Raw genomic sequence first — 275,833 nt, 5'->3', positions numbered from 1 at the left:
CTCCGCAGTGCTGAGCCGTCCTGAAACCGCCTTGCCCCTGGATTGTTTTGTTGTATGGGACAAGAAACCCCTTATTGTTCGATGCGCCAATAGTTGGGTTCTCTGCCACTCGCGACCGAAAAGCATTTTCACAGTTCTCAGCACAGATGTAAGTGTAATAGTGTTGATGGAAGCCTGAAGACCTATGCTCTGAAACCTTGAGCAGGATCATTCCTGGCTCTGGTGTGAGTTGGAAACCTGTCAAAAATTTTTTCAAGTTCTGGATCAAATACTCAGGAATCGGGGCAAGACTCTAATTCAGAGAGGAAATCAAGTCTGGAATTTCAGTGTGAAGGCAAAAATGATGTCGACTGTCGGGACTGAAAAGTGCACACTGTGCTCTTATGCCAGATGCAAAAGACCGTATAGGGTATGATTCCATTTACATGAAATGTCCAGAGTAAGCAACTCCACAGGGACAGAAAGCAGATTAGTGTTTGCCAGGGTCTGAGGGATGAGGGGAAACGGGGAGTGAGTAATGGGAACGGGCTTTCTTCTTGAGGTAGTGACAATATCCTGGAACTAGATAGTGGTGATGGTTGCCGGACACCGAACGTACCAAACGTCACTGAATTGTACACTTAAAATGGATAAATAGTGAATTTTATGTTATGTGTCTTTTCCCACAACAAAATAAAATTTTCAAAAACATGAAGTAAGCCTAGTGCGGCAGTGACACTATAAGGAGAAACATTCCTGTTCGTGAAATAAATTCATCATGAAGTCTTTGAAAAATTTTTAACTTCACAATTGTTTTTCCCCACGTTTTATGATGAATGAAATGGTAGCTGTTTACAAACATGTTTTCATTTAACAGATCACTTTTAATTAAAACTCTTTTTTTTTTTTTTTTTTTTTTTACTGAAAGTAAATTTTTAAAAAAAGGACGACAAATGTAACACCTGTTTTTGACTGTTGTCTAACTATTAGGTCCTATGGGCTACCAGTCAGTTATGAAACATTTATTAGGTCCCTATATACACAAAGACTGGCCTAGGCTCTGAGATTAAGGTTCTGAGAAGAACCTTGTCTGAAAATAAAAATTTTGACTCTGTAGAATAAGCCTATATTCTGGACAAATGCCATTCCTATGCAAACAGGAAAGGCTCCTAGCTCATGATGGAACAGGGTAATGTATTTACCTCTAATCGGAAGTAAATATGAAATTTTCAAGATCAAAAGAATATAGGGATCAATGTTGCCATTGTTTATCTCGTCTATTAGTGTAAAGCTATATATCCAGTTCCAACTGTGTATGTTTGTTCAGTATAGGAACAGCCTGAGATACTTAGCTGAGAATAAGCTATCTTTTCACATGTGTGTGACAGCAACAGCAACATTACCAAATATCCCCGATATGCTGAGCACTGCAGCTGTTAATTAAAGAAAAGACCAAGATGTCATTATTTAGCTGACACAAAATACCTATGGAAGCAATCACTTATTTTCCAATGAGGGCTAATACTTTTATTTCCCAATGACATTTCTTTGGGAACACACTTGACAATTGACCAAAGTAAGTCAGTAAGAGACAGGAAGATGGTTCGGAGAAGGTGCTCTTCCAAATTGAGCTGGAAGCACAATTTATTTCATGCCCTCAAATGTGTACTTGGTTTTAACAACAACTGTCTGCAGAGGGCATGTGTCATGACTTCCTAAACGTGGGTCAGTTTTGAATAGGCACAGATCATCTTTGTTCAGTGTTTTTTGGTATTGATTCGTCTCCAGTCTTTCTCTTTCCCTTCTTCCCTCCCTTATTCTCTCTTTCCCTCCTTCAAGATTCTCAAACTGAAGAAGGCCGGGGGGAAATAAATGCTTTGCCTTAGACATAGGCAGGGAGAACTATTCTCTTGCCACGATGCCTCTAACGGACATGGTCTCCCAGCTCCTAAAATTAAGGCGCATGTGATCTAGAAGAGATCTCTGGGTAAGGTCCTTTTACAGAAAGTGGAACTCCTACAAATAAAAATTTTTCTAGTAGTGTGACCACGGGATTGGGAATCTCAGTGGCTTTGGGAAAGACTATTTTGGAGTGGCTTCCTTGTTTCTTGTTTTGCTACAGAGGTATAACGAGGGGATCCTGTGGGATTGAATTTCTGAATTTTGTTTGTTTCTTTATAAAAAGGAAATAAATCTCTGAGGGGGAGAGTTGCACCCACCGATTTAGTAATTTTCCAGCAGGCCGTGCTAGACTCTGATCATAAATCTCAATAGAAAATAGCTTCCTTCCCTCTGTTGGTGGCCAGACTCATTTACTCAGACCGTGAAGAGGTGGGAGACATCCCTAAATCCTCACTGCCCCCTTCTTCTGAATCACATGGTTTGGTAGATCAGGAGAGAGTACAGCTCGCTGACCAGTCTATGTTTTCTCTTGCGTAGGAGCAACCTCCCTTTGATCTCAACCCTTGACTTTATGGCAGCCAGCCATATCCTGGAAGGAAGGAGAAAGGACAGAATTAGGACAAGTCGTATTTATCTTAGAGGAATCAGAAGGGACAGGGAGAACATTCAGACATGAGCAGGTATGCCATTGGAGCCAAAATCTGGAAAATGTGAGGAAAAAAAAGACACTCCTGAAAAATTTGGAAATCCCCAAGTGTCATTTTTCACAGGGACCAGAAAGGAAGGATGCACAACCCAGGATGAGTTACTTTTATGAGATTTTTGAGACAGCTAGGGGAAGGGTGGACAGAAATCAAAGGATTGGCCTTTCTCGTTGGCGTGGTTTCCAGTCCCTGATTCTCTGCTTGTTATGATAACTGCACTGGGTTCGTGTTTTATTCTTTGCAGTGCCAATACCAACACTGTGCATCAGTGATGCTCTTCAGACAAGGCTTTCTCCCAAACAGCTGCCTCATGTCTTGTTTTGGGAGTATAACCTTATATAAACAGCAGAAAAACCTCCGTGCCCATCTCCTGGAGCGAAGGGTAGCCCTGTAACCTGCTGCTCATGAGGTAGAACTGAAGTCATCTGCAGGTGCACCAAGGGGCCCTGCTCCTGGCCTTCAGTGAGCCATCTGTTCATTAGTGAATGGGACCCCCTCTCTCTGGGGGACACAGATGGGTGGACCCTTTGCTTTTAGACCAGGTCAGGTCTGTTGGTTTGTTCTCTCTGTGATAGCAATCAAGCTACAAATACCTGATTCTAGTTCAGGATGTCTTTATTTGGAAAATACTTGCGAACACAGGAAAGTGTTGGGAAGGCTTTCTGCATCCCATCACTCACCTCTGATTTCAAAGGTAGAGACGTTTTGGGGAGCCTGGGCGGCTTAGTCGGTTGAGCGTCCGACTTCGGCCTTGGTTATGTTATCTCCGTTCCTGATTTGGAGCCCTGCATTGAGCTCTGTGCTGACAGCTTGGAGCCTGGACCCTGTTTCAGATTCTGTGTCTCCCTCTCTCTCTCTCTGTGCGCCTCCCCTGCTTGTGCTCTGTCTCTCAAAAATAAATAAACATTAAAAAAGTTTTAAATGTAGAGACCTTTCAAAAATCTTTGAAAATATATGTTGTTCCCTTCCTGATCAAATTTGGTTGGGTGATCTTTTGCTGTGTGCGGACAGGCTGACATTGCAAATACAGCTAAGTGAATTTTTCCGTGTGGTTCTCTGTCTTAAACAAAGAAGATACAAGTCACTGAACATAGAGTACGTTGCTTTGAGTTGGAATTGAAGGGATCCTTCAATTATAAAGTGAATGATTCCTGTAAGTAAAATTACTTCAAGAGTTCAGGAGGATTATTGACGAAATTATGTCATTTTGTGAGTTTTAAATATTCCCTGTTGCTGAAATCATCCTAACATTGCATTTTAATTTGAGTAACATATAGAAATATACCTCTATAGGTGTATCTTACATCTGATATTTAGTTTGATAAAATGAATAACATTTGGGTGAAACATTTAGGTGTCCCTCTTCCTTAATCCTTGGTAACTATAAAGAAAAAGTATTGCAAACTGCACTCGCTGCATTTTCACTTGTAGGCAATCTCTCTGTTTTAAGTAAAAGTATCAGGATATGAAGCCACAGTCTAAACTCACTGCACACAAGCGCTAGAGTTTGTAGTGTTCCACACAAAACAATAGTTATCTTTAAAAATGTGTTGACGGTGGGGTTCAATTAAAAAGCAAAAGCCCACAATGCTATTTGCTTTCTAGAGTATTAATTGTACACATTTATTATAATAGCATGTACCTATGAAGGGCATTCAAAAAATTCTGAAAATAACTGAAAACAAAATAAATACCACCAGCAATCCCCACTTCCAGAGATAAGCACTACAGAATTTTGGTATACTCCCTTCAGTCTTTTTATTTATACATATATCATTACAAAACTTAGGCTCTGCTTTATATGTAACTGTTTGTCATATTGTTTCCATAACCTTGTAGTGCTTTTAGATTTTTATTTAATTTTCAAGCAACCTTTTGGGAGTGATCTGTTGTCTGAAGTCCTACGGTAGAATACCTGTAATATTTGAGTAGGTTGCTCAACATTCATTTCCTCCACTTTATTCCACATTATTTGAAGTTGAATTGTGTTTTCCCATCAAGCGTTCGCACATACGTGTCAACATTTCTTCTACCACCTCTACTGTTTTACTAATCTTCGGTTTCCTGTTTCTTGACCCTTTGAGAATCAGGAGGCTTATATAAACTGTTGTCCCATCCTTAGTAATCTCTAGTAAATCTAGTAAGTGTTTCAAAAGCTCTTTCATGACGCACTTTCTTCCACTCCTGTGAATAACATGCTGTCTAGTTCTGGGCTTAGTCTGTTTAAATGCAGTGGAATATTTAGTGGCTGTATCTGTTATCAGAACTGTCACCTCTCTAGAGTGTCCCCCAGCTGGCAGAAATCATCTGCGTCTCCTTTCCTCTAAAAAGAGAGCAGAAAACGAAGCATTTGAGCAAGCTGTTCTATACAGTAAACATTTTTCATTATACATACATCTTCTGGAATTTTCTTTGAGGAAATTGCCTTTTTATGTGGGTTTATTTTACATGAAGTTAAAGTATCTGAATGAAAAAGAAAAATTCACTTTAGCACGCAGATTTGGAGATTAGAAAGAAACTTCCCAGAAATTTCAAGATGTTTGTGGAATTCATCTGAATAATTACATCAAGTAAAGCAGTTGAATTTTTCATACTTTCTCCCATTGCATTGTCACCGTGTTTATATAATTGTTTTCTTTTCTTTTTTCCATTTTCTAAAATGTTTATTTATTTAAAACATTTTTTTTAACATTTGTTCACTTTTGAGAGACAGAGAAAGGCAGTGAAGGCAGAGGTGGGTCAGAGAGAGAAGGAGACACAGAATTCGAAGCAGACTCCAGGCTCTGAGCTGTCAGCACAGAGCTGGATGTGGGGCTTGAACTCACCAACAGTGAGATCATGACCTGAGCCGAAGTTGGACGCTTAACAGACTGAGCTGCCCAGATACCCCAATATTTATTTATTTTAGAGCAAGTGGGAGTGGGGCTGAGAGTGAGGGAGACAGAGGATCCAAAGCAGGCTCCGCTCTGACAGCAGAGAACTGGATGCGGGGCTCAAACTTAGAACTGCGAGATCATGACCTGAGCTGAAGTCGTATGCTTAACCGACTGAGCCACCCAGGCGCCCCTTTTGCCTATTTTTTTGAAGATGTTTTATTGTTGTGGCATTTTTGTAGTTACGAAACAGGGATGCCCAGAGTGCAATTTCCCAATTTCCCTGTGTCAGAAGCAGCTGAGTTCTCTTCCTCTGGCTGGACCACGCCAAGGCCTTTTGACTCTAGGTTGTACGGTCCATGGGGTGTTGTAAGGGAATTTGATCTCAGACAGACTGAAGCAGTAATTCTGTCATCTGTGGTGTGGTCAGCTTGTGCCCTGTGAGTCCAGGCAAGCCTGCTTTGTTGGCCAGCCAGTCTGGGAGCGACCAAGACCACACGGGTTACGGAGGTCGCTCATCCCGGGAAATGTGATCTAGCTGGAGGTGGGAGCCCTGCCAGAAGCACCAGCCTAGGAGTTAGAAGACTTGACTTACAGTCACGGCTCTGCCATTTAGCCGTGTGTCATTTGACATCACACTTTAATTTTGCTAAGACTGAGTTTTCTTATCTGTCAAATGGGAATATTGATTCCAGCCTTGCCGCCTCACAGAATCAAGGCAAGAGCTCACGAGCGGATGGGTGTAAAGGCACACTATAAAGCATAAAGCTATACACTTCTGGGGTATAAATTGTTATCTCAAGTGTGATAGGGTTAAAGTGGCCATGAGAACATACATACTACGTTGTGAGCAAATTAGACGTATACTGTGTAATTTACAGTTTATATTCTGTTAATTATATTTATGAGAATATATGTTTTTCAATTGCCTAGATGGTAGTTGGTCATAGAGTAGATTGGGGTATATTGATGTATGGGCCAGAAAGACTAACTCATTTGCAAAGGATCCTTTGAGAAGAAAACCAGCTAACAGTAGAATAAAGTTCCAAAGATGGAGAGTGTTATTAGTGACGAATCTTAATATAATCACTGTAATGTGTTTGGCTTTAATTTATGGGGTTTTTTTTGTTTGTTTCTGGCCTGTAGGCATTGTATTTTAGTCCACCTTGTTTCTCTTTCCTTTTGTTCCCTCATAGCATTAAGAAAAATTAATTCATTAAAAGTGCACAATTCAGTTTTTGCACTCCTCATCACTCTGTCCCTTTAAAGCATTTTCACCATCACCCGAAAGGAACCCTATTACTATCAGCAGTCATTCCCCAGCTCACCCTCCTCTATTCCCTTGCAGCCACAACTTTGCTTTCTGTTTCTACCGATTTGTCTCTTTTGGATACTTCATATACGTGAAAAAAAAAACAAGGTGTTTTGTGTCTGGCGTATTTCATTTAGTGTTCTGTTTTTAAGATTAATCCATATGGTAGCCGAAATCAGTATTTCATCTCTGTTATGGCTGAATAATATTTCATTATATGGATGTATTACATTTTGTTTATCCATTCATCAGTTGATGGATATTTGGATTGTTTCCACTTTTTGGCTGTTATAAATAATGCTAGGGCAAACATTCGCGTATAAGTTTGTGTGTAGACATACGTTTCCAATTCTCTTGGTGTATTCTTAGGAGTAGAATTACTGGGTTGTATGGTAACTCTGTGTTTAACTGTTTGAAGAACTGCCCAGCTGTTTCCATTATGGCTGTACCATTTCACATCCCCTCCAGCAATGTCTGAGGGTTCAACTTCTCCACATCCTTGTCAACACTTGTTACTGTCTGTCTTTTGTGTGTAGCTATCCCAGTGGTGTAAAGTCGTATCTCCTTGTGGTTTTGATTTGCATTTCCTTGAAGATGTTAAGTATCTTTCCATGTGCTCCTTGGCTATTTGTCTATATTCTTTGAAAAAATGTTTAAGTCCTTTGCTCATTGAAAAATTTGTGTTATCTTTTTTATTACTAAGTTTTTTTCTATTAAAAAAATTTTCTTAATGTTTATTTATTTTTGAGACCGAGAGAGAGCGTGAGTGGGGGAGGGGCAGGGAGAGAGGGAGACACAGAATCTGAAACGGGCCCCAGGCTCTGAGCTGTCAGCACAGAGCCTGATGCGGGGCTCGGACCCACGAGCCATGAGATGGTGACCTGAGCCGAAGTCGGACGCTCAACCGACTGAGCCACCCAGGCGCCCCTTTTATTACTAAGTTTTAATCATTCTTTACATATTATAAATTTTAGGCCCTTATCAGACACGTGATTTGCAAATATTTTATCACATTCTGTGGGCTGTCTTTTCACTCTCTTAATAGTGTCCTTTGAGGCAAAAAAGGCTTAAAATTTTGATAAAGTCCAGTTTATCTACTGTTTTCTTTGGTTGCTTGTATGTTTGGGGTTATATTTAAGAAACCATTGCCCGGGGCGCCTGGGTGGCTTGGTCGGTTAAGCGTCCGACTTCGGCTCAGGTCATGATCTCATGGTCCGTGAGTTCGAGCCCCGCGTCGGGCTCTGTGCTGACAGCTCAGAGCCTGGAGCCTGTTTCAGATTCTGTGTCTCCCTCTCTCTGACCCTCCCCTGTTCATGCTCTGTCTCTCTCTGTCTCAAAAATAAATAAACGTTAAAAAAAAAATTAAAAAAAAAAAGAAGCCATTGCCGGATGGCAAATGTTACAGAACTAGATAGTGTTGCATAACATTATGAATGTACTAAATGCCACGGAATTGTACCCCTTCATATAGTTAAAATGATAAATTTTATGCTGTGTCTATTTTACCACAATAAAGAAGGAAGTGGTTGCCTTATCCATGGTCAGAAAGATTTACATCTGTTTTTCTCTTTGAGTTTTACATCTTTGATTCATTTTGAGTTAATTTTTGTGTTTGATGTGACATGGGAGTCCTACTTCATCCTTTTGCATGTGGGTATTCAACTGTCCTAGAGCCATTTATTGAAAATCTGATAGCATTTTGCCCATAATGTTTACTACATCTATTATGTCTTTTATCAGTTGGCCTTGTATCCAAGTTATTTGTGTATGTCTCTGTCTTCCCAATAGATTATGGAGTTCTTCTCTCTGTATAAACCTCTCTTCTTCACTGCACACAGCTCTTTTTTGCACTCAGGATGCTGCATGCAATCGATGGCCAATGAGTTGTTGATCTAAATTGGCTCTTCAAACACACAAAGGTATCCTTGGTGAGCTTTTACTATGAAGACTTTTAGGGCCCTGTCTCTGTAAGAGCTGCTTTCCTTCTCAACAGCTGTCAATTAATGTTTGTACAATTAATGTTTCTATTATCTGTGTATTGAGACCTTAGGGAGTCAAGAATTAGTACTTCTCTCTTCCCTGATTTTAGAAGCAATTGGATAGACCCTGTAGTCAGGGAGGTGTATATAAAATAATTCTCCCTTTTTTGTTGGGAGAAGGTGGCCCGGGCCTGTAGTCAGATGGCATCACTAAGGCTTCACCTGGAATGAGGTGTGCTTTTTTACGGAGCTCTGGCACAGCTCCACAATGAGACCTCTCACACAGGGTAGACCGTTTCCCTTTATTGGAAAGCAGATCAGAACATAAGTCTCTAGACAGGACATGAAGGTGTTGGGGTGGGGTGCTTAGATCCCGCTTCCAAATTCACTGTTCAGGTACTGCAACCAGGGAAGTGAGTGAAGAAAAAAAAAAGAGAGGGAATCCTCTGCTTATAGTCTTATAGTAGATGAACTCCCCTCAGTTAGGAAATGGGGACCAATGTCTGTCACACATAAGGATGCACCCTTTCCTGCAAAGAAGACTGAAAAAGGATGAGGCATGAGACCAGCAGTGTCGCTCTGATGGGAGTCCCTCCATATGGAAACTCATAGAGTGGAAGAGAAGAGTTCCATGTAATAGGGACTCAGTTGGTGCTTCATACCAGCTGAATATCTTGGGGTTATAATCCCGGGCTCAGCATCCAGTTACTGGAAAACCACCTACTGTTAGGGCTGGAAAGACATTTTGAGATTTACCGTGAATCTTTCCTGAGCTACTTTTTTTTTTTAATGTTTATTTATTTTGAGATTGGAAGAGAGAGAGAAAGTAAGCCAAGGGACAGCGAGAGAGAGAGAGAGATGGAGGGAGAGAATCCCAAGCAGGATCCATGCTGTCAGCACAGAGCCTGACATGGGGCTCAAACTCACAAACTGTGAGATCATGACCTGAGCTGAAATCAAGAGTCAGATGCTCAACTGACTGAGCCACCCAGACGCCCCGAGCTACTTTTTACTCATGGTAAATTGCATCATAAAGTTTGTGACTGACCTCAGGAGGGAAAACATTCCCTATATTTATTTAGCTAGGAATAATTTTCTTGATGATTTCTTAGCACGTATCTTTTTATGTCACTTTCTATCTTAGCATTTAACATTCCTTAATTTTGCGAGGGATCCTAACATCAACTGAGTCATGGGAGATCAGATGATAGATTATGTCTGGAGTCTATGAGGCCACTCAATTTATATTTGTTTAAGTTAAGGAAGTTTACATAATTCTGTGTTTTATGTAATTTCCTTAATCAAACAATAGTTATATGGAGATCCAGTGCCTTTCCTGTGATTTTATGATATTTTTCCCTAAATGCTACTTAACATAACCTTTAAACTTGAATTTTTTAAGAGAGACACTCACTGGAGTCATAGGGCATTGTTTCAATTGTGAAAAATGTATTATTCAAAATTAGGTCTATAAAATAATGAATTGATGTCTGAAGGTTGCATACAATGGCCTGGTCGAAATGCTGCCATCCCAGCTGCTTCCTGGTTGAGGGAAGACCTGTCTACAAAGATTCCAGGAACGCTCTGTGAGGGAAGGCCCAAGTCTCGTATTTGGCACCTCAAATGGAATGTGCACAGAATGACTGAATGGCATATTTGCTCTAGGGAAGTTAGAGGAATCCTTGGCCCTGCAGGAAGGGAAGAGAGGAGGAAATGAGCAGAGAATCAAATTGTATAGAATCATAATTTTGTTTAAAAAGAAACCATTATTATATGCAAAAAATATTCCTGGATGATAGAATAAGTATTTCTACTTTTTAAAAGTATTTCTACTTTTTTAGAGAAACTAGACAGAAAGAAATCGGGGCAGTTTGGAAACCTGTTTGCATGTACTTGAACACTCGGGCCATTGAGGAGCCAAGACACTGCCTGTCTACAGTTCAGGCATTTTCTACGTCTTGCTCTGTCCTTTTTACTTAGTCTCTGATGTTTGCTCTTCATTTTCTTTGTAGAATTAGCCAGACTCATCTTTCTAAAGCACACCTACTACTTTCTGGCTCAAAAACATTGACTGTCCCCCGGGTTTATGGACCCAGCGTGGGTGTCCCTTGTTAGTCTGACTCTCTGGGATCCCAGTCCTCCCACCCCAACAGCCAAGGTCATTTCATGTCCTCTCCATCCATCCTTGTCTCCAGCTTTTGCTCATGTTCTGCTTCAGACTGTGGGGGTCGTCCTCTCTCCCACTTCTTTTCCTGCTGAAGTCATAGGTATCTTTCAACTTCCGATGAGATTCCCCCCAGAGCAGTTTCTGTCTCCTTCCAAAATCCCCTTTCCTTTTATTTTGAGCCCTATAATATTGTTTAAAAATATGTCATTTATGATAGTATCATATGCTAACTTGCACTTGATTTTGTGTACTTATTTTCACCTTCCTCTGAGAGGACCTACATGTGAGGTCTTTGAGGGGCCCTCTGTTTCCATGCTAGGAAGATTCTGGTAGAATGCCCAACAGAAGGCTATTCTTTAAATGCAAATTCTCCCTTTCTCTTTTGATACTTTTTGAAAATGCCAGTAACCTTGGAGAGCTTTTCTTCCTTTCTTTCATGACTTTTTAAAAATGATTTCCACAGAGTATGTTGTTTAATTTAAAAAATAATTTTAACTTAGAATTCAGTTTATTGTTAATAGATGTAACATATGCATAGTTTGAAAGCTAGAATAGTGTTAAAAGGCTTGTAACAAAACAGTGGTCCTGTGCCTCTTCCTCTGTTTTTATTCCTCTCCAAATGACTTCACAGAAGCAAATACTTCCAAATTTTAGCTCTTTCATATGTTTTTTTAACAAGAAGTACTGTTGGACTCCAGTCCCTTTGACACAGTTGTATGTATGTTGTATGATTATATACAATCCTAAAACACTGTACCCTTAAGGAATGACTTAGAAAGATAAAAATTCTGATATTAAAAATATTTTAAAAGTCTAAAATATTGAAAAATGTAATGAAAGTAGAAATAGTTATTCTATTATCCAGAAATATATTTTTTTGCATGTAATTGTTGTTTCTTTTTAAACAGGATTATGGTTATTTACTATTTGAAGTTTATACAGTTAGGATTGTACTGTCAAAAATTATTTTTAAAACCATCTTTTTGCCAGCTGATCTTTGACAAAGCAGGAAAGATTAGCCAAATGAAAAAAGATAGTCTCTTTAACAAATGGTGCTGGGAGAACTGGTCAGCCACATGCAGAAGGATGAACTAGACCACTTTCTTACACCATTCACAAAAGTAAACTCAAAATGGAAGAAGGACCTGAATGTGAGACAGGAAACCATCAAAACCCTAGAGGAGCAAGCAAACCATATGTTTTCACTCTTACGTGGGTCCTGAGAAACTTAACAGAAGACCATGGGGGAGGGGAAGGAAAAAAAAAGTTAGAGAGGGAGGGAGGCAAACCATAAGAGACTCTTAAAAAACTGAGAATAAACTGAGGGTTGATGGGGGGTGCGAGGGAGGGGAGGGTGGGTGATGGGCACTGAGGAGGGCATCTGTTGGGATGAGCACTGGGTGTTGTATGGAAACCAATTTGACAATAAATTTCATATTAAAAGAAAAAATAAAACCATCTTTTTAAGTGATTGACAGTATTTCCTTATTTAATCATACACGCAAACATTTAGGTTGTTTTCAGTTTTCTCTTTCAAGAAGAATGCAATCATAAACATCACTCTTTCAAGAAGAATGCAATCATAAACATCACTTCAGAGGCCAAAAGTCTCCCTTGGGACAAGCTGGAGCCCTAAAAAAGTAGACTCAAGTGAATGTCTTTGTGTCCTGACTTGAGAACAAGGATAGTTTGCAACAGACTTTTGCTATGTATTTCCAGATTGCTTTCCAGATAACTTACAGCAAATTACGCCGAAGAAATGACTCTGATGGTGGAAATGTGTGGCTTCTCAATAGAATGATGACATTGAAGTATGCATTAGGAATGATTCATAATTCTCAAAAATCCTGAGATGACAGCCACTGAGCTTTATGTCAACTCTGGGTAAGATTTTAGAGTGGATTGTTTAAAAAGATGAGTTGTGAGTTCTCAAAGAAGCGGTGCTCAACAGTGTTCCATAAGAACAATGCAATCATATTACGAAATCCAAAAAGTTCATTGAACTAACGTCTTTCAATGGTAGGGTTGTTGGGCTTCTAGTTCAGGGAATGACACAGTGTTCTAGTTTTTTTTTCCGGTTTGTTTATTTATTTTGAGAGAGAGGGAGCACAAGCTGGAGAGGGGCAGAGAGAGGGAGAGAGAGAATCCCAAGCAAATTCCACACTGCCAGTGCACAGCCTGAGGCGGGGCTTGAACTCAGGAACCGTGAGATCAAGACCTGAGCTGAAATCAAGAGTGAGACATTTAACTGACTGAGCCACCCAGGCACACCCAGTGTTTTATATTTTAACAAAGTATTTGACAAGATTATTCATGATATTCATGTGGATGAAATGGAGGAACGTGGTGAAATACAACCCTAATTAGACAGAAATGTTTTCTTCACTGCAGAACTTAATGTTGAGTGGAAATCATTGGGAAATCAGTTTCAGCTTAATATTAAGGCTCTTTAAGCAGAAGTAACAGGCTCAAGAGGAAAAAGACTGTAACCTTGGAGATATTTGAATGCAAGTTGAATGGATCCTTGCCAGGGAAGGTGTAGAGGGGACTTGAGTACTGGATACATGTTGGTATTCAATGTCCTTTAAGGTTTTGTTAATCTCTGTCTGTGATTGTTGCTACAGCTAAAGCCACAGTTGGATGAGATATGCCGTCGGTTCCCAAAAATAGCTTGAGCTACATAATCCAGGTAGGTTCTCATGGGCAGGTCACCATGGGTATTAAAAGAGAGTGCCGGTGGATACGGGCAAAATAGCCTCAACCACAGGAAAAACCTAATGAAACACTTGTCCTAGTGACAGTGACTTGACATCTCATTATACTAAGCCAGGATAGTTTATCTGTGTCAAAGGCATTTTCCTGGGTGTGGCACCAGGCTGGTCAGCAGGGGGCGATATAGCACAGTTCATGGAGGCTATCATGGTCAGCTAACATCATAGACTGGTCAAGGTGGTCTTACCTGAGGGCTGAAGAGACTGTGTAAGGTTCCTGTCTGCCTAGTGATGTGAAGACACAGTGACTCAGTGACCCAGAAGAAAGGATTTCCTGTTAAGCTAAGACTCAGAGCCAAAGCTGACCACCCACTGTCATCAAGCTCCCCTGGGAGAAGAGCAACATTCTCTGCCTCCTGATCCTTGAAGCAGCAGCCCTGGCCTCTTGGCCTCAGAGCTTCTGCCGGCTGCTCTCAGAATGCTCCAGGAGGAAACAGTTCCCCTGAACTTTGAATGTGGCTAATAGTATTCTCATGACTTTCTCACTCGAGGCCTGCCCCATCACCCCTTCTGATTAGAACTGGAAGTTTGGAGTCTGGATGACTGGCTTCCTGTAGATGAGGCTGGGAGGCTGAGCTACAGCCAGCAATTCATGGAGGTCACTAGGTCGGTGTTCTCCTCTCTGTTTTCCTGTCCCCTGAAGCAGCATTTGGAATAGACAGCTCTTTCCTCTCACAAATGAAGACATGAAAAATACTTCTGTGGTTCCACTCGCTGCTTTCCAGGTTCTGTTTTCTGCACCCTTTTCTTACATTCCCTCTGATTTCTGTCCTCGTGGGGGTGTTTCGTCATGACTAATAGGAGTGGGGCAAATAGGCCAACATTAATACTATTCCATTTTGGGAATGGTCTTAATTACGGGAATCTCTTCTATGTTTGGAAACATTCTGTGTATTTTTAAAGGTCTTTTCCTTGCAGCAATTAAGTTTTTAAAAATTCCACAAAGAAATATTTCCATTCCCGGTTATGCTTGGTATCATGCATCACTTAGAATTAGATTAACATATTTAAAACAAGCAGGAGACTCATATACACGTAGAAATATTGAGACTTCCTGCATGCAGTACAGGAATATAAAGTCAGCATCTGTCATTAGCTGCCACTGTTCTGTTTCCCCAGCTTTATGGATTCCATCAATAGTTACATACATCCACACAACCAACAGGCACGCATGTATTACTCAAACATGCAACTGGTAACTACAGACAGACCCCCAGATTTTTGATGATGATGGTTTCTTTAGGACAAACAAACATAAAATGCTTACAGGAAAACAATGCTCTTAAAATGTAAATAAAAATTTGAATATCGCCACATGATTAGCAATTATTGTTTTCTTGTTTACTCTAAGTTCATGACTTAGAAACCCCTGAACCTGGAAATCAGAATAAGCCATTTATTCTTATAGCCTTCTATTTGGGACTCATCTATGTGACTCTTTAGTTTTTACTATATGTGTGTGTCCAGAGATGGGAAAACTTGGTATTTTTCATTCTCTGGTCTTCTGGTTCATTTATCTGAACTAAATGAGAATGAGTGCACTATTGTTAGGTACATAAACATCAATAATTATTATATCTTCCTGATGAATTGACCCTTTTATTATCCATGAAACTCCTTTGTCTGTTAATATTTTGTCTGTTATTGATATAGCCATCCATTTCTCTTATGTTCCCTTTTTTGCATGGTATATCCTTTTTTTCTATCCTTTTATGTGAATGTCTTTATGTCAGTGAACATAAGTGTGTCTCCCGCAGACAGCTCATAGTTCAGTCTTGTTCTTTTACCCAACTTGTCAATCTCTGCTTTTTGAATGAAGCACCTTGTCCATTTACATTTAATATAATTATTGATATGAGTGGATTTCTGAATGCCATTTTGATGTTTTTCTTTTCTCTGTGTATCATATTTTTTGTTCTACTTTTTCTTTTAATTTTTTATGTAAGTATTTTTAGCATATTATTTCAAATCATTTATTGATTTTTTTTAACATATAGTTTTTAGTTATTTTCTTAGTGGTTGCCCCTGAGATTATAATATGAATCTGCAATATCACAGTTTATTTCAGAATAATACTTAACTCCAGTAACGTTTAGAAATGTTATTTCCATACAATTTCATCCCTTCCTCTTTTGTGCCACTATTATCATCTATATTCATTTATATTTTTGTTGTAAGTACAACAGAGTGTCATAATTATTTCTTTATATAGTCTTATGCCTTTAAAAGGAGTTAATAGATGTAATGAAGAACCATATATATCATTTAAAATTTTAATTCAAGTATTGTTAATATACAGTGTTATATTAGTTTCAGACGTACAATATAGTGATTCAACAATTCTAGGAGTGCCTGGGTGGCTCAATCAGTTGAACATCTGACTCTTGATTTTGGCTGTGGTCATGTTCCTAGGGTTTTGGGATCCAACCCATGTCAGGCTCTACACTGAGCATGTAGCCTGGTTAGGATCCTTTCTCTCTCTCTCTCTCTCAGTCTCTCTCTCTCTCTCTCTCTCAATCTCTCTCTCTCTCTGTGTCTCTGCCCCATCCCCCATTTGCTCTTTCCCTCAAATAAAATTAAAAACAAAAAACCAAAAACGCTACAATTCTATATAGCATCACTCTGTGCTCATCATGATAAGTGTATTCCTAATCCCTTTCATCTATTTTGCCTACCCCCCAGTCCATCCCCCCACCTCTGATACACTTTATTTTAAATGAGTACCCTCAGTTAAAGTTGTTATCTTTTTCTTTTTTTTTTTTTTTTAATTTTTTTTTTTTTAACGTTTATTTTTTATTTTTGAGACAGAGGGAGATAGAGCATGAATGGGGGAGGGTCAGAGAGAGACGGAGACACAGAATCTGAAGCAGGCTCCAGGCTCCGAGCTGTCAGCACAGAGCCCGATGCAGGGCTTGAACCCACGAACCGTGAGATCATGACCTGAGCCGAAGTCGGACACCCAACCGACCGAGCCACCCAGGCGCCCCAGTTGTTATCTTTTTCAACAAGAACATTTTTTTTTACTTGGAGCATACTTCAGAATACATGGTTCTAAAAGATATACATAAAATATTCCATCCAAGGAAAAGAATACACATTTCCTCAAGTACACAGAAGAATCCCCCAGTTAAATCACATAAAAAGAGACAACAAATATATCCAATTGGAGAATACTGAAATCATACCAAATGTGTTTTCCAACCACAGTGGTACAAAACTAAAGATCAACAATAAAACAAAGCTGAAAAATCTACAATGTAAATATTAAACATTTAATATGTAAATATTAAAAATTTAATATGTAAATATTAATCAACACACTACTGCACAAGCAGTGGACCAGATAAATCAAATCGTGACTCAAAATGTCTCAAAAGAAAAAGAAAACAATATCCTTTTTTTTTTTCATGTTTATTTGTTTTTGAGACAGAGAGAGACAGAGCATGAGCAGGGGAGGGGTAGAGAGAGAGGGAGACACAGAATCTGAAACAGGCTCCAGGTTCTGAGCTGTCAGCACACAGCCCGACGCGGGGCTCGAACTCACAAACTGTGAGATCATGACCTGAGCCGAAGTTGGATGCTTAACTGACTGAGCCACCCAGGCGCCCCTGAAAACACAATATTCTGAAACATACAGGATGCAGCAAAAGCAGATGTTAGAGTGAAATTTATGCTATAAATGCTTGTGTTAAGAAAAAAAGTTCAAGTAAACAACATTATACCACAGGGAACTAGAAAAGAAGAAACTGAGCTGAAATTTAGTAGAGGAAGGAAATAACAAAGAAAAATCAGAAATAAGTAAGATGGAGACCAGAAGAAACAATAACATAACATTGAAAGTAATGACCAGTTTTTTTTTAAAAAAAGGAAACAAAACTGGCAAAGCTTAAACTACATTAACTAAGAAAAATGAGAGAAGACTCAAAAACCAAAATGAGAAATGGAAGAGAAAACAATGCAATAGATAACCACTGAAATACATACTGTGATAACAGGTTGCTTTGGACAATTACATACTAACAAATTAGATAACCGTATTTAAAAAACCCAGATAATTCCTAACAATGCACAAGTTACCACAATTGAATCCTTAATCCAAGAAATAGGAAATCTTCCTAGACCATTAAGAAGAACAAATGTTGAATTAGGAAGTAAAAATCTGCAGGGCTGGTTTAGTGGTCATGAACTCCTTTAGTTTTTGTTTATCTGGGAAACACTTTCTTCTATTCTGAATGATAACATGCTGGATAGAGAATACTTGGCTGCAGATTTTTACTGCTCAGAACTTTGAATATATCATGCCACTCCCATCTGGGTTGTGAAGTTTCTGTTGAGAAATTTCCAGCTAGCTCTGTTGGTTTTTCCCTGTAAGTTAAGGACTCCTTTTGTCTTGCTACTTTTAAGATTTTTCCTTTGTCATTCTATTTTGCAAATTTAATAACAATATGACTTGGTGTTGGACTGCTTTTGTTGATTTTGAAGGGAGTTCTCTGTGCCTCCTGGATCTGGATGTCTATTTCTTTCCCCAGATTAGGGAAGTTTTCTGCTATTATTTCTTGAAATAAATTTTCTGCCCCATTTTCTCTCTCTTCTTCTTTCAGGACTCTTATGATATAGATGTTATTATATTTGATGGAGTCACTGAGTTCCCTAAGTTTATTCCTGTGTTGCATAATTCTTCTTTCTCCCTTTTGTTGAGCTTCATTATTTTCCATTATTTTGTCTTCTAGGTCACTAATTCATCCCTCTGCTTCTTCCAGCCTGCTGTTCATTGCATCAAGCCTGTTTCCAATCTTGCTTAGTACATTCTTCATTTCTGATTGATTCTTTTCTAACTCTTTCATCTCTGTAGTAAGGGTCTCACTGATGTCTTCTGTTGTTTTCTCAAGCCCAGTAAATATTCTTTGGATTGTTGCTTTAATTCTCTCTCAGGCATGTTACTAATATCTATTTCACTTAGATCTCTGGCTGTGGCCTTAACTTCTTCTTTTATTTGGGATAAATTCCTCCATCTTGGCATTTTGTCTGAATCTCTTCCTTCTTGTCTGTGTTAGAAAAGGCAGTGATGTCTCTTGCTCCTGAAAGCAATGGCCTTATGTAAGAAGAGGTCATGTAGTTCCCGGGGCTGGTGCTTCAGAGATTGTCTCTAGTATGTGCTGTGTGCTCTCTGCTGTTATATTTTGGCTGCTCTATCCTTGCTGCCAGTCATCTGCAGAGGCTCTTCTCACCTGCTGTGGGCAGTATTTGGTTCCTGGCCTGCATGTGGTGAGTTTCAACTAGGTGTGTTCTGGTCTGCTTGTGAAATAAGACCTGAAATCAACTCCACCAGAACTGAGGCCCTGTAGAATTCTGTGGTCAGACGTTGTGTGGACAGGGGTTTGTGCTGGTCTTCTGGGGGAGGAGCCCATCACCCTGGACTGATACGTGCTTGACTACGGGCAGCCCTGCCAGAGTGCAGGGGGAGGGGCGGGGCTTGGTTTAAGCAAGTTAGGCAGTCAGTATTGGAGCTGTGCTGCTTCCCTTAGGTGGCTCTGTGTTTATGCTGATGGGCAGGGGAGTGAAATGGTGCCAGCCAGTTCCTTTTTTCCCAGAGAGGAAGGCTGCCTCTGAGGCAGCCTCAGGGAAGCATTCCTAGAATAGCAAATAATCAACCCCTATGTGCCCCAGGTGTTTTTCAGATCACTGTTTTCATGCTGTCTGCCCTGGGTTGTGTTTGCCTACCTTCTCTCCAGGAGTAGTGCACTGCCCTCCCGACTCTATCGCAGCCAAGCCTGCTGACTTTAAACTCCAGGTTTTGAAGACGTGGTGTGGGCAGGAGCCTGCACTGGTCTTCTGGGGGAAGGGGCTCACCACATTGGGACTGAGGCAAGCTTGACTGAGAAGGGCAGTCCTGTCAGAGTGCGGGGGTGTGGGGCTTGGTGTAAACAAGTTAGTTAGCCAGAGTCAGCACTGCAGTGCTTCCCGAGGTGGCTCTGTGTTCATGCTGAGGGGTTGGGGAGGAAAATGTCACCAGCCAGCTCCCCTGTTTTCAGAGAGGCATCTCTGTGAACATTGCCTCCCTAGGATGCTCTCAGAGGGGATTGTAAATCTCCCCACTGTGTGCCCCAGACATTCTTCAGATCACTACTTGCATGCTGTCTGCTCCTGGGTTGTTTGCCTGCCTTTTCTGTAGGAGCACAGTAGTGCCCTCCAGGCTCAATCCCAGCCAAGCCCACTGACCTTTACAACTCCAGCCTTTAAGCCCTGGTTGCAAGAACTCATGAAATTCAGCCCCTCTCATTTTTCAAGCCCGTGGTTATGGAGAAATGTTCTCCTTGTGCATTCCCCTGGGTGCTCTCCTCTCTCTCTTTCCCCCTTTTCTGTGACCATGGAGCCCTCCTCTCTGTAGTACCTGCCATCCTTTTCTCCCTTAAACCATGTTTCCACACTTCCTACCTTCTTTGATGTGGCCTCTCCTCTCCTGTTAGTTGTGGAGTTTGTTCTGTCAGTCTTCAGAGCAATTTCTGGGGTATTTAGGATGATTTGATACTTATCTAGTTGTGTTCATGGGACGAGATGAGTCTAGGGTCCTCCTACTCTGCCTCCATCTTTGATCTCCAGTACAGAGTCTTAGAGTTACTCATGTATCATTCTTTGCAGCATACTTCCATTTCTTCTTGTGGATTCAGCTTATCATCTGGTGCCTTTTTTTTTTTTTTTTTTGCCTGAAGTATTTCCTTTAATATTTCTTGCAAGGCATGACTGCTAACAACAAATTCTCTCAGTCTTTTGTTCATCTGAGATTTTCTTGGTTCACCTCTATTTTTGAATAGGAGATTTGCTAGATTCAGAATTTTTGGTTGACAGTTCTTTTGTTTCAACAATTAGGTATATTTCATTGTTTTCTGGCTATCAAAAGACAGTGCTTCATAGATATTTCATGTTTCTGCATGGTTGATGCTTTCTGAATAAGTAGCACTGGAATTTAACTTAACAGATAATTGATGGCAACAACCTTTGGAAGTTCAAGGTTGGAGCCTCCAGAAAGATTTGGAAACATCTCCCCTGGGGACAATTATTGTTTATATTCCAAAGGGTAATACGAACTTCTTATCCCCTCAGAAATTTGTTTGTATTCCAAAGTAGAGGCGTTCTCCCTTTCTCCTTTTCTCCCTCCCTCCCTCTCTCTCTTTCTCAAAGGTGCAGGTGTGGCACGGTTTGCTCTGAGTTTCCTAGTTTGGGGGATTCCTGTCCTGCGGTAGAAATCTTATTGCAAGTGCAGGTAATATCTGGTGTTCATTGCATTGTCCTATGGGGAATTGGGAAATCGATGTAAGCTGCTCTGTAAATAAAAGGACTTTACCTGGATCCAGAAGTCTCTTGTTATTCTTTATATATATATGTATATTGAAAAATCAGCCATTCATAGCTATTGTTTCCCTGTATATAAGTTGTTTTTCCCTTGCTCTCTTTTTTGGTCTTTGAATACTTAAAACATTTTTTTTTAGGTTTATTTATTTATTTTGAGAAAGAGAGAGCAAGCGAACAAGGAAGGGGCAGATAGAGAGGGAGAGAGACAATCCCAAGCAGGCTTCACCCTCAGTGCCGTGCCCCGATGCAGGGTTCGTACTCATGAACCATGAGATCATGACCTGAGCTGAAACCAAGAATCAGATGCTTAACTGACTGAGCCACCCAGGGGCCCCTATCTTGGAACAATTTGATTATGATAGGTGTAGGGGTGGATCTCTTTGTGCTTAGACTACTTGGATTTTTTGAGCTTCTTGGATCTGTAATGTTTTTCTTCACATTTGTGAAGTTTTCAGCCATTTTTTCTTCAAATATATATATATGTATATATATTAATATATATATTTTTCTTCTAATATAAATATAAATATAAATATATAAATATATAATATATATATATATATATATATATATTTTTTTTTTTTTTTTTTTTTTTTTTCTCTCTGTACCTTTCTTTCTCTTTTCTCCTTCTGGAACTCCCATTACATGTGTGCTGATACACTTGATGTTCCACAAGTGTCTGGGCCTCTGTGTATGTTTCTTCACTCTTTTTTCTCTCTGCCCTTCTGATGAGATAGCTTCTATCACTCAGTTTTTAAGTTGTTCATTGATGTTTTCTGCCATCCAAAACATACTGCCGAGACCCTTTAGTGATTTTTTTTTTCATTTCAGTAATTCTGCTTTTTCACATTCGCAATTTCCATTTGATTCTTTCTTAGAATTTCTGTATCTTTATTGAGATTGCCAGTGCACTGAGTCATTGTCCTATTTTTCCTTAATTCTTTAAACATTACTTTCTTTAGTTCTTTGAACAATTTATAACAACTCATTTGAACTATTTCCCTGCTAAATATAATATTGAGGAGCATTCCAAGACAGTTTCTTTTGACTGAGTATGGGTCAGGCTTTCTTGTTTCTTTGTATGTATCATATTTTTTTGTTGAATACTTTATTGTAGCAGCTAGGATTCTGACTGTTTCTTCCTTCTGAGGATCATTTTCATTTTTTCTGTAGTGACTTTCCCTGACTGAATCTATGAATTTTGTCTCTCTTACAATGTGCAGACACTATTTTTTTTTTCTTGATTTATTTCTAAGTCTGATTTCTGAGCAGTTCTTCTTGTGTTTGCATAGCTTATTGTTCAGCTAAAGACATGTCAGTGCTATGCTCCAACACTTCAAGCCTGTAAGGCTTTCACTCTATACTGATGTGGGGAATGAGGAGCAAATTCAAAATTCAGGCCACGTTCAAGTCTGCCTGGGCTTCCTGCCACCCCGTCCTTTAAGCTCTTTAGGTCTCCTGTGTGCTTGTGCACAGGATCGGTTGGCCAGGAATATATGTGTGGCATGGGATTGCTTTGGTCTCTGCCATACATGAAACCAGTCTCTAGTCAACCTAGGATATATGACAAATTTACCAAGCCCTCTGGAGCTTTGTCTCCTTTTAGAACTCCCTCTTAAATTTCCAGCTAGTGTGCCAATCTGTTGCTTTTCCCAAGCAGGACATCAACCTCCATCTACTCAAGTGGCTGGCTCTTCCTTTCACTTACCCCTGAGATGACCACTTTACCTGGCAATATTTCAGGTCAGGAAAGCCTTTTTGAAGGCAACAGCAAAGCCTCGGGTCTCCATGGCCTATCCCGCCCTGCTTGTACCTGTAGAGTTTGGGGGGGTGGGGTGGGGAGTGAGGGGAGATGGGAGCAGCCTCAGCTGAGGACTCCACTGTTCTCCAACATTTAATAATTTTCACAAATAAATGCTTCTCAATTTGTTGTATGCCATTAGTTATATTTCAGAATGCTTGAATTAGTTGTTTTTGACAGTTTTATCCATTCTAATAGTTGCTTTTTGGGCAAGGATTTGTGGGCTTGCTCACTCTGTCGTACTTGAAGTCAGAAGTGTTTCTGTGGTATCGCTCTTCCCTTTGTTCACACTGCTCTGGCCTTCTTGTTCTTTGTTGAACACACTAAGTGTGTTTCTCCTGCATAGCCTTCACATTTTATTATTCTGGGAATGTTTTTTACCCACATCTTACTCGACTGTTTCCTTCACCTTCTCATTCTTCAGATCTCTGCTCAAATGTCACCTTTTCAGAAAAGATTCCTTCACCATCTTGTCAAAGATAGCTTTCCCCCCTCTGTTCAGACTCTTTCTCTTCATAGTGCTTTATTTCCTTTATAGAAATCATCAATATCATGTTATTAATGATTTCAAAATGGTCTTTTCCCTCAAGTTTCATAAAGGTAGGGATTTTGTCATGTTTACTGTTTTACCTCCAGCATGCAGAATGATTCCCAGCACATAGACATCTCAGCAAGCATTTGTTGAATGGATGAGTTGCCAAGGAAGTTTAACTTTGTCCTCTACATATATGTCTCTTCTCTCTGCATGCCTGAAACTCGTTTCTCTTTTTCTTGCTCTAAAATGTTTGCTTCATGTTTCATCTTAAAATGGAAGCTCTTTCAGGGGGATCACAGATGTCTTTACAAATAACGGGAGGCTTTTTCTCAAGCAATAGCAGCTGCACCAAGGGACGGAGAACTTACACGGCACTAATGATTGGAGATAAGATGCAGGAGATCATTGATCCATTTGAGCATTTTTAGGTATAACATTTGTTGCTGAAATGGTAGGGAACTATCTCTGAGCTGATTGCCCTTTTCCTTCTACCTCTTCTTGCCCTTCTTCATTCCCAAGTTCTGGCATATAAACGAATCCACATTCACCAGTCTGTGTTGTAATGGAGGTTTGCTGTAAAGACAGATACCATGATGTAAGACACTAATAGAATGGTTATTAGAACAATCAAAGAGACGAAAGAGAAGCTAAAAGGGCACATTTAAGAGGTAGAGCACTTAGATGCAATGTTCCTTGCAGAAAGTAGGACTTTATCTATTTTCTGAATGAGGGAGACAAGGGCAGAGCGGGAAAGACCCAGGACCAAGTGCTGTCGTTCAAGTGAACAGAAAGTTCTCTGATGAATCACAGGAGGGAGGCCCTATGTGTTCTTTTTGGTACAAGGAAAGTGGACTGGAAGCAAGAAAAGTATTTCCAAGGAAGTCAAGCCTGATGTGATTTCTGGAAGATAAGCAGGGGTTTACAAGACTTGGTGGGGAGTAAGGGGAAGGACATTCTAGGCAGAAGGAGCAGAGAAGTTTAGCAAGGAGCAAACAATCCACTGTAAAATTGCTTTTCAACATTGGACTTCATGATTATGTTTGTTTAGTTCAGTCTGGTAATTGTGTTATCTTTGAACACATAGCAACTGAGCATGAGGGAAAGAGACCCCCAGACAGAATATCTAGTGAGGTGAGGCAGCCTTAGGTTAAAATGTCCACGGATATTACTTGAAAACAACAGTTTACAGGGATAATTGAATGATGCTTGCACTGACATTTTACTGCAAAATCTCTCTTAAGTACAAATTTGCAAAGATTATTTCTCTACTATTTCCTACATCAGTGTCATTTATATTGTTTTTGTTTCATTTGGTTTGCCCTAACAAATTGTTATATGTTTAGTCTATTCATTTTAGATGAGATTTTACTGACACAACTGACTATTAAAATAAGTAATAAAAATGAGCATAGGGAAGTATGTTCAGAGCAGTCTAGTGAACTCTGATTCAGTGAAGAATTATACCCCAAGAGACCTCAGAGTCATTGCCAAACCTGTCTAACCTTGAGCAGAGACTGAGAGTTAGGGGGAATCTGCACTGCCTTTGCCTTCCAATAATTGCTTCTTTGCTGTCTCTATTAGCCATCTGACTGCAGTTAAAATAACATTTATGACTTTCTGCTTAATGTTCTGGAACAGACAATCAGGAAGCCATGAAGCAGAGACAATGGGTAATCTTAAAATCAGTGAGATGTCCTAGCCAGCCTTGCCTCTTGCCTTGCAGGAATCGGTTTCAGCAGAGGAGATAGAGCATTAAGCTACTCCATCTTTGCCCCGAATAAGTGAGTGGGGCTGAAGCATGAGATAAAAAGTTAGACCTCACGAAGGTGCTCCCATATAGAAAGGCTCAGGAGTGGGATGGACAGACTGTTGAGGGGGCTGCCACTGTAAATCCCAGGGTCTGAGGCTCCAGTGAATTTGGGTGCTGGGGCTGGAACGGGGAAAGGTAGGAACAGCATGGTATGAGCCATCCTTCCTCCATGTGTAGTATTTTTTTTTCCTTGAGGAAGGGACCCTATCACCCATTTGTCTTTTTTTTTTCTTTCTTTAAATGAAGTTTGAATTGTAATTCCAGTGTAGTTAACATACCGTGTATCTTAGTTTCAGGTGTAGAATATAGTGATTCAACACTTCCACACAACACCCCGCTCATCATGACAAGCGCCCTCCTTAATCTCCATCACCTATTTCCCCATCCCCCCACCCTCCTCCCCTCTGGTCACCATTGGTTTGTTCTCTGTAGTTAAGAGTCTATTTCTTGGTTTATCTCTCTCTTTTTTCCTTTGTTCATTTGTTTTGTTTCTTAAATTCCACATGTGAGTGAAATCATATGGTATTTGTCTTTCTCTGACTGATTTCACTTAGCATCGTACTGTCTAGCTCCATCCATATCATAGCCAGTGGCAACATTTCCTTCTTTTTATGGCTAATATTCCATACACACACACACACACACACACACACACACACACACCCCACATCTTCTTCATCCATTCATCAGTTGATGGACACTTGGGACGCTTCCATCGTTTGGCTATTGTTGATAGTGCTGCCATAAACATTGGGGTGCATGTGTCCCCTTGAATTAGTGTTTTTGTATTTTTTGATCACCCATTTGTCTCACCACTTTCTCATTAGGGTCTAGCAGTGTTGCTGACGGGGACATTCGGGGGCTTGTGGCTTACCTAACAGCTACATTGCCTCACATTCCATCTTCTTCTCAATATGTTTTCTTCTTTGCAACACATACTGTGGTCTTCATTCCCAATGTTCAGACGCTGCCTTTGAGTCAACAGAGTACAGATTCTTCTCTATACCCACTCCCAGCAAGGACGGGAGGAATTTGGGGGGAATGAGTTACACATGGTGTGCTGCTCAGATAGTGCCTCCTGGTGGCAGCCAGTCTGGGGCTGCCCCCTGAGAGGTCTGGGTCAGGAGGTTAGCCACCAAGTCCTCAGGACTGTGCCTTTGAAATGCCCCTCACATCTTTTGTTGGGGATGCTTCTCTTCTCTTCCCCTGTCTCTTGCTATAACCACCACTTTTTACTTATTACAAATGCTTGGATTTCAGCATGAGTCTTATTAGCCAGCCCTGCTTGGAAACGAAGTGGCTCCTTTTTTTCTTATTATGGAGTGAGCACGCACACCCTGCCTTTCTCTGACACTCTTCCTCATCTGACCCCACACTCGCCCTCCGAGAATGTGTCAAGCAGAGTTTCTCATCACAGCTCCTTGGAGCAGATGGGACCCATGTCCTTGCTGCCTCCTCAAGCTGTGTTTGCTGTCTTGTCATTTCTTTTCTTTTCTTTCATTTCATTTCATTTCATTTCACTTCATTTCATTTCATCTTATTTTATTTTACCTTATTTTATAGAATGTTCTTTTTCTGCTTTGCTGCCTATTCACATCTGACTTAGCCTTCAGAACCATATTTTCTGGGAAGCCTCCATGGATGCTCTGAGTCTCACTCCTATGAATTTCTCTTGGGCTTCATGACTAACCCAATAACTCAATATAATTTTGGACTGACTTCTATTACCCACCAATTGTTTTCAAATCATGGTTTTTCAAATTAGAAAAAAATGGCTTTAATGATAATTCTGTTACATACTTCTTCAGTGTGTTTAAAGTATCCCCAACAGTCCTAAGTCCATCACAATTCTCAATAAACACTGTTAGCTTGCCCAGTTCTGCATTTTCCAGCCCTGAAGAAGAATCGAGTCAGTCCTGTGAAGGTAGCTCTGGTTCCTACCTTCATAGTTACTTTAGGATATTCCTAGCATCTTTGGGGGGCTGTCCGTTTTGGCATTGAAGGGACGGGATAAAGTGGTTTAAGCTCTTCATCTGGAAATCTTTTCTCATAACGCAGTCATTCTTGGGAGCACGGTTCTTCTGTTCCCTCTAAATGCCAGTGAAATGTCCCCCTCCTCTTAACTCCTGCCTTCTCTCATATGCCAGCATTTCCTCCTGACTTACAGTGCCATTCCCACCCCCTTTCCCCCACTGCCATTTCAGACAGAATATGCACACACCAAGTTTTTAAATGTTTTTCTTAGGTCATGGTCATTACGCAGGGACTCAGGCAACCGTGTAGATGTACTAACACTGTGAACTCAAAACTGTACCAACAGTATTCTGGTATTATAGGCATTACCATCCCTAAAGCAAGTGAGAGCCTTGGTCCCAATTCCTGTTGTACTAAATACAGCCTAAACTACTATTTCCCTCAGGTCATTGGAATTTGGTTATTAGGCTTTACAGAACTGGAGATGACAACTAACCAATTTGTAGGGAGTAGGAAATCGTCTTTTCTTAGGAAGAGCAGCATCATTAGTCTCCGCAGAGTGCAGGTCTTTGGTTTCTCTATTACACACTGTGAATTCAGGCACGTGTTCCCCACACCCTTCTCTGGTTTCTTCACTCTGTTCCAGCCCCACTCATACTTCTAGAAGTCTGCATTTTGGGTAATTTTCTGCTGGAAGTAGACTTTTTCCTGGGTTAAAACTTCACATCTCTAATTCCATTTTGCTTCTCTCTGGGGTTTCCTTCAAATCCTCTTTATTTTTTTTTACTCTTTTTTTTTTTTTTTTAAGTAATCTGTACACCCAGTGTGGGGCTCGAATGCATGACCCAGAGAACCAGAGTTGCATGCTCTACCAACTGAGACAGCCACTTGTCAACTTTCAAGTCATTAACCAAAATGCCCGTGCTCAGCTGTAACACCATCCTCAAATGAGTTTACTGTTAATGTGTCACCAACCCAATTTCTTAAGAAAATTGCAGGATGCGTTTTCTTACTCACTTTGCAATTACCTTCAGTTAAGGTTTTTAAAAAGCGATTGAGCTACTGACACAGTAGCTTCACACTAACTTGTTCCCCTGGACCATCCGGCATCACTGTGTATCCCCTGGTTAGAGAATTTAGATTCTCAGTGTTGGGGATGACTTGTAGTTCAGCTGTAAGGCTTCAAATTATTTTTGAAGTGTTCTGTGGAGTTCTACACAAGCGAGGTAAATGTATTTAAAGAGTATTCTTTTGGAGGGATCATCCATGATAGAGAATGAATCTCAAATCTCCAAACGTGGTTAAGAGTGTCTTCTTTCTCATTCTTTTGCTAAATTCATGACATTTTCATAGTTCCAAAAGCCTTGGTGTGTTTTGTTATGCTTTTAGCTACTGCCACTAGGATGTCCCCTCCCCCTGACACCCACCACTTCATTTCTTCCATTTTAGGAAATTTGCCATCACGTTTAGATGTAGAAAGAATACTTTTGGAAGGAAGAGAATTGCACCCATACAGATGGGGACAGGATTCTTTATTTCTTAGGGAGGCTATTTGTAACCTGGGATTAAACTTGATTAACAACAAGTCTTACAGTTTCAGCCTAAGTGCACTAAGAAAATCCCAAATCTTGTCTAGGCGGTGTGTGAAGAATGTGGGTATTAGCAAGAGATTTACGTACAGAAATTGGAGTTTGTCTGTTGCAAAGTGCTCTCCCCTTAGCAGGGAGGAGAGGGGGAGTAGCGTGTATTGTTGAAGCACTCACGGGTGACTGGAGAAACCCAACAGAGTTCAGCAGGCTGAAGCGATGGGGTCCTCTGTTCCCCAGGCAGGAGTCCTGCCTGCTGCCTAAAACCAATAATGTGTCCCTAAGCCTCTTTGTCCAAGACTGTGTTTCAGTTGTCTAGTTGTTTGTTTTGGAAATGTCACAATAAATAACCTAAGAGAGGGTATTAGGGAAAGGTTACCAATTCTTTGGGGACAGAAAGCCTCATGCATGTGGTCTCTAAGAAGAGGAAATCGCTATAGATAATGTTTGCTTTTTCTACATTCCCTGAGGACGGTAAAATAGAAACAGGAACAAGAGGTAGAAGAAAAGTCTGGTTATTTGTTCACTGAGTAAAGCCTTCCGTTTAGTCATTTTTGTCAAACAAGGGATGCTGATTCAGTGCCCTGGCACCCAGGAGTCAGATGGCTTCATCTGGTGGGATGACACCCACTCCCACATCTGCAAGGCTGGACCAGGTCTCCGCTGGGAATCTTGGCAGTGCCGTCCTGTGTCGACCAGGTCTCTAGTCCATCTCATCTGCTGCGTCCTGAGGATTTCTGGTGTAGAGCGAGTTTGGAGACAGTGTTGTAATCTTGGCTGAGGGAGAGAAAGGGTTAAGATCAAAGCACTTTTCATCACAATACATCATCTTGTCTGTGCACAGGGAGGGGGCTTTCTCCACCCTAATCTCTTTGAGCATCACTCTGGGAGGGTTTTGGCACAGGCACAACAGCTGCCACAAGAATCCGTGAATCTGAGCCGAATCTTATGTCACCAAGAAGATGAAACACTCGCTGTGCAAGGCCCACAGGCACAGAAGCCATTGCTGGGGGACAGAAGAGGGCACTGGCTGCATCCTAGGTGGTGACCTGCGGAGGACCTGCAGTGACCTGCGGAGGCAGGCCCCACTGCCCTTCACCCAGAGGAGGAAATGTCTCCCATGGAGTCCCTTGATTACTCAGAGCTCATCAAAGAAAGGACTCTCCTTCCCTGGCGAGTGGCTTATTTGTCCTCCTAATTACCAAAGCAAAAGCATAAGTGTCTTTTATGAAATGTTGATTTGGAATTCTGAATTTAAAATTGGGAGGCTGCCTCATTTAGCTTGCAAATGAGATTCTAAACAGCCCAGCAGGAAGACCTTTGGATTTCACTACCCTCAACCTGGAAGAAGTGGACATCACAGTCAGGGAGTGCTGAATTACTGACATTTTCAAAGGAGTCACTAAGATGGACAAAGACTGACAAATAACCATGAAAGATGGAGGCTGCTGATTTAGGAATAGAAAACTTTAGCAAGAAAGGGTCCCTTAGCCATCTGAAGGGGGTCACCCTGGGACGGAAATGATTAATTATACTTTAAATCTCAGAGGAAGATTTCTGTAATGTTGTAGATGACAGAAATGAAGAATGGACTTTATTATCTGATCTGAAACAGGGAGTCAGAAGTTGCTGAAGAGATACATATGGCTGATAGGGAGGAAGAAATGAGCAAATTTAAAATCAAGCCAGGAAAGACTTATTGAACAAAGTTTTGTTTTGTTTGGTCTACAAGCAATAGAATACTATTCTTTTTAGACCATAATCGACATTTATTTTAAAAAGGAAGAAAACGACAACAGGACAGACAGTACCAACCAGGGATGTAGTCTTCTAGGAGCCATGTTGTCTGGGCAGCCTTCTGGTCCATCTTTCTTATCACAGGTGTGGTTTGTGGATCTGCCAATATGCCGGGTTAGTCTGGGTCCTCTGAGAAGCAGGTGCCAAGATGAGATTAATATACAAAGGTTTCTGTAGGGGACACGCCTGTGTGAAAAGACATGCAGGGAGACCCAGGAAGGGAAGGAGAGCCATGAGACTATGACATGGGTCTGACCCTCAGTGAAGGAGAGAGGGAAGGGGGTTGGGTGGAAGCATCCAGGATTGCCGCGCAGTTCAAGGAAGCTTCAGCAAGGCTGCTGGGGAGCCCTTGAACCAAATCCAGGTTTTGTGTCTGAGAGGTGCCCTGTGTCTCCCAGGGGTGTCTTGTTGTGCTCAGCCATGGGCTGGGAGCAGCTTGTGGGAAGTGTGACCTTGATGCAAAGGTAATGGTGGATTTTGGAGCATGGGGCTCGACCTCTTGGTCAATTACACTTCCTGTAGTGGGAAGTTTGCATGGCAAATACTCATGGCCGCCAGTTACCCAATGCAGCATTCATAATGGCAGTACAGTCTTCCATGGAATTGGAAGGGACTCTGGAAATCATTGTTATAACCCTCTCATTTTGCACACGAAGAGACTTGGGCGTGTGGGGCTTGTGCCTTCATTATCAGACAGCCAGGGGTGATGGAGCTGATTTTCCCCCTTAGAACATTTGGGTCTCCTGAATCTAGTGCTCTTTCTACTGAGCCAATGACACAGTCAATCTAAGTTGTGGGCTAGGTCACAATCCTTAAAAAAGAAAGTTTATATTTTTGACGATAATTATACATGTTGTAAAAAATTGGGGGAAAAAAGAGAAATAACAAGAAGGAGTAATATAAGTCATAACGTGTCCAACCAAACTCCCAAATTCTTAACCTTTTTGGAAGAGGATAAACTAGCTGTGATTGACAGCATAGGCTTTGGAATTGTGCAGATTTGAGTGTAGCCCTCGGCTTGGTTCTGGTCACACAACTGTGGATAAGTTCGTTAATCTCTGTGAGCTGCAATTTAATGATCTATGAAGTGGGAGTAATAACATATATCTCAGTTGGCTCATGTAAAGATCACAAGGATGTAACGCAAGGAAGGTATTTCATGCTCATCTTGTATACAGTTGAGTGCTAAATAAAGTCGCCACTATTGTTTCAGGCTTTCATTTGTTAATGTTTTCTTTATTACTAATTTGTCATTTTAGTTTTTAAAATGTTTGTACTTATTAAATTTGAGAGAGAGAGAAAGAGGGAACAAGAGGGGAGAGGCAAAAGAGAAGGGGACAGAAGATCTGAGGCAGGCTCTGTGCTGACAGCAGCAAGTCCCGCGTGGGGCTCCAACTCACAAACTTCAAGATCATGACCTGAACCGAAGCAGGAGGCTCAACCGATTGAGCCACCCAGGTGCCCCTTATTACTAATTTATTAATCTGTTATTAACCAGAATTTTACCAAAATGACATACCTTATTCATGTCGCAAACCCAGACACTTCCTTTCCTCGTAAATGACAGTGACAAAGTAGCTTTGGCAACACATATCTCCACTTGATGTGCTCATTATCAGTTCACTGGATGTGGACTGTTACCATAAGTACAAAGAAATCTTAGAGTGAAACACTGAGTATTCAGTCTATGACTTAAAGTACTTGTAACTAGTAATTGTGATTAATCTCTTCTGTAACCAGGGAGCATTTGTTTCTAGTTTTGTGTATAAAGTAGTATGCCTCAATCTCAGAGTTGGGTTCCAAGCTCCCAGTACAGGTAATAGCAGAAAGTACAGTTTAATCCAACTCAGGGCCCCAATTCACTTCCTTTCACATGCGTAGGAGTCTGACGTGTTGGCCAGATTCCGGTGATAGCATAAACAGTCCTCTCCCATCCACTCCCACCTTGGAGTTGGGAGGGCTTGGCTGCCCTTGGCCTCTGCCACAAAAGCACAGTAGCTAGAGCAAAGCGGCCGGCATCGCTGTGGTGAGGTGGGTGTCAGTCTCCCTGATCATCCAGCGCGAAGCACATCCATTCCCACTGGCAGAGCTCTCATGGCTGTGCTCTTCTGTGGCTCCGTTCAAGATTTCCACGTGGCACGATGTTGGTAGCGCCTGCCTCTCTGTTTGGTTAGCTGGACTGTGTCCTGTGGATGGCATTTTAAATAAAGTCTCATGCAGGTCTGAGGACATCTTTCAGTTGCAAAGAGTATGTTTGTATCGGTTGAATAACGCTTCTCGGGTCACAGCCTTTCCTCCACTCAGAGCCTGGTGGACTGTGCTTCTTTGTCCTCTGGGAGCTAATGTTGCAGAGCCATTGAAGACCACACTGGTTTTTATTCCAGAGTCAATACGTGTCTTTCCTGCCCGGGTGCTTGTAGAATTTTTTCTTAATCCACTGGGCTGGACGTTTCAATAATTTCCTCCAATTCCATAACCCCTTCCTAGCGAACTCGCTCCATCCTTAGCCCAGATGGGGCAGCTCTAATCGAAGTATGACCCTGCCTTTTTGGCTAAAGCTAACTGGGCCATGGGTGGACAGCTCTCCAGAGCTGGACCATCAGTCATCTTATCCAGAAACTTGTCAGTGGGGAGCAGGACTGGATTTTGTTTTTTGTTTTTGTTTTTTAATTTTTAAAGTTTATTTCTTTTGAGAGAGAGAGAGAGGGAGAGAGAGCATGAGCAGGGGAGGGCCAGAGAGAGAGGGAGGGAGAGAGAATCCTAGCAGACTCTGCACTGGCAGCACAGACCCTGACGTGGGGCTCACACCCAAACTATGAGATCGATCATGACCTGAGCCAAAACCAAGAGTCAGATCCTTAACCGACTGAGCCACCCAGGCACCCTGAGACTGAGTTTTTCACCTATAGGAATTTAAGCTCAAAGGTCATGCAGACTCAAGTGCTGATGTTTCATTTGGAAGCAGGTGTTATGAGGCCTGCATAAACAAATAAGCAGGGAAGTCAGTTCATAAAGAAATGTGGATGGATGAAGCGGTCGCGGAGTGAAGTTGAGTTGTGGTGGGTGGGGGTAGAGGGAAAAACTCCTGGTAATAGTTATTTTTTCCAGGAAGCCCAGCTATCCTGCCATCAGTTGACCTCTGTGAGGTTCTCCTGTTCTGTCTCCACAGATGCACGGTTAACCTACTTACAGAAATTATTGTTCCTCTTGTTCCTCAGTCAACACATTGATTGAGGCATTCTTATAGTCCACCTTTTTTTCTTCCAGAAGGATATCTAATTGTGGATTTGTATTCGCTGACTTGGTTTGGATGTTTCTTTTGATCTACACACTTGATTCCTTGTCTTAGCTCAGGGACATTTGTTTAAGTCATTGCTTCTATCTCAAATATTCTGGTTTCTTTCTCAGAATCTACTGTAATCCTTAGGTAAAAACACTGCTGTGTCTTTTGTCTCCCTCTCCTTCTTTTCAACCTTTCTCTGCATCCTGGGAGGTTTTTTGAATTTTTCTTCTGTTTACCATTATTAAATTATTTTCTGAGGGGTTTCCTTTCTGAAACAATTCCCTTTCTCCCATCTTGCTGACTTTGGGGGCTTTTTTCTTTTCCTTGTTTTCTATTCTAGGACAGTAGCTAGGGAGAGTGAAGGTTGCCCTTGGCTGCATTCACCGACCACTCGACGGGTGGTGCTTCCTAAGATGTATCGCCGTAGGACCCCCTAATGTGTATAATTCCTAGCTGATTTTCCAGTGTCATGGAGGAACTTTCTTATTGTTTGTTTACATATATTTTTGTTGAGGTAAAATTCACACAGCATCCCATTCAAACGTGAGCTTCAGGAATTTGCATGTCGCTTTGCGCGGGGCCTTGTTAAATCTTCTCTGTGTTGTCGCGAGTTTGAAGCGAGCGTGGCGTGTACTTAGCGTGATTCTGATGAGCTGAGGTGAAGTGATACTCTACTTTATCCACGGCCTCCTTCTCTGAAAAACGAAATCAGATAAGACCATGCATTGTCAGACCTTGTATTCTCTCTAGTCTGTCCGAGGGATCATTCCCTTCACACTGAGGCTGATCGGCAGACACCAGAGAACAATGTCTACCTGTCACCACGTTGTTTCCTGGAGCGAGTTAATAAAATGGCACCGTGGGAGGCAGCTCTACTGCTGCCTAGCGAGGAGCAGAAGGTCAGCTGGAGTGTCTAACTGAGCCTGAGAAACCCCCGGTGGAAGATTTTGGCCATTGTTAGTAGACAACCCACCTCCACAGAAAGATGCCGTAAGCTCTTCATAGAGTGTTCGGATAATTGCAAGCAGAATTAAGAAAGCAAATGGTGAGGTTTGGAGGATGCCTCCAATTGCTGTGAAGCGCTAAGAATGTTAATGGCAGCCGTCTGCATGGTTATCAAACTTAGAAGAATTACCTCACAGACTGTGAAGAATGCCAAAGTCTTGATAATTACTATTTATCTCAAACGACTGGCACATTTCTAACTGAGAGAAGACCGAGAAGCCATTCAGTGTTGAGAAATTCAATCGGAGTTAAAAATTAAGCCTACTTTCTGTTGACAGTTAGAGGAGTTGCCAAAGGCTCTCGGCAGCCACGGAAATTGTCTCCAAAATGTATTTGCTGTCGAGAGCACTGCTTTACGGTCACTGCCAATTAGGCTACTGTCCAAGTGATTCATGAACAACCCAAGTTAGCTAGACAGAGCTTCGGTTTCTTGTTAAGTCAAGAAGCTATGATGTAGTTCTTGCTTTCATAAAACGGGAAGAGGATCAATGGACTCGTGTCAAAGTTATGCCAATAACTTGCATCAGTGTTGCAATAGTGTTGATTTTTCTCCCCAAAGAGTAGGATGAAATAGCTCCTACTGGAGTAGTGGTTTTCATTACTGAAGACTAAAATTAGAATAAAGCACTTCTGAAAGGTAAGATCAGATCTGAGGAAAGCAAAATACCCTGAGCTGTTGAAATCATCATCATTACCCTCGTTACCTCTTTGGGTTTGTGAAGTGTGGGCGGTAAAGCGAATGAAATGCTGAAAGTGTTTAGGACAAAATGGGAGGGGATATTGTAAGGCACTGTGTGACCTCAGGTGCGCATGTTCATTTAGTTAAAAAATACACTGTGCACCGATTATGTGCCATACACAGCGTGTGTGTTCAGCACTGTAGGGGGGATATAATAGGGGAACAAATGGAAGTTTCTGCCCTCCTGAAGCTTACATGTAATGACACTAACAAAGGACTCCTGTAATATTAAATCTCATCAAGGCCAGTATGGGCTAGTGGAGGCAGCCTTGGGTGGTAAAGAAAGAAGCCTATGCTTTACACATAAGTGTGCCTTCACAATAGCTTTGTGTCCTCAGAAAGTCACTGATACTTTCCTTACTAATGCTCTATAACCTTCTGAAGGGCAGCACTGGCATCTGATTGTCTGAGTCTCTGAAGTTGTCTGGTTCCTCTAATAGATGTTCCATAAATGTTTTTGAATCAACAGACCTCATATTCTCTTAATTTCCTAGCATTCTGTTTAATGATTATGGTATTACAGATTACTTTTGTCACTGAGAGTCAAGCCTTGTGCCTTGCATTTTGCCAGTTTGTAAACAAACCCTATAAAAACGGAATGCAGGAGAGATGTCCCTCCTTCCACCCCTACCCCCGCGCCCCCTCAACAAATCAAATGCTAGCCAAAGATTCGTTCACCATGGCACAGACACCCTTGACCTGGCATTCCCCTGGCTCTTCTATTTATGTCTCCATCCGAGATGATCTTGAGTGGTCATCCAGCGTCTTTTCTTACTGGCCCACTGACTAGGGTCATCCAGCATCCATCCATCTGCTTGGGACTCTGATCCCAGAAGTCCAGGTTATCTCCCTGAGACACAGCACCCTCTAAATGATGAGTGAGTCCACTGCAAATTTAAAATCCCATTTTATAAGTGAAAAGAAGAATTCTTCAGGACTGCCAGTAAGATGAAAGATGTAGGTGATACATAGGTCCTGAGCCAAGGAAAGGATTCCCATCCCATGGTGGCCATTTCTCCTCACTTCTGACTTGTCTTCTATTGGCTGAGCGGACCCCCAGAATACAGGGATAGATCTCTGCATGTCTGACGAGCAGCCTGTTTGCTGAATAAATGAATGAGTGGACTCAGGCTCTTGTCTTTGTCAGTTTGGGCTGCTATAGGAAATTACCACAGAATGGGTGGCTTAGACAGCACACTTTTATTTCTCACGGTTTTGGAGGCTGGGGATCCAAGCCTTCACCAAGGTGAAGGTGCTGGTAGATCTGGTGTCTGTCCAAGGCCCACTTCCTGGTTTATAGCCTGCTGATTTCTTGCTGTATCCCCATGAGGGAGGGAGGGAGGGAGGGAGGGAGAGAGAGAGGGGAAGCAACCTCTTTCATTTTCTCCTTATAAAGGTACATATGATGAGGGCTCCACCTTCATGATCTAATTATTTCCCAAGGTTTCGCTCCCTTGTGCCATCACACGGTGGGTGAGGATTTCAACATGAGAGTTTTGGGGAGACACAAACATTTAATTGATAGCAGGCTCAATCTCTTATTTTGGGGTGCCTACTTCCTTTTCTAACATTTGTCCACAAATAGCTTATTATAGCCATTGGGTTTGTGATCATCATCATCTTAGATTTTGGTATAATTTCGTTGCCTGCATCTATGTCTGAATTTAGAACCAGATGGAACATAAATCTCTATCCAGCCAAGACAAGGGTGTTACAATTATCACCTAAATAAATAACTAAAGGAAACCTTTGAAACTTGAATATGGACTAGAAATTATTAGATATCAGAAAATTATTAATAATTTTGTTAGGAGTGATAATAACACTGTGATTCTGTAGGAAAAAATAGATTTTTAGGAGCTGTATGATTATATATTTAAGGGTAAAGTGACATGACATTATTTATTTTCTGATGATTTGCAATATCTAATTATTATCTATCCATCTACCTAGATAAAACAAATATGGCCAAAATTTAACGTTATAGATTCTAGGTGGTGGGTCTGTGTGTGATCATCGCTCTGTTCTTCCATATGTTTGAGGATTTTTATTAAAAGCATTGGAAAAAGCAATAAAGCAGATGTTTATGATCTTGGGAATACATGTGACCCCAAAGGGTCATCTGTTTTGGGCTCGTTTCCCTCCAGGATTGCACGTGAACCGTACGTGTTGGGGGATAATCTTTCCTTCAAGAAAGCCTCCCTGTGTCTTCTTTGGCAGCCTATTCTATATTTCCATAATCTTTGCTGTCAGGAAGGTCTCTCTTGTGTCTCTTCCAAATGGTAAGTGAAATCATTGAGGCTCTTGGCTATTTTGATTTCTTCTGACTTCGAAACTTAGTTGGAGGTTTGGAGCAGGTACTAGGTTTTTACTTTTGCTCAGAATTCAGATTCCCAGAGCCATTCTGGAATGGCTGATAAGACAAGCTTCTCTCCGGTGTGGTCTGATACATACCGGAAGCTCTGAAGGGAGACAGAACGCAGCTATGACACTGAGCTGACTGTGAGTATGTCCTGCTCCCTCTGCTCGGAAGGGAGGCTTTCCTGCCCTGACCCTCCTATCTGAATAGCAGCCCATTCCTCTCTCCTGGTTTCCTTGATTTACTTAAAAAAACAAAACAAAAAAAAAAAAACAAACAAAAAAACAACCAAGCAGTTAAAAATGAAAATGGTTGCCTCACATTATTTCACACGTTTGCTATTTATTTACTGCCCATCTTCTGCAGGAGGGGGTGTGCTCTGTGAGAGGGAGGTCTTCGTCTGCCCCCGCAGAGTATCCCAACTTCAGTATGCCTCAGCATCTCCTGGGAGGTTTGCTGAAAAATCAGATTGCTAGCCTTCCTCCTTTCCCTGCCCAGAGTTTGTGGTTCAGTAGGTCTGAGGTGGAGCCCAAGAATGTGCATTTCTTTTTTTCTTTTTTCTTTTTTAAATGTTTACTTATTTATTTTCAAGAGAGAGTGTGTGCGCGTGAGTGGGGGAGGGGCAGAGCGGGAGGAAGAGATGGAATCCCAAGCAGGCTCCACGCTCTTAGCACATGGCCTGACGTAGGGCTCGATCTCACAAACCATGAGATCGTGACCTGAGCAGAACACAAGAGTCAGATGCTTAACTGATTGAGCCACCCGGGCGCCTCAAGAATTTGTATTTCTGGGGCGCCTGGGTGGCTCAGTCGGATGAGCATCTGACTTCGGCTCAGGTCATGATCTCACAGTTTGTGAGTTCAAGCCCCGCATCGGGCCCTGTGCTGACAGCTCAGAGCGTGGAGCCTGCTTTGGATTCTGGGTCTCCTTCTCTCTCTGCCCCTCCCCCGCTCAATGCTCTGTCTCGCTCTGTCTCAAAAATAAATACAAACATTAAAAAAAAATTAAAAAAAAAAAGAATTTGCATTTCTAATAAGTTTCCAGCTGGTGTTGATGCTCCTGGTTCCAGCACCAGAGTCTGAGGGCCACAGTTTTATTATTCATCAGTGTATCCCAGCACGTGGAATAGTAAACGCTCCATAAGTGCTTGCTGAATATGGATGAATGAGTGCGTAAGTGAGGCTGGCTTGCTGATATGATCACTGGGCTCTGGAAATGGGAGAACTTTGAAAACCACGTAACAAGAAGCCGAGAAAGCCAAAGTGGTCCCTACACCGGAGGCCTTTGACGTGGAGCCCGTGTCTAGGCATGCTTTGCTAACAAGAGCTTGAGCACCCCAGATCATTTTTTTTAACGTTTATTCATTTTTGATAGAGCGCAAGTGGGGGAGGGGCAGAGAGAGAGAGGGAGACACAGAATCCGAAGCAGGCCCCAGGCTCTGAGTTGTCCGCACAGAGCCCGGTGCGGGGCTTGAACCCACAAACCGTGAGATCATGACCTGAGCCAAAGTCGGGCGCTTAACTGACTGAGCCACCCAGGTGCCCCACCGCAGATCATTTTTTTGTTATTCTTACCAATGCTTGACAGGGAATTTAGGGATGTTTAGGGACATTTTAAACTTCCGAGGATGATGTCATAGAGGATGAGTTCTGTTTAATGCCCTAATTGGCAAGAGAATGTGGAAGTAGATGAGCCAGTGGTCTGAATTTGTAGGACTTTTCTTCTGTTTTTGGCTTTGGTATCTTCCTAGGATGCTTTTCCTTTGTGAGGGATATTCCCTTCTAGTCAGTTCCTTTCTAAAGGAAGTACCATTGTTAGGCTCCTTCATTTGGGGTTACATGCTTACTTGGGTGGTCACCAAAAGGCCATTCTTCACTCGTATCTGATCTCTAGAATCTCACAGAAATGGAATAGCTTTAGCTAAGTGCCTCAAATACTTTTCCTCAAGCTACATGTGATCATTTTCTACTGATATAAATAAAACGTGCTGTTGGCTGTGTGGAGGACTGGGCTAGCGAACTCAGAACTCAGCGCTGGAGAAAAAGAACAGAACAATCTTAGGTGTTATGATTAGCAACATGTTATGTTTGAGTAAGACAATAGTTTCCAAATGACACAAATGATCTCATCTTCCTTGGAATTATTCTGTAATGGACAGTCTGGTGTTTCAGGAGCTTAGCTGAGCAATTCATGTTAGAAGATGCACACTTGTTGGTCAAAACTGTGTACACATGGTCTATGGTGAAGGTAAGTTCAAGTCTGAAAATGCACGTGTGTGCATATGTACACAGACATGCGCGCGCGCACACACACACACACACACACACACACACACACACACAGTTGCTAACTAAATATATGGGTCCCCGTCCTGGAATCCAAGCTGAAAGAAGCAGCAGGGCTCTGGGTGTGCTCAGTCGTTTGGGGGAGTGGGGGTCTGGTATGTTTTCAAAGTTCTGTTTTGGTGTCAGATTGAGTGGAGATAGAGCATCCATTAATTTAGCAGAGCATCTGGGATCTTTAAAGCCAGAAAGAACCCTACAATTTATCAATCTTAATTTGCTCACCCTGCAGTTAGAGACGATCTCTAGGAAACTCTGACAAGACACAGATGTTCCCCATTCGGCTGCTATCACACACACCAGCAAAGCTGCCCGGCCCCACCCCGACTTCCTCAGCCCCCTGTAAGCCTGGTGCCTTGCATTTTTGTCTGCCGTGCTACTGCCTACACAGTACTGAGGAGCAGACACACACGAAGTCTTTGAGGTATCTTGTGGGCAGCCCTCCTTGCACCCAGAAGCCACCCTATTTTAAGCTGTTGGCACTTGGAGCCAGGGTGGAATTTTCAATCTAATAAATGTTTGTATTCTTTATTTTTTTTTAAAGTTTATTTATTTTGAGAGAGAGAGTAAGAGAGCAAGCATGTGTGAGTGGGGGAGGAGCAGAAAGAGGGAGAGAGAGAATCCCAAGCAGGTTCTGCGCTGTCAGTGCAGAGCCCAACGCGGGGCTTGATCCCATAGAGCATGAGATCATGACCTGAGCAGAAATCAAGAGTTGGATCCTCAATCAACTGAGCCACCCACGCACCCTGTTTGTGTTCTTACTAGCAGATGGAGAAGGTGTTCAGGACTCTCTTAGTTCTTAGAATGTCTCTCCTTCATCAGCCATGTTGCAAGTTCCTTGAAGGCAGGAATTGGATCTTCTAAATATTTTATTTTCATGTCGTTTCTTCTATAATGCCTTGTATGACAATGCTCAAATAGTATGTATGGCTAAATGGGATCGTTGGACTCTTACCTATGTAGTCATTTTCATATATTCGTCTTCTTTTAAATTTCTTCTTGGAAATGGGATTGTCGGTCCCATGGGATTAAAAACCAGCTACCCAACCAACAAACACATTTCTCTCTTCGTTAGGTTATAATTTCCTATGATGTGCCCTATCCTGGACCAGGCTCTGGGCATACAGAAGAAGATGAGATGGAGAGAGCTGGTGGTTGAGACAGAGAAGTGGCATACAGAGTGATAGATGCTATGGGGGCAGGAGAGGGGGATGTCCTGGGTTTTACGAAAGTGGATAGCCCCGTTTATTATTCTAGTCCAGGGGTCAGGGAGGAAGAATACTTAGTTTGATCCCTAAAGCATGACAAGGAGTGAGTCTGGTGAAGATGGGGGTGAATGTTAGCATGCATTGCTGCAGTTGCTTTGATGGCAGGGAGAGGGAGAGGGAGAGAGGAAATTCCCTTCTCTTCCCTGGTGGGGGTCCTGTGAATGGAAGGAAGAGGTGACTTTCCTGATGTCACAGAGAGGCATGAGATTCTTGGCACTTGAATTATTGCTTGAATTTAGCCATTATATTTCAGAAGGCCTCTGTAAAAATGTAAATGCTCCCAGGGAGAGGTAATAAAAAAGTCATTATCCATTAGCAGCTTTAAGTGAAATAAAGTTCTCTTCATGCTTTCTAGTCACCTGTCTGGGCATCAATATGGCCATTGATTTTTGAAGGGAAGAGGTGAGGTTCAGAAGAAGGAAGGAAAACCAGACATGGTAATGTCTTGAGGTTCCCGATTGGGTTTTGGAGAACACTATTTCAGCCTAGTGCCATTGTCTTACTTTTGCTTCTCTTAGAAGGTTCCATGACCAAATAACTTAGGAAATAAATGCTTAAGAAGAGTGAAAGTTTATTTGTAAAAGACTTCTCAAAGCCCCCATGATGCCTAGATGCACGGTGATTCTCCAAGAGATGTTATGACATTAAACATTTCCTTTGTCCTTGACCATGGAACCCGCTTGATGGAAAATGTTCTGGGGTTAGTGTTCCAGGCAACACACTTTGGGACATTTTGGTTTGGTGTATGGAGTGGTTGGAAGGAAGGACAACTCCAGGAGGGACCCCCTGTGTCACTACAGTTGCCAAAGCATAACATGGTGGAGGGTTTTGAGTTGACTCGTTTTTTACCAAGAATCAGCCTGATTTCTTGCATGAATATCTGTTTATGCCTGGTCTACTGTAGAGTTTGGAAAATTTGGTTCTGTAAACAGTCTTCCCCTTATTTATGTATTTATCCTTGTTTTTCAGATTAAAGTTTTGCACTGTGCTCTCTAAAATGAGGCAGACCCATAGAGTATCTGAGCTCTTATGCACTTGCTTTCCAGCAAAATGCACAAACTTCATCTATAAATGTCCTATGCAATCCATCTTGTCCAGTTGACCTCTTTTATCTTGCTTCATTTATCAGTTCATCTTGGAAACACACACTTTCACCAGGCTGACCGTGACTATTTATATACATTTGGAAGACATTCCACTGGAAATTACTCTCAAAATGTCTTGTTCAGTATAGCAGGGAAGTGGTAATAGGACCTAACTGTTTCATCACTGTTTTCTTTGAGCTAGTTTCCTGTGGTGTTATCAGCCAGTTAAGGATTAAGAAAATCTCCTGCAGGCATTCCAAGACTTCCTTCCAACCCTTTTGGTTTCTGGAGCAAGAAACATTTAAGCAATTTCTTTGCTGAGAGCTGAGAAGGCAAAATCTAAGAGAGGAACGAGGGGGAGAGCTATTTGTTTTCTTTATTTCAACTATTTAAGTGTCTACCATGCACAAGAGCCTCTGCTTCGTACTGCGAAATGTGGGGAAAGGGGTATGATGGGGCCATGTGGCTCTTGCCATCAGGAGACCGACAAGAGAAGAAAACAAGGTGTCTGCACAACTGATTAACCATCGGGCAGATAAAGGCCAACAGGAGATAGCCACAAAATGCCCAAGACTCACACTCTAAGAGGAGTGGAGGGAGAGTTTTCTGTGACTTCCTGAGAGAGGAGGTAGCATTGGAGGCAGGCTCTGAAGGGTGGGATTTCACCTTGAAGGCAACTGGGGATGATGTTTCATGGGGTGTGGTGGGGGGATGCATGAGTGCAAAGATGTGGACATAAGCGTGTACAAGAAGCAAGAGCAGTCGTTTGTATATTAGCGCTCCCTCATCCTGGAATGTCAGGTAGGCGGTGGGAGTCAGTCTGGACTCCTCTGCCTCCTACCCCTTTCACTCAACAGGCCCCCAGGCCCTGTGGGTTTTCGCTCTCAAATCTCCCACCACTTTGTGCTGACTTTGTCTTTCTTTTCCTTTCCTTTTATTGCCGCCGATGCCTACTGGTTGCCCTCTTTCCTCCAGGGAGGCCTCCGATCCGCTCTCCACACTACCACCAGAGACAGCTTGGGGAAGGCGAATCCACCCCTTCCACACACCTTCCACGGTGGCCTGTGGCCATCGGGGGACGGCCCAAATCCCCCCCCCCACTGCCTGGGCTCCACAGTCAGACGAACCTCAGCTCAAATTCCCACTCTATCATTACAAGTCAGGTGAGCAGCACTGTTAACCTGAGCTGTGTAACCAAACCTCAGTTTCCTCATCCATAAAGTGGGCGTCATGAGTAGCCCTCCTTGGTGTCCTTGTTAACTGATTCTTCTCTTTTCCTGCCCCCAGCTCCAAGGCCCTGCAGGTGTCCCCAGTTGCATGGTGCTCTCTCTCTCTCTCTTACCTCTGTTCTCCCATCCCCTCGGATGCCCTCTCCTCCTGTCTTCTTAGACTCACCTCCAGCACGCCCTCCTCTAGGAAACCTGCCGAATTTCCTTTCCTCTGCCCTCCCTAGTCCCTGGGGGCTTGCTGTGCGTCCCTTTGCTGCATTCCATCCCCCCAGTAGAGACCTCACAGTGTGTGTGCTGTCCTCTTCCCCTACCTGGCTGTTTCTCCAGGACAGATTCCCAGAAGGGGAACTGCCGGTCAAATGATACGCGTGTTTTGAAGTTAGATACCCAGTGCCAGACCATGTTCTCGAAAGGATATCAATTTCCACTCCCACAAACAGTGGATAAAAGAGCCTTATTTCCCTTGGCTATTGCCTAGCCAACCCTGGGTAGGATCACTCTTTTCACTGTTTGCCAATCTGATAGGTCAAATATGATACATCATTGTTGTTTAATGGGACTTTCTTTGATCTCTCCCAGTATTTCATGTTGTCTGTATTTCTACCTTTGTGAATCGCCTCTTTTTTGCCCGTTCTTTTATGGAGAATCCCTCTTTCCCTTGCCGATTTGTAAGATGCTTTTCAATACTCACCTTTAAAAAGATGCATTGCAAATATTTCTCCTAACTTGTTATTTACCTGTAAACATGTGATGTATGACTTTTTTTTTTTTTTTTAACCATAGGGAAGTTTAAAATGTTTCCATCTTTTCCCATACTTAATTTTATGGGATTTTTTTTTTTTTTTAACATTTGAGCTTTATTCAGAATTTATTTGGATATGGAAGATAAGGATCGATTTTCATTTCCCCCCCGAACTGGTTTTCCATTATTTCAGCAGTATTCGGTATTCGGTAATAGTCTTTTCCCTGTGAATTACCAATCTGAAATATTTGTATCATATAATAAATTTGTGAGCATGTATGTGTGTTCGCATCTAGTTTCTAGACTCTTCATTCTTTTCCGTTGATCTGTCCTTCCTGTATGAGTCCTGTACTATTTTTAGTTAATGTGGCACGATAGTGTGTTTTGATATGGGCAAATCAGCCCTCAACAGTCTTATTTTCAGAAATTTGCCTGTGGCTCCGACCTTGTGACCCTGGGAGGAGGAAAGGAACCATAACTCCCTGCAGTACCGGGAGATGCTTGGGATGCTGGCCATGCAAGCAGATGCGAGTACCTTGGATAGGTATGCTTTTTTAGAAATCCTCAAGATTGGGGGGGCGGTCTTAGATTTGAGGGTGCTTGCAGAGCCTCTGGGTCTCCATGCTGGCTCAGGCCTCCAGGAGTGTCTGGGCACTGTGGACTGTTTCTGTAATAGTAGGAGGTTCTAGAAATTAGGTATGTCTTCTGGAGATTGGTGACAGTGGAGGGAAAGCAAGGATAGTGGTGAGGGGGGGCATGACATGACACGATTTTGAACTCTGCTGCCATTGTCACTTATACTCCTTACCAATGTTGGGGCGCCTGGGGGACTCAGTCAGTTAAGTGTCCGACTTGGGCTCAGGTCATGATTTCGCGGTTCGTGTGTTTGAGCCCCGTGTCGGGCTCTGTGTTGACAGCTCAGAGCCTGGAGCCTGCTTCGGATTCTGTGTCTCCCTCTCTCTCTGTCCCTCCCCCGCTCGTACTCCGTCCCTCTCTCTCTCAAAAATAAAGATTATAAATAATATATACTCCTTACCAATGTGACCCCCACAAGAGACAGATTTCCACACTCCTAAAATTGGGATACTTAGCTCATCTATTACTCTTAAAATAGGCACATGAGAAATAAAGGATTGCAAACATGAACACTGGGGACAAGAATACTGTGTGAACTGCTCATTAACAGAAGGAATGGGATGTTGTTTATTCATACCATGAAATTCTTTTCATTAGTTTTAGGGCCAAGAGGAGACAGATTTTACCCTCGTACCTTACACGGCCCCCTTGCCTATCCTTTCTTGAAGGGAGAGCTCTTAAATTTGCCATGCCTTCGTTCATACGTTCATGCTCCCAGCCACTGAAGCTGTCTAGCCCTCTTAACTCAAGCCAGTCCCACAAAATACCAAGTGCCATAAACGGATCAGGAAAGGCAGCAAGCAAGGTTTGGATTAAACCTGAGGAGAAGCCTGGCTGGGGAACCTTGATGCGAGGAAAGGACATGGTAACAAAGGTCACATTCCCCCAAAGCATGACTGGGGTGAAGCCTCTGTGGTCTGCACTTTCCTGGAGACCAGTGGTTTTCCTTGAAGTAGGCTATCCCTGAGGGATGGAGCGATCTTTTGTTCTTGTGTGTTTTTGTAGTGATTAGATTCAACCTTTAAATAGAAATTGCATGAATATGTTCTTATGGGACTTTGGAGCCAATCAGACCTGCACTCAGCTTTCAGAAGTGACTTGTCAGATTATGGACAGAGCGTGGTTTCTCCTTTGTTAGAAAACGACACATTTCTGACTGGCTGTGTCATCCGTGCAATATGTGGAATGCTCTTAAACGCTGCTGGAGTGTTGAGATGTCTTCAGGCACCTTATTTCTGCTCTGAGTTTACAAAATGAAACCCAGATTTTCTTTTCTAGAGATGTAAACGGAATGACTCCCGTGTAGAATTCATGGCCAGGACGAGGAAAAATGAGTGTTTCATTAGCTTCCAGTTGTGTTTTATGATTTTCGGTGTCTGCATTCCGGAATGCAGTCGGTTCAGGGACCACCTCAGGGATGGGAAATGTGCTACTTCCAGTTTGGCTCCCCTAGCTTATGATGATACCTTGCTTGATGGTGAGCAGTCCAAAAAAACCAATCTTCCCGAATCAGGATTCGATTGAATATGTAATGAGCACATCAGTGTATGTCCGGTGTTTTGTTTTGTTTTGTTTTGTTTTGTTGGCAGCTTGTCTTTATAACGTTTCCCTGGAACCAATGAGTACCCCTTCATGGTGACCACAGACATTTGTCGAGTGTCTACACATGCCAGACACAGAGATGGGCCCTGGTGGCCCAGAGGCAACGGCAGAGTCCCTGACCTAAGAGCTGGCAGCTGGGTGGGTGGAGAAATGAACCGACAGTGACCATCTGTGAGGCTGGGAGGAAACATCAGAGGGGCAACTAACCCAGATTAGGGATGGGGATGGGGGGTCACAAAAGGCTTTCAAGAAGTGGTGGGCGATGTCTGACCCGACCCTACAGAAGTGGAAGGCGGCCAAGTGAAGGAGGGGATGAGAAAGGTACTCCGGGCAGGGGGAGTAGCATTGCCAAGTCATGGAAGCCTGAGAAGTAGCCCGGTATGGGGAGAAAGCTGGGTACCGTGGGGGAGGGGCTGCATGGGAGGAAATGGGCAATGCTGGAGTTGTAAAAACCGTATTTTGTTTATCCATTCATCTGTTAATGCCATTCAGATTGTTTCTGTTGTGAATAATGCTGCTGTGAACAGGGGTGTGCAAGTACCTGTTCTTGATTCCTGTTTTCAGTTCCTCTGGGTACATGAAATCCCAGATCATAGGGAACTCTGTGTTTACTTTTCAAGGAACCTCCATACTCTTTTCCACAGTGGCTGTACCATTTTACATTCCCAGCAACAGTGCACAAAGGTTCCAATTTCTCTGTATCCTCGCCATTACTTATTTTCTGTTTCTTGTTCATTAAAAGAAAAATGTTTATTTATTTTGAGAGAGTGGGGGAGGGGCAGATTGAGGGAGAGAGAGAATCCCAAGCAGGCCTCATGCTGTCAGCACAGAGCCCAGTGCGGAGCTCAAACCCACAGACTGTGAGATCATGACCTGAGCTAAGGTAAGAGTCAGACGCTTAACCGACTGAGCCACCCAGGCGCCCCTATTTGTTTTTTGATAATAGTTCCACAACTGTTCCTTTAACTTTTCTGTCTTTCGAGCTTGTGTTCACCAAATGTGCCTGAACCACATTTCCATTCATCCCTTGTCACTGAGCAAGACCACATACTGACTTCCGGCCAAAAGAGTAGATGTGCTGCTCCCAGGCATGGCCCATAAAAACTTCCTATATGCTCATCCCATCCACTGGCTGACTGGAAGCCTGCAGGGACCTTGGGGAGGGCAGAGCCACAAGACAGATGCACTGGTACTGACCATAAGGCGCCCTGGTGGACTGTTACATGAGTGAGAAATGAAATGTTATTAGGTTATGACACTGGGACTTGGGGATGTTTGTTATAGCACTTACTGTACCTTAATAGAGGACTGCATAGCCTTTCAGCTCTGTTTTTCTCAGCACTGTTGCTTCCTTTGCTTACACGATTAATTTTCTTTGCCTTTCATACACGAGGCAGAAGACAGCTACCCTTAACTTGACATGTCCCGCATCCTTCCAGTTTCATAACTAGTAGAGATGATTAGCCTCGCTGAATTCCAAGTTCAAGTGGTCAGGATAGAGAATCCGACAGGCCCAGCTTGGCACAGATGTCTTCCCCTGGCCAGTCTGCCTCGGCCAGAGCAGGGCCTCTACACCCCAACGATGAGCCGTGAGCGGGCCCACCTGGTGGTGCAGGCTGCACAGGCGTCTCTAAAGGTATCTGTCTCAATATTGTTCCTTGAAATGAGATCTAAAGCTTCCTTGACTTAGTAGCACCTAATGAATCTGCATCTCAGTGGTGGAGTGGGGTGGGATGGCTTCAGAAATCTGTGTTTTGGACAAATACTACAGGGGATGCGTTTGCGTGCCTAAGTCAGAGAACTGCTCTATTAACGGGACATAAATGTTGGAATTAAGGTAATACTCACTGGTGTTTTAACACCTGATCTCGGTGAAAGTTTATACAGAATCATCTGAGACACACAGTTAAATATACTACTATTAAAGTGTGTTCGAAATGGGTGTGTGAAAGCTCTCTTTGATTGAAAACTGAATACTGTTTCTTCGTGTTTCGTCGCAATCTCTTGAGGTGCTCTCGGTCTCCTCACAGCTATGTACTGAGGATCTCCTTGGGTACTGCATGCTCACGTGCTTTTAGGAACCAGGCGGGTATCATGAAGACAAGCTGCAAAAGGGTTTAAGACAATTAGAAACAAGCGGACCCTGAGCAAATGGAGCGTGCATGTCACGTCAAGGCTTCCGTATTCACGACTGTGTTAACTAATGTGGTCACACGAAACATGCATGGCGGGGCGCCTGGGTGGCTCTGGCGGTTGAGCGTCCGACTCTCAGTTTCAGCTCAGGTCATGGTCCCAGGGTCATGGGATCGAGCCCCACGTTTGGCTCTGTGCTGACAGCATGGAGCCTATTTGAGATATTCTCTCTCTCTCTCTCTCTCTCTCTCTCTCCCCCTCCCTCCCTCCCTCCCTCTGCCCCCATTCCCTGCTCACCTCAGTCTCTCAAACAAACAGAACATATGTCTGGAGGCTGAACTCAAGAGAGGCTGTGAATTTGGGTCCTTTTTCCTTCCAAATCAGACCATTCCACATCCTTTCATCTTTTTTCACATGACATCTTTGCCAGGAGTCATTTCTGCTACTCGCTTTCAGACCCTCCTGCCATTTTTGGGGAAAAAAAAGGAAGAGAGAAGGAACCTTAAGTTCATCTTGCTGCATGAAAACCATCAGTGCTAAGAAAAGGTCTTTATTCTCAAGCATCATCATTTCTATTAATATATGTTAGCAATGTGTTTATTTAAAACCGTAGTTGTTTAAATGTTGGAATTAAGGTAATACATAAGCCCAAAGGAAATTTGGAAGAGACCAAGAGAGCAAAATGAATTCATCATGTCTTCATCCAAAAGCAATCAGTGTGAACATTCAGAGGTCTTTTCTTCCAGGCTGTTTTCTATGTAAACTTCGAAAATAATTAATTTTTTAAAAGTCTCCCTAAAAGGATATAGCATTTATCCTTCCAAAAAGAATGAAAGACAATTATAAAAATCACATTTAAGTGATTGTTATGTTCGTCTCTATGTACGCATGTTTTATTTATGTACATATTATTTATACACATATGATTGCAATCATCTTGTGTGGTGCATGAGTGCGTGCGACTGTCCTTCTTTTTTAAACCACGTGTCTAGGAGATCTTTCCGTGTTCCTTATGACAACAGCTAACAGTTATTGAGCACTTTGCCTGTGTCAGATGCTGTTCTGAGACCTTTACAAGTAATGCCTGACTTAATGCTCACAACGCAGTAGGTGCTGTTGTAAGCCTCACTTTGAGATAAAACCCTTGGGGCACAGAGAGGGTCAGGGCTTGCTGTTCACACAGTGATAAGTGGTGCAGCCGGATCCAGAGACCCGCAGGGCTGACTTGAGACCACAAGTTTCACCACCATGCTGGACCGCCTCTCCTGCTTCTGACCTCTTGGGTAGTGATTCATAGACACTACCACCATTTTGTAAAACTAGCAGGGTGAGGGGTGCCTGGGTGGCTCAGTGGGTTAAGTGTCCGACTTCGGCTCAGGTCATGATCTCACAGTCCGTGAGTTTGAGCCCCACATCGGGCTCCATGCTGACAGCTCAGAGCCTGGAGCCTGCTTCGGATTCTGTGTCTCCCTCTCTCTCTGTCCCTCCCCCACTCGCACTCTGTCTCTTTCTCAAAAATAAATAAGCATAAAAAAAATTAAAAAAAAAAACAACTAGCAATGTGAATCGACATTTAGGTACTTCTCCAAATTTTACTACTGCCAATAGAACAGTGATGTCATGGTATGCACATGCCTACCTTCTCTACTCCAGAGTCTACTAGAGTAGGTATTCAGCGATGGGCATTGCTGAGTCGTCAGGTGATGGGTATTTAACGTTTTATTGCATACTGCCACAAAAGTTTTACAAATTTGTATTCTTACCCAGCTTATGAGAACCAACTGTCTCTGTGACAATACACCATATAATCTTTTAACGTTTGCAAATCTCCTGGGTGAAAAAAATGACCTCTCATTTTTTTAAAGGTTGGATTTCCTTTATTACCATTTACATTTTATATGCTTACTGGTCATTTTAATTTTCTCTTATGTCCATTGCCTTTTGAGAGCCTCGGCCCATTTTTTTCTGTTGGATTCTTTATTTTTTTTCATACTGGTTTAGGGATTCCTTCTTACATTCTGGATGTAAATGCAGTATCTATTTCAGGTAGTATTAAAAAGAATGATGGGGCACCTGAGTGGATCAGTCAGTTAAGTGTCTGACTTCGGCTCCGGTCATGATCTCACAGTTTGTGGGTTCGAGTCCCGCATCGGGCTCTGTGCTGACAGCTCAGAGCCTGGAGCCTGTTTTGGATCCTGTGTCTTGCTCTCTCTTTGCCCCTCTCCTGCTCGTACTCTGTCTCTCTCTCTCTCAAAAATAAATAAACATTAAAAAATTGAAAAAAAATAGCAGTGGAAAGGAAATGAATCAAAATATGACATGATCAGGCAGAGTTTTAGACAAGAGGAAGGCAGCCAAGGCTGACACGTGGGATGGCTTGTTAGCAATCTGGCCCCCAGACTGCGGCTTCCAAGGAAATACAGCGAACAAAGTTACAGTTGATGACCACTCATATTATGTTGCTCACTGGGGGCACAAGCTAAGTACTTGTTTCAGCAACACGGGGAGCTCAGCTGAGATTTAAGGTTCGTGGTCATGTGTTGTAGCACAAAGCGATCTTCCAGGGTGAGTATTTGTGTCATTTCTGTTGGGGGAGGAAAGTGAACTGGAAAAGGAGGGAGTAGAGAGTGTTGCTGTCAACACATAATTAAAAGGATTGTTTCAAGGTCATGTTTTCAAGGGACCTATGATTCTGGTGTGATAACAGGCTAAAATGCGGGTTGAGCTACAGAAGCATTGAAAGAATTTTTAGTGATTGTATACAAAACCCTTTGACCTGTGTACTAAGACTTGCCCCAGGCCTTAAAACTCCTTTAAAAATAACCTCATTGCAGCTGCGTGAAGGATTGCCACATTTTTACCCACTTCCTAAAGACAACAACACTATGGCATAGACTTGATCAAGATGAAACAGCAGAAAGATTGAATTAAAAGCTTAAAGCTCCCATGTGATGGAATGTTGGTGATAGGCAGATAGTATTTAAAGAGTGGGAAGCCATCCTGTGTAACTGTGATTGTCTCCTTGTCTCTCTTTCATTTGACCCATGGGAACTGCCCACTTTCTCCCAATTTGTCCTGAGCCATTTTGCCTTTACTACTTAATATAACCAACATGATGTCTGATGTGAAGTGATAAAAATGTAAATACCCTTGAGCTGCCACTCTGGCAGGTGTGGGGAGCACGAGTCCAGAGGTATTGTCAGGTAAAGATGCCGTGCAGAGAGTCAAGGCCACCCTGTTTCTGCGCCGGGGGCATCTGTCTCAACTGAGACTCCAGGCAGCAAGTACCACTTCCTGTCCACTGAGTTTCAGCCAAGGCCACATCCTATCTTCCGTGTCCTGATGACCACCAAGGGGGAATGTGGACAGAGATTCCAGTTAGAAAAAACAGAGAGCAGGACAATCTCGAAGACCGCCATTATTTTCATACCAGTTTGGAAAAAACTAAAGCCTCCATAGAAATAGGTTGATAATATGGGGCGCCTGGGTGGCTCAGTCGGTTAAGCGGCCGACTTCGGCTCAGGTCACGATCTCGCGGTCTGTGAGTTCAAGCCCCGCGTCGGGCTCTGTGCTGACAGCTCAGAGCCTGGAGCCTGCTTCGGATTCTGTGTCTTCCTGTCTCTCTGATCCTCCCCCGTTCATGCTCTGTCTCTCTCTGTCTCAAAAATAAATAAACGTTTAAAAAAAAAAAAGAAATAGATTGATAATAAATAGGTATTTAAATACTGCTTATTGGTCAGGTTATTTATGGTTTGTTCATCCACGAGACTGTGAATGTCATCGGAGAAGGGAACTTTTTTTTTTACTGTTGTATATTCCATGCGTGTGCAGTGTTTTGCCTGTGGTAGTGCTAGAAGATAAACCAACCAAGGTGTATTAAAAATTCTAAGAGTTTATTTGAGCAAAGATTGATTCTAATTGGGTAGTGGTAAACCAGAAGTGTTTAGGAGTACTTGGCTGACAGGAGCCAGGGAAGACTTACATATAAAGAAAGGAAATTACTTGGTTGGCTATAGCTTAATTCTTTTTTTTTTTTTTTATGGTTACTTATTTTGAGAGAGAGAGAGAGAGAGAGAGATCAGGGGAGGGACAGAGAAAGAAGGAGAGAGAGAAACACAAGCAGGCTTCACGCTGTCAGCACAGAGCTGGGTATGGGGTTCATCCCACGAACCATGAGATGGTGACCTGAGGTGAAATGAAGAGTCAGATGTTTAACTGACCGAGCCACCCAGGTGCCCCTATAGCTGAATTCTTAGTTGTCTGTTTGTCACTGGTTGTTCTCAGATTTGAATTCTGTAGACTTGAATCATTTACACGCTTACATTTTGGTGTGCTTCTGTTGGCCACCACAGCATTAGAGCCACCTCGGTCTAATGCCCTCCCTGGTTATCTAGTAAATGAAGAAGGGAATGAATTCACAAGCAAGGACTTAGCAGAGGAGGAGTGAAGAATAAAGAAATCCTGAGCAGACAGTGTAGAGTTAGAGCACTTTGAGATTACAGAAGATGATTCTGTTTGGACTTTGTGGTAGTTAATTAATAGCCCCCACCCCACCCCACCCCACCCCAAGTACACCCATGTTTGAATCCATGGAACCTAAGAATATGCCATGTTTCATGTCAAGGGGAAAGTAAGGATGCAGATCAGGTGCAATAATCTTGAAGTAAGATTATTCTGGATTATCTGTTGGGACCATTGTTGTCACAAGAGTCCTTTCAAGTGACCAGAGAGGTGGACACAGAGGTCAGAATCAAAGAGAGAGACTGGCAGATGCTGGGCTGTTGGCTTTGAAGATGAAGGAAGGGGCCGCAAGCCAAGGAAGACCAGTGTTCTCTGGAAGCTGGAAAAGGCAAGGGAACAGATTCCTGTGGAGTTTCCCGAGGGAACATCATCCTCCTAACACTGACGTCAGCCCCGTGAGACTCACTTCAGACTTCCGACCTGCAGAAGTTTTCCTCCTTTGTATCAGGTGAGTGTGTGATTTCAGACCTGGCCACCTGGAACATTGCATTTGCCTGGTCATAGTTTTTCCTTAAGAGGTGGCTATACCCGAGTGAATTAAGAGTAAAAGCCTTTTTCTGGGACCTTTGGAAGAGAGGCTTATGGGCCTAAACCCTGGAGATGTGGGGAGCCGTCTTACCACTATAGAGAGCCCCAAACTAAAGGCAACGTGAGGAGCTCAGAGCCCTTGAATTTCTCTGTGACATGAGCCAATAAACTCCTTCCACCTATTTTCATCATAGAGTCTGTGTCTATGCACAACCAGTCACTTTTTCATCTTTAAGAAGATCTGTGGGAAAGCAAGCCCGTTCCCAACACCACCGCTTATAGCTCTTTATAGACATGCGGTCACTTTGAATCTGTCTGACTGTTAGTGTCAGGATTCGATCAGGAAGACAGTACCCTATGGTGGAATTTTGAGGTAGCAGATGTCACTTCTGTCTCTGTGTGCTCTACATTATATTTCTTAGCATTATGAAATTCTTCTCTTCCTCATTTGAAAACATCAACTATTAGGAGTTTAAATATTACCAGGAGGTTGTTTTTTTAAAGCGCAGTAAATTTTTTTTAATGATTTGACTTCACTAAAAAAATTTGTTTGGTTTTCTTGTTGCTTATCCATAGTTAATTTATTTCTTAAAAACTCACCAACTTGATTTTATACACATTGGCGGTTTTATTAGTTGAGGCATATTTGTCACTGGGTTATTCCACATCAAAGAACAAAATTTTCTCTGTGTGGAGGCCTCGCTTAGGAGGCTTCATCCTGGATTGAGGCTTCCTTCCGTTCACACGGCGGGGTGGGGGGACTTCTAATTCAAGTGCTTGTTGAGACCAAGTGGGTCATGGATGCCATGGGCCAGTGGGCTGGGTGGGGACTGTGGTTAACAAGAGAGCTCATGTTGGTCGGAAAGGCCCTGTTGCTAAGGGCCAGCTGCTTCCTGCTGCAGAATAGAGACCCAATTGTTGATCTTCTAATTTTTCAAACAAGGTCATAAATCTGGATATTTATCTGGGCAGCTCCAGAGCTTTACATATAGAAAACAAATTTTTTAAAAAAGTACTTTATGGGCCAAATAAATCCAAACAAACGATAAAAGTCATGTCCCCAGGCTGCGTTGTGGCTCCCAGGCCACAAGTTTGTCCTTCTAGAATATACCGATTCCTCCCCTGCATCAGCAGATGGCACACGGGCCTCACTTCGATCAGTAGTCTAGTTGTGTTCTCTATGCTGTGTTTCATCATCATGTGTTTTGGGACATTATTAACCTGACATGGCCAATAAGTGCAAAAGCTGTGACACTGTTGAGAACACTGGCAAGGAAGGGCCACAGTTATGATGGGAGGGTATTAGAGAAAACACAACACAGGAAAATGTGACAAAGCACAACTTCTGTCAGAAAAGGACAGAAGTTAGACACACATCATGGATGAATTCTTTGGGGGTAGGTATGATTCTGAAAGAGAAGGAAAATCTTATAATATGTGAAAAGTCCATGCCCATGTAATCTTCAAAAGTAGCAAGAAAAGAAGGAAAGTTGTGCTAAACTTTTTTTTAAAGTATTTAAAACAATGTTTTTAATGTTTATTTATTTTTGAGAGACTGAGAGAGACAGAGGGTGAGCATTGGAGGGGCAGAGAGAGAAGGAGACACAGAATCCAAAGCAGGCTCCAGGCTCTGTGCTGACAGCTCAGAGCCCGACGTGGGGCTCGAACTCACAAACCGCGAGATCATGACCTGAGTTGAAGTCGACACTTAACCGACTGAGCCATCCAGGCACCCCAGTTGTGCTAAACTTTGATTGACAAAATGGAAAGCATGGTGGCGTGCCTGGGTGGCTTAGTCAGTTGAGGGACCAACTCTTGATTTTGGCTCAGAGTGTGATCCCAGGGTTGAGGGATCGAACCCAACAATGAGCGTGGAGCCTGCTTAAGATTCTCTCCCCCACCCTCCTCTCTCTCCCCCAACTCCCTACCCCTCTCCCCTGCTCACACTCACTCTCAAATAAATAAATAAATAAATAAATAAATAAATTCATTAAAAAAAAGGAAAACATGGCGAGTGCTGGCTGTAGGACTCAGCAGTAAAATAGATGGTTATTAACCTAACATTTCCTAAGAGAAGGCTGGCAGTGTGTTGAACTTAAAGAGTATACATGGTGGAAGTCCTGCAGAAAGTTTTGGGACAAGCCATGGGTATGTCCATGGATCAAGTCCTGTTTGGGTAAGTAGGTGGCCAAAAGTATGAGCATTTTAGGCATTAAGGAGTTTTCCTGTGACATTTGTGGATGTCCTCAGTGAAGAGATTTATTTCCCTCAGCTGATTTTCAATATTGATGGAGCTGTTTCTTTTTGTTTATTGAGATATGATCTGTGTAACATAGTACTTACCATTTTAACCATTTGTAAGTGTTCAGTTCAGTGCATTCACATTGTTGGGCAACAATTACAACCATTCATCTCCAGAAAATTTTCATATCCAACTGAAACTCTGCACCCATTAAACACTAACTCCCCATTTCCCCAACCCATACAGCCCCTGGCCACCACTATTCTACTTTGTGTCTGTGTGATTTGACTATTCTAGATACCTCATGTAAGTGGAATAATATTTGTCCTTTTGAAGCTACTCTTTTTTTTCTCAAAAAGATTTTTTCATTCAGTTAAATATTTGTTGAACCCTTAGCATGTGCTAAACTTTGATCTATGTGTGGGGATATGGTAGTGGAAACAATAGACCTGGTCCTTGCTATTTAAGTGGGTGGCAGGAGACGGACAAAAAGGAATAAACATAAAACAAACGAGGTAATTTCATAGTAGACTTTGAATATATTAAATTTGAGATTCCCATTAGATGTCCAAGCAGACAAGTTGAATAGGAGTTGGATGGTGGGTGAGCCTGGATGGCATACCTGAGGCTAAAGCCACGGTGTCCTTTTCATAGAGATGGCATCTAAATCCATGGACTGTCGGAGGTCATCTAGAGAGGGTGTAAGTATATCCAAATGGAGCGCTACAAAACCCCAAGATTTAGAAGTTGAGCGATGAATGGAGAAGGACAAATGACTTGGAGAAACTCAAAAAAGACAAAGGAGGAGAGGTCAGTGAGAAGGGAGATAGGTGTGTGCAGTGATTCAAAATCCAGGAGAAGAGACTAGTTGCAAAATGGCGGGTTGGTCAGCTGAGCACAAATGGCTGAGAACTAGAGATGAACAGGGCACAACCTTTGGCTTTGGCCTCACAGAGAGCGCCTGGGACCAGGTGATCCTAGGGGCAGGGGAGAGATGAAGAGGTCAGCCTGCACTGACCTTTCTCTGAGAGAAATGCTCTGAAGGAAAGTCATGGAATGCGAGATTCTTCCTGAGAGAGAATTTCTCAGTAAGTGGGAGAAGTTGATGCCCCTCTTTCAAGACTCCTAGATCCACTCTCTGCTTTGGAGGAGACACCTCAGGAATTGCCACCTTCGAACTTATTAACAAATCCACTTGAGAACCATCTCTTGAAACCTAAAGTATTTGTAGATAAAAGAGTGTTTCTAAGCATGTGTCTCCATTAAATCTGAAGGAGGTTAGAATATTTTGGCAAACTTTTTCCCCTAAGGAAATTGGGCCAGCAGTTTGCATAGTAGGTCATGTGTTAGCGTAGATAAAACATTGTTTTATGCTCAGGTGGAAACTTTTCCATTTCATAGCGATTTTATGTGGCCGAATTACTCTTGATCATTAATCAAACAGTGCAGGTAGACCGATAAGAGAGGAAGAGAAGGGACGATAGGTTCTCAGGTGATTCCAACAAAGGCCAGGATATTTGAGGAACACCATTGCAAACAACCCTCAAGGCCATTGGTCGCCATCCCTCCATGCCTGGCTTGAATTATCAGGCTGCTTAGTGCTGAAGTAAGTAAAGCAAGAGCAGTACAAGCATCAAAGAGGGACCAAAAAAAAGACGTTATGTTTTTGAACATTTAAAAAAGGCACTCCACAAAATCTTGTCAAAAGCTCTAATCGTGCCCAAGAATTAACAGTTGTGGGAGATTTAGAGTTTCCTCAAGACCTCCCAATTTTTGTTAACAGTGTCTTCCTGGTCAATAAATTTAGGGCAAAAAGTGGTTGAAGAACATGAATAAACTGTTAAATTTCCTCTCTGAAGGCACACTCTATTCCTTCTTTCCAAATAAAACCCATACCACTCAACAACCCACGCATTTTCAAGCTAAAGCATCATGGCTGCGGGAGGAAGCTGCCGCATTACATCGTCCCAGCTGCTCTTCCAGCCACAGAACTTAACTCTCTCCAGATGTAACCCTTCACTCCTTCTCCCTCCTCATAATTTTTGTCTTGAGCAAAACACAACTCAGTGAGTTTTTTTTTTTTTCTTCTTGGCCCATGTGAACTCAAAAGCAGGAGACGCGAAATTGCAACTTCAGTGATGAATACTTGGTGGAGTGTGTTTTTTCTCCTGCCCCTTGGATATACATATAAGGGTGATGGTATCATGAGGGAAAAAGGATACTTAGAGTGGGGTCGAAAGGACTAGATTAAAAAAATATGGTAGCTTATATCAAAGGAAAATCTTGGTTCTAGATTGAAAGGGACAATTTACCAGTAATGACTCTTTCACAGACAATAGTATTAAGGATGAAGAGGTGTGTGTGTGTGTGTGTGTGTGTGTGTGTGTGTGTTGAAGAGAGAGAAAGAGAGACCTTGGTTAAGCAGCTAGAGCAATACTCTATATAATGGCTTATTCTGGTGGTATTAATAGTCTTCAGGTTGTTTTCAGAGTTAGTTATATGAATATAGTTGTTATCTTGTGTCCGTGGGATGACGTGAGCTCAAGATCTTTCTACTCTGCCATCTTCTCTGACGGTGAAGGTGGTGATAGCAGGGTGACTTCAAGACACAGAAGTCTTGGGGCGCCTGGGTGGCTCAGTCAGTTAAGCATCCGACTTCAGCTCAGGTCATGATCTCACAGTTCCTGAGTTACAGCCCTGCGTCGGGCTGTGTGCTGACAGCTCAGAGCCTAGAGTCTGCTTCGGGTTCTGTGTTTCCCTCTCTCTCTCTGCCCTTTCCCCACTCACATTGTCTCTGTGTCTCTCAAAAATAAACATTAAGAAAAAAAAAGGAAAGAAGCCTTGGTGGGACATGACTCATTGGGTATGAGGAAGGAGAGGGAGCCACGATGGCACAAAAGACTGAGGGTCTGGTTAAATACAGAATAAGGGAGGACACGAAGAGGTCCTTTCTCTGGTACTCAATGCCTTGCTGAGTGTCGGGGCTTGGAGTATGGCAAGGGAACAAGACTGTGACGGGCAGTGTCCAGGGCATGACTCCAGACAGGTACGGCGGCCACCACTGATGAAGATGTTGAATTAGGCTTTTCTTCTTAGAACTTAGGGCTTACAAATTACCAAGCACAAAACGGACCTAATTTTATATGGAAAGCTATTTGTTCACACCATCCAAAAAGCTGGATGCCCATATTCTAAGCTTACAGTGAGGCATCTAATAGCGTATCTGTGTGTGATCAAGAGAATATTATTTTAATCAATTGACATGTTCTTAGCTTGTACAGGTAAAAATAACGTGCAGAATGCAATATGTCTGCTTGTGCTATGTAACTTACAGGTATATGTGTTTACTTGACTGGAGGAAGGTCTGGAGTTCAAAGCAGGAATTTTTAATAGTTCATGAGAAGTTTCAGCTTTATAGTAATACTATCATTGTAAAAGCAGACTATAATGAAGTCTGAACATGACAGCACTTCAAAGAATTGAAGAGTTGCTAACATACTGTTTACCCTGTTACAGTTCCATCCATATATACCTGTTACACTTGCCCATACACATTTTCAAAATGTTCCATGCACATATATATATATATACATTTACACACACATATAATATGAATGTATTTTCACATGTGTCATACATCATTATACTTAAATCATGACATGTAGCCCAAGAGTGATTTCTCCCTTTTCGGCATGGGAACCCTCCTCTAGTTGGGGAGAATTATCCTGTCTCAAGATCTGTCGTGTGACCGGGCAGGGGACAGGGTGGTGGAACGGAGGTTGAAGAGGAAGACCCTCTCCGCTCCCAGGCCACCATGGGCCCTGCTTACTGCTGGGAACTCCTGGACATGGGCGCCTCAATGGGACGCCCTCGCCTCACACAAGCTAGAGTGGAGGAAGATTCCAGGGCGTGTCATACCTCCCTTTATTTGCCTAGCACCTTTATCCTTCACAGGAACCGCACAGCGTGGTGGTGAAGACTGGCCTCTGCATGAGGGCTTCTGCAAGCTTGTCTTTCTCTCAGACAAACCGCTTATTGGCAGGGGTCAGGTGATCTACACTGGGCTTGGGTGGGGGTGGTTCTGTTCCATGTGTCTCTCACCTTCCTCCTGGTGCAAAGAGCTTGCCCCTGGCATGTCCTTCTGTTGATGGCAGAATTAATGGACAGCAAGCTTTATTATGTATACATCTTTTCATGCCTCTGCAAGCTTCCCATCTGCTAACATCCCACTGGCCAAAGTGTGTCACGTGGCCGAACTCAGACTCATGGTAGAGAAGGATGGGGGGCCTTTTGATGGGGGAATAACAAAGCCAACATGGCAGAGGGCATAGACACGGAGAAGAGTGAAGAATCCAGGCCATTCCTGCAGTCTGCTGTTGAAGCGCGGATCGAATTCCACTGAAATGAAATCCCTGAAAGGCACTGCTGTGTAGGCGGGAAAGACTTTCCCATTATCCTTGGGAAGAGTACCCACGGAGTGTTTGCTTCCTTACTCCCGTCCTCAGTTTGCTCATTCTACCAAGCTTCCCTTTTCTAATCTCCATGCTGCAGATCTCAGTCTGCCCTGAAGGAAAGGCCGCTTCTCACTCACCAGACCGCCACATGGTGCCCATCCCTGTCCGCAGCATGGCGCTTCTGCATGTCTGAGCATTGAGGCTAGTGGAATGTTCCTTAGGAGGCTTTATTTTTATTTTTTTCTTTCTGAAATTCTTTTTTTAAACATGAAATTTATTGTCAAATTGGTTTCCATACAACACCCAGTGCTCATCCCAACAGGTGCCCTCCTCAATGCCCATCACCCACTTTCCCCTCCCTCCCACCCCCCATCAACCCTCAGTTTATTCTCAGTTTTTAAGAGTCTCTTATGGTTTGCCTCCCTCCCTCTCTAGCTTTTTATCCCCTTCCCCTCCCCCATGGTCTTCTGTTAAGTTTCTCAGGATCCACATAAGAGTGAAAACATATGGTATCTGTCTTTCTCTGTATGACTTATTTCACTTAGCATAACACTCTCCAGTTCTATCCACATTGCTACAAAAGGCCATATTTCATTCTTTCTCATTGCCAAGTAGTATTCCATTGTATATATAAACCACAACTTCTTTATCCATTCATCAGTTGATGGACATTTAGGCTCTTTCCATAATTTGGCTATTGTTGAAAGTGCTGCTATCAACATTGGGGTACAAGTGCTCCTATGCATCAGCACTCCTGTATCCCTTGGATAAATTCCTAGCAGTGCTATTCCTGGGTCATAAGGTAGATCTATTTTTAATTTTTTGAGGAACCTCCACACTGTTTTCCAGAGCGGCTGCACCAGTTTGCATTCCCACCAACAGTGCAAGAGGGTTCCCGTTTCTCCACATCCTCTCCAGCATCTATAGTCTCCTGATTTGTTCATTTTGGCCACTCTGACTGGCGTGAGGTGGTATCTGAGTATGGTTTTGATTTGTATTTCCCTGATAAGGAGCGACATTGAGCATCTTTTCATGTGCCTGTTGGCCATCTGGATGTCTTCTTTAGAGAAGTGTCTATTTATGTTTTCTGCCCATTTGTTCACTGGATTATTTGTTTTTCGGGTGTGGCGTTTGGTGAGTTCTTTATAGATTTTGAATACTATAGCCCTTTGTCTGATATGTCATTTGCAAATATCTTCTCCCATTCTGTTGGTTGCCTTTTAGTTTTGTTGTTTCCTTTGCAGTGCAGAAGCTTTTTATCTTCATGAGGTCCCAATAGTTCATTTTTGCTTTTAATTCCCTTGCCTTTGGAGATGTGTCAAGTAAGAAATTGCTGCGGCTGAGGTCAGAGAGGTTTTCTCCTGCTTTTTCCTCTAGGGTTTTGATGGTTTCCTGTCTCACATTCAGGTCCTTTATCCATTTTGAGTTTATTTTTGTGAATGGTGTAGGAAAGTGGTCTAGTTTCATTCTTCTGAATGTTGCTGTCCAGTTCTCCCAGCACCATTTGTTAAAGAGACTTTTTTTCCATTGGCTATTCTTTCCTGCTTTGTCAAAGATTAGTTGGCCATACTTTTGTGGGTCCAATTCTGGAGTCTCTATTCTATTCCATTGGTCTGTGTGTCTGTTTTTGTGCCAATGCCATGCTGTCTTGATGATTACAGCTTTGTAGTAGAGGCTAAAGTCTGGGATTGTGATGCCTCCCGCTCTGGTCGTCTTCTTCAATTTTACTTTGGCTACTCGGGGTCTTTTGTGTTTCCATACAGATTTTAGGATTGCTTGTTCTAGCTTCGAGAAAAATGCTGGTGCAATTTTGATTGGGATTGCATTGAGTGTGTGGATTGCTTTGGGTAGTATTGACATTTTAACAATATTTATTCTTCCAGTCTATGAGCATGGTATGTTTTTCTATTTCTTTGTATCGTCTTCAATTTTCTTCATAAGCTTTCTATAGTTTTCAGCATACAGATCTTTTATATCTTTGGTTAGGTTTATTCGTAGGTATTTTATGATTCTTGGTGCCATTGTGAATGGGATCAGTTTCTTTATTTGTTTTTATGTTGCTTCATTATTAGTCTATAAGAATGCAACTGATTTCTGTACATTAATTTTGTATCCTGCAACTTTGCTGAATTCATGTATCAGTTCTAGCAGACTTTTGGTGGAGTCTTTCAGGTTTTCCATGTATAATATATCATCTGCAAAAAGTGAAAGCTTGACTTCATCTTTGCCAATTTGGATGTCTTGATTTCCTTTTGTTGCCTGATTGCTGATGCTAGAACTCCCAACACTATGTTAACAGTGGTGAGAGAGGACATCCCTGTCGTGTTCCTGATCTCAGGGGGAAAGCTCTCAGTTTTTCCCCATTGAGGGCGATATTAGCTGTGGGCTTTTCATAAATGGCTTTTATGATGTTTAAGCATGTTCCTTCTATCCCAGCTTTCTCGAGGGTTTTTATTATGAAAGAATGCTGAATTTTGTCAAATGCTTTTTCTGCATCAATTGACAGGATCATATGGTTCTTTTCTTTTATTAATGTGATGTATCACACTGATTGATTTGCGAATATTGAACCAGCCCTGCAGCCCAGGAATGAATCCCACTTGAGCATGGTGAATAATTCCTTTTATATGCTGTTGAATTCAATTTGCTCGTATCTTGTTGAGAATCTTTGCATCCATATTCATCAGGGATATTGGCCTGTAGTTCTCTTTTTTTGCAGGGTCTCTGTCTGGTTTGGGAATCAAAATAATGCTGGCTTCATAGAACGAGTTTGGAGGTGTTCCTTCCCTTTCTATTTTTTGGAACAGCTTGAGAAGGATAGGTATTATATCTGCTTTAAACCTCTGGTAGAATTCCCCAGGGAAGCCATCTGGTTCTGGACTCTTATTTCTTGGGAGATTTTTTTAAATTTTTTTTTTTTTTCAACGTTTTTTTATTTATTTTTGGGACAGAGAGAGACAGAGCATGAACGGGGAGGGACAGAGAGAGAGGGAGACACAGAATCGGAAACAGGCTCCAGGCTCTGAGCCATCAGCCCAGAGCCTGACGCGGGGCTCGAACTCACGGACCGTGAGATCGTGACCTGGCTGAAGTCGGACGCTTAACCGACTGCGCCACCCAGGCGCCCCTCTTGGGAGATTTTTGATAACTGATTCAATTTCTTCATAACCCAAGTTATGGGTCTGTTCAAATTTTCTATTTCTTCCTGTTTGAGTTTTGGAAGTGTGTGGGTGCTTAGTAATTTGTCCATTTCTTCCAGGTTATCCAGTTTGTTGGCATATAATTTTTCATAGTATTCCCTTATAATTGCTTGTGTTTCTGAGGGATTGGTTATAATAAGTCCATTTTCATTCATGATTTTATCTATTTGGGTCCTCTCTCTTTTCTTTTTGAGAAACTTGGCCAGAGGTTTCTCGATTTTGTTTATTTTTTCAAAAAAGCAACTCTTTGTTTCATTGATCTGTTCTACTGTTTTTTGGGGGGGACTCTATATTGTTTATTTCTGCTCTGATCTTTATTTTTTCTCTTCTTCTGCTGGGTGTTGGGTGTCTTTGCTGTTCTGATTCTATTTCCTTTAGGTGTGCTGTTAGATTTTGTATTTGGGATGTTTCTTGTTTCTTGAGATAGGCCTGGATTGCAATGTATTTTCATCTCAGGACTGCCTTCGCTGCATCCCAAAACATTTGGATTGTTGTATTTTCATTTTCATTTGTTTCCATATATTTCTTAATCTCTTCCCTAATTGCCTGGTTGACCCATTCATTCTTTAGTAGGGTGTTCTTTAACCTCCATGCTTTTGGAGGTTTTCCAGGCTTTTTCCTGTGGTTCATTTCAAGTGTCATAGCATTGTGGTCTGAAAGTGTGCATGGTATGATCTCAATTCTTTTATACTTATGAAGGGCTGTTGTGTGACCTAGTATGTGATCTATCTTGGAGAATGTTCCATGTGCACTCGAGAAGAAAGTACATTCTGTTGCTTTGGGATGCAGAGTTCTAAATATATCTGTCAAGTCCATCTGGTCCAATGTATCATTCAGGGCCCTTGTTTCTTTATTGATCCTGTGTCTACATGATCTATCCGTTGTTGTAAGTGGGATATTAAAGTCCCCTGCAATTACCACATTCTTATCAATAAGGTTGCTTATGTTTGTGATTGTTTATATATTTGGGGGCTCCTGTATTCGGTGCATAGACATTTATAACTGTTAGCTCTTCCTGATGGATAGACCCTGTAATTATTATATGATGCCCTTCTTCATCTCTTGTTACAGCCTTTAATTTAAAGTCTAGTTTGTCTGATATAAGTATGGCTACTCCAGCTTTCTTTTGACTTCCAGTAGCATGATAGATAGTTCTCCATCCCCTCACTTTCAATCTGAAGGTGTCCTCAGGTCTAAAATGCGTCTCTTGTAGACAGCAAATAGATGGGTCTTGTTTTTTTTATCCATTCTGATACCGTATGTCTTTTGATTGGAGCATTTAGTCCATTTACATTCAGTGTTATTATTGAAAGATATGGGTTTAGAGTCATTGTGATGTCTGTAGGGTTCATGCTTGTAGTGATGTCTCTGGTACTTTGTGGTCCTTGCAACATTTCACTCACAGAGTCCCCCTTAGGATCTCTTGTAGCGCTGATTTAGTGGTGATGAATTCCTTCAGTTTTTGTTTGTTTGGGAAGACCTTTATCTCTCCTTCTATTCTGAATGAGAGGCTTGCTGGATAAAGGATTCTTGGCTGCATATTTTTTCTGTTGATCACATTGAAGATTTCCTGCCATTCCTTTCTGGTCTGCCAAGTTTTAGTAGATAGGTCTGCTACTACCCTGATGTGTCTACCTTTGGAAGTTAGGGCCTGTTTATCCCTAGCTGCTTTCAGAATTCTCTCTTTATCCTTGTATTTTGCCAGTTTCACTATGATATGTCATGCAGAAGATTGATTCAAGTTATGTCTGAAGGGAGTTCTCTGTGCCTCTTGGATTTCAATCCCTGTTTCCTTCACCAGATCAGGGAAGGTCTCAGCTATGATTTGTTCAAGTACATCTTCAGCCCCTTTCTCTCTCTTCTTCTTCTTTTGAAATTCCTGTGATATGGATATTGTTCTGTTTGATTGAATCACTTAGTTCTCTAATTATCCCCCTCATTATCCTGGATTTTTTTATCTTCCTTTTTCTCAGCTTCCTCTTTTTCCATAATTTTATCTTCTAATTCACCTATTCTCCCCTCTGCCCCTTCAGTCTGTGAGAGGCTGAAGCAGCCTCCATTTTATTTTGCACCTCATTTATAACATTTTTTAGTTCCTCATGACTATTTTTTAGTCCCTTGATCTCTGTAGCAGTAGATTCTCTGCTGTCCTCTATGCTTTTTTCAAGCCCAGCGAGTAATTTTATGACTATTATTCTAAATTCTTGTTCCATTATTTTGCTTAAATCGGTTTTGATCAGTTCGTTAGCTGTCGCTACTTCCTGGAGTTTCTTTTGAGGAAAATTCTTCTGTTTCGTCATTTTGGGTAGTCCCTGTGGTAGCTGGGTGGGCCGCAGTCAGACCCAATGTCTGCTCTCAGCCCACCGCTGGGGCCACAGTCAGACTAGTGTGTACCTTATCTTCCCCTCTCCTAGGGGCAGGACTCACTGTGGAGTGGTGTGGCCCCTGTCTGGGCTGCTTGCACACTGCCAGGCTTGTGGAGCTGCTTTGATGGGATCTGGCCAAGGGCGTATCAGATGGGGTGGATCCACAAGGTGCAAAGGGGCGGGAGGGGCAAGCTTAGCCAGCTTTGCTGTCGGTGGTCCCCTGTGGGAGAGGCCCTGCAGCACCAGGAGGGAGGCAGGCCCATTGGAAGGATGGATCCACAGAAGTACAACGTTGGGCGTTTGCGCAGTGCAAGCAAGTTTGGTGCCGTGAACTGGTTCCCTTTGGAATTTTGGCTGGGGTGGGTGGGAGAGGGCAATGGTGCTGGCCAACGCATTTGTTCCCCGCCGAGCTGAGCTCTGTCTTCCAGGGCTCAACACCTCTCCCTCCCAGTGTCCTCGCGCCCTCCCGCTTTCCGAGCAGAGCTGTTGACTTACAACATTCTGGATGTGAAGTCCGGCTGGCTGTCAGAACACAGTCCGTCTGGCCCCTCCGCTTTTGCAAGCCAGACTTGGGGGCTCTGCCTTGCCGGGCGGGCTGCCCCTCCACCGCCCCAGCTCCCTCCCACCAGTCCGTGTAGCGTGCACTGCCTCTCTGCCCTTCCTACCCTCTTCTGTGGGCCTCTTGTCTACGCTTGGCTCCAGAGAGTCTATTCAGCTAGTCTTCCAGTGGTTTTCTGGGTTATTTAGGCAGATGTGGGTGGAATCTAAGCAATCAGCAGGATGAGGTAAGCCCAATGTCCTCCTAAGCCACCAGCTTCCTTTCTTTCCTCGGAGGCTTTACAGTACAGTCTGCTTTTCCAGTGAAGCTCCCTTCAAGGTTTCCCCACCAGTGTGCATTGCACATTCTCTTTACACACATATTCTCCCTCTCTCTCCCTCCCCCCCACCAACACACACATCTCATTTACATCCCTTCCACACCTATGGATAAAAACTAGTTCTTGAACACAGTGTGGTCCAAACCCCTGAAGAGAAAGTACAATGTCTTCTGTATTTCCCTGTCTTCCTACCCAGCCCAAATGAAATGCCTGCCCCATGAGGCATCAGGCAAAGCCACACATCATTACTTTTCCTTGACCCATGGTCTTCCTCACTGTCTGTCCAACAGGAGAGTGAGTTAGGAGAGATTCATTCTTCTAAGTGTACACATAGCATCTTGATTTAAAAATAAAGTTTAATATTTCAGCATCACAGATCCTGAATTACATATGAATGGACATCGATGCTGATGCAGTTAGCAGACCTCCTAGGTGTAGGATTAAACTGGAATTCTATTTGTCAGGGGTTAATCCTTTATTACCTCTGGTTTCCAAAAGATAGGAACAAAACATCAGATTAGTCCTCTGAATAACTAGGTCACTAGACAGCAGTTGTTTTAGGCCTTGGCAGGACATTATATGAGATCACGGTTTGCTAAAATGAAACTGGAAAAGTCTAGATATTTTGATCTGACACACTAAGTTTATTCCAGCTTGAGGGCTTCTAACCAGTAGCTTTTTAGTATGAGGAAAACTATTTAAAGTACACCATTTTCCAACTCTGATATCCCTGTGGCTTTGGGAGTCAGTGTGAATCTTCATGAATGACCTAAAGAATGAGTTTCTCAATCCATATATTCTTCAAATAAAGTAATGTATACCTAACTTGTAAGGTGTTCACAGGTGTTGAGAATATATCACCATATGCATGAATCTAAAGAGAGTTTGGAAAGTAAGAGAGGACAGGAATTCTCTTGTTCTAATCCAGACTCTGTAACTTGAAGGACCCAGCTCTGTGCTTTCATACTGAGAAGCTTTATTATTTTTAGTAATAATACATTGAGGGAGAATTTAAAATTAAACTAAAATTTAGAATTTAAAATAAGTTCTGGGAGAATTTAAAAGAGATCATCGAGGTCATGAAAAAACATTTAACTCCATTTTCTTAAGTGATTCTGTCTCTTTTGTTTATTTACTTAGAGAGAGAGAGATTGGGAGGGACAGAGAGAGAGAGAGAGAGAGAGAGAGAGAGAGAGAGAGAGAAAGAGAATACCAAGCAGGCTCCACACTTCAGCATGGAGCCCAATGTGGGGCTCAAAGTCATGAACCTTGAGATTGTGACCTGAGCCAAAACCTAGAGTTGGACACTTAACCATCTGAGCCACGCAGGCGCCCCTTAAATGGTTCCTTCTCTAGTCTCCACATAGAATATAGTAGGTGCTCTTTTTTTTGGTCTTGGCCTCTGGAGGTAGGCAGACCCAGATTTGCATCTCAGTTCTTCCACCAGCTATGTTGTAGACCATCAAGCTATTTACTCTTTCTAGACCTCAGTCTTCTGGAAAACAGGGATAATCCTAGTATCTGCCTCCTATGGTGGCTGGGATGAAAAATGCACAGGAGGCACTATTCCATCCCAACTCCTTCCTACTTCTGCCTCCTACTCCTTCTATAGTCCTTCAGGGATTTCCTGTCCGATAATGTCCCCTAGATGTTCTTTTCTCTGTATTAGCCATCCTCTTCACATTGTGTGCTTGAGGCTTGTCCTATCTTTGCAGCTTTTCTCAGCAGTGATATCCCACCAGGGCAGCTGATGCCTGGAGCTTGCCGGCTTGCACAGAAGCCTGAGGCTGAGTGTGGGGTAAGAGGCCAGTGGCCAAAGGGAAGTGTGCAGGGCTCTCCCCCTGGAGCGGGAGCCACCCCGCCCACCCCACGCGTACACTGATGGAGACTTCTGTTGATGATCTGGAAGAAAGTGGTGGGAAGAACAGACAGGTGCAGCAGAAGCCAGAGACAGGGCCGCTCAGTGGGCTCTGACTCTGACCTGTTGGCCAAACGGTGAGACCAGACTTATGTCTGTTGTTAGGCACCGAGGGTCTCATCTTCTGTCTTTCTCTTTTTCTTTTTGGGTAAACTCCCCTGCCACACACAACACGTGCCCAGTGAATGCTGGTTATCTTTGCTTTGTTTTCTTGTCTCTTGTCTGTTTTCAGCCGTCCACCACGGTAGCTATTTGTCTCAGGTCTGGTTATTGCACGTTTAAGAACTGTGTTGACCAGTGGGGCTAGGGTTCAAGCCCTATGTCCCCAAATAGAAGCTTTTCTTGGGATTCCCTTACACAGTACCAGCACTGTTGGTTTCTAACCAGGAGGGAATCTAGTCCCTTGTATCACAAAGCTCACATCTATCCATTGAGTCTTGAGAATAAGATGGTTTTTTCTAAAGAGAAGGAAAGTGGGGAATGAGAAAGTCGGGGGTGGCAGCAGAAAACTGCTGAGCAGAAGAGTCAATCATATGACAAATGCAACTATCTTAATCTTCTAATATGTGTGTGAAGCAGTAGGTGGCAGGGGGGAGGGGCAACGAATATTTATGAATCTATTAGGTACTTGGCAACACTAGTATATTACCTGTGTGAGTAGAAATCAAAAGACAGATACAAAGATACCCTCTTTAAACTTGTCAGCCTATCTTAATTCATATCTGCTTGGGGCGCCTGGGTGGCTCAGTCGGTTAAGCGGCCGACTTCAGCTCAGGTCACGATCTCGCGGTCCGTGAGTTCGAGCCCCGCGTCGGGCTCTGGGCTGATGGCTCGGAGCCTGGAGCCTGCTTCCGATTCTGTGTCTCCCTCTCTCTCTGACCCTCCCCCGTTCATGCTCTGTCTCTCTCTGTCTCAAAAATAAATAAAACGTTAAAAAAAAATTAATTCATATCTGCTTTATCACCTTGTCATCTATCTGTCTTGATATTTTTGCAAGAGGGTATTATGACTTGAATTGTGTTTTCCCAAAACATCGTGTTGAAGCCCCCCCCCTCCCCCCATATCTCAGAATGTGCCTGGATTTGGAGATAGGGTCTCTGAAATGAGATCATTGGGATGGACCCTAAACACCTTCATTTCAGATTTCTGGCTTCAAAAAATATGTGACAATAACTTCCTGCTGTTTTAAGCCACCCAGTTGGTGGTTCTTTGTTATGACAGCCCTTTCAGGAAGCTAACACAGAAAAGAAATAGGGAGTTTTTAAAAAATTAAACATCATCAGAAAAATAAAAATGCTTGCATATGCTCTGACCCTACAATCAATTAAGTGAATGAAAGTTAAATCTGAAATTTTTAAACCAGGGGGGCCCCCTGTTACTGCTTAAAAGATCATCCAAAGACAGGTTGGATAGCAGGGCAGTTTGCTGATAACTTGGTTCTTTCTACAACACAGTGCCCAATCAAGACATGCAACAGCAGAGAGATACTAAGAACATTCACACTGTGTCCTATCATGGTGCTGAAAGAAGTTAAATTCAAGACTTTTTATTGTCAAGAGGCGCTCATATCAAGCTACATTTCCATATGGGTTTTGGCTAACAATCATAAATAACAGCGAACTTGCTCATGAACAATCCCAAAAGGCAGTGTGTCAGGCAGATGGCATTTTGGGGGTGGGGTCGGGGAGAGTTTAACATGGCAAGCAGAGTTGTGCTTTATGTGTTTGCTGGCCATTCTGAACGTGCCATTGACTTCAGCACCACTGGGGGGTTATGGTTTTGCTCAGCTCCCAACTGAGTCTAAAGTTGCAATGCTTTAAACTTTTCATGCTAAAGAAATCAACCTTTTAATGTCATCAGTTCTGAAGGAGAAAATCTGCTACATTTGGGGAGAAGAACATCACACCCTAGGGAGGTAGTATCTTAGCATTCATGGATATCAAGCAAAGGTTTTCACGTTTTTAAAATTTTTTTTTAATGTTTATTAATTTTTGAGAGACAGAGACAGAGCACGAATGGGGGAGGGACCGAGAGAAAGAGAGAGAGAGAGAGAGAGAGAGAGAGGAAGACACAATCTGAAGCAGGCTCTGGGCTTTGAGCTATCAGCACAGAGCCTGATGTGGGGCTCAAACTCAGAACAGCGAGATCATGACCTAGGCTGAAGTCGGACGCTTAACCCACTGAGCCACCCACGCGCCCCTAGGTTTTCACATTTTTGATCTCCTTGGGGGTGCCAGGGTGCTGTGTTCTATAGACATAACCTGTAAGGATCTGCACAAACTTCACAGAACAAGTGTGCAACTTGGAAGGGAATTTCACTTTTGTCACAGAACCTTACATTCTGATTAGAAAATACTGATGCAGGGGTTCCTGGTGGCTCAGTTGGGTAAGCATCTGACTCTTGATTTCCGCTCAGGTCATGATCTCCTGGTTTGTGAATTCGAGTCCCACGTCAGGCTCTGCACCAAGGTGCAGAGCCTACTTGGGATTCTCTTTCTTTCTCTCTCTGCCTCTCCCCTGTTCACTCTCTCTTTCTCTCTCAAAATAAATAAATAAACTTAAGAAAAGAGAAGGTATTGATGCATTTAAGTGTCTACATATAAAATGGCTGGAAGTGACAAAGATACCAGCAGAATTTGTTGAGAAGAGCGAGTTCTCACTGCACGCATCCAACCACAAAGCCTTTTACTTCTGTAAAAGACATGGTAAGATGGTTTTTTTCCCTCACTATGAACATGTTTAGGCTTTAACCAGTGCGGTTGGCCTAGAATAGACCCTTGTGTGTGTTACGGGAAGTCTTGCCCCACTCAGGCAAGTTGGTACTGGGATGGTGCTTTGATGGTCAGCTCCGATATTACCAAATCTCAGATTTGGTTTTGCATTTTTTTCATCTGGGATACACAGGCATCCTTGAAAACCACCATAAGCCTTTAGATATATATATGTAGGCTTTGAAGTGTGAGTGATATATAATATGAAGTGAGAGATTCATCTGATAGCTTGCTTTAGGCTATAAGGAAGGCATGGGAATGCAGGGTTCTTCTTGTTGGGATTCATGGATACTGGCCAGACAAATGGCAGGTCTTTAAATGTCTTACAGGGTATGGCCAGCACATTGGTCTATATTGAATCGTTGATAAATATTAGAACTCAAAATTAAATGTGTATATCAAATAACTGAATTCTAGTGAAATACAATTAAAGTATTTCTTGGAAACAATTACCAAAATATTTTAGAATACTGACAGAATTATGAAGGAAACAGTATATTTAGGTTAATGCAAATTGATCTAGTGCTCTTAAGAAGCAATCTTTTCAAGAACCACAAAAAGCTTCTATACTTTGACCAAGTAAAGACATGTGAAGTTCATTCATTGAGGTAACCAAGAGAAGCCTCATGGATGAAAGTTATTCTTAAAATTATTCTTATTATTCTTAAAATTATTAAAGTTAATTATTAAAATTATTCTTAATGGTATTCTTAAAATTTTTTAATGTTTATTTATTATTTATTTTTATTTTTTTAACTTTTTTTATGTTTATTTATTTTTGAGAGAGAGGGAGACACAGAGCATGAGCAGGGGAGGGGCAGAGAGAGGGAGACACGGAATCCAAAATAGGCTCCAGGCTCCGAGCTCTCAGTACAGAGCCCGACGTGGGGCTTGAATCCACAAACCGCAAGATCATGACCTGAGCCAAAGTTGGACGCTCAACCAACTGAGCCACCCAGGCACCCTTATGTTTACTTATTTTTGAGAGAGACAGAGACAGATCATGAGTGGGGGAGGGATGGAGGGAGGGAGACCAAGAATCCAAAGCAGGCTGAGCTGTCAGCACAGAGCCGGATGTGGGGTTCGAACCCACAAACCGTGAGATCATGACCTGATCTGAAGTTGGACGCTTAACCGACTGAGCCACCCAGGTGCCCCTCAATTTAATGTTATTCTTAATAAATGAATCTGTGAAGAACTATTTCTGATGAGAGGGGGGATGTTTAAACAAAAGATGGCCTACTAATTGAAAAGAACTTGGGGTAACTATTAAAATAACATTGTATGAACACTATGAATAATGTGTGCACCCTGGGGCTTTGTAATGGAAGTAGATTACAAAAGTACATGTCCCCTGTGATGATTATTATACGCATAGGTATATTTATTTATTTATTCTAGAAATGTTTGTGAGCACTGACTATATAGCAGAGGTTGGTCCTAGGTCCTGGAGACACAAAGGTGAAAAGATTATGTTTCCTGCTCTCATTAAGGGTCAGTGCAGTTGGAAGATAGTCATGCAAACAAAAGGAAAAGGGTAGTGATTCATAAAATGCCATTAGGCAGCTGGAAACACAGCTTGGCTGAAGACACAGAAGAGAGCTTCATAAAGGAGCTAAGATTTTGGGGAGCCTGTGGGGCTCAGTCGGTTAAGTGTCTGCCTCGTGATTTTGGTTCAGGTCATGATCTCACGGTTCAGGAGTTCAAGCCCCACATTGGGCTCCATGCTAATAGTCTGGAGCCTGCTCGGGATTCTCCTTCTCCATCTCTCCCTGCCCCTCCCCAGCTTGTGTGCACTTTCTCTCCCTCTCAAAAATAAAGAAACTTAAAAAAGGTGCTAAGATTTTTATATGGTCAAAATTTGAAAGGCAATGTAGAGAAAAGTAATCAGTTGTATAAGGGTAGAGTTATTAGAAGTAACTTAAAAATGTTTCTTAAATACCTTTATTGGGATTTAATTCACATATTATAAAACTTACCCATTTAAAGTGTACAATTCAGTATTTTTTGGTGTATTCATGGAGTTATGCAAACATCACCACAATCTAAGTTTAGAACATTCTCATCATCCCAAAGAAATGTTGTATTCTCACTCTTCCAGATTTCTTCCAACATTAAATGTCTTTATAATAATGAAAAATCAAAGCATAAAGATAGAAACGTTTGATCTCTGCTGTTGTGGGAAAGCTGTATGTTGTGTGCAAAACAGACCACAAGTACGTCATCGTGTCTTTAATTTTTCATTTTATTAGTGGCAAGGTTAATAGGCATGTGAAAATCTTCACAGATATCTACATACGTATTTAAATAAAAGAAGAAAAAAAAGGAGTTGAAAAAGTGGGGGTTTCAGTGGTGACTAGTCCATGTTTATTTACTGTATAAAAATCTCCAAGTGTATAAAACTTGATTTGCCCCTTTTTTCCATGTCTTCTAAGCCAGCTGTAAGAATTTCAAAAGGGATATCTAAGATATACATAGACTCTAACAGAAGCATGGTACAACATGAATTATGAGAGTGATCGGCAGTGTTATGGTGAGAAGCAGATACTCTCAGTGCATCGACAGAGTGTTCCTTAAGCGGCGGTGCTGCTCGGGAACTGATGACTGGTGGGTTCACCTGACCTCAGGTGCCCCCTTTCCTCCATTTGCTTCCACATCTAAAGTGGCAGAGGGGGCCACTGTGTGTGTGATGGTCCTCTGTCAAATGTCCGTCTCTGCAGAGAGGACCACTCTTGGCCGAGACTGTGAGGAAACCTCAGATCTCGCTCCGTTCCGGGTCCTAGTCTTGTTCCTGGCATCTGTCCTTTCCTCCAGGTGTCTGTGTGACCCAGCTCATGGGGTCCTACATTTATGTAGCCCTAGGGGTTCTGAGTTTCTTCACGAATGTTAACTTAAAAGGCAATGGGTGGGTTTTCTCAGGGTCCTTCTAGAACCCCAAATCCTTAGGAGCTAATCTCTATTGGCCCAAAGTCAGGCATGATGACAAGAGTTAGGGTGTTATGTGGGGGCGGAGAAACCTGTTTGGCACTCCTCCAATCACATATAGACAGCCACCTCCTTGCCAAACCAATTCTACCTGGAGGACTAACACAGAAGACCTGCAGAGGCTGGTGTGGGACCCTCAAACTCTCTGAGGCACCTGCGGTTCTCACCCACAGTCGGCCATATGCCCTGGGAGCCAGACTTCTGTTCTTACAACTTGAAACTGCTACCGTGACAGGATTTAATTCACAACTGGGAAAAATATGAACTGCGTCAGAGTATCCTTCCATGAGCCTTGCATTTGGTTTCCAAGGAAGATCTGCAACTATAGCCAAATGGCTGGCCTCCAGGCTAAGGCACAACAGAAAATTTAGTGTCTGTGAGTTTGGCTCATCTTTCAAATAAAGTGTGATTGCTGACACTGGGAATACAACTTTTCCAACTGCTTTGTAAACCTAAGGATTTTGGTCCACTTGCTCTATTATATGTAATAGGATATTAATTAAAAAAATAACTAATGCCAGTGTAAACATACATGCTTTAGATACGTAGGTCTATAAAATATTGCACATAAATATAAAATTTGTTCAGCATTTCTTCATGGTAATTTTTCATGATCATAAAAAGGCTACAAAACTGTGCAGATTATATAACTTTGGCTGGTCAAGTTTACTTCAGAAACGATGACATTACACACGACTGTGGATTATTTACAAGAGTTTTAAACATCAACTTTCTGTGGTGGTTAAATTTTAGGTGATGGGAGAATAGCTTAAATAAAGGTTATTTTCTGAAGTTGTGTATTATAAAGATTAGCGGTAAAAATGAGTAGTAAGGTTAGAATAGGAAATTCTAAATAAAATTCTTAGGAATCCCTTTTCTGGGTTCATCTCACATCTGCATAACTTTGTTATTTCTTTCCCATGTATGCTTGATGTGTCTTCTCTGTGTATATAGATTTGAGGAATAGTAGAGCAATAGGTTATTTAATCCCAAGCTAAGTATTGCTGTTGTTCCTTATAGATATTAAAAATAATGTTTACCCATATTGTAAAACTGTTTTTGTATCAATGGACTCAGAAATTTTACCCTTACTTTTAAACACCACACAGGTGTGAGAGGACCTTGAAATCTGTGTATTGCTAATTAAGTCAATAGAAAGCATTTTTTTTTTTTGTATGAAAGGAAATATAAATACAACTTTTTGCCAAGCTAAATCAAGCAGATGTGAGTCCTCGGAAAGTGTGAATCCAAGTGATTTCAGGTAGCAGGCAGCTAAGTATTAAGTGAAACTGTCTGCTTTTTCTTAGCGCTGTCTAAAGATGTTCTGTGAATTTATCTGCACCAGATGGTTACCTTAGAAGGAAATTTAGTGAGTGATTTCGAGAACCAGCTAACCAAATCTTAATGTCCAAATCTTCTAGATGACCAGGATATCTGCCCAGAGACATGGAAAATAAATAAATAAATTGTTATCCTCAGTTACAAGATTATCTTTGTCGTTTCAAAAGTACTTTCACAGTACCAACAACATATGCTTGTCTCCCTGAGCCATAACTTCATTAGAAATGCTTCTTTTCCATAGGGAGGTGTCAAATATTCCGCTGGATACAGTAGTGTTGGAAGGTTCGGTCCTAGTTCACCTTCTGAAGTTGACCGTAATTCTAATAGTTCATCTCTGCGACTTGAGTTGGATTTACCTGGAAAGCAACTTGAGTTCCCATGCCCATTTCAGAGTGTCTGCCAAAGGCAGAACGACTAAAGCAAAAGATGTCTTCCGTGATGGCTAATGGTTTCCACAGTGTTGAGGACGTTACCTCTCCCAGAAGGGTCTCTGGGCTCCGTGGCATCTTCTCCAAAGTGCAGCACAGATGAGGTGATATTTCTGGGGCCCTTCCATTTCCTAGGTCGCTGGCGGGTACAGGGAAACCTTTGTTTAACCTTTATGTTCCTTCTTTGCTTTGAACAGGACCAGTGTTCGAGTGTCTTGAACTTTGCTTTTGCTTTTCATGTCTCAATGGTTTTCTCATCTGTGAGTTGTTCCCTGTCATTCATGTCATCCTGGGGTGGTCTTGCTCTGTCAAAGAATCCGCACTGTGAAAAAGAGAAATGGTGTTCTGGGAATGGGTGAAACTCCTCGTTCTAAGAATTTTCACTTTATTGTATTTTCTATAAGAAACTGAAGCTCTGTGGATATTATCTGACCAATTCTCTGAATTAGGAGAGGAAAGCCGAGGATCCTTTACCTGCGGTGACGAATTTATTGCACAAGGCAGAGTGTTCGTGCTAGTGGGAGAATTTCCCTGTGTTATATAATCCACTTAGGGACCTTGTATATTTTTCCTGAGATTATAGCAACAAGGCCCAAAGATTTCCTCTCTGCTTTTCTGCATGTTTTTTGGAGCCAGCAGAAGTCCTAACTGCTGCTGGCCAGGGAAGGGGGACTCTCTCCTGAAGTGTGTCATAGGCTATCTCAGGGTGGAATTTAGGAAAAAGAGAGGAGAAACTTGCATATCCCTCTGTACTTGTGGAACACAGAGCATAAACAGGAAAAGTAGATTGTCATTCTTTGTCTAGAAAGGTCATTCCTTTAAATCCCAGAACATCTAAGCAACTTTCTAAAGATCAACCAACAACTTGGGGAAGAAGTGATTCTAGAATCTTAATCCTCCTGAATTTCAAATTAGTATTTGGTCTAGGAGAATCTAACTTTCCCTAGAAATCTTGACCTCAATCCTTATTTATTGCTTCTTACACCAGAAGCCAAATGCATTGGGTTTTGTTGATAACTATTGAGTTGTCTTTTTTTTTTTTTCTGCAAGACTAGGACCATATTCTGTCAATTGCCACACTATCATTTATGGAAACAAAGATGGTATAAATAACAGAATAACACAAAGGTCTATTTCAAAAGGTAAAAAATTCAGTAGACCGTGTAGGCTCAGGATGGCACAAAACAATTGATAATGATCAGGAAAGCCGTTATTTAACTCATATGGCAAGGTTTTCTCCATTTTTTAAGCATGCCACATATTGTTTTAAAATAAAAATACACTATGATTTTGGGGAACCCCAACAATAGTGGTTAACTAAGATGTGACTAGATTAATTACTCTTACAGTCATGTAATTGTGCCACTGTTTCTTTTTTGGAATGGAAAGGTCTGTGAAACTTGGCAGTCGTGTTGGTTTTCAGGCCAGAAACACATGAAAGAATTCATTAAGCCTTCCTAATGGAGATGGACTTATTGGCAAGATCAAAAAAAAAAAAAAAATTGCAAGCATATAACATGCATGATCTATTTGGCCCAAGAGTCCAAGTATCAGTTAACTACTATATTAATTGCATTTGTGGTGCTTAAAAAGAAACATCTCAAACAATTGCTGATGGGACCATGTCAGCAAAAAGCTTGAGATCTTGATTAATTAAACAAGAAAAAGAAGGCTTCATAGTAACATTTTCACCACAAGTATATTGGAAAGAAGATCACAGGTCTTAGCTAAGAAAGTCTAACTTTCTCTGTGTTTATTTACAAGAAATCTCCAGATAAAAGCAGCATTAAACACTCTTGGTCTTCTTAAATGTCAGCTACACAGGCATAGTAAGTTTGCCAAGACAAACAAGACACAATTTTCCCTTTATGTCTGTTAAAAATCCCCAAATCGTGCCTCTGGCATTGTCTTTTCAAATCACTAGGTGGATCCTTGTAAATCCCCTCAGTGGCCTCTCTACTCAAAAAGAAAAACAAAATAAATAAACTTACCTTCCATAAAGCTAAGGTTAAGATGGCCAGAACCAATAATCCAAGAAGTATTGCTAGTATTATTACCCACAATGGGATTGAGAAGGAAACATTTGGGGTTGCCCAGATAACTGATGTCTTAATCTGAAATGGAAAATAAAGCAAATGACCTCAAATTTGAAAACTGTTGGGTGAAATAAAGTAGTAATTACCATACAATACTGGGAGTAGTTCTGAAAAGATCCATATAATAGTTGAAATCATCCTAGGGGAGATCTGCATGTCTACAGAACTCAAACATAAACTCTTAAAAAACAGCACATTCTGAGGTCTCCTAGGTTGAATGGAAGATCTAATTACAGACACTTGGTGGGTGTTTGGCTTAGAACAGCCCAGAAACCCTGGAATGGAATTGAAGTGGATCAAGACTGAGAACCAACAAGGTGAAAAGGAATGACCTTAAATTGGGCTGGACCTTTTGTGGCAGTAATGACTGCCATTGACCCTATGAAAGGCCAAGTCTGTCCACACACATTTCTCTACAGAACTGGGCTAATCTCACTGAGAAGTGAGTTGAATTGGATCCACTGGACTGTTGAATGTGCAAAAAGATTAGAAATCACCTAATATAACCACCACTACCCCCCCATTTTATTGATGAGAAGATTGAGTCCCAGAGGAGCTAAGTGAGTCACACAACTAATTAATGCCACCACCTCTTTATCTCTAGCTTCTGTGTTTATGATGGCCCACAGCCTCATTAGCCATCTTGGAGTTTATGGAAGTAAGCAAAGTGAATGCTAAGTGTCTGGATGCATTGGGGTTGCCTTCAATCCTAGATCCAGTTTTCGATTGCTATTAGAACTCATTTCATTCCCCACTGTTGCAAGGGAATTTGGAGGAAAAGAAGACCTTCCCAGCAGGACTGCATGCTCAGTGTCCATGAACCACCCCTCCCCTCCCCCATGAGCAGAAGCAGCTCCCCTATTGCCCATGTGCTGGGGAAATGTGTCTTTGGAGACCCCGACGGCAAAGAAGCTGTAGACCCCCAGACAAAACCAAGAGACCCAGTCACGCTGCTAACACCTCTGCCAAAGAAAAGAGAAATGAAAATATTCTTGGATCTGAAATGTTATTCATCCAGACAGGTCTATCTGGTTTTAGAGAGAAGTAAGCACTGCCTCCGTTAAACCAGGCAGAGTGCTCCTCGTTTTAACTGTGTTGGTTGGAAGGATCATAGGTCCAGTTCTGATACGTGTTTGGGACCTCTAGGTCACAATTCTCTAACCCACTAGTCAAGAGATGATGGACTCATAGCAAAGGTTGGTGGCTCTGGAATGTGTCTTGGCTGGAAATGTATGGGTGTTTTCATAGCCTGTACCCAAGTATTGGGCCCTGACCATGATCACCTCTTTCCTCTGCCTTCTTAACTAGATTGGAGCATCCTGCCTCTGGTTTTCTCAGCTTATTAGGCTTTTCACTGCTCCTTCATCTTGGTCCATTTCCCCTATGCAGCGGACATACTGATGACTTAATTCTCTCAATTCTCCGGTCCCAAGTATCATTGATATCCAGACCAAACAAAGACATCAACAGTAGTGAGACTGCTAGTCATTCCACATGCACACTAGTGCCAGGGACTTGCTCCCTGCTCTCAGTGAGGAAAAGGCTGGCCATAACCTCCTCACCATTTATACCTTCCTCCTTCGCCCGTTAATGCCCATTGCCAGCACAGTCCCTATTTCATCCAACACATCAGCAGGAAGTGCAACAATTCCATGACCATGATGGGATTACCCTTGCCCTGCTTGTTGCAATCTAAGGACAGGACACACGGCATGTGAAGAAATGATGCACTGAAGGACTGAAAGCAGTCACAGTGCCACCTGGATTCTGCAGCCTAAGTGACTTACTCTAAAACAATCCTTTGCATGTATATGGCTACATGAGCAAGATAGGGACTGATGACTTCTGAATCACTTCCCTTTATATTCTTTTCCCTTAGTGAATTACATCTAATACCTATGAAGTCAGTGCTCAATCCTCCTCTTAAAGTGTTTGGAGGAAGGACATGAGGTGATCTTTCAAAATGAAATAACATTACTGGAAGCAGACTCAAACAATTTTGGTAATGAGAATTTCAGACTTTGAAACTACCAGGGATGGTATTGATCATGTATGTATTCACTGGCCAGTTAGGGTGGCCCAGGAAAGAGAAAATCTGGAGCCACGGCCAATTCTGGGGTTTCTTATAAATGTTTCTTCCCCCCGAGCTCTAATTTCACTGAGGAAACAACATAGTTTCAGGCTATATTTGGTGAATGTGTTAGAGATTGCCAAAATTTACTAGTAGGTACTTTACAGTAATACAGCTAAAAGGGTTGAAAGAAAGTCCATAGACTATTCTGTTCATATTGTTAGTTTAATAAAAAGCAATGGATTGGGAGAAGAGCTACTAACAACTTTGCTGGGTTTCTTGGCTACTGTAGGCTTTGATGTTATTATTTAAAAAACTTCTCATTCTTGGGGCACCTGGATGGCTCAGTCAGTTGAGCTTCTGACTTCAGCTCAGGTCATGATCTCACGGTCTGTGAGTTCAAGCCCCGAATCGGGCTCTGTGCTGACAGCTCAGAGCCTGGAGCCTGCTTTGGATTCTGTGTTTCCCTCTCTCTCTCTGCTGCTCCCTGCTCAGCTCTGTGTCTCTCTCTCTGTCAAAAATAAATAAACATTTAAAAAAATTAAAAAAAAATAAACTTCTCATTCTGTAGAAACAGGTAGGGAGGTCACTTACAAAGAATAATGCTACATATGAAGACTTTTTTTTGCAGCAATGATGGAAAAATATGAATAAAATATTAAATTGAACAGGATATGCTTATTAGAGTCTCTTGAAGCAGAGAACAGCATATAGGTACAATTACAAAATCTGTTGGCTTTTTGTTTGCATTCACTTCCAAAGATGCTGACAGTAGTGTCTTAAAAATGTCTGAGACCAGATGATTGCTACTGTCCTTTTCAGTTCCAAAATTCTGAAATTCTCATCACCCAAACTGTCATCAGTCTGCTCCCAGTAACATTATGCTCACTTAAAAAATACCACTCCATGGGGCACCTGGGTGGCCCAGTTGGTTAAGCGTCTGACTTTGGCTCAGGTCATGATCTCACGGTCTGTGAGTTCGAGCCCCGCGTCGGGCTCTGTGCTGACAGCTCAGAGCCTGGAGCCTGTTTCAGATTCTGTGTCTCCCTGTCTCTCTGACCCTCCCCCATTCATTCTCTGTCTCTCTCTGTCTCAAAAATAAATAAACGTTAAAAAAAAAATTTAAAAAATAATACCACTCCATTCCCCTTCTCTGGGTATTTTAAACGTTAAGATTACACATGTCATGTACATTTCCTGTAAATCATCATATGTAATTAACCAGGAGGAAAGGACAAAGAGTTCTAAAAGAACACAAACTCAAAAACTTTCCTCCTGTGCCTGCATTCTGCTTTGCTTGCCAGCTGCCTTTAGGACATCCATGTGGCACTGAGACTGCCCAATCTTCTCAATCTAAAATGGGAGCAGCTGCAAAGACCTTCCTTGGCCCCTGGTGTTTTCCTAAACTTATCTAGGCTTTTCGCTGCCTAGTCAAGAAGTCACTACACCAAGGCCAGTGGAAATATGGAAAATCAACAACACTGCCCCAGAGCATTTCTCCAGATTTCCAGGGCAGGAGAGCCCATCGGTTGTTGCTGGAAAGAGGTGGATGAAGAGTCAAGTGTAACACGTCATTGGAAGAGTCACACATGTCTTGGAAAGAGAAGTCTTTCTGAAAACACATTGATCAGGGAGTCATGTGACATATTCATGTCTATAAATGGCAATGGGGGCATTTCATCCGTGGGTGGAAATACGTAAAGCCCAGCCTTTCCTGAAACTCAATGCTTTGTATGAATTAGAAACTTGAACTGCACAGGCAAACTTACTAGGGAAAGACTTAATTGACTACTTTTATATGACCAAAGCTTATTTAAATCTGTATCAGTGCTATGGAAATTTCAGAATTGTTTGGGAAAGCTTGGCATGAAATAAAATGTTGGAAAATACTGAAGCTTTGTTACTCATTGTTTATGTTCATCTTGCAGCTCATTTTTTTTATTTTTTATTTTTTAATGTTTTATTTATTTTTGAGACAGAGAGAGACAGAGCATGAACGGGGGAGGGTCAGAGAGACAGGGAGACACAGAATCCGAAACAGGCTCCAGGCTCCGAGCTGTCAGCACAGAGTCTGACGTGGGGCTCAAACTCACGGACCGCGAGATCATGACCCGAGCCGAAGTCGGCCACTCAACCGACTGAGCCACCCAGGCGCCCCGTTACAGCTCATTTTGATAAGCCCACAAGAAGCTTACATTATCCATTGGAAAGTAAATAGTAAGAAAAACAGGTCTTAATTGTCAGAGTTTGTCATGACTAAACACTAATTTACTGTAATAATTTTTCACTCATTTCAAATAAGACTGATTTAACACCCCAATGTTGTCTGGAGCTCTGTAGCTATTATCACCAGCTCCAAACTGGAACCTTGTATAACCCTGCAATAGATCAGTGCTGTCCAACAGAAATATAATGCAAGCCACGTGTGTAACTTAGGAATTTTTTGAAAAAGGAAAAAGAAAGATGAGACATTAATTTTAATAATTTATTTTACCCTAAATATCCAAACTATTATCATGTCAACATGTAGTTGATAATAAAAATATCCACAAGACATTTTATCTATTTTTGTTTTTTATTTTTTTTAACGTTATTCATTTTTGAGAAACCAAGCCCAAGCAGGGGAGGGGCAAAGAGGGAGGGAGACACAGAATGTGAAGCAGGCTCCTGGCTCTGAGCTGTCAGCACAGAGCTTGACGTGGGGCTTGAACCCACAAACCGTGAGATCATGACCTGAGCTCAAGTCAGATGCTTAACCGACTGAACCACCCAGGCGCCCCTCCACAAGACGTTTTAAATTCTTTTTTTTTTTTTTAACGAAGTCTCCAAAATCCAGTGTGTATTTGATATTTACAGCATATAACAACAAACCAGATTTTCAGTGGTAAAAGCAAAATGTAGTCCCCCCAAAAAAATATAGCTGCATTTAATGGACAAAAAATCTTAGACTGCTACAGTTTTTAGGTTTACATTTAAATGAGTTAAAATGAAGTCAAACTTCTAGTTTACTTCTTCAGTCACAGTGGCTACATCTCAGGTACTCACTTTCCACCTGTGGCTGATGGCTACCATACTGGACTACACAGCTCTAGAACATTCTGTATAGTCTCACACAAAGGTGTGATTTGCCCAATTACCTAAGCCCCTCCTTGTAAGAATCATTCATCTAGAAGGTGGTCCGATGGCAGAAAGGGTGTATTGAGGACTAAAGGTTTCCTTTAAAAATACGAGCAAGTGATTGTATATTTCAGCTGCTTTCAGAAAGAAGGGTAGGGGCACCTGGGTGGCTCAGTCGGTTAAGCGGTTAAGTGTCTGACTTTGGCTCAGGGCATGATCTCACTGCTCGTGAGTTTGAGCCCTGTGTCGGGATCTGTGCTGACAGCTCGTAGCCCGGAGCCTGGAGCCCGTTTCAGATTCTCCATCTCTCTGCCCCTCCCCCCCCCCCCTCTCAAATATCAATTAAAAAAAATAAAAGAAAGAAGGGTAATGTTGACTAACTGAAGTACTTAAAATTTAGGGTGAAAAAAGTGTGTGCCAACCAATCAACAAACTGTTTCAATTCATCTTTATGTATCAAGAACCTGTAGCTATTTAAAGAAATAGTATAAAATTTTAACAATTCACTTATTATAATTATCTGCAATCTTAGGAAGTGAGATCCACAAATTATAAATGGAATTTAAACTTTCTTAAAGTGATGCTAAGTAGGGAACATTTAATCTTACCTTCATCATGTCATAAATCTCGTGGTTCTTTATTACGGTTGAAGGACCATACATAACTTTTTAATATGCCTACATTTTATCATTGACGTTTATGATATGTTTTTGTATATTTGACAAAATACCAAGGTAGAAGGAAAAAGCTCCCTTGTATTTGCAACTGTAATTAATGTTGACATCTGTATTTATGTCTCACAAAATCTTGTGTAAACATACTTCATCGGGGTCGCAAGAATGATTTAAATGTACCAAGATACCCTACCTACAGTGCCATTTAGAATAAAATAATAACATAAAGTGGACCAGCTGAACACACATTTTAACATTTCAATAGCCCCTATGAGATAAGCAGTTTGAACTCCACAAATAATTGTTGAATATAATAACTCTATTTTAAGGTTCTAAAGCTGTGGTAGCAATGAAATGGATTTACAGTTTCTGTATGAGGTTTTTGCTTTAAAAATATTTTTTAATGTTTATTTTTTAGAGAGAGAGAGAGAGACAGAGCATGAACGGGGGAGAGAGAGAGAGGGAGACACAGAATCCAAAGCAAGCTCCAGGCTCTGAGCTGTCAGCACAGAGGCCGATGCGGGGCTTGAACTCAAACCGCAAGATAGTGACCTGAGCCACCCAGGCACCCCTGTAGGAGGTTTAAGGAAAGATTTTTGCTAACTAGTTTATAACAACTACAATTGGAGTTACTAGACAATAATACTCCTTTTCTGGATGTAAATTATAGAATTTGGCTTCAGTGGCACCACATACAAATGCCAAAGATGATTATTAAGCAAAGTGTTCAGATGACTGAATCCTGTTTTTTTCTCTGCTGTGCTTTAATGACTCTGTGTTCAGTTTATTCCTTGCCTCATGCAACCTTTCCCTCACCTCTGAACACGGCCAGAGTCATGCTTCATGAGTTCATTTGTCACAAACAGACATGCTGCAGGTAGCAAATGGGGATTGCTCTCTTCTTCAAAGAAGCTCACACCGGGCTCAAAAAAATGGCTGAATCATGACCTTGTTGCCAAGGAAGTACAAACAAACTAATCAACCCGCACAAGGGCCTAGGAAAACAAGCCACCAGTCTCTAGTCTCATCACAAAAAAAGTATCCGAGAAGGTTTACCCAATGGCAGAGTAGGGATTGGGGTTCATAATTATGATTCCCAACTACCCATTCCAACTGATTTAGCGCCTTAAAGCAATTCTCTTCTGCTGCTTTCTTTTCCATATAAGAAAGACCTTTGAGAAGAACTTGCTAGAAGAAAACATCAGCCAGCCCAAAGCCCAGTCCTCTCAAAGCAAGCCGCAGGAAATTCATTTCCCTTGAGCGTGGGGTGGGGCAGATCTGCGAGACCTCAGAGAACCTTCATTCTGAAATGTTTTCCCAGTAACCTTCATATTCATGATGTGGTAAATCATTCACCCCAGATAACAAGGCTTTTGAAAAATGCAATGACAGGGGTGGTGGGGATGGGGGAAGCACATGTATCTGATGATTTTGTGGATCTTTTGAGATGGGTTGAGAACAGCAGGCTGTCACCTGTGGCCAGTGCAGAAAGACACAATACTGTTGATGGGACTGACTGTAACATATGTTTCTTTTATGAAACACATGCTCGGAGAAAACAAAGGGACCCAGATTTATCTCCCTTAGAGCAACAAGCCTTTGAACCTCTTCGGAAGAACATCCTATATTAAAAACCCAAAGCCTCTGTCTTCTAGGTTGAACATAAATCCAAACTGTGGTAGACATCTTGCTAAGGAAAGAGAGATGAGCCACATAAAGAAAGATGTGGCAGTGCTTACTTTCAAATGCCACCAATGTTTACTCAAATACTTCGACATTTCCAGTTTGGGCTTCCTCAACCTAGAGGGAGAGGGTAAGGCATTTTGGGAGGGTTGCTATTACTGACTTGAATACCTTGTTCTAGGTGTAATGCTTGGGCTCCTCAGACATCATTTTATTAACCTTCTCGACAATGCTTTCAGGTGAATATGGTTAATAGCCCCAGCGAAGCAGAGTGATTTCCTGAAAGTTTCTTAATTAGAGTGGGCGGAGCCAGGATGAAGCCCGGAGAATGTGTGTGTGTTTTTTTTTAAACTGTTTTTCAATTTTTTTTTTAAACGTTTTATTTATTTTTGAGACAGGGAGAGACAGAGCATGAATGGCGAAGGGTCAGAGAGAGGGAGACACAGAATCGGAAACAGGCTCCAGGCTCTGAGCTGTCAGCACAGAGCCCGACGCGGGGCTCGAACTCACGGACCGCGAGATCATGACCTGAGCCAAAGCTGGCCGCTCAACCGACTGAGCCACCCAGGCGCCCCCCGGAGAATGTGTTTTGAAACACATTGGAAATGTGGGTCTTGCTCCGTGCTGCCAGACTAGGTGCTAGAGATTCTCAGTGCTTTCAATGTTTTGGGGTTTTTTTGTTTTTTTTTTTTTTTTGAGAGAAAGAGTGAGCACAGGGTAGGGGCAGAGAGAGAGAGAGAGAGAGAGAATCCCAGCAGGCTCTACACCATCAACACAGAGCCCACCGTGGGGCTCAGTCTTACCAACTGCGAGATTACGACCTGAGCCGAAATTACAAGTTGGATGCTTAACTGTCTGAGCCACCCAGGCGCTTTTAAAGCACAGTGCCAGACCTACTGAATCCTGATGTTTGGGGTGAGGTCTTAGCGTGTTTTTATCTTTAAAGTCACATGAGTGATGCTTCTTTGCATACTCAAGAGTTGCAAATCACTAATCAATGGATTCATCTAATTTAAATGGCTAAAAGTAGATCAGGCTATAGAAAGATTAAATTTTATAATTACATTTAAGACCTAGGCTGATAAGACACATTATGATAGTATCAACTTATATACCATCCACAGCAGTGCTTCTCAAATTGTTCTGGGTACACGATGCCCTGATGATTTTGAGAAAATGAAGATTCTAACTCAGCAGGTCTGAGTTGGGTGTCAGTAATGTTTGATAGCCTCAATTTGAAAATAACATTTCATTCAAATGAAGCTCATAGTGTCCTTTTCTTTTCAGGAGAAAATTATAGTTCTTTGCCTAGAAAAGAAAGATGACTGTCTAAGGTCATCCAGCTGTCCCTAAGGAAGAGACTCCCTCCTCCCCACCTCACTCACCATGCTGTCCTTAAAGTTAAACAATCAGAAAATAAGTAAATAAATAAACAGAATTAAACAATCGGGGCAATTTCATTATAATGATCATTGCTATCTGGGCTCCTTTCAAACAAAATGGCTTGATTAAAAAGTGATATTAGTCTGGGGCACCTGGGTGGCTTAGGTGATAAAGGATCCAACTCTTGATCTCAGCTCAGGTCATGATCTCATGGTTTGTGAAGTTCAAGCCCCGCCTCAGGCTCTTCCCTGACAGCGTTAAGCATGCTTGAGATTCTGTCTCCCTCTCTCTCTGCCCCTCCCCTGCTTTCTCTCTCTCTCTCAAAATAAATAAATAAACTTAAAGAAAAGTGGTATTAGTCCTGCACTCTCAAGTTTCTCAAGTTAATGTAATAAGCACTTAAATGTAGCACAAGTTGAATAGTGATTTAAAAAATGATTAGTTCAGTGAAATTATTGTGCGTCTATATTTTTCAGATACTTACTCCTATGCTCCCCTCTGGGAGTTTTGCTGGCTGATCTTGATAAGGCATCTTCTTAACTTTGAAGGACACCAGGGATGCAAGAGAATAGGGATCATTTTTTCTCTGAAATTAAAAATATATATTTAAATATATTCCAGGTAAATCTTTTAGAAGTTACAATGGCAGCCAACTGTTTTCAGTGTCTCCCATTTCCAAAGCAAAATTCCACCTTCTTTCTTTCTTCTTTTTCTCTCTTGAAATAAATTTTTTCCCCATCCTATGATCCATCCATCCATCCATCCATCCAGACATCTTTGTAGATATCCATGCAACTGTCCATCCAACCGTCCCCCCAACAATCCATCCTCTTCTTAGTTCTGAAAAGAATTTGTCTTATTAACAAAAGACTTGGTACAATGATGTTAGAATAAAAGCAGAACATCAGAGTCCCTGAAAGGAGTCAGCACAAGGATTACTACAGTTGCTGCTAGTGAAGAACAAAAGGGAGGTATAGTGAGTTACAAAACTCTTATTATATGATAGAGGGAACCGTTTTAGGAGAGAGACTGGTACTAAATTATAAAGGAATTTATCACATTTCATCTTATCAGAAGACCCGGGAAGGCGCTCTCAGTCTCAGTACTGTTAGGATTTGGGTTGAATGCGGGACTGTCCTGAACACTGCAGGACGTATAGCAGCAGCTGTGGTCTTTACCCACTAGATGCCAGTAGCACCTCAACCCCAGGTGTGATAACCAAAAATATCTGTAATTATTGCCAATGTCCCCTGCGAAGCAAAATCCCTTTGGTTAAGAACCACAGACTTAGAGCCATAGCATTTTTGAGAGAACTTTTCAGCGTAAGTTTTTGTCTGTTTGTTTAATTGGTTCTCACATTAACTGTTGATTAAAGCCAAAGGAAAATATTTAAGAGCAAGTCAAGGAGAGCCGTTTTGAGAATGTAAGCCTCTGTGGTTCTCCTCCATTTAACTTGAGACAGTGATTACAGCTATCCAGTCTTAGGCTGTAATTGGCTCACAAGGCTCTTGAGAGCAGAGTGTTAAAATTCCAGCAGTTTTGAGTATCAGTAGTTAAACAGAACCATTATTAAAGTTTAAATATACATAACCTTCAGAAAATTATATTTTTAAAAAGGTAATACACACTCAAAGCTCACTATTTCTTAATTATTTTATTATATTTTACTGGTATCTGTGCTCTGGATATTATTTAGGTCTATTGGACCTGGGAGTGGAAATACTACATGATGGTGTAGAGGAGCCTCACCTCCCAATTCCGTATTTGGTGACATTGTGTTGGCAGCTTGAAATCGGCCATGGTGGGGATATTTACACCATGGGAATCAGCAAATGGTACATATTGGAGCTTTTCTCCCGCTCCCCCAGAGCAGTTTATTAAACATTCACGAGCACTTCCCCACCTATAATCCAATGTTGGGTTGCTTGTGGCCAGTCCATCAGGTTGTATTGTAATAATTTTGTTTACATTTTTTTTACAAAGTTCTTTTTTTTTTTTTCCCCTGTGGCTGAATTTTTTCCCTCCCTTCAATAAACCCCATTTCCTCTAGATGATAAGCATAGGCTAGACCATGCAAAACTTTTAAATACTTGAAGTCACTCTATCTTTGACTTTTTCTTTCTTTCTACCCTAACATTCCAGGATAAGTAACTTTATTCATTTGGAAAAAATTCTATTTTTGGTGGCTCCTGTCTCCTGGCTTTTCCATTTTACCCGAAAGCTGGATTTTTTGTTTGTTTATGTGAGAAGTGTTTTTTAAAACGTGGAAAACCTTGGGGCACCTGGGTGGCTCAGTTGGTTGAGTGTCTGACTTCGGCTCAGGTCATGATTTCACAGCCTGTGAGTTTGAACCCTGCTTCCTGCTCTGTGCTGTCAGTTCAGAGCCTGGAGGCTTCTTCAGATTCTGTGACTCCCTCTCTCTCTCTGTCCCTCCCCTGCTTGTGCTCTGTCTTAAAAATAAATAAAAGTTAAAAAAAAAATTTTTAATGTGGAAAACCTGGCTAATAAAATTTTGTGTGCACTTGGTGATTTTTTAATTTTTTATCTTTCTTTTTGTGAGAGAGACTGTGAGCAGGGAAGAGGGGCACAGGGAGAGACAGAGAGAGAACCTTAAGCAGGCTCCACACTCAGCGTGGAGCCCAGTGTGGGGCTAGATTCCACAACTCTGGGATCATGACCTGAGCTGAAATCAAGAGTTGGGATGCTCAACTGACTGAGCCACCCAGGCGCCCCTGATCTACTCTTTATTCTCCAAAACAATGTTTCTTCCACTCTTTTCAGTAGGAAAATGTATTTTTGCCCATTTTTCTAAGATGCTCTAGAGCACTAAGGAATGAGAAACGTCAGCTATTAGGCTTCGATCAGCTAGGCACACCAAAGATTCGCTCCTCTTGTGGATGCAGGTCAAAGGCATGGTGCAGATAAGCATTTAATTCGTGAACAATAGTTGGGAGCAGATTCATTCCATGTTTAAAGGTGAATGCTTTCAGCCATGGTCTTTACATAACTACATTATTCTTGTTATTAAAAAATTTTTTAATGTTTATTTATTTCTGAGACAGAGAGCACGAGTGGGGGAGGGGCAGCGAGAGAGGGAGACACAGAATCCGAAGCAGGCTCCAGGCTCTGAGCTGTCAGCACAGAGCCTGACACGGGGCTTGAGCTCCCAAACGGTGAGATCATGACCTGAGCCGAAGTCGGTGGCTCAACCAACTGAGCCACCAAGGCACCCCCATTATTCTTATTATTAAAATAAATCATGGGGCGTCTGGGTGGCTCTTGCTTAAGCGTCTGACTCTTGATTTCGGCTCAGGTCACTATCTCACAGTCATGGGATGGAGCCCCACATCGGGCTCTGCACAATCTCAATCTCTCTCTCTCTCTCTCTCTCTCTCTCTCTCTCTCTCTCTCTCTCTCCTGCCCCCCGCCTCTCCTTCCCCCTCTCCCCTGCTATCGCTCTCAAAAAAACAAAACAAAAAAATCTCTTCTTCCATATAGCAATCTATTCATGTAGCTGCAATAGGATTGAAAAAGCAGCTGGAGTTAATATCCCTCGACAATATCTCAGACCTTCAACCTGCCCCAGCTAGCAGTCAATCCTCAGAAAATGCCCTATTCCTATAATGGCTGCGTCATTTATACCCTGGTTTTCAGCTCACTAGCTGCCTCTGTTATTCACTTGTGCACAATGATTTGCTTATGGTCTTGGTACTAATAAAAGTCCTCTAGTTGGTAACAAATGGAGAGTGAGGCTTTTGAACTGGTTAAATACAGAGTGTGGCTAGTAACATCATGAGTTCTTTCCTTCCCACCTTCCCACTGCTTAATTCCTTCTCAAGAATTGTTTTTGACCACACAGCCCATGTGTAAGTTCTCAACATTTACCAGAAACAAAGCCTTTTGAGACGACAAAGATTTTACTGGTAAAATCTTACACTGTGAAGGATTGTTTTAAGCAACGGTCACAGGACAGGGTGTCATTTAGGATTAACCTAAATAAAATCTTTTTCTGACCAGTTTGCACGTTCACCAAGTGGACAGAAACAAACACAATGCAGCAAATCATGTCATGCAAGAATTGTAAACTTTCTAGTTTGGATTAGGAAGGCAGAAAATGTTTACCTCCTTCTGGATTGCATGACCTCCAGTATATAGTATATTCTTTGGGAGGGTGGGGAGGGAGGGAGGAAGGGAGGGAGGGAAGGAGGGAGAGAGAGATTGCAATAAAACACTCCTCTTTGGCAGTCACATTCCAAGACAGGAATAAGCAGAAACTGGGGGTGGGGGGTACCGAAATTTGGGCTATGGCTGAGGGTAAATGCTGGTGACTTGGGCCACTCTCTCTGGTATCTGGTATCAAAGTGGTACTTTGTTCCAATAGGACTTAAGAACGTCCCTGCAGATTGTTCTGGTTTGACTCTGCTTGTGCTAAATATTTATAGTTTGCAAACTTCCTCAATTGGTATTGACTTCTTCCAGACTTACTGGGTCATCCTTAACAGGAAAATGAAGATGGAATTTTCTTTTTTTTTTTTTTTTAATGTTTATTTTTGAAAGAGAGAGAGAGAGTGTTTGTGTGTGAGCAGGGGAAGGTCAGAGAGAGAGAGAGGGAGGCACAGAATCCTAAGCAGGTTCCAGGTTCTGAGCTGTCAGCACAGAGCCTGATGTGGGACTCAAACCCATGAACTGTGAGATTGTGACCTGAGCCGAAGTTGGACACTTAACCTACTGACCTACCTGGGAGCCCAGCCCCAAGATGCAACTTTCCCTCTGAAGTCCTCCTGCTGGAATAGATTAACATCACAGAACTGACACATGACATCGAAAACAATCATGTTTCCCTTGACTGTGGTGTTGTAATGATTTTAGTCCTGCTCCACCGAAGTTATTCTCCCTTATTTCAGTAGGATGTGATGATACCCAAAGTAATAGAAGGGATGGATGGTCATCATTGAGAGCGCATGGGCTTGGGAATTCAGCAAGACTCCTCCTCTCAACTCAACGCTGAGATCAGAAGTAACAGCCCCAAAGTACAGGGACCATGAGCAAATTGATGGAAAATACATGGTACTAGAAAGCAGTGCCTGGTGCATAGTTGTTGATATTTGTTGAGTGATATTTGTCCATGATATTTGTTGAGTGAATGGATAAATAATGGTTTAGCTTAAAAAAAAATCAAATAAATTGGGTACTGCACTTCTCCTTGGTTTAGGCATTAAAAACTGGGGTGATTTTGCCCCCAGGGGCTATTGGCAATGTCTGGAGACATTGTTGGTGGTCACAACTAGGGTGTGAGTTGCTATTGGCATCTAGTGGGCAGGGGCCAGGGATGCTTCTAAGCATCCTATAATGCACAGGCCAGGGCCCCCCACAACAATGAATTATCCAAGATATTAATGCTGAGATTAAGAAATCCTGCCTTAGGGGGGCGCCTGGGTGGCTCAGTCGGTTGAGCGTCCGACTTTGGCTCAGGTCATGATCTTGTGGTTCATGGGTTCGAGCACCATATCAGATTCTATGCTGACAGTTCAGAGCCTGGAGCCTGCTTCGGATTCTGTCTCCCTCTCTCTCTATCCCTCCCCAACCAGTGTTCTGTCTCTCTGTCTCCCTCTCTCAAAAATAAATAAACATTTAAAAAAAAAAGAAATCCTGCCTTAAGTTAAAAAACAAAAACTTCACGACCTTTTAAAAAATACCTTTAACTTTCTTTTTATCTTCTTTTTATTTAAATTAAATAAGATTTGTGAGACTATGGAGGTATTTTCAATCACAGAAAACGTGAAAATCCCGAGGTATGAAATTCTGTATTTAATAGCTACACTCAACAGGATTCTACCATTTGATTTTCTATGCACAATGAACCAAATGAATTTTTTAGTAGTTAAAATATGAGCAAGAATGTGTAGACTTGGTGGGGTTTTTATTTTAGCTCATTTTCCCCTTTCTAAATCCTTTCCAAACAACAAGGTCACAAACAAAGTAGTCTCATTTAAATAAACAGCTCTTTCCCAACGGAGAAATTAATCTGCTTAGTATAAAAGAGATTTAAAACCTTGACAATGCACACAACCAGCAGAATTATCTGCAGCAGTGTGGGATGCCGCTGTACAGAGAGGCCAAAGCGGCGAAGAAGAATCTATGAATCACACGTATGTGTCTCTTCACCGAGATGCATCCTGGCTGGAACCCAGACTGTAGGAACACTAAACAACTGCAACTTTCTAGGGCAATCTCCCTTCTCCCTTCTTAATTGGGTTCTATTTTGACCCTCCTGGGCCTGTGGCTTGCACTGTGCTCTTACACTCACCATCATCCCACTGGCTAATATTTACAGAAGAACTACTGTGTGCTGGGCACTGGGCATAAAGAGGTGAGCTAAAGAGATTTATTTGAATCTAAGTTACTGTCTAAAGGTCTTAGGGACGCAGGGTATTTAAATGGTCTTCACCTCAAAGCTGGTGAAGGAATATCACTGAGCCATAAAAAGGAAGTCCTGTCTTTTGTGACAACGTGGCTGGACTTGGAGGACATTATGCTAAGTGAAATAAGGTAGACAAAGAAAGGCAAATACTGTGTGAAATCACTTCTGTGTGAAACCTAAAAAAGCAGAACTCAGAAATAGAGTAGATCAGATTGGTGGTCGCCAGGGGCTGGGTGGGGTAATTGGGGACAAGTTGGTCAAACGGTACAAACTACCAGCTATAAGATGAATAAGTTCTGAGGATCTGATGTATAATTAACAATACGGTCTTGTGTTCTTGAGAGCTGTTAAGAGAGTAGATCTTAAAAGTTAACCACCTGCCCTCCACAAACATGCCAAGGTAATTACGTGAGGGGTTGGAGGTATTAACTAACTTCAGTGTCGTAGTCATTCCAAAACGTATACGTGTATCAAATCATCACCTTGTACACCTGAAATTTACATACATTGTATGTCAACAATATCTCAATAAGGCTGGAAAAAATAATGTCTTCACCTGATGGGAAGGACGACCGGCTGATACTGGCTCAACTCCTTCATAGACACTTCTCTTAAAAATGTTTTAAAATTGAAAGACTTAAAAATATTCATAAAAATTTTAAGTGAAAAATTAAACAAATCAAAATTTTCAAATGAAAAAAATTCAATTTGTTTTAAATTTTAAAATGACAACATTTAAAAATCCTTTCTAGAAGAGCTTCCTGCTGAGCTTTTGAGAAGAGGTTCCCTGCAGAGTGTGTGCATATGAGTCAGTGTTGTTACCTGGAGGAAGGTCTTGGCCCATAACCGTGATCTGACTTTTAGGACGGCGCTTTCTCCTCCTTCTAGTCGCCCCACCACGCAGGAGATTTGTAAGCACTCGATATTTGTACAATTCTGCAAAAAACACAACAGCGATGTCTTTAAACCGTGGTAGAAAATCAGCATTGAAGTCAGTTTATCTACATTGCATTTTCTCAGAAGTCACCACCTAATCCATAAATTATTCATTTAAATAACAAACAACTACAGTGAAACAGCTTGGTAGTAATGATGCATCAATTTTACTGGTAATCAAATTTAAGCTTTTTTTCCCCCCTAAGAACTTAAAACAATCTTCCTGCGGCAGTGATTGGACTGTTTTGTTTCATTTTCTCAGAACTTGGGAAGACATTTCTTATAGACATTTACAACACCTGACCCTAAACTAAGCAAGCCCTGAAATGGCTTCAGACAAAGCTCCCTGTGTCTAGATTATCTCAAAGACCCAGTGTTAGCAACCCATGGACAAGCATATCTCTATAACATTCTTCTCCCTAAATTACTTCCTGCTTATAAAGCAGCATCTTGCAGGTTCCATCCATTAAGCTATTTTTAAACTAGTTTCTAGGTTTGCCAATTTATAATGGGTAACTTTTCCTATATGAGATGCATCTTTCTGGGAAGTATTCATTAAACTGATGACATTCTCCCTGTCAAATCATATTTTCTGATTGGATCCAGTATGGAAATAAATGGACAACTCACCTCCATTTTCTGTGCACCCATGTGTAGGATGATACTTCTTGAATTGTACTCCCTCGCTGATTTTAATTTAATGCATAGGCTATACTCTATTTCTCATGTCTCAGGCACTGGGCACTGGCCTATAGATGCTCAATAAACATCAGTTTATTGGACATTACGCGCAGGATTTAATGGAGGCATTTCACTTTAAGTAATGGATAAGCCACAGAGGTACATGTTGCCATGAAAATCTTTTTCAAGAATCTCAGAATTCTCTAAAAGCAAAGCAGTCAGTAATGTGTATCTGGTAAATTCTGGGAAGGCCAAATTTCTACATGCTATTTCCAAATTGAGGTGGCTGGGATTTTTGTTCTACTTGGGCTGGGTGCTGAGGTGTTTGGGGTTTTGTGCCTCCAGCAGGAGCAGGAGTCCTGCAGTCCCTGCAGTCCCTGTCACCTGTGAGGACCTGCATGTTTACCTGCGCTCCATTACTGACAAGCTGTGTATCTCCAATCCCACCCTCTGGAGGCAAAGGAGGGGAGTGGGAAGGAGGTGATTCTTATAACTCCCTGGAGCTGTTGATCCTGGTGAGCTAGCTCTGTTGGAGGATTCTGGAGACGGTGGTGCTCAGAATGAACCTTGAAGGGTGAGAAAGAGTGAGCTAGGCAGATGAGGACAAGACCAGTGTGCGTTCAGAAGAGAGGAGAGAAGGGTGTTTGGGGCAGGGTGGACAGGTGGAAATGAGATAGGAATGAGAGAAAGTCTAGGTGGTAAAGAATTTTCCTATTTGAGCCAAGGAATTGTATTCAGAAGATCCCATTTAAGCAAGAGTTATGATTGGGCGTGTGTTTTAGGGGCAGGTGGTATGTGAGGCAAGAATGGCGGGAGGAGAGCAGGAAGCAAGGAGGGTGATAAGGGCTTGTTGCAAGGGTCCAAGTGGGAGGCAAGGAGGCTCTGAACCAACGCTATGGGGATGGAGAGAGGAAGACAAAGTTAAGGGCAGCTCAGGAAGCAGAACGGGATAGTTGGTGACAAATTGGAAATCTTGATGAAGAAGAGGGAGGATTGGCGGGGGGGGGGGGGGGACTGAGTGGATGGGCACCGGCGTTACTGAGATTGGGAATTCTAGAGAAGCACATTCTGGGGATCATGGAGACAGGGTTTTGGACATGTTGGGACCGGCGTGGCTATTAGACATCCAGATGAACGTATATGCTGCACCCCTCGGGTCCAGAGTGCAGCAGGGATGGCTAAGATAGCAGGAGGCACGTGGGTATGGCTGGAGTTAGGATCTTGCAAAACATTTCTCTTAAGGCGTGAAGTTGGTGGGGGAGGGGTGGGGCCCAAGGATGGAATGCAGAGGTACAGGGGCGGATAAGAAGCCCAAGAACAATTCTAAGAAGACGCAGGCCAACAGGCTAGAAGAGAACCAGGGGAGAAGGTTTTTGGGGGAGGCCAAGGGATGCAACTGTTGCAGGAAGTGGTTAATAGTATCCTATGCAGAAGAAGGTTTGAAAGATAAGGTTTCTGTAAGCTGAGTAGGGAAAGGACAAGAAGAAAGCCCGGAGATGAGGAGACGGGGTGGTCCCTACAAGAGCAGCAGGGGCCCAGGATGAGAAAGGCAAGGACATTCTTAGGCGGAGGAGAAATTATATTTCAGTGCTAACGGATACAAATTTTTCCTATGCAAAGTGGAAATTATGATCCCAACACAGGATGTTGGCATTTTGCACTTTCAAATTCCTAATCAGAAATGGGATTCAGTAAGTTGTTTTTAACTAAACAAAAACCATAGGAGGTCTTATTTAACTTTTGATTTTAGAATAAACTTTGTATAATCACTTTCTATCCAGGACTGTTTTGACTTGAGGACATGGGGAGGCAGAGGATTTGCAATTTTCAAACCAATAAGAGAGAAAGAGAATAAAGCATGAGTTCATAAGGTCAGACATGGAAATCAAAAGCTGCCTTGCTGTCATCTGCAAGTAATAAGTTTCTGTGATATTCAGAAATTAAAAATCATCTTGCCTTAAAAATCCTTAATGAGAAAGAACAGGAGCGGGGGAGAAAACCTAACCCTACAACAGAAGTGCAGATAATTTTCAAGAGAATTTTAGTTACTGATCCCTACTGCCTCTGTGAACTCATGAGACATACACTATAATGGAAGTTGATTTTTCTAAATTGTTGGTTCCCATATAGGTCTGGGCACTGGTTCTCCAGAGGGCGTTCACATTGGTACTGCAAATTAGAACTCTATAGATGCCAATCATTGTTTTTCTTTCTTTTTTTTTTTTTTTTCCAACGTTTTTTAAATTTATTTTTGGGACAGAGAGAGACAGAGCATGAACGGGGGAGGGGCAGAGAGAGAGGGAGACACAGAATCGGAAACAGGCTCCAGGCTCCGAGCCATCAGCCCAGAGCCTGACGTGGGGCTCGAACTCACGGACCGCGAGATCGTGACCTGGCTGAAGTCGGACGCTTAACCGACTGCGCCACCCAGGCGCCCCATTGCTTTTCTTTTTTAAAAATTAAATTATAAATTTTTTAATTGAGGTATAATTAATTTTATTGAGGTAAATACACATAACGTATTAGTTTCAGGCGTACAACAAAATGATTTGGTATTTGTATATGTTGTGAAATGATTGCCACAATAAGTCTAGTTAATATCCATCCTCACAGATAGTTACAGTTTTTTTAATGATAACTTGTAAGATCTCCTCTCTTAGCAAGTGTCCAGTATGTAATGCAATATTATTAGCTGTAGCCACCATTCTGTATGTCACATCCCCAGGACTTAAATCATTGTTTTCTGTTCTTTTGTCCCTCCTGGAAGCTTCCCTAAAATAATAATATGCAAAATTGTATTATTTTATCCTAAGCTGAAGAGCGTATCAATTTCCCTACTCTTGGGTTTTGAAAAACATGACCGTGCCATAAAAATTTATAGGGACTCGGGGGCACCTGGGTGGCTCAGTCGGTTGAGCATCTGACCTCAGCTCACGTCATGACCTCGTGGTTCCTGAGTTTGAGCCCCATGTCGGGTTCTCTGCTATCAGTGCAGAGCCCGCTTCGGATCCTCTGTCCCCCTCTCTCCCTGCACCTCCCTCACTTGTGTTTTCTCTCTCTGTTGCTCAAAAATAAATGAATATATGTATATATATACTGTATATATATGTGTGTGTGTGTGTGTATATATATATATATATATATATACGGTATATATATACATATATATATGTATATGTGTATGTGTATATGTATATGTATATATATACCATATATATATGAGACTCATATATATATGAGACTTAAAAATTTTAAAGACTTGAAAAAAAATCTGCCAATGACTTTTGGCCAGGTTACTTCAGGTACTTCTATTATAATAAACATTCTTCCCTTGATTTCAGTTTAACTGAATAAGTCAGACTTGCTTGTTGTATTTTTCTGTCCATCTCTGCATTTGAAACTTTTCATGAATGTTATGTTCAAGACAAACATTAAAAATTTTTTTAGCCTTTTAAAAAAATGTTTTAATTTATTTTGAGAGAAAAAGAGAAAAAGAGAGAGAGAGAGAGAGAGAGAGAGCGAGCACAAGGGCAGGGGAGGGGCAAAGAGAGAGGGGAGAGAGAGAACCCCAAGTAGGCTCTGTGCTGTCAGCACAGAGCCTGACACAGGGCTCGAACTTAAAACTGCGAGATCATGACCTGAGCCAAAATCAAGAGTCAGACGCTGAACTGACTGAGCCACCCAGGTGTCCCACATTTTAGCCTCTTTTAAGTGTAGAGTTTGGTGGTATTAACATTGACCTTGGAAGGAGTGAGAGAACTGAACAGAAACTACTGACTCTTGAGCACTCTTTCAGTTTTGCAAAGGGCTGACTAAGCTCAGGACGGATCTCTGACATCCCCCAGTGCTAAGACTCTGTAGGATTTTGGCCCAGGAAATCAGAAGGCCCCCTTCTCATCTCTTCTGGACGAGCAGAGGAGTGTGAGATGTAGGGGCACGTCTGACCTCCCAGGACCCGCTGCCCACAGCTTCTTTCGTACTCTTGTGCTCAGTGTCTGGGGACAGGCTCACAGAGAGAGCTTTGTGTTCTGCAAATGCATTCCCCGCCATGGTTTACGTTCTCATCATTATTTCTCTAACATGGTCTGCATGGCAGGTTGAGAAGAGTGAAAACACTATAATGCAAATACTCCTTTGTCCCCTTGGAAACGTCGCTTTCATGGCTCACTTCATGTAGGGCCAAGACATGGTGGGCCTATCTGAGCACTGACTGACAAAGAGAAACTATAGTTGAAGTTAAAACCATCTGTGTTTGGGAGTTCTGTCCTATCCACCCTTTCCTCTCCCATGTGCGCGCACTGAGACAACTCACGAGGATTTTTGCGGGGCTCTGTCTATGGGGCTCTGGCACACGCACGTCTCTCTTCCTGACAAGATGAGGGATGGTCGAGTTCCGTAGAAAGGCGCTCAGCTCGGGGGTGTCCTCTGGGGGGGTGGCGGGCTGCAAAGAGAAAGCAAGAGATGGCATGTCAGTCTCATAAATGCTTGCCTCCTTTCCATCAGCCTTGAACTTGAGGCATTTTTCCCCCTCAACTGGCCATGAGTCACATGAGAAGTCAGACCTGTCCTGATTTACCAGCAGTGTGTTCAACAGCAAAATGAACTGTGCTGACAAGGACCAAGGCTTCCCATTCTCCAACGATAGGAACTCCTGAAGGATGGGGAATGCATTCCTGGAAAATTTATCTCTTAAGGGTCCGATTTTAGCAGAAGTGATTTCCCCATAAGGGAGTGACTTTTCAAGCAGGAGTCATTTACTTGTTACTTTACTCTCGTTGTATATTGGGGCTGGTGAAACTCAGGAACCTTCTGTGTGGTGAGATGGATCCTGAGGTGGCAGGAAAGTGAGGCGATGGCCATAGGGAAACAGTGTGATGCGGTCAGGGACCCAACTTTGGCATGTCTGAGCCCCACACTCCTACAGTTGTAAAACATTCTCCCTCAGGAGTGAATCGTGTTCTAATAAAAACGACTTTTCCAAAGCATGCCACATGAACATTGTGCTGTGAGGGAGCTTGTTTTCAGCCCTGAGTTTATTTTGTGAGTGTTCTGGAACTTATGATTTTTATCTGAGGCTCCATGCTGGGTACATCTGATAGCTGAATAAATATTTTTAAAGTTCCAATAAATCTCACACAATATCCTATTAAAACTCTTCATTTTAAACCAACTGAATATAGGACCTTAATTTTCTGTCTCCCCAGGTTCCCCAAACACATGTTTTCCTTTCTAGTCCCAGGGAAAATAATAGCATTCTTATTTCTATGGGATGAAAAAAGATATTCTTATATTGCAGATGTAGGGTGGACCACAAAAGATGAAATGAGAGTGCTCAGTGTGTTGTAACAACCTAGAAAAACCTAGCGGATAAACAGGTAGAGTCCAGACTCCTTAGTATGCCATGCATAGCCTACTTCTCCAGCCTTATTTCTTAATCAAGAGCCCTTCATGTCCTGCTTTGCACAGGATGCACAGAACCTCCGTCCACTCCTGATGTGCACCAGGCTGATTCCCGAGCCCGTTTGATATCCCACATGATGGCTCCACTCCCCCATCAGTACCCATCAAGCTGTATAGTAACTGCCGACCAGTTGCCCAATGAGAAGATGTAAAATAATAAGGATAGGGTTACATATAACATCGAAGGAAATATCAGGAAACAGGGAGAGGAAGAAGATCCAAGGAGGAAAAGTAAGATGGGGGAAATTGGATGTAAGAGACAATCCAGGAAAGTATGGATCTAGGGAAGCCCAAGGAAAAGGAAGCTGCAAAAATAAAGAGTGACTGAGGATGTCCAATCCTGCAGCCAGGTAAAGAATTAGGACTAAAAGGAGTCATTAAGTTTGTCACATAAGAAATTATGGACACATCATCTAGCAGTTGCCCTCTGGGTATTCATCCGAAGAAAGGGAAAACACGAGCTTGAAAAGATCTATGCACCTCCGTGGTCACTGAAGCACTACTTATAGTAGCCAAGATATGGAAGCAACCTAAGTGTCCATTGGCAGATGAATGAGTAAAGATGTGGGGCACACACACACACACACACACGCACACACACACACACAAATATTATCCAAACATAAAAAAAAGAAGAAAATCCTGCCATTTGCGAAAACATGGATGACCTCATGAGCATTATGTTAAGTGAACTAAGACAAAGAAAGATAAATACCATGTGGAGTCTAAAAAAAAAAAAAAGACCACCCCAAATCCCCCAAAACCCAAACTAAACCTCTAACTCATAGATATAGAGAACAGGTTGGTGATTGCACAGTTGGGGGACTGGGGAAGGGGGTGAAATGGGTGAAAGTGGTCAAAAAGTACAAACTTGCAGTTATAAAATAAACAAGTCCTAGGGGTGGAATGTAGACATAGTGACTACAATTAATAGCATTGCGCTGTGTATTATTCCTGTAGCGGTCACAGTAGCAGTAAAATAATAGCCCATAGAGAAGAAACCTATTCAGCTTCCTGTGTGGTTGCATCATATGCAGCTTGTGCACAGATAAAGAACACGTTTGTGGTGGCCCCTGGTGCGTCATCACTTACAAATACTTAGGAGTGGTCTCTCAGCAAAACACAGGACTTACTCTGAGCCAGAGAATGAACGAGACCCACAGCAGGGGCTGTTATAACAGGCTTCTTTCTTTTAGCGATACTGTTTTACAGATAGAGGAATGTCCCTCCTAAACACCACACTGAGAAAGTCTTCCAGTGGCTTCCAAACCAGTGTTCTGAAGTGGCATTCCAGAAATTGTTTCAAGATACAAAACAAAAACACAAAACACAAAACGAACCAAAAACAAAACAAAACAAATAAAACAAAAAACAAGGGAGAAGTTATCCAAGAAATGTAAACAACAGGTACAGCCTATTTTCTAGATGAACTTTTGGAGCCTCTTTCACAATCGATTGTGAAGCCACAGGTCATGTGTTTCCTTAATCTGAAATCCTTAGTGGTGAGGGCCTCTTAGCACCCCTGTTAGGCAGACGTTCGGTGCAGAATACAATTTGCTAAGTGCTCCGAGCAGCTGGTGGCAAACACTCAAGTATCTTCTTCAGAACAAATGTGAAAATTGCTCCTTTCCGTAATAAGGAAACGATTGTTAGTAAATACGGTTCTTTCCCCCCAGCTGCTACTCAGATTTTGACTCCAACAGGAGTTTTCTATTTTCATGACTCTTCACCAAGCTCTTCACTCTGGGCTACGTTTAAATTTATGAATTAAAGGGATACTGGATAGCTGGATTGAGCAAGACAGCTGGAAATGCAGCTTTTGAAGAACACAGTTGGGCGAGATAAGATTAAGGGCTCTTTGAACCCAAACAAACACAACGCATGCTCTCGTCTTCTTGTTTGTGATTTGTCTTTGCATCTCAGGTAGTCCTAGTTCACAAAAGATGGTGGGCTTTCTTTCATATAACTCTTCGTCTACAATTAAGTCGAAGTAGGGACAGACCATGGAGGTCCGTCTACCATGTAATTTCCTTAAGACATAAATGTTAAGGATTTGTCAGGAGAGGAAAAAAAAATCCACTTTTTTTTTTTTTTATACATTCTGAAAAGTTCATGTGAAGAATGACTAAAAGAATCAATTCACTCCATTGGCGATTTTGAAGCTTTTCTTAGTTGTGGGACATGTTTTTACATTTTAAAATTTACAGGAGGACCTGAAGACCATCTTAAAGAGAAGATAAGGCAGGGGCACCTGGGTGGCTTGGTTGCTTGAGCATCTGACCTCGGCTCACGTCTTGATCTTGCAGTTCCTGAGTTCCAGCCCCGCGTCAGGCTCACTGCTGTCAGCCTGTTAGTGCAGAGCCCATTTTGGATCCTCTGTCCCCCTCTCTCTGTCCCTCCCCCACTTGTGCTTTCTCAAAAGTAAGTAAGCATTTGAAAAAGAGAGAAGATAAGGCAAAGAGAAATTGACCCTGGAGAGTGTATTCCCTTTGGTGGCTGAAAATCGGACCTATAGGCACTGTTAAAAATAAAAGGTGGGGCACCTGGGTGGCTCAGTTGGTTAAGTGTCCAACTTTGGCTCAGGTCATGATCTCATATTTGTGAGTTTGAACCTCACATCAGGCTCTGTGCTGACAGCTCAGAGCCTACTTCTGATCCTCTGTCTCCCTTTCTCCTCTGCCCCTGCCCTGCTCAATCTCTCTCTCTCAAAAAAAATAAACATTAAAAAAATTTTTTAAAGTGAATGAAATAATTCTATCAAGGGGAACATGAGAGAGAGAGGAGAGAACACAAGTGGGTTGGGAGCTGTAACCAGTGTTCCTGCATTCTGAATTAATAAGAAGCAGTAAGTAAATGGAGGCAGTAATGAAGGAAAAAATTCTCCTAAGTGTAAGACACAACTGCAGATTTGCCAAGCCAAGCCACAGTCTGTGTGCTCACCGATTAAAAAAAAAAAAAATAGAAAAACCAACAACTAGTTGTAGAGCTCTAATCCTTGGCAAACGGCCTCTGTGTTTCTGTGTCCACGTTTGTACTATCTGGTTGTAATTCGGGCTTCCTGTGAGAATGATCTGGTTCCAGACAGTTGTAACCTTCTGCCTTCCAGGCTCCAAGGTCTGTTCTTTGGGCAACAGTGGCTTTCTCTCTTGTTGCCGTCACCCAAGCCCAGCCTCTGTCCGATCGTTTGTGCCTCCGGCTTCTTTCTTGAGCTGGGGCCCAGAACGTGGTGCCCTGATCTCCGTGCAGGTTGAATTCCGGCACCTTGCTTGTCCCCCGCCTCCCTGGGGTACAGTCTGACATTGCGCAGCCCTTTTGTCCGGTTCTCATACTTGGTTGTTGGTGACGAAATCTTGCCAACTTCAAAAAACGTCCTTTACTCTTTATGCAACTTTGGTTCCTAAATAACGTTTGCTTTTTCAGCTACATCTTATCGAGAGATCATAGCTTGTCTGGAGGACTCCCCAAACCCCAGGATAAAGTTCACCAAAGTAAGATAACGGATAGTTTGAAATCATTCTTTGACTGCCTTTCGAATGGTTGAGAAATGCTGTAGCCACCTGTAAAAATTTATTTCGAGAAGGATCTGGAATGAATTAGATGTAATGGATTGGTTGGGAATGCTGCAGACAGTTGAATGTTTCATAATGTTTTAGATGGTACAACGTGAAGAGATTGCCGCGTTAAAATCCTGTCTCTGGGGGCGCCTGGGTGGCTCAGTCGGTTAAGCGTCCGACTTCAGCTCGGGTCACGATCTCACGGTCCATGAGCTCGAGCCCCGCATCGGGCTCTGTGCTGACTGCTCGGAGCCTGGAGCCTGTTTTGGATTCTGTCTCCCTCTCTCTCTGCTCCTCCCCTGCTCGTGCTCTCTCTCTCAAAAATAAATAAATAAACATTAAAACAAAATTAAAAAAAAAAATCCTATCTCTGAACCCTGGAGGCAGAACCTTCATGGCCATCTTCTTATGCCCCTAAGCTCTTAGAAGACAGAGAGATGAACTTGATGAAGTGAAACCATCATGGGAAGAACAGAAAACAAAACACAGCAACCATTTCACTGGGTGGCAGAAGTGAAAGCAGGAGTGAATGTCCAGGTGCTGCCCCACCCTCTGGTCCCCCTGTGCTGGGTTGTGTGGCTCATTCACTTTTCCTGAACCCCATCACCTGCACACGCTCCCATTTACCTTCACACTTGGGTGTTTGAACAGCATCAACAAAGCAGGCTAAGCGAATCCCCACAAAGCCTGATATGAGGCAAGTATTTAAAAAACAACTCACAAACTTCTAGAGGCATTTGAGTGTGTCCTTGCCTGCACCCTACACCCCCCAAATTTAGTCACTGATGCTCTGTATTTGGGCAATGGGTGCAGGTGAGAACTTATGCCCCTCCCATGATCATGGTGGTGACTTTCAAAGGCAGACTGCTCTTCAAACTTTGGGGACATTTGGGCCACTTGGTGGGATAATTAAACTGTACCGGTCACTGTTTTGAAGACTGAATTCTGTTCAGACCTTATCAGACTTTGAGGTTTATGTGAGGAGACTCACATTTGGAATGCATGTTCAATTTACAGATGGGTTATATTTCAGACGATTTTAGACTAGGTGTTTGGCACTCAGAATGCATTTCTCTTTAGAAGCAATCTTTTAAATGGTGGTTCAGTTTTCAGGCCAGCCCACAAAAAAAAACCCTTATTTTATCTACAATATGGCTTTGATGAGTAAAACTATGTATTTTCAATAAAAAACAAAGCCAGGAGGTTGCTATAGGAGTAAGTTTTTTTTAAAAAGCAGAAAGAAGCCATATTGTGTTAAATACATTAGTTTTATTAAATGCTATTAGATTTAATTAGGCAGAAAGGAGAAATTATTTTGAAATGTTGTAGAGCGTCTGCAGGGGATATCTGGGGAATTGCAAAGGTTTTAGAGTTGGTGCTGGTAGGTACTTGGAGCGGATGGCCTAGAAAATGCTTCTAAGGAAATCTGGACAGTTTCTTTATCATCAGCACATTTCCTGAGACATTTGTGGGAGCTGCAAAGAGGCGATGAAGAAGGGAGCTACTTTCAGTAGTGAAGCTGGAAAAATGAGAATATATACAGAAGGGGAAAGTGGACAAAAAGGCGTTTGTGACCCCGAGAGAAAGGGATTTTGCTGCGGGGAAATCAGTTGAATGGTTGGAGAGGCAAACATGGTGGGGAACTTGAAAATCGTCCAGAGGACACTTGAGACTGTGGCTGGCCTGGGATATTGTGGTGGCTTATCCAGTGGGGACTACAGTATCCTCAGGAAGAACTTAGAGAAAATGAACTGCTCGTAGATGCAGATGTTTTAGGAGGCACTCACTAATTATTGCTGTATTTATAAAGAAATTGTAGGAGCACCTGGGTGGCTCAGTCAGTTAAGCATCCTAGTCTTTTTTTTTTTTTAATGTCTGTTTATTTTTGAGAGATAGAGACAGAACACGAGTGGGGGAGGGGCAGAGAGGGAGGGAGAGACAGAATCTGAAGCAGGCTCCAGGCTCTGAGCTGTCAGCCCAGAGCCCCATGCAGGGCTCGAACTCTCGAGCTGTGAGATCATGATCTGAGCCAAAGTCGGATGCTCAACCGACTGAGCTACCCAGGTGCCCCAAGCATCCTATTCTTGATTTTAGCTCAGGCCATGATCTCACGGTTCCTGAGATTGAGCCCCAAGTTGGGCACAGCACTGAGCATGGAGCCTGCCTGGCATTCTCTCTCTCCCTCTGTCTTTGCCCTTCCCCTGCTCAAGCTCTCTCTTTCTCTCTCTCTCTCTCTCTCTCTCTGTCTGTCTCTCTCAAAATAAATAAATAAACTTAAAAAAAAAAAGAAATTATAGAACCGAATTGTAAGGAATTTTACCTTGGTGGGCAAATGAGATTGATTATTGATTACTAGGATTTAATTTTTGCCTAGATGAATGTATTTTGACTGCCTGTTCCTTTTGCTACACCCACTCTTTCTCTGCTTCCTAAAGAACTAAGTTAAAAAAAGTATATTTATTTTTAAATATCTATATTAAAAATATAGCAATTAACTTTGATGTAAGGATCTGAAATTGATACCTAAGTTAAAAAAGTTTCCCACACCTATTCTAGATCTAATAAATAATTTGTTCTTTACTAATTTCAATTCATATTTAAGACAGAGAAAAGAATGTTTAGCTCTGTATTATCTAGGAAGAAATAAATTGCCAAGTAAGTTTATAGCAACTTCACCAGGAAATTATTTAATATCTTAAGCAGAAAATAACTTTCAGGTACTCTCAGTTTTTGATAGCTGCTGATATAAAATTTACTGATAATTAATTTTTAAAATCTATTCACTGATAAAATCCCTTTTAGACTGTCCGGGTTATACATGCTACATATAAGTAAAGGTACTTGGAGTACCTGAAATTAAAAACACTTCAAGTTTTTCACTATTCTGAATTTCAAGAATTCATGAATTGTTATCATTTATTATTTTGGGGAGCTATTCCTTCACCCTGTAATCAAATCTTCTTATATTCAATTTCCACAAATTGAGAGTTTTATAAAAGCATAATTAAGTTGCATTTAAAAAATTACTAGCCTTAGGTTTTTAAAAGATGTTTATTTATTTATTTTGAGAGAGAGAGAGAGCATGCTTGAGTGGGCAAGGAGCAGAGAGAGAGACAGAGGGAGAGAGAGAGAGAATCCCAAGATCCCGAGCCCCAATCGGGGCTCGATCTCACGAAGCGTGACATCATGACCTGTGCCAACATCAAGAGTCAGACACTTACTTAACTGACTGAGCCACCCAGGCACCCCCTAGCCTTAAAGTTTTAATCAAAGTCTATACTTTAAAGAAAATCTGTGTGGCAGGGAATGCAGGTGCACGAATCTGTCAACACTGAAGGCAAACTATTGGTATTGTTCCAGTCACTGCAAATAATTGTTAAATGGCAAGAAAAAAGAATTCATAACCAACATGGGTCATATCACACAGGTTACATAAAATATACAAACATATATAAATAGTGTCATATATAAACCAAACATTACACTCGGGAGTTTAGAAACCTTCCCCATGATCATGTGCTCCAGGAATCCACGACTGAAGTAGAGAACCCAGTAACTACAGCACATGAAATGTGAAAGCTTTAATTGCTTAGATGTTACACATTATTAACATTTGAAGACGTTACTTTATAGTAAGCCACTGTCCTTGAAGACATTAAAATCATCTCAATGAAGAGCCAAGAGAGAGGAAATGGAAAAAAAAATTCAGGGAGGCAGTATTTTAAATAATTTTGTGGAATACAAGTGGCCTTATTTATTATTTCCCCTTGAAGAAGGAGACTTGTTGCCCTATAAATCCTTTAATACTGAACCCCTTTTACTCTTCCTCTCTTGGAATAGAAGGCACGTTGGGTTGAAGAAGAAAGCCTTTCATAACTGGCCACGTCTCAGCGCCACCTGTTCGAGGAGAGGCAGACCCGCGTTCCAAATGGTTGAGTTAGTATTTCATGAAGCGCCATTTCTAACAGACACACTGTCTCCCTGAGCTACTAGACAACGTTCATTCTTAACACCAAGTTCTCTTTTGAGGATAACATCGGGTTACAAACGTTTTTTTCCCCCTCCATTCAAATGTGATATTCTCCAGCGTTGATGCTAATTATGTTCTTTTCTTCCCAGAAGAAACCTAAAGCCACATTTGGATCTTAATGTGAATGAGATGAGCTCCTTGGACATTTGAGCTCCCAGCATGGATGTCAGGTGGGGGTTGCAGAGGGGCGGAGTTTCAGGCCCCCCTCAGGCCCTGCCTCTAAACAGACCTCCAGGTGATTGGTTATGCTTAAGAATTGGAAAAACACTGCTCTAGACTTCTCTATAAGCTGCACTGAAGAACGGGGTCCAGAAATTTCCAGTCTGGGGGTTCTCAGGGCACTGAGATGGCCTTTGGCAAATTATCGCATTTTGCTACTTGCTATTGGCGACATCTGGAGAAGCCCATTTTGGCAAAGATCCTTATATCTTTTGGCAGTGTACCAAAAGGACTCCAAAAATAGCATTTGGTACGAATTCTCCAAAACATGACAGGTCTACTTATGATTTTGGTTTGGTTGTGCTGCAAGTCAAACCATATGCAAAAGGTACACATTCAAATAGACTAAATAAATGACAGGTCGCCATGAACAACAGAACCAAGAGACATGTAAGTTTTCTAGGAGTGACAGTTTAAGTTAGGTCTGGCATTTTAGCCATAAAACGAAAAGAAAAGGCTGGACAGATGATCACTGAAAGAACTTACTCTTGTAATTATTTTGCCTTAAAAAATAAAAGCTACAGTTTTAATTTTTTTTTTCCTTACCCTAATAAACAAGCAGAACAGCTTAGTTGGACCAGGCTCCTACCTTTATATCTAGTGGGTTGATGTCAGGATTTGTTTGACACTGCAGAGGTCCGAGAGTTTGAATATGAAAAATGTAGAGGAGAAATTCATCCCGGGCAGAGAATGGCCAGCCCACCTCCAGGAGAGTGTCACTGATGGTACTCGGTCCAATATTGTGCAGCTACAAACAAGGAACACATCAAATGATGGTACAGCACAAAACAGAAAGATGAAACCAAACTCCACATACTTCATGCCCAGTCTAAAGAAGCACATATTTTCGGCTTTAATGCATCTGGGCGATGATAGTGGCTATACGAAAACAGAATCTTTATCAGCCAGAGATGCTCTGAAAACAGGTGCTGGTGCTCAGACAAGAACCTTCCATTTTATGAAGCTCTAAGGGCAGATTTCCTTAGCAAAGACCATGCAAAGACCAGGTCCGATGATGACGTTTACCTTAAATTTACACATTAATTTAATCACAGTGCTAGAAATGCAATTTTAATTATGCGCTTTCAAAACCTAGTTACTCTTTCTTTACATTGAAATCTGCCGTTTTCCTGACTGCCGACTTGTCAGTTGTAACCATCTGTGGTGCACTGTCTTTCACCCTCTGGAAAAATGGTTACCATCAAATGCTGAAGACCGTCCAGCCTCACCCCAGTTCACTGCAAGTGTGCATTTCAAAGCTGGGCTTCTTCTGTTTTAATCAGTGAATCTCAAAGAAAGGCCACATCTCATAAAGAGATGAGCATTTTAAACACATGAATCCTATACTCACAGGACACAAAAAACAGCTTGAGAAGTTCACTAAATGTATTTAAATTTCTTGTGGTTTTGAAAATTCACTTCAAAGTTAGCAGGAAACTTTTGCCTCTTTTTTTTTTTCACAGTTCTGATCATTATACTGATCAATGAAACAATTTATAATTGGTTTTGCTTATTAGGCGGCTCACTCAGTTCACATTATCAGAGCAACATGACATCCACTGATAACAGTATATTTTGAGAATGAGAATAGCATGGAAGAAACATGTGACCATTGCTTTGTCACCATGGATTATTACCCTAAAATCTTATGATCCGTTTCTTCTAAGATTAGAAGCAGGGCTTCCCTGAGAATCACTGAGCTTGAATATGGTGGCAGACTTTAAAGTTTCACCCTTCTTAAGCAGAAACTGGTGCACACAAGTTTAATCAATTATTTGACAGCATTTTTTTTTTTTTCTTTTCCAGCGAGGTTCTTAATCCGAGTGGCCTTGGGGACTATGTTATCCTTTTGCTAGCAAGAGAGTTTAGGGCAAAGCTTTGATCCAGCTTTGGACAGGGCTGATTCTGAACCTCAGGTTGGGCAGATGACAGAGGTTTTCGTGTTGACGCTGTGCAGGAGTTGATGCTTCTTTCCCACATATGTAAACAGCTCATCAGTTTTGAAATGGCTTCATTGTTAACCTTAGAGAATGCTATTCATGTCCCTTGTAGCTTGAGATGAAAGTCACAGTCAGGATTATTAGGTCAGTGGAATGAGTTATACAGGAAACAGACAGCATTAAATAAAAAGGGACCTCAAATAGAAGACGGCTTGGAGCATCATTTTTACCAAAATTCTATCCCTGATCCTTTGACAATGAACAGGAATAACTACTCTCCACTAATGGTATTTATTTTATTAAAAAAAAAAAAAAAAGAACAACTACTGAACTAGCCCTTTACTACATATTAGTTCCTAACTCTAAGAAATTTAAATGTTTCAGTAATTTTTGTGATGTTTATTTATTTTTGAGAGACAGAGACAGATCGTGAGCAGGCAAGGGGCAGAGAGAGAGGGAGACACAGAATCTGAAGCAGGCTCCAGGCTCTGAGGTGTCAGCACAGAGCCCGACGCGGGGCTCGAACTCACAGACTGAAAGATCATGACCTGAGCTGAAGTCAGGTCGCTTAACTGACTGAGCCACCCAGACTCCCCTAAGAAATTTATATGTTTCAGATGATGTGTCAACAAAGTTACTCCCTATTCACAATTTAACACTTGAAGTAGAAAAAGATCATCAGGGCTTTTTCGTGAGCTGCTGGTTTCCTTCTGGAAAATATTTTTCTAATTGACGACTATTTCAAATCTCAGAATAAGTTTATATATATATATATATATATATATATATATCTGTTATAAGTTATATATATGGGTTTTAATATATATATACATGTATGTATATATGTGTGTGTGTATATATATGTATATATATATATATATATATATATATTTTTTTTTTTTTTTGTACAATAGTGAATAATCCATAAAATTTTCTCTGTCTGGTACCTTCTGGTTGGTGACTTTCAGTTTAAGAGGTGGGTAGGTTTTAAATGTTTCTACATTTGAAAATGTAGGAAGAGGCAAACACAGTTTAGGAAGCTAATCATTTTGATGCTTAGGCTGTCCAAACGTTAAAAGAAGAGGAATTAAGGAACATTTAAAAGAGAACAGTAGGGGTGCCTGGGTGGCCCTGTCGGTTAAGCATCTGGCTTTGGCTCAGGTCATGATCTGGTGGTGCTTGGGTTCAAGCCCCACATCAGGCTCAGCGCCTGGAGTCTACCTCAGATTGTGTCTCCCTTTCTCTCTGCCCTCCCCTGCTCATTCTCTCTCTCTCTCTCAAAAATAAAAACGTTAAAAAAAATCTATAATAAAAAGAGAACAGTAACAAGATAAAATAGTCTCACTACATAACGGCTCTTACCACTAAAAAGCAAGCGACTCATACAGTTCCCCGCTCCAATATGATAGCAGCATATAAAGCTCAGATCTTGGATCGGTGTCTTTCAAAATGTTACTAAGAGTTTATTGGTAAAGAGTGTAAGAGAACACTCCCAACACAGCTTTAAGATAGACGAAAGCTACCTCATAAATATGTTCCACCACTGGTCCAACTCCCTCCTCTTTGTGGAGCTCCTCTTCTGGTTCCCAGTTAGGAACGGGCAGAACGATCTGCGGAGGGTGCGACACTCTGAAACATGGAGCGTTTTGTTAATTGCTGCTGATGACACAGGTGAAGAAGGCTTCACTAGTGGACGGTATACGAACAGCAACTGGACAAAGTGGCCCTCACTTTATTTGAACTATTGAACTATAGACTTATAGTCTATATAGACTTATAGACTGTTTGAACTATAGACTTAATTGTCTATAAGGAAAAAAGGTATGGAAAGTGATGTCTAGCAAAACAGCTAAAGGAACTGTAAAGGATCTAAAACATCTTCCGAAGGCTCTTAATTCCTAGTCTCTAGCTCACAGGTGGACTATTTTATAGTATCTCATCTCTTGGGCACTAGGGGGCAGAGTGGAGAGCATTCCTGAGTTGAGATGGATAATTAAACATATACACATATAAATGTATAAAGCTACCTATAGGTCCTGTGCAAGTGTATGAGTATATGTGTGTGTGTGTGTGTGTGTGTGTGTGTATACAGGATATAAATCCCTGCTTCAAGCCATACCAAGAACTGGGACTTTTTTTTTGTGGATAAAAATCTAGAATACCGTGTGGTGTGTTAAATAATGAGTTGTGAAGAAATGTAGTTTTTAATTAAATACTTCAGAGGAGAAAAGCAGCCACTTGTATAATCCTCCTTCTGAGATTTCTTGGGCTTTCCCCAAGGCTGATGGAGTTCTAGAGTTGTCTTCTAGATAAGTTAAGGGTAAGAGACAGAGAATCACATAATTTAATCATGTAAGTAGGATATTAACTTGATACATGGATATTTCTTGCCTGCCATTTACACTTAGAAAGAGAGCACTGGGTGAATACAGTACAGTACCTGGGCATTATTCTACAGTAAAAGCTGGTTACAAACCAAATTGTTATTTTTATATAAGCTTAAAAAGGTGAATTCCCAAAAGAACAATTTTTTTTTTTTTAGCAATTTTTAGGTAAAGTATGTTTAAAAGAATTCCTAGACCTTTAGTTAAAAGCAACTCGGAACAGAAAATCCCTCTTTTGGCAATCAGATGTCTTAAATGCCCTTTCAAAGGCATTAGCACTTAACACAGCCTCTAGCAACTTCAAACAGCTATCTTTATTTTCCCCTCTGAGTAATCTCTTTCTAAAGCAGAAAGCAAAATTTACTGGGCTAAATACTGACCCAAGGGCAAGTAACTTAATTTCTGTGTGTCCCTATTTCCTCATCTGGAAAATTATGATAAACTCTTCGGGTTGTATACCACAAATGATTGGAAAACAACTCAAATGCTCTTGGTCAAAGTTAATTTGGCTGCATTGTCTTCTGGGGGTGAGTGGAAGAAGTAAGTATATTTTTTCAACTGACAACCCACAGAAATTCTACTAAATTATACAACGCTTTGCTTTCATCCTTAATGGGCAACTATTTAACAAAAAGTTCAGGGCACAGCCTTGCGGGGCTGGTACCTCAATGTTGCCTACCCTTGTATTGCTTTGTTGGTATGTGATACTCCCCCTTCTGACTTGATTTGATTAATTCATGTTCAGACCAAACTCTGGGAACTTGGCGAGGAGAAGAGTACAGAACACAGAAGGTTACTTTCACTTGAGTGAAGCCCAGAGAGTTTGGGCTTGCTTTCCCATGGAGTTTTCACAACCTAACCACCCAAAACTTTACTTTGCTCTTAGCAAAGGCCACAGAGAGCTGACCCCATGCTCCACATCCATTGTGAGGCTCTAGGGAAAACTTTTTTTTGTTTTGTTTTGTTTTTGTTTTTGGCATAGAGAACAAGTATAGGACACGTATAGAACAAGTATGAAAATTTTTTTCTGAAAAATTGTGTTCTTATGGTCATCAATCCTGTAAGACTGGTCATAAATGCTCCAGTATCACAGAATCATAAATACTTAGAACTTGACAGGTGCTATGGAGGCGATGTGTTCAAAACCCCTCATTTTATACATGAAAGGAAAACGTGTTCAGAAAAGTAGAGGTTAGTTGCAGGTGAAGACTAGAGCTCAGGTTTACTCAGAACCATCCGTTTTACTTCCAATATATGGTTGACCCTTGAAAAACACAGATTTGGACTGTGAGGGTCCATTTATATGCAGATTTTTTCCATATATAAGATACAGTACTGTAAATGTTTTTTTTTCTCTTCCTTATGATTTTCTTGGTGACTTTTTTTCCCTCTAGTCTACTTTATTATTAACATACAGTATATAACGTATATACAAAATATGTGTTAATCAACTGCTTAAGTTATCGGTAAGGCTTACTGTCAACAGTAGTTCAGTTTTGGGGGAGTCAAAAGTTACATGTGCAGGGGGTTGGTGCTTCTAACTCTTGTGTTGTTAAGAGGTCAACTGTGTTAATGCACCAACAGGGGCCACTAAGCAGCAGTGATTTTAGCAAGGACAACTTAAACTTCCTGCCCCATTTCTGTAACAAAATCAAATAGAAATCTGTAAGGAAACAAATAATCTATTATAGGGCATGGCAAAATCATTCAAAAGGTATGGCTCACAAAATTCAGTTATCTACCCTCTAAGACTTTTTCTTTTCTTTAAAAAAAATTTTTTTAATGTTTATTTATTTTTGAGAGACAGAGAGAGACAAAGACAGAGCATGAGCAGGGAAGGGGCAGAGACAGACAGAGACACGGAATCCAAAGCAGGCTCCACGCTCTGAGCAGTCAGCACAGAGCCCGATGTGGGGCTTGAACCTACGAGCCATTATATCATGAGCTGAGCTGAAGTCAGACATTTAACTGACTGAGCCACCCAGGTGCCCCTAAGACTTTTTCAAATCTGGGGAAGCCATGGCAAAAACAATGACTCTCTAAAGATTCCAAATAAATAAGTGAAAGGTTATTCCTGGTTTCCAAAATTGTTATTTTTTTTTAAGAAGGAAGAAAGAGTGTAATCAACTATTAGCCTAGGATAAACAGCCCAAACAGCCCTTACTGAATAGTGCTCACATTCTAAGATGGAGGACAGACCACTGTTCCATGGAGATGCACCAGTAATATGAAGAGTGGGGCACCAATGGTAATACTAGACATTAGGAAGGGATTAGGGAAGCAAGGAATTGGGTTTTTGATAAGTTAAAGTCTATATGCTATTGGATGTTCAAATCTGATGCTGCGGTAGTATGGTAGGGACCCTATTTTCATAATCCTATTTTCAAACACTATTAGTCCTAAATAGCAGACTACTATTTATTGTGTGGAACAACAGTGGCTCTGACCGCGATGGCCAGTGTCCATACAGACCATGGTTGTTCATGATGACAGTGTCCCTTAATCAAACCCACTCGATCCTGATTATATTACAAAGGACATGATTTTATTACTCATTGTGAGCTCAGTACATGTGGTGCTGCCTCTTGTGGCCAGATTTACTTCTTACAGACTTCAATGCTAAATTAATCCTTTGTCCCAACAAATGACATGTAAATCTGCTGAAAGACAGTGTTGACACCATCTGGCTTTAAAATCAGTAGAACATGGGGCGCCTGGGTGGCTCAGTTGGTTGAGCGTCTGGCTTTGGCTCAGGTCATGATCTCACGGTTTGTGGGTTCGAGCCCTGCGTCAGGCTCTGTGCTGACAGCTCAGAGACTGGAGCCTGTTTGGGATTCTGTGTCTCCCTCTCTCTCTGCTCCTCCCCTGCTCATGCTCGGTCTCTCTCTCTCTCTCAAAAATAAATAAACATTAAAAAAAATTATAAAAAAATAAATAAAATCACTAGAACAATTCTCAGTATTTTTCCCCATTAAAAGAAATCAATCCATTTGAGTTTATTTTTAAAATTATAAAAATGAAATAAGAACTGCTAGAGATAGTGGATGATAAAATATATTGGAATAAACCAACTAGCAAAAAAAAAAAAAAAAGATTTTTCTGGAGACTGAGCGTGGAAGATTTTCAACACAGCAGCTGTTTGTTCCTTGAAGAATTAAACATTGGAACTAATATTTTTGCTGAGTATTTGGAATAAAGAGTTTTATTTTGCAAAATGGTTAAAAAGAACTTTAACACTATGTTAGAGAATAAACTGTGGTCAAATGCTGGACATTTATCTAGCGATTAAAAAACCTGCACCCAGATGAGAAATCCAATTTTAATGACCTGCTTTGAACATTGGTAAAATGAATAGAAAATATCCTTCTTTTTAAACTTAGAAACATTGGTGTCATCATAAATGATGGCAGAAATGCACTTGTAAATATTTGTCTTACAAATTGGATATATAAGAATAAATACAGTTATTTTACACACTGTGCCGCCTTGGACTGAGTTATGTCTTATGGAATAAAAATAGATCCCAATTTAAAATTTGTTTTGGAATTTAAAAAGTTTCAATTTATTTTTGGTTAGCAAAACAAAGAAAAACTAAGCTTAATGAAATAGACAACATTTCATGTATTCTAAGGTATAAATGTTAAAGATATGTCAAAATAAGATAGTACAAAAATGCTTATTCTCTGATTTTCTTTAGTGTTTTTCTCAGACAGGGGAGTTAAATAAGAAATGCACAAAAATGAAACATCTGGATTAGCTCCAATTATCTATAAATCAAACTCACTTCCTGTGAGTCAACTCATGAATTGAGGAAGAAATCACAAAGGAAATTACAAACGCTGTGACTGAAAACCCAACATATTCACATTTTGGTATGTGCTCCAGCAATTCGTAGAGGAAAATTTACAGCACTAAATTCTTAGGTAAGAAAAGAAGAGAGGTCTCCAGTCAATGATTTAATTTCTACATAGAGGAACCAGAAAAAAAGAGAAAATCGAACCCAAAGTGAGCAGAAGGAAGGAAATAATAATAACAAAAGCAAGGGCCAATGGAATAGAAAACAAACAAACAAACAAATTAAAAGAGAGGGTAAAAAAAAAGAAAGAAAAAAATATGAAACCAAAAATCTGGCTCTTTGGAAAGGTCTTTAAATTCTCGTTAGAGTGACTGGCGGCGGGGGGGATGCGGGGGAGTAAAAGATACAAATTGCCAATATGGGGAATGATGAGGTCCTACATACATTAAAGGACAAATGAGAGATTATCATGAGTCATGCATGTAACAACTTAGCTGAAACAGACAACTTCCTTGAAAGACAAACCGAATGTTTCCCCTTAGATCAAGGTAGGATCTAAAAACAAGGCAGAGATGCCTTTTTGCACCATGTCTATTTGATCCTGCCTTGATACTCCTAGACTGTGCAGTATGAGAAGAAAAAGAAATAAAAGGCATAACTACGTAGTAAACAACTTAACCTTTCCCCCAAACTGGTCTGGCCTTTGGCCTCAGCTTCTGAGAGGTAAAATCTAAGCTCTAGAAATTTTATGCCTGAGAGGAAGAAGTATCTTTGTTTTCTTGGGGGTCTTGGGTCCCACTGGATATTCTAACTATGATTTAGAGTGAGAGCTGCCCACATCAGAAAGACCAATAGTGTGATTCAGGGTGGGAGCTTGATCACATCATATCAGACAACCTGGAGACTGAGATCAATTAAGTGGTCAATGAATTGGTCATGCCTACGTAGGCAATAAAAACTGTGATTGGGGATCACAGTTGGATCCTGGGTTGGGGATACTCCATATATACTGTTATATACCCAGACGAGGAAATTAACATGTGCTGACTCCATGGAGGATAACAACAGAAGCCTTGTGTCTGGTGGTACTGTCCCCAGGCTCCAACTTATACACGTCTTCCCTTGGCTAATTTTAATTTTTATCTTTTCCCTGTAATGAACTGAGCCCATGAGTATAATAGCTTTCAGTGAGTTCTGAGAGTTCTTCTATGTGGATTATCAAGTCTGAGGGGGGTTTGGGGAACCACTCAAATCTGCAGTTGGTGTCAGACATAAGGGTAATCTCTTGGGGCACCTGTGTGGCTCAGTCGGTTAAGCGCCGACTTTTGCTCAGGTCGTGATTTCACAGTTCGTGGGTTCGAGCCCTGTGTCAGGCTCTGTGCTGACAGCTCAGAGCCTGGAGCCTGCTTTGGATTCTGGGTCTCCCTCTCTGCCCCTCCCCCACTTGCGGTTAGTCTCTCTCTCTCTTTCTCTCTCTCTCAAAAATAAACATTAAAAAAAATTTTTTTTAAAGAAGTAAGGGTAATCTCTTGTGGGTACTATTCCCTTGAACTTTGGAGTTGGCTAAACTTTTGCACATACAGATGAGATTAGTCAGGATAAAAAATAAAAGTTTGTATTCACAGATGACATAGGAATGTTATAGAAAATTCTAGGAAATCAACAAACAATAAAGCTACTAGAATTTGTAAGTGACTTTACAAGATCTCAGGATACATTGCTTGCATTTCAAGACTTATTATACATGTAGATCAATGGAACAGAATGGGAGGTCTGGAAACAGCTTCACAGATAGACAAAGGTGTCAAACAATTCAATGGGGGAAGGATGGTCTGACAACCAATAGCATAGCAACAATTGGATATTCTTATACCAAAGTGAGCCTTGGACCTTACCTCAGATCAGATTAAAAAATAATTTAATCATAGACCAAAATGTAAAATTGCAAACCTTGTAGAAGAAAACAATAGAAAATCCTGCGACTCTGCAGAAAGCAAAGATTTTTTTTTTTTACAAAGGACAAAAAGAGGGCAAACTATAAAATATTTAAAGTCAAATTTCATACAACTAAAAATTTTTGCTTTTTGAACATCACTGTTAAGAAAATAACAAGCCAAACCATAAACTGAAAGAAATATTTCAGTAAGAAAATATTTGCAGGACACATATCTGATAGATGATTTTGCATCCAGAATATGTAAGGAACTTTTACAGCTTGATAATAAGATAGACAATAATAAATGGGCAAAATTTTATTTATTTTTAAAAATTATTATTTTTTAAGTTATAAGGTTGGTTTTCTTAATGTTTATTTATTTATAAATTTATATTTATTTTGAGAGAGAGAACGTGACTGGGGGAAGGGACAGAGAGCGGGGGAGAGAGAGAGAGAATCCCAAGCAGGCTCCGTGTTGCCAGAGAGCCTGTGAGATCATGACCTGAGCCAAAATCAAGAGCCAGATGCTCAACTGACTGAATCACCCAGGCACCCCGGGCAGAATTGTAAAAGGCACTTCAAAGAGAACCCTAATGGCAAATGAGTTGTGAACAGATGCTCAATATCACCAGTCATTAGAAAATGCTAATTAAAACTCCATGAGATTCTTCTCACATACTTATTACAATGGGTAAAAATGAACGAAAAAAAACCAAACCTCAAGCACATGCCTACAAGCCCACGGCACAGCTGGAACTTCCATCTGCCAGGGCGGGGGCGGGGGGGGGGAACGTCAAATGAAAATGGCACAGCCACTTTGACACACAGGTTGGCAGTTTCTTGTAAAGTTAACCATACCTTTGCCACACAACTCCACTCCATTTGTGAAAACAAATACCCCAACAAAGACCTGTATGTGAATGCCTCTAGCAGGCTTATTATTTATAGCCCCAAACTTGGAAACAACCCAAATGTTCACCAACCTGTGGATGGATGAACATTTCACAGGACTTCTGTATAGTGGAATACTTCTCAGCAATAAAAAGAAACAGACCACTGATACATGTACGAACATGGGTGTTTTTTTCAAATGCATTATGCTAAGTGAAAGAAGCCAGATTCAAAAGGCTACATTCTGTAGGAGTAGATTTATATTATTTTTCTGGAAAGACAGTGACAGAAGATAGATCAAGGTTTCCAGAGCCTGGGAGTGAGGGCTGGGTCAACTACAAAGGCGCATGAGAAGCTATGTGGGGTGACAGAACTGTTTTACATTGAACGTCCTTGTGGTGTCTTAACGCTTCAAACTGAACATCTAAAAAAATGGGTGAGTTTTACTTTATATAATTTATACCTCAATAAACCTGACTTAAAAAAAGATAAACCCCATAAACTGAAAAGATATTTGCAACCTCTGTAGCTGATAAAGGATTAGTGTTTCAACTCTAGAATAGGAAAGAGGGGTGCCTCGTGGCTCAGTTGGTTAAGCATCTGATTTCAGGTCAGGTCGTAATATCACAGCTTGTGAGTCTGAGCCCTGCATCAGCTCAGAGCCTGCTTCGGGCTCGGAGCCTGTCGGCACAGAGCCCGCTTCGGATCTTCTGTCCCCTTCTCGCTCTCTGCAACTCCACCGCTCACGTTCTCTGTCTCTCAAAAATAAATGAATATTAAAAATAAAAATTAAAAAAAATACAAAAGAGTTCCTATGAATATGAAAAAAAGTCTCTTAGTAGAAATGCGTCTTTAAAAATGAACAGAAATTACCCAATTTGGGAAGAATGGAGTCAGCAAATGCATGAAAAAGCTACTTGGTCTCATTTAGGAATCGGGGAACAGCAAATTGAACCTTCAGTTAGATAGTATTTCTTATCCATCAAAATGAAAAACTCCACCATTCTGTGAGTTTAGTTAACAAAGTGGAGAGTTCTTTGAATGATAACTTGGTATAATTAATTTGCAAAAGTTTGGTACTATTTAAAAAAATTTTTTTTAATGTTTATTTATTTTTGACAGAGAGAGACAGAGCATGGGGGGGGGAGGGGCAGAGAGAGAGGGAGACACAGAATCCGAAGCAGGCTCCAGGCTCTGAGCTGTCAGCGCAGAGCCCGACACGGGGCTCGAACTCACAGACTGCGAGATCATGACCTGAGCCGAAGTTGGACGCTCGACGGACTGAGCCACCCAGGCGCCCCAAGTTTGGTACTATTTAGTAAAGTTAGTGTACATTGTCTGATTCTGAAATTCTACCTCTAAGCAGGTACCCTTCCCACCTCCTTCTACATGTGTACCATGAGGTATGCACAAGAAAGTCTGTAACCAAGGAAAAAGAAAAGCCCCAGTGTTCATCAAGAGTGGAATGGATGAGCAAGTATCATGTTGCTTTACAATGTTAAACCCTACTGCAATTAAAATGAATGAACTATAGGCACCTTCCCTAGAGTGGGTGAATGTCAAAAACACTCATTTGAATGAAAAAAAATCACAGAAGCATAAACAAACAAGATTTTGCATAGCTAAGGTTCAAAGAACTCTCTCATAGGCTGCACGGCATGATCATTTATAAATATGCACCTGGAGGCAGGCTGCCTGTACTTCCATGGTACCTCCCCACTTCCTAGCTGGGTAGCCTTCAACCCCAAAATTCCCTCACCTGTACAGCAAGGATACTGGTCCACATTAAGAGGTGCCAATGGGTTGGGGTAGCACATGGAAGGATCAATCCATGTTAGGTATTATTCTGTTCTAATCCACTAAGTGGCACCTCACTGGTCCCAGGAGGACAGGCAGGGCTCCACCTCCCCACCTCCCTCACCCTCACAGAGGGCAGCCAGAGGCTGCAGTATCCTGGAGACAAGGGCTCTGAATGCAGTGGCCCTAGCTGCCAACATGGAGACGTGGGAACCACTCGGGACTATGAAAAGGATAAGGGAACTGGGATTGCCGGAGCCCCAAAGACAGTTCGGCCCAGAATACCAAGTCCTAGATTGTCCTGAAGGAATAAGAATTACAACGAAATCAATGAGGTCCACATTTGTGTAAGATAAGAACTCTATGCCCTCCATTTCTAATGTCTTTTCATCCCCCAGGCATGGATTTCCCAAGATGGTAGTTCTTCTAAGCCTTTTACTTGACCACTTTCCTCTCATCTCTCAACTGATTGCTTATTGGTACCTTTTTCAAGGAATAGGACAAAAGGAAAAAGATATAAGACGGAGATCCCATCAACCCTCACATCTTGAGCTGGCCATTTGTTAAACTCAAGATGTGGTATGGTGAGGCTAGGTTTTCATTATATTTCCAAAATAATTTTTGGAGAAGTGAGACTCTCAGGGTCTCACCTGTCTGTGTATTTTATCTGGCGTCACTAGTTTTTATAGTCTGATTACTGAACTGTCAGTTTGGGGAGTAAAGTGATCTCTTGTGTTGATATCCTCCAAGTCAATTACCATACAGGGTTTACTCTAGTTTTTAATGGAAGGCTAATGAAGGGTAGAAAAGCATGAAATTTATAACCAGAGTGAATTGTGATTGCTAATGCATTAGGAAAATTCCATATAGTTTTTCCTAGTGTTTTTCATAACGCTCACATACAGGAAGCCATTATTATAGTATAACTACTACAATATCTTGATTATTACTTACCCTCTTATTTCTACTTGAGCTACAGCAGTGATGTTGATTTGCAGGCTCACAAAATTGCTGTCTGGGTTGTCCTTGTTGGAACTAAAACACAGCGACAATATGATTTCAATATATTTTCTCAGCCATGTTACAACATATGATCATAAAAAACATTCCTTATATAAAAAGAATAACAAACATTACTACTACAGTCATTCAGAAAACAATGGCGTATCCATTCTACGAAATCACAACCATCTGAAAGTGGAAATGCTAAGATTTTCTGTGGGTAAAAATAATGTAACTTTCCATGAGGCGGCATCTTATCTGAAAACACAACAGACATCTAGGAAAGCTAATGCTTTTTTGTTTCAGTGGCTAAACCAAAAAGGCAGTGAGCTGAATTCATTTTCCACCTTCTACCTTGGACACATTCCTTAGCTTCTCTGTGCATCATGTTTATTGCCCATCAAATGGGAAAGGACAAGCACAGTGAACTCCTGATTCTCCATGCTAATAAAGAAGAGAACTGGCAAGAATAATCCAAGGGCAGCACATAATGGAAAAAGCGTTTGCATTTGGCTCTGGAATGCATCATACCATACATTGTTTTGGCAGCAAATTTATCTTCCTTATGGTTTATTTCTGAAGTAATATTAAAATAACTGCACATTCACTGCATGCTCACTGGCTGACTAGGGTGGGGGGCAGGGACCGAATTAGAAGCATAGCCAATGACGATGGCAGGAAGAAGGAAGACCCCAGGAAGTCTGGCAGCTCAGACTGACGCAATCAGGAGAGGCCATCGATGCTGTGCAGGGCATCAAGAATCTCAAGATAGAAGGTGAATGTTTAATGATGTTTCTTAGAACAGTGGCAAAATTATTTTTAAGTCTGCTTTTTTTTTTTTTTTCTCTCAAGCAAATATAATCACGTATGAAATTTAGCTTTTGAAAAATACATGTGTTGGGGCACCTGGGTGGCTCAGTTGGTTACGCCCCCGGCTCAGGTCATGATCTCGCAGTTCTCAAGTTCGAGCCCCGTGTCAGGCCCTGTGCTGACAGCTCAGAGCCTGGAGCCTGCTTCAGATTCTGTGTCTCCTTCTGTCTCTGCTCCTTCCCCATTCGCACTCTGTCTCTCTCTCTCTCCAAAATAAACAATAAAAATATTTTAAAAATTAAAAAAAAAATGCACGTGTTAAGCGGGCAGTAAAGAAAATGAAACATGGTCTCATGAGAGGCTTGACCAGTAGCTGAGCTTTGAATGCAGATGTCATTTGCCTTTATTACCCTCTTGTGCTTTCACTGAAGTCACCCTCATATCCCCAAGATTATGCAGCTTTCAGCAAACAGATGTGGCCACACCACCACTGACAGGTCATGTTTATATCCAGGTCTCATTAAGAAGAGAAAGCGTCCGCTTTTCGTCATCGACTTTCACACAGATTCAATGGATAATGCTTTAACACTGCAGGAGTGGTAATGGGGTATGTTCTGACTAGCTTTTGAAGCTTCCCAAATGTGGGAGCTGGAAAGGAGATGTAAAAGTCAGCTTTCAAAGGAGGAGGAGGAGACAGAATCATCCCCACAATGCTTTTGAAAAGTCTTGTCTGATTGTATATACTGATAAGGCCACTTAAACCACAAACACACATAAAAGATATAAACAGGCCAATGTCAGGCTCATTTCCTGCAATAGGGCATCACTACTAAGCTAGTGATGAGCCTAGGGGGACTTGTTCACCAAAGTTTGAACCCCAGTTTCCAGGCCACTTTATTATTATCACATCTGGGGAAAATCAGTTAACTAAAAAGGTTTTTGGGTTTTTTTTTTTAAGGCAGAATTCTTAATTACCAGCAAGAAGTCATTAAGTCTACTTGTTGTACATTGCATGGCTCTGAATGCATTATGGGAAACTCTTCAGTTTGGAAATTTAGGTCTCATTGTTGCACACGTTACCCAGACTTGGTTCTAGTTTCTAGTTCACACTGCTTTGCAGCAGTGAATGTAAAAATGATGAAAAAAAAAAGTCGTTTCATTTAAGCGATCCTGTAACTTCATTGTGTTTTGTTTCCATGTGGTTTAAATAACACAATTGTCTTTACTCACAAAAAAAGCCAGCAGATGTCAAGCCCTGAAATCATCTTTGGACAGGAGTCTAACATGAAGCTTACGGAGGCTATTTTACCATGTAATGAAAGCAGTGGCAGACGTGGAGACGAAACCTGGTTGGCTGATCAAAATCATCTTCTGTCACACAGCCTTGTCATGACACTAGGTACTGCCATCAGCCAGTGGTGTCAACAAAATCTCCCAGTAAGAAAGGCACCAGGCTTGATATACAACTTAGATGCTTCCTTGACCTCTTTTCCTGGAAGGAAACCTCCTTCACTAACACCACTGCTACATTCAAACAAGCAATCCATCACCGTCCGGGATGCTGAGCTATTTATACTGTCGGTGCTAATTCTGCATGGGAATGATGGATTTCCTCTCCACAACTACGCCCCATGTCATGCACCAAGGATAAACACGTTTTTCATTTATCACTCTGATGCTATTTTCCTTTTCTTTACTGTTCCCTCTTTTCTAACATTCCCTCTGTACTTTCTGTGGTCTTTGGGATGTTAGCAAATACAATACGATGTTCATTTCACCGCTGCTGAGGAAGCAGTTTCACTGATATCACAAAAGACCTGTTTGTATGTGGGAACTGCTATCTGAGACCCGCTCTACACAGGGAGGAGAATGTTTACATGTCACATAGAGCTGCGGCATGAAGAGACCATTTAATGAAAACATTTGGTAACATGAAATATTTTAAGTTGATTAATACATAAAGCCCGTTTCTCTTTGGGTTCTGTTTGTGGAAAGGGGCATTAAAAGTGGGTAATGGCGATCAATATGGTCAAAAGCTTAAGAACTTAGACTTCAGAATATTTGGTTTAATTTACTTTTGGTTTTAACCCATTTAAATTGAACGCACACCATCCATAAATGTTGATTTATGCCTTTGGAGTCTGCCAACAAGGCATGTAGATAAATGCTCACTCGTGAATACTTCTCTATTTGAGTGTTAAGTATTCTCAAACGTTTTTATCTTGGAAATGTCTGTTTTTGGAATTTGATGCTTTGTGTATGTTCCTGTAGCCTCTCTGGTTCTTCCTTCATTTCCACATTTTTATGTTTTTTTCAGAATAATGTTAAAATAGTCATGAGTTTCTATAGCACATAAGGATGGAATATCATCATGGTCCACTCTTTTAGATGAAGCGAGATGTTAGAAGTGTGACCGTTTCTATCTTCCATCAAATTTAGCACTTTGTTGCTAAATTCACTGGTTGGAGGATGATCTCCAGGATGGGTCTGGGGAAGGCATTTGGAATATTAGTTTTTGTCATTTGTCCCCAGAGTGAACTACTCGTTTCATTTATTCTGTTATCTGTAGCTGCAATCAAAAGTAAGAAGGATGTGTCAAGGAATTTGCTTTGCATCTTTGTAACAGATTTTATTTCTAAATAAATGATTTCTATTTTGTGAGGATGTATCTTCATACCATTTGTGGGACTGACATCACAGACAGTGATGGTAAGAAATAGAAACTTTAGGCTGCTGTCTGGAGTGATGGTTCTCAGTATAGGGTGCCTTTACTTTTTTTTTCTGAAAAAGTTAAAAATATAAGCAAAAGATTCCCCAAATAAAAATATTTAGGACTACCTAAACCTTTTGGAAAATATACATTTATGTAGACATAAAGAAGTGATTTAATATGCTTTTGGTAAAATGGTATTACAGAAATCATTGTGTCAGCGTCTCATCACTAATATGGGTAAAATTTTTTAAAAATCTCTTAAGAATCAGCAGAAAATATTAAGTTAAATCTTTAAAAAGACTTAATTAAGGTCAGAAAAGGACGTAAGGTAGGTGATAAAAACCTTCCTTCTTAGAAATCTATCACAAGATTTAGGGGATGTGGTTTGTGATACAGGTTGCAGATTTTTTTTTTTTTTTTTTAATGTTTATTTATTTTTGAGAGACAGAGACAGACAGATCGTGAGCAGGCAAGGGGCAGAGAGAGAGGGAGACACAGAATCTGAAGCAGGCTCCAGGCTCTATGCTGTTAGCACAGAGCCCGACACGGGGCTCCAACTCACGAACCATGAGATCATGACTTGAGCCGAAGTTGGACACTTAACTGACTGAGCCACCCAGGCGTCCCGCAGGTTGCAGGTTTTAAAAATCTGCTATGTTCTTATACAGTTTATATATTTTATTTTATTACTATTTTTAATTTTTTTTTTTAACGTTTTATTTATTTTTGAGAGACAAAGCATGAGCGGGGATGGGGCAGAGAGAGAGAGAGGGGGACACAGAATCCAAAACAGGCTCCAGGCTCTAAGCCCAACATGGGGTTGGAACCCACAAACGATGAGACCATGACCTAAGCCAAAGTCGGACGCTTAACCGACTGAGCCACCCAGGTGCCCCAAGTTTATATATTTAAAAAAAAAAAAAAAAATAGAAACCTTTAATCCAAGTAGCTATTGAAAAGTAATGCATTGCACAAAATCATCGCTCTCTAATCACTTCTTACAGGATAGAAGATAAGTGTAGAGATTTATCCATATTGAACACTAGTATTTGAGGACCAAATTGTAGATACTGACTTCAGAGTTGTGTTATAGAACAAGGGTTCACCCAGCTGAGTATGTGCTGTCGACATCAAGGCTGTTTAAACTTTTTTTTTTTAAATGTTGTTCAAACTTTTAAAATCGCAGACCACAGAAAATTATTGTATTTCACAGGGTGTCTTACTATGCACATTTACATTTCTCTAATTGGATCATTTGATGAAGAAGACTGTGATATATTATATTCCATTCACTTTCCTTTTCTTTTAATAGTGGCCTGGAGTCATTACATTTATCCCATCACTGGCTAATGGGTTTAAGTCCACACTTGGGCTTTTATGCACACTGCTACCTCCAAGTCTTTCCACTCATTAAATACTGTTTTTGGCCATGAAGGAACAAACAGAATAGACAGTGAAAAGATAAGTCACACTTGAGTCTCTGAAAAGTGTCAGTCTTAGAAAAAAGGGGCAGCTACCTATATGCTTTGTCTTATAGTTACCAGAAAAGGCTCTGTCCTCTGAATCTCACCTGCTTCCTGCCATGGGGCTCACAGTGAAACCGTCAGAGACCCATTCATTCCTGACAAGTTAGATTTCAAGTTTGCAAACGCATAATCTATGCTTTCTTGTAGAGATTTTATTCTCAGGGATTTAATGACCCCCAGCTCAGAGCATGGCAGAGATATTGTTGGGGTGTTGGTGAGGGCGGGAGAAAGGATGTAAATCAGAATCGGGAAAAATGGAGGTAAACCAGGGTGCAAGGGTACCCAGGACAAAATTTTACTAAAATAACTTGGCTTACAGAATGGATCTCTTTTCAAAAGCAAACAAACAAAAACCAAAAACAAACAAAAACTTACAAAACTGAAAAAAACAGACACAAAAAATGATCTGTGAAAAGTCTGGGTTCTAATTTCAGGTTAAGGAGTTTGATTCGTGGCCATTCATCTCACTATGGATCTCTCTAATAGTGGATGCTAACCATGATTTTAGGCATTTAAAGATCTAACCTTCTGATTTGGAGATCGAAGTTAATGCTCATGTTTGTTTTCTCAAGACGTGGAACTGCAAATCGGAGGCCCAGAGAGTACTAAAAGAAAAAAATCACAGGACACTAAGGTTATTACAGGAAGGGACCATATACACAGCCTAAAAATCTTTTTAAATCATCCCTGCACTTCTCTCTCTCTCTCTGCCCCTGGTGGGATTGTCTCTCTGCCCCTCGCTCACTTGTGCCCTCTCTCTCTCAAAAAAATAAAAAAATAAAAATCATCCCTGCAAATCCCTATCTCATATTGCTGCCCTTTTCCCTGCTTCCACCCCCGGGGGGTTGCCTAGAGGAAGTCACGGAACTAAGACTGCAGAGGCCAGACATTCAAGTCCCTCTACATTGTGGTTCATTCTCTTCATTTAGTCCTGTACGAATTCTTCTCCTGCCACCTTCCTATGTGCTAAATTAAAAACAACCTAAATATACAAGAGGCAATTGATATGGAAAACTGTAATGCTTGTATTTGATGCACATTTATGGCGTCATTGAAACTGACTGCGAATTGGGTCATGGGGTGGGACGCCTACGCAAATACGTGGAAAATGCTTCTAATGGAACGATGACCGATAAAGAAAAAGGTTTCAAAGTTGTACATGCAGTGTGTTTCAGGTATTGTTTTAAAAGTTTGTCAGTGGAAAAATGACTGTACAGGAGTGAGGGTGTATTGTAAAAAAAAAATATACCAGAATACTATGCTATGGTAATAATATTAAGGTTATGAGTGTAGGGATTGTTTTTGTACCTTTCTTGATTTCCCAAAGTTTTAAACCTCTTATTTTTTTAATCTGAGGACAGGTTTTTAAAACTTTGGGGAAAATTAGTCCAATGATAATATCAATAAGGAAGTAAAAATAAGAGCCAATAATTCTATCACTTACTCTCCTATGTACTGTGCTAAAGCCTTACATGCCTTGTCTCACGTAATCATGACAACCACCTACTCTGATTGTTGACATTTTACACTCTGAGCAGTAATCTGAGGATCAGGGAGATCAAGTGCCTTCCTCCAGGTGCACAGCAAATGAGCTGTAGAGTTGGAATTGAAATTCTTGCAAGCTGACTCTGGAACCTGCACTCAAGGCCACTACACCCCGAGAATCAGATCATTGATTAAAAACTCGTGTTAATATGAACCAGTAGTAATATGAACTAATAATAAATCATCATTCTAATCATAAATCGTCATCATTTCCCTAGCCCTTACTGAATGTGTTACAAGCAGGCACTGTCCCAGTGGCTTTATATATATCATGTCAGTGCACTGCTCCAAACTTTCCTGAATGTGGTGATTCTCCCATTTCAATGTGACTCGTCCAAGGTATCACAACTGATGAGCAGCAAAGCTGGGATTTAAACCCATGTGTATCTATCAAGCCTATGCATCCTTATGCCCCAGCCATGATGAATTCTTTTATGATATCAAATGTGCAATTTTTGGTCAGACCCCTGGGACTTTGCACATACACTTCCCCCTTCTTTGAAAACCTTAAAACTTTTCTGCTTTCTTCTACTTGAAGACATTCTACTCATGCTTCAAAGCTCAGGACGAGAGATCCTCCTGCAACATACTATCCGATCCCACAGGCCCGGTCAGGCAGAAATTTTCTCTTTATTCCCCCATCTCCTTCTTTGCAACCTCCGATAGTGTTAATGTTGAGTTTCTTATTGAATGGGCGTTGTATATTTTCATCTTGATATTGTCAGACTCTAGCTTGGTACCAGGTATACAGAAGGGATGCACTAAAACAGTTCCAGTGGTGGGGATCTTACTCTATTGGGATGAAGCCTGGCTAATGTCAGTCCTCATTACAGAACAATTCAGCCTGGGACAAAGATACAATAAAGATGTGACAATTTCATATTGTAAGAGACACATGTGTTCTCAGCTAGAACCAAACACCAGATATCTGGGCGTTGATTCTAAAGGAAATTTGCTGAACCACCACTTACTCGTCTTCCTGCTTGAGAGATTTTCCAAGTTTTTATAAATCCTATTGGCACCTGTTTTATATGACTATAGCTATTATATGAAAATGACATTACTACTTACAAATCAGGAGTAATACTTCTGAATACTACCTTGAATGTTTTGTTAAATTAAAATTAAATCACTCGAAAACTTTTTTTTTTTTTAAATATTGGGTGGGACTTAACTAAATGTTTCTGGTGATTTATGATGCTTTTTAATATTTAGGGCTGCTTTTATATTTGGAATTTTACTACGATCCACTGAGAGTATTTTTTTTTTAGTACAAAATGAAGAAGTAAATAAATCAAAGTGTTTTAAAAGAAAACAGAATGCAATAAAATTTGATGTGTTTAAGGGCATTAAAGGGTGAGATAAGAAAGCTATTAGGTTTCTTCCACTAGAGACCTCACAGATAAATGAATACAAACAATTTACCTCCTTGACTTCCAAAAATTATTTGCTGGTAAAATGGGCAGACATCATTTCACATAAATACATCCATGGTTAAGACCACACTGCATTTTTACCCTCCACTTTGAATGACACCAGTGGCCAGTTTTGTTCCAAGATTATTATTTGTTATTAATGATCTTGGATGATCTCTGGTTTAGATTGAACACTTGTAATACTGAAAAAGGAATGAGTGCCTGGTCATTTTTATAAAATTTTATGCAAATGCCACGGTTACCATGTCAATCTGTTCCTGTTTAGTGTTAGGTAGACCTCTTCTTCATGCCAAATTAGGTGATTGGATTTTTCTTGATAACCAGCAAAAGGATTTATTAGTTTCTGGACAAAAGGATTCTAATGGAAAATGTCCCAATTTCTCAGCTGAGAAATCCCATTCTGTCTTTCATGGCTTCGTTTAAAAATCTCATCTTGTCTGTTATTCATTAGTTTTTATCCAAATACTTTTCCCAATTTTGCAGACCAGACAGAACATGGACTTTGTGTGAGGTCCTGGTTCGAATCTTGGTTTCGTCGTTCATTATCTGTGTGATTTGGGGAAATTTATTTGATATCTCTCAGTCTCAATCTCCTCATCTATAACACAGGAGAAATACTCAACTAATGGGATTGTTGGTTGTGAAAATTTAACGAGATAACATAAAAAAAGTACTTAGTGATGCATTTATAACACAGAGAGCAATCAGTACATGTTAGCTAATAAAAAACTGTTATAAAATTTTATCTTTCATTTAAATAGTTACTTCTTTTGGCCTAACAAGCGAATTTACCAGACTATAGCTTGGCACACTTTATAAATAACTGGGAGTTTAAATAAAGAGCGTAAAAAGTGTAAAAAAGCAAAAATATTATTTACTTTTAGAGCGTAAGAAAGCAAAAATATTGTAGCAGAATACCCTAAAGTAAAAATTGGGAATAGGAATTACTTGATACTTTCAAATGCTCAGATAAATGTGAGAGACCTTGGGCTAAAAGGTTTATTTACTGCAGGACTTCTCATCACCTTTAAAATGTGAATGTGCACCTAAATGTTCCAAAGGAGAATATGATACCCAGCAGTGACCACAGAACTCCCTTTTAAAGCCTTATCTCAAGGGATCAACACTCTTTGGAATATACTTTGGGAAGCTATTCTAATACAAACCTATGCAATTATGAATTTTTATGAAATTTTTTTCAAATAGGCCACTTCATTGATAATCATAAATATCTAATTTAAAACAGAGGAATACATATGTTTAGTTTATGAAACATTTAAATATGCAGTATTTGCAGATTTCAGAATTTTTTTCTGATTTATGACTTCATAATAAGTATGTCCACTGGGATATTTATTACAAGTTACTATGTGTACTTAAATGGCAATTGCAATAAAATAAACTTATTGTCCACAAGAAAACCTGAATGAGAAGTTCCTAAATCTGGAAACAAGGAAAGAAGAAGAAAAACATGTCTTTACTCTTCCAAATTCACATTACAGATCATTATTAACTCTCTTTTTCTTGCTACAAACACATTTCAGTATTATTCTCAAGTTCAAATGCATGGAAAATATAGACCTGGCAGAGCTGACTCAAAACCTAGATCGTGGTAACATTTTTAATATGAAAATACTGTGAATGATACCCATACGGGACGGGACGTATGTCAAAAATCCAAGTTTAATCACCTTTGCTAAAATCTTTACTTATGTTATTTCTTAAGTCATTTACGGAATACCAAGAAACAATTGAACTGCCGTGAGATTCAAAGAAACAAATATCCCAAGAAAAGATCTGTAGTAAAAAAGAAAAAAAAAAAAAAGTCTTCATAGATGTGTACCATCTAAAAGACATGTTAAGAGTAAAATGAAAAGAGAAAGCATATGAAAGTATCCATCTTTTCATGTGTTTAACCTCAGGGTTCCCACTCTGTATAGGATGTAATGCCAACCCCCCCCACCACCCTGGTCGTTTCCTGCCTAATTTGTTTTCATTACCAGGTGCTAAACAGCTGAGTGCCAGTGGGGGCGCTTTCCACGAGCTGTCTTTAAAAAGCAATTAGAGGGGCGCCTGGGTGGCGCAGTCGGTTAAGCGTCCGACTTCAGCCAGGTCACGATCTCGCGGTCCGTGAGTTCGAGCCCCGCGTCAGGCTCTGGGCTGATGGCTCGGAGCCTGGAGCCTGTTTCCGATTCTGTGTCTCCCTCTCTCTCTCTGCCCCTCCCCCGTTCATGCTCTGTCTCTCTCTGTCCCAAAAATAAATAAAAAAAAAAAAAACAAAAAAAACAAAAAAAACGTTGAAAAAAAAAAAAAGCAATTAGAACCTAGGAAGGGCTTCTGGGTTTCTCTTACATTTGTTCCAGCCACCATAGGGTTGCCAAGGTCACACACCACCATCCGGCTTGTATTTTCCATCTTGTACTCACAGCTCAGTGGACGTAGCCCCTGCAGTGGGAAAGAACACCAGCATGGAGTTGGGGGGGGGGGGGCGGGGGGCGGGGGGGGGGCGGCAAATAAGTTACATCCTGTCACAAGGCAACACGGTGTGGGCGGCAAGCTTCCCTTGATTTCAAACACCTGTGTGGGCCACCGGGCCCAGGAGTTCACTGGTGACCATTAACTCGGAAGAGACGCTTGGGAGACAGAAAGATAAGAGTTTAATTTTAGAAGGAGGTTGGAGCGGTAAGCGCGATGTGTTTCACGGAGGAGCAAAATGCTTACCACGTGCAACAAGGAACGTTTTAGATATTATTGGCACTATTGCTAATGTTAAATTTGGGCCAGAAGGATCACAGATGAGTAACCACCACGGAACAAATTTATTCTTGCCAAGATGAAATGGCGGCTATTAGCAGAGGGTATCGTATGCCTCGGTGAGCATGTGCAAGAGAACTGCTCTGAACACAGATTCCTACACACCATGGTCCTAATTTTGAGGTGACACAACGATCTTTGTTCGTTCCTCTAAATACTCAAGACGGGAAGGGAACGCTTTCGTGTTTCCCCAGTGCTTCCCGTCTCCCTTCTTCCCCTTATAGCCTGTTCTCATCAGAAAGTATAAAAACTCAAGTTTGAAGAGGCGTTTAGAGCTATGTGCGGGACAAGTTCTCAAGGTTACAGCAAACGAAAGGGAGAAGTGAGGGAGCTTTATCTTTGAACTTCTTCCCTCTGCGTCAGGTCTGTCTCGTGTCTTGATGCTACTCCCAGCTGCCTCGAAATCCGCACCTTGCTGTCCACCCGTAGTCCCTTTCCATTTTTCAAAACCTGATGTCCCTGTGGCCCTGCTCCACCTCCAGTGATAGCTACAAACGTTCACCCCTTATTTCCCTCTAACTTACGAAGTGCCACTAACATGACCCGTCATCCTCATACCCAGAGATAAGCTGACAACAGGAGGACCTTCACAAGGAGCAACCTTTTGGGAATTTCCGCCCCAGGAGAGGTCCGTGGAAGGAAGAGCATTCTGAGTATGAGGACCATCTGTCCATCTGTCAGCTCTACTGAAATTTCATTTAAGGAAGTAATGTGAATTCTCATGTAAAAGTTTCAGAAATCACCCTCTATCCCATTCTTCCCACTTCATTGAGAAAAACCAAGATCCAACACCAAAACAATGAGAAGCTAGACAAACAACCAGACATCAAGGTGAAAAATTTTGTTAATTTTGCTTCGAGAAAATTAACCTCAGGGGGACAGGGGTTTTTGTATCTCTTTTATTCCCAGTGCCTGGAGCCGTGTTGGGCACAGAGCAGTAAATGGTGTCAGGAGACAGCAGGAGCGGATCACACGCTTTGCTAAGATGGGGCTGAAATGAATGGAAACACAACTAACTATAAAATCCTCCCTCCTGGGGGCGCCTGGGGGGCTCAGTCAGTTAAGCATCTGACTTCAAGCTCAGGTCACGATCTTGCAGTCTATGAGTTGGAGCCCCACGTCTGGCTCTGTGCTGACAGCTCAGAGCCTGGAGCCTGCTACGGATTCTGTGTCTCCCTCTCCTTCTGTCCCCTGCTCACACTCTCTCTCAAAAATAAATTAAAAATCACACACACACACACACACACACACACACACACACACACACACACAAATCCTCCCTCCTGCAGTCAACCAGGTAGGAACACCCACTGAAAAGTCTGTTCAGAATGATCAGAAAGGAGCAACTGACTGATATCTGGAGGCACCTTAATATATGCTCTCTCTAAATAACTTGCATGACACATTAGTATCTAGGCAGCTAAGAAACATATTTTCAAAAAGCTGGTAATGCTCTCTCCTCTGAAAGATAGCATTAGCATGTACTTAAATTCTTTTTTTTTTAACTTTTTTTTTTTAACGTTTATTTATTTTTGAGCAGAGAGAGACAGAGCATGAACAAGGGAGGAGCAGAGAGAGAGGGAGACACAGAATCTGAAACAGGCTCCAGGCTCTGAGCTGTCAGCACAGAGCCCGACGCGGGGCTTGAACTCACGGACCGCGAGATCATGACCTGAGCCGAAGTCGGACGCTTAACCGACCAAGCCACCCAGACACCCCTTTAAATTCTTAAGGATCTGTAACTAACCCTAATTGTACAGAGATGTTTGTGTTCAAATTATTAAGTCAATCCTGAAAACAGAAAAAAAGAACCCAGCTAAAACGTTTTTTAAAATGTCCACGAGCCCTTTGAATATATAATTCAAAGTTAGTTTCTATAGTAAATATTTTTATCTTATCTAAAGGTTAGAAGTTATATGTACATTTTTCCCAGCTTTCTAGAAATAGCTTTTTCACATCAATCAAAGATCTTTTCTTTCCCCAGTCCCTCCCACCCTTTTTCTTTTTTTAACCTTTACTTCCTTTCTCTGAGTGAGAGGAACAATGATTGTTTTTCTAGATATTTCTAGATTATTTTCCTTAGCTGTTCCAGGGACACTCTTGCTGTAATCCATTTATAGCTCTTAACATATTATTCATTCACTAAAAATATGTACTGTGTACCTGCTATTTACCAGGAACTGATAAAAACTCCTCGTCCTCACCGAATTTCCAATTACTGTAACAACCATAATAAGTAATCACAAGCATTCTAAAAAGTAATGGAAACATAATCAGTGCAGTTTCAGTTTTATGATAGGAGAGATTCATAGTGATAGAGGAGGTTATGCACTTAGATGTAAGTAGCAGATTGAAGGAGGTGACATCAGGCTGCTGGGGGGCAGTGCGGACCGGTGGTTAAGAGCACGGGATTGGACCCACCAGTGAAGTGTATGCTAGGCAACAGTTGTGTTAGGCATGTTAGTAAATCTCTCCTCCTCTGTAAGTGGGGGATACCGATAGCCTTGCTGTTTTGCTTCAAGTCCGCTACGAAGATTAAGTAAATTAAACCCATATAAGATCTCAGAGCAGTGCCCAGCCCATCTCGATTCTTCAATACACGTTTGCAGCCTCAATCATGACCGAGCTGAGACTTGAAGGATAAAGAGAAAGAAGTGAGCTGGATAAAGGGGAGGAGGGAGTGGAGTTGGTGCGTCCGAGAGAATGAGCAGCAGCCACAAACTCTTGTGGCAACAGAGCACACGTGCACTCCAGGAACTGGAAAGAAATTCAGTCCTGCTGGCATGTAGGGTGCGGGGGAAGGGAAAGGATCCAAGCCCAGGGACGAGAGGCTAAAGAGGTGAACAGGGGTGACAGAAGTAAGGGCCTCGGTAGTTACTGAGGGGCTTTGGGCTTTATCCTCAAAGCAATGGGGACTTAATGAGGGGTTGCAGCAAGAGGGTGCTGTGGTCAGATTTACATTTTAGGGAGAGGACGACCCCTTGCAGAGAGGTGAGGGGAGGCAGGGAGATGGGGAGATTAGTTAGGAGACATTTGTGATCTCGGCAGAAGATCATGCCAGCTCTGACGAAGGCAGGTGTCAGGGGCGGTGTCAGGGGCAGCAGGTGGAGAGAAGAGATGAACTGGGGACAGAGGTGGGCTGGAGAAACGAGGTGGCTCCTGGTGCCTTTCTCTGACACAGGCCATGGAGGCAGGAGAAGGGTGAGTCTGGGAGGTTGACAAATCTAGTTCTGGACACGCTGGATGTGAGGTGGCCAGGAGGCAGGGGAGGTGGTCCATGAGGTCCCCCGGATACCAAATGCATAGAGACAGAAAGCTGACCTGTGGTTACCAGGGGCTGGGGGAACAGGTGTTAGTGTTGAGTGAGTACAGGGTTTCCATCTGGGAAGATGAAAAAGTTCTTTGCTGGATGGTTTTAGGTAAAGGTTGTGCAATCATGTGAATGCACTTAATCCCATTGAATGACACACTTAGAAATGGTTAAAATGCTAAAATATATTACATATATTTTTGCCATAATAATAATGCTAATCATAATCATCACATAAAGCACATAAGCCCTTATTCCTAGAACATTTTAGAAAAAGTCAGCAAAGGGAAGTATGAAGTCTGGCTCGGTGAAGGTTTCCAGAGAAGGAGATGGTCAGCATTTATATTTTTGAAATGATGAATGTGTTCAACAAAAGAATAACAAAACTTACAATCAGATAATCCTAATACGTTTTCCCCTGAGAGAAGATTGTCTAAAAAAAACCCTTGAGCTGAGTTCAAAAAAAAAGGTACGCAAACCTCAAACTGCTTAGAGAGAAAGAACAAATTAGAATGTGGCTTCAGTCATGCGAGATTCAAAGACTGAGCTAAGTCTCTGCCCAAGGGAAGCTGATGGAAGAAAAAAAGTTAAGGGGCTTATTTGAGACTGTGGACGATGTCCGTTGTAATGTTTACAGCCAGAGATGGAAACGATAAGCGTTCTCCCATATTTTCCATGCAACCAAGTCCACGGTAAACTGGATGTTTTGCTAAAAGAACATTTTAGAAAAGACGCTTTGTTTAACGAAGTCGGGGGTGGAATGACACGAAGGAACTGAAATGAAAACATGAGTGAAGCCACGGAACATTTTTAAAAATAACATACTCGAGCCTCATTTCTTTGTTTGTTTACATAGTATTTGCATGTAAGTGTGTACAGGTGATATTTTTCCATAAATTTCTCCAACAGAAACTCGTAATGATTCTATGACTGTCAAAGATATGTGATGATCACTCACCTGGATTTATTTATTTATTTTTCACGAAGAAGATAATTTAACCAACACATGAACCGCAAGCCTAGAGGGGTGAGTAGAGATTTTAATAATCTCTACATCTATAAATGCCTATGAAGTATCAACATCGCAACAGTTTGCTGACATTAATTTTTTTTAAGTTATTGTCTACTTTTTTTTTTTTTTTAATAATTTCTAGGGGTGCCTGGCTCAGTTGGTTGGCGTCCGACTCCGGCTCAGGTCATGATCTCAATAGCTTGTGGGTTTGAGCCCCTCGTGGGGCTCTGTGCTGACAGCTCAGAGCCTGGAGCCTGCTTCCGATTCTGTGTCCCTCTCTTGCTCTGCCCCTCATCCACTCATGCTCTGTCTCTCTCTCTCTTAAGAATAAATAAAAAACATTAAAAAAAATTTTTTAAAGTAATCTCTACACCCAACGTGGGGCTCGAACTCATGACCCTGAGATCAAGAGTCACATGCTCTTCTGACTGAGCTAGCCAGGTACCCCTGCTAACATCTCTTGAGAGAAATCGTTTTTCATTAAATTATTTAGTCTTTATGGGGCACCTGGGCGGCTTAGTTGGGTATGCAACTGACTTTTGATTTCAGCTCAGGTCATGATCTTGTGGTTCATGAGTTTGAGCCCCATGTTGGGCTCTATGCTGACCGCGCTGAGCCTGTTTGGGATTCTCTCTGTCTTGCTCTCTGCCCCTCCCCCGTTTGCTGTCTCTCCCCCACACCCTCAAAATAAACAAACTTAAAATTAAAAAAATTATTTAGTCATTAGAATGTTCATATGCCTCAAAGTATGTGGTATTTAGAAATTAACAGACATTTAACAAATAGTAGTTCAATGAACAAATCCATCGGCCTCGTTCTATGTGAAGCACAGAGGTGGCCATGAGGAAATGTTAAAGTGGGTCTCTGTCCTTGATTGTGAGTCTGTACATTTCTGAAAATGAGGGACTTTCCCCACTGTCCTGCAATGTATTTTTGATGTGTTTTTAGACCAAGTGATTAAAAACACAGCAGAACCTGAGGATACCCTGAGTGGGAAGATTCATGTTCTGATAAAGGAGAAGAAAGATCGTAAAAAGCATTGTCAGTTTAATAAATGGTGGCATTGCCCGACCAGCAAATAATGACAAAGACCTGGCTTTTCTCGGTCCTGGTCCCAAAAAGGTGGGCCACGAAGAAAGAAAAATGAACGTGTTTCCTTTCCAGTGCCTGTCTCTGCTGTTATCAGTGCTCAGCTGGGATTGGTCAGACCTTCCTCTATAAGCAATAATGAAAACCAGAGCTCCCAGAACCTGCTTGAAACGAAGGGAACTAAAAACAAAGGCCTGAAAACAGCCAGCGAGGGTGGGAGTTAACAGGGGAGTCTAGCTGATAGATCGCATTAGTGAGATTCTTCTCTCAGCCAGCTGTATTCTCTTCCTTGCTTCAGCTCTCCATCTTTGCCCAAATGATCTTTGCACTATGGCCAAGAAAGATATTAATATTGCTTAAGACCACCTCCCCTTCCTGGCTCACTGCTATTATGATTAGCAAAGCCGGGTGCCATTTTGTTCTCCTTCATTTGGGAAGAGAGTCTCAGCTAAGATGGCTCTACTTAATGTCGCTTTGACTTCAAATATATACCTGAGTTCTTTCCGACTTCAAATACTGGGCAAGGCATTACCTTGTTGCTGCGTTCAATCCCAACATAATCTGCCTCTTCTGGTATCATCACGAAGAGTTCAGCTTCGTAGGCACCTTCTCCTTCATTTCTTGCATTGATTATGAGCATAAGATGATTTTCATCTCCAATGATGACCTGATACTTATCTCTAGAAACGTAGTTTAAAAGGAATATTAGTTACCATACTTCTCTGGATTCACAGATATTTTATCTAAGGACTTGGAAGGAAAGAAGGAAGATAGGGAAATATGAGACTTGGACAAGAAGATGGATGGATCATCATGAGGGGGTGGTGAGAAGAAGTAAGAGAACCGCATCTGTATGGGCAGAGCAGGAGGACATCCAGTGGTGTGCTGGTAACGCTGAACAACATTACCAAAAAAAAAAAAAAAAAAAAGAGTACCAATGTGTAGCATTTGCTGATTCCAGCGGCATAAATCCTCCCACTGTGGTCAATTTCAGGCTACTGACATACTTAATCTGCCAGAAAGAAATCCAGGAAATCGGATGATTGGTTCCCAAGCCAGAATAAGGCAGCCTTGGCATATCACTCAACACACCCGACAGGAAGACGATGAGCAGTGGGTGAAAAGGCAGAGACGTTTTAGAAACAGACAGGGGGAGGTGTGGATGCCAAGAGAACCGTAAGAGGGAAGGAAAGAGGCAGATACAATAAAATCTCAGCTGGTGGAGGATTCTGAGGTATTTTGAGGAATTTTCCTTCTCTCCAAACCTCAAACTGAGCCGATTTTGCCACTTTTAACCCTTAATCAATCACAGCTGTTGTTTCGGACACTGGCTCAATCGTGAAGTTTGGGAAGAACATCCCCTAAAAAGACTGCCAAGCAGATTCCAAACACTGGCGGCGAGATGGGCCTTAGGTGGGTGTGTGTTGGGGATGAGAAGCCTGAATCTGCTTTTCCCGACATAGGATGTTGTACATCTGACTCTTGTTTCTTGCCCTAACAAGATGCAGTGTAGTTACCAGTGCCAGACTGGTGACTCTCCATTACAGGCAACCGGAAAGACTTTTGATTCTTAATTTGACTTGGGGACACCTTTTGCCTGACTCCACAGAGTGCCATTAAATAGTTGTTTCAGCAAAGTAAAAGCGATTACGGTTTGACAACTTTAAGGATGCTTTTGAGCCATGGCCCCCGCACAAGCTGGTTCGGGCTAAGGCGGAAACAGAACCAGCCTGAGTCTCTTGCACGCACGACTCAGGCAAGTACGTACAACTTGAATCACCCCCCAGATGAGTTTACTTTGAACAAAAACATTTTTTTTCCCGCTTTTGCTGAAAGATGAAAACAGCCCAAGCAAAATCTTAGGGCGTGTTCATTTCACACCGGTGACAAAGGACTGACCCAAACCACAGGCTGACCCGAAGTGTTGCCAAGCTCAAGAATTTCACACAGGGTATTTTTTTTTTTTTTTTTTTTTTGTAGTCGTTGGAAGTGTATACTTTCTCCAGAGAAGCTTTAAATAAACACCTGTATTCCATTAGATAAAACGCACAAGTTTATTTATTTAAACTTACGGTCTAGCTGACAGCTTCAGGTCAGGAATGCACATGTTGTCTTCTCCACAGTCCACCAGGATGTGAGCCTGTGTTGTGCAAACAGGCATCAGGAATAATCTCGGAAAACCTGAATCACATCCTTTTTTCTTGACAACTATGAACGATTCCACAAATTAAACCAAGGCTTTCGTTTCTCTCTGCGTGAATTCTGCCCAGCTAAAAACCCGAAGCAAGGCAGTGATCTTCCGGTATAACTTCGTTTACATAATAGCCTGATCCCCATTCATTAGGAAATGTCCATAAAGAAGGTACTCGGGCAGCACTTTGAGGATCAGAGGCTGTATTGATTCCATTACAGCCACATTTTGAACAAATTAAGTCTTGGTTGCACAAGGGGAAGGGCTTCCGAAAACACAGTGATGCAGCGTTTCAGGAAACACGTTAGGAAAATCTCCCAAACGTTACAAGTTTGTGTGCAGGAACGAAAACAAAAGAGGCTGGATTTGGTGTTAAGGTCACAGGAGCGCTGCCCAGGGCCTGACCGAGAATCAACCATCAAAGACCGTCGGGGACCTACCTGCTCGGTGACCGTGTTTTCCTTGTAGTAATTCAATATTGGTTTCACGTCCAGGCCTTCTTTAAAGGTGGATTCATCCAAACTGTAATTCAAACTAATGTTGATTGGAGATAATTTATCTCGGAATTCAGTTTCATCCTAGGGAAAATAATCACAAACGCAAGGAAGGCTCTGTGAAATAGCTACATGATGTTAGTCTGCGAGAGGCAGGCAACAGGTGACCTCAGTCAGTGGACGTGAACGAGGAGGTAATTATCACGGCAGCGGGCTTAGGTACACGCTGACTGAGGTGGTATATAGGATTAATTAACACACGCTCGGGAACGAAACCGTTTAGACTTGTGGCTTCGTTGAAATAGATGCTTCTGGAGGCAGTTTTCAGGTTCTGCAGATCTCAGTGACTCACACAAATTGGTTAAATTGCAAAGGAAAAAAACATACTCATATACGCAATAAATGTCATGGAAAGTTTCGTGACTTTTTATTTTCATGAGGTTGGCCGCATTTAGGAGTCCTCTTGGGCTCAGGAGAAGGAAACATCTTGATTCTTTTCCTCTCTTATTATCTCTTTCAGCTTGCATGAACTGCAAAACACCTTCACCACCCTCGGAAAAAACAAACAGAAGCCCTCCAGGGGAAGAGGGTCGTACCCCCAAAGGCCCGAAGGGCGGAGACAAAATAAGAAAGAGGATAACCCCATGACTGGTAAAAAAGCTGGGATAATAGTGTTATATATATTTCGGCTCTTTTATTCCACGGTAGGTCTTGGAGTTACTGTAAATATACATTTCTTTAAAAACAGAATTATAAATTACTTTCAATAAAGGCATTGAATGCCTGAACGTTTTCCCAACTTGGCTCTGAAATGCACATCGATAACATCTGGCCAAGCATCCTCACTCAGGAGAAAAATTCAAATAAATTGCGTTTCATGTTTATGGTTTTTTGGGAGGGAGGCAGTGAGAAATAAAAACCACCTGAGTGAGTACTATTATCAGGCTAGTGTGCAAGACAGAAAGAAGCTTTGGGAATTAATAGCCACATGCTGTTCGGTCAGCTGAAGAAAAGCTCAAAAACAGAGCGTGTGGCCCTTAGAAGAAAGTTTCCTCCTATAAAATGAAAATAGATGTGGATCTCTGTGGACCCGAAGGATGGTCCAGTAGAGAAGAAAGGTTGGAATTGGAGTCTGAACGTTAGGAGGCCAGAAGGGTGATTCTGGAACACTCACTCGGAGGTAAACGACAAAGTCCTGGCATTGGAGGGATTTCTGCCGCTTGATGGTGAGAGGGAAAATGAAATGTGACTGATTGTTGTCAAGGAAAAGTGTGCGTTTGACGGCTCCTTTTTGTTTCAGAGTATCCAAGTATACCTCGGTGGTCAGGCCTAAGGGACAGAAAATAGAGCAAATATAATCAGGAAAGGCAAAGTATTCAGTGAATGCAGTGCTCAAATGAATTTCTATTTCCACTTGCTTATTCAGAAAACATTGTTTTCATAGTTGGGATCAAAAACAAATACACGAGCTGCAAAAGTTTTATAAAATACTCCCCAAGCTATGAAACTTGTTTTGTAATGGTTTGACACAGTCACTTCCCCCTCCCCCATGATGGTATCTGTTTTTATAGATAATATTAACACCAATTACTCAAGGAATATTTACAGAGAGGTTTCCATATATACAGTAGAAATCTTAATATTAGAAACGGGCTCATTGGAAGTTTTATAGGGTCTGCAGAGGAACGTTTATTGTTAACTTTTCTCAGTGTAGCATAGGAGTGTAAAAATGAAAACATGCTCACCTATTGTATTTGAAATGCTCTGGCCCGCTACTGAAGCACATACTTTTAAAGAAAAGCTACGGAAAATAATAGTCAATAATGTATTGGTTAATAACATTTTGAATCTGAAATAGAAATCTTACTTCACCTCACCCCAGGTCAAATGAATACATCATTTTTCCTTTATACTTCTCAGTATACACACACACAACTAACTGAATATACATGTATTTGTAAAAAAATACATACATACATACACACATATATACATACATACATATACATATATACATACATACATATACATATATACATATATATATATATATATATATATATATATATATATATATATCTCACCAGTTGACCATAATACAATTAAGACAACTAACATGAATACATAGGAAGGTAATACTTTAAAGCATTACTAGCAGCTAACTGATTTAATCATTGGATTAGTTAATTACTGGCTGCTTTGATTCAACAAATACAAATGAATATCATCCATGTGCCAGGGAGGGAAGAATTAGTCAATGCAGCTGGGGAACAGCCAGTCATAGAGCCTGGAGATAAGCAAGAACATGACTCCATTTGAGGAACCTGAGGAAATTCAGTATGGTTGGTGCATTCGAGCAAGGCCGGAAGCTAGAGGAGGGGAGGCTGGTTGGGTTGATCTGTGGGGAACAGGACTTTGAAAGTCATGTTAATCCTAAGAGGCACGGAGCCCTATGGGATGATTAACCCGCATCCCCACCCAGCTTAGGAGGAGATGGGGACCTGGTGGTAACTTGCTGGGTGTGGGTATAATTTGAGGCAGAGACATTCCAAGAGGGCAGGGAGAGAGAAGGAACATAAGGAGCTGAGTGTGGCTGTCTCAAGCTGGGTAGGCACAATGATATGGTGTAGAGAGACTATAAAAAGAGGGTTGATGTGCGTAAGAAACACCTTATAGTTTTGCTGGGAAATTGACCTAAACTCCAAAGAGATGTCTGCCATGGTTTGTAGGATGACCGGCACTCGGACCTGTTCTGTGGCCAAAGAGGGAATGAGAAATGGCCAGTTGTCTCTGCCTGGCTTTGCACAATGTGCTCACGTCCCTCCTGAACAATGGTAAGCCCTAACAGCCAGCATTCGGAATGGGGCTTTTTCACATTTCTAAGAAAGTAAAAATAGAAGAGACTACTTAACAATGATTTAAGGACACTCTTGATGTTTTCATTAATAAAATACTATAGTATAATTTGAATATTTCTACAGCATCCAAAAGCTGTAAATAATCCCCAATCATACTTTAATTATGTGTCAGTTTCCTGTGTCAAATATAATGAAAATGTGTCACATCTGGGACTCATCTATCTACCGTGACCTCAGTCAATGTCTCCCTTCAGGGTAAATAATTTGCCACATGCCATTAAGCCAATAGTTTCCTGAGATGTCTCTGCTATTACAAGTGTTTGTACCCCTTCCCCAGAGAAATCACAAATTCCAGCCCACTTCGACTTTAATTAGAATTATTTAAGAAAGATGAGTGGTTAACCATATCTTTAAATTCTGCAGCAGGTATGGCTTTCAAAACTGAAATATTTTCTGTGTCCAACTTTTTTTTGGGAAGTACTTGGCTGTGTGTTAAAATCATAGACAATGTTTATTAACTTTCACAAGATAAATTCCTATTTACAATGAGATTGTCAACTTAGCTACATTAAAATAATTTTATACATAGGATTTTGTTTGACATGAAGATTTCAAAAGCACTGGAGTTTTTGAAAAAGTAATAAATGAAACTATGAATGTGAACATGACTGTCTCTTTGCGAGGAGGTATTTGATCGACAAATGATGTTAGCAGCCGAGTTATGAATTGTATCAGTTACCTGTCAGTGTTATTCTTAACTCCCCCTTTCTGTTACCTTCAAATCATTAACTGGATGACTGTAACTTTCTTTTTTTTTTATTTTTTTTAACGTTTTATTCATTTTTTTTTTTTTCAACATTTTTTTTTTTATTTATTTTTGGGACAGAGAGAGACAGAGCATGAACAGGGGAGGGGCAGAGAGAGAGGGAGACACAGAATCGGAAACAGGCTCCAGGCTCCGAGCCATCAGCCCAGAGCCTGACGCGGGGCTCGAACTCACGGACCGCGAGATCGTGACCTGGCTGAAGTCGGACGCTTAACCGACTGCGCCACCCAGGCGCCCCATAACGTTTTATTCATTTTTGAGAGAGAGAGACAGAGCATGAACGGGGGAGGGGCAGAGAGAGAGGGAGACACAGAATCGGAAACAGGCTCCAGGCTCCGAGCCATCAGCCCAGAGCCCGACGCCGGGCTCGAACTCACGGACTGTGAGATCATGACCTGAGCCGAAGTCGGACGCTCAACCGACTGAGCCACCCAGGCGCCCCTGTAACTATCTTTATACAGGTTTAAAATAACTGCTACAACTGATCGAGTTATTGTTAGTAGCACCTCAACCTAAATGTGCTAGTTTGTAGACGTCTTTCACAGAAAAGAGTTACCAAATCAAAACGTTCCAAGCCCCCTGGTTCTGATCTAAAAGGAAAACCTCAAAATTTTATAGTAGTGGACAAAAGTATTCATTCTTTTGAAGAAAATTTTTATTACCAGGCACCCAGCTGGCTTAGTCCCTAGACCATGAGACGCTTGATCTCAGGTCCTGAGTTCAAGCCCCACACTGGGTGTGGAGCTTACTTAAAAAATTTTTAAAAAGACGTAGTTTTATCAGGTGTCAGAAAATGGCATCCAGTTATAATAAATAAAACATTTAGAAAAATTTTATTACTGAAATATAGTAATATTTCAGTAATACAGTAATATAGTAATATCACATACAGTGTTCTATTTGTTCCAGGGGAACGACCCAGTGATTCAAAAGCTCTATACATTACTCAGTGGTCACTGTGATAAGTGTAGTTACCATCTGCCACCAAACTTACAACAAAATGATGGACTCTGTTCCCTCTGCTGTCCTTTTCATCGCTGTGACTTACTTATTTTGTTAACTAGAAGTCTGTACCTCTTCCTCTTCACCTATTTTGCCTATCTCTCCGTCCCTCCCTCCTCTCTGCCGACCACTTGTTTGTCCTCTGTATGAATCTGTTTCTGGGTTTTTTTGTTTGTTGATGCATTTGCTTTGTTTTTTAGGTTCCCCGTATGACTGAAATCATATGTTATTTGTGTTTCTCTGACTTATTTCACTCTGGGTCCATCCATGTTGTTGCAAATGGCAGAATCTCATTCTTTTATGGCTGAGTAATTTCCACCGTGTATCTATACCCTGTCTTCCTTATCCATTCATCTATGGACACTTCGGTAGCTTGGCTATTGTAAATAATGCTACAATAAACATAGAAATCCATATATCATTTCGAATTAGTGTTTTTGTTGAAGCATTCACTCTGAATTTAGCAAACTATATATTGTACATAAACATACACATATATTCGCTATGTGTTTTATCTGCCAAAACAGATAAACAGATAAACAGACCGTGGTCCACTCACGGTCTACACCTAATTATAAAGTACTCTTGCATTTTCAGGGAAAGCTGTGACCTATAATTAATTAGAGTTAAAACTGCAAACTTGAATTTATGGTCACATCCAATATGGTACATTAGTCTGAATAGGTCTGATTGGAGCAAAGACAACAAATCAACCCAGATCCCTCATCACATAAGTTCTAAAGGAAACTGATGTCTGTAGTGCTTCTCATATATCAGAAAGCCGGACAATATGTTATAAATTCGCTGACACCAGCCCCAACCCGATGTACAGTTGGAATAATGATGCTGTGGTATAACGGTGAGCGTAGCCATGCTTGATGGAAAAAGAATGAGGCGGATGTGAAACAGGATTTAAAAGTACAAAGCAGTTCAGTTTTCAGCCTACGCAATTTAATTCGATTTCAGTGACAGCAAATATCAGATTTTGCATAAAGGTAGGCATACTGGAAAAGGTTTCCTCAGATTTGAAAAGTGGATAGGGATGATCTTTTACATTTATCAAATGAAATATCTTACTAAATGCTTTTTATTTTTCTAATTGATTAGTAACACTATTAATATTTGTTGTGCCATTTTTTTTTTCTAATTTAGAAATACCAGTAGCGGATCGTTTATAAAAGGACACAGCTGTTTGAAAGACAGAGAAATTTACATTGGCAGACATGAAGGACTATTTCCCAGTCCGGGTTCACTCAAATAGTTTTCAGATGTAGAATACAAAGTTCGATCACATACAGACAAAACTACAAGAAAGCACATCAACAAATGCCTGTCAATTATTTTGGAAATACTGACCTAAATTCCTAAAATAAACTTACAAAGTGTCAGAGAAACACATTCTAGACTGAGCCAGCTGTTAACTTGCATCTTCTAGTACTCTGAGGCACCATTAATTCCAAATTTTTGCATGTGAAAATGAAATGTTTTGCAGAGAATGCATGCAATAGGATGAAATACATAATTATAAAGACATATCCTATGCATTTTCCCACATAACAAATTGCATTTTACCTTAATATGATGTAGTGCAATAAGGAAAATGGCTCATGAAAAGAAATATGTTCTTTTACATAATAAATAAATATATATAAGCATATACGTATAATAAATATATAATAAATATAATAAAGTAATACCCTTTCCATAAAACCAAACAGACCCCATCTCTGTTAAAAAATACTTATATTTAATTTATTTATTTGTTTATTTATTTTTAAGTTTATTTCTTGATTTTGAGAGAGAGAGAGAGAGGGCAGACGCCAGCATGAACAGGGTAAAGGAAGAGGGGAAAAGAAAGAATCCCAAGCAGGCACCACGTGGAACCTGATGCAGGGGCTCGAACCTACGAACGCTGAGATCATGACCTGAGCCAGGAAACCAAGAGTTGGACTGACTGAGCCACCCACACGTCTCTTATTTAAAAACAAAACAAAACAAAACACCTAAAAATCCTTTAAAAAAATGACGTAGTTCAAAACAACACTTTATATCAAAGTGTGCCACACACAGATACTTCAAAGAATCCAGCCTAGGGTCCATTCAGCCATGAACCGGAGAACACCAGACTCTTTGGGGAACTGAAGACTTAACACTCTTGCCCAAGTAGCTCCCACAGAACATTTCAGTTAATCACTCCAGGGTAAGGATAGATGCTGACTCTTTCACATATTTTCTCAGATCAGGTTTTCATTATAATATTTTATGGTTTTAAACCCTTTGAAAATGTGCTCAGGGCACTTCCCCGCTCTGTCCAAAAACTGGCAAAGGAGAGGGCATGCCTCGCAGAGTCCTTTGCCCAGCAAAGGACATTCTTCAAAGACTTGTTCAGGGTCCCTCTCACTCCCCACCCTCCACCCACGATGGCTTTGACTCTGGTATGAGCTCCTGTCAAAAGGCCATCAACAACATGCTGAGACTGGCTGGAAAGAAGTTCTCTGAGTCAACACTGGTTTGTTGTGCCTCTAACAATTCTCAGGAACTGAACATACTGTCTGAGTTCGACCACACCTTCTGGAAAATGAGGGCAAATCTCAAACACTCCCAAGTATTTGTTGATTTTTCAGAGGCTATGCCCTGTTGGCATTACCCAATTAAGACAGACCTCTGACCCTTGAGGACCTACATACTGAGAAACAAAGTGACATGTTCCCAAGCCGTGTTACAACTGAATTCCATTTGTACTTCCTTCAGATGCCTGGCAAGATTGAGAAGGAACACTTCCAGAAGCCATGTAAGTTGTGTTCTCCTCTGGCCCACCAAAGGAACCGTAATTTTACTACTATTCCTGATAATGTGATCACAGCCACAACCACAGAGTTTAGAGCAGGAAAATCACTATCTTTATAATGTCTACCTCCTGTCAAATTGTGCGTGCTAAATCACGAAACTGACGTGTGTTTTCAGCACAGGAAACTGAGTAGTTTCACTAAAGCCTGACCAGAAGAGAGAGACATATATGTCTGGAAAGGGGTCTCCATAAGCATACACAAATATGAGAGTCCAGGTATTTTCTCCTATTTGCAGTGCGGTTAATATTTATTTCAGCATGCAAAGAATCCAAAAGAGATCACCGAGATTTGTTACACTGGGAATTTTCCCAAATGTTTTTATGTTTCTCCTTTCACCTGGAGCCTGCAGACTGGGGAAGTAGCCTTCAGGTGACAGGTTAACAACAAAAGATCAGCATTATGTCCTAGATCCTTCTCTTTTTTTCTCTATCTGTATTTATTTCTATCCCTATATGTTGAAAAACACGAGTTCGCATCCAGGCCTCCCATTCCAGCTTCGCACCACAAGAAATATTCTAAATTCCCTCCTTTCTGTGTTTGTACCTTTCTTCTCCCATGCTGAGAAATATTGCCACCATTGTCCTCATCATACTTACTTACCTCGCCAATATCTCTGAATATCGTTATCTTAAAAAAACACATTTCTTGAGCATCACTGCCACACTGTTACATTAGTTTCAGGTACAGGATTCCACGATTTGACAAGTTGATACGTTACGCTCACCAGCGTAGAGCTACCTTGTGTCCCGTTACACGGCTCTCACGGTCAATATTGTTGACTGCGTTCCTTATGCTATGCTTGCACTCCCGTGACTCACTCGTTCCGTAACTGGGGGCTCGTGTTGCCATCTCCCTTTCACCCCTTTTGTCCAACACGCCCACCTGCTTCCCCTCTGGCGACCATCGGGTCGTTCTCTGGATTTATAGTTCTGATTCTGCTTTTTGTTTCTTTGTTCATTTCTTGTAACGATTCCATTTACGAGTGGAATCATGTGCTATTTGTCTTTCTCAGCCTGACTTAATTACCCTCTAGGCCCATTCATATCATCTCCAATGGCAAGATCTCAACCTTTTTTACAGTTGTGTAATATTCTATCGTATATATATATACATATATATATGCGTATATTGTAATATATTGTAATTTTGTACATGTAGCAATATATCACATATGTGTATACAGCAGGAATGTGTATGTATGTATACACATCACATTTTCTTCGTCCATTCAGAAAGACTAACTCTTTGCCACTCAGATTGGGTGCGCAGACCCACGGCATCAACATCTGACTGGAGCTTTTCAGAAATGCAAAGTCTCAGGCCGCACCCCAGGAGTTGCATTTCCCGAGATGCCCGGGTGATTTGAATCCACAGCGGAGTTTGAGAAGCGGCGGACTAACTCACCAGGCCACAGGTGACACAGACTCCGGAATCTGGCATGTTTTATTTTCCAGATTGATAATCATCGGGTGCAGCAAAAGCTGGGCATCCACAGTCACGACTGGCCTTGCTCTGCAGGGAGGAAACAAGAGGTTTCGATGAGCCACATGAACAACACTGCACTTCTAGGGACCACTGCCAACGTTCCCAGCCTTCAGGCCAAGAATTTGCCTCACTGCATGAACAGGTGGGCTCCAGACTTAACTAATTACCTTAAAACACATGTCGTCGCTCATGACTCCAAATGAAGGATGCTATGGGCCCCATCAGGCAAAACTGTGTTCACAGACTCGCTTTGTTTATGGAGGGGGCTCAGGGTATTTGGTGCTATTGCCATGCACTGCCTCTCTGGAATCTGCTCTATTCCTATCGGAGCAAATGCGTCATTCTGCCTTCACTCGTGCCTGTAAGTACTTGAGTTTTGCAAATTCTCTCATCTTATGGGCTGATGGTGTTTTATTTTGATTGATAATGTTCTATGCAAGCTTTGCAGATTTAGCTAAACTCATAAGAGTGGGTTGACAAGATCATTCTGGACTTCACGCAGAGCAGTGGCTGTCGATCCTGACTGCACAATGTAAGCATTCCAGGAGTTTCCAAACAGGTAATATGTCCAGGCCCCACCACAGATGAAGTGCATCAACTCCTCAGGGGGTCAGGGCCAGTCACAGGAATGTTAAACAAACTCTCCAGGTGGTTCTAATGCTCGGCCAAATTTGAGGAGAGGGAGGAATGTAGAGCAAATGGAGTTCCACCCACCCAGGTGAGGCTAACCAGAGACGCAAATAACTCATTAGGGGAGGGGACAGGGCAAGTTTTGAACCTGGGCTCCGAGATACAAGAGCTAAGAGCCAAGTCCCCAGATGACAACAAGAAATGATGTCGCGTTGGGTAAGTTTTCCTTTGACAGGAGGGAGGGCCGTGCCTTGGGACAGTGTGTGTTCATGATTATCACAATGGGCCCCACCGGGAGTTTACCCTACACTCCTTACCTCTACTTTGTTACATAATTTTGTTTTTAAGATTGTGTTAGCTCCAGGCCTTGAGAAAGCAAGATAGTAAGACCGAGTAAGACATGCCCGGAGTTAGACAACCACTGGGGCAAATACCTATGAGGAAAGACAGGGAGGGAGGGAGAAGCCTGGCGGCCAGGCGTCAGTCTGCGAGGCAGGTAAATAGTAATCTTTCCCCACGGGGAGCCCTCCTCTATAAGCACCTTTCAATGCGTTTTCAAAGCAAAGAGAAAAATTCAAACATAGCGTATCGTTTTAGAAGTTCTCCTAAGAGTCATATCTTAATTTAACATTATGTGAGTAGGGGCTGGAAGTCTGGTCATAAGGTATGAGAATAAAAAGACAGAGAGATGAGGGGCGCCCGGTGGCTCAGTCAGTTGAGCGTCCGACTTGGGCTCAGGTCATGATTTCAGGGTTCCTGAGTTCGAGCCCCGCGTCGGGCTCTGTGCTGACAGTTCAGAGCCTGGAACCTGCTTCAGATTCTGTGTCCCCTTCTCTCTGCTTCTCCCACGCTCTATCTCTCTCTCTTTCTCTCAAAAATAAACAAAAAAATACAGATGAAGGAAAGCAATTGAGAGCAAAAATTCCTCCAAACTTTAAAAAGAGCATCTACATGTTCTCCAAAATAAATAGTTGGGACGTACTCTGTAAGGCAAAAAGAAACAATGAAAAGAACACTTGCATACTGCAAAGCACGTACCTGTAAACAGCTACTTTTCCTGTTCCGAAGGCACCTACAATCAAATCTAAAAAAAGACAAAAACTCAAAACACATGCACACACTTTACAGAAACAATCTTAGCTCATAATCATAAATAGCATATTTAGCACCCCAAAATGCTGATGTTAGAGAGTGAAGCTCATCAAATGAGAGCGGCAAACTGCACCGTCCTGAAGACATTCTGGAAAGGATGCTGGAACATCACTGTAACCCAGGAGGACACAGAGACCAGTACCCTTCTGGATTTAGGAAGGCCAACTTTCTCAATGTGCTTTAGAAATCCATCATAACACCCTTTCTCCCATCCTCTGGACTTAAGGCCTACGTGTGAAGGAAAGCAAAAGGGGAAAAAACCGGTGCTTAGTGCCTGTATGTACCAGGCTTGTGACACACATTGTTTTCCCATTCCTTCCCAGCACGTGTGAGGCAGGTACTATAACCCATGAAGCGATACATGTTGACTGTCAGGTTGACACAACCATTCGCTCTTTAGGAATAGAGTGGATGGTGAGTATCCTCTTGGCAAAGCGATTAGTAGTTTATGAAGTAACCGATGTGTCATTATCACGATCTTAAATGACAATAACGTTGGTAGTAATAAATAGCACGTGTTGAACACTTCCTCTAGGCCAGGAATTCTTCTGAAGGGTTGACCTTAATGATTCCTTGCCACAAGTTAGGAAGTCTCTATAATTATTAGCACAGTTTTGCAGGTGAGTAAATTGAGGCTTAAGAAGGTGAAACTATGGGGGCGCCTGGGTGGCTTGGTCGGTTAAGTGTCTGACTTCGGCTCAGGTCATGATCTCGTGGTTCGGGAGTTCGAGCCCCGTGTCGGGCTCTGGGCTGATGGCTCAGAGCCTGGAGCCTGCTTCCAGTTCTGTGTCTCCCTCTCTCTCTGCCCCTCCCCCGTTCATGCTCTGTCTCTCTCTGTCTCAAAAATAAATAAACGTTAAAAAAAAATTAAAAAAAAAAAAGGCGAAACTCTGAATTCACTGGGGCTGGTCTACGGCCGTGCTGAGTAATAGAACAAGCTTAGGTGGTCTGAGGGGTAATGTTCACACTGATCCCAGTGATCGGCTAATACACAGGTAAAGCAGTCTGTGCTTCTAAGTCTAATGTATCATGGTTATCCTTGGTAGAGGGCAACCAAACAAAAATAAAAATGACAGTGGCTGAATCTGCGGAGCAAAATTTAGATGCCGATGTGAGCAAACGGGACCTGGTAGAAATAATGGCCACAGAAGGAAACTTGCAATAGTTCAGACCATAAGTGGTTAATCCTAGCAGAACAGAAATGAAAACACCCCCCCCCCCCCCCACACACACACACAAAAGGAGGGGAACGTATCTGGCCGATCCATATGGAAAACTGATCATGGAATTAAATGGGTTTAACGGACTTTGCAGGAAAATGATTTGTAGACACTCACCTTTCCTGGATGTAGGAGCAACATGGGGCTGTGAACAGGGATGATTCCCCTTGGAGGACGGAAGTGCCCTGGCCTGAGCCCTCAGCTAATGATGGATGGATGCTGATGATAATTGGGGACGCCCACTTCCTCACCCCTCCAGTGGGATAACTCTGAGGCATCTTCTGCCCCGTCTCCCACATGTCCCCAGCTCCCGCTGTCCACCGAATCAACCTGCTTCATAAGCATCTTTATGGTGTTCTCCCTTCCCACGGCCCTCTTCCCTCCTGCCTTAGCAACGTTTCTTGGAACCACTTTTCACATAAACTGCTTGCTTTCCAATCCTTGTCTTAAGGTCAGTGCTGGAAGAACCCAACCTAAGACAACAATAATTCTTGTGAAAAATGTTGGTTTAAAAAAAAAAAAAAAGGGGCGCCTGGGTGGCGCAGTTGGTTAAGCGTCCGACTTCAGCCAGGTCACGATCTCGCGGTCCGTGAGTTCGAGCCCCGCGTCAGGCTCTGGGCTGATGGCTCGGAGCCTGGAGCCTGTTTCCGATTCTGTGTCTCCCTCTCTCTCTCTGCCCCTCCCCCGTTCATGCTCTGTCTCTCTCTGTCCCAAAAATAAAAATTAAAAAAAAAAAAAACAAAAAAAACGTTGAAATAAAAAAAAAAAAAAAAGAAAAGAAATGGACTCCGACATCTTCAAGGTTAAAACCACAGTCAAAATGCCTCGTGTTTTATAGCCACAGAATCCGATTCAGATAATAGGCTCAAGACTCCAAAAGCTCCGCATCTAAAAAAGTGTGCATGCTAATGCATGAAATGAAGGTCGTCTTAAAGGATTCTGTTATTTGTGAGATTAAAAGACACAGATTAAAAGAAAAAAGACAATTTGGAGGCCTGGGTGGCTCAGTCGGGTAGGTGTCCGACTTCGGCTCAGGTCATGATCTTTCAGTTCATGAGTTCGAGTCCCGCGTCAGGCTCTGTGCTGACAGCTCAGAGCCTGGAGCCTGTTTCAGATTCGGTGTCCCCCTCTCTCTGCTCTTCCCTCGCTCTCTCAAAAATAAATAGACATTAGAAAAAAAATTTTTAAAGGAAAAAAGACCATTTGACAACTGTGGCTCATGGAATAAAATAGCCTTTTCCAAGGATCCAAGTCTTTGAAAGCCAGAAACCAAAGTTTCTGAGTCTACCAATTTTAAAAATTTTATCAGAATTTCAACTTTTTCAAGTATTTTCACATATATTTTTTCTGTTCCCTTCTTTTCTAGCATATCCGTGCATTTCTGCTATGTCAGAGGAAAAAAGAGTTACTGATTTGAAAATACAGACTCCAGTATTCAGACAAGTGTGGGCCACACGGTCCTCAGGGTGATCCCTATTTGTTGAAATGACACCAGATGAGAGTTCTACTATGAAAAATGACTCAAGAGGAATTGTGTGCTTTGTTTTTGGCTCCAAATAAGGTTAAATATTAATATGCCAAGATTAGACATTTTATAAAAGATGGGTTTTAAGAACGGACTGTCCAGAAATGGCAAAGAAAATAAGACTAGAAGCTCTTCCAAGGCAAGAATCTTTCTTCAGGCTTGCACATGACAAGTACTTCATGGGATGGTACAGGTTGAAATAAATGAAGATAGAAATAATTTTGGGATGCACAGCACCAGGTACAGGGCCAGATTTGGAACAGGGGCTTTATAAATGCTTGAACTAGGAGAATAAGTAATAATGAGATAATATACTAAAGATAAGAGAGATGAAGAAGTGTAACAGACTAGGTAATGGAAAACAACGGTTAAGTTCTGCTAGAGTTTTGTGTAGGTGCGCATGCACATGCACGCACACACACACAGAAGCCCCAGCCAGATTCTAGAAAATTCCAGAAAGCGGTACAGAAGCTGCATCATGACTAGATCATCGTTGTAGACAAGAAGGTGAGAAACACCGTCCTGACAGTAATGAACAAGAGGCCTTTTCCTTTAGGAACTTTGATTCATTCCTGTGCCTCAGGGTGGGAATTTTACTACTCTGGAAGAATAAATTAACTGGCAAAATAGGCCACAATTTTCTTCAGGAGAATGTGGCCACAGTTATTCAGAGACCAAGAAAGCAGTTATCTACCAGGAAAGTATGTTTGCCTTTGGAGACACCATCTTGGTATTGTGCCTGCTGGAAAAGGCTGGAAACATTTAGGCTCCGGACCTTAAAATTCTGGGATCTCTGTAGGGGGAAGAACTGATCTTCCAATTTTTTTCCTAACCGATTTGTCCTTTCAAAATATGGGATTTGTTTTAAAAAGTACTATGCAGTTTCCACATATGTGTATATGTATATATACACACACACACTCACACATGCACATATTATCCTTATATATACATACATATATTGATGTTTGTGTATGTATGTACACACATATGTATGTATATACATACATATATGTCCACACAGATATACATGTGGGTGTATATTATATATATATATATATATATGCATATATATGTGAACACATAATTTTTTTTAACCTTGTGTAATCTCATCATGCTTAGGAATTTAAAGGACAATTGGAAGAAAAAGTAATTTGAGTACTGACACTTGTATTCATAACTTCCTCCCTTTGAGATAACAGGTCTTATACTATTATGTGATGGATATTCTCCTTTCTTCTAGAAACTTCTTAGAGGCAGATTCTGAAAACAAATTTAAAATTTTGCCTTTCTTTATATAGAGACACAGCCATTTTTTTTTTCTTGAAGAAACAGCTGGCAACTAAAATAGGTTCTTTCCCCTTAATCCAAAACTGTTCCCAAAATGCTGGAGTCCTTTGTTATCACCTCACATTGCCTGAGAAACTTAGTTTATTTTCCTTTTGGCTTTTGATGAAACAGCTGAGTACTTTTAAGGATACAAGAAGGGGGACATTAGCATGAATGCAGGATCAGTTGGCAAGAAAAAATAACCCTAAAAATGTGAGGTCGTAGGAGATGTATTACACCTCCGGTTTGCATTTTATTTCTCCGTAATTATGATTATTAAATGAGGAAGAAGAAAAGAGCCAAACTTCTAAAGTGGTACTTGGAAGGAAATTTTAGAGGTGGAAGACGTTCTACGTGAAAACATCAGCTTGGTTTTGAGTATGGGTGTAGGTGGGCAGGAGGGAGTGGAAACTTCCTAGAGGGGACAGAGGGGAGTCGGTGGGAGGGCAGACAGCAGGAAGAGGAGTGACCCTGCTGTGTTAAAGGATCACCCAGAATCCTTTAGTAGAAGTCCTCTTGGCCGTCCAAGTGCCACCATTTCACAAGACGTGAGCCTCTTACCAGCCACCTTCTCACTTTTCCTTCCCACACTCATCTTGTTGAAGAATGTACCAATGCTTACGAAAATGCCATCAGACCACTCTTTTTATGGTTTGGAATTAAGAAGCATTTACTATTTTAGAATAATTCCGCACAATGAGAATTGCCATAAAGAGCTTCCAAGCATACTTTCTCTCCATCTGTCTCAAAATAAATAAATAAACTTAAAAAAAATGAAAAAAAAAAAGGAGGGGGGGGAGCCTGGGTGGCTCAGTCAGTTAAGTGTCGGACTCTTGGTATCAGCTCAGGTCATGATCTCACACTTTGTGGGTTCAAGCCCCGCGTCCAGCTCTGTGCCCACAGTGCAGAGCCTGCTTGGGATTCTCTCTCTCCCTCTCTCTGCCCCTCCCCTACTCTTTCTGTCTCATCCCCGCCCCCCAAAATAAATAAACTTAAAAAATGATAACTTCCAGACAATTGAGAAATATGGGAACATACAACCAATAGTTGTATAAAAAGATTACAATTACTCAAGAGAGAAGGCTTCCTCAAACGTGACCAAAACAATGTGGGAATCACAAAGGAATTTGAAAGTGTAAATTCTTTTGCAAAAAAAAATCGAAGCAGGGTCAAAAGAAACAGGAGAAGATGTTTACAATGTATATGCTTGATCAAATGTGAGTATTTTTCAATGCTTACAAGAATGTCTGGCATGGAGTGAAAAATACATAGTAGTTATTATTAACCCCAATTCATACTACACCCATAGAAATTAATAATAAAGCTATAAATATTCTAGTAAAAAGACCGTAAAGAGGCAATGTACATAAAGATAAATAGCTATAACCAACAAATCTATAAAAAGATGTTCAGCCTCATTCGTCAGCAAAGGCATCCAAAGGAAAGGGACAATGAGGTATCACTCTGACCTTTTGATTGGAAGATATGAAAGGTTAGTAGCAGGCAGTGATGGGTGGAGAGCAAAGGACTGAAGTCATGCTGTCTGTGGGAGGGAGGGTAAACGGGCACGATTTTCTTGGGAGGTAGTTTGCAGAGGGCTGTGACAATGCAAACTTTTGACCCAGCATTTGCACTTCCAGGAATATATATATATATATATATATATATATATATATATATATATATATATATCTCCTGAGGATATATTGGACAATTGTGCAGAGATGTGTCAGACATAAGCTAACTTTATAAACTATTTATTATTTAAAAAAAATTTTTTAATGTTCATTTCTGAGAGAGAGAGACAGACTGTGAGCAGGGGAGGGGCAGAGAGAGAGAGGGAGACACAGAATCCGAAGCAGGCTTCAGGCTCCGAGCTGTCAGCACACAGCCCCATGTGGGGCTTGAACACATGAACCGCGAAATCATGACCTGAGCCGAGGTCGGGTGCTTAACTGACTGAGCATCCAGGCGTCCCCATAAACACTTTAAAGATACAAATTCCTTTGCTGCAATAACTCCAAGAGATGCATCCTTTAATTATTGCCATTTCGAAATGAGGAAAATGAGATACAGAGAAGCTGAATACAGTACGTGACAAGGTCAAGTTTTAAACGCAGGCAGTCTGGCTGCAGAGCTGATCCATTTCCTGTTCTACCATATTGTGTCCCAGCAGCACATCTACAGGCCATTTTTTCTCTCTTTAATTTTTTTTTCAAATTAAGGTATATTTTTCCTAGAGTAATTGCCTCCTTTCTAAGCAATCGTGTTCCAAGAGCTTTGATAAATGCATCCAGCCATATAACCACCACCATAATCAAGGCATAGAACTGTTCCATTACAATGTCGCCTGTGCTGCCTGTCACCAAACCCACCCCACCCGCAGCCCCAGCATCCACTAATCTGTTTTCCAGAATGTCAGAGAAATGGAAACGTACAGTGTGTAGCCTTCTGGGTGTGGCTTCTTTCACTCAGCTTGGTGCCTACGAGAGTCACCCACCATGCTGTGTCATGAGTCCATTCCTTTTTATTGCTGAGCAGTATTCCACTGTGTGGGTGGCCTGGAGTTTGGCCATCCCCGTCTAGGGGACACTTGAGTTGTTTCCCGTGTGGGGAAGATCACTCTAAACTTGCGTATACAGGATTTTGGTTTTGATTTGTAAATTGTCTTGTTGAATCTCTCTCACATCCTTGAATCTCTCTTATAAAGCAGTGTTTTAATTCAAGTGGAAAATCACTGAGCGGAAGGTAAAAAATTGGGAATTCTAGACTCCAGTTCATCTTGCCACTGGTTTCCTAATGGCTCTGGGCAAGTCACTGTTCTCTGATGGGTGTCTGGCAAAATCTTCGACGTTCTCGTGGTTCGAGAAAGCCACGAGCTCCGTAGAGTTGGTTGGGGTCCCATGACTGTGCCTCCCGTGCTCTGTTTTACTGTCCAGGCCTCTCCCTTGCCTGTCATTCAGCCTTGCTCCTACAGAGTTTCTATCTCCCCTTGCCCTCACTCTGGGACGGCCAGTTTCTGCCTTTCTTCCTGACTTACCCAGACTCAGGCCTGCGACTTGCTTACCTCTGTCACTCAGCTGTCTGAGCTCTTGGTTCAAAGACTTCTGGCTGCTGTCGTAGCATTAAGTGATGCTCACAGCTCCCAACATCCCCTCCAGGCCCTTCTCCTCACTGTCCTCACTGTCCAGGCTCCATCTCTGCTAAGCCCTCCCCACAGCGTGCAAGTGTCCCCAAGACGAATGGAGGTTGTCCAATAGAGTTGTATACCCGGCCCCGCCCAGGCTCTCCTCATTTTCCTACAAGGACGCCATTCAGAGAAACGGTGGGATTACAGATGATGTATAAAATGATGGGGTCAAAGGTGGCGAGTAAATATGGCAATGTTGACTTGTAAATAGGTTATGAAATTGGCTTCAGCGTTTAGCACTAGAGAAACAGCTCATGTCTGCGGGAAGCAGGCATTAAGATAAGTCTCCTCGAGTTTGGCAAATGTGTTAATCTAAAAATAGACAGAGGCTGCCTTTCTTCCTTGCTTTTTTATTGCAACATGCAAAATATTACTGAGAGGGGAGGTTATGAGTTGAGGAAGAAATGCCTGAAAAAAAAAATTGCTTGGTTTTATCCCAGAAAGTAATAATCCTAACAATCTGTCTGAAATGCTTCCAAATGAACTCTGGACAAAAACATTTATGAGCTGGAATGCAGTATTGGGTTGCAACATTCTAATTTACGGAGAGTTTATTTTCCTTTTTTCAAAAAAGAGTCCCACAAAAAAATAAGAGTGAAATATCAAATGATGAGTCTGTCTTATGAAAACAGTGTTCCAAACATTACTGGCTTCTTGGGGCAGCAAGGATCACCTTTTTCCCTCCGCTGTTGCTTGATGTTTTACTCGTTGCGTTCTGTCACCGAATCAAAGGCGTTTCACTTTATCCCTGGTGTGGCCACGTTAACAATATGTGTGCCGTCCAGTCAGTTGCTAAAAGTCTTGGAGAAAAGTCTGTTTCTTTAGGACCAGTCCCATTTATAAGTGGCTGCCGATTGGGAGTGATTTCACAGTCTCCAGAAGAGTGTGGTATCTCATAAGGCACTGGCCCCACATGCAGCCTGATGGATAGAAGTCTAGGATCCAAACCTTGTGAGGCTTTATAAGTTCGCTAATTGTTAGAGTTTACGTGTTGTGGTCCTAACCCCCAGTACCTCAGAGTGTGACTTTTTTTGGGTCTTTAAAGAAGTAATTAAATTGATAGGAGGTCACGAGGGTGGGCCCTAATCTAATCTGTCTGGTGTCCTATAAGAAAATTTGGGCACAGGCACAGTGAAAGGGCAGACCATGTGAGGACACAGAGAGAAGACGGTCATCTAAAAGCCAAGGAGAGAGGCCTCAGAAGAAATGAACCCTACCTACACCTTGATCTTGGACTTGTAGTCTCCAGAACCACGAGGAAATAAATTGCTATAGTTTGAGTCCCCTAGCACGTAGTACATTGTAATGGCCACCATAGCAAACTGATACACTAAGATACACATTTATAGAGTTGCAAGGGAAGTAGGAGGGGAAGAAGAGAACATTTATGCAGTGGTTCCCTCATTCAGACTTGCTATTGAACACCTGCCATGAGCCCAGTCCTGTCCTTGCTACCAAAGATTCAGCAGAGGGCAAGAAGACACATTCCTTGCCCGTGAGGCACCTGTAGTCTGTCAGCCATCTCTCTGAGGGGACTTGTTAAAAAGGCAGGCCAGTGCCCTCTAAGTCAGAGTTCCTGGGTGTGACCCACTTCCCCAGGTCACTTATATCCTGATAAGAAAGAGAGTGTTAGCTCCTTCCCCACCACACATTTGAGGAAAGGAAAGAGTGTATGTTTCTGTAGCTGGTGTGGAGGAGTGATTGGAGACAGAAAGAAAAGGAAGAGGGGGATGAGAAGGGCTGAACATCCCCCCAGTGAGCTTCACCTACTTCACCATTTAGCTTGAGGGCTGGCCAGACCCTGAGCTTTCTGTTGTACCTTCATGCTCTCGTGAATTTCCGTCAGGGTTGATAGTTTTTAGGAAACCAGCTATTAGTAATGTCACCATGGGAAAATGTCAGTAAGGAAATGTGAAATGATGGCCACATAGAAAGAGGAGCATCACATGAGCAATGTTGGCAAAGAGAAGGTACTGAGAAGGATTTTGCTCGTGTTAGTTATTTTGAAAATTTCTCACCCCTTCTTGTTAGGAGGCTTTAGGCATAAGTTACCTAAGTCATCACCTTAAGGCAAAGGCGTAGGTCTGGCTCAAAAAGCCTGGATCTCTGCCTTAGAGCTAGATCCCCATCCCTCCCACCTCTGTTTGGTGAGTGTGTTAAGAAATAACAACAATCGACTACGTAGAGGCCTTCACAGTTTGCAAACTGTCTTCACGACAGTCTTGAGTGGTGGAGAAGCCATGGTTAGGAGACGTGTAAGTGGTATGTCCCAGGCTACAGAGGTGATAATGACCCTGACTCCGGTTTGCTGAGGTTTCTATCATGCTGGCTACTGGTTCTCCTGGCTTAGCAGTTGGAACAGCAAGTGGTAGTCAAATGTCCAGCAAATACAGAACTAGGGTCAAGGGTTCTGCTTGTCAAGAATGAGGGCACCACTTGAATCAGGCTTGCCGTGATCCCAGGAGAGGATGTCAAGGTTTATTCTAAAGGGGCTCATCATCTCTCTGTACATTTCCATTCTCATTCCGCACAGGAATAAAATCGTTTACTGGATCTAAGTGGAGCTGGAAGGTAATGGTCAGGGCAATAGTGTGTGTGCCAAGGTGTGTGGCTATGAGAAAACTGATTGATTGATTGAGTGATTCTCTCATTCATTCATTGAACACATATTTACTAGGTGCCTTTTCGTGTCAGCCACTGCCTTGGGCACAAGAGACTCCACAGTGAGCAAATCCAAACCAGTGCTCGCCCTCACCTAATACAGGGTCCAGTGTAGTGGGTGAAATAGATATTTATCAAATAATCGCACACATGTGTACTTCCAATCAGAAATAAGTGTTCTTAAGAGAAAGTCAACAGTCAGGGAAGACTTCTAAGGAAGTGACTTTTGAACCGAGTTCGTAAGTGGGAAGTGAACTCCCGGGAAAATGTCCAGGGTGCATAAAGACAGAAGGGATGCTTAAGTGAATGACTCTGAAATATGGATTTTAAATCACATATTAATAAATCAAAAATGACTTGCAGAAAGAACATGCAGTGGGAGGTCAGAAATAATGCAGAGGTTCTAAGTCTGGGAGAACTTCCTCCTGCTCTCCACATCCTGCCCCCCTTCCACCCGCCCATGACAGGAACCGTGGTAAGGCATCAAGTTTTTATTAGCTATATCTCTACAAATAAGATCAAATATAAATGATATCCTGTCATATTTACTGTTGCCCTGGGTTTCATAAAGAAGCCAGCTTCTCCCCTTTCTGGTCTGGCACAGACGAAGCTTGGAAGTCACTACCCCATCCTAACAACAAGTCAAAAGCTGAATAAACTGGGGGCGCCTGGGTGGCTGGGTCAGTTAGGCGTCGGACTTCGGCCCAGGTCATGATTTCACGGTTCGGGAGTTCGAGCCCCGCGTCAGGCTCTGTGCTGACAGCTCGGAGCCTGGAGCCTGCTTCGGATTCTGTGTCTCCCCCTCTCTCTGCCCCTCCCTGGCTCACGCTCTGTCTGTCTCTCAAAAATAAATACACATTTAAAAAAATTTAAAAAAAAGCTGAACAAATTGGAAAAACCAACAGCTCTTCTGATAGCCACAAGAGAAGTGACGTCACAGGGCAAAGAGCTGTGCAGAAGTGGAGAAACTGACAGGCAGATACAGCGAACCGCCTACTGGAACAGCAGCTGCCTTGGGAGCCAGGGCCGGGATGCAGAAACCTGACCAGCAGCCGATGAATTGCTGGAGGCCCAGTGTGGAGGACTCCGCAGACTAAAAACTCTGGGGGTGGGGGGACCCAGTCACTGGGGGGTGGGGGGAGGTACACCTTAGTGAGTTTTATCTCCTGTGTCTCTACCAGGTTCTCACAGTAAATATTAGAGGAAAAATCCCTTTACGCTTCTGGCAGGGGGGAGGGGAGACACATGCTCCATTCTTTAAAAAATTTTTTTTAATGTTTATTTGTTTTTGAGAGAGAGAGAGAGAGAGACCATGAGCAGGGAGGGGCAGAGAGAGAGGGAGACACAGAATCCAAAGCAGGCTCCAGGCTCTGAGCTGTCAGGACAGCTCAGCTCAGAGCCTGATGTAGGGCTTGAACTCATGAACCAGGAGATCATGACCAGCGCCTAAGTTGGATCATGACTGAGCCACCCAAGCACCCAGATATATGCTTCATTCTTAGCAAGGTCTGCCCTCAGGAAAAACTAAACCAGAGCCGAACCTGCTGGGATATTATCAGAGCCTAACTGAGCTGGGGGAAGAGAAATACTAACTCCAACCCACTCTTGACATTCTGCTCAACATAAAAGGAGGGGGGTGGGGCTAAGAAGCATGTATAAATTTCACAGTCCAGAGGCTGTGACCTAAAAGACTGAAACCTAATCACGAGATTATAAAACACTTCCCCTCCCCCAACACCTACCATCCCGTCGCTAAGGCCTGTTTATAGCAGTTCCTTTTATTCAGCATATCATGCCCAGTAATCAAAATGTTACAAGACACAGCTAAAAGGCAAAAAATACAGTGAGGAGACAGAAAGAGCAAGCCTTAGAACCAGATTCAGATATGGCAGGGATGTTGGAATGATTAGACTTGGAATTTAAAATAACTAGGTTTAATATGCTAAGGGCTCTGATGGACGAAACAGAGAGCATACAGAACAGCTGCTCAAGGTAAGCTGGAGGATGGAAACTCTAAGAACCAAAATGAAATGACAGAGATCAGTAACACTGTAACAGAAATGAAGAATATCTCTGATGGACTTATTAGTAACCTCTACACAGCAGGGGAGATATCTGAGCTGGACGGTTCTCAGACTGAAAAGCAAAGAGAAAAAAGAGTGGAAAAGAACAGAACAGAATATCCAAGGACTGTGAGACAACTATAAAAGGTGTAACATATGCATAATGGAAATCCCAGAAAGAGAAGAAAGAAAGGAATAGAAGAAATGTTCAAATGATAATGAATGGAAATCCCAGAAAGAGAAGAAAGAAAGGAATAGAAGAAATGTTCAAATGATAATGAATGGAAATCCCAGAAAGAGAAGAAAGAAAGGAATAGAAGAAATGTTCAAATGATAATGATGAAAATTTTCTTGAAATCAAAGTTCCAGGAAGCTCAGAGAACACTGAGAAGGATAAATGGCAAAATAGGTCACCTGTGCATATTACTTTCAAACTACAGAAAATAACAACAACAACAAAAATAAATAAAATAAGAAAATAAAGAAAAAAATTCTGAAAGAAGCCAGAGGGGGAAATACCTTACTTATAGAGGAGCAAAGATAGCATTGCATCCAACTTTTCTCCAGAAACCATGCAAACCAGAAGAGAATGAAGTGAAATACTTGAAATCTTAAGAGAAACCCCCCCCCCCCACCAACCTAGAATTCTTTACCCTGCAAAATTATCCCTCAAAATTCAGTTCAAAAGTGAAGGAGAAAAAAAGTCCTTCTCAGGGAAACAGGAATTGAGGGAATTTATTGATAATAATCCTGTCTTCAATAAATACTAAAAAGAAGTTCTTTAGAAAGAAGGAAATGATATAAGTCAGAAACTTGGATCCACATAAAGAAATGAAGAGCTGGATGGCTCAGAGCCTGGAGCCTGTTTCCGACTCTGTGTCTCCCTCTCTCTCTGCCCCTCCCCCGTTCATGCTCTGTCTCTCTCTGTCCCAAAAATAAAAATTAAAAAAAAAAAATTTAAAAAAAAAAAAAAAAAAAAAAAAAAAAAAAAAAAAAAAAAAAAAAAAGGGGCGCCTGGGTGGCGCAGTCGGTTAAGCGTCCGACTTCAGCCAGGTCACGATCTCGCGGTCCGTGAGTTCGAGCCCCGCGTCGGGCTCTGGGCTGGTGGCTCAGAGCCTGGAGCCTGTTTCCGACTCTGTGTCTCCCTCTCTCTCTGCCCCTCCCCCGTTCATGCTCTGTCTCTCTCTGTCCCAAAAATAAAAATTAAAAAAAAAAAAAAAAAAATTTAAAAAAAAAAAAAAAAAAAAGAAATGAAGAGCTGGAGAAGGAATAAGTGAAAGTAAAATAAAAACTCTTACTTTAATTATCCTAAATGGATCTAACATGTAATAGCAAAATGATAATAGCAACACTGCATTTGACTGTGTGTGTGTGTGTGTGTGTGTGCATATATAACTTAGCATGTATATACATTTTATTTACACGTTATGCGTGTATGTCATATAAATATATGGCAGCCATGATACAAGGAATGGGAAGGAAGAATTAGGATTATTTTGTTACTATAAAGTACCCATACTACCTGTAAAGTGCTACAGTGTTATCTGAAAGTGCATTTGGATTAGTTGTAAAAGTATACTGCAAACTCTGGGGCAACCACTTAAAAGTCAAAAGGAAGTATATATCCTTAGTAAGAAGAAAAAAAAATGGAATCATAAAATGCTCAATTAAAATCACAAAAGGCATAAAAAGAGTGAAAGACAAAAATAAGAATAAAGAATAAGGGCAACGATGGAAAGTAGGAACGAATACAGTAGAACTTAATATAATTATATTAATAATCACTTCAAACTTCAATGGTCTAATGTACCAATTGAAATATAGAGACTGTCATAGTGGATTTAAAAATAAGACCCAAACGGGGCGCCTGGGTGGCTCAGTCGGTTGAACATCCGACTTCAGCTCAGGTCACGATCTCACGGTCCGTGAGTTCGAGCCCCGAGTCGGGCTCTGGGCTGATGGCTCGGAGCCTGGAGCCTGCTTCCGATTCTGTGTCTCCCTCTCTCTCTGGCCCTCCCCTGTTCATGCTCTGCCTCTCTCTGTCTCAAAAATAAATAAACGTAAAAAAAATTTTTTTTAAATAAAATAAAATAAAAATAAGACCCAACTATATGTTGTCTATAAGACACACATTTTAAATATAAAGATACATATAGAATAAAAGTAAATGGATGGAGAAATATATCCATGGTAACATTAATCAAAGGAAAGCAGGGGTAGCTATATTAATTTCAGACAGAGCAAGCTGCAGAGTAAGGAAAGTTATCAGAAATAAAGAGAGGCATTACATAATGATAAGGGAGTCAATTCTCCAAGAAGATATAATGATCTTTAACATGTATGTGCGTAACAACACAGTGTCAAAATACATGAGGCAAAAACTAATAGAAATTAAAGGAGAAATAGATTAATCCACTATTATAGTTAAAGTATTCAACACCTATTTGATAATGGCAGGTGAAGTGGAACAATTTCTTGAAAGAAACAATATGCCAAAACTAACACAAGAAGAAAGAGAGCATTGGAATAGGCCTGTATCAATTAAATAAACTGAAGTAACAATATGAGTTCATCTGTGAATTCTACCAAAGATTTAAGGAAGAAATTATAAAATTATCTACATTCTTTTCCAGAAGATGCACGTGGAGGGAATATGTCCTAACTCATTCTACTAGGCCAGCATTACCCTAATATCAAAACCAGACAAAGGCGGGGCACCTGGGTGGCTCAGTCGGTTGGGCGGCCGACTTCAGCTCAGGTCATGATCTCACAGTCCATGAGTTCGAGCCCCGTGTCGGGCTCTGTGCTGACAGCTCAGAGACTGGAGCCTGCTTCGGATTCTGTGTCTCCCTCTCTCTCTGACCCTCCCTCGTTCATGCTCTGTCTCTGTCTCAAAAATAAATAAACATTAAAAAATTAAAAAAAAAAAAAACAGACAAAGGCAATACAAAGAAAGAAAACTACAGGCCAGTACCTCTCATAAGCATAGATACAAAAGTCTTCTAAATATTTACAAATTGAATCCAAGAATGTATACAAAGAATTATACACCACAACCAAAGGTGATTTAGGTAAGCAAGGTTAGTTCAACATTTGAAAATCAATTAATGTAATCCATCACATCTAAAAGCTAAAGAAAAAATCACATGATCATACCAGTAGATGCAGAAAAATAATTTGACAATATCCTACAGTTATTCAAGACCCAAACTCTCACTAAACTAGCAATACAGAACTTCCTCAACTTTATGAAGAATGTCTACAAAAACCAAACAACTAACATTATACTTTGTGGTAAGAAACGTGAAGTTTTCCCATTAAGATTAGAAATAAGACAAGATATCCCCTCTCACCACTGCTTTTCAAGATCACAACAGAAGGCCTAGCTAATGCGATGAGACAGGACAAGGAAATAAAAGGTATATAGATTGGGAAAAGAAGAATAACACTATCTTTGTTCACAGATGGCATGATCATCTAAGTACAAAATCCAGAAGAATCAGCAAATAAACTCCTGAATCTAATAAGTGATTATAGCAAGGTTGCAGGATATAAGGCAAATATACAGAGGTCAATCATTTTCCTATATACCAGTTATATATGAATAAGTAAAATTTGAAATTAAAAACACAATACCATTTACATTACCATCCCCCCCGCCCCCCAGTGAAATACTTAGGAACAAATCTAACAAAATATGTACAGATCTGTATGAAGAGAACTAAATAACTCTGATTAAAGACATCAAAGAACTAAATAAATGGAGCAATATCCCATGCTCATGGATAGGAAAACTCAATACAGTAAAACCTTGCTTTGTGAGCATAATTTGTTCTGGAAACATGCTCATAATCCAAAGCACTCAAATATCAAAGCGAATTTCAAGGACCATTGGCTCAGTTGTGATCATGTGACATTCAGTGTCATGTACTACTCGTATTACAAGACATCGCTCGTTTATCAATTAAAATTTATTAGGAATGTTTGCTCATCTTGCAGAACACATGCACAACAAATCACTCACAATCTAAGGTTTTACGGTATTGTTAAGATGTTATTGCTCTATAGATTCAGTGCGATCCCAATCCAGATCTTAGCAAGTTATTTTGTGGCTCCCAACAAACCAAAGTGCGTACAGGGAGGCAAAAGATGCAAAATAGCCAATATAATATGGAAGGAGAGCAAAGTTGGAGAACTGACACTACCTTACTTGAAGACTTACTAGAAAGCTAGTGTAATCAAGACAGTATGGGATTGGTGAAAGAATAAACAAATCAATGGAACAGAACTGAGAACCCAGAAATACATCCACATAAATGTGGTCAACGGATCTTTGACCTAGGTGCAAAGAAAATACAATGGAGCAAAGATGGTCTCTTCTTCAACAGATGGTGCTGGAAAAACTAAACATCCACATGCAAAAACAAAACAAAACAAAACAAGATACAGACCTGATACTCTGAACAAAAATGAACTCAGAACAGAAAACTGACATACATGTAAAACACAGAACTGTAAAACTTGTATAAGATAACATAGAAGAAACCCTATGGATGGCCTCGGGTATGGTGATGACTTTTTAGATACGATACCAAAGACACGATCCATGAAAGGAAGAATTGATAAGATACAATTCATTAAAATTAAAAACTTCTGCTCTGTGAAAAACAACGTCAAGACAATGAGAAGATAAGCCGCCAACTGGAGAAAATATTTGTAAAAGATACATCTGATAAAGGATGCTATCCAAAATACACAAAGAACTCTTAAGACTTAAGAGTAAGACAATGACCCCAATAAAAATGAGCCGAAGTCCTTCACAGACACCTCAGGTAACAGTGAGCCTATGAAAACATGCTGCACCTTATAAGTTACCAGGGAAATATAAATTAAAGCAACTAGTTATCATTACACAGCTATTAGGAAGACCCAAATCCAGATCACTGGTGAGGGTGTGAAAATGGAGGAGTTCTCACTCACTGCTTGTGGGAATGCAAAAGGTTGACGGTGACCCTGAGCCTGTTGGCCCCAACACACCTCCAGGCTGCAGTGGTATTAGTGCTGGACTCTCCTGGTTCAGTGCACGGCTTTACCTGAGATATTTTCATGGCTTTTGCCCTCAAGTTTCTTTTGCATTACTGCTCGTTCCGATCATTGCTGAAGACTGAAGTATTTGAAGTGTCATTTTGAAATATATAATACAATCTCTTTTCCCCATTATTTTCCTAATAAAGTACCAATTATTTGTGCTATTCAAGGCCCTTCATTACCTGCCCCAAATCTACCTTTCCTCTCTCCATTTATGCTCCCATGAGTTTGAACCAAATCACTACCAAAATCACCTTTTCTTACCTCTGAGCCTTGCTCGTGCCGTGTTCCTCTTTTGGAAAGCTCTCTCCTTATAACCACTTAAAATCATACCTATATCTTAAGACCTTGCTTAACCATTACTTCCCCCAGGAAGCTTACTTTGAACACTTTACTTAGCTACAAGAAGCTTCTATTTTTAACTCATTCAATATTAATTTTTTTTTTTTACCTCTTAAAACTCTTCTTATATGCCGTTTGTACTATAGTTAATTGTTGGATGCTTTATCTCCAAGATTGGATTGTTTCTTAAAGGCTTGGATTAACTCAAAATAGTATCAATAGGTCACTTATAACTAATATTTAGCAATTCCTACTAGGTTTTGTTCACAGTGTCAACTGCTTTATACATATTATACATACGTATCTAGCTTAACTTTCACAACATCCCTTTAAAGTAACTTGTCATGCTTACACAGTCAGCCATGGTAACAGCTAGAATTTGAACTCTGGCCCGTGAGGACAGGGTCATTGTTTAATTCAGTGCTATATCCTCAAAACCTAGAAGAGTGCCAGGCACACGAATGGCACTTAATAAGTATTTGTTGAATAAATTAATGAATTGTATTTCAAAAGTACAATTTCTTGAATATCATATAATTAATAAATATTATAATACCTTTATCCTTAAAAATGAAGACAAATGGTGGCTGTTCTCAACATTAGCCGAATAATATTAATGTTGCCCAAATACCTGTTGTTGGCAATTAAAATGAAAAATGTTGACTTACAAAGCATAGGTTGAATAATGAAAACATGATTTGTTGATTTCAAGCAATATTGATGGTTTGCAATGGAGCTATATGACAACATGGCAATCTACAGAATTCCATGCATTACAGGTCTTGACATGCTCGTTACCTTGATAAAACCTAGTGTCCAGATCTTGATTTCTAAATATTGTTCTTCAGTAAAGAAACTGTAGGTTTTTGAAGAAAGGTTGATTCCAGGGCTGAAGCACCGAAAATACAAGATGAGCTCGGAGCATACTGTGATGTTATACAGTGAGGAAATGTTCGTAAGAGGATGGGAAATATTAAAAGAACACATGCTAGTCAGTTAAGTGCTGCACTTCGGTTCAGGTCATGATCTCACCGTTCATGGGTTCAAGCCCCATGTCAGGCTCTGTGCTGACAGCTCAGAGCCTGGAGCCTGCTTCAGTTTCTGTGTCTCCCTCTCTCTGTGCCCCTCCCCCGCTTGCCCTCTGTCTCCCTCTCTCAAAAATAAATGAAAATTAAAAAAATAAAAGAATACAGGAATGAACTGGAAAGCATTCCCAATGGCCAAATATCGAACACAATAGGCAACAAATATAAACAAATGTAGTAATGGTTTATAGCCCCAAAATAAACATCCATGAAATCATACAGATTTAAAAAAATTAAATGGGTAGACGAAACATTGTTTTTCTTAAAAAAAACTTTTTTATTTTAATTCCAGTATAATTAACACACAATGTTACATTAGTTTCAGGTGTACAATATACGTTATCTATACATTACTCAGTGCTCATCATGGATGAGTGTACCCTTAAGCCTCTTCACATATTTCAATCACCCCCCCTGCCCACCTCTTGTCTGGTAACCATCAGTTTGTTCTCTATAGTTAAGACTCTTTTTTTTTTTTTTTTTTTTTTTGGCCCATCTCTTTTTCTTTTTGCTTGGTTGTTTTGTTTCTTAAATTCCACGTATGAGTGAAATCATACAGTATTTGTCTTTCTCTGACTTATTTCACTTAGCATGATACTCGCTAGATCCAACCATGTTGGTGCAAATGACAAGATTTCATTCATTTTTATGGCTGAGTAGCATTCTTTCTTTACCCACTTCTTTATCCATTCACCTATCGATGGACACTGGGCTGCTTCTACAATTTAGCTATTAATGCTACAGAAATATAAGGGTGCATTTATCTTTTTTGAATTAGAGTTTTTACATTATCTGGGTGACAGCAGTGAAATTATGGGATCATATGGTAATTCCATTTTTAATCTATAGAGGAAGCCTCCACAGTGGCTGTACCGGTAACAATGCACGAGGATTCCTCTTTCTCCACATACCCACCAACACTTGTTGTTTCTTGTGTTTTGATTTTAGCCATTCTGACGGGTGTGAGGTAATATCTTATTATGGTTTTGATTTGCATTTCCCTGATGATCAGTGATGCTGAGCATATTGTCATGCGTCTGTTGCCCATATCTACGTCTTCTTTGGAGAGATCTTTGTTCATGTCTTCTGCCCATTTTTCATTGGATTATTTGTGTTTTTCGGATGTTGAGTTATGTAAGTTCTTTATATATATTTAGACACTAACCCTTTATTGGATATATCATTTGCAAATGTCTTCTCCCATTCAGTATGTTGTCTCTTAGTTCTGTTGATTGTTTCCTTTGCTGTGCAGAAAACTTTTCTTTTGATGGAGTCCCAATAGTTTACTTTTGCTTTTGTTTCCCTTGCCTTGGGAGACATATCTAGAAAAATGTTGCTATGACCAATGTCAGAGAAATGACTGCCTGTGCTCTCCTAGGATTTTTGTGGCTTGAGTTCTCACATTCAGGTCCTTAATCCCTTTTTTGAAGTTGTTTTTAAGTTTATTTATTCATTTGAGGGGGTCCGAGAGAGGGAGAGACAGAATACCAAGTAGGCTCTGCACTGCCAGCGTAAAGCCTGACTCAGGGCTCGAATTCACAAACCATGAGATCATGACCTGAGCCAAGATCGAGTCAGATGCTTCACTGACTGAGCCACCCACGCACCCCTGGTCCTTAAATCTTTTTCAAGTTTATTTTTGTGTATGGTGTAAGAAAGTGATCCAATTTCATTCTTTTGCATGTAGCTGTCCAGTTTTCTCAACACCATTTGTTGAAGAGACTGTCTTTTCCCCTTTGGATATTCTCGCCTCCTTTGTCGAAGATTAACTGACCATATAAATAACAGGTTTATTTCTGGGCTCTCTACTCTGTTCCGTTGATCTTTGTGTCTATGTTTGTGCCAGTCCCATACTGTTTTGATTGCTACAGCTTTGTATAACTTGATATCTGGGATTGTGACACTTCCTGTCTTGCTCTTCTTTTCCAAGATTGTTTTCACTATTTGGGGTCTTTTGTGGTTCCACACAAATTTTAAGATTATTTGTTTTAGTTCTGTGAAAAATGCTGTTGGTACTTTGATAGGGATTGCATCAAATCTGCAGATTGCTTTGGGTAGTATGGACATTTTAACAATATTTGTTTTCCCAAACCATGAGCATGGAATATCTTTCCATTTATTTGTGTTGTCTTCAATTTCTTTTTCTTTTTTTAAACAATTATTATTATTATTTCTTAATTTAAATTTAAGTTAGTTAACATATGCAGTATTGGTTTCAGGAGTAGAATTTAGTGGTTCATCACTTACATGTAACACCAGTGCTCACCAAAACAAGTGACCTCCTTAATGCCCATCACCCATTTAGCCCATCCCCCCACTCAACACCCCTCCAGCAACCTTCAGTTTGTTAAAAGTCTCTTATGTTTTGTCTTCCTCTCTGTTTTTATCTTATTTTATTTTTCCTTCCCTTCCCCATGTCCATCTGTTTTATTTCTTAAATTCCACATATGCATGAAATCATATATTTGTCTTTCTCTAATATAATGCACTTAGCATAATACATTCTAGTTCCATCCGTGTTGTTGCAAATGTCAAGAATTCATTCTTTTTGATCACTGAGTAATATTCCATTGTATATATACACCATATCTTCTTTATCCATTCATCAGTTGATGGACGTTTGGGCTCTTTCCATCTTTTGGGTGTTGTTGATAGTGCTGCTATAAACATTGGGGTGCATGTGCCCCTTTGAATCAGCCTTTTCGTATCCTTTGGATAAATACCTAGTAGTACAATTGCTGGGTGATAGAGTAGTTCCATTTTTAATTTTTTGAGGAACCTCCATACTGTTTTCCAGATGGCTACACCAGTTTGCATTCCCACCAACAGTGCAAAAGTGTTTCCCTTTCTCCACATTCTTGCCAACGTATTTTGTTTCCTCAATTGTTAATTATAGCCATTCTGACAGATGTGAGGTGGTATCTCAGTGTGGTTTTGATTTGTATTTCCCTGGTAATGAGTGATGATTGGATGTCTTTTTTGGAAAAGTGCCTATTCATGTCTCCTGCCCATTTCTTTACTGGATTGTTTTTTGGGTGTTGAGTTTGGTAAGTTCTTTATAGATTTTGGACACTAACCCTTTATCTGATACGTCATTTGCAAATATCTTCTCCCATTTCGTCAGTTGACTTTTAGTTTTGTTGATTGTTTCCTTTGCTGTGCAGAAACTTTTTATCTCGATGAAGTCCCAGTAGTTCATTTTTGCTTTTGTTTCCCTTGCTTCCAGACACATGTCTAGTACAAAGTTGCTGCAACCAAGGTCAAAGAGGTTGCTGCCTATTTTCTCCTCTAGGATTTTGATGGTTTCCTGTCTTACATTTAGGTCTTTCATCCATTTTGAATTTATTCTTGTGTATGGTGTAAGAAAGTAGTCCAGTTTCATCTTGATGCATGTTGTTTTCCAGTTTTCCCAGCACCATTTGCTGAAGAGATTGTTTTTTTCCATTGGATATTCTTTTCTGCTTTGTTGAATATTAGTTGGCCATACATTTGTGGTCCATTTCTGGGTTCTCTATTCTGTTCCATTGATTTATGTGTCTGTTTTTGTGCTAGTACCATGCTGTCTTGATGATTACACCTTTGGTTCTATCCATCAAGGATATCTAACAAGTGTAAATATTTATGCCCCCAACCTGAAACACCCAAATATATAAACCAATTAATCACAAATATGAAGACACTCATTGGTAATAATGTAATAATAGTAGGGGACTTTAATACCCTACTGACAGCAATGGACAGATTGTCTAAGCAGAGAATCGATATGGAAACAATGCCTTTGAATGACACATTGGACTGGATGGACTTAACAGATATATTCAGAACCTTCACCCTAAAACAGCAGAATACATATTCTTCTCTAGTGCACATGGAACATTCTCCAGTATAGATCACATACTGTGTCACAAATCAGCCCTCAACCGGTACAGAAAGATCAAGATCATACTATGCATATTTTCAGATCACAACTCTATGAAACTCAAAATCAGCCACAAGAAAAAATTTGGAAAGCCCTCAAATTCATGGAGGTTAAAGAGCATCCTACAAAAGAATGAATGGGTTAAACAGGAAATTAATGAAGAAATAAAAAAAAAATACATGGAAGCCAATGAAAATGAAAACATGACAGTCCAAACCCTTTGGGATGCAACAAAGGCAGTCCTAAGAGGAGAGTATATTGCAATTCAGGCCTATCTCAAGAAGCAAGAAAGGTACCAAATATACAATCTAACCTTACGCCTATAGGAACTATAAAAGGAACAGCAAATAAAGCTTAAGGCCAACAGAATAAGGGAAATAGTAAAGATAAGAGCAGAAATAAACAATATAGAAAAAACAGACAAAACACAGTAGAACAGATTAATGAAACTAAGAGCTTATTCTTTGAAAAAAAATAACAAAATTGATAAACCCTTAACCAGACTTATCAAAAAGAATGGGAAAGGACCCAAATAGATAAAATCATGAATGGAAGAGGAGAGATCACAACCAACACCACAGAAATACAAACCATTATAAAAGAATACTATGAAAAAATTATATTCCAACAAATTGGGCAACCTGGAAGAAATGGACAAATTCCTAGAAATATACAAACTACCAAAACTGAAATAGGAAGAAATAGAAAATTTGAATAGACCCATAACCAGCAAAGAAACTGCATCAGTAATGAAAAATCTCCCAACAAACAAGAGTTCTGGGCCAGATGGCTTCCCAGGGCAATTCTACCAGACATTTAAAGGAGAGTTAATACCTATTCTCAAACTGTTCCAAAAAACAGAAACAGAAGGCAAGCTTCAAAACTGATTCTATGAAGTCAGCATTACCTTGATTCCAAAACCAAAGACCTCACTGAAAAGAATTACAGGCCGATATCCCTGATGAAACTAGATGAAAAAATACTCAACAAGACACTAACAAATTGAATTCAACAGTACATTGGAAGAATTATTCACCATGATCAAGTGGGGTTTATACCCGGGCTGTGGGACTGGTTTAATATTTGCAGATCAGTCAATGTGATGTGCCATATTAATAAAAGAAAGGCTAAAAACCATATGATTCTCTCAATAGATGCAGAAAAAGCATTTGTTTGTGTTGTCTTCAATTTCTTTCATCAATGTTTTAGTTTTCAGAGTACAGGCCTTTCACCTCCTTGGTTCACCTCCTTGGTCAACTTTATTCCTAGATATTTTATTATTTGTGCAATTGTAAAAATAATTTTTCTTAATTTCTCCTTCTGCTGCCTCATTATTAGCATTTAGAAATGCAACATATTTCTGCACATTGATTTTGTATCCTGAGACACTACTGAATTCATTCATCAGTTCTAGTAGTTTTTTGGTGGAGTCTAAATTTAGGGTTTTCTATATATAATTTCATGTCATCTGCAAATAGTAACAGTTTCACTTCTCTCTTACCAATTTGGATGCCTTTTATTTCTTTTTCTTGTCTGACTTCTGTGGCTAGGATTTCCAGTACTATGTTGAATAAAAGGGCTGAGATTGGCCGTCCTTGTCTTATTCCTGAGCTTAGGGGGAAAGCTGTGTTTTTCACCATTGAGTATGATGTTAGCTGTAGGTTTTCCACATACGGTCCTTATTATATTGAGGTATGTTCTGTCTAAAATTACTTGGTTTGGGGTTTTCTTCATGAATTGATGTTGTACTTCGTCAAATGTACCTTTTCTGCATTTATTGGAATGATCATGTGGTTTTTATCCCTTTTCTTATTGATGTGATGTATCACTTTGATTGATTTGGGATTATTGAACCACCTTGCATAAATAAATCCCACTTGATTTTGGTGTATGATTTTTTAAATGTATTGTTGGGTTCAGTTGTTGAGGAGTTTTTCATCTATGTTCATCAGAGATATTGGCCTACAGTTCTCGCTTTCTCTCCCTCTTTTTTGTAGTGTCTGTATCTGGAAGGCAGTAAGTCTAGATCTTGGATTATAAAATCTGATTATAGAATCAGAAAGCTTGGAGAAGTTTTCTATTCATCCATATCACGTTCAGGGGAGGAAAGTCAGGCCCAGAGAAGCTGAGTTACTAAAATAACATTATCTTGGGAGAACTGGTTCTGGAACTCACATGTTTATCTCTCCATTCACTTTTACTTCCACTTTACTGAATTCAAGTCCAGGAACTCTGTCAGTTGACTTATTTAATCTAATTCATAAGATTTTTTTACAAGAAATGTTAATATTCTAATTTACAATGTATTTATAATGAAATTATGAAAATCTTGTTCAGTAAGGAACATAATGTTTTGCTTTTCAGGAAAACCTGAGTAGTGGGGTTTGAGAAGTAGAAATAAACTTTGACTATAGATTTGAACTTACTTCAACTAAACTTCAAATCAATTCCAAGGAGTTCAAGGTATGACTATGCATTATTCCCTTTGGTTAAAACCCTTTTATTTCTTATGTGTAGGTTCTCTCTTGCTTGGTTGTTTGCTTACACACACACACACACACACACACACACACACACTCATGCACACAGCACTCATTAAAACAAATAATGGGTCATTTTTCTTTCCCATTTGGTATAATTGTCTGAGATGGCTTCATGGTATAATCATCATGCATTATGGGCTTCAACAAGACAATGATAGTCTTGGCATTCAGCCCACGTTTTCCCCTAGTTTTCATTGCCTGTAAGATTTCTGCACCTCAACAGAATCTGTACTTCCCCTCCTCCGCTCTCCAAAGTCTGGGCTATGCATTTAGCAGATGGTCTTGTTATACAATCATGTTTAACAGGATTAGGCTAGATCATTGAATTTTAGGGATTTCTGACTATCACAGCTGTTTCTTCTCTGAAATGTTTTCACTCAATTAATGTATACAAGATACTCCTCTGCCCAACCCTCATTTTCTAATCAGCACCAGAACAGAAACCTGAATACATCCATATTTGGAATAGGAAAAAGAATTTTGGTGCCAGGAATCAATATACTAATGACTCCTATTTATATATGTATCATCATACTGATGATACTATTTACTGTAAGAAACCTAAAAAAGTACTGAATGGTTAATCTAGATATTAGGAAAATTATTCCAAATACTATTTCTATAGTAGAATCTCTTTATTTCTGTAACTAAATCTCCCCATGCCTGTCCATTATGCCATTCTTTTCTTGGGTACACTGGATAAAAATTCCAGGGTCATCTTTAACATCTCCTCCTTACTAACCCCACATCCTCTACCTTCTATCATGGCCAGTCATTATCAAGCTTTGACTATTTTTCATTTACATGATTTCTTTAATTCCTTCCTTTCAGTTTCCATTGTCGTCACCTAGTTCAGGCCCAATTTATATGAAATTAAATGCCTTTAACTGGTTAAGAGGTTAAGAAGGAAGAACATTTTCCATTCTTGGCATCCAGTAAATCACAGTAGTGAGAAATGGGAGAAGTCCCTTGTGCACATCTTCCATGTAGGGGTGGGAGGTAGGATGGGGTGAGTGGTGGGGCTACATCATAGCAGGGCAGTAACCGCATGACATTAGCAGAAGATTCTAATGAGGGCCTAGCAACAGGACTTTTACAAGAGATTGCCAACCCAACAGAGTCTCAATGTCAGTGTTCCTCCTTTCATATTCCTATTTGTCTGGGTGGGGGAAGAAAATATATGGGGACTATGGGAATTAAATAAGCAAAAGGAAATAATAGCAATAGTGTGTATAAGAAAATAATGCCTCCAAAATATAGTCTTGTTTCAAAACTTAATTGGGGGGCAATCAGTCAGTTAAGTGTCTGACCCCTGGTTTCAGCTCAGGTCATGATCTCATGGTGTGTAGGATAGAGCCCAGGGGTGGGCTCTGTGCTGACCCTAAGGAGCCTGCTTGGGATTCTCTCTCTCTCTCTCTCTCTCTCTCTCTCTCTCTCTCTCTCTCTCTCTCTCCTCTCTCTCTCTCTGCCCCTCCTCTACTCTCTCTCACAATCTCTCTCTCTCTCAAAATAAATAAACATTAAAAAAAAAAGAGTGGAGGACATCAGTGAGACCCTGAACAAAGAGAGAAAAAAAGAACAAAGCAGAGATTAAGAACACAATAAATGAAGTTAAAAATACACTTGATGGAGGGGCACCTGGGTGGCTCTGGTTAAGCGACCGACTCTTGATTTTGGCTCAGGTCATGATCCCAGGATTGTGAGATCGACTCCACATTAGGCTCCACACTGGGCATGGAACCTAAGATTCTCTCTCTCTCTCTCTCTCTCTCTCTCTCTCTCTCTGCCCCCTCTGCTCATTCTCTCTCTCTCTCTCTCAAAAAAAAAAAAAAGAAAAAAGAAAACTTAATTGGAGAGCTGCCATTTATTAAACTATGTTCTATTTAATCTCATTTTAACTTAAACACATCATCTCATTTCACAGTATATAAATAATGCCATTTTATCTTTAAACCAACTTATTATATCCAATTTCACAGATAAGAAAATCGAAGTTCAGAGAGGTTAGGAAATTGTCCTATGCTTTTATACAGCTAGGAAACAGTGGGGTCAAGTTTGAAACCCATTTCGCCCATCTCCGGAATCCTAGAATGCAGCTTTTCAGCTTTTTATGTGGCCCAATATGTCTGTGAAGTAAATTAGCTTTGTTTGTATTCATGTCAATCAGATGGATTTCCTTTTTTGTTCTAAGCCATTTCACAACATTTTGTAAACACCTTTTCCAGACTTAGAAAGTGCAAACACACACAACCAAGTGAAGGAAATATTATTAGCCTTATAATTTCGGGTAAGGAAATAGAAACTCAGAGAACTCAAGTAATTTGTTCATTGCCACACAGCCCATCAATGATGGATGGGAATCTTAACCTGGCCAGTCTGATTTCGCTTCTCCTGTTCCCAGACATGTTGCTAACTTTAATAGGTTATTTTTCTACGGGTCTGATGTTTCCCAAAAAGAAAAATATGGAGTATCATCTAACCTTACCCTATAAACTCTCTTGGGGTACACATACACACACACACAAAATACGCATGCATATATACACATATGCACATATAAGTGTGAGTGTATGTACGTGTGTGCATAAGAAATATTCAAAAATAATATTCCAGAGGATATGAACTGTATTTCTCTGCTATGCAGTGGATGGCATAGTAGTAAATCAAGCCACCTTTTGCACGTCTGTGCTTTTGATTATTTCGGTTACTATGTGACCTGATTTTTTGTCAGTCCGGAAGGTGAAACAGCTGTAATTCGCGAAGAAAAGCACATCAAACATCACCATCAACCTTACTCTTTCTTCCTGCAAAAGGCAGCTGGCTTGTATCACAAACATGTAAAGCGTATCTATCTTTAGAGAGAGAGAGCACGCTATCTAAGGAACGGGCAACATGTGTGCCTGCCATTATCACAGGTAGGTTTCATAGCAGTGTGCCTGGAAGTGGGTAGATGGCAGGCAGTGAAGACGAGGGGAAGCCAACACGGCTCTGCTCGCAGACACGGCTGCTAACCCTTGGTGCCTAAAATGAGGTAAAAAGCGTTCACCTCAGGAATAGGATAAATTACCCCTTCAGAAGCCATCAGTTTGGGTAAGCCCAGGTTTTCAAGTGTGTTCCATTTAACAGCAACTCCAAGGGGTTTGGCTGATTTCAATGCAGAATGTCAAATCTACCGTTTGCTTGGGCACTTGTCTTTACCTGAACTCTGCAGGTGACCAAGTAGACAGAGGGAAGAGTTTTGGGATTTTTGTTTCTGATCTATTTCGAATGGAGGGCCACTGAGATCCCACCATGCCTGTGTGTGCATTTAAAAAGGTGGCCCTGGGGCGCCTGGGTGGCGCAGTCGGTTAAGCGTCCGACTTCAGCCAGGTCACGATCTCGCGGTCCGTGAGTTCGAGCCCCGCGTCAGGCTCTGGGCTGATGGCTCGGAGCCTGGAGCCTGTTTCAGATTCTGTGTCTCCCTCTCTCTCTGCCCCTGCCCCGTTCATGCTTTGTCTCTCTCTGTCCCAAAAATAAATAAAAAAAAAAAAATAAAAATAAAAAAAAATAAAAATAAAAATAAAAAGGTGGCCCTGCCCCATCCTGCAGGGAGGGAACTCCCTGGTATATGAATCTGCCCTCACCTGCCCCTTGGCTGGACACAACCTGGACATAATTTGTAGCCCTGATCATGGAGTTAGCCTGGCTCCTGGAAGTTTGTCAGGGGGAGTGGAGGTGCCTATCTGAGGAACCGCAGAGCTCATAGTTCTTCCTCAGCTGATTCATTTAATGAAGACCAAATCATTACAGAAGTTCCAAAGGCCAACAATACTTTTATCATAATAGACTTAAAATTCATAAGCATAATGTTCAGCAGCCATGCTTGAATTTTTTCAGATGTTATTATGTTCTAAAACCGGTTTAGCGTTTAAAGCCTTCAGTGTTTCGATGCTCACACTTTATTGTAATTATTCAACTGTCTTTCTCACCTAGAATGTCAACTCTGGGAAGGTAGTGATAGTGGACGCCTTGCCACTGTCCCCCCAGCACGATGTCTAATACATAGCAACCACTAATACATATGTTTTGACTGAATGAAGGAATTTCTTTACGTATTTTTCTTTTTGACCTTGAAACAAAAGGAACAAACATACAAAGAGCGATGAGCAATTAATAACCACTTTTATTACTTAATTTTTATAACAAAAGATTTTTGTTTTCAATTATCTTCTTCCCTTCGTATTTCCTAGGGCCATTTTGTTTTGTTTTGTTTCACAGGAGCATCAAGGTGTGTATTCCCTGGCATACTTGCCCAGTCCACAAGTCAACGCCTACTTTCTTTGGAAGATGTCACCCTTTGCCTTAGAGTCTATAAGATTCCCTTCCCTACAATGTGGGACTGAGATGAATTGTAGACAGTCTCTTTGAGTGAGTAAAATTGCAACATGCAAAGCCTGGAGCTGACACTTCACTATGTGCTCAGAGAACTGTGGTCCAGACAAGGAGAGGGAGAGAAGGGGAGTGAGAGAGAGAGGGGAAGAGAGAGAAGCAGATGTGCAAAGAAAAGCAGAGGCAAGAGTAAGAGAGAGGCCTAAAGGAAGTCTTGGCCATCCAGGATCTCAGTCAGTCCCATCCAGAGGCCTAGGAGAGTTGCTGTCTTTAGGTTTCCTTGAGGTATTCCTATAGCCTTAATATAAATGGCTCCCTCTACGGCTTAAGCCAGGTTAAGGTGGGCCAATCCCTAACAAATGGATCCTATATTTTAAATGGAAGCCAATGAGGCATCATTTTAAATGCACAGGTAACTCCCAGGAAATGCAGAGCAGTGCATGTAAAAATAACCCAAAAAACAACAACAAAAAAACCCTGAGTATTTTCAATGGACCTTCCTTAGTTTTTCCAGATGAGGCCAGAGCATGTATCAGGGTCATGCATCCCAATGGCCGTAACCACACAGAGGCGACCTGGAGAAAAGACCCTCGGGTTAGTTTGACAACTTGAAAAGAATAAATGGAATGGCAGAGTTTAGTGAATGGGTCCTTGCCAAAAGAGAACACTGCATATCCAACTACCGTAGGCATGGGAACTGAGCACAAAGCCTTGAGAGCGTTGTTTCTCACAGTAAGGTCCTGGGTAAGAACTTCATCTCAGACTCCGTAGGTCAAAATAGCTTGCTACTCAGGATGTAGTATGAAGCCGTGAGGCAGTGATATAACTTGGGAAGCCAGTAGAAAGGAGGAGTCTTTCCCACTCCTTTGACCTGAATCAGAATCTGTATTCTAACAAGATGCCCCATTGATTCGATACTCATTAAAGGGGGAACTTTGTTCTACGTCATTAGTTCTCAGGTGGGTTGAACATGGGAATCACCCAAGTGACTTACCCATGTTATTCTGGTCTGACCTCTACCCCCCTCCCAGAGGTTCTGACTTTGGAGAGTTTGACTCTAGGCTTGGAGAGTGACCTGAGCAGACAGAGTTTTTAAAGTTCCCCCAAGTGATGGGGCGCCTGGGTGGCTCAGTCGGTTAAGCGTCCGACTTCGGCTCAGGTCATGATCTCATGCTCCGTGAGTTCAAGCCCCATGTCGGGCTCTGTGCTGATAGCTCAGAGCCTGGAGCCTGCTTCGGATTCTGTGTCTCCCTCTCTCTCTGCCGCTCCCCTGCTCATGTTCTGTCTCTCTGTGTCTCAAAAATAAATAAAAACATTAAAAAAAAAATAAAGTTCCCCCAAGTGATCCTGATGTGCGGCTAAGATTGAGAATCACTGCTTATTGAAGACCACCAGATATATCTTAGAAGAAAGTCAACTTGTTAAATGGATTTTGAGACTCCTGGAAGGCACCATAATCTGAAAGAAGATTAACTTTGATTTGGGAGAGCAGGACCCCAAAGAGAAAGAAACCTATACTTCTTTGTAAGTTCCAGGTAGAACTGGTTTAGAAAAAATCACAAGATAGACCATGGGGGACCAGGACATATAGTTTATAAAATGAGCTATAGGATTTGGAACGCATGCCACCCAATAGCCTCAGGGTGGGGGAACACTGCTATTTCCCAGGCAAAACCTAAGAAGACTGAAACTCCATTAGGCTGGAGTAATAAGGTGTCTTGGTGATAACTTAGCAATGGCTAAAGGAATAATCCAGGGGGATAAACAATCTCAGAAACCTGAAAACCTAACCTGTAGATGTCTGGGTCCTAACCATAGCATGGAAGCACATGCTAAGAACGGACCAGAAGAGGCCAGAATAGAATAAGGATTCATGACCCATGGAACTTTTGAGCAGTGGCCACTACAGAGGCCATGGTATTAACCACAGAAACTTGAGCACTGCGTGAAAGGCCAGGAGAGACTGAATTATCCTTCAGGCAGAAGCTAGTAAAAACAGATGATGCATTTGGGCCGGATGTCCCTTTCCTAGTCCCTGGACAACAGGCACGCCCTTTGCCACTCCCTTCCTTGAAAGAGTGGCCTCAGAGACAGGAAAGGAGAAAGTCTTGAATCTAAATGAACATCTGCTCAACTGATTCCTGAATTATGCCTGTGGATTTCAAATCCATCGTAGTGGTGAAGAGAATGTAGTTATTACCCCCCATTAGGGTTTTGCCTCTGCACAGGTCTCTGGGGACTTGGTGTCACTCTAAGGAGGATTCTTTGAATGTCATTCTTTTGTAAAGAGATGGGGATCAAGGAAAATGTTCTAGGATCATGAATCACAAGACATCCACATTTCCATTTGAGAGGCAGAACCGGGACCAGAACCCAAGTCTACTAAGAAGATGTACAGTCGCACACCGAATGCCTCGAGATCATCTCAAGGGATAAGAATCCAATTAGTGGCATGAATGGTCCTGCCTTAGTGAAGGACATTTACTTTACAGATAGATACACAGACTGCATTAACCTCATTAATTAGTATTAATTGAATCAGCCTCAGTAGGTACGGTTAACGAATGGCTTCAAATGACCTTTTTCCGATTGTTAAGAAGGGATAAAAGAAGACATAATTAAGAGGTGACTAGTTGCCAACATCTACTTACTTTAGCTTCTCTCTTCCCTGTCTCCTCTTTCCCCACTCCCTCAACCCTCCACCCACCCCCAGAAGAAATATTCCTTGAGATAAAAATTGTCTTATGATCCTCTCCTTCCTGGCTTTTATTTAGGAGACTTGAAAGAAAGTTGATGAACTTCCTAGGCGCTCAATACATCCCTTATTTCCTTTACCTGGCGGAAGGTACAGCCACCTGTCTGTCAAGTTCCCTGGTACTAAGGTAAGAATATGACAAGCATAATGAATAGCAATAGCTTTCCAAAAATAACTCTTCATCTAAGATTACAGCCTATGAGTTGAATTTCATGAACCATCCTGACATATTTTGGGAAGAAATCACATAAGGGACTAATTTTTGGATTATTTAAAATAGAATAGATTATGAATGACACCCTCCTCCCCCCAAAAAACCCCACTAACCTCATTGATTAGACTAGTATAGTATAACCTAAGAAAATAAACTTAACTAGACGCTCTTGAAATTGCTGAGGTAGGATGTATTCGTATACGGTATAAAACTAAATCTGCTTTGAGCCCATTAGAACGTCTTTGGTGGTGCCAGGAAAGATTTCTGGCAAATTTATGAGAAGATGATACAGTATCCTTTTTGCCTGATGCCAGAGGGGAAGAGAAAATGGAAGGATGGAATTAGTTATGTATGTTTAGGCAGTCAGTGTATTGGAATGTTGCCCCAAACCAGAAAAAAAAAAAAAACCCTCGACATATGGAAAGCACCCAATTAGTGTGAACTTGGTGGAATGAGACAGGTTTTAATAAATAGTTGAGGCTGTTGGTTAACTAGTAGTAATTTCTAAGTATTTGTTGAAACCATTTTAAAATAACTAACATAAAAATGAAAACCCTGGGATTCCCAAAACAATCCTTTAAGACAAACTGTGCCTTCCTCCGGCACGCACAAACCGTGAATTATCTCGCCGGGCAGTATAATTTCCACGAGCCCTCAGTCGGAGTGAAGTCACCAAGAACAGTTTACCATCTTTCTTATCAACCAGTTCCTTTTGCTTCACTTTGAAATACGCAATCTATTTTGAAAAACCCCAAAGGACGGCTAGAAAATACTTATGCTCCAAAAGCATGAGCTTGATGACAGAAATGTTGAGGCTCATGAGTTAATTAACAGGAGCTATGAGCTCAAAAGGGAATTACAGGGTTAAAATAAATTGCTCTAGCTGGCCCTGAGGCAAGTCTTCACCAATGGACAACAGCTTACTGAGGGGTTTCAAACAAAGACTTTTGTCGCAAAGTTGACAAAGTTTTACGTCCAGTGCGGGTTTTCAAAAGCCACCTTGCCTTTCTCACATTGTTTCTTGGCGGGAAGGGGAGTGTTTGTTTTGTCCGCCTTCCCTGTTTTGTCACTTGGGAATCATGGACAAAAGCCCGGGGCCATCTGTGGGTAAGCTTGGCCTTCCCCTTCAGGCGGGGAACCACTTTCACACGATGCACTGTCCCGAGAACGGGCTTCCTTCTGGGAAGTGGGCTCTCATGGGAAAAGAAAGAAACCCTTACCTGGGTAATCATTTTTGTCTATGTCTGAATCTCCTCTGAGAGTAAAGCCGAATCCAGAAGGGATGGTCTGGGAGGCCCACAATCCTTGCAGAATCTGGGACGCCTTGGTGTGTAAGCCATCCTTGTTCCCATTGTAAATGAGCACTTTGCCTCTTTGATCCTTGCCTGCAAAGGGTGCCCCGACGGCAATGTCTACAAACGGACACACATAAACATATTTTTTAAGTCAGGAAGAATGTTTGAGACGTGGAATGAAGTGCAGTCGAAGAGCCGTATCGTAAAATCCAAAGGGCTTATTAAGCTTTCCATGAAAATTTCATGATACTGCAGCAACCATAAGTTATTTGTTTGCCTTTTATCCATCCTGCAAATATTTACCGAGCGACTGCTATGTGTTGGACGCAGCAGTTGTGACAGCAAATCAGATGCTGCTTTTCGAACATTCATATTCTAGCACAGGTAGTAGACAATTTGAATAAAGAAGCAATCAAGGAAATATGGAAAGTGACAAACTCTATGCAGAAGAACCAAAAATATTAATGTGATGGAGAACGGTTGTTATTTTTACGTATCTTTTAAAAAATATTTATTTTGAGAGAGAGAGAGCATGAGGGAGCATGAGAGGGGGAGAGAAAGAGGGAGAGAGAGAATCCCAAGCAGACTCCATGCTGTGAGCTCAGAGCCCAACGCAGGGCTTGATCTCACGAACTGTGAGATCATGCCCTGAGCTGAAATCAAGAGTGGGTTGCTTAACCAACTGAGCCATCCAGGCGCTCTGTCAGGTTATTATTTTTAGATTAGGGGATCAGGCAAGGTGTCATTAAGGCTCACGTTGAAATGGAAATCTAAGGACAAGATGAAACCAACCATGTGAAATCGGAGGGGAGAGCGCTCCAGGCAGAAAGAACTGGTGTGCAAAGGTCGAAGGTTGGAAAGCACTTGGCCCATTGGAGGATCAAGGCAGAGGATGGTCTACATGGGAACTTAGCAACAAGCCACAGGGAGGGCTGGGTCCCATCACTAGGCTGAGTAGAACAGGAGAGACACCTTTGCAGGGTACTTACGAGTTTCTTGTTAAAAGGAAAAAAACCAATCTCTTTCACAGAGATTATCTAATGTAATGATTACATCGCCCCATGAGGTAGGCAGGACCCATTTTACAGTAGAGGATACAGAGAAACCCGGAAAGGACCCTACCACTCGACTCCCACTTAAATATGGCACTGAATGAAAGTTAACTTCCACACATTGTGTCCATCAGAATTGTTCTAAACAATACACACAAGGGGCGCCTGGGTGGCTCAGTCGGTTAAGCGTCCAACTCTTGATTTCTGCTCAGGTCATGATCTCATGGTTCATGGGATCGAGCCCCGCCTCAGGCTTTGTGCTGACAGCGGGAGCCTGCTTGGGATTCTCTCTCTCTTTCTCACAAAATAAATACATGAATTTAAAAAACATAAAACACTCGAATATTTAGTTTTACATAAAAAAAGAGCACCAATAACACAATAACATAATAGCTCGCCACAGCGGGTGACAATTATGTATCCCCATTTTGTCATTTATTTCTCTTTGCTCCTAAGTTTGACAAGACTAAGTAAATCGTGAGTGGATTTTGACTACATAACAAGGATTATCATTCCAGCTTCACTTAACAGGTAAGGATAAACTATCCCAAATCTCAGATTGTTGTGGAAAATGAAGATCGCATCATGTGGCAGGTGCCAAGGGACCCTTCTTTCACTTCCTCTAGGTCCATCCACATCGGCCCTGTGTTTCATCCCAGTCTGGCATTATTTTGCCCACTTAAAAAAAGTTTATTTTATTTATTTTGACACACACACACACACACACACACACACACACACAGCATGAGCAGGGAAGGAGCAGAGAGAGGGAGAGAGAGAATTCCAAGTCTCGCTGTTGCCACAGAGCCCAAGACGGGGCTCGAACTCACGAACCGTAAGATCATGACCTGTGCAGAGTCAGTCACTTAACCGACCAAGCCACCCAGGTGCCCCTATTTTACCCAGTTTATACATCAGTGACATCAGAGGCAGAACACGCTTTCTGCCATTAAAAATGCTTCTCTTACCTTTTAAAAATATCATGAAGGGTTTGAGGAAAAAAAAAAAAGATACATAGAGGAAAATATGGTGATAAGGATGACTCAACAGATAATGTAGCAAAATAAATATATTTTGCGTGGTGCCCAGGGATAGGGCAGGTTTTGAAAGCAGCTCATCAGTTAAAGATAAACTTGTCTCTCTTTTTATTATTTTCCTGGAAACATGAACTTGTAATATGCATTTTTGTTTTATGGCACTTTAAAAATTACTAACCATACAGTTCTGGGATGTCTTTTTTCTCAAAGAAAACTTAACCTTACAATACCCCTTGGCAAAGGTACTAATGAATACTGATCTGATGCAAACACTCCCTAGGCTATTTTGTTCGAGCAAATTCGAGCAAGCTTTGTGTGAGCTTGCATGTTTTTCTGAGGAAAGGGTACTTGCAAGGGATTCATAAATTCCTACTTTAAAGAATCATAATCCTAAACCAAGAATTTAACACTACTGCAAACACTGAAGTTGCTTTAAGCTGAAATTTACTGACCAATTAAAATTCAGCAAAGCCTATATGTAACTCAAATGGGTTAATCACAAGGCATCATTCTTCTTCATATATCAGCATGCATTTCTTTGTCTTGACTGTACATACGGAAGATTCTTCAGTTTTCTTTGAGTCATTAACTCCAAATATTAATTTAAAAAATAATAGCTGCCTTTATTTAGAGCTGATATATGACAACTTAACTTTAAATTGTCTTGAGATTTCTTTAATAGTTCATAAAAAATCAATAATAGGCGCACTCAGTGGCTCAGTCTGTTAAGCGGCTGACTTTGGCTCACATCATGATCTCACGGTTTACGGGCTCGAGACCCGCGTCAGGCTCTGTGCTGATAGCTCGGAGCCTGGAGCCTGCTTCAGATTCTGTGTCTCCCCCTCTCTCTCCCCCTTGCCCGCTCATGCTCTCTCTCTCAAAAATAAATAAACATTTAAAAATTTAAAAAATCAATAATAAGAACTGTACCCTGTATTTACACTGCTGTAAATACTTTTAAGACATCATTGTTTCCTTCATGTAACAGTAACATGAATTACAACACATAAACAATTCCACGTATTGGTATAAATTACCATTGTATCCATCTTGGTTCAGGTCTCCTAAGTGTGCCACAGCACTACCGAATCTCCCGAAAACCTCGGTGCCCACGAGGATCTGTGGGTCTCTGAAGACAAGAGCACTCACTTGCAAATACAGATAAACTTGCCCTACTTCCCTAGGGCTGGTCTCAAATTCACGTTCCATGAAGAGAGGGGCCCCAATCAATACATCATCCATTCTGCAGGGAACAAAGAGAGAGGTCAGAGCACCGACAGACGTGAGATTCCGGGGGGACATATTTTTTTAATGTTTATTTTTGATAGAACATGGGGTGAAGTGGGGGGAGGAGAAGACAGGGAGACACAGAATCCAAAGCGGGCTCCAGGCTCTGAGCTGTCAGCACAGAGCCCGATGCAGGGCTTGAACCTGCAGTCCATGAGATCATGACCTGAGCTGAAGTGCTGAAGTCGGGAGGTCTCCCAACCGACTGAGCCACCCAGGTGCCGCCCCCCCCCCCCCCCCCCCCCCCGCCAGTGGATACATTTTTAACCAACTAGCTTAGTACATTTCCATTGGTATTTTTCCTTTCCCCAGGTACATTTTACAATCACCGTGTTTCTTTCATTGCTTTGTTATGTCTATGGGACAGAACGTTATAGGAAAAGAAGACTTGTTACACTGAGCTTTTAGACTGTGTTACAAATGACCACTTTAAGAAAACCAGATACTTCACCCTTTTCAAAAGATTTTTAGTGCATTTCCAGAAAATGTAGCTAGACAAGCAAAACATATCAAAAGGACCTAAAAAGGGTTTCTCTCAAAGTGGATTAGTGTTTGTCTACAACAACAGAATGATTCACATAAATTATGAAGTTTTGTTGCAGTAATAAGGTTTAACATAAATGTTGCCTTCTTCTTTCCTCTTGTTACTTCCATTTAAATAAAGCAGAGGGGCGCCTGGGTGGCTCAGTCAGTTAAGCATCTGACTTTGGCTTGGGTCATGATCTCGCGGTCCATGAGTTTGAGCCCCGTGTCGGGCTCTGTGCTGACAGCTCAGAGACTAGAGCCTGCTTTGGATTTTGTGTTTCCCTCACTCTGTGCCCCTCTTCCACTCATGCTCTGTCTTTATCTGTATCTCAAAAATAAACATTAAAAAAAATTTTTAAAAAGGCGGGGGGACGCCTGGGTGGCTTGGTTAAGCGTCCGACTTCAGCTCAGGTCATGATCTCACGGTTCATGAGTTCAAGCCCCATGTAGGACTCTGTGCTGACAGCTCAGAGCCTGGAGCCTGTTTCAGATTCTGTGTCTCCCTCTCTCTGACCCTCCCCCGTTCATGCTCTGTCTCTCTCTGTCTCAAAAATAAATAAAGCAGAGACCAGAGAGGGTTATAGTACTACCTAAAAAGATAGAAAACAAATTTTCATCCCAAATAGGACTTGATAGTTATTCTTTGTAAATGGAGATACACTAGCAGGAAATTAACAGATAATTTTTAAGGTTGAAAAAAATTCAAGAAACAAATACCTATGCGCATTATCTAGAGATGAAGATATAGCCCCCCAAGAGAACAAAATACAAAAGTGGTTAAAAGTGTTCCCTTCACAGAGCCAATGGGCATGAAGAAGAGTACAACAGAGCTACCCAAACTATTTCAGTTTTTAAGAACACATGCATACATTATTTTATTTTAGAAATCTTAGGAAAAGTCACGTCAACCAAAATTCAAAATGTGATCTATACTAATGACCTCTGAAGATGCCCCGATCTTGGGAGAGGCAATAATCCAAAGAAAAATCTGCCTTTGGTTTTTATGCTGACATAGATTAGGCAACATGCAGAAACTTGCCAACTAAACTAAAAATATCACCATTCATCTAAAAGGCAGGAATGAGGGTGATCAGTTACTGAAAACCAAAAAGAAATCCTCCTTTAAGATAGGAGGCATCTGTAAGACACTGCAACTTCACCCTGACCGCCTCTTTCTCCAACTTCTCGCCTTCCCTGCAGTGGTCAACTAGTACCCAGGTTCAAGAGACATTCTGTGTAACAACTGTATTTGAGACATTGGGATAAGTGACTCAAGGAATATAGCGACAATTAGGTCAACCCCGGTCCTAATTAACTTACAAGTGAAATCAAATTGCCACTCATTTAACTACAGACAAGGCAGGGTGGAAAAAAGCACACAAGTAATCCAAACTAAGTCCTAGAGGTCCTGAGTAGGAGAGACAGCTGGTACTTTGAGAGAGTTGAGCAATGCTCATGGGGGAGACGGCCTTAGACCTGAGTGGGATTCTGACAGGTGGCTCTAGAGGCAGGCTTTCCAGGTGACAGTACTCTGAGCCCAAAGCAGTGTCTCTGAGTGGAGTCAGGGTACAGAGAGCGATCCAGGTGGGCTCCGTGCTAGAGGGGTGCCAAAATTTTAATGGGAAAAGTAAAATATACAAAGAATTCTTAAAACTTAATAATATGAAATCACAGCAATAATAATAACAATAACATACAGTATGATACCATTATATATTACATAGCATATATTATTGTCATATATAACCAATATTATATGTATGGGATATACAATAGATTACATATGTTATCGTTGTTGTATATAACCAATATTATATGTTTATGACATATAATAGAGCAATAAGAAAACAACGCAATTAAAAATGGGGCAAAAGATTTGAACAGACACATCATCAAGGAAGATTTACAGATGGCAAAGAGCACATAAAAAGATTCCCAATGTCAAATATCATTAGAGAATTGGAAATTAAAACAAAAATGAGATACTGCTACGAATCTATTAGAATGACTAACATCCAAAATACTGACAGCACCAAATGCTGGAAAAGAGTGAGGAGCAACAGGAACTCTCCTTCATTGCCGGTGAGGACGAAAAATGGGACAGCCGCTTTGGAAGGCGGTACGGCAGCTTCTTACAAAAAAACTAAGCACAGGTTTACCGTATGATACAATCATCACACTCCTAGGTGGTCGTGCACGTGAATTGAAAAAACTTAGGTCCAGAAAAAAAAAAAAAAACAACTTGCAATTGCCAAAAATTGGAAGCAACCAAGATATCCTTGGTTGCGCCAATAACCTGTGGCACATCATATAACAGAATATTACTCATCAATAAAAAGAAATGAACTATTAAGCCACAAAATGACAGGGAGGAACTTTAAATGCATTTTGCTAAGTGAAAGAAGCTAGTCTCAAAAGCCTTCATACTGTATGATTCCATGTGTATAACATTCTGGAAAAGACAAAACTAGAGACAGTAAAAACGAGTAGCAGTTGGCAGGAGTGAGGGGAGGGAGAGGAAGGACTAGATAGAGCACGGGGTGTTTTTGGGGCAATGAAAGTATTTTGTATGATACTGTAGGTGGATATGTGACATTATGCATTCGGCAAAACTCACAGAACGTAGAACCCAAAGAGTGAACCCTAATGTAAACCGCGCACTTTAGTTAATAATGTAACAATATTGTAACAAACGTACCACACCAATGCAAAAGGGTAATAACAGTGGAAACTGAGGGTGGAGAGGAGAGAGAATACATGTGAACTCTTTAATTCCTACTCAATTTTTCCATAAACCCAAACTGCTCTAAAAAAAAAATAAGACCTGGGGGCGCCTGGGTGGCGCAGTCGGTTAAGCGGCCGACTTCAGCCAGGTCACGATCTCGCGTCTGTGAGTTCGAGCCCCGCGTCGGGCTCTGTGCTGACAGCTCGGAGCCTGGAGCCTGTTTCCAATTCTGTGTCTCCCTCTCTCTCTGCCCCTCCCCCGTTCATGCTCTGTGTCTCTCTGTCCCAAAAATAAATTAAAAACATTGAAAAAAAAAATTTAAAAAAAAAAAAAAAAAAATAAGACCTACCAAAAAAAAAAAAAAAAAAGATAATTGAAAAAGTAAGTTGAATCAGATGATATGGGAAAAGCATGAGTTTTAACGTTCTCCTGATCTAGATTTAAAAGCCGGCTCTTTTAGTAACAAGCTGTGCCCTATTGAACAAGTTACATTTCCTCAAAAATGTGAATGTAGAAATAGGCTACATCATTGGATACATCACTGAAGATCTCTCTCGGTCTCTGTCTCTCTCTGTACGTCTCCTTCCAAATGTGCGTGCACACGTATATAGACAGGTCATACTATAGTAGTTTAATAAATGATAGGTATTGTGAAGGCACTGGGTTAGGTGTTGAGGGAATACACAATATTTTTACATTATAGCAATGTAAACAGAAAGAGCTCTTGGTAAAAAAGAACAATGCATCTCCCCTCTCCCTCTCCTACCTTGTAGGAGTCAGAAACAAGGTGAAATGTAACTCTGGGATAGTCTGGGGCTCCCAGCTACTTCAAGAATAGGCTCTTACTTGTCTCCCAAGCAGGAGACCAATCGCAGGGAAAAGCAAGATGCACCTTGAGTGTTACTTGGCTGACTTGTAAGAAGGAAGGGGTGGGGGGTGGGGGTGGATGGGGGTGAGGACGGTTATAGATAGACCTGAGGAATGGCTATTATTTTTTCTTTTGTTTTTTAAAAACTTTATTTTAATTCCAGTAGAGTTAACATACATTGTTATATTAGTTTCAGGTGTACAACACAGTGACTCAACATTCTGTATGCACATCACCTTGTGCTCATCACAAGTGCCCTTCTGGAGGTGAGTGGGGGGATGGGTAAATAGGAATGGCTCTCATTTGGGTCGCACATTCCAAAACCTAAGTTGGATTACTATACTTGGGTAAAACGTTAAAAAGAATTTTGTTTAACTGGTTTTTATTTATTTTTGAGAGATAGAGCATGCGTGGGGGAGGGGCAGGGAGCCAGGGAGATACAGAATCGGAAGCAGGCTCCAAGCTCTAAGCTGTCAGCACAGAGCCCGACACGGGGCTCGAACCCACGAACCGTGAGGTCATGACCTGAGCTGAAGTCAGATGCTTAACCGACTAAGCCACTCAGGTGCCCCAAAACGTCTTCTTAAAAATAGGACAAGCACATGGATTAAAAAAAAACAATTCCCATTGCTTGCCATCCTGCTGTGCTCCAAGACCAGAGGAGAGCAGGGATTGGGGGTATGGCCTTGATCTTCCCCCGCAGGTCTGTGGTTGCTTCTCTTTCTGTTATCATTATTGGCAGTAGGCAGGGCCATTCGCTAAACACCTAATTGTGTTGCTGCCTTGTGGTTCAAAAATGTCTGAAGTCACTGGTCTCTACTGCAGAGATGGAGTGGGGGCCATTTTCTCATTCTGTAAAGAAGGAACAAGCCATAAAATTGTCCCCCAAGGGTGCCAACATGATGCAGGACTGGCACGGTTGGTGCAGTGCCTTTCTCCCTGCCGACACAAGTTCTAGAAATGGGAAATTATTCACCGCATCATTGCGACAGACTAGCACACCCATGGAACCTTTGGATTCTTGGAAGTATTATGACAACCTTGATTTATTTTGTTAGAAATATATTCCCTAGATAGTTAAGTGTAAGTCTTCTAAAATGTTCAAATTGCCATAAAAACAGAGGAAGACATTTGTTTTTCATTTATAATTGTGTTTCTCATAAGGTTGAAAGACAATAACTGTGTTGGATTTAATTGGTACAATGTGCTTTATAGAATACTTTGCATTTAGTGTCAGTATTATATTATTACAGCAATACTGCTTAAGAGCCACAATTTATATTATCGTTTAGGCTGGCGTTTTTAAAGCTTGGTTGGCAACACATTAGTGGACTCAAAAGCAATTTTTAAAAACAAAACAGAAAACAACAGCAAACAGAGTGAACACATTACACATGAGACTAAATATTGTTCCATGTCATTTTTGTTTCAGTTGTGTAGTGTGCTGGGCTGCAATGTCAAATGCATTTCTTATTATGGACCGTAAGGCAAAAAAACCCTGAAAAAAACCATCACAGTAAGCTATGTGTGCTATTAGACTATTTCACAATTGGTTTTTGTCAAATCCTGGTTTTGAAAATGCCCCCCAATTCAAGTATAAAGTTTTAAAATATCTATTAGTAAGGATATTTTTCAGTGACCTTCTAATACCTAGTTATGTAATAGGCTGGGTGCCATTCTAAGATATATATATTCTCTTAGAGATCTATATACGTATATATACATGTACACGTATATATACATATACACGTATATATACACGTATATATATCTAAGCTATAGAGATAGAGATAGAGATATATATCATATATATATATATGATATGTATATATCACCCAGCCTGTATTTTTTTTATCTTAAAACAATTAATGATGAGGAAATAATATCAATGATGAAGTTTTCACTAAAATCCACTCTTTCTGTTTGGGTCATGTTGGTGGTTTGTATGAGACCTAAATTATTATGTAAAGGCACTTTATAGAAGGATATATACACTAAATTTCACTTTATCCGAAATGTCTAATGTTTAAGCACAATTTTCTTTCAAATCTCTGGGTAGCATACACAGGTTTTATTTGTGTCTCTTTATGTTTAAATCCGCTCTGATAATATAACACAATGCAAGGCTCAATTTCTCATCCTTCACATGTTGTTTGGGACAGAGACACTATAACTATTTTTCTGAAAAGCAAAGCAAAAATACATTGAGAGAGAGAGAGAGAGAGAGAGAGGAGAACCCACGAATGAGAATATTCAATACGAAGAGTCTATCTAGATTCAAGTTTTCAGAGTCAGATGGTGTTGTGTTGATTTAATATATGAACTTTTTTATGTTTCTTTTTTCCCAATAGTAGATATTGCACATTAATTACCAGGATTAATGTTTTGAATGTGGTCATTTAGCAAATGCAGATTAGCAGGCACTATTCTAGAGCTGATATCAACTGAATTGTTTTATGGTGGGCAAAAACTAACATTGCTTATCATTTACATTACAGAAATCAATTTCAATTTTCTTCTTTCTGCTTTAGTTTTCCAGATTTTCTACTTATTTCAATCATAATGATAAAACCCATGTGACAGAACATACTTGGACTAAATCTACGGCAAAAACATAGTTACCCAAAGCTGATTCCTTTCAAATACATTTTCTCTAAAATGTTCTCAAGTTAACGAACTGCTAAAACCTCTTTAAATTGAACTCCTTTAGGCCCCACAGAGATGAAAACACAACCCAATTGATTAAATTGTAATTCTGTAAGTTTCTGAAATAGTTTAAATATTGTAAGTTTCAAAAGCCGTAAGAAAAAAACTAATTTGCTTGCTTAGGCTCAAGATGAAATATTCTGTCTCCCTTTGTTAAGTTTGTCCAGAAATTCCTAACAGTTTACATTGGCAGAGTTTATAGCTCTGGCTATCTTAAGATAACTAAACTAAAGTTAATTTCACCAGCTTGTTTATATTTTCAAAACAGTCACAGGCTTGATAATATCAACTACCAACCAGCATGCACACCACTGTTTGGTCTAAACTTTTGGAGTGCCCTCACAATACCTGGAGATTTTTTTTTTTTAATTAAACAAAAACAGTGGGGAAGATTTCCACCAAATTACTAATTTGGTCATCATTACCTAATGACACTGTCTTTTTTTACCCCTGCTATCGAGTTTTGGAGGGACCTTGCATTTCTTGCATGGTGGGTACAGAAGATGATATATCCTGTCACGAGGGAGTCTGATACACAATAGTACTTAATTATCTCTTGGTTGGAGAAGGGAAAGTCTGGTTTAATATCACAGAACATGGGGAAATCCTAACTTCTGAACCATGAACACTCAACTAGACAAGTGTTCTTCTTAATATCCTATTCTGAGTCACTGCATAACATCTACTCAGATCCAAGGTTTAAAAGAGGCAGGCCTTAAAAAAAAAAAGTCTTCTGGGAAACTAGAAATTTGGGTAAAAAAATGGGAATTGCATCTCAGTTTTAGTATTGAACTTTGATGGGTGATTGATGCTCATTGATAATTCCTTGATCACTGACTGATAAATGCTGGGTAAGCTAGAAAGGGTTTTGTGAATTTCAAAAAAAAAAAAAAAAAAAATATATATATATATATATATATATATATATACATACTTATAGACTGTAAAATTATTTACGAATCATTACTAATGACTCAGTAAAATGCAACAGACTAGTATGGCCACTTTGATATAACCATACGGAGTGAATTTTCTTATATGCCATGCCACAAAAAACTATAACTGAATTTTTTATCGTGAATCAGTTGTTTTTAGAATCACTAAAGGCAATCTTAAGGCTCATAGGGGAAAATAACTTTGAAATTAGGATTTTATACTTTTATAAAGTAAGACCTTATAAAAATAATGGAAATTAATAATATGCACACTTAACAAACAGGAATGTAGATTCTTACAAAAAATAGGGTAAAACATTTAAACACATATGTATGTTACTCTTCGACCACAACCCTTATTTAAGGTTACTGGAATCTATATGTATTCTATACATATATGTAAATCTGGATCAATATATGAGCAGAGAGTGCATCTATATGTTTTCACATATATATGTATATAGAGATAGTTAAATATAGATCTATATATGTGTGTGTCTATACGTATAATCTGAAATAGTCAAATTCATGGAAGCAGAAAGTAGACCAGTGGTTACCAGAGGCAGGGGTGGAGGCAAAGGGAGATGTTGGTCAAAGGATACGAAGTTGCAGTCATGTAGGATGTATGCTAGAGATCTAGCGTATAGCATGGTGAGTACAGTTAATAACACTGTTACTAGGAGTTTGCTAAGAGAGTGGATCTCTGGTGTTATCACCACGCGTGGGCACACACACACGCGCGCGCGCACACACACACACACACACACACACACAGAAGTAACTTTGTAATGGATGGATTGCACAGTTGGGTGAATATAGATGGAGCCTATAGATGGATGTCTTAATTAGCTTGATCACAGTGATTAATTTCACTGTGCCTATGTATACCTTAAACATCATGCCGTATACCTGAAACATACAATTTTTATTTTAAAAAATAAAAATGGTTATAGAGTGTTTCAAGGACAAATATGCTAATTTCCCAGCTTTAAATTTTTTTTAATGTTTACTTATTTTTGAGAGAGAGAGAGAGACAGAGAGTGAGGGGGAGGGACTGAGAGAGAGAGAGGGAGACACAGAATCTGAAGCAGGCTCTAGGCTCTGAGCTGTCAACACAGAGCCTGACAGTGGGGTTTGAACTCACGAACCATGAGATCATGACTTGAGCCAAAGTCAGACACGTAACTGACCGAGCCACCCAGACACCCTCCCTTCGTGTGTGAATTTTAGATAGCTTCACTGGACTGTAGTTTGGGTTGTCCTATGTTATTAGACATATATTACACAGGAAGACACTTTGAGAAGGGAAAAAACATTGTCTGCCAATCATGCATGATAAAATTTTGTTGCTTAGAGCAATATTGGCTTTTTCAATAGTTTCAGTGGATAAAAGACATTTTTGCATTTGAAATGGCTAAGAAACTGGGGGCACCAAATATATCGTATCCAGGAAAACTTTGAGATAGGGATTCGGGTTTCCTGTAAATCCCATGCAGCCTTCTGATCTCTGCTAGAAATACTGTCAGAAGTCAGAACGACAAAAGCATGCTTTCTCAAAATCGGGCCACATGTCTCTTGACATGGAGCCATCACATGGAGCTTAAGAAAAGTCACTGACACATGCATGATTCACTGCCTTTCTTTTCTGGTTCTGCTAAGATTTCTGAGGGACAGCAGTTTATGTCTCTGCCCTGATGGGTTGTTTTGTGCCTTCCCTGGGGACAAATACCCACCCAGTGAGGACGCTGCTGTTGCTATTTAGTAGTGGTTTTCAGGCCCCTATCTTCAGATCAAGTATAAAGCTAGACACATAAGATGTCTATTTGAAAGTCAACAATATCAAGTGATTTTTTCCAGAAACACAGGTGCTACAGAGGTGATGGCAAATCGTAGTTTTGTTATTGTAATTTCAGACTTCATGTGAATTGTCTGTCTTTTATTGGGGTGAAAGATTCTCAGTGGCATCTATAGTTTACTCATTTATAATAGGGCCTTGAATTTACATAGCATTACAGTAACCAAGAATGGCACATGACATCCAGACTGAGAATCTGTGGGCACTTTATCTTTAAGAATGGCAACATCGGTTGGGGCGCCTGGGTGGCTCAGTTGGTTAACTGTCTGACTTCAGCTCGGGTCATGATGTCGCAGTTCGTGGGTTCGAGCCCCATGTCGTGGTCTGTGCTGACAGGTTGGAGCCTGGATCCTGCTTCAGATTCTGTCTGCCTCTCTTCCTCTCCCGGCTTGAGTCTCTCTCTCAAAAATAAATAAACACTAAAAAAAATTTTTTTAGAAGAATGGCAATATTGGGGCACCTGAGTGGCTCAGTCAGTTGAGCATCTGACTCCTAATTTCGGTGCAGGTCACGATCTTACGTTTAGTGGGATCAAGTCCCACATTGGGCTCTGCATTGATAGTGCGGAGGCTGCTTGTGATTCTCTCTCTCCCTCCCTTCTCTACCCTTCCCTGGCTTGCGTGTGTGCTTTCTCTAAATAAATAAATAAATAAATAAATAAATAAATAAATAAAATTTTTAAAAAAGAACAGCAATATTAAGATAATGGACTCACTTTTTCGATGCAGTCTAAAGACTGAAGATTATACTGCCTAATAAAAAAAGAAATAATGTGCATAGTAATTTTTAAGAACATCGAGAAATAACAAATTATCCCTGGAATATTCCTGTGTCTGTAACTACCATGTTAAATTTGATCAGCAGGGGACCAAAAAGGTCCTTTCCTCACAAGTATTCTTGGTTTTTTTATTAACATGGCCAAAAAAAAGAAAAAAGAAAAAAGACTCTAAGTGTTGTCACAGAGCTTTGCTATAGACTGGAACGAACGTGTTTCCAGGAAGGAGGCAGTATCCTGCAGGGCACAGTGTTGACCCGAGGGAGAGCCGAAAGGGTTCAGGGCAGGGTGAAGTAAAGGAAGGGCACACACGGAGTCACTTGGGGCCCCATAAAACACCACGTGGCTCCCGGGCCGGAAAAGCCCTTGTGTGTTGTGTTACCATCTGTTGAAAGAAACGTGTCTGCGCATATCCCAATGACTGCCGTGGGATTTTGTTTTGTTTTGTTTTGTTTTGACTAAAGCGTGGGCTTCCTTATTTGGGACATCATACCATGTCGTAGACTCACATTCTTTTTCAGTCCCACCTCTCCTTTTTTTTTTTTTCCCTAAATCACTCTTATAAGTCCAGTCCATTGAGGTTGGAAATTATGAATGGCGGTCCTGATTGTTACTTTCTCTTCACAGCTCGGCTGACGGGTAAAGCAATTTAATTTTAAATCCCTTGCTTGCAGAGTAAGATTGGCAAATATACTTTCAGAATACATCCAGAGTGCAACCCTTTTACTTCCTGCCACAACTATTGCTCTGGCCCAAGGCACTGTCCTGCCCCACCTGGCTTAGGGAAGTGGACCCCCAGAAGGCCTCACGGCTGCTGAGACCCACCAGACAGAGCGTGTCTGATGAAACCAAAGTCAGAGGCCATTCCCTTGCTTAGAATCCCCCAGTGGCTCGCGAGATGTGTCCTTCTTGAAAACAGGCTCATTCTGTCCGTAGCACAGTCTGCGAGGCACTGGGCAAGGCAGTTTATAGATGCAGTGGCTCACAAAGTTTTCTGATCCTGTGCCCTCATCACCTCTCCAAGCCTCTTTCACATTCCTTGGCTTCTAGCAGCCCCCACCTCCAGGAACCTGAGCACTCTTTCCCCTTGACCCCAGCTCCTGCAGATCTTTCCTCAACTTTCCTCAACCTTAACACCACGGTCTTCCTATCTACCCCATTTGATATCACCACCTTCCCAATATTCCCTACCTCCCCTAATAGACTGTCTTTTAGAGAAGTTTTCAGTTCAGAGCAAACTGAAGCAGAAAATACAGAGAGTTCCTGTACATTCCTGTTGCCATACGCACAGCCTTCCCGCCATCAGTGTCCCCTACTCGTGTGGTGTGTGTGTTATTGTCCATGAACCTAAGGGACCCATCATCATCACCCAGAGCCTATAGTTTACACTGGCCTCACTCTTGGACTGAACATTCTGTGGATTTTTAAACTTTTTAATGTTTATTTTTGAGAGAGAGAGAGGCAAGTGGGGGAGGGGCAGACAGAGAGAGGGAGAGACAGAATCCAAAGCAGGTTCCAGGCTCTGAGCTCTCAGCACAGAGCCTGACGTGGGGCTCAAACTCACGAGCATTGAGATCCTGACCTGAGCCCAAGCTGGACGTTTAACCGACTGAGCCACCCAAGTGCCCTGAACATTCTGTGGATTTGGACAAATGTGAAATGACCTGGATCCCACACTGTAGTGTCTTACAGAGTTGTCTCACTGCCCTAAAAATCCTCTCTTCTCTGGCCTTTGAACACCCCTCTTCTCCCCACTGACCGCTGGCAACCACTAATCTTTTCCCTGTCTCCATAGTTTTGCCTTTTCCAGGATGTCATCTAGTTGGAGAGATACAGTTATGTAGCCTTTCAGATCGGTTTCTTTCACTCAGGAATATGCCTTTAAGATTCCTCCCTGTCTTTTCATGCTTGATAGCTCGTTTCTTTTTAGCACTGAACAGTGCTTCTGGTTTTTGGTTTTTTCTTACTATCTAGTGGTCATCATCATCTCAATGCATTTTATTTGACTCATTTGTTTTTTGTCTGGAATTTCCACTTCCCCATGTCTAGTATAGCCCTAATTGGGGCGGGGGGGGGGTTCTATTTTGTTCTCTGCCATATCCCAGTGCCTAGAACAGTGCTAGTGTGCTAGATGCTAGATGCTCAAGAAATATATGTTGAATGGAAGAAAAAAGATATTTTCCAAAAGGTACAAAAGTGACTAAATGTATCTCCATTCATATGACACCACATAATATATAAAGTACGTTTCTGTCTACACGAAGGTCATAGCTAATGTCTTTCAAAGATGTTATCTAAAATGCTTGCTTAATCCAGACCCTGGGATGTAGTCAGACTTCTGCAGGTACTTGATTTCTATAAAAATGTGAGCTCTCTGAGAGCAGAGATCTATTTTGCCTCATTTGCCACTATATTCTGGGCACTGAGAATAATGCCTGGCACACAGTAGGTGTTCCAACGATATTTATTGGTTGGATAATCATTCTATCTCAACGTATTGGCTTTCTTATTTAATCATTTGTTTTATCTATCGAGTAGGTGGTTTTAGTGAACCAAAGAGATGTTTAATAATAGTTTATTTTTGGGGGCGCCTGGGTGGCGCAGTCGGTTAAGCGTCCGACTTCAGCCAGGTCACGATCTCACGGTCCGTGAATTCGAGCCCCGTGTCAGGCTCTGGGCTGATGGCTCGGAGCCTGGAGTCTGTTTCCGATTCTGTGTCTCCCTCTCTCTCTGCCCCTCCCCTGTTCATGCTCTGTCTCTCTCTGTCCCAAAAATAAATAAAAAACGTTGAAAAAAAAATTTTTTTTTTAAATAAAAAAATAAAAAAAAATAATAGTTTATTTTTGAAGTAATGACTTAAACACAACCGTAATTTGTTACGGTGTTTGGTCCAAACTCAAGGATGATTTACTGCTATCATCTGAAAAACTAATATTATTTCATCTTTTCCATGGGTGTTACTAGTCTGTTGGTTAAAGCAATGTCAGGAGAAAAAAATGTTTATTTATGTGCACATGTTTTATGAATGTATCACATGCTAAGGGGTAACGACAGACAGATGAGCAAATGCTTCAATGGCTTTGGATTTTGAATGGCCAAAGACTATTCAATTTATTAAATTAAAGATAAAGCTAAGTAAAATAGTCCTTTTAGAAAATAGATGTTGGGAAGAAAAAAAAAAAGAAAATAGACGTTGAAAGTCTCCAGAAAGACATAAAATAGGAGGGTTATGTCCTCTTCTCCTGAACCAAAAAACAACTAAAACAAGAGAGTCTCTGTTCTGTTGAGGAAGTAGGGAAGGATCTACTTCATGAAGGAAAAAAAAATACAACATCTCTGTGGATGAATATAACATATGGTGAGTGAGGAAGTTCTTATAAACTTACCCATCATTGTTAACATCTGACACTGTGACTGTATATCCAAAATAAGATGCCATCTGTGAAGGGAAACCAGAAGATGACATAGTTTATGTTCAAAAATAATTTTTATAGTCCTCTCTCAATTTTCCCTGAAGGATGAATCTCATTGCAGCAGACTTTTGCAGTGCATTCAGAGTCCTGGACATGGACAGAGTCTTAAAGTCATTTAGTCTGATCCAACGCACAATTTCCCTCTCTCAGTACCTCTGACATCTGCTTGGACATCCTCTGCAGATGTTCAACAATCCACTCATTCAATCTGTGGACACAATTATTAGAATTTTCTTTGCAAAACTGGCCGCTCTGTGACTTCTAGTCCTTACTCCTATCTACTTCTGCAATCTTGAACCTCATAGAGTAAGTTTAATTCCACTTCCATATGAAATTTCATATGGAGATATTTGCAGCTGGTGCACCAGCGTCTTTCTTAGAGTTACCACATGTGATACCAAAGAAAAGATGATACCCCATGAATGCACAGCCAGGGGAAGCCTTAAGTAGGATTTACACTCTTTGCTTTGGGTTAAATCATTGAAATATAAAAGTGGCTTTAATTTCAAGGGAAATCATGTCTCAGTATCAATTCACATTGAGTTTATTGTCCACTAAGGTTTCTAAGTCTCTTCTGAGTATAAGCAGTGTGCCACAATCTCTCCACATTTTAGCTCTTAAGATGTTGTTTTTCCAGCTATGTTTTCAACATTTACTGTCTTTTCAGATTTGGCCCATCGTTTGAGCTTGTCAGGATTTTTTTTGTTTCCATATTTCGGCATCGAGTGCTTTAGCTGACTTAGTCTCGCATAATCTACTAATTTAATTAAATTAGTCTACATTCCACGAGAAAGGGTGCTCCACAGAGGGCAGACTTTGGTCTGTGCTGTTCACTCTTCTGTCTGCGCTGCTTGACCACGGCCCAGCTCAGAGTAGGTGCCAGATACTCTTTGCAGAGGGACTAAATACATGGGTTAACAAGAGTCACTCAATAGTTAACGTCTCCTACCTCTTTTCTCCCCTCCAAACATACATGGTTGCTAGAGACTGAATGCTTGTGTGTCTCCCTTCCCCCCCCCCCAAAATCAAATATTGACCCTAACCCCCAATATGATGGTATTAGGAGGTGAGGCCTTTGAGAAGTGATGAGATTATAAGGGTGGGGCCCTCATGATGGGGTTAGTGCCCTTATAAAAGAGACCCCAGAGAGCTCTGAAGCCCTCCTTACACCATCTGAGGACATAAGACTATGGCCATGTATATGAATCAGGAAGCCAGCTCTCACCAGATACTGAATCTGCCTACCCCTTGATCCCAGGCTTCCCAGTCTTCCAGAACTGTGAGACATAAACATTTGGTTTTTTTAGCCACCCAATCTGTGGCATTTTTATAATAGTATTCTAAGGACTAAGATACAGGTGCCAGGTGCAAAAGGCTCTTGGCAGAGGGAACAAATGCACGAGATAACTGTGTAGTAACTCAGTTCTCCCACCTCACTTCTCTATTCCAACCATCTACAGTGAAATTCTTACTCCTAGTGTGGCACTGTGTGGCCTTCGCTCAGAGGAATTTCATCCCTCACGCACTGAATTCTGAAGTTCAAGACTGAACAGCTAGATGGTATGGAGGGCACGAAGTTATAGACAGGCCAAATTTAATAATATTTAAAGACCTTCTAATGATAAAAATGTGAAACAGAGCTGGGCAAAAGAGAAATCTTGCCACATTTTCAATAAACCATTAAATATCATCACTTGAGAATAGTTAAAAAGTTGTAAGTTCATCCAGGTTCACTATTGTCCCAGCCTTCCGTCTCCATATTTACCATAACAGTGCATGAGAGACATTGCCAAACACTTTGTTGAAAACTGCGGAGTAATGGATAGACTAAAGCCCCAATTTGGGGGGAGAATACAAAAAATGTGCCATGCTCATTAAAAAACTCTTATCAATCAAAATTGCTTGACAATGACATTACTGCAAATCTGTATCTCTAGCTAAGAGGGGAGCATCTAAGGATCTTCAACCATGATCCAGGAGGCCAAGATGTAACTTGGCCAGACTCTAATGTGAGGCTTCCTAGAAATTCAGCAGTGTGGGTTTCTGGTTATGGGTTGCCCAGAGAAACTGATTCAACTCATGATGGCTCCCTTAACCGTATCACATTCGTTGTTTAAAGAAATGTGCCAAATTTCCACAGGTCACAGTACCCAGGAAACCTCAGGGTGGTGAATGAAGTATGACCTCAGAGAATGACAGGCAATTAAGCTTTTCTTAATAAGACCTCGGCCAGTAACAGTGGGTGAGGAGTGATATCTGGCCCCTGGAAGGAAGGGACCAGAACCAGGTAGCTTGTGAACCCCCACATAATGTTGCTTTGGGTGGAAGGCTCCAGTCACAGTGAGGAAGAGAGACAGAGTACAAGCTCATTGATTCCGACTGATACAGTGAGACCTAGGAGAAACCTTTGTCTTCTCAGAGGGAAGGCATATACCTGGAACTCACCACCAAGCACGCTCCATACAGGACCAGAACATAACAGGATTGCTCTCAGATCTTAGCAGTTAGCGACATTACAACAGGAGAGCTGGGATCCTGTCTGTCAGAGGCATGGTTATATTCCCAGGGCCCGCAACAGTTCCTAGCACATAGTAGGTACTCAGTAAACATTTCTTTTATGAATGAATAAATGGTATGAACATTGCAATTTACTATGAGTACCGAATGACATTATTTGATATTAAAAGGTCTTCACCTGTTCACCAGTGAAATTCTGAATAAAAGTCATATCTGTAGAGTTAATGATTGAAACCTGAAATCATAAAAATAAGATAGGTTATATCATTTGACAGAATTGGAGAAAAAAAACCCACATTTTAAATTATAACTTAAATTATTTTTAAATTTAGGGGAAGAGTGGTAAACAGTTAATGCTATGTAAAAAAAAATGCAATCCCATAAGAATGAGCTTTAAAAAATCCAACTGAACTTTTATTTACGGTTAAGTCTCTGACATTCTCAGATAAAATGCATGCTTACTAATCTGAAAAGGGAAAACAGAAATTGAATTCAACTGAATGCTCACAGCAATTAACCTGCTGGCCAGTTAATTCACCTAATTATGATTTTTATCCAAATTCATTTGTGTTTATGTTATGAAAAATTGATGATTATGGCTCTTTGCAAAAAAAAAAAAAAAAAAAAAGAAAGGTTAAAATTACAAATGCTATCCAGATAGCAAAAATATTACTTTTAATTCTCTTCAGATATTACATTTACTAGAGTTTTAAAATAATAAACATTATTTAAAATATAACCTTTTCTGGTCACAAGGTGTCTTGATTTTCTCTTCCGACTTTTGTGGTAACTAGCTATAATGGGTTTGAATAGTGTCCCTCCAAAATTCACAACACCCAGAGTTTCATAAGGTGACCTTATTTGGAAATAGGGTCTTTGCAGGTGAAACAGGTTCAGGAAATTGAGATGAAGTCATCCCAGATTTCGGGTGGGCCCTATGTCCAGTGACAGATGTCCTCTTGAGAAAAGGGGAGGACACACAGACACAGCTGGAGGATGGCCGTATGAGGCCAGGGTCGGAGACTGAAATCGTGCTGACATACACCGAAACCAGGTAGCGGCCACCTCAAGCCAGAATAGGTAAGAAAGAGCTGCTAGATGCAGGAAGCGTGACCCTGCCTGACGCTTTGATTCCAGACTCTGGTCTCGTGACCTGTGAGAAAATAAATCCATGTTGTTGCAAGCCACCCAGTTTGTGGTGTTTTGTTCTGTCAGTCTTGGGAAACTAACACACTAGTGCAATAGTGATCGATTTTCTTATTTCTGTCGTATGAGCCATATGAAAATGCTCAGCCTGTCAGCGACAGTGTCTTCTGCAGTTTGTCCTAGATTATGCACAAGGATCATGCTGGCTTCATGGGTGGGGACCTGTGCTCTGGTCCCCATGTTCCAATGGGCCCCACCCTTGGTTTAATGCCCAGCTGGTGCTCTCCTGAAATTCTTAATAATTTGAACAAAGGACCCTGCATTATCATTTTGCACTGGGTCCCACAAACTATGTAGTACATCCTGTACATAGATCAGGAAAAAAATATCTAGCCTCACTTGTTTTTCTTCCTTTTTAGTAAGCAAGCAAGCAAGCAAGCAAGCAAGCATGGATCTGTAGGGGCTCACGATTAAAAGACATGGTAAGCCACTTAAAAGTTGAATGGAAGAGGGGCGCCTGGGTGGCTCAGTCGGTTGGGCGTCCGACTTCAGCTCAGGTCATGATCTCACAGCTCGTGAGTTCGAGCCCCGCGTCAGGCTCTGTGCTGACAGCTCGGAGCCTGGAGCCTGCTCCGGATTCTGTGTCTCCCTCTCTCTCTCTACCTTCCTCTGCTCATGCTCTGTCTGTCTCTCTCTCAAAAATAAATAAACATAAGAAAAGTCGAATAAAAGGGAACATTTCTTTGCATGTAGAAGAAAATATTGTACGATGCATTCTTGGTACTCACATATCCAAAATTCTGTGCTCCTCTTGGAACTCCAGCAACCAGCTCTGGGGATAAAAATATTCATTTAGAAGGGGAATTACATATATTTTTAAGCCACCCAACAAATGAGTTAAAGAGAGTGCTTTTTACGTGAGTACCATCACTTGAGGAGCTAGAAGTGCGAGGTCACGGGTTTGCATTTTGCTTCTGCTACAGACCACGGAAAACAGAACAGAAGTCGTCCTGTGAGATTTCCTAGCCTTCACCACCGGTCTCCAATGTGTTTCTGCCTGCGTAGCAGAAGCCTGACTTCTCAGCTCTGCATGCGATTCGTAAGTTAAACCTCTGAGTCCAATTTCTCCGGCTTTCGCCGTGGTGACATCTTTTGTGCTAGTGTGAAAAGTACAGCTTCTGTCACCCTCACATGGCAAAACAAGTTCGGTTACCTAAAGAAGAGCCATCATAAATGATACGAGTCTGGCCGCCTTGCAAGTGTTTGTTGGCAGCAGAATTAGGGGGTGACCTGGCAGCTTAGGGTCCCCCAGAAAGGAAGCGTCGGTAACACAAACAGAAGAGGCAACTCTGGGGAAAAAAGTCCCTATAATTCATGGCACAGTGATCCGGCTCTAGATTCAGAAGACAGTGGTTCTATTCTTGGGTCTGCCATATACCTGGGATGAATCATTTGCCCCCGCTTTTTCTGGTCACCTGCAATAGTGTGGGAGTTGGGACTGGCTGGTTATCAAAGATCTTTCGGCTCTTGTCTCTACAAATCTAAACTATCCTTTGATTCATCGGGGTTAACCTTTTAGTTTAATTTAAATAGGAAGGGTCTGGAAGAGAATCCCCTTCTATTTAAATTCCCCTTCCCCTCACCTGCCGTGGAAGGTCTGGCACGAGTTCTGGCCTCAACTACATTGGATGTGCTGTGCTCTGGCAGAGTTGGGTGCTCATGCTGTTAGCGTGAACAATCAAAGAAGGTTCATTTGGGGATAGATGTTGGACTTTTCAGCCGTCAATCCTCTCATTCAGTCAACAAACATTTATAGGCAAATGGAGTACAAAATAGTGAGCACATTGGACAAAAATCCCCTGCTCTCATGGAGCTCATGCTCTGGTTGGAAGAGACAGTCAATTTAAAAAACAAAGTTGAGGGGCGCCTGGGTGGCTCAGTCGGTTAAGCATCCGACTTCGGCTCAGGTCATGATCTCGCGGTCCGTGAGTTCAAGCCCCGCATCGGGCTCTGTGCTGACAGCTCAGAGCCTGGAGCCTGCTTCGGATTCTGTGTCTCCCTCTCTCTGACCATCCCCTGTTCATGCTCTGTCTCTCTCTGTCTCAAAAATAAAAATAAAACATTAAAAAAAAATTTAAAAAACAGAGTTGATGAAATGGCATATTTGAAGGGGGTGAGTATGGTGAGTGGAGAAAAACCGAACAGTAAAATGGTACAGGGGGAAATGGAGGTGGGATGAGAAAGGACTTAGGCCTTATTAGGGCACAACTGGCAGGAGAGGACTTGGCAAGAAAAAGACATTGGAGCCAAAAATGAAGAAAGTGGAGATGTAAATATTATGGTGGTATTGGAAAAGTATGTTCTAGTCAGAAGGTATGGCAACTGCAAAGGTCCTGAGGTAGAAGTGTGTCTGGAGTATTCAAAGAATAGTAAAGAGACCAGGGTGGCTGGAGGGGAGGGAGTGAGGAGGACAGGGGTAGGAAATGAGGTCAAAATCTTATGAATGGAGACTTTTAGGTCATTGTAAAGTCTTGGATTTCAGATTGAAGGAGTTGAAAAATCACTAGATCAAAGAAGTTACGTGATCTGACTTCTGTGTCTAAAGGACCACTTTGGTTGCTGAATTTAGAGCAGACTACAGGAGGGCAAGGGGGGAGAGAGAGAGAGAGAGACCAGGTAGGAGGCTACTGCAATAAAGTTGGGGGACTTGAATCTGAGTACAAGCTGTGCAGGAGGTGAGAAATGGTCAGATTCTGGTCATATTCTGAGCGTTTCGTTAGCAGGTCTACTCATAAATTGGATATGGATGGGGTGTGAGAGAAAGAGCACAGTACAAGGCTGACTTCCAAGGTATTTGGCTCAAGCAACTGAGAGGATGGTACACCGTGTTCTGGGGAGACGGTCAGAAGTTCGCTCGTGAGCACATTAAGTTTGAGAGAGCTACTCAAACAGAGATGTTGAGTACTGAACTGAGGTTCCAGATATTAGAACACATATCCTGGAATTCAGCGTCATCTGGAGAAATACCTGGAACCTGGAACTCAGTAGAAGCTGGAAAAACAATGAGACTGGATGAGGTTACCAAGAACTCAAAGAGGAAAGAAAGAATCCAACTGTTTAACCCGGGGACACCTCAATGATATGAGAGAAATTAAAGGGGAGTCAACAACAGAGAGGGAAGGGGGGAGGGAGAGGGAAGAGGGAGCTACAAGTGTCTGGGAAGCCAAGGGAAGAAATGAGGAGGGAATAATGAATTCTTTCAATGCTCATGATAATCAAAGAAGAGGAGGTACATAGAGGCCACTGGTTTGCTTGACAGGAGCCATTTCAGCTGAGTGGTGAGTTGAAGACGAGAAGGCAGTAGATACAGCAGACAGAGATACAGCACAGAAGAGTGACAGCTCTTTTGAAGCAGAGTCTATAGGTGCTTGCTGGAGGAGGGAGTGGAGTAACAAATTTACTTCTTAAGGTCAGAGAAGTATGTTTGTACAGTGGTGGGAATGATCCAAAGACAATCATGATGTGGGAATGGTTGGAGTCCCTTCTCTGAGTCACAAGAGGCAATGGGGTGTGGTGCAAAGTGGAGAGGTTAACTTTACCCAGGGGCATGGACTGCTCAACCATAGCAATGGGAGGGAAGGTGAAGCGTGTCCTTGAAGAATACAACTCGGTTCAGAATAACTGAGCTATCTGGACAGATTTCCAGGAAAGCTATCAGAACCGGTCGCACGGTACTCAGTTTTCAACAATATTTATTTGGCGTGAATTAAATTGGCATCTAACAATAAACCACCGTCAAATATAATGGAGTTGACTGATTCCAGGATCAGGCCTGTCAACCAGAGGAGTCTGAAGGGACTATCCCATTTGAGATGCACGACAACCACTACTAAGCCTTCCGCAAACCTTCAGAATTTCATTTAAAAGAAATCAACCATCACACTCAGTAACGTTGGAGTCTGTCAGCCCACGTAGTCATAGCACTTAGAAGTTATTAAAAGTCATGTGGGGGGCGCCTAGGTGGCTTGGTTGGTTAAGCGTCCGACTTCGGCTCAGGTCATGATCTCACAGGTTGTGAGTTCGAGCCCCGCATCAGGCTCTGTGCTGACAGCTCAGAGCCTGGAGCCTACTTCGGATTCTGTGTCTCCCTCTCTCTCTGCCCCTCCCCTGCTCATGCTCTCTCTCTTTCTCTCTCTCAATAATAAATAAATGCTAAAAATAAATAAATAAATAAATAAATAAATAAATAAATAGAATGGTTTGGAGTTTTAAGACAAGTTGGAACTATCACTCAACTACAAAAATTCAGTTGGGAGAGAAAATGAGTGACTTTTCTCAGATCCATTTCAATAACTCATAGGAAAACCTTCAAAGATCTCTTAATATCCCTGGCCTTGAAATACATGACCTGGGCATCAACCCCACCAGCAAGAAGCAAAAAGGAAGCTAGTGTTTATCGAATGTTTTCCACCCACTAAGACATTGTGCCACAAGCTTTATAATATTTCCATAATTTAACCTCTAAAAAGTAGGCATTCATACCCCTATGGACATGTGGAGAAAATAAGGCTTAGAAAGGTTCAGTCACTGTACATAGTTGGTGAGTAGTAAGACTCAAGAACTGAGAGCCACATCAATGTTTTTTCTACCACACCAAATGACTTTCCTAGGATTGGTTAGGCCATATCACTTTTTTGGTTTTAGCTCACCACGTTGGACTCTAAAACAAGAACCAAAGATCTTAACCTTTTTTGAGTCATGAACACACTTGGGAAATAGATGAAAGTTATGGATCTTCTCATTGGAAAAATTCATATATATATATAAAACCTTGCATATAATTTCTAGGGGTTCAAACCCTGTGAAGTCCATCCATCCCTGTACCACCCAGAATACAAGGATCCCATGTTAAGGGCTTCTAATCTACAGTACATCAAGTCACTCACTAGGTTTCAAAGAACTTCAACTCTTTCCAGTCTGCTTAAGTAAGTAGTGAACATGGGCAGTCTTGGGAGTTGGTGTGGTCTGATGAATGGATCCATTCTGACGAATGGATCACTCCCTGATAGTGCCTTTACTTTACATATCATTTAAAACTTGGATCCATCTTCTAGATATTTCTCTGATCTAATGGAAAACCACTATGATTTTCTACCATGCTTCCCTGTGATGTGCTGTCATGCACCCCTAATAATTTCCTTGGGTCAGGACTGAATTTTCTCCTGGGGAACTTTCCAACGGGAGTTTAATGCCATGTTTAAAATCATTTGGCATATTTTACAATTTCCTTTGCTAAATCACTGAGTGATTATCAGATTTGACTTTTCTAAGGTCCTAGGAATTTAATTTTATCTCTGATGGACTCTAACCCAAGAATTCTTTCTCATTATAGCTAATATGTAAGTAGTATTTGTTATGTATCAGTATTATACTGTTTTATGAATGTAGGATTAGCTCACTTAATCCTAAGAATCCTATGATATAGATGATACTATCATCTTCATTGTTATCATCATCAACACCATCATCCTCCTCCTCAGCATTATTACCATCATCATCATCACCAACATCGTCATCATTACCATCACCACTATCTCTCTGTTAGAAATAAAGAAATGGAGGCACTGAGAGGTTAGGTAACTAGGTCACAGACCTGGTAGATGGCAAAGTCAGGGTTGAAACCCAAGTGGTCTAGCTCCAAAGTCTATGCTTTTAACTACCACAACAGATTGTCTTTTAAAATCTTGAAGAAAAAAACGTATGGAAAGAGAGAGCTTTTAAGAATTAGCTTGTATTTAGGGGTGCCTGGGTGACTCAGTTGGTTAAGCATCCAACTTTGGCTCAGGTCATGATCTCATGGCTCATGAGTTTGAACGTCATGTTGGGCTCTGTGCTGACAGCTCAGAGCCTGGAGCCTGCTTCAGATCCTGTGTCTCCCTCTCTGCCCTTCCTCCACTTGTGCTCTGTCTCTCAAAACTGAATAAAGGTTTTTAAAAAAATTAAAAAAAAAAAGAACTGTCTTGTATTTAAAAGAAAAGTATTCTTTTTTTTTTTTTTTTAATTTTTTTTTTTTCAACGTTTTTAATTTATTTTTGGGACAGAGAGAGACAGAGCATGAACGGGGGAGGGGCAGAGAGAGAGGGAGACACAGAATCGGAAACAGGCTCCAGGCTCCGAGCCATCAGCCCAGAGCCTGATGCGGGGCTCGAAATCACGGACCGCGAGATCGTGACCTGGCTGAAGTCGGACGCTTAACCGACTGCGCCACCCAGGCGCCCCTAGAAAAGTATTCTTTTAAAGAAAAAAAAAAAAAAACCTCTGTGTTCAATCCCTACCTCACGGCATAAAGAATGTTTTATTCTCTGTGAATTTCTGCTTTGTAAATCTTTTTGAGATGAAGCAGTTAAAAGAGCTCTGGGGCACCTGGGTGGCTCAGCTGGTTGAGCGTCTGACTCTTGATTTCAGCTCAGGTCAAGATCCCAGGGTCATGGGATCAAGCCCTACATCGGGCTCCATGCTGAGCTTGGAGCCTGCTTAGGATTCTCTCTCTCTCTCCCTCTCTCTCTCTCTCTCTCTCTCTCTCCCCCTCTGCCCTTCTTCCCTGCTCGTTCTCTCTCTACAATAGAATACAATACAATAAGCTCTGATGATTTCCAGGGATGGCCCGCATTTCATTTACTCTTAATTCTTTGTGAATTCATTAAAACACCCTAGTGAAAAGCAGTTAAGGTTCATATGAAACAAGATGGAAATACTGATTGATTTATGATTCATTCATTCAATAAATATTACCAGTCTTGTATATGATAGGTATTGCCAGGGACTGAATGTTTGTGTACCCCCAAAATTCGTATGTTGAAACCTAACCCTTAATGTGATAGTCTTAGGAGACAGGGCCCCTGGGAGGTGATGAGTTCATGGGGCTTAGATTAGTTTTATGTTTAGAACTTTATCCTCCCACTTACTACAATTGTTTATCAGGTATTTTGTGCTCTCCATTTAATGCCTGTCAGCCCCACTGGGACTATAAACTCTGAGATTGAAGACCATCTGTTCACCTCTGTGTGTTCAACATTTAACACATAGCCTGGCACATAGCAGGTGCTCAAGAAAAACTGGAAGAATGAATGAATGGCAAAGTCCTTAGGTGGGAGAAAAATGAGATCATACAGGAGTTTACAGAAGGAAGTGAAAGAAGGAGATGACATTTGAAATTGTACTAAAAAAAAAAAAAAAAGTAGCATTTGACCTGTCGAAATTAGAGTAGCTACAGATTCAGGGGATGGAAACCAGGGATGGCAGCCATTATAAGGTATAGAGGACAGAGGTGAGGGGCATATATGAGAACAGGAGTTAATTCATTCTGTTATTTTGAGCTTGAGCATGTCCAAAGGGGAAAAGGAAATAATGTAGAGGTGTTGGGTTGGAGCCCGGGAGGGAGTTTAGTAGGGACACGTCCAATGTGAATGTCCAGAAATTAAAGATGGGGGATCTTGACTTTTCAAATTTGATCTGTCACTAATGGCATGGCTTTTGTGTAGGCCATTTTTTTAAGTTTATTTTTTTTTAATTTATTTTGAGAGAGCTATAGACAGCAAATGGGGGATGGGCAGAGAGAGAGGGAGACAATACCAAGCAGACTCCCCACTGTCAGCCCAGAGCCCAATGTGGGGCTCAGACTCACAAACTGTGAGATCATGAACTGAGCCAAAATCAAAGAGTTGGACACTTAACTGGCCGAACCACCCAGGCACCCCGCTGCGGGCCATTTAATCACCTGTATTTTTCTCATGCATAATATGGGATTATTGGACTTGTTTTTTATTGCTTAACTCAATTTTATAACGATTGCCATTCAGTATGATGAAGTTATTTAAGACTTAAAATGCTGTGCTGAAGTGTATTTGGTTTGTTTTTCTACATAATATTATCATACACATTCTGGGATTCCATTATTATACATCTGTGTAGCAAAGAAAATCACATTTATAACAGGGCTTTTCAGGTCCTTTTACCTTTCCCCGTGCTTTATAAATGACTTACATCCAATAATGTCTCTCACCTTGCTCAGAGTCTCCAGTGAATTCCCCAGCAGCAACTGAATATCCTGGGTTAAAGAAAAGGAAAACTAGTCACATGTTTGAAGGCTTTACAAATGAGCTTTATCTAGAAAAATGAAAGAACTGCCATAGTACTGCTTTGGTCAGAAATTTCAACAAATATTGTCACATAAAAGTTTAGGGTTCTGTAATGGGAAAAAACAGTGAAACGAATATGAACGCTTCCGTACTAAATCCTGGAAGCATAATCGGTCTGCTTCCTCTGAACATGGCAACACAATCAGATTGTGAGGAATACTTCATCATCCCCCTTAAAGAGTAAATGGTGGCCATTGTACCTGAAGGTCGCTGATTCATCGGGATCAGACATGATACTCAGAAAGTATCTTTTGTGCTCAACATTTGCTATTTCTGATCGCCAAGAAGGTATATTTCCTAATTTCTTTAATGATGGTTTTCCACAAATGTCACTTAGCTCTAAAGTGAGGTGAGGTGAAAAACATAACTGCATTTTGCTTCATTTATCAAGCAATCAAAATGCCTACAGGATACTAAAGGTGGGAAACAACCGCAGCACATTGACATTGTATGGTTTCCGCATAATACGTTTTGACAACATTCTAGCAACTGGAAGGTCTTTTGTTGTTGCTGTAAAAGCTGGAAAGGACGGCCAACATGTTGTCCCTATAGCACTGGGCAGCCCCACTAATTCATAGTCTCTACAACTGGCAAGATATTTTATGTGCAAGACACTTTTACAGTTAGTGTTTGATTGCATAACTGGATACTGTAGCCTAAATCAAAACATAGAAAGTAACCATTGAAATTCCCCCCATTAAATAAGAAATTGACTTTGGGGCTGAGGCCAATGTTTTATTGTGTGAAAGTCATATCCTTCTAGAGTAATTTATTGAAATTTTTAAAATAAAAAATGGTTGCTGAATTTGAAGCGAAAGTCTGTTACACACAGCCTATAAAATAGGCTGAACCAAAAGAAAAGACTTACATGCCATGGCTGAATAAAAGGAAAGTCCATTCTAAGCTAGTAAGAAAAGAAAATTTGTACAAGCTGCCAAAGAACAGCGGATAAGTGAGGAATAAAGTTTGCACCTACATTTAATAAGTTTGCCTTTTGAGAAACAACAAATGTGCTAAATAATGAATCTCACCAAGGTAACTGTCATCATAGGAAGCTGGAGCCACGTCTGTCTGTTTCTCTCGAGCCAATTTCCTTAGGATATCCTTGAACGAGTAATTCGCGATGATATCTGCAATACTGGCAGTGATCACCTGACCTGTGTCCAAACAAATTGATGCATTAGCTGAATGAATGCAAGAGGCAGGCCCTCTCTGAGCAGACACAGAACATCTGAAAAACACATACTCCCTTGAAAACAATAATGGAATTGCTTGCATTTTTGAAGATGAATTTTCCCACCTGCCACTAGAACTTCAGGTAAAGTTGGTTATGGCTGGGTAGAGCCTTCCATTCTGACAGAAGAACCAAAGATCACTACATAACATTATCTGTCTTCCTGCTGCCTTCACAATACATACTCCCTCTACCTCCAAATGATAAAAATATCTCAGTAAAGATACCTCTAGGCAAAATTTATGGATTAAAATTTTAATCTGGAACATTGCAGATAGAAGAAACATCATCTAACTTGGAGATCATCTGGCCAAATATAACCTCATACAGGTGGGGAAACTGAGGTGCAAAGAGCATGAATGCATCCTCTAAGGTCATGTGGTTTTGCTATTACGGTGTCTGGCGTTACAAACAAGGTCTCCTTTGGCATTCTATTAAGACTTTTTGTAGTCTCACAAAATACAGATTAAATCTAAATACTTATTCAATAAATAGATTATGAAATCTATCACTTATGTTAAAGGAAGGAAAGGGGCTCCTGGGTGGCTCAGTTGGTTATGCGTCCAACTTCGGCTCAGGTCATGATCTCACAGTTTGTGAGTCTGAGCCCCACATCGGGCTCTGTGCTGACAACTCAGAGCCTGCAGCCTGCTTCAGATTCTGTGCCTCCCTCTCTCTCTGCCTGTCCTCCACTTGTGCTCTGTCTCTCTCTCTCTCAAAATAAATAAAATGTTAAAAAAAAAAAAAGGAAGGAATTACATAATTTTTGAGCCATTTATTTTTTTATGGTAAAATGTATACAGAGAGCATAAAATTATGACAACAGGAGGCAGTGAGGTCCCACGAGATCCAGAATTTTAGCAAAAAAAAAAAAAAAAAAAAAAAAGGAATCCAAGGCTGGCAACAATGATAGGGTAAGAACTTTGGCTAATATCTCCCAAATGAAGTCACTATTAAAAGTCTTGAAATATGATTGTATTTGGGGTGGTCAAATATCCAAAAGATAGCCAGCCATTTTCCACAATTTCCATGCATTCTCATATTTATGATGGATATCTAAGGGAAAAGTGTGATCTCATTCTTTTTGGGAGAAAACTGGAGATATGCTTTTAAGAAACTTACATTTAACAGTAATTTTAAAGCCAAATGATTCTTTGGGACTTCACTGATAATTCATAGTCTTTCTGTTTGAAGTCCAAAAGGAAGAAAACTATCAAATCTGGCCATAAATATTTCCCAATGACTCTGCCTGAAATGACTGTTCTGATATTAAGACAACGATATTCACACATGTACATCTGAACAATGTCTGTAGAATTTGCCAATTTTCTCTGGGTTAAGGCTAAATCCCCCCTTTCCTCCTCCTACATACACACTGCCTTTGCTTTTTTCCTTTAGTTGCTTCTAAAAACATTATAACCTTAAGCCTAAAACGATTTTTACATTACCTATTACAGACAATGCTTCTATATCTCCTTGGTATGGCTACTTTTCAGCAAATCATCTGTATCAGGTATTTTTTTTTAACTTAAGGAAAGAAAAGAATTCTCTGAGTGAATTAGAAGCAAATCTTTTAAACACACACTTTTTATTTCATAACCACCTAGTCCATAAATTATATTGTTTTTCAATCTGCAAAATAATTTTTAAGACTGAAATGTTAATTATTTGATATTCATAGTTGTACATGTATGAATTAAGCTTAACAGCTATTTCACATACCATTTTATCATAAACCCATATCCTGGATCTCTTCTTGGCTTTTTAAAAAGTATCTGTAGTTTTATATTATTATACTTTTTTATTTTCACTACAGCGTAGTTAACATATAGTGTCATATAATTTCAGGTATATGATACAGTGATTCTACAATTCTATACATCGCACAGTACTTGTCAAAATAAGTGTACTCTTAGTCCCCTTCGCCTAGTTCACCCATTCCCCCTCCCACCTCCCAACTGGTAACCATCAGTTTGCTCTCTATAGTTAAGAGTCTGTGTTTTAGTTTGTCTTTTTTTTAACTTGTTCATTTGTTTTGTTTCTTAAATTCCATATATGAGTGTCATCATATGGCATTTGTCTTTCTCTGACTTATTTCGCTTAGCCTAAGTGAAATATGATTAGACCCTACAGATCTATCCATGGAGTTGTAAATGACAAGATTTCATTCTTTTTTATGGTGAGTAATAGTTCGTTGTGTATATACCACTTCTTTATCCCTTCATCTATTGTTACACAGCTGGGCTGCTTACAGAATTCAGCTGTTGTAAATAACGCTGTAATAAACACAGAGGTGCATACATCTTTTTGATTAGTGTTTTCGTATTCTTTGGTAAATATCCAGGAGTGAAATTATGGGATCATTAGGGTAATTCTATTTTTAATTTTTAGAGGAAGCCTCCACAGTGGCTACACCAGTTTGCATTCCCATCAACAGGGCACGAAGGTTCCTTTTTCTCCAAAGAAAGGATTGAGAATCAACACTTGTTGGTTCTTGTGTTTTTGATTTTAGCTATTTTGACTGGTGTGAGGTGATATCTTATTGTGGTTTAATTTGCATTTCCCTGATGATGAGTGACATTGAGCATCTTTTCATGTGTCTGTTGGCTATCTGGATGTCTTCTTTGGAGAAATGTCTATTCAGGTCTTTTGCCCATTTTTAATTAGATTATTTGTTTTTTGGTATTGAGTTGTAGAAGTTTATATATATATTTTGGATACTAACACTTTATTACACATATAACTTGCAAATATCTTCTCCCATTCAGTATGTTGTCTTTTAGTTTTGTTGATTGTTTCTTTTGCTGTGCAGAAGCCTTTTATTTTGATGTAGTCCCAATAGTTTATTTTTGTTTTTATTTCCCTTGCCTAGGAAACATATCTAGAAAAATGTTGATATGGCTGATGTCAGAGAAATGATGTCAGTGCTCTCTTCTAGGATTTTTATGGCTTCAGGTCTCACATTTAGGTCCTGGATCCATTTTGAGGTTATTTTTGTGTATGGTGTAAGATAATGTCCAGCTTCATTCTGGAGGAAATAAAAAATACATGAAGAAAAATGCATTCATTTTTCCAGCATTCATTCATTCATGTAACCTGTCCAGCTTTCTCAGCACCATTTGTTGAAGAAACTGTCTTTTCCCTTTTGGATATTCCTCCCTCCTTTGTCAAAGATCAACGGTCCATATAATCATGGGTTTATTTCTGGGCTCTCTATTCTGTTCTATTGATCTATATGTCTATTTTTATGCCAGTACCATACTGTTTTGATTACTGCAGATTTGTGGTATAACTTGAAATCTGGAATTGTGATACCTCCGATTTTGTTTTGCTTTTTCAAGATTGCTTTGGCTAATCAGGGTCTTTTGTGGTTCCATACCAATTTTAGAATTGTTTGTTCTAGTTCTGTGAAAAAAAAAATGCTGTTGGTATTTTGATAGAGATTGCATTAAATCTTTACATTGCTTTGGGTAATATGGACATTTTAACAATATTTGTTCTTCCAGTCCATGAGCATGGAACATCTTTCCATTTGTTTGTGTTGTCTTCAATTTATTTCATCAATGTTTTACAGTGTTCAGAGAACAGGACTTTCATCTCCTTGTTTAAGTTTATTCCTTGTTATTTTACTATTTCTGGTGCAATTGTAAATTGAATTGTTTTCTTAATTTCTCTTTCTGCTGCCTCATTATTATTGTGTAGAAATGCAGTGAATTTCTGTAAATTGATTTTGTATCCTGCAACCTTACTGAATTCACTTATAAGTTCTAGTAGTGTTTTGGTGGAGTCTTTAGGATTCTCTATATATAGTATCTTGTCATCTGCAAGGAATGACCGTTTTACTTCTTTCTTACTAATTTGGATGGTTTTATTTCTTTTTCCTGTCTGATTGCTGCAGCTAGGATTTCCAGCACTATGTTGAATAAAAGTGGTGAGAGTGGCCATCCTTGTCTTGTTCCTGAGCTTAGGGGAAAAATTCAGTTTCTCACCATTGAGTATGATGTTACCTGTGGATTTTTCATGTGTGGCCTTTATTATGTTGAGGTATAGTCTCTCTAAAACTACTTGGTATAGGGTTTTCACATGAATAGACATTGTACCTTATCAAATGCTTTTTTTGCATCTATTGAAATTATCATACGGTTTTTATCCTTTCTCTTACTGATGTGATGTATCATGTTGATTGATTTGTGAATACTAAATCACCCTTGCATACTGGGAATAATCTCGCTTGATTGCGGTGAATAATTTTTTAAATGTATTGTTGGATCTAGTTTGTTAATATTTTTATTGAGGACTTTTTCATCTATGTTCTTCAGAGATATTGGCCTGTTTACTCTTTTTGTTGTAGTGTCTTTATCTGCTTTTGGTTTCAGTGTATTGTTGTCCTCACAGAATGAATTTGGAAGCTTTCCTTCCTCTTCTATTTTGTGGAAAAGTTTGAGACTATGTATTCACTGTTCTTTAAATATTTGTTAGAATTCGCCTGTGAAGCCATCTGGTTCTGGACTTTTGTTTGTTGGGAGGTTTTTTTTTTATTACAGATTCAATTTTGTTTCTGGTAATCAGTCTGTTCAAATTTTCTATTTCTTCCTGATTCAGTTTGGTAGGTTATTCGTTTCTATGAATTCATCCATTTCTTCTAGGTTGTTCAGTTTATTTCTCCACCTTCATTTCTGATTTTGTTTATTTGAGTCCTCTATTTTATTCTTTTTTTTTTTTTTTTTTGAGGAGTCTGGCTAAAGGTTTATCAATTTTGTTGATCTTTTCAAAGAACCAGCTCCTAGTTTCATTGATATGTTCTATTGTTTGTTTGTTTGTTTTTTTAGTTTCTTTTTCATTTATTTCTGCTCTAATTGTTATTATTTCCTTCATTTTATTGGTTTTTGGTTTTGTTTGTTGTTCTTTTTCTGGCTCCTTTAAAAGGATACAAAGTTAGGTTGTTTATTTGAGATTTTTTTCTTGCTTCTTGAGATAGATAAACTTCCTTCTTAGAATAGCTATTGATGCATCCCAAAGATTTTGGACCATGGTTTTCATTTTCATTTTTCTTCATGTATTTTTTTTATTTCCTCTTTGATTTCTTGCTTGAGCCGCTCCATTCATTGTGTAGTAGCATGGTATTTAACCTCCATGTATTTGAGCTCTTTCAAAAGATTTTTTCTTGTTGTTGATTTCTAGTTTGATAGCACTATGGTCAGAAAAGATGCATGCTAGGACTTTGATCATTTTGATTTGCTGAGACTTGTTTTGTGGCCTAATACTGATCTATTCTGGAGAACGTTCCATGAGCACTTGAAAAGAATATGTATTATGCTCTTGTAGGATGGAATGTTTTGAATCTATCTGTTCTGAATATATCATTCAAAGCCACTGTTTCTTTGTTCATTTTCTGTTTGGATGATCTGTCCAAAGTGGCATGGTAAAGTCTCCTACTATTATTGTACTACTATCAATTACTTCCTTTATGTTTGTTATTAGCTGCTTCATGTATTTGGGTGCTTCTATGTTGGATGCATAAATATTTACAATTGTTACATCTTCTTGTGGGATTGTTCCCTTTATGATTATATAGTGTCCTCCTTTGTCTTTTGTTACTATCTTTGTTTTAAACTTTTATTTTGTCTGTTATAAGTATTGTTATCCTGGCTTTCTTTTCACATCCATTTGTATGGTAAATTCTTTTCCATCCCTTCACTTTCAATCTGCATGTGTCTTTAGGTCTGAAATGAGTCTCTTGTGGGAAGCGTATAGATGAATCTTGCTTTTTATCCATTCTGCCACCGTACATCTTTTGATTGGAGCATTTAGTCCATTTATATTCAAAGTGATGATTGATAGATTTATACTACTGCCATCTCATATTTGTTTTATGGTTGTTTTTATAGTTCTTCTCTGTTCCTTTCTACTCCTGCTCTGTTCTCTCATGGTTTGACAGCTTTCTTTAGTGATATACTTGGATTTCATTTCTCTTTATTTTTTGTATATCTATTACTAGTTTTTGATTTGTGGCTATCATTAGGTTTATCTATAACCTCTTATACATGAAGCTGTCTATATTAAGTTGATATCTGTAAGTTTGAACTCATTCTTAACTCCTTTCCCTCCCAAGCTTTAGATATATATGCTGTCATACTTTCCGTCTTTTTATTTTGTGAATCCCTTGACTGATTTTTATAGATACACTTAATTTTACTGCTTTTTGCTTCCTACTTTTCTTACTACTACTTAAGGTTGTTCCTTTCTACTCTTTAACATTTCTTGTAGGGCTGGTTTAGAGGTCATGAATTCTATTAACTTTTGTTTGTCTGGGAAACTCTTTTTCTCTCCCTCTATTCTGAATGAGAGCCTTGCTGAAAAGAGTATTCTTGGCTGCAGATTTTTCTCTTTCAGCACTTTGAATATATCATGCCACTCCCTTCTGGACTGTGAAGTTTCTGCTAAAAAGTCAGTGGATAGCTTTATGGGGTTTCCCTTGTATGTAACCGTTTTCTTTTTCTTTTGGTGCTTTTAAAATTCTCTCTTTATAACTACTTTTTGCCATTTTAATTGCTATTTGTCTTGATGTGGACATTCTTGGATTGATTCTGTTGGGGACTCTGCACCTCCTGGATCTGGATTTCTGTTTCCTTCCCCAGATTTGGGAAGTTTTCAGCTCTTATTTTTTCAAATAAATGTTCTGCCTCCTTTTCTCTCTCTTCTCTTTCTGGGATCCCTATGATGCAAATGTCATTATGCTTGATGGTGTTACTGAATTCCCTATGCCCTTTGATTTTGCATTACTTTTTTCCCTCACATGTTCATCTTGATTGCTTTCCATAACTCTGTTCTCCAGGGCTTCCTCTAGTCGACTATTTAGTTCATCTCATGTATTTTAAATTTCATTTATTAAGGACATCTCTGATTGGTTCTTTTTTGTGTTTCATATCTCTTTGATAAGGGTCATTGATATCCTCCACTCTTTTCTGAAGTCTGTGACTATCTTTATGATTCTTTCTTTAAATTCTCTATTGGGCATATTACTTATCTCTGTTTGCTTAGGTGTCTTGTAGTGATTTTATCCTGTTCTTTCATTTGGGACATATTCTCTGTCTCCTTATTTTGTCTAACTCTCTGTGTCTGTTTCTGTGTGTTAGGAAAGTCAACCACATCTCTTGTTCTTGAAAGTAGTGGCCTTATGAAGAAGAGGTCATGTAGTGCCCCACAGTGTAGTATCCCCTGTTCACAAGAACCTGGTACTTCAGAGTTGTCTCCTATGTGTGTTGCATGTGCCCTGCTGCTGTAGCTGAGCCACTTTTTCCTTCAGTCCAGTCTTCTGCAGTGGCTCTCTTTGCCTGTTGTGGGCCGTGTTTGGTCCCTGTGCTGTTAGTGGGCCAGTCTGATGCTGCCTTGGGCTTGAGTTGAGTCAGACGAGGCATTTGCCAGAGATTTACTATCACTGAACTGAACAGTACTTTCTCTATATTGTTTTCTGAAAGCTTTCTTTGGTGGGCAGGTTGTTCTGTCAGACCAGCTGTCTGGGGCCACCGTCTGACTGGTGTGTGTGGTTCTCTTTCCCTCTCCCCAGGCCAGGAGTCACTTTGGAGTAGTGCTGGCCCATTAGGGCTGCTTGCACACTGCCAGGCTTGTGGCACCACTCTGGATGTCCTCTGGCCAAGGGTGAGAAAGGGGCGGATCCTCAAAATGGAGGGGGCAGGAGGCAAGGTGTTAGCAAGTGCTTTGCTGGTCCTTTGTGGGAGGGGACCTGCAGCAACTGGGACTGAGGTAGGTCTGGCTGGAGGGGACAGATCTGCTGAAGTGCATAGGGTGGTGGCGGTATTAGCAAGTTAGGTAGTGAGCAGTGGCAGGGCCATGCTGGTTCCTGCAGACGGCCATGTTTATGCTGGGGGTCAGGGGAGGAAATGGTGCCTGCCAGCTCTTTGGTTTCTGGACAAGTCCCCCAGTGATCTCTGCTCCTTCAGCACACACTCTGAGTTTAGCAAACAACTCTCCCTTCAGGTATTTTTCAAGATGCTGCTTCTATGCTGTATCTCCACGGGGCTGTTTATTGTACTGTCTCTTTAGGGGCAGGGACTCCGTTTCCTCAAGCCCTTTTGGCTCTCTCAGAGCTGAGCCTGCTGATTTGTAAAGTTCCAGTTTTTAAGTCTCACTAGTTAGAAGAACTTGTAAAAAGGCAGCCCCTCTGGTTTTCAAAGCCAAACATAATGGGGATTCATCTTCCCCCTGCGGGATCCCTGACATGATAGTCTGTTTCTCTCCTGTCTCTGTGTGTGCAGTGTCCCTCCCTCCCAAGGACAGCCCCGTGGGTCTGGTTAGCTCCCTACCACATCTCCGCCCTTCCTACCCTCTTCAATGTGGCCGCTTCTCTACATTTAGTTCTGGAGTTTGTTCTGCCAGATTTGGGGTTGTTTTCTGGGTTATTTACACTGATGTGAATGTTATCTAGTTGTATCCTTGGGACAAGGTGACCTTAGGGTCCTACTCTCCCATCTCTCCCAGACTCTCAATAATTGTATTCTTCCACTGGCTTATTAATATGATCAGGTGTCTTCCAGTTTAAAAGAAAAACTTCACTCCACTCTTCATCTCTCTCATCGTCTACTCTATCTTTATCCTAAACTTCACAGCCAAAATTCAGGGAATATTCTCTGTCATCTCTATGTAGGCATCCCATCTACATCCACGGCTTTAATTGTCACCAATATGCAAATGACGGAAGTCTGTACATTAGCCTAGATATCTTCTCTGAGCAAAAGCCCATATATGCAGACATGAAAAACCCTGGATATCTCAAGCATGTTCACATTCAACATAACCAAAAGCAAATTCACGATCTTCCCTCTCCAACCCACTCCCACCTGTTCTCTTCCAGGGTTCCCCATCTCAGACAGTGGGACCCACCTATAACCATGCAGTCGCAAGTCAGAAATGTATGCTGGGCCTCCTCCCTTTCCTCACCCACACATAACAACTAAGCTGTCTGTTTTCCTCCAAAGCATCTCTCAAATTTCTCCTCCTTTCCATTCTGCACTATTCCCACTCTAAGAAGCAAACGTCTTCATCTGAACCTTAGAGCTAGTTTACCTTAAAAACTTGTGGTTTGCTCACACCTCACTTTGGCCAACCTCCAATTCATCTTCCATACGGCAACCAGAGTGAGCTTTTCAAAACACAGATCTGATCATAGCATCCCATGCAAAAAACCCTCCGCTGGTTTCCCATGATTCTCGAGACAAGAAACGAATACTTACTATAGCTAAGGCTATCTATTTACACTCCTGCAATCCACCAAGGATTTCTCCTTGTTCACCCTGGCTTCCCTCCATCTCGCCTGACTGCTCAATTCAGGCCACAAAACCTTTCCATAGAGCCCCTTCTCTCTTTGCTAGTTACCTCCTAGCAAAGTTCAGATCTCAGTTCAGGGCTGCTTGTTTCCAAGTTAGTGACCTTTGGGCAGCTTCTGGCCTGCGCAGCACCTTTATAAGAATTAGAAGGCATCATCCCCCCTCTGGGCAGATGCTGTCCTACACCTGGTCCAGGGTTCCCTAAGCACAGCACAGGTTGTTCAGAGGACAAAACACGTGCACGCAGCCACCCCTGGAGAAGCCTCCTATACTCTCATGGCCCCATCACGACGTACCTTTCCTTCACAGCGAGTATCACATGTGGAGCGTCCCAGGTTTTTGTGTGAATATTGGATTAATGCCTACATCTCCCCCCAGGTGTTAACCTTGTGAGGGTGGGAACAGCGTCTAGTCTACTCATCACTCTATCCCCAGCATCTAGCACGAAGTCTCACACAGCCTCCATAAATTCTTGGTGAACGAATGAATTAAGCTGCAACAGTGTTTAAAAATAGCATTCATATACAGTTGGAAATGATGCCTTATTCCTTGGAGATACTCTGAATCCGGACCTATAATTCATGTAACAAAGGGTCAACATTTGGTGTTAACGGTGTTTCACCTCCTCGTTAGTAACCACAAATAGGCATTTCTTCTCTGCTCACAGAACATACCTTGCCAATAAAAACTCCCGGGTCCTCCCACTATGAGGTCTCCATTCTACAAAACAGAAACAGCAACAATTGGAAAAGAAAAACAGATATTTTTTTCTTTTTCAAGGTGACAAATCATTGGTAACAAGCATTGCTAACAATTTGTTACACGTAAAAAAGCAATTTTTAAATGAGGCCCTTGTATCTGGGTCATGCAGTTCATTTTATTTGCCTTTTTTTTTTTTTTTTTTTTTGCTTTCCACTATTTAGTGTGTTAGCATATTAAATAATTTTCGTTTGCCTCAATTAGCTAAGTTGAATTCTCTCCCTTGAGGATACAGAAATTCAGATTTTTGGCACTGATTCAGGTAAGCAAAATAACGTACATGTTTAATGCTGTGTAATTTAGCAGACATGGTCTTGTGAGCTTTGGCAACAAAAGAAAATATGGTTTCTATTTATCTCAAGGCCACAGTAATGCCTATTTTTTCCATACGTCTGCAACCACCCCTTCCCCCTCTCAGAAGAGAGAGCAAACACCCCAGACTAGCAAATATAAATTTTCCCTTCTCCTTACCACCTCCTTTCCATCCTCCTTCCAACTTTCAGTGGGGAAAAAAAAAAAAAAAGGACAATAAAAAAAAAAAAGGCCACGAAAGAGCAAAATTTGTATGCTGATGAATTTTTTTCTATACTGTTTTCAAACCCACAAAATCTTGGTCCCTTATTATCTCTGTAACTTTGTGAAAGGATGTTGTGAATTTTAACACTCGTGTTAAATCTAATCAATTACAGCTAAGAGATAAAGCAATTTTTTTCTATCTTTTTTTTTTTTTTTAGAAACACATTTCTCTCACTGAGTTGTTCAGATTTTCCATGTAAAGGATTATCATTGAGGTGTGGAGAAAGACTGTTGTTTTTCATCATATGTATTTCTGTGTTATTTTAATGTTTGTCATCTGCATCAATTGCTTTAATGAAAATGAAGATTGAGCAAAAACATTTAAGGAAGTTGTCAAACAGGCTGGATACATACCTAAAGGTTCTTTTGTTGGTGGTAGTTATTGGGGGTGGGGATGAGAGCCAGAGGCAGAGAGTAAACAAAAAGAAAAAAGAAAAAATCAAACAGATAATACAACTGCTAGAAGCTACAAGCCCAAAGTGATTCATTCACCTTGTAAAAATCCAGACTAAATCCTGCTTGGCAGTAACCCTGGCCTTCGGGATCAGCATTACCTAGAGTGACCAAAATACGGAAATGTTATCACATCATCATTCCCAATATATATTTTAATAACAGCTAGGATATTTTGTTGTTTTCCTTATTGATTTCTCAACTTAAAATGATCAGGGTGCCTGGGTGGCTCAGTCGATTATGCTTCCAGCTTTGACTCAGGTCATGATCTTGCAGTTTGTGAGTTTGAGCCCTGCGTCGGGGTCTATGCTGACAGCTCAGAGCCTGGTGCCTGCTTTGGATTCTGTGTCTCCCTCTCTCTCTGGCCACCCCCCGCCCCCCATCATGTTCTGTCTCTCTCCTTCAAAAATAAATAAACATTAAAATTTTTTTTTTAATTTTAATGATCAATATGTGCTTTATATTTATTTTTTTAACATCACAAAAAATTTTAATGTTTATTTTTTGAGAGAGAAAGCATGAGCAAGGAGGGGCAGAGAGGGAGAGCATGAGCAAGGGAGGGGCAGAAAGAGAGGGAGACACAGAATGCAAAGCAGGCTCCAGGCTCTGAGCTGTCAGCATAGAGCCGGATACGGGATTCAAATTCACGAACTGTGAGATCATGACCTGAGCCGAAGTCAGAGGCTTAACCAGCTGAGCCACCCAGGTGCCCCACTTTATATTTACTTTTAAATTCATCATGAACAATTTATGAAATATATTTTCATAATTTATTTTTTTGTCCCAAATATCATCATGATTTTGTAGTAAGACCACTAGGAATAACATCCCTTGGAGTTACTACATTGGGTTTTACAAGTCATGTTTGTCTAAAGAAGTAAACTCTCCTCTCACCTATGTTCTGAGTTCTGCAAGTGGCAGTAACGGGATTCTGACTTGCCTGTGTGTTCTGCATGAAGCCACATAGGTCATTCCTAAAGAAATGCCTTGAGAAAGAGAGGGGTCAACATGGTCACCTGGGCGGAGGCTTTCTGCTGAGGGCACCCACAAGGATTCCAATTTTAATGATCTCCAAGAGGAAAGTAATTTTAAATTATTCTATTATTAGTTAGGTACCTTTGCAAATTACATTTTTTTTCTTTTTTTTTTTTTTTTTTAACATTTATTTATTTTAGAGAGAGAGAGAGACAGACAGAGTGTGAGCAGGGGAGGGGCGGAGAGAGAGGGAGACACAGAACCCAAAGCAGGCTCCAGGCTCCAAGCTGTCAGCATAGAGCCGGACGCGGGGCTGGAACTCACAAACCATGAGATCATGACCTGAGCCGCAGGCAGACGCTTAACCGACTGGAATGTCTTTTGTTTTTTGCTTTCCTTTGATTAGTACTTAACTAATTCTCTAGATGCTCCCTGTATATTTTAATACACTGTTCTATCACATACACTGTACTTTTTTTCACATACACTGTATTTTTTAATGGCAATACCTCTTTTTAATTGAAATGCCGTTAATGTCTCCTTTGTTTTTTAAGCTTAGTTTTTTTTTCAGATTTATTGGGCTATACTTAATATACAAAAAGCTGTACATCTTAATGGATGCATTTTCATGAGTGTGGACATATGCATACACCCACAAAACCATCACCAAAATCAAAGTAATAAGAATTTCTACCACCTACAAAAAATTTCTTGTGTCCCTCTCTTTGTTTGTGGTAAAAACATTTAACATGAGGTTTACTCTCTGCAATTTTTAAAAACAATTTTTTTAATGTTTACTATTTTTGAGAGAGAGACAGAGAGACTGAGTGCAAGTGGGTTAGGGGCAGAGAGAGAGGGAGGCCCAGAATCCGAAGCAGGCTCCAGGCTCCAGAGCCCGAGGGGGGGGGGGGGGGGGGGGGGTTAATTCACAAACTGTGAGATCAGGACCTGAGCAGCAGTCGGACGCTTAACCCACCGAGCCACCCAGGCCCTGCAATTTTTTTTTTTTTTTTGAATTTTTTTTTTTCAACGTTTTTTATTTATTTTTGGGACAGAGAGAGACAGAGCATGAACGGGGGAGGGGCAGAGAGAGAGGGAGACACAGAATCGGAAACAGGCTCCAGGCTCCGAGCCATCAGCCCAGAGCCTGATGCGGGGCTCGAACTCACGGACCGCGAGATCGTGACCTGGCTGAAGTCGGACGCTTAACCGACTGCGCCACCCAGGCGCCCCTGGGCCCTGCAATTTTTAAGTGCACAACATCTTACACTGTATTTTTATACAATTTACTCCTTATTTTAAACTATGTTTTGTGGTTTGTAGCTCTGAATGCTATAAAGTTTCCTAAAGGTTCATCTGTATAACCTCAAATGTCTGGTTACCAGTTTTCTGGAAGTTCATGTGTGTAAATACTTACATGCATCCAGAGAGATATATACGAATACCTGATATATGATTATGTAAGCCTATATCTGCAATCTTGAGTGTATTTAAGAAACGTATTTTTCTAATGTACAAACCTCTTTAGAAATCCTTTTTAAATCAAGTCTTTCTTTTCATTTTTAATATTGTAAATTATTCAAAGAAGAAATATGACCATCTTTTGAAATTATTTTGCTCCAAAACAGGAAACAAAAAATTAAAAGAAAATACTAATACTTTTCATGAAACTCACTGAGAAAAGAACCAACTTCAAATGTTTATTTGAAGCAGTGATTGGAACAGAATGTGAGGTAGTTTTTTTCTCTTAGGGTTATAGTTTATAAGAGCTGAAGGAATCTATCCTCCTGGAATTTCAGAGCATTTAGAAAGTTTACAATTATGTCCCAGAATGAACTCAGGATCCAGGGAATTGTGCTGATCATTCACTACTATTTGTTGGTTTTCAAAGTAAAATGGAAGGCGGTGTGTAAGTCATCCCCACCTGAATTATGAATGATAACAAGAGCAGGAGGCATGTCATGAATATGAATGAACAGATTAGTTCCCCCATTGCTCAGCGTATCAGTGGGGTATGTCTGTGGTACGGAATGAGCAGGAGAAGGTTCCTTAAATTCCCTTTTGAAAATAATATTGCTGATGTTCCTGTTCTGTGATACTGACCATATGCTCATGAACAAGCTGGCTTTGTGTTAATGAACTGTAAACTCCTGGGGGAAAGACAGGAAGTCAGCTCCTTGGGTGAATTTCTGGAGGAAAAGTTTTGTAGTAAGAGAGCGGCCACGAGGAAAGTGAGAACTATTGATGTGAACCAGAGTTGAAAAGGATTCTTGGGAATTGACTTAGCAATTCTGCAATTTGACTCCATTTTTACCTGTGTCAAGCTATTCGTTTATTTAGGAAAATAAAGAGTGAGTCAGTTGGCATCATAATGTGCCCGGGCCACTCAAGACACAAGCCGACCACGATTGTTATTTTCAGATAAAGGTTCAGACTCATGGTTCAGTGCCACGTACTATACTTTAACCTGAGTTCTCTCGTTACAGAGGCACTCAGTCTAAAAGGCAGAACAAAAGGCAGTGACGGGTCTTATCAACGATCACCCTCCACATTAGCTGGAAGAGTAGGGTAGATCACCCAGGCAAGAGGACTGTGAAGGATGGACTCATCATTTCAGCTCTCATAGTTTGCTGAGATGGGGAAGCATCTTTAGCACATCGGGAGAAGTAGGATATGAACAGGATTGATGAAACACATTCTCTGTTAAATCTCAGCCGTCCATTAGTTTTCTGATTTAAGTTGGGATTTTCTTTATCCCTCTACCTGACTTCTATCTTTCGCGTAATAGTAATGGCCTCTCATGGAACCAAAAAACACAACACCCTGAGCGGAACACGACTCCAAATATGCCTCTCTGGGCTGTTGCCTGTGCGTAGGACAGTCCCCCTGCCCTGCTCCAATAGCCATTTGCTAAGAGAGCCCTTCCCATGGTCCTTTCCCAAAGCTCCTCTCCCCACCCGGGCCAGGTCACTCCCTACTCTCTCGTTTTGTTATGTTTTTCATTGTTGCACTTTTCGCTATCTGCCTTTGTATTATGAATTTATTCTTTTTTAGAAGTTTTCTTTTCATTGATATATAATTGGCATATAACATGTTATTACTAGTCCAAAGAATATAACAGAATGATTTAATACATGTATATACTACAAAATGATCACTACAGTAAATCTAGTTAACACCCAGACCCAGCACTACATACAATTATAGTTTCTTTTCTTGTGATAAGCTTTTAAGATCTACTCTCTTAGTAACTTTCAAATATACAACACAGCAGGTGCCTGGGTGGGTCAGTTGGCTAAACGTCCGACTCTTGATTTTGGCTCAGGTCATGATCTCACACTTCCTGAGATCAAGTCCCATGTCAGGCTCTGTGCTGACACCGTGGAGCCTGCTTAGATTCTCTCTCTCCTTCTCTCTCTGCCCCTCCCCCACGTGTACTCTCTGTGTCTCTCAAATAAAAAATACACAATATGGTATTGTGGGGGTTTTTTTGTTTGTTTTGCTTTGTTTATTTCAGAGAGGCAGCGTGTGAGTGGGGGAGAGGGGCAGAGGGTGAGGGAGAGAATCCCAAGCAGGCTTCAAGCTCAGCACAGAGCCCAACGCAGGGCTCGATCCCACGAAGCGTGAGATCAGGATCTGAGCCAAAATCAAGAGTCAGAAACTCAACAAACTGAGCCACCCAGGCACCCTCACAATACAGTATTGTTAACCATAGTCACCTTGCTGGACATTACTTCCCCTGGACTTATTTGTCTTGTAAATGGGAATTTACGCCTTTGACCCTCTTCACCAACTCCACTCATCTCCTCACCCTGCGCCTCTGACAACCACTGATCTATTTTCCGTATCCCTGAGTTTGGAGTTTTTGTTTTTTGTTTTATTTTTCATTAGGTTCTGTGTGTAAGTGGCGTTCTTCTTTGGTATTTGTCTTTCTCCGTCCGGCTTATTTCACTTAGCATAACGCCCTCAAGGTCCATCCACGTGGTTGAAAAGGGCAGGATTTCCTTCTTTTTATGGCTGAATAACATTCCATTGTACACACACACAACATCTTCTTTATTCATTCACCCATCAATGGATGCTACGGTTGTTTCCATGTCTTGCCTAAAGTGCATAATGTTGCCATGAACGTGGGGGTGCAGATATCTTTTTGAGATGTTGGTTTCACTTCCTCTGGACCTACACCCAGATGTGGAATTGCTGGATCTGAACATCTACATGTTTGTTTTCTGTCTCCCCTACTTAGAATGTAAGTTTCTTAAAGACTGTGTTTTATTTTCTCTTGTTCTTTGCTTTATTCCCTAAACACAGAATAATTAGTGCTTAGTGTATTGAATGGATACATAATCGAGTCTCATTATCAACAAGGAACCTCTGTTTTCAAGCCTTTAAAATAAAATCTTAATTTCACAGATTATTCATTCGGCCGACACTTGTCATAATGCGAGGAAGTGGGTAATTTATGTCAATATTTTAAAACAGAAGCCATCATCTTCCCCTTGCCAAAATCCTACCCCCTCTGAGTTAGCTGTTCCACTTTGTTATTTAGATGAAATCTCAGCGGCGTCTTTATTAGCCCTCTAATATCACTGATCCATTCTTTATCTGCGTTGTTTTATTTCTGATATATGCTCATTATCTTGCCTAAATTAATCTTGGATTTAAAAAATAAAACCGACTGGGTGGCTCAGTCGGTTGAGCGTCCGACTTCGGCTCAGGTCATAATATCGCTGTTCACGAGTTTGAGCCACGTGTCGGGCTCTGTGCTGACAGCTCAGAGCCTGGAGCCTGCTTCAGATTCTGTGTCTCCCTCTCGCTCTGCCCATCCCCTGCTCAATGCTCTCTGTCTCTCAAAAATGAATAAATGTTAAAAAAAATTTATAAAAAATATTCATGCAAAATGGGGAAATATTACTTATGGTTTTGGAAATCTAATTTGGGATTGGGTTTTTGAAAAATCAATTTCCCGAAATCAGTTGCTAGAATGTTCCTTCTAACCTTTCTCTCCTCATTGGGATTTTGTGAACTATCGAGAATAAGGATGAAAATCCCATGGTTGCTCCCTGACAAATCCCACTGATCTCCAATGACACACGGAAAACTGGAAGAGTTCACAAAAGGACTGAGTAGATCCAAGCAGTCAGAACTACTGTCCCAAATCCGTGGTGTTCCAGCAAGAAGTGATTAAAACAGCAGTGTCCCAAAGTTGGAACTCGCCAGGCTTGCTTTCAAAGATGCTTTGCTGGAAGATCCCGAGAACGGCCAGATAAGACTTATACTCTAAGCGTGCAGAGCCCTTTTGAAAAATAGGGATTAAACATTTAAGGGAGAAAAGCCCACCATGCAGATAACCCGAGCACACAGCTGCCAAAGAGAGCAACAGCTGGCAGGAACACAGGCTGGACAGAAAGCTGATGTGAGAATGTCCCCAGTTCCTAGCATACTAGCAAACACCACTCCTGCCGTGAACAAGTCAAGTGGGTGGTCACCGTTCTTTAGATTGCGGTGTGAATTCTGAATAGCCGCTGAGAGTTTAAGGCCTCAACTAAGGAACCAATCAATTCTACTAAAGAAATGTCTACAACATGGAAAAGGACCCACAGAATTCTGGGTCTTGGCCCTCATGTCGCAGCAAGACCTCCTGAAAGGCCGCCCATAATCTTCACCCCATCTCTTTTTCCTTGTCAGTGAGGTTCTGATCTTGCCTGCCCTGCCTACCATAGAAGGGCTCTGGAGCTAAAGTGCCCTTTCAAAGAATAAAGTCACTTACTGTTCCGACAAGGCGAATACTCCGCATACGCGCTGAAATTCTGAATCGCTACGTAGCAGGTGCCGACCGGGTCCTTCTCCGGTGTTGGTTTAAGAGTTCTCCAGTGGTATAAGGGAGCGCAGGCCTGTGATGCATCGAAGACAAAACATATTTTCGTGGCATCAGTTCCTCATGTTATGATATGATTGAGCCTGTTGACTAATGTGTCTACATTCATCACAAACTATGTTAAATTAGTGGCGATTTAAGTGGCCTCCAGCATGCTGGTAAGTACCTCAGTAGGCAGAGTTAATGAAACTTCCAAAACTGTTCTTTTTCCCCCAACATTAATCCACAATAGCATCAGAATAAATTAAACATATAGAAAGGAATGAGCTCTCCCCCCACAGGATTTAAAGTTAAATATGTGTAACCTGGCAAAAGTAATTATTTCCTAACAGCAAAGAATTCACATCTTCTTGTCTTTTCTAAAACAGTTGGACCTACTTAGACTCAAACGATCATTTCAGTCAATAAATCAGTGTGATGTGTTAAAATGAGAGCTCCTTTTTTTTTGTCTGTTGCTTTAAGAAATTATTTTTGAATTCAAAGATGCAGACAAGTTTGTAAACCTCTGTTTTATGGATTTCCCTGGCTTATCGCTGATGGCATATCTTATGACTTTTTAAACAATGACTTTCATGTGGACATGCTACTCCCTTATCAGAGTGTTCCTGACTTTATTTTTTAGTTAATGGTTTTTATTCATGACAAAACAAAAATTAATTTAAGCAACAGAAAGGAAATATGATTCTTGCATGAAATACTCTGGTTGCTTCTTCAGAAGCTTGGATTCTTAACAAAAGCATGATATTTGGAAGGATATCAAATACAAAAGAGAATATATGAAGTCCTCTTTAAGTAAATTAAGCAACATTAATTTTGTTACAAATGAGAGAGGCAATAAAATAAATGTGTAGAAAATTATAGGCATCTTTTTGACTTGTTTGCTAGCATGAATCCGCCATAAGTGTGTTTTACCTGATTATTCAAGCACTCATTTCGAAGGACACAGAATTACAGATGCCTGGAATATGGAATCACTGGCCTACCTCCAATTTTGATGATATCACTCTTAAAATTTAAAAATGCCAGGAATATGAAGGCAGACACTGATTTTGAAGTCCTTTCATGGGGTGCCTGGGTGGCTCAGTCAGTTGAGCATCTGACTTCGGCTCAGGTCATGATCTCTTCGTGAGTTTGAGCCCTGCATCGGGCTCTGTGCTGTCAGTGCAGAGCCTCGAGCCTGCTTCAGATTCTGTCTCCCTCTCTCTCTGCCCCTTCCCTGCTCACGATCTGTCTCTGTCTCTCTCTCTCAAAAAAAAAAAAAAAAAAAAAAAAAAAAAAAAGAATAGACATTGAAAAAAAAATAAAGTCCTTTCACGATTCCAAATGTGTCCTTGGTAATCTGCCCAATGCGCAACTACTTTTAGTGAAAATATTTTATTTCTATTCTCAAGTAAGAAGAGTGTTTCCACAACTTGACTCTTTTGGTATTGTGAGGTCTTGGCTGATAACCTAAAAACCATCGATCTCATCCACATTCTTTCATCTTAGGGACCTCTTAATAAACTAACAAACTATGTGCTAATATGTTTAATGTAAGGTTCCAACGGTGAAAGGCAGTAGTGTGGGCAGTGTGGGCGCTCACCTATGCAGTGAGGTATTCTGAAAACCGGCCTCACCTGCCGGATCTCACCCCTCTCCCCCACCCCCACACTTAGATGCCAAGAAAATTCTTCCCAGTTCTTGCCTAGAAAGTTATCCTATTTATATCTGCTCAGTTTCACACTGATGTGAAATACACTGATAAGATAAATTTGGACTTTGACCCAAACTTAATACATACACACATGACATCTGGATAGTCAAAAAGATACTTCAGCATTTTGAAGTCCTAATAATTATCACGTAGGGCAGAATTTAATTCTTTACCCGAAATTTCAGTGCTCAAAGGAAAAAATTAACTTGAAATATATTTAATATTATCGGATTTCCTTTTACATAATTTTGAAAATGGAAACATGCCCCCAAATTAACTATTTTTATTATGAACATGGCATACGATTTTCAGAGATGCATAATGTGTTACACATAAGTTTTCAAGACTTAAAAATATCAATACAGTACCCAGAAGATTTTTTTCAATCCCACATAGTCATTAGATAGAATTAGCTTTCCAAAGCAATTCACATGTCATATGCCACTAAAGGTTAAAAAAGTTTTTACCAACTGTGGAATATGAAACCATATTAATGCAAGTATAGTTCTATAGAGACCATCCTGTAAATTCTGGATTTGCAACTGGAGAGGGCTGTCTGTATCTTATACATTACCTGCTTATGTCAAAATCTCCATGGGGGGGGGGGGGGTTAACCACAGACCAAATAAAGCAAGGTATTTCCTTTAAATACTTATTCTTATTAAAACATAATTCAAGAAGCTTTAAACAAATCCTAAAAGCCAAAGTTATTGCTTTATTGTTGTAAGGAAATTAAAGCCAATGGTTTAAAAAATTCCCCCAAGAAAAAAATTTCCAGATCAGCTTAATATAGTCACTTATTTCTCAATAGCTTAGACACGTAGATGATTGAAATAAGAGAATCATGAAGCCACAGCACTTTAAAGCTGAACGATATCTACTTGAAAGTGAGGGGTTTTTTTTACTTTAAAAAATTATTAATGTACTCAGAGAACTATGTAATTAGCAGTTATATATTTTAAAATATTTAAAGTTTATTTATTTGGGGGTGGAGGGGCAGAGAGAGGGAATATCAAGCAGCCTCTGCACTGTCACCGAGGAGCCTGACGTGGGGCTCAAACTCACAAACTGAGAGATCACGACCTGAGCTGAAGTCGGATGTTTAATGACAGCCACTCACGCGTCCAAGTTTTGCAATATTTAAAAATCTCTAACTGATAGGGAAAACAAGCTTTATCTCCTATAACTTTAAACACTAGAATAAATTCTTTCATTTTAAGGGCTACTAAATTTATTGTTTTAGAATACTGGTAAGTTTGTCTTTAAAAATCTGACATGTCCTGGGGCACTGGTGGGATCAAGCCCTGCTTCCGGCTCCCTCTCTCTGCCCCTCCCCCCACCCCGCGCACACACTCTCTCTCTCCCTCTCCACAGAAGTCCTTACATGAAAGCAGTTTTGTAAAACTGAGAACATAATATTGCACACCATCGCCACGACTCATACTTACCACAACTTCGCCTCGGTGAGCTTTCACTGTTGCCCCAAACCACTGATTCGATTTAAATTCTATAGGTTCCTTGGTTCCATTAACTCTGATCTTTCTGTTGTCTGACAAGGAGGACACGGAACTGTTAAGAACCCGTAAACCGTGGCAGCCAAATATAATATGTAACAATGAACACGTCCCCGTTAAAACTATTTGAAAAAAAAAACAACAATGTTCAGACACGGGGTGGGGAGTTCTCACCAAGCCTTTTCATTTAGAAAAATACGAAATGAAAATGCACATTTGAACATGACATTTCACAACTTCACTTACAGGAAGCATTTTTTATTGTTACCACTTAATATTTTCAGAGATAACTGTATTGTCAAGTTGACGTGAACTCTAATAGCCTCAAATCTATGCAACTGTCATTGATTTGCAAAAGATCAAAGACCAGATACTTATAACTGCCTCAAGGAATTTCAAATCTTTCCCAATAGGGAAACCCATAGGAATCTCCCTGAGGGGAGAAGCACATGAGTTAGCTCCTCCCTTGAGTTGGCATGAGTTAGCAAGAAAGATTGTGAAGGACTCCAAGGTCTTGGTTTTTGACGAAGTTAACATGTGTCCACGCAGCCGCAGAAAATAACACCTCAACGTAGTTTTAGACACACTTTGCAGATGTCATAAGAAGGGGGGCCATCTGGGTAGAAACTCAACCCAATTATAACACGCTTCGGGTTTTAATAAAAAGCAGATATCTTTCTTTTCACTCTTGATTCCCACTCAGCGTATTTCCCACGTGGCTCTAACCACATGGCTGTCACTGGAGCTTCGTCAGTAATAGCTAATGGATTTCAAAAGACATTTGCACCAGGGAATCTTATTTATATGTGTTTCCTTTGGTATGCGTTTCATTTTTCTTCATTGACTCTATAATAAAGGCATTACAAAACGAACTTTTAACGCCTCTTAAGTGAGGCCAAAATACACATGTAATTAACATGAAGTTGAGTTTCCATATGATTACAGACTTTTAAAAATTATATATAGTCAATCTTAACCTAAAATTGATTTTTACATGTTAGTTGAACATCATCAATTTCCTTCTTAAAAATCTTATGCTTTTGTTGTTTCTGAGTTTTGTTTTGTTTTGTTTTTAAAAAAAGAGGTTCTAGGGGCGCCTGGGTGGCTCAGTTGGTTGAGCGTCCGGCTTCAGCTCAGGTCATGATCTCGCGGTCCGTGAGTTCGAGCCCAAGTCAGGCTCTGTGCTGACAGCTCAGAGCGTGGAGCCTGCTTCTTGTTCTGTGTCTCCCTCTCTCTGCCCCTCCCCTGCTCATGCTCTGCCTCTCTCTCTCAAAAATAAATAAACATTTTTTTAAAAATTTAAAAAAAATTTAAAAAGGTTCTATAAATCCTTACCCAAAATGCATACAACTGGCAATGAACGGAGCATGTTACAGATTACAGCATAAACTTGAAAAAATAAACATTTATATTTACATCTAGGCACTGTGGAAGATTATAGACCTCAGAGACAATGAATCTTATCACCATGAACTGGGTGATGGGGGCAATTCATTCAGTCTTCGGAGTTTGGGTTTCTTCTAGAAAATGAGGCTGAGAATACCTTCTCCCTTTCCTCTTTCACAGGTGATCAAAGTCATAAAGATGACGTGAGCTACACAAACTCGAAAGTGCCCTCTTTATAAGCTGAGAAGCTGTACGCTCAGAAATCATGTAGCCATCTAACTGAAAATCCAAACCCTTTACAAATATCTCTTAATTAGAAACCTGGAAACTCAACCCAAGTCCAAGAACTGGAAAGGACCTTGCTGACACACACGTACGATGTTATTCTTAGTGATTTTTGGCACTCAGCAGTGAAATTAGTGAGACCTCTCAAGACTGTCCATGTGGCTCTGATTCATTACAGAGAGAAAAGGCTACACAGTGGCTTTGCAATGTCCAAACTGCTAAAAAGCCATGAAAAGACCAGCACCTCAAAAATTTCAAAAATCTTTAAAGGAGATCCCAAAATAACTTAAGAAAAACAGCCTGCCAGGAGGAAGGAAATGGATCCTGGGGAATCTAAATTGGCCTCATTCTGCTAGAGAAAATGATGTGACTTTACCTTTGTGACTCCTGAGACGTCCTTTCTGCTGTTCAGAGGTTGAACTGTGTAATAACTAGATTAAAACTGTCAACTGTGGGTTATTGTCCAGCAACAAATTTCTTCTGGACCAAGAATACAAATGAATTGGCTTCACTAATTCCACTAATTCCATACCCAACCCCAAGGATTCCATACCCAAGGATTACAACAGAGAATTCCACTGTCCTGGGTCTATTTACTGAGACGAGCTTTAGTCTAGACAGATCAGCCACTCCTTGATCTGTGAGGAGGGCAAATCACCTTTTCAAACTTCTGCTTCACTATTTTTACAAGTTGTCTGACTTTAAATCTCGTGTCAGAATGTCATAAAATTTCAAACGAATAAAATATATTCAGATGGACTATGAAAGTCCATTTCTCACCCTCCTTTTCTGAACAAGAGTCTTTCATGCCAAATACCCCAACACAAGGCACTGTGTTATCTCTTGCCCGCTGGTGCTCAAGAAACCTCCCATGCATGGACAATGTTTCCGATTTGATTCAATCTGATCTTTACTGAAAACACCCCCCAGGTAATAACTGTAAATACTCAGCGTGATTTCAGCCCCGCTGAGCCCTCCTCTGTAGGGCAAAGGTCTGAAAGCCTGGAACATACATTTTCTAGACACTCTTATGAGTAGGACCCTTGTGGAATGAGAGGCTCAGGAGAGGACTGGAAAGAGAAGACGGAGAAGCCATTACTTTCTGGTGGCAGGTGCAGGCACACACGTGGGCATCAGCTGTGACAGGTGTGATGTTCTTCCTGCAGTTCTTTAAAGTATCCCTTGATAATAATCCCCTCTTGGTGCATCAGTCAGCAGAGATCAAGTCCTGAACTTCCATATTGCTTCATCTGCAGGCAGTGACCTTCCTGACCTCCCCACACCCCCAGTGTTTCCAGTGGCCAGGCGAGCCCCTTCATCTCTGTATGCGATCCCTTCCCAGCTGTACTACTCAAAGTGGTTTTTGTTTTTCTGACCAAACTCCCGCTGATACACTGATGACAAGGGGTAAACAGTTAGGAAAGAGACACGTAGATCTATAGCAGAAGAAAGGCACTGGTTACCCTACATGCCCTGTCAACCCCAGAGAACTCTTGGAAGGGCCTGTGATCATGGGAGATGGTGGAGACTGATGGTCACCTAAGAAGCAATTCTCTCCTTGGCATATCACAAACTATGGAGAAAACAAAGTCAAAAGCTAGGGAAAAAAATTCATAGTGAATGCATGTGATTTAAGTCTTTCTAAGCAGTAAAAGAGTAATGGGGCGCCTGGGTGGCTCAGTCAGTGAAGCGTCCAAGTTCACCTCAGGTCATGATCTTGCGGTTTGTGAGTTCGAGCCCCGAGTCGGGCTCTGTGCTGACAGCTCAGAGTCTGCAGCCTGTTTTGGATTCTGTGTCTCCCCCCATCTCTACCCCTCCCCTGCTCACACTTTTTTTTTCTCTCTCTCAAAGGTAAACATTTTTAAAAAGACTATTAAAATTAGTAAATAAATGAAAATCGAGGTGAAAGTTTTTTCAAAGAAATGGTCAGTAGATACAACTTGTAAAAAGCTCCCAAATCAATAACATAAAAGATTAACATTCTACAGGAAAAAGCTCTCAGGGCTTGAATGGGCATTACAGAATAAAGAAGAAATTAAAAAGCCTGTAAATTCCTAGAGAGGTCCTGAGCCGCAAATTAAAACAATAATGGCTTAACACTTGTCACCTACCAGTTGGGCAAAAAATATTAACATTCACTCTGTTTGCAAGACAATAACTCGACACAGCATTTTGGAAGGGCCATTTGGCAACACATACCAAAGTTTTAAATGTACATTTAAAAAAAAAAAAACTTTTTTTTCATGTTTATTTTTTGAGAGAGACAGAGACAGAATGCGAGTGGGTCAGGGGCAGAGACAGAGGGAGACACAGAATCTGAAACGGGCTCCAGGCTCTGAGCTGTCAGCACAGAGCCCGACGCGGGGCTCAAACTCACAAACTATGAGATCATGACCTGAGCCGAAGTCGGACGCTCAACCGACTGAGCCACCCAGGCGCCCCTTAAATATACATTTTTTTAACCAAAGAATTCAACTTCCAGGATTTGGTTCAAAGGGAATAATTACATAGATGCTTTAAGATGCAAAAGTGAAGATAATTGCCATCCTGGTTGTGATAGAAAACTGGAACTTAAATATTTATACATAAGGGATTCAAACTGAAATTTCTGTCATCTATAAAACAGACCACTACCCAACTGTTAAAGTACATGTGACAGATTTGTATGCACTGATACAGAATAATGTCTACAAAATATACATACATTTTTTTGTGAGCTCTCCCAAGGCCTTAAGAAAGTAGACAAAGGTACAAGGACTTAATATAACAAACATTTCCATTCCCACCAGGCAGAATTGATGACTTGGCTCTTTCACATTTACAAACATTACAGTATTCTTTAACATCTATCCCTAGTTCCATTGCCCTCTTTTTCTTCTCCAGAGGCGTCCACCATCATGAAATTGATGTGTATACTCCTGGCCGCTTAAAAAAGAATGCCCACGAATCCTATAGGACAGCGGTCTGCAATTTGTTTTTCTTAAAAGTGATAAAATAAAATACTTCAGGTTTTTCACTCTCTCTGCTCCTGTAGCAGCAACAACCATAAACAGTGTGTAAAAGAATGGGCTTGGCTACGTCCCCATTAAACTTTACGGGCAGACACAGAAATTTGGAAAGGTACAGACCTTTCATGTGTCATTAAATGTTACTCTTTCACGAGATCTTCCCAAACCACTACAAAATGTAAAAGCTACTCTTAGCTTACTGGCCACACAAAAACAGATAATGGGTCAGATTTAGTTGTAGTCTGACAACAGTTTGTTATTGAGTAGTTTGTGTGTTCCTTTTAACTGGAAAAAAAATGGTTCTGTACTGGCTGCATGATCTGTGGGTAGATAGATAGCTAGAAAATAGGTAGTAGGTTGGTAGATAGATAGGTAGATAACATTTATCTCATTCTTTTAAATCCTTGCTTGGTATTGTATCGCACTCCATACCCAGCTCTATTTTTTTAGTTTAGGTTAGGTTAGGTTTTTAATTTTATTAATTTAATTTTATTTTACTTTTTAAGGTTTATTTATTATTGACAGACAGAGAGAGACAGAGCATAAGCATGGGAGGGGCAGACAGAGGGGGAGACACAGAATCCGAAGCAGGCTCCAGCCCGACACGGGGCTCCGACTCACCACGAGATCATGACCTAAGCTGAAGTTGGACGCTTAACCGACTGAGCCACCCAGGCGCCTATTTTATTTTTATTTTTTATTTTATTTATTTTATTTTAATTTTATTTTATTCTATTCTATTCTATTCTTTTTATTGTTTTTATATTTTATTACTTTTTTATTTTATTTTATTTTATTTTATTTTATTTTATTTTATTTAAGAGAGAGAGCAGAGAAGGGGCAGAAAGAGGGACAGACAGAATCCCAAGCTTGATCCCATGAACCACGAGATCATGGAAGAGTACCTTTCCGGCACCAGCCTAGAGATGACATTGCTGGGTCATAGAGAGTCACCACATCCTCTTTACCAGCTTTCCCAGAGTAGCTACAACCCACAAACACAGCAGCAGCACACAGGAGTAGGGCCATCAGCTCCTGTCATTGTAGGATTTTAAAGTTTTTGCCAATTCTGTTTTCACTGGCATTTCCCTGATTATTAGCAAGTTGATCATCTTTTTCTATTTATGGCCCCCATACTTTTTACCTCCGTGACTTTCCAGTTCACATCCTTTGTTCACTTTCTTGTCTGATTTATTTTATTGATTTGTAAGAAGTTGACATATATTCTGAGGATTGATTCTTTTCCTTACGTATATGTTGCAAATATCTTCTCCCAATTTTTACTAGTCTTTTAACTGTGCTTATGGGGCTGTTGTCCGTCTGGAATTTGTTTTTTTAATATGACATGGCAAAGTATTATTTATTTATTTATTTATTTAGCAACGTTTATTTATTTATTTTGAGAGTGAGACAGCGTGAGCAGAGGAGGGACAGAGGGAGAGGGACATAGAATCCAAAGCAGGCTCCAGGCTCTGAGCTATTAGCACAGAGCCCAGTGCGGGGCTCAAACCCATGAACCACGGGATCATGACCTGAACCGATGTTGGACCCTCAACCAACACAGTCACCCAGGCGCCGCCCCTCTTACTTATTTTCAGTAAGGCCAGTCGTCACCACACCAGCTATAGAACAATCCATCTTTTTTCTTGGAGAGTTGTAATTCCATATTGCGGTGCTTAACTCCTGACATGATCTGGCCCCTGTCTGCCTTTCCAGCATCAGGTCCTCCAACTGCCCTGGCTCGGTGAGTCGCAGACACATCGACTTTCTGTCCCTTGAACATGCTCAGCTTTTGCTGTGTCTTCATTGCGTTTACTGTTCTCACTGCCACAGTTTTCCACAGGGCTGAGCACGATCTGAGATGATCTGATTTGTTGGTTGGCATGCTTCCTGTCTGTCTCCTTCAGAATATACATAAATCCCATGAGTAGAACGTTCTCTGCTTCAAGTCTGTATTGCCCACTGTTAGGACAGTGCCTGACACACAGTATTCCCTGCATGAGTGTTTGTTGAATGAATGACCAAAGCCCCCATGTATTCGTTCAGAAGTTTGTCTAACATATTGTTTACTATGATCTCCCTTTCATTTAAAATATGATCTGGGTGATTCTCTGGTTTCTCTTCAGAGCGCATAAAATATGATCTGGGTGGTGCGCCTGGTTGGCTCAGTGGGTAGAGCAATGCAACTCTTGCTCTTGGGGTTGTGAGTTCGAGTCCCATGTTGGGTGTAGAGATTACTTTTAAAAATAAAATCTTTAAAAAATAAGATAAAATGTGATCTGGAAAAAAAAACAGAAACAAAAAACATAAAGCCTGGGTGGCTCAGTCGGTTACGCGTCCGACTTTGGCTCAGGTCATGATTTCACAGCTCATGGGTTCCAGGTCCGTCTCAGGCTCTGTGCTGACAGCTCAGAGCCTGGAGACTGCTTCGGATTCTGTGTCTCCCTCTCTCTCTGCCCCTCCCCATCTCTCTCAAAAAATGAATAAACATTAAAAAAAAAAAACAAAACAAAAAAACCACCACCAAAAACCAGATTTGTAGGCCAACCTGGAACACGTAGTAATCAAGTTGATTTGGCCTGTCTTCCATTTCTGGGCTTTGAAGCCGACTTTCGTCAATCAGTAGCTTCAGTCTCTGGGCAATCTGGGTACAAATCCCAGTGGGTGGCAAGCCTACTAGCTTTTGGTTCCTTTTTCACGGGAGTATTCATTTCAGAGCAGGAGTGAGAGAGTGTAGAATATGGTGCACATGTGGGCTCCAAGCAGGTTTTTCTAATCTTTTAGCTTAGTCAAATGGGAGGAATTATAAAAAGTGAAGATAGGTCACCCAGGGGGAGACAGGAGCTGAAACCGACAGAGGTGCCGCGGAACATTCCGGTAGATGAGGGGATTTTTGAAAACTATTTATAGATAAGTCCTCGACCTCGTGCTGGAAGACAGTAAGCTTCCTTATGCCTTCAGTCACCACTTGGAGTGCACAGCCTTAGGGATTTTCTTAAAGCTGTTGCAGGAGCTGTCCAGACATTTCTAATCAGGAAGAGGGAAAAAGAAATCTTTAAACGTTTGTCTGTAATCTCCCATAATCAGCGTGTGCTGTAACAGTTTCATTCAAATTGAAACTACGTATCTGAGAACAGGGACTACTCCTTCCTAAGATTCAAAATAAAATAGCTGTGGCAGGAGCACTCCTTGTCGAAAAGAAACAAATCCAAGAAAAAAACCTGTCCCGGAAAAGTAAACTTACCAATGTTATGATTCCTGATACCCTAAAACCACTATTTAAAAAAACATTAAAGGGGTGCCTGGGTGGCTCAGTCAGTTAGGTGTCTCTCTGGCTCAGGTCACGATCTCACGGTTTGAAAATTTGAGCCCCGCTCGGGCTCTGTGCTGACAACTCTCTCTGCTCCCCCACCCCCTGCCGCCACAAAAAAACAAATAGACGTGTTTTTAAGCATGTTTAAAAAAAAACAAACAAAAAACCAACCATTAAAGAACACCTCTGTAGCTTTCATACTCTTGCTCATTTTATTGTGGTTTTTTAAGTGTTTGAGGAAATACCACATCCATTTTTCCATGTAATGTTCAAGAAATGTGTCATTCTTTTTTCCACCCAGTTTTATTGAGATAGAATTGCCATGCAGCACTGGAGAAGTTTAAGGTGTACAGCCTCGTGATTTGATCTACATATATTGTGAAATGATTACAATAACACATTTAGGAAACATCCACCATCTCCTACACAGATACAAAAAAGAAAAAAAATTTTTTTTTTCCCCTGATGCTGAGAAGTCTTAGGATCTACTCTCTTAACACCTTTCATGTATGCTATACAGCAGCGTGAGCCTTAGTCATCACTTAGAACATTCCATTCCCAGGCCTTGTTTATCTTATGACTAGAAGTTTGTACCTTCTGACGACTTTCGTCCAATTTCCCCCACCCCTGGTAACCACAAACCTGCTCTCTTTTTCTAATCTTGTTTTCTTTTAGAGTTCACGTGGAAGTGAGATTATACGGCATTCGTCTTTCTGTGTCTTAATTCACCTGGCATAACGCCCTCCAGTTCTAGCCACGTTGACACAGATGGCAAGGCTTTCCCCTTTTTAATGGTTGAATAATATTTCAATGCGTATATATACCACATCTTTCTCCATTCATCCGCTGACAGAAATGCATTATCCTGATTAAATGAATATTCTATACATTTATTTATAGACGTATACCATATATGTATACAATATACAAATAGGTGTCTATGCACACAGACATGCGCTGAACAGTTTTCCTGTCTTTATCGAGTAGATCGAATCTAAATGCCCTGCCCTCCACAGCATAGTTCTGGAACCACACCTGATCTCCAGGTATGGCATTTCCTTCCATCCAGGTAACGTCCTCTCTGCTCCCTGTCGAGTCTCACTCCTAGACTTCATACATGATGTTTCTCTTGCAAAATCGTGTTCTTCCTTGTTTGCCAACTAATCGAAATCACTTCCTTAAAAACCTGCTTTACCGAGAGTAAAGCGATGGTTACCAGGTGACGGGGGGACGGAGGAAAAGAATGATGGTGTTTAACAGCATAAACTTGTACTAAGTAGTAAACAGGCCACAGAGATCTAGTGCATGGTGGAATGAATATGATTAATATTACTTTTCTATAATGATGTAATGTGATATATATGCTTCAGTGGCAACCATATTACAATATATAAATGCATAAAATAACATGTTTTAAGTTTATGAATTTTATCGTGTCAAATTTATCAAATATAAGTAGGTAAATAAGCAAATAAATAAAATAATGAAGTGAATACAAATGGACCCCATGCATTATGTCTAAATAGTGAAATGATGCTCTTATGTGGATCCTGAGAAACTCAACAGAAGACCATGGGGGAGGGGAAGGAAAAAAGAGAAGTTAGAGAGGGAGGGAGCCAAACCATAAGAGAGTCTTAAAAACTGAGAATAAACTGAGGGTTGATGGGGGGTGGGAGCGAGGGGAAAGGGGGTGATGGGCATGGAGGAGGGCACCTGTTGGGATGAGCACTGGGTGTTGTATGGAAACCAATTTGACAATAAACTTCATATTAAAAAATAAAAACAAAATAAAAAATGAAACTAAAATAAATAAATAAATAGTGAAATGATATAAACCAAACTATTAAGTCAAATGTATCCGTCATAAAAAAATGCTTTAAAATGCAGCTTCAAAAACTCTTTCTTCTCAAATTGAAATTTTTTCAGATTTTTGTTCTTAAAAATTCAAACAATATAAAGTAACAAAATTTGTATAAAGAATTACATAAGGGGCTTCAAAGTTAGTAAAAAAAAAAAAAAAAAAAGAATTACATAAGGTACTTAGAGGAAGGTCACTGGAATCTTACCCCTTGGACATAGTAGCTGTTAAGTTTGGTAAACCCCTCCAACCTTTTAGAATTTGAGAGGCTTCTGGCTCATTCCTCTAGTTTAAGCCATTTCTTTACTGGCACTCATGAGAGTTTTATTTAAAAAATCTTTTTAATGTTTATTTTTGAGAGAGAGACAGAGACACAGAGACAAAGAGAGCATGAGCAGGGGAGGGGCAGAGAGAGAGGGAGACACAGAATCCAAAGCAGGCTCCGGGCTCTGAGCTGTCAGCACAGAGCCTGGCGTGGGGCTCGAACCCACAAACCATGAGATCATGACCTGAGCAGAAATCAGACGCTTGAACGACTGAGCTGCCCAGCCGCCCCATGGAAGTTTTATTTTAAATTATTTTTTTTCATATCACTATTTAAATGCTTTGTTTCATACATATTATACAGTTTTCCTGATCTTGATGGGGATATACATCTTCTGCTACAATTATTTCCACATCTATATTGTCTTGCCAAGAATAAAGGTCGCATTTCCAAGTTCATGTTTTTCACAGCCAATAGTGCCTAGCCAGTGTTCTTTAGACTTTTGTTTTGTAATAATCTGAATGAGTTTTCTACATCATATAATATTGTTTGAAATGCTTTTCGTATGCAGGTTAACCCAGGTCACATGTAAGGTTTGTTCTGGAAATACATATGGAATTTTGGTGGTACGGTGCAAGTGATTTTGGGGGGGATATTCTGCTAATTCATGATACAGCTAGGGGAACATCTCTCCAAAGGGACATGGTAGGCCATCTCTTTAATCTGGTAGACCAGATTAAAAACGAGAGAAAAGAAAACTTCCCTGGTAGGAAATGAAAGTCTGAAAGGCACGGATGGACAGAGCAATTGTAGAGAGGCATCACCTCTGACCTCATCTGCTCCCACACACTCCACTGGTGTGCCCCGGCTGGAAGAGTCTTCTCTCGAAGCTCACCGGCCCCCTGGGACACACAGGTCACACAGGCACACCCACGCATGCACACACACACACACACACACACACGCACACCTCTCTTCAGCTCTGGCCCTCTCCTGATACCCACAAATCCCCCTCCAGGCAGGGAAAGGAGCCCTTCTTCTGCACACTTAAAGCCTTTACTTTTTGCTGTCACGTCACATGACCATAGACTACCGCTGCCAGGCGTTGAGGCTCTCATCCACTGGACCTGAATATCGCAAGGTCAGAGACTACGTCTGTCTTGTTCGCCATTTATACCTAATAAAATGGTAGCCCCATGAACCAAGCTGGGAGCTTGGAGTGCATCCTTGGCAATCAGCAATCCTCCCAAATTCCATTCGCTAGTCAGTTCCTGTCCACTCTTCCTTCCGAAGCCCTCTCTCAAGTCCATCCATTTCTTTCTATCCCTCTTGCTACTTCCCTAATTGTGACCGCCGTTTCTTTTGGCTCAGTTTCTGCAACAGCTTCCTACTGGTTTCTCTTCCTCCAGGCTTGCCAGTTTTATGATTTTTTTCCTTTATGTTTATTCATTTTTGAGAGAGAGACAGAGTGTGAGTGGGGGAGGGGCAGGGAAAGAGGGAGACACAGAATCCGAAGCAGGCTCCAGGCTCTGAGCTGTCAGCACAGAGCCCGACGCGGGGCTCGCTGGAACCCACGAATGGTGAGATCGTGACCTGAGCCGATGTCAGACGCTTAACTGACTGAGCCCCCCGGGCGTCCCAAGGCTTGACACTTTTAAATTCATTCTCTATCCTGAAGCCGGAGATCTCATGCCACCCTTACCTTCCAGAGTCATCCCTTCATTCCCAACCACAATGATTTTCTTTGAGCTCCTTGAATGCCTGAGGCTTTCTCTCGGCTCTAGATTTTCTCACACTTGGAATAATTCCCTGGTCTCAAATGTCTTGGCCAAGAAACAGCTGGGGAGCTGACAAGTCTCAATATGGCTTATATGTCACCTTCGGATTGGCAGGAACACAGCATGCTTCTGTTTAGCGCCCAACAATTTATTTGCTTCAAGAAGTAATGAAAACCTCTCAGCATGGGAATCTCAGGAAGCAGATTAAATGACATAAATCTCTTCAATATGACCTCAAAGCAATGCTTTTAAATACAGGATATGATTGGGTTTCAGGATGAAGACTGCATAAACTGGCCTCCCAATAGCGTTTGAAAATGTATTTACACTAACTCCTGTCATATGCTTCCCTTTTCCTGGGGATCTCATCTCGGTGGCCAGAAGATGTAGTAAAAAGGATCCCAACCATTCATCTAACAAAATGTTTCACTCTCTGGTTAAAAAAAGAAAAAAAAAAATCACCATTCCTAATGTTACCTAAAATAGGCATTTCAGAAAGAACTCAAACCTTCTGTGTCTACAGTGTATTCTCACGGGAGATTAACACTTGGGATGGACTTGTTCCCTGGGAGATCTTAAATCCTATCCCAGAAGAGTAGAACCATAACATGAGGTGAGCAGAGGCAAAAAAAAAAAAAAAAAAGAAAAAATTTATTCCTGCCACCAGTAAATTCAGATTTATAAATCTGCACGGTCCCTGCGCACTGCCTGCGATTCAATCCTGTGACTTCACTGCTCGATTCATTCTGCCCCGGGACTACTCTTCACCCTTCCTCCTTCTCCTAACCTGCTCCTGCTCCCTTCTCATCAGCCCATAACCTTGCTTCCCGGTTCTCGGAGAAAACGCAACACGTGAGAAAAGGTCATTGTCTTCATCCTGTCTCCAGACCCACCAAGCTCCTCTCAGTGGTGCCCTTGTTGTGCTGCTGTCCTGTCCCCGAGGAAGAGCTGCCCCTGTCCCCTCCGTCTAAGAGTCCCCACCCACCCCTTTACATCCTTTCCGGATTTTGTTCCTACAGGTCCCCTTCCAGCGTCTTTCAGTCGCTGCTGCTTCCCTCTCTCAACAGGATGATTCCTATTAGACTGCAAACACGCAGTAGTATCTTCTCAACAACTCCATTTCCCTGAGCCCATTTATAGTGAAGGTCCCGGGCCCCTGCTGTCCGGGTGGGTCCTCTCCTCTTGTCTCTCCCCACCTCCACGGCAACCCCTTTTGTTCCAAAGCAATAACTTCCCGTTCTCCCTTTACTCCACCTCACAGGACTTGCTTCACTGGCTTCATGACTTCTTCTGCCTCCATGGCTCTCCTTGTCAATCCCTCCCATATTTCTCCAAATGTCAAGGTGCCCCACGACTCAGTCTCAACCTTGATCTCCCCCCTTCTGTTCCCTTCCCTTCTCCCTTTGTTGTACTTTGCTTCCCCCTTCTCCGGCCACACTCACGCCCCAAGGCACGGTCCTAATACCGTCCACACACTTGTGGCTTCCCAATCTCAGTCTCCAAGCCTTGTGCTTGAGCTCCAGCTTTCTTCATTTGCCCTCCCACGTGACCTCACCCGGATGTCCAATAAGCAGTTCACATGTCACCTGTCTGGATTCGACTCCTGATTATTTTTCCCCAAGACTTGCTCCTTCCCCCACTGTTCCCTGTCTCTGTCCTGTTCCCCTATGACTCAGGTCAAAATTCTCTCTTTCTTCCATACCTTGCTTCCGATCCATAATGAAATTGTACCGCCTGTGCTTTCAAATGAATCCCAGACCCAACCATTTTTCAACCCCAGCTGCTGTCACCAAACCCCATTCTCCTTCCACTCTTGCTTGCCTACTGTCTGTTAACCTGATCCTTGGGGAAACATAATTCAAATTATCTTACTTGTCTACTCAAAACCACCAGGGGCTGCCCATCACTCCTTGAATAAAATCCAAAGCCTTGACCCTGGTCTTTCAGTTATTATGTAATCTTTCCTCTACTGGGCTCTCTGGCTTCATTTTCTGTCACTCTTTCCCCTGACTTGGGTCCAGCTCAGTGCCCTTTATCTATCTCCCAAGGATACTCTCATCTCCAGACTTCAGCAATGACTTTACTGTAGGCTGGAACACCACCCGAACCTCCATACTTGGTTCCCTCCATCACTTAATTACTTTAGGTCCTTGTTCTGATATTCCACCTCCTCAATAAAAGTCTAACCACCTGTGGTAAGCAAAATACTAGATGCCCAAAGTGTCTATACCTTAAACCTTCCCCCCCGCCCCCAAACCTGTGAATATTCTAGGTTGCCTGGCAAAGGGAATTAAGGCTGCAGATGGAATTAAGGTTGCTAGGGAGCTGAATTTGAGATAGAGAGATTATCCTGGATTATCCAGACCGATGTCATATAAAGGGTACTTGAGAGTGGAAGAGGGAAGCAGGAAAGGAGGACCAGAGACTTGAGAGCACAATGACTCAGCCTGACATTGCTGGTTTTGAAAACCGACGAGGGCTGTGAACCAAGGAACGTGGGCAGTCTCTGGAAACCGGAAATAGGTTCTGCCCGCAGACCGTCCCGCAGGAACACAGCCCTGCCAGCGCGTTGATGTGAGCCCAGTGGGATCTAGTTTCCACTTTGGCCTCCAAAACCATAAGATAATCAGTTCGTGTTGTTTGAAGCCACCAAGTATATGGTAATTTGTTACAGTGGCACCAGGAAACTAATACCCGTCCAATCAAAAATAGATACACGGGTGGGGACACACCGCTCTCTGTCACCTTGGCCTTACCTTTCTTTTTCTGTCACTGGCTGTGCACCATAAACCCCACAAGAGTAAGGAAGGCCTTGGGCTCTGTTCATGGCCACACTTCGACTCTTTAGACTGGTGTCTGCTTACGGAAAGCTACTAACCCTGTTCTAGTCACTGAAATTTGATTTTATTGCCTGCTAACATGAAGCTTCACTTTCGATTCCACTGTTGTCTTAAGATAATATTTTTAGAAGTAAAGGTGGGTTAAAATGAACCGCAGGGCACCTGGGTGGCTCACTTGGTTAAGCATCCAACTTCAGCTCAGGTCACGATCTCACAGCCGTAGAGTTCAAGCCCCAGGTCAGGCTCTGAGCTAATTAGCTCAGAGCCTGGAGCCTGCTTCAGATTCCGTGTCTCCGTCTCTCTCCCTGCCCCTCGCCCACTTGGATGCAGGTACGCTCTCGCGTGCTCTCTCTCTCTCAAAAATAAATTAATATTAAAAAGTGAACTGAAATGTGCTTTGAGGGGGGAAAAGACGTTGATTTTACAGCACGTATCCCAAGAAGGCTGACTGAAAGGATGAAGGGCATTCGGTCTTCCCAGACATTTGTGGTAGAGAATGGAGTCCAGGCAGATCAGGTTAAGGACTGATTTTTGGTAGAAAGTTTTACTCAAATCCCTGCTGACAGAAACACCTTCATTTCCTTGCCATTTATGTGCTCTCTACCGGAAGTGTGAGGGTTGGGACTGCAGCCCCAAAGAGCTATGCCATTTCAGTGGCCCCCAAAAATATGTCCTACAAAATATGTCCATTAGGGATAGAAGAAAAATCAGTTTTAATCACAGTTTTCAAAGCCAACCTCTTTTACTACATTTCTTATCCTACCTGGTATTCTTCTACAGGTTGTAGATACAATTTTGTTAGGTGCGGATAAAAAAAAAAAAAAGTGTGAAGTAAGTTGGCATGGCCAACCTCTGGAGCATGCTTTGGCCTACCAAATGTGAGGAGAAGTGGTGAATGTCCATTCCGGGCAGAAGCTTTAACAAACAGTGTGCAACGCTCTACCTGCCTTTATAGCTGGAGTGATCTTGAAAGTGCTCATCAATAAGGAACCTCCGTTAGCCTGCATCCTTCGTAAGAACCTCCTTACCACCTTACATTAAACGTACAAGGGCACCTGGGTGGCTCAGTCTCTTAAGCGTCCTGCTCTTGGTTTCGGCTCAGGTCACGACTTCACAGTTTCCTGAGTTTGAGTCCCGCACCCGGCTGTCGGCTTCCAGTGCGGAACCTGCTTGGGATTCTCTCTCCCCCTTTCTCTCTGCCCCTCCCCTACTCATGTTGTCTCTGTCTCTCTCAAAATAAATAAATAAACTTTAAAAAATAAACACACAGTGTGAGCAAGCGATGCACCTGGGTTGTCTGAAGCCAGAGATTTGGAGTCATTCGTTACTACAGTAATTCCTGGGTATGCTTTGGCCTAAGACACGTGAAGATCAATAGTGACCAACCAATAAATGTTCTACCTATGAATCCCGTGGGTTTCCTTAGTTCATGAATTCTCGGTGCCATTCCTAGGAGAACGTGCACGGACAGTCTCACAGAGGCTTCGATTTTACGTGTCAACTTGCCCAGCTCAGGGGGTGTCCAGATATTTGACTAAACATTATTTCTGGATATGTCTGCCAGGGTGTTTCCACATGAAATTAGCATTTGAATTGGTAGGTTCTGTACAATGGTGCACCCACCATAGAAGGGTGCAGCCCCTTCTATGTGTCAGACCATCAAGTCCACGTTCCTGATGACTCAGGGACAACTTGAAAATGGAAACAGGCGATACAACTCCAACTTCTTATTTTTACACATATAAGGGTTACTGAACACATCCTTAGTCTTCAGTATTTGTAAATGGAAACACCCATAGGGGCGCCTGGGTGGCTCTGTCGGTTGGGTGTCCGACTCAGGTCGTGATCTCACGGTTCGTGAGCTCGAGCCCCTCATCAGGCTCCGGGCTGACAGCTCGGAGCCTGGAGCCTGCTTCCGATTCTGGGTCTGCCTCTCTTTCTCTCTGCCCTTCCCCCGTTCATGCTCTGTCTCTTTCTGTCTCAAAAATAAAAAAAACGGTAAAAAAATTTTTTTAAATGTAGACACCGATAGAAATAGTACATTTTTAAACTGCCATCTACACTCAATTTTCAAAATACTTCAGTGAACTCAACAATTTCACTTAGAAATTTTTGCGTGCTTAATTTTACTAGTTTTCCTGATCATAAATAAACACCTGTTCATAGTTTTGAAAATGAGGTAAAAATGCATTAAAAAAAGAAGAAGAAGGAAAAAAGGGGCACCCGGGTGGCTCAGTTGGTTAAGCACCCGGCTCTTGATTTCAGTGCAGGTCACGATCTTATGGTTCGTGAGATGGAGCCCCGTGGTGGGCTCTGTGCTAAGAGTATGGAGCCTGCTTGGGATTCTCTCTTTCTCTCCTTCCCTCCCTTACTCATGCTCTCCCTCTCTCTCAAAATAAATAAATAAACTTAAAAAAATTAAAAAAGAAGAAAAAACTTTGGTTTTAATCCCACTTTCCGAGGACAACCTCTCAACGTATACCCATTTTTCTTCTCTTCAACATGTCTAGATACAATTTTGAATTTTATGGTTTTCACCTGGCATTAAAACAAAACCATTTTGGGGCGCCTGGGTGGCGCCGTCGGTTAAGCGTCCGACTTCAGCCGGGTCACGATCTCGCGGTCTGTGAGTTCGAGCCCCGCGTCGGGCTCTGGGCCGATGGCTCGGAGCCTAGAGCCTGTTTCCGATTCTGTGTCTCCCTCTGTCTCTGCCCCTCCCCCGTTCATGCTCTGTCTCTCTCTGTCCCAAAAAAAAAAAAAAAAAAAAAAAAAAAAAAAAACACGTTGAAAAAAAAAAACAAAACAAAACCATTTTCCCATATTAATACTGATTCTCGGTAGACTTCATGTTTTATGATTATAATACTTAATTGTACGATTATGCCACAATTTACTTGACCACCCAGATCGAGGATGTTTGAAGACATTATATTTTAGTGTTTATACCTCCTTTCTCCTAAAAAACAATTGGCAGCAACTTCGCAATTAATGTCTAAAGTCTATTTCCCACTGGGAATGGTAGGAAGGGAGAAGCCAAAAGTACCAGAAAGTCATTACGGGGAGAGAAGGTGCTCTGGATGGTCAGGGACACCAGGGTGTGGGTCCAGGGTGAGTAGGGACATGGGTGTGTATGTAACACACGTTTGAGAGACACCCTGTGCCGTGCTGTATTGTGAATGGATCCATAACCTGACCAGTGGGAGCAGGTTCACCTGGCTACACCTGGGGCCAGTGCTCTGCATGAAGGTGGGCTATGCGAGGTTCCTGCATAAACCTATTCCTGTAGCAATGGTGTGTGCCTTTCCAATCTCCATACATCCTGGAAACCTGGGCAGACGGATACAGAGGCTTCTGCAACATCATACACAAATCTGCGTCCTTATGTCAGATATCTAAGGTAAAGAATAAAACTGAACTAATATTCTTATGTATATGCCCGGCAGGGTACTTACGCTGACTGTGAAAACTACAGGAAATGTTTGAGGTGGGGTCTCCTTAGCCTAATGAAACCAGTGAGGGGTCCCATGCCTGACTTTCAGTAAGGATAAGACAATTACACAAGTATGATACTTCATTGCAAAGATTTCTTCTTACTCAGCATGTTTCCATTGACAGTGCTCTTACCAAACATACTCTGAACATGTAATCCTTTAAATTGCTTTTAACGTTTATTTATTTTTTTAGAGACAGAGAGAGACAGAGCACGAGCTGGGCAGGGGGAGAGACAGAGAGAGGGGGACACAGCAGGCTCCAGGCTCCGAGCTGTCAGCACAGAGCCCAACGTGGGGCTCGAACCCACAAACCGTGAGATCATGACCTGAGCCAGCGTCACATACATGTTTAACTGACTGAGCCACCCAGGTGCCCCTGAATATATAATCCTTTACTTGAAGAATACTAAAGAAGGTCCTACATGATGATCGGACCAATGGTCCCCCCTTATTTGGAGGCAGTGGCCTAAGCTCTTCAACGATAATGTGTGTCCTTATACTGCCAGTTATCAGTTCCAATGGTCCAGGAACTTAAAGACCACATGCTCATAGCAATGGTTACAAAACCAAACTGCATCTCCACATCGAATATACAACTCTCTGGCATTCTCCATAAAGATTTTCTTTTTCGTTTCCAAAAAGTCAGATCCACTCTTGGTAATGGATCATTCTCTGGGTTTTGACAAAAACACATTAGCCACGTACCCACTGCCACAATCAAGGCGTCAAGGCGTAGAAAGTTCCACCGTGCGTCGACCCCCTACCCACCAAACTCGCTTGTTCTGCGCCTCTGGGGAGTCAACACCTCCTTTCCAACCCCAATGCCTGGCATTTTTACAAAGACTTGTTTTGTAATCTATGCCTTGTTTCTACGGAAAACAATTAAAAGGCGAGATGATCACTTTTACCAATGTTTATGGATCTAGAAAATTCGGCAGACCTTTGGGGCCATATACTAAATACCAACGGTTCAGCAACTGGACTCTGCAGAACTGAGATTCAGCTCTGTTTCTTCCAAACTGGTGTGGGAAGTGCCTGGCTCACGTCCAACAAAATAACACCAGTGTATTAGGTAGACTATATCTAGAGTAAATCACCTATTGGTGAATTGCGATTTTCTTACGTACCTTAACTACCCATAACAGAATTAAAATTATGTTTAATCTATTTTTGGATTTCATTACATAGGTGCACCTTGCTTGATGCCTTCAGTGTGTTTTTGCTAAGGATATACTTAAACCGAATTTTGAAAATTAAATATTATTTTCTAAGTGAGTGCTTTTAGTGGGATCAATGATAAGTCTCCTATCTATCTTCCTCGAAAATCCCCATTTGTGTATCCCTTATTTATGTAATCCCTATTGGCGTCAGTCAGGGCACATCTGATCTGAGCTTTTCTCAGAATATCGGCGACGCTCTTTATTCACACTTGCATAAGCTATGGGGCTCTCTATACACAACAGCTGAAGTCTGAAGGCACACATCTCATCCAGTCACCTTAAGGGTCCAGGTGCTTTTGTCTGCTTTCAGAATAATTTTAAGACAATTTCCTACCTTTCTCCCAGAACGCTGCAGCTGCTACACAGGCTATTCCTGCCAAAAAGCCTGGAAGCCTGTTCCATCACGCAGACTTCTAGCTTCTTGAAAAGAATTTTGCAGATCAGGCAACAACAGGCGCCTAATGTTCATACGACTCAACTAGCCGTGGAGCAGATCTGTTTCCCATTTCTAGTTGGAGTTTCAAGGACTTCCTTTTTCTAATTGCTTCCTCGGTTGCTATGTGCTGTAGGGACCATGGCCTCCTGCCTTCTCGTATCAGGACTCGGGTGCGTTCTGTCGTCTGAGAGTCTGAGCCAATTGGGACAAGGGAAGGTGGTTGCATCTGTCAAGGGCCGTGTGTCAGGCATGGTAGCCATCACGAGCTGCTCCCAGAATAAGTAAACCATCCAGCAAAACCACCCTCAACGATTCCGTGGGATCCACACTGCATGTATATGACATGTATGTTTCTGGTTAGCAAAACTTATACTAATTATGGCATGATTAATTCTTAATGGAGGTCACGTTGAGGCTGCCTCCTCCCCTTTTCCACTTGCAGTTGAACTTCCCAAAGCCCAGATTTCTGCCGTCCGTGAGTTCTGTCACATTGGTGTTATTTCCTCTGTCATTTACTTGATAGCTCCGACCTCCGTTTTTCTTCTCTTTGTTCCTGAACAAAACCTGATTTCTTTCTGAGGGAGCTGGGAAAAGCCAGACTTATGCGACCAATATGTTTCCCAACCCCTCCCATGAGAGCGGGCACACCCAATATTATCAAAAAGCAACCCCTGTACCAGTCACAGCGCCAGATGCTTGAAGCTGCTTCTTATTGCGGGCTCACTTAACACAAAATAAAACAGATCCCCAGCACAAAGGCTTCCTTCCGGTCCCCAAGCTAAAACACAACTCCCACGAAAAGTCGTACCATTTCAGAGCTTTGACATAATCCTAGCCAAACCGTCTTCCATTTCAAGGTTTTGTTTTGTTGTTGTTGTTTAAACACAAAGATACTAGATAAAGGCCAGGCAAATTCTGGTACTTTTTCTCAGAGGATTCCGAGTCTCAGTGGCACCTCCCACCTCTTCCTGTTCCTTCTTTCGGTGGGTCCCTAATTGCCAGTGGTTCCCAGCTGCATTGCCTCCCTGTTATTCTTAGCGATACCGATGACTCTGATGGGTAATTAGCTCATGCCATTATCTTTCTGCTCAAAATGTCTCACTTGTGTATTTAATTAGATATTTGCACACCGTGCCTGTGCTACTATTGTTGCAATTTGCCCATCATTCCAAAGATGAGGCTCCACTGACTCTATTTCACTCTTTCCCCTTTTGGGGGCCAGGAAGGCTGAAACGTAGCAGCTTTATTTACCGCACACATGGGCTTAGAAACCGCCGGAAAGAGAACTAATGAACCTGGGAGTCGATTTAGAAAGGATGAAACACGAATTTGGCAGATGCGATGTTTTAAATTGTTTGAGGCACGGGGCACAGGTTAGGGAGTTTCTGAGGCAGAAGTGAAAGAGATCAATTTGGTGATGGGGGAATTTTATTCCAGTGAAGTAAGAGGGAAAGACAGAAGGGAGATGAGAGAAGTGCTTTTCTGCAGCTCCTTGATTTTATACAGAGCAGGAAAATTATCTACTCTTTGCACTTTGCCCCTCCCCCACTGCCATATGCTTCCCTAAGGTTTCCTTTCTCCGTACTTGAAAGGACCACAGATTTTAATAGTATTCATGCATTTGAAGTGTGAGGCTATTCCTGGCTTCCTGTTTTTGAATTTATGGTGAGGAGGAATTTTTAAAATCCAATAAGATATGGTAATATCCAGTCTTTATATGATGAGGTAAAAATAAAATAAACGATTATTTAATGAAAAAAAAATAATAACATGAACTAAATGGAAGTTGAAAAAAGAAAAAAGGCAGTTGACCTTACATAAACTGAAGTTCAAGATCACAACCAGATCCAGGGACTGAATTATAGGCCAGTCTCCTTCAATGACTAAGCTGAGTTTAGTTGGTTACCACTGTGAACACGAAATTGTAGACACCCCAGGGGCCTGCACACGTTGAAGCGATGTCATTAAAAGGTCAAATTCACTTAGAACACCTTGAATTCAGATGTGATAGTAAAAGCAGACCCAGAGCTAACACACAGGGGGAGTCAGGACTATCTTTTCAGAGGAATATTTGCAATATAATCTGTATTTCTGCCTGAGACATCACACTAGTTCGTGAACGGCAGCTTCAGCACTCAGAGCCACTACTATGTCAAGCAGAGGAATTTTCTTCCTCTGATGGGAAAACCGTACATTGCCGTCAATGGGCAGAGAGTAAGACAGGAGGCAGGTGACTGGGGACAGTGAGGGGACACAGCCCGCTGTGGGGAGCTCTGGCAAACCAGGGGCATGTACGACCCATCATTCCTGTGGAGACAAAGACTCCTCTGACCTCCGCTTTCCGCAACCCCCGACGCAAACCGCTTTTCCCTTCCAGATCCTCTCTAGAAGATCATTTTAATCGCAATTTGTGAGGGTAACTGCGGGGCGAGGGAATGGAACGGGGCGGGGGGGGGGGGGGGAGCAAGCCATGTCTCAGCTCCACAGGATTGGACCCTGAATTTGCACCCTATCAGGACCAGGCTTCTCCCTTTCCTGGAAGGAAGGCAGGGTGAAGAGGCAGGCTCTATAGCAGGCAGACCTCTTTTCCAACCGTGCACCCACCGTTTACCACGGTGTGGCCTTGTGTGTATCTTTTTTTAACACGTTTGATGTCAATTTCCTTATTCATAAAATGCATGTTATGGATTAGAAATAAGTAGTATACAGTAGGTGATCAATACATGTAAAGCATGTGGGAACACTGACAGCCAGACGCCCGAGTCAGCAGCCCCTTTGTTTCTGCCTTTCATCCTTGCTTCCAAGATCACACTCTGCACAAAGAACAGAGGCTTGAACTGGAAATAGCTACACTGACTCCCGGCGCCCCTCCTCTCTTTCCCTGCTTTCCGGCAAATGGCAGCCACTGGCACTTCCGTCGTCTGGGGCACCTGGATAAGAAACCGGTAGAAATGAGGTGTCCTGTGCTTGCTAGCACCCACTCAGTAGCCAAGGTCAAGCCGGGCTGGGGTTCCCAGATTCCTTTTGCCCCACCGTTCCCAGGCCATTCCCAACAGCAACCAATGTTCCTAGGCCCACAGTACCCCCTGATGGCTAACACAGGGAACTTTCTTTACTCAAAGGCTCTTCTCTCAGGGCGATTCGCCCAAGCTTTCACAGATCACTGCTTTGTTCATTCCATCACAGACAATTCATTTCTCACAAACGTGTGGTTGCCTAAGCTGTTTTTGTTCTTCACTTTTTGCTCAATGATTTCAGAAACATCTATCTCCCTCCTTGCTTTTTACCCCTTATCTTACTCCTTTTATGAGTCCTCAAATCATTGTGGTTATGGTTGCTAAGTATAATTGTAGGATAAGGACATCTGTCTGTCAAAAAAAAAACACCCTAAGAAACCTCCATTCATTTAGAAGTAAACTACGACATAGCGGAGAACCACAAGCATTAATCTCTAAAGCCCTTTGAGATATCCAGAAGACTTCCTCAGAACTTGCACAGAACATGCCATTCACCCCTGGCTCTTTCTCCAAGTAACACTGATCTTTGCTCGGCATCCTTACCATTTTTCTATTTACTTAATTGCTAAAATTATACTAGTTTGTCCCCTACTGTTTCATTGCAAACACAATTCGGCTCCAATATGGGTTAAGTGCATTCCTGTGGGCTATTCTGGAAACCAAAGCAGAGTCTTTCAGCATTAGTTCTCTATGGGAAAGTGAATTCAAATCTCCAAGCAGTTGCTTGAGGAGGAACTTTTGGAAAATCTACCTATTGTAATTCAACACTGGAAATTTTGGGCTGGGAGTGTTCAGTTTTTAAAAATTCATACTGATGTCTGTATTCTCTGGTTTTCATCTATTGAACCATGACATCTACTGGGATTAGCACTTAGAAAGGTATTCAGATGTGACTTATCCGGGCAGACATCGGTTCTTCTTTTATCAAAGGAAAAATATACTAACCAGATCCTGATTTGGTATGTTATGGGAATGTTCTAGAAGGTTACAAAATTCATGTCCATGACTATAGATTGCTTCTCGGTAAAAAAGCATTAACATATCTTAAAGTATAAAGATTTATTTCCCTTAACTTAAATTCAAATAATACGAATGCTTTATGTCTTTATTTATCAAGGCTTAAGTTTTAAAGACTTTGAAAAATACAAATGATTTTGATATGGATTATTAAAAATGCCATTAATTTGATGCTTAATTCTTCTGAATGAGGAAATTTATTCTCAAGCTGGAGGTCAGTAATCAGAAGCATCTAAAATCCCAATCAAACAACTAATTGTTTTATAATTACAAATTAACATCAAGTGGCTTAATTTTTCTAATTTCTAATAAATTTAAAAGTTAAAGCTTGTAAAAATTGGGATGAAATAACTGAGTTATGGTAACTGAGCTATTGTGACTATAGATAGATACATATGAAAGACATAATTTGAAAATGCTTTTATAAAATATTTTCCTTATTTGGCTATAATTCAAGGTAAGCCTTGCATACAATTTTTTCTTTGAAATGATTTCCATATTGAAAGAATTGAAATTATTTTCTCTTTTAAAAAAATGCAAATCGGTTAAAAACAGGTAAATACCACCCATCCAATTTCATTAAATGCTGTGAAGATGAATTTTCTACATACATTCTAAATGCACTCTAATGTAACAATAACGAAAAATGAGGTCATAAAATAGTTGTGTGGTATTTTATAGCAAAAGGTATTTTAAGTGGTTGATCATCCAAGAACATTATTTGAGTCCACATTTTTCTGAAGAGAGATATTTGGTTTGTGATAATGTATACCTTTTGAATTCATAGAGTTTTAGAGGTACAAATGAAAACATCCAGTGTTAATGCTTTTGAAAGCATTACGTTTAAATTATTTTCTCAGGACCCAAAGAGAAAACACCAGAGGAAACAGAACCAGCCTGAATTGTTTAAAATGTATTTGCCCTTTAATTAAATAAGAAACATCTGTCTAGGGATTTTGGAAATGAATGTAATCCATCCACACTCTGCCTGTACTAGTTTGCATCCAATGTCCAATATTTTGAAAGAAAATTCTTTCTTTCTGTAAAGAATTAAACAGCAACATGGAGCGATGTCTGGGTCTATAGCAGCTGAGTCTTGCCTCCGGAGTCTGGGCACTGGAAACGCTAAGGATCTGTCTTTTCCCAGATCTGTCCTTGGGAAGCAACCAAATTCTCTCCATAATCAAGATTAGGGTGGAACGCTTGTATGTCTTCAAAGCATCCGCTCACCCTGAAACTGCTCATCTTGGGGCAGTAAGGAAACAGAAGTTACTAGGGCATATCCAAATACTCAAGGTCAAAATACCAAGGTTCCCTGTCTGGGGTTCACCGTTCATTTTCCTCCCCTTCACTCAGGCTCGAGTGGAGGGACCTGGACAGCCCACAACACAAACTCATCAGACGGGCCGCATGAGGAGAAACAAAGTGGGGGAGTTAACTCCAGGATGGCTCTGGTTCTTTGAAACGAGGACCCACGTTGAGAAGGACAAAGATCACTTACTGGTGTTGTCAAACGGGATCTGCTTGCACTGTGCAGACCCCTCGGCGGGCCAGGGACAGTAATAGACCGCTCCCCCTTCCACGATGTCTGGCTGGCTGGTGTTGGCTTTGGGCGCCCCCACCAAGACACTCGCTCTGCGAAAGGGTTGGAGAAAATCACTACTTGGGAATCATGAGAGCGTGCGCGTCTGATGCAGTCTCCGTAGCCGCGTGCTCGCCGAGACTAGGGGCGGGGGCGGGGAATTGGGGGTAGAAACGTATCTCTGATGGAGACCGACTGTCAAACTTGATTTCCCGTTGGAAACCTACGGGCGCCGGAAACCTGGTTTTGAAGAGGGTGCAAATAGTCCCAATTCTTCTCTAGGTGGAGCTGTGTATGCAGTGAGATGAGAGAAGGGGAAAAAATAGCAAAGGGCAGAGCCCAGCCGCTTGCAGCAGACCGCACTTGCGCCCAGACGCTTAATTGTTACAGGCTACGCATAAACAGACTTGGATCCGTTCGGTCCCGTTTTCCCCTTTGTACGAGGCTCGGGTCTCTGCTCGAGTCCTGGGAGCCACCCCCCTCCCCCCCGCCCCGGACTTGCGTGTTCTACACAAGTGGCACATCATTAATTTAAAGTGGCACATCATTAACTCAAAGTTCACAAGGCACATCTAGCATGGAAGGGGGGTGGACAAGTGGCGGGGAGCCCGAGGGGACCCCAAGTGCGCAGCGGGACGGAATCTCAGGAACCTCCCTCCATCGGGCTGTGGGCACAGGCGCGGGTCCCCCGGGGCAGAGGGGCAGGGACCCAACCTGTGGCCAGACTCGCCCCCCCTTTGCGCAAAACTCCCCGCGCGGGGCGACTTACGTGCGAGCGGCAGGTATGTGGAAGTCCACCGCGTAGCCGAAGTAGCTGCCCTCGGGGCCGCTGTACACGGTGAACTTGTCCACGTCCAAGTTGAACGCCTGCGAGGCGGGGGTCCGTAGCACGCCCAGCGCGGCCGAGAGGCACCAGAGGGGCGCGAGCCACTGCGCCCGGCCGTCCCGGGGACCGCGGCGGGCCCGGGCAGACATCGCCCTCCGCCCCGGCGGATGCTCACCCGGGGAGCGGGAGCCCAGGAAGCCGGCGCGGCTCCTTAGCGGGCGGCGACGGGCGGCGCTCCCCCGATGCTCGCGTCCCGGGTCGGTGCGCGCGGCGCGTCCGCGGTGACAGCCCCGGGCGCTCCGCCGCGCGTCCCCTGCGGTCTGCTCCCCGCCTGCTCCCCGGCCGGCTCGGGGGCTGGCCGACAGGGGATGCAGTCCCTCCTCTGGCAGCGGGCGGGGGGCCCGGCGCGCTCGCGGCGCCTCCTAGCGGCGGCTCCGCGGGCTGCGGGGGCCGGAGCGGGTGACTCCCGGCCGCCCGCGCCCCTGCTGGAGGCCGGCGCCAGGCCCCTGCTTCGGCCGCCCGGCTGTCCCCCCGCAGTCGCATCTCAAGGAAGCCCTGAATCTCGCACATACCAATTCGGGCCATTGCTTTTGGAAGCTACGCGCCCCCCCCCGCCCCCGCCCCGCCAACCACACGCGCATAGGACGAGAGTATGCTCCAGCTTCTCCCAAATGGAATAATGTGAAAGCCTCCCCCCCCCGCCCCCCCCCCCCCCCGGCAGCGAGATAAAGCCAGGCGAGTCTCTGCACCGCCTCTGCAGCCTGATGACCCCTCAGGGTCCATGCGTGTTCATCTGTGGCTGAGGGTTTAAATCCAGCAATACTCTCCTCCACCTCCACCCTATCCCCCCCCCTCCCCCCCCCGCCTGCGGAGGTTAGCTAGAAAACAAAACCTCGAGGCTTTATTTAGGTCTTAGGGCATGTAAATGACTTGGTACTAAATCTTCGGTGACCCGGTGTAATTGTGATCAAGAGTAACAAAGTCAGAAATGTTCGAATTTAAAATATACCCTGGGGTGGAGGAGGATAAAAGGTAATAGACTGGAAACTGCAGGAATTGAAACTTCAGTTCCAAAGCAGGGACATTATTGATCTCTTTCTGTGCCCTCGGTCTGGGGGAGGGAATGAAGAATGAGTAGGTGAAGAGGGAGAAGAGAGAAACGTGGTATAGACCCACACCACAGGCTCTTATGGGGAAGCAGGGCTAATGCGCCAACAGAGCGATTAAGCGTTAACCTGGGTGGGGCTGGGGCTAGACAGCAAGGAGAGGTGAGCAGTTTCCAAAGAATTCGAAGGTGGTTTGGTGGCGGATGTAGACTTGGGCTGCAATTGGAATAGGAGGCTCGGATTTAGGCAGCGTGGGCTGAGACCTTGAGGAAAAGTGTTAGCAACACCAGGCTGGGAGGAAACTGTTGTGTAAGGGATAGAATAAGAGAGGATTGGAGGGGCGCCTGGGTGGCGCAGTCGGTTAAGCGTCCGACTTCAGCCAGGTCACGATCTCGCGGTCCGTGAGTTCGAGCCCCGCGTCAGGCTCTGGGCTGATGGCTCAGAGCCTGGAGCCTGTTTCCGATTCTGTGTCTCCCTCTCTCTCTGCCCCTCCCCCGTTCATGCTATGTCTCTCTCTGTCCCAAAAATAAATAAAAAACGTTGAAAAAAAAATTTAAAAAAAAAAAAAAAAGAGAGAGGATTGGGGAGTGTCAGGAAATAAGGATGGATCTCCGGAGACAGAGGATCTTAGAAACAAGAACATTTACTGAGCCTAAGAGAGCCAGTTCTAGAGCAGAGGCATGACATACCCACAGGGATTCAAAACATTTCCTGGCAGGGAGGTGCAGGGAGGTGTGGGGGAGGGGGCGGGACGGGGGCGGAGGGGCGTGGCCGTTGTTAGAAGGCAAGGAAAGCCAAGAAGCTCTTGCCCAGATGTTAACAGGGGACGAGGACCTGGACCTGATTAAAGACAGAAGGGAAGGAAGGCCACCGTGCTAATGAGAAGGGAAAAGGTCAGAGATTAATGGCAGAATGAAAGTGAAGGAGAGTCGAAGGTGAGTCCGAAAGTGTCCACTTAGAAGAGAAGACTACAAACTGTAGCAATGGGCAAAGAGAGGATGGGGGTCACGTGGTGCGTCAGAGGCTGCCTTTGTTGAATCTGAGTTACAGGCGTGGGAGCCCCCAGAGGCTCTGGAAGCGTACATCCCAGGCAGTAGTCTGGCAGTGCAGGTCTGGGAGGCTATCCACAGAAAGACTCTGGGCCCACTGGAAAGCTGGACTTGCTCATTTCTGTCGCATCAGACCTCACTTGGTAGACTGATTTGAATTTTAGGTCCTTGTCCTTCTTGTCTTATCCCTGTAACAATAGTAAAAATGAATAGGCTATCCGATTACCTGGCAATATCATCACATCTGGATAATTTCCTAACTGGATGGTCCTTTCCCAGACAAGGACTTGAGAGTAAATGGTAGACAACGTTTTTCTCGGGCCAAGAGTCCTTTTGTGTTGGACAGGGAGTCTGCAACTCAGGTCAGGTTACAATGTTAATAAAAGTGATGTTCCCTGTAGTAAATCTCAATGAGTAATTCATATGCAACATACACAGGGGCACATTCAGAGCTGTGGCTAACACTGAGACTAGGGGGTAATAACCTCAACTCCTTATTTGCTGACACTGACATGATGAAATTTGGAAATTCCTCATATTGTAGGCAAGTCTTTGGTAGGAAAACAATACCTAATTGGTAGAAAGAACTAATGTTATATCAGACGAGCTCTTGGCCCCCATACTGACTTCGTGGACAGAAGTCAGTAGCTATATATTATAAAATGCTTTGATTTCTATATGGCAGCCTATCACCAAGGTATCCCCTTGCTTTGCAGTATTTCCAGTGTATTCTTTATCTTTTTACTCAAGATAGAGTAGGTAGGGAAGGAAAATTCTATTCATTGCCATACAATTGGGTATATGTACTGTTGGTCTTTTCTAATACACACTTGTTCTTACGCAACATGCCTACGTTTTTAATAGTGTCAGTTTGCACTCTATAGGAGGGCATTAAGGTTTGGGGAATTGCAACAATATACATATTTACAGAGCAAGGTCAGATATCAAAACCAGTTCCCCATGCTATTATTAGGTCTGTAAGAATTTTTTTTTTAAGTTAGGATAATAATGAGGAGTCACTGTTCTAGATTTAGTAAGCTCTTCTGGGCTAACCTTTTGGGCCTGCCTATGAGTAGTGGTGGAGAGGTGGCATAAAGCAGATGAATACTTCTCCAGGAGGTCCTGGAACAAGGTTTGGTGGCACCCCGGTATCCAAAGACTGGAAGCCCTGTGACCTCCCTAGGAGGCCAGAAGCCTGGGAAAGCAGTAAATCCCCCAAGAAGACAGGGGGAGAAAAAAGCCAAAAAACAAACAAAACAAACAAAACCCTCTAACAATCCCAGGGACAGGGTAAGTCTGAGTAGGTGTCTTGTACATTTCACTACTCTGACACGTGGAACCATGCCAATCAGTAAGGCCTGGGGTGCTGTCTAAGAAACACATGAACAGTGACAGGTCTCAGGCTGAATGAGAAGTTTGACGTTTTAAAGATCTACCAGCAGTGATTTATTTGTCAGAAGAGCAAGTCTGGGAACTGTTTATCATGCATGTGAGTACGTGTGTATGTTTAATCCTGGGAAAGGTATACATTGTTGTTTTCCTGAAAAAGAAAAGAACCCAAAGGTCAAAGATGGAAAGGATTTGGCCCCAACTCTCCAAAAATAAATAAGGAAAAAGCACCACAGGAAAAAAAAATGATCTCTGGGTTGTAGCCATGCACTGAGTACTTAAAAATAGAGATGCCAAAACATTTGACCATTAGTGCCTACATACTTTTTAACAGAAGACCAAATACGTTTGTAACTTAGTAACCAAGCGTTATTCCTACCATGTTTAAATCTATTTCTTTAAAGGATCAATTGCTCCTGCCTTCAAATCAGGGGGTAGGAGAGTCCCCACAGCACTATTTCATTCATACAACCATATTTTCAATATGTTAATTAAGCCATTTACAAAATAAAGCGACGTAACAACAGTGTGCTCTTGAAGTTTCCATCAGCCTTAAAAATGAATGCACCCAAAAAACGAATGGTAGTTTTTCAATCTCATCTTGTATTTTGGGTAATTGAGGTGATCTTGGGTTTTTTGTTCTTGTTGTTGTTTTTTAATTTTTTTAATGTTTATTAGTTTTGAGAGAGAGGGAGAGGGAGAGAGAGAGAGAGCAAGCAAGGGAGGGGCGGAGAGAGGGAGACACAGAATCAGAAGCAGGCTCCAGGCTCTGAGCTGTCAGCACAGAGCCCGACGTGGGGCTGGAACTCATAAACTGTGAGATCATGACCTGAGCCAAAGTCGGTTGCTTAACCGACTGAGCCACCCAGGCACCCCGGTCTTGGGTTTTTCATTTGCTCCACGATGCTCAGTTTTCCTGCATTATTAGAAACAACTGTTACTAGAAACTGGTCAGTTAAACTTACTAAGGGCAAACTTTGAAATCCGTCGTTGTCTCTGCTAACATAAGCTTATGTCTGAAACTTTTCTGTTCTGGTACCTGGAGGGCGAGTCTCCCTACAGTAATTATCTTTTTGGTAATTTTGTTTGCAGCTCTCTTTTGTGATCTCCCTTCACCACTTTACTAGCCGCTTTTAAGTTCAAAGCGCTGCAGGCATGGTCCCTGTGTTGGCATATTTTCAAGCACAGCCAATAGTTTAGCTGAAGGAAAATTCCCACTAGTCAAAAACAGACTCTGACTTGATCTCTTTTTAGAATGAGCCTTTTTAAATATGGCTCTGCTTTAAACAAAAATAAAAATAAATAAAACTAGTCTTCCTCTAAAGGTAACTAAGGAAAATAGTGCTTGTTCAGATCCTTGACGTTTGGGCCTAAAGAAATCTTCCTAAGAGGCAAAGCCCCAGGGACACCCTTGGCTCCTGAATCCAACCTACGCTTGTCTGATGGGTTGGTGAGGTGGGCCTTTTAGGTTACTACTGGCTTAAGTGACTAAAGCAAACTTCTGGGGGGAACTTCACAACATCTTAGCTGTAAACTTGGAGTATGGCAACTGGGAATCCAGTTCTCCCAGAGCTTATGTTTGCCACCCACATCCCCAGTGCCAAGTAAGGCTGTCGGGATATATCCAGGGGGCTTGTGATTATTATTAAATTTCAATAAGGTTAACACCGTAACGTGGTTCAGGGCACGTACCCCGCTAGTCTTGGGGAAAGTGGGTCACTTGAAATGGGGAACGAGGCAATTTCCCCACCTGTGCACATGCCCGATGACTTCGTCCCTTTGGGCTACCAAAACAAAATACCGCAGACTGGGTGGCTTATCACAAACAGAAATTTATTTCTCACAGTTCTGGAGGCTGAAAGTCCGAAATTGGTTTGCCAGCATGGCTGGGTTCTGGTGAGAGCCCTTTAGCAGGTCGTGGACAGCCTTTTTCTTGTTTTCTGTCATGGCCACATGGCCAAACGTGGGTGAGGGAGGTCCCTGGGGTTCCTTCTGGAGGACTTGGATCCTCCTCATGAGGCCTCCACCCTCACGGCCCAATTACCTCCCAAAGGTAACCTCCTAACACCATCACACTGGGAGCTAGCACCATATGAATTTGGGGGGCGGGGGGAGGACACAAACATGTAGGTCATTGCACCAGGACTGGAAGGCAGAGGCTTTCCCGTGGACCCAGGATAAGACAAAGGAGCAATGGTGTGGGCCAGAGACAGCAGCTATGGCCCGAAGCAGCCAGACACCTCCTTCATGTAGCCCTTGGGGAAGGCTGAAGGACTCAGGGGAGGCATCGACGCTCTCCTAAAGTCGGCGGGAAGCCATGGAGGAAGTCCTCCAGTTTCACGGGGAGGGGAATGCTGGGGCATCTGGTTTATTAGTATGAGTGTATTTTAAACCCCAGGCTAGATTGCTGTGTGTATTCCCTTTGGAAGACACCACAAGGGTGCCTAGGACTGCCCTCTAGTGTCTGGGATCCTATGGAATTTTCTCAGGAAAAGTGGTTTCATCTCACAACCATTTAGATGACCTTTTTTTCATTAAAGTGTTTCCCCAAACTGCATTGATCTCTCCTACAGTCATCACCATCTTTTTTCCCCCCTTATTACAGCTTTGCAAATCATTAGGCAAGAACGAAAAAAAGAAGAGAGATAAGGATGGAAGGAAGGTTAACCGTTCACCAAGTATGAGCTGGGGCTATGTCTCTGGTGCTGTGTCAGTGCTGGAGATAGAGTCGTGAGCGGAGATAGAGTTTCTCCCTTCATGGAGCCTGTGATCTAGTGACAAGGTAGGGGGCAGACAAGGTAGCAACCTGGTAACAATATAATTAATGGATTTTTAAACTGATAAGCGTCAGGAGCAAAACTAAGAAGGTGTGCTTAGAGGATAATGGGGGTGAATATTTTATATTCTAAAATATAAGGTGGTTAAGCTCTTATGAGATATTTTTCCTCAAAGAATACAGCCATGTGACAAGCCAGAGAATGAAACGGACTCTTCAGGCCACGACTTGAAGAAATATATACGGTCAGGGCGCCTGGGTGGCTCAGTCGGGTTAAGCGTCTGACTTCCGCTCAGGTCATGATCTCGCAGTTTGTGGGTTCGAGCCCCGTGTCGGGCTCTGTGCTGACAGCTCAGAGCCTGGAGCCTGCTTCGGGTTCTGGGCCTCCCTCTCCCTCTGCCCCTCCCCAGTTCTCTCTCCCTCTCTCTCAAAATAAAGAAGATTGAAAAAAAGAAAAGGTCAGTTTTAGTAGAATTCACTGTTGTACACAGAATCAAGTTAGGGCATTCAGCGCTCCTAGAATTCCAGTGTATTTTGTCATCTGTGCATTACATAAAAGCCTCCTCCTTACCACAACAGTGAGTTACCCATGCCCATGGCCTTGATCATTTCAATTCCCTCTGTTCAGGAATGCCCTTGTCTATTTCCAGTGTTAGCAGCCTTCAAGAGAACAACTTGAAGGTTGGAAGTGAATTTCTTGTCTTCTACTTAGATTGCTTAAAACGTGACTAAGTGACTTAAGTTGACCTTTCTGGTTTTTATTGTTTTGAATTATTAAAAAATATGTCCTTTTCCCAAAGGCCTCTGGGCACATGCACAAAAAAATAGAAATATGACAAGTTAAATTAAAACCAGCAGATGAAAGTTCAAATACCCTCATAAATGGAAAAGAAAGATGCCAAATAGCGTTACTGGAAGGAGAAAAGTAAACCAAATGGATTACGCTTAGCCCAGTTTTCAACTGCTTTGCAAGGAGGACTTGTTCGAGGTAGGTCGTAGAGTAACTTCCTGTAAAATCCTTGAAAAACTTTTGTCACTGCTTATTATCATACAAAATCAGGGAAATAACGGTAGTCCCAGAAAGAGATGTGTTCTAAATTGTGATTCTTTTAATAATAATGTTGGGATTGGTGTCCAGCCCTTAGTCCCTGTGTGATCTCACACATTTCCTCTCACTCTTGCAAGGTGACAGATTAACCCTAAACATAGTGGACATTTCTGTCTTGAACCCTAAATTTCTGCCGTGAGCTCAGTCATGGTATGATTCTCTTTGAAAACCAGTTCATACGTGTTGAGGCCGTGCATGACATAGGCATGAAGAGCATGAATTCCAGAGCCAGATATCTGGGTCCAGAGCCTAAATGTGCCACTTACCTGCAAGACTTTGGGCAAGTCACTTACCACTTCTATGCCTCAGTTTCCCCAACTGCTAAATGAAGATTCTAACAGTATATCACAAAGATTTATGGGGATTCAAAGAGTCGAAATGTATAAACCTATAGGAGAGCCCATATGAAAAGAAATAAGGGGTCCCTGAGTGACTCAGCTGGTGAAGCATCCGACTCTCGATTTTGGCTCAGGTCATGATCTCACGGGTTCGTGAGATTGAGCCCCATGTCAGGCTCTGTGCTGACAACACAGAACCTGCTTGGGATTCTCTCTCTCTCCCTCTCTCTCAAAAATAAACAAATAAGCAATTAAAAAAAGAAAAGCAATGTGTTAGTCACTATTATTACTTACACGTCTAATTGGTTATAGAATGACATCATTTCCTCTCAATTATCCACATGTGGCTACCCTTCACCAAGGAGTACTCAGGCACTCACTGTGGGCCGGACCCTAACCTGGAGATGATCATACTTTTTTTTTTAATGTTTATTTATTTTTGAGACAGAGAGAGACAGAGCAGGAGCAAGGCAGGGGCAGGGCAGGGGCAGAGAGAGAGGGAGACACAGAATCCGAAGCAGGCTCCAGGTTCCGAGCTGTCAGCACAGAGCCCGGCACGGGGCTCAAACTCGTCAACTATGAGATCATGACCCGAGTCGAAGTCGGAGGCTCAACTGACTGAGCCACCCAGGCACCCCTGGAGATGATCATACTCTTAAGCACTGTGCCCTTCTGTCGTGGTTGAGCTTTCTTAATTAATACTCCTTTGGGCAAAAGCAGTTTGGAGAGAGGTTATCAAAAAAATCTTGAGGTTTTTTTGGGTAACAAATGATGTTTTAGGCATATTAATTTAAAAGTTATGTAAAGGAGGGAAAAACAGAGGATAGTTGGTACATAATTAGTCTACATGTGAAAAAATAAAGATTAGAATTAAGGTGGTACAGGGGCACCTGGCTGGCTCAGTCCGTTCAGCGTCTGACTCTTGATTTTGGCTCAGGTCATGATCTCACGGTTTGTGAGTTCGAGCCCCGCGTCAGGCTCTGTGCTGACAGCTCGGAGCCTGGAGCCTGCTTCGCATTCTGTGTCTCCCTCTCTCTCTGCCCCTCCCCCACTCATGCCCTGTCTCTTTCTCAAAAATAAATAACATTAAAAAAATATATTAAAAAAATACAAAAGAAGTAAGGTGGTACAAGGCAATAATGGCTGTCGCTAGTCAAAAGTTCTGTTTTTAGTGTGATGTGTGTAGTTGTGATTTTTAAAAATTTATGCTTCTATACTTTTGAATTTTAACTTTGAATCTCTGGTTCAATGTCTTTTTAAAATTTTTTTTTTTCAATGTTTTTAATTTATTTTTTGGGACAGAGAGAGACAGAGCATGAACGGGGGAGGGGCAGAGAGAGAGGGAGACACAGAATCGGAAACATGCTCCAGGCTCCGAGCCATCAGCCCAGAGCCTGACGCGGGGCTCGAACTCATGCACCGCGAGATACTGACCTGGCTGAAGTCGGACGCTTAACCGACTGTGCCACCCAGGTGCCCCTCTGGTTCAATGTCTTAAAAAAAACTTCTTGGCTATTATGTTTTCAAGTGTTGTTTCTTTTCCATTCTTACCTCCTTTTTTCAAAAAATATTTTTATTTTAATTTTGGAGAGAGGGAAGGTAGGTGGGGGGGAGCAGGGAGAGAGGGGAACGGAGGATCCAAATTGGGTTCTGTGCTGACAGCACAGAACCTGATGCAGGGCTTGAACTCACAAACCATGAGATCATGACCTGAGCTGCAGTCAGGAGCTCAACTGACTGAGCCACCCAGGTGCCCCCACTCTTGTCTCATTTTGAGACTCCAATTAGGGTGTGTTTGACCTTCTCATAGTATAGTCCTTTAGAAAAACAGAAGATTCGGGGTGCCTGGGTGGCTCAGTCAGTTAAGCATCCGACTTCGGCTCAGGTCATGATCTCACAGTTTGTGGGTTTGAGCCCCGCCCTGGGCTTTGTACTGACAGCTCAGAGCCTGGATCCTGCTTCAGATTCTGTGTCTCCCTCTCTCTCTGTTCCTCCCCCACTCATGCTCTGTCTCTCTCTCCCCTTCAAAAATAAATAAAAACATTTAAAAAAAGAAAAATAGAAGATTCTTTTGGGGAAACATGGCCATCGATATTGGCTACCAACTCTTCTGGACATTGGCTCGACAATTCCTTAGTGACTTATAAATGCTCCAATGTCTTTAAAACTAAGGGAAAAAAATACTTTGTCAAGTTTTTAAAATTATACTTAGCAGGAGGGTTAGTTGAAACATCTACTCTGGCATTACCAGAGTCTGAGTCTAGATAATTTGGGTGAATTATGTGGCTCCTTTTAGAAATGTAAAATTCTAATGTGGGACTTAGTTTAGGGAAAATGATTTAGCTTCAGATATTTTGAATTTGAGACAATATTTATACACACATATAGAGTTTCGTTTGAAATACGGGAGAGAATCTTGATAAATAAGTCAACTGATTCTTGCGTTAGATTTTGCCAGTGGAGAAGAATATTCACCAAAGCATTTATCTCTTGCTCAAAGGTCCAAATTGCAGAAATATTAGGTGACTTGCATCCTAAGGGGCTACTAATATTTATTGGTCATGAACTTGATGCTTCGCTTTACCATATGTGTGTGTGTGTGTGTGTGTGTGTGTGTGTGTATATATATATATATGTATATGTAGTCTCTCTGTCTCTGTCTCTCTTTCTCTCTCTCTCTCTGTCTCTATCTCCCTCTCTCCCTCTCTCTCTCTCTCTCTCTATATATATATATATATATATATATGTATATATATATATATATATATACATATATATATAATCTCTTTAACATATTTTTAAATATTCCATTTTAAAAATGAGGAATATGGGCTTAAGTAACTTGCAGGAGGTCACATGTCTGCAAAGTGGTAAAACTTGAGGATAAATCACAGAATGTCTCTCTGATTCTCGGTAACTTACTTTTTTCTACTACTTCATTTCTATTTTCTAGATGTGGGGTAGGAAACTATCATCAGACTCCTTGAAAAATCAACATAAGGGATGTTCAAACAAGTGCTATCACTGTGTGGGCCTCGAGACAACACCTAGTAGCCACAAACAGACCCAGGGACCAGCCTGTGTGTCTGACATCATTCTCCAATAAAAGGAGTCACGGCCCCTTGGAGAAGTGGCTGTTCTAGGGCCGGGGGAGGCAATATGTAAGATCAAACTAGAACGTCTTGTAGTGTAGAAAATAAGGGAGGACTCAACAAACAAACAGATGGGGGCGTGTCAAGGGGACACGAGAGTCAACTTAAAGAGCTCCCAAAGGCCACTTGGACAACAAAATAAATAATATAGTACTGGATTACAACCCAAAGTATAAAAGAAATCATCATAATCCCTGTTATGGACTGAATTGTGCCCTCCCCCAAGCCCCACCAAATTCATGTTGAAGCCCTGTCCCCCAGGGGGTACATATTTGGAAATAGGGCCTCTAAGATGGTAAATTATGGCTCATATGGGCGGGACTTTAACTCCATAGGACTTTAACCCAATAAGAAGAGGAAGAGACACCAGATCTCAATCTCTCTCCCTCGCTCTCTTTCTCTCTCTCTGCATGTGCACAGAGGAAAGTAAAGATACGGTGAAAGATGGCCATCTGCAAACCAGGAAGAGAGGTCTCATCAGAAACCAGCCCTACTGTTCCCTTGATCTTAGACTTCCAGCCTCCAAAACTGTAAGAAAATAAATTTCTTTTTAAGTCATCCAGTCTGTGGTATTTTGTAATGGCAGCCCCAGCAGACTCCTACAAGTCCATAGTGATATAAATAAATGATTGAATAAGTAAAGAAGTGGGGAGAAGAGACAAATTCCCATATGGAAGAATTAAAAATAAAAAAAATATATATGTAGACACTGTCCCCTTAAGAAGGTGAAGCATAACTTCTTCTCCACCTAAGGTGTGGACTGTGTGCAGTGACCTTCTACCCAGTATGGAAAGGGGGTAAATGGTCAGAAGATTAACATCATCAGTGGAAATTCATGTTGATAATGTAACTTTGAAATGATGTGATGAGTCATTTCATGACCATAGATACCTCTGTGGTCTTCTTCCCCAAAACTATAATTCCACTGGGATTAGTGTAATCAAGAGAAAATCATCAGACAAACCCAAATTGAGGGACACTCTACGAAATATCTGGCCAGTATTCCTCCAAAGCGTCAAGGTTGGCTAAAAGAAGCAGCCTAAAAAAGGTCACCCCTTAGAGG

At 41.4% G+C, this 275,833-nt stretch overlaps 1 protein-coding gene and 1 long non-coding RNA gene across 3 annotated transcripts; one reads left to right on the top strand and one right to left on the bottom strand.

Annotated features, from left to right (window-relative positions):
• Positions 1-74,068: 74,068 nt before the first annotated feature.
• ITGA8 (integrin subunit alpha 8) lies at positions 74,069-264,162 on the bottom strand. Its single transcript, XM_058681828.1, has 30 exons — positions 263,796-264,162; positions 262,946-263,079; positions 237,465-237,565; positions 234,216-234,339; positions 227,510-227,571; positions 226,357-226,402; positions 216,136-216,261; positions 214,969-215,013; positions 207,695-207,738; positions 205,939-205,995; positions 203,157-203,209; positions 189,132-189,337; positions 185,931-186,122; positions 152,295-152,340; positions 150,546-150,653; positions 143,352-143,407; positions 142,781-142,935; positions 141,553-141,690; positions 140,994-141,061; positions 139,454-139,601; positions 133,049-133,141; positions 128,241-128,320; positions 122,619-122,699; positions 112,384-112,489; positions 109,510-109,668; positions 99,970-100,098; positions 94,863-94,976; positions 88,104-88,205; positions 78,587-78,709; positions 74,069-76,917 (listed from the first exon to the last, which is right to left on the bottom strand). Exons 1-30 carry the CDS (start codon positions 263,999-264,001, stop codon positions 76,831-76,833), a joined length of 3,189 nt encoding a protein of 1,062 aa, XP_058537811.1. The 5' UTR covers positions 264,002-264,162; the 3' UTR covers positions 74,069-76,830.
• LOC131483555 (uncharacterized) lies at positions 148,420-155,465 on the top strand. Of its 2 annotated transcripts, none has more exons than XR_009247767.1 (3): positions 148,420-149,083; positions 150,596-150,987; positions 154,995-155,465. It is a non-coding gene; the product is annotated as an uncharacterized LOC131483555 (long non-coding RNA). The 2 variants fall into 2 exon arrangements; XR_009247766.1 differs by having other exon boundaries at positions 148,428-149,083; positions 150,596-150,768.
• Positions 264,163-275,833: the final 11,671 nt, after the last annotated feature.

Source organism: Neofelis nebulosa, chromosome 8, assembly GCF_028018385.1.
Source record: "Neofelis nebulosa isolate mNeoNeb1 chromosome 8, mNeoNeb1.pri, whole genome shotgun sequence".
Classification (NCBI taxonomy): domain Eukaryota; kingdom Metazoa; phylum Chordata; class Mammalia; order Carnivora; family Felidae; genus Neofelis; species Neofelis nebulosa.
Note: the sequence above shows the minus strand (reverse complement) of the source record. Positions and strands in the feature narration are given on the sequence as shown.

Coding starts and splice junctions, on each gene's coding strand:
- ITGA8 (XM_058681828.1), bottom strand. CDS start 264,001: ATGTCTGCCCGGGCCCGCCGCGGTCCCCGGGACGGCCGGGCGCAGTGG. Junction 141,691..142,780: donor ACTTTGTCGTTTACCTCCGA/GTGAGTGTTCCA, acceptor TATTTTCCCTAG/GATGAAACTGAATTCCGAGA. Junction 122,700..128,240: donor TTCGATCTCCAAATCAGAAG/GTTAGATCTTTA, acceptor GCTGTGTTTTAG/TTCCAACAAGGACAACCCAG.